The sequence below is a fragment of the Falco cherrug genome, chromosome 6 (genome assembly GCF_023634085.1).
Source record: "Falco cherrug isolate bFalChe1 chromosome 6, bFalChe1.pri, whole genome shotgun sequence".
Classification (NCBI taxonomy): Eukaryota; Metazoa; Chordata; class Aves; order Falconiformes; family Falconidae; genus Falco; species Falco cherrug.
In genome coordinates, this window is record NC_073702.1 from 74,286,524 (window position 1) to 74,506,993 (window position 220,470).

At 44.7% G+C, this 220,470-nt stretch overlaps 1 protein-coding gene across 19 annotated transcripts; it reads right to left on the reverse strand.

Annotated features, from left to right (window-relative positions):
- Positions 1-344: 344 nt before the first annotated feature.
- On the reverse strand, positions 345-215,274 carry DTNB (dystrobrevin beta). Of its 19 annotated transcripts, XM_055713170.1 has the most exons (23): positions 215,073-215,274; positions 214,350-214,428; positions 198,481-198,673; positions 197,405-197,472; positions 193,390-193,470; positions 191,193-191,406; positions 186,007-186,092; positions 174,873-175,027; positions 167,064-167,169; positions 155,779-155,945; positions 144,988-145,112; positions 114,383-114,460; positions 95,642-95,731; positions 88,436-88,523; positions 71,449-71,534; positions 69,003-69,116; positions 64,743-64,839; positions 58,048-58,068; positions 20,385-20,544; positions 13,852-13,941; positions 10,656-10,709; positions 6,779-6,814; positions 345-4,773 (listed from the first exon to the last, which is right to left on the reverse strand). In XM_055713170.1, the coding sequence occupies exons 4-22, from the start codon at positions 197,469-197,471 to the stop codon at positions 6,810-6,812; spliced, it is 1,884 nt and encodes a 627-aa protein (XP_055569145.1). In that variant the 5' UTR covers position 197,472; positions 198,481-198,673; positions 214,350-214,428; positions 215,073-215,274; the 3' UTR covers positions 345-4,773; positions 6,779-6,809. The 19 variants fall into 19 exon arrangements, 17 of the variants coding, with proteins under 17 accessions (XP_055569145.1, XP_055569150.1, XP_055569148.1 ...); XM_055713175.1 differs by lacking the exon at positions 198,481-198,673 and having other exon boundaries at positions 174,873-175,006; XM_055713173.1 differs by lacking the exon at positions 198,481-198,673 and having other exon boundaries at positions 10,656-10,706.
- Between the last annotated feature and the right edge of the window lie 5,196 nt (positions 215,275-220,470).

Below are 220,470 nucleotides of genomic sequence, written 5' to 3' on the forward strand. Positions count from 1 at the left end.
GGCCCTCACCCTTTCTGCCACCACCAGATGTGCTTGCTGGTGCAGTGGGGGGGAACATCTGGTGGGATGGGGGCAGCTGGGCTGGGGCTCTGGTGCCGTGCTGATGGCACAGATGTGGTGGATGCTGGGTCCTCGAACACAGGCAGCTCTGTCTGCTCCCAGTGACCTGCAGCCATGACAAATGCGGGTAATCTCCTGACTCCGCTGCTCTGTATGAACCCACGGCAAAGCGCCGGCAGCTGCTCTCATACTGCGTGCTCCTTTGGAACAGTCATTTCCTATTAAAAACCTTTTTATTTTTCCTTTTTCTCAAACACCTCTGTGGTGAAGGGACAAGACACCCCTTAATGATGAGATGAATTTATTGAATATTTGGCAGGTGACAGAACATGGCTTCCAGTGTACAGGTTTCTGTTAGAGACATTCCCAACACTTACAGCGTCGGCTCCAGCACGGGTTTGCCAACTGCTCCCAGGGATGCTCCCGCTTACTTCTGCACTCACCAGCAGCCGCACTCATGTGGCACCAGGAACAGGGAACGGAACCAAAGCTTGGTGCAATCCCCGACCCCCAGCCACCAGGCTGTGCTGCTGGGGATTGTGTGGGCATGGCTGGGGCTGGGGGAGCCTCAGCACCCATATGCTGAGGGATGGCATGAGTGGCCAAAGCTGCTGCCTTCCTTTCGCACATCACTGACAGACCAGCTGGGTGCAGGACACACTGCACTGTGCCCATCCCTATTCCCTACCTCATGGAAACTGGTGGTCTCCCTCTTCTGGCACCAACCCCTGGCACTGGGGCACCGGCTGGGCATGCTAACGCAGGGACACGGCTCAGTCTGGGTAACTTTCCCATGAGAAAATATTTGTAGGTAGCGTTTTGCTTTTTCATTTAAAGGTGTTCCCTACAGCCTGTGTCAACGCACTGTCCATGGGATTCAGCAGCAACGCCCAACACCGTGGCCCCTGCCTGCTCCCTGCACCTGCCTGGCTCTGCCAGCGCTGTGCCCAGCCGGTCTCTGCCGGGGGCCCTGCCATCCTCCCCAGGCTCTGCATCTGGCCCTACTTTTAGCTGGTGACTCCCATTCCTGGGTCCCGACAAAAAATAACCATCCAGTTGCATAAAATAAAACTCCCACAGTTGAAAGAAAAGAACCATATTTGTGGCTAGTTATTTTTTACCAGCAGCCTCAAGGCTGTGGGCAGATGCTGGGCGGCAGAGCCGGGCAGGGGGGTACTGGCAGGCGCACTCAGACCCAGCGCATCTCCCAAGAGCACTGACACGCTGCCTGCAGTGCACGTGGGCGCACGCAGGGGTGCATGCACACACACACATGCACAAAGGCACACATGTGCATACCCACACACATGCCCGGCACTGACCCCGGGGGCTCTCTGGTGTGGCTGGGCAGACTTCCCCAGCAGCCTCCAGGATGCTGCATCCTGAGTGCTGAGCAAGGACTCGGGTGAGCAGCTGGGGGGCTGGGGTGTAGTGACACTGGAGGAAAACACAGCCTGGGGACATCTATTAAAGCCTGGCCTGAACTGTTCCCCTCAGGGGTTTAAGGCAATTATTCCAAAGGCAAACAATAGTTCATAAGCAGGTTTCAAAGTTAACTGCAAGCAAGATGAGGTGCTGGGCATGATGTCCCAGCACATCACCGGTGGAGCTGCCTGGTGTTACTGGGGTGCAAAATGATCCCGAATGTCCTGCCTGGCCCAAGAACTCCCTTTATGGCCATGGCACAGCTGGGAACATTCATGTTTGTCCCCATGATTCCTGGGCTCTGCTGGGCCAGTCCGTGCCTCAATCCCACACTGCCTACTGCAGTGCCAGGCTGATGCCTGGGGCAGTGGCACGGTGAGGGCAGACCGCACAGCACTGGGACTACCTGCACCAGCTGGGCTTCACTGACAGGGTCTGGGGACCAGCGGTGACCTCCCTGAATGACACCCTTGGGTAACACCATGACAGCCCAGGGCAGTGCCAAGCCAAGCTCCCTCTCCTCAGCATCACTGTGTGCTGCAGGGGAAGGCTGGGGGGATGCTGTGGCATCGTTCCTGTCACCTCTGAGCGATAGCAGAGGGAAGCTATCAGACACAGGCTAACGAGGACAAGTGCAATTAAGATCAGGTCTTGGTGATCTGATGCATAGACCGGGCCAGCAGCTGCCCTTGCTCTCCATCACCCCAGTGCCTGGTTGCTCTTGCTGGCTGCAGGGTGCCCGATACCGGAGCTGTGCCTGCATGACCGTGGCCTTTCCAGGACCCTTCAGATCAGCAGGGACACAGGTTCCTCCCGCTCCAGCGGCAGCTTGCTGGGCAAATGCCATCCTCCCAGCAGCAGCCAGTGCGGCATCAGCCAGCACCACCCTGCAGCCCCAGCCTTGCAATAATATAAAGCATCTGCTAAAACACTTTGCTGGCTGAAATAAATGGCACTGTCGGGGAGGTAATGCAAAGCCATGGCACGCAGGGTCACATTTAACATACACGGATGATGTCCCGGCTGCGTCTGTACAAACCCCCATTGATCCCTCCAGGTTTTCCAAACAAAGCCCAGACGCCCCAGCTTGCCTCACTGTCACCAGCAGTGCTTGGTGGGGAAGGAGAGGCACGAGCACCCTCCCTGCTGTACCTCAGCTTGCGTCAGCCCACGAGGCGATGGCTGCCTCCCATCTGCATCCCCAGCAGGGCTGGCTGCAAGACCCCTGTTGGGGGGTGTCTTCCCAATGTCTCCCCTCAGCGCCCGACCAGCCGGAGTGGTGGCAGTCAGTGGTGGCAGGTCCCAGCAGTGCCACCTGCACCTCCTCCAGCTGTGGCTGGACTGCAGGCTCAGAGAGATGCTCGCGGCGGAGGTGGTGGCTGTGGCAGGAGGCTTTGCCTCCTGGCAATCATGGTAGCAAAAGCGAGAAGGGAAAGTCACAGGGTGAGTAATAACAGGAAAAAAGCAGCAAAGGTGACACTCCCCTGTGATCCTGGCTTCGTGCTTAATGTCCTTCCCCAACGGCTACAGGAGATATATATTCATCCTATCCTTCCCTTTCTGTGCTACAGTTTGGACCCTGGCACCTTTGAAGAGGTGACGACTTCCACCTCACCATCCCACATGCTGCTGAGGGCTCTCCCATCACCACCCCGGGCTGCCCCACGGTGCAGTCCCCCGCCTCTGGCACTGCTGCTGGTGCAGGCGTCCAGTTCCTGGAGGATGCCCATGGCTCAGCCGCTGGCCCCAGTGCGGCTTAGCTGGGAACCCCCAGGCTTTTACCCGCACAAGGTGCCAGGAGATCCCACCAGTGTGATGCAAACTCCCTGGTCCCTTGCACCTCTGGTCAGCAGGAGGAAGACCCTGATGCCTGCACAGCCATAACACTTCCAGCTGCCAACCACCTTCACTGCCCTGGCAGGTCCCTGAGCGTGGCCATCAGCAAAGCCTTCCTATTTTTGGTGCTCGAACCTGCCTGTAGCTTTAGCCAAAGCTGCTGCAGGTCCTAATTCAGCAAATTCAGCTGAAAATGCACATGAACCCTTCCCTGTCCCTGCGAGCACACTCTCTTTGGCAGGCTAAAGCTAACATGCTACACCAGGTTATCATCACTTTCCTTTCCTTCTTGACAGCTCATTCACAATATTTATATTCAACTAAATCTGTGGCCACCACGTTGTTTATTTTCTCTTTCCCCAAGGGTTGTAGGTACCCGACAAGCACTTTCCACCGAGAACCGAGGCCACATATCGGTTCAGACAGGAAGAAAAGCTGAGGGCTGGTTTCAGGGTTTATCACTTCTTTCCATTCATCACCTGTGATAAATATTTATAGATGCATTAGGGCACTCAGCTCCTTCCACTAAAAATATCATTCCTAAGCAGCAAGGAAAAAAAAAAAATAAAATCACCAGTGATTGGAACTGATTACAATGTTTTCTAAGCAGCGATGGAAGAAAAGCCTAGCAAGGATCAGAGCGTGGTGAGCTCAGCCTCAGACTACACAACTTGGTTATTTCTCCTAATTTTAAACAAAACTGAATGTGACTCTTGAAAATGAACACGGAGATGCTAACCTAAGCCTAGCAATGGTCGCCCCTGAATTCTCTGCTTGTAAAGGGAGATTTTTTAACAGTCTGAAAGCAGAGCCAGGAACGCTGGGAGGCAGGTGGCTGGTGGCCCATCACTGCTGCTGCTGCTCTGGCTGTGCATCCCTTCACCCGTGGCATGCCCTGCCATTCACCAGGACGACACGCGATATCACGTGACGGCAACCAGACACTGACAGACAGCACAGTATTTTCAGAAGGTAGGTTTTTTGAAGGCAGAATCCCCTTCATGTCACACGCAAGGGACCCCAGGAGGCTTAACACCCATTTTTTTTCATGCATACTGAGGGGCAGAAGTCAGGAGGAAATAACCAGCATGTGACGTGATGATGACTCCATGACACCATGTGGGAAGAAATCAAAAAAGATCAGTACGCTTAGCAGGAGCAGGGAGTATTAGCTTTCCTTTTTTTTTTTTTTTTATAACCTCCCATAAACTGCTGAGTTTGATGGGGCATTGTCTGATTATCATTAGTAAACACATGGAGGAAAATAGTACATGCAATGACCTAAGAGGCAAGTGCCCATGGGGAAAGCCCTCTGGGTGGTTCGGAGAAAGCCGCTTTTGTCAGCAGGTGGTTGAGATCGGTCACAGTTGCACGATGGTGAATGTATTGGCTGAAACGTGCCTCTTCCAAAGGATGGGGAGACGTCTCGATCGTAAGCATAGCCCTCCATGCCTGCGTCATCAGAAATACACACCGTGATGTCAGCATCTGCAGAGAGCAGAGCTCCAGCCTGACCCCTCACGGCTCTGGAGATCAGCTCCTGCATGGTCACAGAGCTTCTCTCCTGGGACCTCCTGAACCTTCGGGTTGGGGCTGTGCATCCCTGGGGCCACCCTGGCAAGCTCGGTGCAGACCAAGCGTGTGGCAGCCACCATGACCATGCTGAGCCCAGAGCTCCTTACCTTGGGCCCCAGAAGACCTGGGACATAGAGGGAACATGAGCTCCCGAGTCAATGACACCAGGACCATGGTGCTGGGGCAGGTCCCCAGGTCCTGCCAGTGAAGGTCTGTAAGCTGTCACAGTTGACCTTGCAGCCAAGGTGAGGCTGGTGCTGGGCACTTTCCCCCCAGGACAGCGAAGATCTGTTAACATAGAGCCCCTGACAGTGCTGCCCATCCCAGCCCCACCCCCATCATCGGTAGGCACCCAGAGCCAAAGGGTGGCCAGAACCACCGGTTCCGCTTGGCAGGACCACATCACCACCATGAAGGCTCGGGACGATCCATCACAAGTCCTGGCACAACAAACAGGAATGCGAGGAACTTAATGAAGAACCACCATGGTTTAAAGGATTTTTTTCTTTCACTGACATGTCTTTCTTAATTTTCTCTGGATGATAAAAAAACCTGAAAGTAATTTCTCACTTTTATTTTTTCAGTTGTTTATAATTTAGCGCTCATCAGCCGCAGTCACTGGTGGTGTTGGAGGCACTGCTGGGCTTCTCAGGGAACAGGTAACTGCTCATCTCCAGATCAGTGGCTAAGGGGTGACCAGGGTCAAAGCCATCCTTTTCTCCAAAGCCATTAGAGTTAAAGGGACATTAAGAAAAAGCCACACACAGCAGTATAAACAGCTCTCCATTGCTGGCTTCCTCTCTAATGGTATAATTTCACTCCTTCTTGAGTTACCAGATTGTTTCCCAGATCAGGCAGGACTTGAATTTCTAATGTAAAAACTATCAGAAAAACTCTCAAGCCACTTTCGGGTTATCTCTATCCACCACTGAAATGGCAGGGAGGCAGAAAGGGCAAACCCTCTTTTTTCTCTTTTGCAAATTACCTTTAGAGGACCATGGTGGTGGCTTTATCATGCAAAATTGTGTTTCAGATCCATCTCAACTAATTCACCTGGTCCACAGCCACTGACCACCATGGTCTGGGTCTGAACCAGTAAGTTAAAGATAAAAGACTTTCTTCTGCCTGTTTGCTGCAACTAAGGAAGCTACAGTGTGAAGGACAAGGTTCCTAGGAGGAAGGTGACCTACTACGCCCGTCCCCGTCCTGTGCTGGCTAATGACATGTGTGTCTGCAGCACATTTTTCTGCTGCGAGAACCCTCCTTCTCACTGGCAATGGTGAAAGATGGGCATTGTGGCTGTGGGAAACCTCCAGTGAGTGCAAGGGCAGTGTAGAAACCCGATAGGGCACCCTCCTACCAGCTTTTCAGATGGGGAAGATAAGGATCTTATTCAGGTCCTTCAGAGGCATTGTCACCACAGGGCTCAGGCTTTCTCCCTTACCACTCTATCGTGCTCTCCAGCCACCTGTTTGTCTATCCATCTGTTGTGCCTTATTATAACTTAAAGTGCAGGCTCTTTGAGGGTAGAGATTGTATTTTTAGTACAACTGGACAGTGTCCATCACAATAGGGTCCTATTTCCTGGCTGAGGCCTCTCAGTATAGAAGCAATACCAATCAAACGCGAGATAATGCTGTTCCCACTGAGGTTAATGATGTTTTCCCACTGTTTGCAGCAGGAGCAGAACTGGGTCTTTACAAGGAAAGACTCAACGCCCTTTTGAATGGTTGCAGAGCAATGGGCAGGCGGGGAACCTTCCTTGTTCAGAAATAGGAGATAAAGAACAGAAAGTGTCCAGGGACTTGGTCCTACACATTGCAATGGTACGTACAGAACTGTGATGCTGGAGATGGGAAGAAAAAAATATATCCATCCTTACCTGAATTACTGTACAGCCTGTGGTCGTCGATCTAACCTGAAACACAGGGGAAAAGGCATCTTTAGAAATCAGGTAATTTTATTCCCCGCAAAATGAAAAAGCCACCCTCCTCATCTCTTACTGCTCTAAGGGGCAATTCTTCTCCAGCCTGTAAACAGCTTTATAGGCACTGGGATAAATGGCGAGTCCTCCAAAATACAAGGCAGGTAGAAAGGTGATCTGATCTCATCCAATCCCAGAAATGACAGCATTGCTGAGGTGGGAAGGGACCACCGGGGGATTGCTCAGTCCATCCCCCCACCTCAAAGCAGGCTCAGCCCCTGCAAGCTGCTAAGAACCTTGTTCCATCTGGTTTTGAGTAGCTCCAAGGCTGGAGACCCCACACCTCTGCGCCACCTGTGCCAGCATTTTACCAACCTCACGGTACAAAACTGTTTTTTATGTTCAAGCAGGATTTTCTGTATTTTGACGAGTGCCTGTTGCCTCTTGCCTTGCCACTGGCCACCACTGAGAAGACTCTGGCTCAGTTTTCTTTAATCCTTCCCATCAGTTATTGACACACATTGATTTGATCCCAGCTCTCTCTGCTTCTCCTCATGTGACAGATGCTTCAATGCTTTAATCACTGCCATGGCCTTTACCTATACTCTCTCCAGTCCGTGCCCCTCTCATATTGGGGAGCCCAGCGCTGGACCCAGCACTCCCGGGGTCACCTCACCAGTGCTGGGCAGAGGCGAAGGATCCCCTCCCTTGACTGGCAATGCTTTGTCAGCCCAGGAAACCATTCACCTTTATTGCACAAGGGGTCGTCGCTGCCTCATGGTCAACTTGGTGTCCATCAGGACCCCCACGTTCTTCCTTGCAAAGTGGTGTGCAGGTGGCCTCCCGCTTGTCCTGGGGTTGTTCCCAGGGACTTCACACTGCTCCTTGTTGAACCACATCAGGTTCCTGCCCATTCATTTCTCCAGCCTGTTGAGGTCCCTCTGGATGCCAACGTGATGCTTTGGTGTCACCTGCAAATCTGCTGAGGATGGACTCTGTCCTGTCCTCCAGGAAGGGATGGCTGCATTCTCTATAGTTTTGATCAGTATGGACAACTGTATTTCAAATTGGATATTTTTGTCTAACAAATTTTATGGGTCTGCAAACCAGGCACTTTTTTCCAGCAGATCACAGCTCTTTAGTCCCCTTTTCAGTGATATGGAGGTTATAAAACCCAAATGGCCAATACATGAAGGGTCCAGCTCATGGAGAGTCTTGTTCCAAGTGACATTGTTATGGGTTCACCTCTTGGTCACCAAGAGGACCATGCTGTCTTGGAGAGAGGCAGCAGGGCCACAGCAAACAGTGACTGCGGGACAGCCTTAGCCCAGTGGGTGTCTGACCTGGAATAATGTCTGGCACACACACAATGTACGGATATGTAACACCAGGCTTCAAGAAGGGGTAATGCAAAGAGAGCACCGAGGCTGGCTGAACTGCCGTGGGGTGACGTCTAACACAGCTGGATGGATGTGGCTTTGCCAGCTCCCGACTGTGCTCTTCTGTGCCTGGAAACCTTGTAGACATCTTCTCTGGAGATGCTGCTTAATTTGTAATCCTAACCACAAAAGCCGCAGCCAACTTGGAGTCTTCCCGGATGATTTCATCCTGCTAAAGCCCTACCACGCCACTGCTATATCAAGCCTACAAATGTAAGCCTTTCCAGCAGGGAAGCGAGTTCTGAGGTTGATTAATTGAGACACAGAGAAATAGGAAATAACTTTGTGAAGAAACTTGTGAGGAAGCCCAAGGGTGATGCTGTCCCTGGGAAACACATTGCAGCAGAGTCCCCGAGAGGACGACTGGCGTCCCCCTTGCCTACACCACTGCAGAAGCTGGGGAATACGCAAGCTGCAAGTGATTCTTCTTCTTGTTGATTCAGGAGGTGGAGAAGTAACAGGCTATTGCTGCAGGTAGGGGCAGCTTTGCTGAGCCAGGGATGCAGAAAGTCACTGTGCAAAGAACAGTGTCGGGGCAGGCAGAGCTCGGTGTGGGCACAGGGTGCTGCTGGCCAGCCCCGTTGGACCCCGCATGCCTGGGGCATCCTGGCCGCGGGTCCCTATAGGTAACGTGGGCAGAGACCAAGTGCTTTCCTAACACCCATCCTCAACATAGCCCACACAAACCCCAGAGCCTGACGCCCCATTGCTTTGGTGTCTGAAGGAGCTCCCGTAGTGTACGCACTCTGCAGGAGGACTGCAGTTCATGTATTGATTTTTCCTTGATTTTTCTGCCAGATTTTTATCTCAATAACTTTGTGACATTAAGAAATCACTTACTCTCTGGCAGAGATAACGTTTACATTCCACGTGAAGGCTTTTGGACCAAGTTCTGCTTTTGGTTACATGTCTCAGTGCCCCCCCAGCTTCAGCGCTGCTGCAATGAATAACAGAGCTGAATTTGTCTTACTATGTCTCTGCTACCATACATCATATTTCAACTCTTCAGAATCCCCCTTTCCCATGCAAGATACAATGCACATTTGGAAAAAAGCAGAAGGGTCATCTGCTAAGCATCTAAAATATTTAACTGAAGAGGAATGTTCTAGGGCAAAGAGGGTCCCGTGATTTAAAGCGAATGCAATTCTGCCTTGAAAACTCCTGTTTTAGCTAAAATAAAACTTACTGCATTCCTTCCTATGAACTGATAATGTCTCACATTGAGCACTTCTTCACACAAACCTGTAGTATCTAATCCTGATGGACAAACTGTCAGGAAGCAGAGCATTTCCAAACACCTGAATGCTTTGCAGAACTTGCTGGATAGGAAAACGAGCTCTGTTGGTGAGAAACATAAGCCCCACCACTTCAGCTTAGCCAGAAGGAAAATGAGTGTACAACAAAAAAAGGATAAAAAGTTCTGGTTTGTTGATGCTGAAATTAGGTTTGTCTCAAGTGAGACAAATGCTCGGGCTGATTCAAACCTGTCCAAGCCTGTTTCTTGTGCTTTTGTTTAAGACACAGAAAACAAAAGTCAAGAGACCCCATAGCAAGGTCTCTTCCCAAGGGGGGGTCTGGGAGGTGCTTTTGTGTTCGCTTGTGGACTGTGGCATGAGGAACAGACCTCCTGCAGACCCCTCCAACTCAACCATATGCTGCACGGTTGTTTGCCAGTCTTGGGGCTGCGCTCCATGCCTGCGATGATCACTTCCAGCCCTGGGAATAACTCTGCTAGTATGTGTGATGGATTCATTTGAACTGAAGAACGATGTGGTCTGGGGAGGATAAGCATCTAAACCTGCAATCCAGGGATAGCGGAGATGAAAGAGACCTCCTGTGAAACCGCGTTCAGTCCATGGCACTGCCTACACGGGATTACCATCAGCAGAGTAATTCTGAACATTTGTCCAGCCAAGGTCACAGGAGGCAGTGGTTCAGCAGATGACAGTCCCACTGCTCAGGGACTTCATTAGTAACCAGTCCACACTTTGGTTTTTTTGAATATATTCTTCTGAACTGAGCTTCTCGCAGCACTCAGAGCAACTCCTCCTCTTCTTACACATTCCTGTGCATGACCTTTGCTGAAAGCAAAACATTCTTGAAAGCTGAATACACACCCTGAAGAAACCCTGGCCATGGTGTCATCTCAAGCCATGGCAGATGTTGGAGAGAACGACCCAGCAGCATGGTGATGGCCAGAGCAGCAGATAAACCTGTGCCATGTCTGCAGGTGGCGTAACAGCAGCACCAGCAACGTGGGGCTGCTTCCACCCAGAGCTGCCCGCACTCAGAGCCTTCTCCCGCTCCAAATGGAGATGGCACCCTGAGCTCCTGCAGAGAAGCAAGTCAGAAAATACTTTACAGATATAGTTTGTGGCTATAGTTTGTGCCCTTACCTCGGTCCTTTCCATTCTGCATTTTTTCTGTTTCTTCTTCATCTTCTTCCTCTGCTTCAAAAAAAGAAAAAAAAAAAAAAAAAAGAAAAGCAGACATGAGACAAGGAGGTGAGAGAATAGATGCTTGGGGAACACTTCTCCGTGGCAAGGAAGAACTGGCTTTTCAGGCACTGCTGACACTGGAGGGGAAGGAGGGCAAGTGTTCAGGCTCCCAAGGAGAACCTGGGTGGAAGCATCACCATCCTTCCAATGGCAAAAGGCCTGTTCGCTGCTGGTGGCCAAAGAGTCCCCACTTCATTGTGGTAAGATGACTAGAGGTTGTAGAGCGCTAGCTGGAAGCGGTGCCTACATTGCCCAAGAGTGGACTACTATCTGGCCCAGGCTGTATTTGGACCAAAGTCCCTCATTCACTGTAAGCAACAACGCCCTGCACAATGCATAGAGTGGGAAGGCAGTCAGGACTTTCAGGCTTTTTAGACTTTCAGAAGTAAAATGAAACTGGTTTATGGTGAGGTGAAAACCTTGGAGGGTCCCTCCTGGTGCTGCAGGTTCTGCCCACGCAAGGTGTTCAGTGAGCTGATGCTCACGTTGAGGCAAAGCCACGTAACTGGTGACAGGCTGTGCCCCCCGGGACAGGCGCTCATTTTATGTCTGAGCACTGGCTGTTCATTGTATTTAACTCTGGTTAAGCTGAAGAGAGTTTATGGCCAGGCTCGTATTTATGTAGCAGAGAGTGGGAGCAGAAGGTCACATTCTTCTGAAGATGATGGCTCATATCTCTCTGTGCAACATTTCAATGAGACCTGTGTAAACAGGTAATGGTTATCATGAGTGGTGGTACCACTTCTGCCTACTTCACATGCTGCTGAGAGCAGAGAGAGGGAGAAAACCGTGCAATGAAAGGCACAAGTTGACGAACTGAAGCGTTTTGAATCGATCTGATCAAAGGGGATCTTATAAACATTTGCTTTGTTGCTTTGACAGCAGGACCGGTGAGACATCTGGGAGGCACACAGCCTCTGCCTACTCAGCGATGGCTACCGATGAGCCCGTAATGCCAAAGAGATCACTGACAAAACCAAATGCATTTTCAATAACAAGAGAAGCGACCTGGAGCTCAGCAGCTGCTTTGCGTCCTGAGCCTGCTCGCTGTTCAGCAGCTTTGCAGGGCAGGGGCTGTGCCACCTCCCACAGCAGCACGGCCGGTGCCTGGAGAGCAGCACTGTGTGTCTTTTTAAGCTCAGTCGGGAGTAAAAATGCCATTGGTGCTCCCTCAGCAGGACCAGGAGCACTGGACTATCGGCGCAGGAGAGGGGGGATGGGGATGACGACAGTCAGAGCATCTCTGGGAGCCCATCTAGCAAGGGTAACCCGGCGCAGTGTTTCCTTTCCAAAGGAATCTGTTTTCTGAGCTTGTGCAAAGGTACGGAGAGACAAACAGAGGCGTGGGTGGTGCACGCACCAGTGTCTCACAAAACGCTCTGAACACAATGCCTGCAGCTATATCGGGTGAGCCTGGGGCTGGAGGAGGTGTCTATTCTCACAGCTTACCTCCGGGACAATATATGTTAAATCCCACTGACTCTCATCAGCTGAGGATAACTCATGCTTTTCCTAATTTACACAAATGGAATGGTTTCAGATACTTTCAAGGGAGCCTTCTTTAGTATCTGCATAACCTCAAGTAGGAGACTGTAATTAATTCCATTTTCACTCCCCTGTGAACCATAACTGCTTTGCACGATCCCTGACAAGCCTGAAAGGGCTGTTGATAGCACAAACCCAGGCTGTTTGCATTTGCCAAAGTCTCTGGGATTTCGGAGGACAGCAGGAGAGTCGCAGGTCCAGCTGACACTTCAGCTCTGCCACCAGCCAGCCCGGACTCAGCCATACTGCTGCAAAAGTGCTCTTCTATTAAAAGCAAAAAATAAAGTACTGCAGACATCTGTTTTGGGCAGAGGGCTTGTTCACCGGGTTTCAACCCAGAGGGAAGAGAGCTGTTCGTCTCCAGCATGGTGATTTATTGAAGAAACACACGGCCCTTCACTGCAATGGCACCAGCAATGCTGCTGTCATTCATGAAAGACTTTATTAACTCACAGCTGTGTAAGCAGCCAAGACACAGGGTTTAGATGGGGTGGATTTACTGCTTAGCAGTAAAATATCAACCTGGTTTATAACTATGACTTCTCCATTAAGGACAGTGGGAACAAAAAGCATAACCGGCTTTAATGCAGAATTTGGTAAGTTTATGGGGGGGATTATGCAATGCAACTACTGGATACAGCGAGGGGCTGGCAAAATAGAAGCTGTGAGCTTCAGTCTGAATACAGAATGCTTTAATTCTTTCTTAAAAAGAGAAGGCAGCCCACAAACAAGCTGCTGAAATACTAAATGATCATAGCTGACAAGGCTCGAGAGCCACAGGATGCAGCCTTGGGCTACAGCAGAAGCCGCTCCAGGCCCATCAGGGCATTTACCTCCACTGGCACAGTAAAAGGGCATGAAGGGAATAATTATCTTTTTTCCACATCACTGTTTAATACTTTGTTGAAATTGGCCTCACATGCATTTACTATATATTTCTGGTTACGGTGTCTAACAGGGATTCACTGCAGAGGAGTCCCACCTGCTGCTCAAGTATCACCGCCACCGAGCGACAGTCTGGGGAGACTCGCTCAAAAAATCTGCCCCAGCTTCTGACTCGCCAGCTCGTGTTGGTAAGGAGCTCTGACTTCCAGAAGTGGGACTGGGAAGCGGCACTTTTCCTGCCTGCTAAGTGGTCCAGGACACGCCTGCAGGGTACTCTGGAAAAGCCGCTTGGTGCTGTGATACATGCACGGACCAATATAAGCAGGAGCGCGGGAGCTAGATGTGAGTCCGCTCTGTGAATCACCCAATGGTGCCACCAGGCTGGATGGTACCCCGCCTTAACTATCAGTGTAGTATAAGGTATTGCCTTAACTATCAGTGATAAAATCAATGGAAAGCCTGTTCAGAAGGTATTTGGAGTTCTCAGTGATGTCAGCTATTAAAAAATATTTTTCATTATATCACTGAAGAAACGAGCACATAACCTCACGTTACACTTTTCAAATGGTTTTTATAAAAAGCAGATCTAAAGACAAATCTCCATCTTGTGGCTTCAAGCTCTCCTTTTTCTGCTGTACGCACGTGCCGCTCAGTTAACTCTTACCCGAATGCAGCTCCTTCACCAGCGATGACATGGTGTTGGTGATGGAATCAGCTGCGACTAGCAGGTCATTGCGGAGGTTCCTCCTTGTACCTGGGAGCAAAGCAGACACACAAACAGCGGGAATTAACACCTGCCATGCTGCCACTGCTCACCTCCTCAGCCATGCATCCGTCACCGGTCCCCACCGGGTGCCCTCCCCGGGACAGAGCTCAGACGCTGCAGCACATGGCAGGGCCCCATCCAAGCAACTCAGCTGAGTGAGAGGGGGGGCAATTTACTCTGAAACAGCCCAGTTCTGCTTGGCTGCCTGATCGCCTGTTTGTCTAATTAGCTATCACACCGCTCTTCTCCTTGCCAAGGACAGCACTTGCACGGCAGCTCAAGGGCAGATGCTTCTCTCCCCACAACAGGAGCTGCTGCGTGCTGGCCGTGGCGCAGCTCATCCACGCTCTTTGTTTGTGCAAAGCCGTTATCACCACCAGCTTCTCTGTTGCAATCAATATCACTGAGGTTTGAGCAGAATAACAGATAACTGAATTCTCGGCCTCTGCAGAGCTCTCCTCTTGCATCGCTGGAGGAAGCAATCCTCTTCCTCACTGTGCCACACAGCCAGGGGGAACGGCACTCTGCTGTCCCCCACTATGACACTGACCTGCCTAGTCCCAGTCTGGACACCCATCTTGTGCCAGCCTCTGCTTGAGGGACCTGGCCACCCCACCAGAAACCTGAACATCTGCCATGGCTCTGCAAGAACGACTGGGAACAGCAAGGTAATACGGACTGCAGAGGAACCATCAAACTGGCTGTTGCTCCTGAAAGAGATGAGCAAAGCCAGCAGAAGCTGCCTAGGATGATGCCTATTGCCTCTTGCTGACACTGGGAAGATAATGATCTTCTGCGCCATCTATTCTAGTTCCCCGTGCTGGGCCCTCTGGCAGAGCCAGCCATTTTCTTGCAGCAGAGCATCCTGCTGATCGCAGCCCCAGCTTTGCAGCCCCCAACCAGTGCCCACAGATGCTTGAGGATATGACTCCTCATCCCTGCTGAGCCCCCTTTCCTCTGGCACCTTTTTGCCCGGCACTGTTTTCATTTTATTTGGAGGCTTTGATGGTGTGGGGTCGTGTTTTCTGCCCCGGTAGGTGGTCCGTGGCTGCAGTTTCTCACGTTGCGGAGCCGATAGCCCTGAGCTGAAGCTTTGCTGGAAGCAGGTCCCTGCAGCGGTTCATTGGCCCCACCTTGGCCGCTCCTGTGCTTTAACTGCCCACAGAAAATGGCTTTAGCAGCCTGTTAGCCCACACAGGCACCAGATGTCCGCACCGGCACAGCCTCCGGGAGCACCACTTTGATGCTGAGTGTCTGACAGTGCTCTAAGATCTTGGCATTTGGGATCCTGTCCTGCCATTTACTCCAGTGAGGGCATGAAGACAACACGTGTGGAATCACCGGAGACATTTGATGTGACATTCTGCGGCTGTACTGAACTGTGGTAACGACAACTGTATGTTACACATTTACTTTTGTTTAAAGTTGGGTGTCTCATTCCAGACATGCTGCTTTAATGTCCCAAATGCTGTGCTGGCTTTTACTCTGTCCTTGGCTGGGGTGCCATCAGAGCGCCTGCTCCTACATTTTGCCTATGGATTTTAGTGCTGTTCCAGCGCTGCCAGAGCATGCCACTCAGCTGATGTGCTTTCCATCGTCATCTTCTTCCTCCAGGTTAAGTTGCCAACCAACCAGCATCATGCCCATGGCAGCCATAAGGCACTGGGTGTCTCTGTGCATGTACAAACAGTGTGCAATTCCCAGGAAAAAAATGCACATTTTGGCCAACAGGTCTGGGACCTGTGGCTTGGGGGATTCCTCTGCATCTCTTACACAGTGGAGGCCACTTTATCCAGGTCTCTAGATGTCCCGAGTCCTGTCACTGCATGTGCCAGCAAAGCATGGCCACCGCACTCCCTGGCACTACTCTTGGGAGTAAAAGGTTGTAAAATTCCAGCCTGTCTCCCCTGTGAAACAGATGAATAATGTTAATGAGCTCGTCTGGACATGTACGTGCAGAAGCCACCCGAAGCCCTCCTGCCTGGTAGCATTCAATTATTTTATTATGTGAAAACAGAGAAATTTTATCCTGTTTCCTGTGTTCTCCACTTGCCTTGAATTTGCCTGATTTTGCATGATTAATATGAAATAGCACTAATTGTGCAGATTGCCTTTCCGGAAGGATCATGCCAGGAAACTTGTTATGGAGTTTGTTTACCATTTTTTTCTTGCAAGAGCTTTTCTAGTAGTTGAATAAGCCACCTCTGTGGTTATCACGAGAGGATAAGCACAAGTTATACAAGGAGAGATCCACCTTTCTGCTGGCATCTGACAAATCCTGAGGGACCGTTTTCTTCTCCTCCAAGATGATAAACAGCAGCATTAGTTTTCTAATTAGATGGTGGCCTCTGTATCTGGATATTTCAACTGGAACACCATCGAAGCATTTTATTCTAATACAGCATTATTGCGTTCTCCCGCTGGCCAAGTGGAAGGTCAAGCGATCACCTATGGAGGAAACCTATCTAAGCTTAAGACTATATGATCAAGATCACTGGGATTTGATTCTTCAAAGGTTTCCTTCTCTAGACCTCCCCGCATTGATGGGGAAGCTTGTGGAGAACTTGTGCCCTGGGAGGAAAGACAAGACATTGGCATCTCTGCCCGCTGCTAGGTCACAGCAGCATGAGGTGGAGCAGCACCGAGACCTTCAGTCCCTTTTCTTCCTCTCTCCCACCATGACCTTTTATAAGAATTTGGTGATAGGCAAAAATTAGCAAAAATAATTTACATGTTTTTGTTTTAAAAAAACACCCTAAAATAAGTGTACCCCAGGTATTGCCTGTAGATTTTTTGCTTCTGGGGAGTTGCCACCACCACTGACACCAAGCTGTTGTGATGTGGGTGCTCCACGGGTCCTCAGCCCAGCCCTGAACCACGTTATACAACACCTGGTTCATTGCAACATATATTTGGGATGCTGTCAGCTGTTAAAAACCTAGGAACCCCCCCAAGTTTTCACTTTGGGCAATACCAACAGGTCCCAACGAAGACTATCCCCTTATGAGCCAGTCATTCAGGTGAAAGGCATGAATGAGCCCTTGATTAATTACATCAACTTCTACTAGAGCCAGGAGTTTGAGGAAGACAGCTCTGGTGATTGTAAACTGTGCAGAGAAGTTTGCTTTGTCATGGCTTTTGCCTGTATCTCTGAAGAAAAAAACAGATGGATAGGGAGCAAATTTGGATGCCGAAGCAATACTGTAAAATGAAAAAAAGATCATGTAGGACAGTTAATGTACTACTATAATCATGTGTTCATTACTCCTAGCAGCAGAAAAGAGATCATTTCATCTCTTTGTGCCTTCCTAATTAAAAAAGGAAAGGGGAAAACGATAAGGCAGATAGAGCAGATTTTCCCAGTAACTGGTAGGACTCATTGCGCTGCTGTTCCACTTTATGCAGCCTGGAAAAAGAAAGCCAGCCTGCAAAGGGGGGAAGGAGAAGCAGCTGCCAAAGAAATCAGTTGAGAGCTCTCGGCTGTACCATCAAACTTATTGTAGAGATGAAGAGGAGGCGACTGGACCACCCACAGCAACAGATGGAGTGTTGCGCCTCTGGTATTTGGCATCTTGCCTCCCTGGAAATGCCTGCTTCTGCTGTCGTTTCTGGAAGTGTTTAGAGAGATGAGGAGCTTGTTCCTACCGATGGGATCAGGAAAAGACATATCCTTCCCACAGATGAGTTGTAGATAGTCGGTGTTTTCAGACTGGGTGTCCGCCATCACCTGATCCGTTCACCAGCTGAAGTTCTGGAGAACAAGTAACAGCCTTTCCCTCTGTCAAGTATGCCGGGGGCTAAGGGCTCACAGTCCTTGCTGTAGTACTCCAGGCATCAAATACCGATTACAAGTATTTGCTGATGCTTCCTGGTTCTCTGCTACCATTTTGTAGTCTCCCTCCTCACCTTCTTCCAGCAGCAGCTCATTTAGGCAAGGAAGAATATTCTCCTGGAAGGATACATCCAATGAGTGGTTGATAAATGCAAATTGTTATTTAAAATCTGTTTGGTTTTGAGATACACCATCAGCTCTGGGAAGTTTATTTTCATGTTTTGTTCTGAAGAGGAGACCATCCATCTGACAAAGGTATTTAACACTAATATTCACAATCTTCCCTACCCAGAATGAGAAAACACCACCTCCAGTTTTGTGACTGTCTGTGATACAACTTGTCATCTTCTAAAGACATAAACAACCTGGCCTCTCTGGCAAGGCGAGGGCTCTTGTTTACTGCAAAGGACCAATGCACAGCAGAGGCTGCAGCATCCAGGCACTACAGGCTCTGGGATGTCTGATACCCCCTGGGATTTCCCATGGAGTACCAAGAGGTCCATATGAAGAGATGCTGCTCGCTGGTTGCCTCTGCCTGCAAACAGGTGAAGTCCTTGCCAGTGCATTAGGGAGAGGTGGATTTTGTGTCCTTCTTTCTTTTATTGTCAATAAGAAGAATATAAAGTAGGAGTGGATGTCCATCTCCAGAAACGTGGATCATGTTCAGAAACAACCTCTGTGTCTGTCAGAAATACCCAGGGAGACCAGGTCCTGCTGGTGTTTTTCTCACAGCTCTACATCCTGGGATGCTTCTGGAGTGCTAAAGACGAAGAGTTCTGGACCAATATGGGCAAAAGAGAAGAAAACAGCACATAAAACCCAGTGATACCACTCCTGAGAAATACGGAGCATGGGCACCCGTTCCTACTGGGAATTGCTCTCTCTACCACGAGCAGAGCTGAAGTAGCTAGGACTGAAGAATAATTAACTTCCCCCTCCTTTGCAGTGAGATGGTCCTTGAAGGTCAAAAAAATATTTGCCAAGTTTCTTGACAACAGACAGACAGTCATGTCTTTGCTTGCCGCCTTCCAACACTGCCAGGATCAAGTCTCTTCAGGGTTTGAGGAAGAGGCAGTGGTCTGCACTGAGATGAATAAGTTTCCATTTCATTTGGTTGTCTTCAAATTTGGGAGCCCTTCTTGAGCCAACAATGCCTTTGACATGGAAAAGCCTGACTTTTTTGAAACTCGTGACTGTAAAACTTTGTTGTTTTTTTTTTTTTAAAAAAAAGAGTGACAGCATCTAAGTATAAACTCACACTACCTACAGAAGTTGGGGAATAAAAATACATATGTCAACTGCTGCCCTGATTTTCTTCAAAGCATGATAAGCTGTATTATTCACAAATGGACAGCTTACCCATCTGATCCAACCATACCAATTTGACCGAAGAAATGGAGGACATGGTGGACACAGAAACTACCTGATAATCCAGCACTTCTTATGTCTACTTACAGAGCAGTCGGCAGCAATGGGTTTAGGCCAGAAAGTGATATTCTTTTCAAACATGGAGAGGAGTAACATGTAGAAAAGTTGCACAAGAAGGAACTCCAACCATTGGAGCAAGAAAATGTTAATTGTCCTGTGGATCCTTCTGCTTCTTTGTTACAGTCTCTCCTCTCCTCGCCTCGCCTCGCCTCTCCTCTCCTCTCCTCTCCCCTCTCCTCTCCTCTCCTCTCCTCTCCTCTCCTCTCCTCTCCTCTCCTCTCCTCTCCTCTCCTCTCCTCTCCTCTCCTCTCCTCTCCTCTCCTCTCCTCTCCTCTCCTCTCCTCTCCTCTCCTCTCCTCTCATGTTTAGCACTTTTTTCTTCCTCTCCCCACGGGGCTGCTGCACATCTGTGTCTCTAGCAGAGCAAGTGAGCCGTTCTGCAGATGCGCACACCTGCCAGCTGCTCCATTAGGAACAGCCTTCACTGAGTTGTGCTGTAAAACATCATCTTCCTTTCTGCCTCATAACCAGCAGAGAGGTGAGTAACTGTTAGCTAAATACTCTGGGTAAGAAGACTGCTTGTTTTCCTACTTCTGGTCATTAAACTGCTTTTTTTCCTCTTGTGAATCATGGCACAGTTTAACCACCAGATTTATAAATATGACCAGTTTTTAATGTCTAACTGTTAAACTACTTGCGGGCCTACCTTTCTGGGTGGGAAGATCCCTTCCCCAGAGGGAAGATCATCATCACAGAAATAATTCCATTAAGCTGTAAAGATTAAAAATGTGCCCCCAAACTGGCTGAGAGCACAGAAATGGGGTTCGTAATTATTGTCTCAATATTGGCAAGTTACACTTCTGTTGTACATAGAATCATCGAATCACAGAATGGGTTGGGTGGGAAGGGACCTTAAAGACCATCCAGTTCCCACCCCCCACCATGGGCAGGGACCCCTCCCCCCAGCCCAGGCTGCCCCCAGCCCCGTCCAGCCTGGCCTTGAGCCCTGCCAGGGATGGGGCACCCACAGCTGCTCTGGGCAGCCTGGGCCAGCGCCTCGCCGCCCTCACAGGGAAGATTTTCTTCTTCACATCTAACCTATATCTCCCCTCTTTAACATGATGATGGCAGGATTAACATCAGAGTTGGTTCAGCTCTGTGTGATATTCACCTTGTGTGAAAGCTTCCTGCACATCTCCCCCGACACCTGCAAGCGAGTCCTGTGGGACATGCGTTGGGGTAGAGCCGGCGGAGGTGGATCTGACGGGCATGGGCATGGGGCGGCTGGCTCCGTGGGTGGGTGAGGAGTGTGCTGAGCCCGCTGCTTGCGCCTGCACGGGAGACACGAGACACAGTTTCCAAATTTTAAACTTTTTTTTTGGGTCAAAGTCTAAAAATAATTCTGGAAAAAAGAAAAAAAAGAAAGAAATGCATAAAGAAAGACGCTTCACCAAAACACTCTCAACTTGAGTAATGTGATGCATGATTGGTAAATGTTGTGGGAGGACCCTGCGGTGGTGGCACGTGTCAGGCTGCAGCACCTGAAGCTGGGCTGCGGGTGGTATTCACAGCTGCGCTGCCACTGGGGTGGGCTCTGACCTGCGGCCACTGTACCATATGCTTACTGTGTCACTGGTCAAACATCAAGTTGGAAAAAAAACATCAGGAAGGCAAGGAGTGACCTGCCTAGCCATGTGCTCCAGAAGGGCCCGTCACCACTTGGCTCCACTCACCCTTCCCACAGGCAGTGGTGAGGAAACCCCCAGAGCTCCACGGTGCCACTGAGGCTCTGCTGAAGATCCATCCTCTTTTAAAATTTATTTTTCTGTATTTTGTATAGAAAACAGATACTTTACATGTTTTTATTTATTACTAAAATAGTGATTTTTAGATTTTTAATTCACATTTTCTTCCAGCCAAACCTGCCCCATCTCTGCCATGCTGCTCCAAGAACCTCGTGAGCAGTTGTGCATCGTGGGTGCTGGTGCCTTCCTCGATAAGGCTCCTGGTGCTCCCCTACGCCTCCCCACGGACCGCGAGCGACGGTCCCAAGGGTCTTTCAGGCACTGCCTGTGTACCCAAAGTCTGCTGAATTTCATAGTAAATCACAAACAAATTGCGAATAATTTTTTCCCTGTGGTTTCAAGGTTTGGAGAAAACTGTTGTCGTACTCACTCGGGCAAATCTCCCCATGGCTCCAAAGAAGATGCTGCCCCAGCAAAACCTCCGGAGCACAGCCTGGGGTTTGGCACTGGAGTGATGTGCAGGGGAAGGAAAGGGACTGACGACCGTATGAGGGGGAGATAAATACGGGCGACTACTGACATGCACTTATTGGCTCTGTGTTTTCAAAAAAGCAATCTCACTCAAGCACTTGGCGTGCAGTGCCAGCAGGAGAACGAGCAAGGAGGCCATTCTCCAAGGGATGCACCTTGCTTGGTATTTAAGAACCTTTGCAGAGATCCCAGTTCCCCATCTCCCTCCTTCGGCTGTTCACAGGAGCCACTCGCTCCCCCAGCATCCATCCTTACTGCCAGGGAGGCAAAGGCATCACCCTTCCCTGGAGCAACGGCCATTATTTATGAGTGCTTTGAATGTGCGCAGTACTACTTTATTGCTAATAAGCTGGTTGTTCTCTGCAGCCACTCATGTCTGTCAACAACCTCTGAACCCTCCTGCTCAACTGCAAAGTTATTAGTGATCAGTTTTGTCTGGCTTTGCTGGCAAGGGTTTATGATCTGTGACTGTATTTATATTTAAGCACAGTCCCTATGCTGCAGTTGATTAAAGGAAAGCTATTCATACATAATTACACACCAAGGGCATTAAACCGTACAACGCATCTGAGCAAATACCTGGTTTGTTTGTGCCCTTTAGTTTGTCGCCTGTTTTTTAAGCCTGTTCATCGTTTGCTCCCTTTGACGTGCATCAGTTACCGGGGCAACCCGGCCAGCGCAGCGGCGATGCAGCGTGGTGACACTGCTAGCACCCAGCGCAGCGGTGACACTGCCAGCACCCCACAGCCGGCACTAGCCCTGCCGCAGGGCACAGCACCCACCGCTGGCACATTTTTTACCCGTGCTCACATTGGTTACCGCTCTGCCACAAGGTCCTGCTTCCCATGGGAGCACCCAGGGACGTGATGCTGCTCAGGACCATGCGGGGATGGCTGCAGCTCCGGCTAATCCCTGTCTCTCTGCCAGCTCAAAGTTGACATTCTTATTAACACGAAAACCCAGTCATGTGTAAAATTGTCATTTTGAAACTGTATTAATTAAAATAAGTGAGTAAAATGTTCTTGTGACATGGGTGTCTGCAGGGGAGAGGGCTGCAGGAGGGAAATGACATCTTTTGAAGGTAAAACCATTAGAAAATGCAGATGCCACACCAGAAACTTCACTTCTCTGCACTGAAACCTCAAATAAAACCTTAAAAAATGACCTGAAAAATGCACAGAAACAGGCAGGAGTGTCTGAATTTGCATAAATTTGTGGCAAAAGATGCCTGCCCACAGCCTGGTGCTGCCAGTCTAGCACGTGCAACATGGCACGGTGCAAGAGGCAGCGTCCCCCCATCCCGCAGCTTTGGTGTGGAAGAACCAGCTCATTCCCACCAGCTCATTCCCTCTCCTCCTGGACCGAGTGTCAGCCTTGGCAGCTGCTCAGATGAGGAAAAAACAGCCCATGCATGAATTAAGGCTGAAGACCAGGAGGAAACCCAGCACTGACACCCGCATCGGAGGCGGAGGCCGATGAGCCGGAGCTGCCCTTTCCCCAGGAAGGAGCCAGAGGAGGCTGTGGGAATATTTTGTGTTTTGAAGCTTGTTCCCCTGGTTGCACCGGGCGCTGTGGGACTTCGGCACACGTTCCTGTTAACTACCTGAGACCTGCTGATGGTGACAGGTGTGAGATGCGAATGCAAAGCCACCTAGAGATTTTATTTGGAAGAGCAAAGAGTTCAATTAACGGAGTGAGCCTTCACCACTGGTTTCCTCTCCCCAAAACACATCTGCCTAAACTGTGAGGGGATGGATTTTTACCCTGCGTGGCAAACTTGACCCATCCCACCCATCTCCACATCTGGCCCATGGTGGTTTTTGCAGATGTGCTTGCTCCTTGGACCAAGGGGAGCCCCTGAGCCCCTGAAACGCCTGGGCTGATGGGCTGGCAGTAACAGCCAGGAAAGCAGCACTCGGGCACCCTCCATGCGCAAGGAGACTTCAGCCCTTGGGGGGGCATCTTTTTTTCATTGTCATTCATCTTTGAGACGCTCTGTCTACATTTATATTCTTAGAGTAAGTGCCCAAGCACTTGAATTTTATGTTATTTTATTTTTTAACTGCTGGGCATGCAGATGGGCCATGCCGATTTGCATACTGCAGCCACCCGAGCAGAGGGGCTGGGAATGTCCCTCATCTGTGTGATGACATGGTTCCTGGAAACCATAGTGATTTTGAGAAAAGCTTGTGAGGTCACACATAGATGATGTACCTCAACGGGGAGCAGTTACAGGGCAGAGCTGCACCTCCCTGCTGCCCCTGTCCTCACGTGTGCTTGCACCCCACAGCACTCAGTAGCTGAAGGAGGATCTGAAAGTTTCAGTTTAGTGAAGACTTAAAAATCGCCTTTACCAGAAACACGCGCTGTCCCGGACTGCTGGGAATGTGGCTGCAGCTCAGGTCTGCAGGGCTATAGTTCTCAGGCAGCCGGTGCTCTGGCTGCTGCACTGAGACCCCACTGGTCCAGAAGCATCCCCCAGACCTGACCAAGAAGATGAGTGAAAAAGCAACTCCTGGCCAGCACTGACACTTGTCAAAGCACAAGAAGGACTAAACCTTCTGCACTAAACCTTCTAGTGCAGCATCTTACAAAAGCCAGGTAGAAGTGCTGCGGTCTGAGCTACACCTGCAGGAGCACTGTGTGTGCAGGCTTGCAGGGGCTGTTGTAAAGCCCTCCAAGTTTACACCTCTAGGAGGAAAGTAATTATCCAAACTCCTTATGGATGATCTCCTGGGAAATCTCAGCAAGGCCACAGTCCCCACCAGATCTTTTTCATTTTTTATGAGTGGAGATGACACCTGAACAGGTCTAGGAGGGGACAGGAGACCTGTGCAAGCCTCTCCGGGCTGGGCTGAATGAAAACTGACTATCTCTGGGGATAACGACCCCTTCCTGCTCATGGCAGAGCCTGACACAGATGGTGCATCGATGGAGCTTTCCCAGGCCCACACGGGGACCAGACATCAAAGGCATTGGGAAAAGTAGCAGCTATCACTGCTGAATGTAAACCAGAGAAGTAGTGCTGACACCTCGGATGCAATAGACAGAAGCTTTGGGAAGGGAAGGAAGAAAGACCGAGTCCAAAGCAAATTTGTAATGATGCATTCACCAAATTACAAGTCAAAAAAAGTCAGTTCCACCTCAGCAACAAACTCAGGGTGCGTGTGGCGTGTTCACTACTGACATACTTTGGGTAACACTTTCTGAACACACTCTGCAGGTAATGCAGAAGCAAAAACTACTGTTGTCTCCAGTGGCATGATGTACTCCCAGTGCAAGCATACACATAAACAAATACCTGCAGGAGAGGGAATGGGTGCTTTTCAGGGCTAGGGCTGCATGTAGTTTTCTAGCACCTGGTAATAATCTGTTTTTCTCTAATCCCAGATAAAATAAAATAAGATAAAGTAAAATAAAATAAAATCAGATAAAATAAGGTGAAGTAAAATAAATCCGTTTTACATACTGATTTATCTTCTTGTACTTTATATAGCACATGTAGTCTTAGCATGCTTGTGTATTTTGCCTCTGCACCAAATGATGAGCCCTGTGGAAAAATGATGCATGTGGAAAAAAGGTATATGACCTCTAGCTGTGATGCATATACATACAGAAAGCAGAAATAAGAACGTATGAGCTGGCGTTTCCTAACTGTTAACATTATTTGTCCCCTCAGCCCATGGCGCTCAGGCAGCGTGCTGCCTGTGGGACCCTGATGGCATCTGCAGCCGTGAGGAACAACAAGGCTGATCCGAAGGATGCCCGAGGACACGAGTTAAAGCCAAGGGCACTGATGGTGATAATAAGCCTCACCAACAGCTGGGCTCACACTGCACAGTGTGAAACCAGTCTTGTCCTAGAAAGCACTTTATCTACTGAGAAAGCAAGAAAAGACACCTGGGGCAGATGCGGAGGGAGCAGCACAGAGCCTCTGCCAGCGAAGGCAGCCACCGCGCAAGCCATGGGTGCTACAGCGTGGTGCCGGGGCTTGGCCCGGGGCAAAGGAAGCTGTGGGAGGACACGGCGGGTGTAGCTGTGCCTCTGCAGATGTGGGAAGTGAACCGGGACAGCCCGGAGGCAGCATGTGACCGCTAACAGCTACGCTCAAGGGATGGCTCCCAAGGCATCACTGCGGGGGGGGGGTGTGTCAATAAATCTCTCTTGCAGCCTTCCTTCTCCAACAGCTGGAAGGCAAAGGGAGTGACAGGAGGAATGATACAAGGTCCCATAAATACTGGAGTTGACACTACTCCTGTGGTTTGTGAAACTGATGAAGTGAGCCTGCACTGGGGCTGTTCCAGTGTCTCCGTTCCCCAGCACAGGCAAGCGCTTCTACAGCTTTGCTTGATAAAAAGATTCGTCTACCGAGGAGCTGTGTGTCGCTCTGCTCCTCCATGGCCACTGCTGCAGAGCCCACAGGATGGGAAACTACAAATTTATATTTACTTTGTAAATAGAGCAAAGGCAGATTTCAATAGGTTTGTCCTCTCTGACTCTGTTGGAGTTGCAGCCTCAGAAAATCCTGGGAATTATTGGCTCATTGCATATTCTTCCTGGACACTGCACCAAGGAGGGGACACAAGATGGATTTCAATTCAGAAAAACAATGAAGGAAACCTCTGACCCAGCTCCTGAAATGTTTGGCAACTGACTTCGATTTATTGGCCCCAGCTTATCAAGCCTTGTATACAAGAGTTCAGAGGTTTAACCTACCGCCCCCTCCCCTAATATTTCCTGAAGAAAAGAGGCAGAGCTCTGGCCTGTGCATCAAACCCACTTCAATGGAGGCACAGGAAACAGTGACCATGGCAGCTTTTAGCAGGTATACAAAATGCTGTCGCACCACCGTGTCCCTCATGCCAGCACTTTAACTGGAGGTCCCTACGTCTCTGGTGACCTGACGTGAAATTTTCTACAACCACCACGACAGAGGAGAGTTTTAAAGAATGGGATGAAAAATGCATTGAAAAATCCAGGTCAGAAGGACCCTCAGAGGGTGTCCAGACCAACCTCCTCTTCTGAGCAAGGTCAACTTCAAAGCGTTGCTCAAGGTCGTCTTCAGCTTATCTTTGAAAATCCCCCCCAAAGCTCCAGAGTTTAACCACTGTCATGGGAATTTCTTTCCCAAATCCAGCCAGACCCCCCCAGCTAAGGTGTGACCTTCCTTTCTCCACGCACCCCTGGGAGGGCTCTAGCTTTGCTTTCTCCTCAGTCACCTGCAGCAGACAGAAGATTACAGCTGGATTTCCCTTTTGCCTCCTCTTCCCCAGGCTGACACAACCAGTTCATATGTCACCCTGACCAGAGGGTTTTGCAGGACACGGACATCAGGAAAAGCTTCTTCATGGGAGGGTCATCAGAGAGGTAAGGGACCTCCATCCTCAGCGGTTTTCAAAGCTTGCCTACATGAAGCCAGAACTAACTTGACCCAGTGCCAGCAGCAGTCCTGCCTCAAGTGGAAAGTCGAGCTGAAGACCCCCAGAAGGCTCTACATCTTTATGATCTGCAGATGTTTACTGAGAAACTAAGAAATCTTGCTTTGCAAGAAATATACGTTGATTTTAATGCATTTTATTATGTAGCATATTCCTACGACTAAATTAGAATAAAAGGGATCTTGTAACATACAAAACCAAACAGCTAACAGTTTTTATATAAGTGTTTTAGACAAGTAAACATCTCATCATGCCGCAAATAACTAACTGCAGAAAACACAGCAGAAACAGAATTAAAACAAGAATATGAACACATGCTCTACAACTCTCGTTTTCTATTCTGCATCCTCACTGTAGGAGATAAAGCAAGCCAGAGGATGTCAAACGGCATCCGGGAAAGAGCAGGGGTCGTCATTAGAATGTGAAATGGCAATGAGTTTATCATCTGCATATCATGTGCGTTCATTGCCTAATTCACATTTACCATGCTTCCCTTTGTCTTTACTTAAGAATGATGAAATGGCTCTTGAGCCCCACTTCCTCACGTCAAGTATCATGGGGCTCAAGCTGAAGAGCTTTTATAATATTCACTGTAAGTGAATATTCACTGTCAGCTCCTCTCCCTGCTGCAGGGGCTTTCTCAGGAACAAAAGCCCCTCTCTTCTCACCCAGGTGTTCTCCCCACATCTTGCCCAGGTGTTCTCCCTGTGTTCTCCCCACGGGCTGGGGGGCGCACGCCAAACCGAGCCCCCCCTCAGCCTGACACTGCCCTTGGCTTTCTCTGTGGTTCTCTTCTTGTTCAGCCCCTCAGGCCCCCTGTAGCCCCACGTTTTCAAATAACATTGACACCACCCTGCTCGAACGGGCAGAAGAACCTCTGCTGAGGCGACTGTGTGTGCCATGACTACAAACTATTATGTAGCAGGGAAGAAAAAAATACGCTTTCTGCATATTTCACCACAAAACTGTCAAGTAGGAAATCAAGTTATTCTTTCCATGGATGTATAGGTCATCTGTTTAGCCTACATCATCTGTGTTTAAAATTTCACGCATATATACAACCCAAAAGGCGCAGTGCCCTTGCATTCCTCTGCTCATTTTGGGGCTGAGCCAACTCAATAAATAGCATCGAGGAGCCTGAAAACAACAAGCCGATACACTCCTTGCGCTGAGGTTAATTTTGTTTAGATATGTCTTGAAATATTGGGGAAATTTATGAGTCCTGAAGAGTGCAAATATTTTACTACACAGACTATGATGGAGTACTACAGGCAGGTTGGGCACACAGCAATCCTCAGCCGGCAACCACTCCAACCAACCAACAAACCCAGAAGTTTTTAACGAGGAGGGATCAATGGCAGAAACAGCGGATGTTGGACAAGTTGGTTTTGCTGAACACAGGCCTTGCCAAATAACACTTGATTTCTATCCTTGAGAAGATTATGAGTTTTATTGATGAGGATAATTATGGAGAAATAATATTCTTCATAAGGCATTTGATTGAGCCATGTGTGATGAAAAATGTGTGAGCCATTTCTGATGAAAAAAGTGAGCAGTATGCAGCAGCAGCAAAGCCTGTGCTGCACAGATTAAGCAAAAGGTGACTGTAAAAAGAGGCACCACCCAAGGGCACGTCCCATTGGAAGTGACTTGGTTTTGGTCTTCATGGTGATGCATTGCCCAAGACCTGCCCGACTCTCCTGCTGCAGCCACGTGCTGTGCACCTCCTCCTCCACCCTGACCGCTTGCTGGCATCACTTTCCCCATTTTTTTGCAGCCTCCATGCACACCTCAGCGCCCTGCCTGCCCCCACCACTGGTGCAAGAGTGATGCCTTTGTGTGTGTGGACATGCCCAGCATGGCTGTGGAGCACCTCTTCCATTAGACCGTTGTAGAACCAATACGCTACAGAAAATTTCGCAACTATTGCCACTGCCTTAACAAAAATAACTTGTCTTTACTGTAATTTCAGGCACTTTTTCTGCAGACAAGGGTTACGGGAGCTGCTCTTTACAAAGGTGAGGTGCAGGGAAAGGACATTATTTGCTGACACAGAAATGAATAGAATCATATGAAAATGTAGCTGTAAGAAAACACCTTGTTCACCCCTCTGTGCCACAGCTGCATCTGCTCTTCGTAATCCCCTCCTGACAGATGTTTATCTGACATGCTCTTAAAAAACCTCTTTATTCAGGTTTTCCTAAAACCTAAATGAAACTCCTAAATGAAATTTTTGGCAAGTGGAGTCCATGGCACGGCCCAGCCCCATGGGGCAAGGACAGAAGCTCTTCCCTCCTCTGTGCTGTGATCTTTTCTGTGCCTCAGGCCTTCTCAGCCTGCTCGCAGTCCTCTCTTCTCCAGGCAAACAGCTCTGGTCCTTCAGCCTCGTCTGGTGAGCCAACGGTTCAGCCACGACAAGTTTCCTCACCCACCTCCTTGGGACTTGCCGCATCTTTTTGGAGAGTTGGAGCCCAGAAGTGGACCTCCTGTTTCAGGTGGGACCATGACAAAAGTCAGTGGAGTAGGAGGCTGGTTTGTGGGTCTAGTGAACCCCAAAGACATCTCCAAGTCCCTTTTTTTTTTTTTTTTTTTTTTTTTTTAAATACCATGAGAGCATTGACTCATTCTTGCTTTGTGATCCACAATGGCCCCAGGTGCTTCTCGCAGACAGGCTGTCCTTCCAGTTGCTTCCTATTTCATATTTGCTTAGCTGATTTTTGCACATACATGCTGCATGCATTCCTTCGTACATACTGAAATCTAGGGGTTTTTTTCCTTCCAAATGTTCCTGCAGTTTTTCAGGATAATCTTGAATTCTCATTCCCTTCTCTAAAGCTCCAGCAATCTCCTGCTTGATGTCAAAAGCAAATCCAAGTCCCTTGCAGGAAGGCTGAACAGTAATTAATTCAGGACAGAAATAATGAACTATTGAGGAATTTCAATTTACACGTCTTTCTATTTTAACAGAAAACCCTTGACAACTGATCTTGGAGAAAGCTTTTCCAACCAAATTTATAACTGCTTTGCATGAGGCTCATCTTAGCCTACGCTGCTCCGACTCTACGGGAGGGAAACAGGAGTTTGCTCTAGAGTAGGTCTGTGAAGGAGAACTACAAGGGGGATGCTCCCTGTTCTCTGCTTTTTCCCTAATACACATTTAATTGAATTGCTTTAACCTGTGATAAAAATTGGAATGCCGTTAAGCCGGTTTGGTGTGAGATGGTTTGGTCTTGTCCTGTCCTTGAAGCTTTCGTAGAGGAATCAGGTAGGTGCTAGAAGTGCAACCATGCAAGTGCACAGGCTTGCAGGTACGAATCCTCCGCCGTGGGGCACCTGCGGAGCTGTCCTCCCCACTCCCACCACGCAGACCCTCATGCAACAAGTACCATGACTGCAGCCACTGGGGCTGCAATTTCCCCACAGGGTATTTCTCCAGAATTTGCGTCTGTATCACCACTGGCAGTTTTCCTTTCTCCTAGTAACTTAAACATTATTTACATTAACCAGAAACAGAGGAAAAAAATCCTTTCAGTGCTGCAAATGAAACTATGGCTGTTGCTGCCTGAATAATTCCAGCTCAGTTCAAGCGTGTGCTAAAAATAATTCAACCCCCTCTCCACAAATACTCTTTGAGGGAAATATTTAAAACAGAAAATAAGGTCACTAAATCAGATCCCCCACCAACCGGTCCTGCTAACCTTATTCTTGTAGGAAAATTGAATTTTACTGTCCTCTGTGGCACATCAGCCAGGCCTATTGGCTCCAACAAGCCTCGTGCCTCCTGCCACCCGTCTCCGAGAACAATCACGTCAAGGAATACATAAAAGGCTTATTAGTTGTGTAGGGTAATAACCTTTCTGAAGCATTAATAAAATCCCCTGACTAAAACCTAATGCAGCACTGTTTTCATGGCAATGGAGGGAGAGCGGCATGATGCCTGTTCCCCCGGACCCCCTGTTCCCCTGGACCCCCTGGTGCCCCGGGCCCCCTGTTTCCCCCCGTGTGGGGCAGCAGCCAGGGAGCAGCCAGCTGGCTTGGCCAAGGGCCCCCATCCCACCGCAGCCTGTTCGAACACATCATGCTCCCGATTTGCAGAGGCACACACTGCTCTGAAACACAGCACACGAAAAGCGCTCCGCACAGCCAGAGCGCGTTGCTGGCACCCAACAGCCATCTATGGATGCGTGTACTGATCTGTACAAAATAAACATATATCTTGATATATGTTGCGGGCAGGCGATGGGGAATGCATTACAAATATATGAACACCAGCCTCTGCACCCAGGCTGCTCTGTTTTGGATCCCCGCTGATGCTGGGTTTTTCAGTGATGCCAAGCCAGTGATGCTAACGGCCTAATGCTGTGGTGCAGTGCACAGGCCAGGGAGAGTCGATGGTATTATTAGACAGCACATTGCCCGTTGCACTGAAAGGTTTGCATTTAATTGTTCAAAATCACATAATTAGATTAGATACACAAAACCACCCAGCAATGCTGCGTGGGCTGCGAGACGCAATCTGGCAGGAAGGCTGAACGTGCCGTGGGGACACACACAGAGGGGAGGAGAGCAAGGCCAAGGCTGTGCATGGAGCAGCCTTTGGTTTTAAATCACACTGCTAATTAACAGCTAGTTTGCTTGGGAATAAGGTCGCTGTCCCCTCCTGACAGCAGCTCCTCGCTGTGAGCGAGAGCCACGCACCTGGCTGGGGGCTGCGGCCAGGCTGGCGAAACCCCGGCACCGCCTGACTGCCACGCTGCAGAGACCGGCTGATGGGCGGCCGCACAGCTGTGATCATTACTGCTAAATTAAAACTGCTTTGCTTGAGTCCCTGCTCTCTGTCCCAAGGGCAGGGCCCTGCAGCAATTGCCTGCATCCAGGCAGCACCCGGTGAGCCGGCAGAGCCTCCAGCGGGGCCAGCAGCTAATCCGGCAGCAGCTGGGCAGGACTCGGTGCATCCTTCTGCCAAACTGGGAGACATCTAGCCTCTGTGCTACTTCCACTGCTGTTCCGGCAACCGTCTTGCATTACTCAGCTCTTTTTACAATTTGCTTTTTCAGCTTTAATTCTAACACACAGATAACCCATGACTTCAGGACAGCTATTTTGTGCAGCTTGGCTGTCACTGCTTAGGGAGGTGAGTATTTGCAAACTGTTTATCCATGGAAGCTGGCGAAATGCTTCGCTGCGCCGCTGAATATGCCGGCTGCACCGGCAGCCCTGCCTCCCCTGCCTCTTCCCTGCACATCAGGCAGGGCGAGTCATGCAGCAGAGCCAGGCACGCTCCTTGCAGAATTAAACACCATGTCTCATAAAGGAGAAGAGCGATGAAGACTATTCTCCCTGGATTATGATAGAGAAAAGGGGGAGAAAGAAGAGAAAGCTCCACTTGACTTTTCGGTTGCTCAGATTTAGAATTCATGCTTTCCAGGAGTTACCCCTGAGCAACCAAATCCTTCTTTTACTGATACAATAAAGCAGGAGATGTGATCACTATTGGCAGCTCCTGCCTTTTTCACGGCAGTGGCCAAGCTGAGGATGCCCTCTTTATGCTTTGCTATCGCTAGGCATTTTTTGGGGGGTGAGGACCCCCCACCCCCCCTCCTTCTGCTGCTCGGCTGCTGCTGAAGAGCCCAACCGCTGCTCCAAGACCCCCCCCACCCCGAAACAGGTCTGAACTGTCCCCAGCTCCGCTGAGTGCGAGATAGCTGTTTGAACTCCTCCATTCATGAAATGTTGTTTGTTTTCATTCCTCTCTATCCCCCCAGCTGTGGGATATAGAGCAGGGATCAGGAAACAATAAAATCTTGGTTACCACACAGAATGCCTCCTTTTTCCTAGCTGCTTTCAAAGCCTGACATTTTTGCTTTCATCCGCCATTTCCACAGTTATGGGGCATGTGCTGCCTCCCCTTCCAGTGGGGCCTCATGTGGGGATCCCATAACTGCGCTCAATATGTACCAGATTGCTGCCCTCCCCTGCATCCAGCATCGCCTCCCACCCCGCCGCTTTGCGCTCTCACTTGCAGCCGTTCCCAGGACTCCTACAGTTTCAACTCCCATCCGATCCCCTGCCCGACTTGTATTACAAAGACTAAAAGCAAGTGTTATCTTTCAAAATTATTCGAGTTTTGTTTTCAGACTTCTCAGTTGGCACTTTATCCCTTTAACTCATCAGCATCACTAACATGGCTGAAAACCTTTCCACCGTGTCTCCGGAGGCGAGCGGAGCTGCCTCCGTGCAGGAGAGGTGGGGGAGCTGCCCCAGCCCCGTCCTGCAGCACCAACACGGGGTCACAGCAAAAGGTCTTAATTCTTGGAGTGCCCAGACCAACCATGAGAGCTACCGTCTGTGGCGATGGGTCCAGGATTCCTCGGTTCTGCAGGCGTTACTAGGGGACACGCGAAGTACCTCAGGTCCGTCTTTCCTACTGTTAAAAAAACAGCTAGAAAAGTTCACCCAAGCTGAGAAGGCAGATCTGCACTACCAGAACTACCAAGGTGATCTGTAACTCCATTTGACTTTCCATATGGTTACACCATGGCAGCAGCGTAACGAGTGCATACCTATTATTGCCATTCAGAGATGAGCGAGACACCATCTCCCCTGGAAAATGCCAAAAGCTTGTGCTGGGAACCCGTGCCCGACAAAGCAGGCTGCTGAGAGCACACCTCTTGCACCTCTGGCCCCACATCGATCTGTCCACGAACACGTAGCCTGATCAAAGCATCTCTCGTCGTTTGTGGTGACCTATGAGCAGGTGGCTATGGACCAGCCCAACCACTTCAACACACCGTGTCACCGCTGAGCAGCCAGAGGGAGCAAATCTGGAAGCTACCACAATCAGCATGTGGTCCCACAGCACTCCTCTCTGACATCCTGCTTCCCAAGATCAAGTTCCTTCTCCCTCCACACAAGCAGAATTACTCTGAAGGAGAGAGAAGTATTGCTTGTGGTGGTCCTTGGGCAGGCCACAGGCACTGCAATGATGGGAGCCACCCAGTGAAAGAGTTCATGGGATAAGAACCAGAACTAATGGGTCTCTGAATGGATCCAGCTTTTAAAGTCACTGATGAAATTCTTCCTTGGTAACAAGAGCACGAAGCTAAAAAGACAGTATATAACATGTCTGCACATGAGCTTCTAAGCAGGCAAGGGCTTGTGATGTGCAAGAAAGTTGGACGTGAACCATAGCTCTGGCTGAGTGCATGACAGATATTGACAACAACGAAGTACCTTTGTAATCCTGGATGAGCTGCGCTCCCTTTTCACAGGCGAGGAAAAAGCATTCCAAAGCTTGCAGCTTCTGGGGGCCACACTTGACAGAAGAGATACACATCTAGAAGCAGACGCTTAAAGACCGCATCCAAAGGATAAAGGCGTTTTGGTTAGGCTGATGTGATAACCATTGCCAAGGACACAGCAAAGAGAAAGATAAGGGAAACAAGCATGTGAGAAGCTAAAAAGATGGATTGTCGGCTTGTGATCATGAGGCAGAAGCGTGAAATCTTCAAGCCAGAACACAGTTAGATGATGCTCAGAAAACGAACTACCGAGGAATCTGCCCCAGGCACCGTGCAATAACAGGCTACAGGAGATAAACCTGGTATTTGGTTTTGTTCTCTGAAACAGTTGTCAGCACAGGTCAAGCAGCAAGGCAGGGGTGTGATTTGTGGCTCTACGTTGCCGTAAAAGTGAGAAGAAAATGGGTTCTGCTGAAAGACAACCTGCAGGCTGGAGGATACAAGAGGAATTCCTCAGGGATTCATCTATTTAATATTCTAATTACGTGCACAAAAATAACTGCACTCTAATGAAACTTCCTGATGACATAAAGGTTAGGATGAATCATTAATACAGAGGCAGAGCAGAATATCACACATGAACGGGAGGTTCAGAAGAATAGAAATGGCGTGGGGTACACTCACGCACAACAGAGTGAGGGCTTCTGATGCCTGAACATACGGGTGCCCACAGGATGGCAATTAGTGACTGGTTACCAGGCAAGTACGAGTCACTAGTCACTAATTCCAGACAAGTACTAGTTACCAGGACAGTGCAGTCATTTTAAGTAGCCCCAGGGCGCAGTCGGAAGGTATTGCCATGAATACGTCCTCACCTCTATTCTAACATCCAAAATACCAACAAGACACGCTGCAGAACAACGCGTACGAGCCGGTTAGTCCTGTTCCAGAAAGAGGAATTTGAAATGGAAAAGGATAAAATGGGGGAAGACACAAGCTCTGCTTTCCATCTTAGCAAAAGCAGAAATATTATTGCTACTGAAGGACAACAGTTTTGGGAAAACTCAGATATAAAAGTACAAGAAATCCTTTGGGTATCCAGAAATATTAGTCCAATGAAGCAGCAAAACCACCCAGAAATTGTGGTTAATGAGATGGTAGGAACCGATGGCATGGACACTGTTATCACAGTGAATCTGTGTGCCCTGGCATCTTAAAATCCAACTTCTTCCCGTTTAGGAAAGGTGAAGAACGTAAAGAGAAGAAGATGTGTGGTGGCACATCTTATTAAGTATTTTTCCTTTAGATATAATAGTTAACCCAGAATTCCAGGAGCTCAAATGCAATGGATCTGTGAGAGAAGTGACATGGATGAAGAGCGCTAATGCAATTAAGTGTCACAGCAAACGAGGGGGCAGGATTAGCTCTTCTTTAAGGACTTTCTCCAGAAGCACAGAAGTGAGGTTGCGTGGTTCTGGAGGATTTCAGTTCGCGATGGGTTTGTGAGAGTTCCCCGAGGAGCCCTGCCAGTGTTCAGGAAGGTTAGAAATCGCGGGTTTCTCTGACGAAGCGCACCATACCCAACACAAGATTACCACCTGGGCTTCAGGGTGGTGAACAGAGATGAGATACGGATGCTGGGGAAACTTGTTCTGGGGTGGGTTTTATGACTTGATTACAGCAGGGTGCTTCAGTATTCAGCACACTGTTCCCTCAAGATACTTATTTTTAAAGGCAGCAGGCTGGATAACTTGAACCTAAGAATCCCTGAAGAGCTGCTTGAAGAGTTCTTTGGCCTACTGATACCCATTTTTAATAAATCTTGAAGTGTCAGGGAAATTCCAGATGGTATATTAGCGTTTTCCTGGATAATATTGAAAAGGAAAAGCAGAATGATTGGGTAGATAACAGCAGTTACCCTAACGTTAAAAACAGGCAAAAGAATAGAAAGAGCTGATAGGAGAAGATAGCAGCAAAAAATTAAAGGATTGTAACTGGTGGTCATTAACAGGATCTTTCAGTGGGCTGCTGCAGCAAAAGAGAAGTGGAGCCAGTAAGTACCAAGGATACTAATGGTGTAGAATACCTGAGGAAAATATTTTTAGACACCGTGTTGTAAAACAGGGAGTTAGGAGGAGAAGGTGCTCAGAAGAAAGAAAACCAGACAGGGGCATTAGTTAAAGATTTGAAAAGAATAGGAGACATCTACCTTCTTAGGTTATCCCAAAGGTAATTAAGAGCTGACTTTATCTAAGTAGGTAGATTCACAGGATGAAAATACAGAATACCAGTGATGTTTTATCTAACAAGGAAAGATAAAATCAAAACCAGCTGAAGCCAGATACGTACATCCTGGGATGGAGACAACATGTTTTTCAACAGTGTGTGATGTGGCAGCAGGATAACTTGCAATGCAAACCAACAGATCCTTTGTATCATCATGTTTTCACAGTAATGCCAGAGACATCTCTGGCTCAACAATTTAACACAGAATGGAATTTTACTGTGTTCAAAACCTGATTTAACCAGGTTAAATGTCCTATGAAAAAAGAACACCAGACTAGCTGGTCAAATGGTCACTTGCCTTCAGGAGTCCACGACCTGCTCAGACTGGTTTCCAAGATGGACATCTGGACTTTTGGGCAAGAAACTCGAGTGGCAAGAGGGAGCCTGTAAGGCTCCTCTTGGCTGAGAAGAACGCCAAGAGATAACACCATCAACCCTTCCCTAAGGAGCACCGTTACACAGTACAGTCAGAGAGCCAAGGGTCTTCTGGATGGGGACGTCAGGGACCCGAGGGCACCGAAAAGCTGTGCCCATCCTCTGCCTCCCTGGTGGTTTGTATAGCTCGGGGCCAGCTCTGGTCCAGAGCAGCCAGGCTAGTGGTCACCTGTCTCAGTGAGCATGGCCTTGGAAAGGGAAGAGCTCAACGTGCAAGCAAATGCCCATCTCACACTTTTCTGTCACGTATTGCCTATCATCTAAGCCTTAGTAACAGGTATAGTGTGTTAACATAAAAGCACCATGAAATTCATATGTGCAACATAATTTTGACATTTTTGAATATTTAAGAACCTTTGCTATGCAAATGTAAATGTCTCCTGAACATAAAAGTATTCACTGAAAAGTGAAACTCCCAGCTTTGGGTATGTTTTGAAACAAAAAAACGTTTTCTACATTTAGACAACACAAACTTGGAGGAATGCATAAAAAACCAATGATAGGGCAACAGTAGTCTTCCCGAGGAATTGAAATGTTTCAGTCACTTAAAAAAGGCTGCTTTGAGGAAAAAACACCTGCTTCATGGAAAAGATATATGACAAAATTGCATTAACAGAATATTGTTACTTTCAAAAGAGAAAAGAGTTTCTCACATTACCATGCAATTACTGAAAAGTCTGATTTCTCTGAGCTTGCAACTCTTGTATTATTCAATAAAGCTTAAAGGAAGCCATCCAGAAAAGAGACTTCTCTAGTCAAAACTCTTCTTTTAGACCCAATAAACACCTACATGTGCTTCATGGCTTGGATCAGACCTTATCCGACCAGCCCTGACAACAGCATGAGAGACTCCATATTTAAAAGCAATACACCTCGCCAGGAAGATGTGTTCCTTTTGTTGCGCGCAAGGTGCCCAACCACAAAAATGCTGTTCCTCTTGGGCTATTTGTTATACTGCACTTATTTTCTGTATTACCCACTACAGGGCAACGCTACACTGAGTCAAGAGATGAATTTGCCATAGGGGAAGAAGTCCAAAGCTGGGCTCCCTGCCTCCTTGAGACATTGCTGCTGCCCATCCTCCCTGCAGAAGGTGCAAGCTGAGCTCCATGGAAGAGCAGCCAGCAGTGTGCCTTCACAGCAAAGGCCAGCCACCTCCCAGGGTGTGTTAGCTGTCAGCAGAGCCGGGGAAGAGAGCCATCCTCCCTGCTCAGCACGTGTGGTTGGAGCAACCTGCTTCAGCTGGATCTGCTCTGGGCAGGAGCTTGGACTAGGAACCTCCAAAGATTCCCCCCACCTCCAGGAGAACTATCCAGAGGAGATCTTCAGAGCCAGCTAGTGAGTGAGGAGGAAGGACCATTAGCAATTTGCAGCAGGGATCGCCACTTGCCAGGAGGACTGTGTAACTGCTACAACTCACGACATGTACATGCTCATAAAGGGACCCACTGTGGCAATAGGGTGAAGGAGGAGAACAGCAATTCTGGTTCCAAACTGAGCCCTTTACTGATGTATGCAGAGGAAAAAAGATATAGAGTGGTCCCAGGGGGAGATGGATGTGGGGTGGTGATGGAAACAATTACTAACTGCATCTGAGAATTAATCATTAATTAATGGTACAGCTTCAGACGCTGAAAGGGGACAAAACACTGGCTGGATTTACAAGGTCGTTCATCTGTCGTTTAAATCCAGGGCTGTCATGTCAGAGAGGAAGTGTAAATGCAACAGAGCACTCAAGGTTTTTGCAGGACCTTAAAACACATGGCTCAAGGTTTGGGTTTGTTGGAAAAAAAGGAGAGGGAGCCAACGAAGACAGAATGTGGGCGAGGACAGAAAACTCGGGAAAAATATTTAAATTCTTCATAGCTTCCATCATTTCCTGGAACACTTCCCCAATATTTTATGCAGTTTTCAAGGACACTGGAGACTGTGCCTGGGAAGTTCTGCGTTGGTGATGAACGCTGCCAATGCAGGTGTTGCTGTAGCCTAACCTGCTGCCAAAATAGCATAGTCCTGCATTGTGCCATGGAAATGGCTGAAACAGGCATGATTAATTTAGAAGTACAGGCTATAGCTACACAAACATGCTCCAGCATTGGCCCTGAAACAGAGGCACTCAGGCCAGCATGAGCATGGAGCACATGAAGGCTACGCAATATGCTGCTTGCAGGGCAGGGTCCAAGAGCTGCCTGGAATGTGGAAAAATAATGCATTGTTCACAAGAGAGATGAGCACTCGGTCTGCAACCAACAGTGTTGCCAAACTGCAGAGAATCTTCAGCAGCTCAACCAGAAAGGTTACTAATGCCTATTTGGGCTCAAACAGTCAAGACATGAAACAACGAACCCAGTGACCCCCCCTTTGGCTAGCTGTCCCTAGCTGAACCTGTGAACAGTCCTCGGTCCTTACCTTTTGGGGCTTTATGTGAAGCTTTATGCAATGAAAACTGAAAGAAGTTGACAGCGGTGGAGAAGCCACAGAGTTTTCCTGCTGCTTTGCATAACTGGAGCACAGTCATCAATATCAAGGTCTGGAGATGACTCCTACAGAGTCCATGAATGGCGACTAGGAAAAACCATGTGCTCCTTTGGTGTTCCCAAGAACTGTGCATAACGTTCTTGCTCAAACCAAGAGAGAGATGAAATCTACTTGCCAATGGGCTAAGAACAGGAACGATGCTGAGTGCTGGGGCAGGCAGGGCTTGTTGTGAAGTTTAGTTTTGCTTAGTGGGGCTGACCTCCCGAGGTCATGCTGCAGCCAACGGTGGGAGAGACAGCGTCCTCTGGAAAATGATTCAGAACATGAGGCTGGTTCAGCCTCTGACTTGCTTTTTGGAGGACCACTGACTGCAGGGAGAGTCATAGAATCATCAAATGGTTTTGGTGGGAAGGGACTTTAAAGGCCATCTACTGCCATGGGAAGGGACATCATCAACTAGACCACGATGCTCAGAGCCCCATCCAACCTGGCCTTGAACGCTTCCAGGGATGGGGCCTCTTCCACCTTTCTGGGTGACCTGTGTCAGTGTCTCACTGCCCTAGGCGCTGGCGATCCGGTTGGCTTTCTGGACTGCGAGTGCACGTTGCTGGCTCATGCCCAGTTTTGCATCCACCAAGAGAGTAATGAAAACCAGCTTCACCAGCTACACTTAGCAGCTGGGAATACAGTTTGTGTTCTTTGAGAAGCACTGGCATCATTACTGCGAGAAAAGTGGAAATCCCCAGCTTTCATGGTCTCTGACAGTTTCAGTGCTTGCGCTGAGCTGTGTTTGAAGTTGTATGCTGAACTTCCTCTGCACCTTCTAACCCTGAGCTTCTCCCAGTCTAAAGACCTAAGTCCTCAGAGAGTCATGCTCCGGGTCATTTTCAGTTGTGCAAACGGGTATAAATGGCAAAATAATATTCCCCTCTTCCAGTTAAAATGAATTAGACATGCTCATAGCGCTCTTATGAGAACACAGCGAGGACCAACCTGCATTTCTTCAAGATGTGGACAGGGAAAGGGCTGCACTGAGACCAAACTAGAGATATTGCATGAGAGGATAAAGGGCTTAGAAATTGCCAGATGCTGCCAGTCCTAAGCTCCTTCTCCTGCAACGCCTCAGATGGTTCAACCACCCGAGAACACCCTGCAGATATTACGGGTGATGCTCCTGTGGTCCAGCACAAGGACTCGCTCCGAAGGCATGTGAGTGGGACCATGAATTGCTCCATGCCAAGGAGCTCAGCGGGGAGAAGACCCTACAGTGTCCCCTTGCAGACACTGCTGCTGTGACGGCCGAGGGCACTGAGTTACTTTCCAGGCTCTTTTTGTTCTACCTTGTTTCTAGAGAAAGATTTGTCCCTTTTCTTTCTCCTGTCCAGGACGCTCCTCCTAAAAGACAAGTGTCAAATGTGGAGTTTACACACCACAAAGACATAAGGAAACTTCCCTGGCCATGAACTCTCTCAGAAAAAAATACTTTCATGAAGATGGTGACCATGACAAAAAATGAACTAGTCTAAGGCCACTGAGCCAGCACCATCGGTCTGCTCGCAACGAGACCCTGCTCGAGTCTCTGGCCTTTCTCTTCAAAACCAGGCAAGTTTGCTAAATGGTGGTGATGTTTATGTGGAGCTGATATACACAGCCACAGCACTGAAGAAAAAGATTATTAGGAAGATGTATCTTTCGCTGACCACAGACCAGCATAATAAATGGTCTTAACAAGGATACAGAAACATGGATTTTACTCTCAATAAACTTAAATCTAACCACTGAATGACAGCAAATCTACATGGTTTGATTTCAGTATCTGTTTTCTCTGAATAGCTGTAAAGTGGTTAAAACAGATTAAAAGATAAATGAAACGTCTGATGAGAAAGATACAGTACAATGAGGAACACGGCTTAAGGAAAGCAGATCTCATTGCTCATGTAACATTGTGAACTTCTGTAGAAACTGATCAAAGGACACTTTTTAAACCCGTTTCAGGAAGACTGATTACGAATAAATATTTATTTTGGGACTGAAAAAAACTGCTGTGCTATGATGATATTTGTGATTCTCTGGATAAATATATCTATGCTTTATGCACAAAACGGAAGGCTTACAGTGGCCTTAACTAGTCATTTCCACACTCTTTCAAGCCACAGTCTTATAAATTTTCATAGGTAAGTAGCAGCTGGTTACTTAGCAACTTTCACTACTTTTCTGAAGTGTGCTACCTATAACATTCTCAGGATTTGTCATCCTTTTTTAACATGCTTGGCTCTTTAAAGAAGCAATAACAAATGCAGATTAGTTGTCTGTAAGGCTTGTCACGCAAGGATGCTGCAAATACTTTACAAATGAATAACCTCATCAAATGATCTGCATGTGAAGTTACTCCTCGGTGTATGCCTCCACAGGCAATGGCCTACACAAAGAGCAGAAAAACGTAAGGAGATGACACAGGAAAGAGCCGTAAAGCCACCTAGTCACACTGCGCCTGCAGTACAAACCTCGTTCCTCCTCCTCCTTCTCCCCGCTGTCCAGCAGTACCAGTGATGCCCAGAGGCTTGGTAAGCACAGCCACGCCGGCAGCAGCCCCAAACAAAGAAGAGAGGACGGTTACTTACCTACCAAAAGTGCCACTTTGGCAGGCTGGCTCTCAGGGTGGGTGTTTAGGCACCTCTCATGCACGAGATGGAAGGAATCTTCTCTCTGCTCCCCAGGAGTGGGCACGAGCCTGGGCTCCCTCTGCTCCTCAGCACAGGCACGGCTGTGCCTGGGGCGGCTGAGACACCGCTCCTGGCACGGGGCAGATGCCCGCATTAGCTGTGGGCTTAGAAAACGAGCAATGGGAGGGATGCTGGTGGGATTCACACTGGTTCAACAGCCCCTGCGAGGGCAGGATGAGCACTGGCTCCCTTCTTCTGAGCGTGCGGCAGTGTGAACCCCACGAGCATGCTTTCCCGGACTGACAAAAAGTAAACTGGACTTACACCTTTAGTAAAAGGTGAAAGATTTACTACATCTAAGAGAAATCTGAGGAAGCAGAATCCATTCTAGATGGACAGGAGAAGCATCAGCTGCTACATGAATTTGAGACTGAAGAACCGCTCTCCCCAAGTTTGCTGAGATGCAAGCCAAGGACCGCACGTTTAGCAGAAGGCAGTGAGTTGCTCCATTGCCTTACAGCTGCTGGAGGCATGTTTTTAAAAGCAAGCTCCTCATGTCCCTGCAAAGCTCCTTTGATCTTTGGAAGGAGTGGCTCACGAGCTAATTCATAACACACGGACACAAGAGTATGACGCATCACGAGAGCCTCTGATGTGACACTGTGGTCTTTCAGTGAGCTGCAAATAGCCACAAAGGGAAGGGAGGTAATCTGAAAGGCTTAGTTCTGTCACTGCAAGGGAGCGAGGCCCAAGGAGCAGCCCGTACAGCTTCTTTCCTCCCCCTCTTGGTTGTGTTTTCTGATGGATCATACTGAGCATGGCATGCATGCTGATGTACCACCCTGCGTCCCATGCATAGAACATGCACTGGTGACTGGGGTCAAATTCAGTGTTGTGCTTCTGATGGTAGGGAATTTCTTGCTGATGGAGAGCAGACGAGTCGCTGTAGATTTTGTTTCCTATGATGATAATGTGATCTGTTCCTCCTATTTTCCAGGAGCTTACATAGGAAAGTAAGAACAGGGCATACTCTGGTCATATTGCTTCTGAGCTGGAGGACAGTAAGCAACAAAGTGAGCATCACCACCTCGAACCCAAGACAGAGGCACCTCTTCCTGCACCTTCTTGGGTCAAGCATCAGAAAAAAAAGCACTCTCTTCTTGGAAAGAAAAATACTGGGAATAAAACCAGTTGTTAGCTCCCATCTACAGGAAGAAGCATATGCTGTTTTGTAACAGGTTCATGTAAGAAGCATCACTTGAGAGAGAAAGGATCCTGAGAAGCACAGGCTGGCATACAAATGGATATGGGAGGCACAGGCAGTGGCTTCTGCCCCTTTGTGTCTGATGCCATGGGCAGAGCAGTGAAATTTCTTAAATTTCATGCTCCCTCATTCTCAGATGGTTCACAAAACCAGCATCAAATTCACAGAGCTGTCAGCTGAGCAGCATGCACCATTGCGGATGACACAGACTGATGATCTCTGCTGTATTTTGGGTTTTTCCCTGTGGGTAGAGCAGCAGTTGCCTATGACGCTGTGACAGCGACTGCTGCCTTGGCTGAGCTGATGGCCCGCAGGGTCTGCGGCAGGGAGCTGAGATGGCAGGCAGGCAGTGTGCAGCGCCTGGCAGCACACACCGTCCACCCAATAAACACCAACTCATTAAAAATCTAGATTTTTTTCTCCCCTTATTCCCTTTTCTAGGGAAACCCGGTGCTTGCAGCCTTGACTTTCTTCATCATCATTCCGTGCTGCTCTTGGTTTCAGAAATGTCTCCTGCTGTCTGACCCAGCTGCCTTGACAGCCCCCCAAGTTCCTCATCACCACCTCAGAGTTTTAAGGGGAAGGGAACTACCCTGCTCCGGTTTAAATTAAAGCTGGGCTTAGCCCTTGTGGCCTGGCAGCCTGCGGACGGGGACGCAGAAGAACTCGGGTCTTTGTAGTCACCAGCCTTTAAAGGTGCCCTTCAGCAAATGGGTGACACATCCCGGGAGCAAGGATGGGGATGCAACAAGATACGCAAACCCTGGCAGATGCCCTTAGCTCCAATCTCCAACCATTTGAACGTGGGTGGCTTGAAGGCCAGTACAGCAGCGTGGCTGAACATCATCCACATCATCAAATCTCCCAAAAGGTTTCACTGGTGATGACCGGGCCACTATCAGTAGAGTCTCTAAAACTCATGAATTCTTCTAATAACCTTCAGTCACCTGCTGCTTTTTAGGGTAGCACATAGCTGGGAAAGATTTTCTAGTCTTGAGCCTGATGAAGCCTGATCTCCTTGTATCATGTATAACCACATCAACTAATTGCGCTATACACCTATCAAGAGCTTTGGCAATAGCTTCCCTGGTAGGGAGGTTGGACGTGATGGAGCTCAGAGCTCCTGCCTATTTCCTCCTGATGGCCTTTGCCAATGGCTACTCCTGCGGACAAAGGAGATGATGATCCCACGAGGCATCTCCTAATGTCCGGGTGACTGATGTATTGTCTGCAACTGTTCTTGACAACCAAAATAAGACTTTGGATCTGAAGCTGATGGAGAAGATTCTTGATATGCTTGATATCAAAATGATTAAGTTCTTGATATCAGCCACTATCAGCACTGGGAGATTCAGGGACTAGCAGTTTCCAGTCTCCTACACCGAGGAAGATGGATGTGTAAAGGGATATCTGAAGATACAGGCTGGGCTGGAGCGAACCTGATTCTCGGCATCCAGCTCCAACAGGTCAAAGGCAACTATTGAGGCTCAACAATGGATGAGAAAGACTGCAGGAATCTTTGACAGAAATAATTTGAGCTAAGAATTTGGCAATTCCATCTTGCCAAAAGGGCATTGCTGGACAAGGCTGCCACGACTGCTCCGACCACGCGGAGGCTGGGTGTACCTGACATTGGGATGCACAGCAGTGTTCAGCTGAGTCCAACACTGACACGCATGAGTGCCAAGAGCATTCATAATGGCGTAACCCAACTTACAAGATGTAGATCTCCTGGAATTCTGTATTTTATTTAATCTGATGAACTCATTAATGTCAGAAACACAGGATTAAACTGCCAATGACCTGGAGAACTGAGGCTGCCAGACGCAAACCTGTAATGTTTTCAAATGAGTACAGATGATGGGGTTGACTGTATCATGTGTGCACTGCTGTTTTTACTTTTTTTCAGTCCCAGGAGGCTACAGGAATTCAGATCTTTCTTAAAGCAAGCATCCCCCTCAGCTCCGCCTGATGAATTTATTTCAGTAGAGAAAGGTTCAGAGAAAATAAAATTAATATTCACGTGAGCAGGGTTCTTCCTAAACTACATGAGTCAAAATACTGAGATTTTCTATTTCTATGCTGTTTTAATTCTTTGTGGATTTAAGCACATCGGCTTTAGGCTTGCAACACTGAAGTAAAATTGCAAAATTTAAAGTAGTCAGACTAAATCACAAACACAATACAAGCATTTCTCTCTAAACCCAATTTGGATTACATGATGATTTTAGTAGTTAGAACAACTTCCATTTCACATTGATAAATAAAACCCTCAAGAGGTTTCAGTCTGAAAGCATCATGAAAGGCCCAATCTACAGCTGGAACAGATATTTCATACAATCAGGCTCTTAGGTACGACTGTTTTGATCTAGCACTACGGATAAATTGATTCCAGGTATGTTGGGGTTTTTTTTGGTTTTTTTTTTCCATTTCTCTAGTACAGTGTAATATTTACACCAGTGTTTGACTACGACGTATTTTGATTTTTTTGATAGCTACGTTGTAAATACGTGTTGTCACAGTGCAGTAGCCATCACTGTACAAGACGAAGCTATCACTATAATGGCTAACATAACATCTGAGTAAGCAAATATCGAACCTCATCATTTCCAGGGTCTTGGATTCATAATATTCCTTTAATACTAGACAGCACTGCATCTGTGTTTTCTAGGTTACTTTATCTTACTTCCAGCATGCTTCAAATCAGCTATAACTACAACACCTCCCCCTCCTGCTCCCCCCTGCCCCGCCCCCCCCCCCCCAAAAAAAAAAGCCAAACAAACAACTAAAAGGTTTTACCTTTTCAGGGGCACCACAGATGGTCCCATTTGGCAACTAGCTCCATGGCCTGCAGGGAGGACACCCAGCCACCTTCCAGCCAAGCTACGAATAAGCTAGAACAAGCTGTGCAAAGATCTCTCGGCTGCTTGACCTGGGATGCTGTTCAAGGAGCATCAAATCACAGAATGGGTTGGGTGGGAAGGGCCCTTAAAGACCATCCAGTTCCCACCCCCCCGCCACGGGCAGGGACCCCTTCCACCAGCCCAGGCTGCTCCCAGCCCCGTCCAGCCTGGCCTTGAGCCCTGCCAGGGATGGGGCACCCACAGCTGCTCTGGGCAGCCTGGGCCAGCGCCTCGCCGCCCTCACAGGGAAGAATTTCTGCCTCATCTCTCATCTCCATCTCCCCTCTCTCAGGTAAAGCCATTCCCCCATGTCCCATCGCCACCTGCCCTTGCCCAAAGCCCCTCCCCAGCTTTCTTGCCGGCCCCTTTAGGCACTGGCAGGTGCTCTAAGGTCTCCCCGCAGCCTTCTCCTCCCCAGGCTGAGCCACCCCAGCTCTCCCAGCCTGTCCCCACAGCAGAGCTGCTCCAGCCCTCTGATGACCTCTGTGGTCGTCCTCAACACCAACGTGACAACAGCAAGGTAGACGCCAACAGGCAAATCCTTTCTATAGGTGTTACATGCTTTTCACACCCAGGGTCGCTGGCAGGCAGCAGACTGGGGTATGTTACAAAATTAGACTTAAGTGACACAAACGCTTGCTTGAGGTAGCGCACTGTGTCAATAATTATGGGGTTGTGTCTTCTCATAGCTCTTTCATTTGCTCCAAGTCGGAGTGCAAAAGTGTATTAGTGGGCTGGGGAAATAAAGAACAAATTGGAGTGAGGCCAATAACCCAGAAGAAACTACCAACTTCAAAAAGATAAAAGTTCACAACACAGTTAGTAAAAGCGTGATTTATGCTCAAAGGGATCATTTTGTTGTATCAGACCATACCTAAACCCTTGTGCTGCATATAACATGCTTTAACAAGATGTTTCAGGACTCCCTTTGAAAAAGACAACCCTTATAAAGAGATGAAGTGGAAAAAGGGATAGCTCCTTACAAAGGAAAGGGCCAAACCGGCACAATTTCATCATCTGTCTGTGTAACAGATGATGAAATGAGCCCCAAATTGCTGCCATCTGTTAGTAACCTTTGCCCAGTGAAATGAATTTCATGTGAGGTCAAGAAATCCCAAACTGCCATTTCCTCATTACTATTAATAAGGGCCAGGTGCCATATAAACCAACACTGGATCCAGATGTCCTTCATGTGGCTTTGATTACCCTCCTAGGCTTGGATAATGATAGGAGGGAAAGTATTACAGATGCACACACAGAAACACGTTTAATATTAATTTCTCTGCAAGTGAATTACGGGGCATTAACAGCATTATACACCTTCCACCCTGCTGAATGTCTGCAGGTCAGCTATGCAGCTGGCACCCCTGCAAGGTGCAGAGCAGGCGGTCCTTCAGGATGAAGTCACAGCATCTGCCATTGCACCATGGGCTTCTGCCATGTTTGTCATGATTGCGTATGAGAAGCAATCCCTTCTACAAGTGACAGCCAAGATACAGGCAACAGCTCTCATTTGAATTTCATCAACATCTTGTTGGATAGCCTTGAATGTCTAAAAAAGCATCGGTTTTCCCTGTCTCTGAAATGGACACATTCGATTTAATACAGAAAGATGTGAAAATGTATGGTTCTGTAGTTTGGTTGAGATAAAAATGCTATGAAAAAGCTAAGCGTACTCACTATTTATGGCATCAATCAGTTGTATCTGGGTGCCAACCCAGTGCTACAGCACAATAGAAGGAATTAGTAATTGCTAAGAATTAAGCATTACACTGGTTGGTGTCCTGAAGGAGTGTGCATGCACTGCCTGCGCACACTTAAGCTTATTTACATACTAGAGCAGGTCCTTGACTACAACGTGAAGAAAAGATTGTTTTAGAAGAGTCAGCATGGCTATGAAATTCAGCGGGGAAGCAATAAATATTGTACATCCTGGACTCTGCAAGGATAATAAAAAAAAAAAATTAACCAGTTACAACCCATCCTCAAAGAAAATATGGCAAAATCAATTATTCCAGAATTCTGTCTCCTAGCTTTCAGTCTTGCCAAACTCATCATCAGCATCACATTTCTTAGGGACTAAACAAACATCAAGCAAAATTAGACTTGCCAAAACAAATGCAAATCTTTGTAGTACATCTCTGCAGTCATCTTAACGATACCTCCACAACAGAACCACAACATCTATAGGCTCATGAATATCTACCCCCAAATGTGGCAACAAATGCTTTGGTGGAAACATCTATGTGAAATGAAAACCAGCAACAACACACCATGAATTCCCATGGACAAGTGACAAAGAACAGAAAGACCCATGCAGTGGGAGAGTATCTTCAAGAAATCCCCACCCCCCTCCACAAAAACCCACCTCTTGCATATGAAATCTTTTACGGTGACTGATGAAATATCCCTGTAGTATAAGCCTAAGCACTGAATTCATGGAACTGAATAATCACTGACCCTGGACAGACATTGCACGTCAGCCTTTATAACCTTCTTCCTGATCTGTTGTTACACAAACCATCCTTTCCTCTTACTGCTCCGAAGGGGCATGCACCTTGCCACGTCCCCGCTGCTGCGCCTTCCCCGACCCACAGATGCTCGCTACCTATTTTCTGCCCAGAAGCTTAAAGGGTTGACACAAAAAGATCAATCTCGATCTTTTTGCATCCAGCCTTTTCTAGTTTGGATCCGTATTTCTTGATGATCTGATGCAAGGTCAAGGAAGGAGTAGTTACAAGACCTTTTGGCTTCACATTTTTTCTAGGAATGCTCTTTTTAAGTGGGATGATTTCAGGGCCCTGATGTGTAGCATGGCCCTTCAAAAACTGTATGGGCATATCTGCTGGAGCAGTGAATACTGGCACAGGAAAAGGAATGCTTCAAGCTGGCTTTGCTGCCAAAGACAGCTTATTGTAAAGCTGAACCCTGGGCATTTGACAAATATATCTGGGTATTCGAAAAACATCACTAAACTGCCAAGAAGTAAAATTTCTCATATAAGTGACTTGTAGAATAAAGCTGTTACTGGTACAGCCCAAACTGACAGCCCATGCCCAGACACCTCTCAGATGCTGTTCTTACTTTGTGGTCTCTGGGGCATCCTTCAAACTACAGCTTGTTCACATCAAAGATGCAGAGACAGCTCAGATCTGGTGGTGGTTATTAGCTCAAGCACTGTTCCCATGCACCTCTACATCCAAGGTAAGTTTAGGCTTGAAGACACACAGCTCCTGCGTGCTGACTACTGCTTTGGCACGACACCCTGTGGGTGACCCCATGGAGTCCAGCCTGGGCACCCCAGTGCTGGGTTCCCACGAGTGGGTGCTGGGTGCTGGTGCTTGCAGTTCTGCAGGTCTAATGGGATTATTAGTCCCAGCAGGTCAGACCCAGGCTAAGCCTGAGCAAAGCCATGGTTTCTGCAGCAGTTCCCCCCATCTGCCCATTTACCTCTTGGGGTACATGGTGATGCCTGAGCTGGCTGTGTGCGCCTGTGCTATGCTGGTGCTAAAGGTGTCCCTGGGCTTCCTGGGGAGTGCAGGAGCAACTCAGCGGATCTGCTGGAGTTATCCTGGAGCCGGTGGGACGGGCGCTGGACCTGCGCTGGGGAGGCTGGCACAGTGCTAGGACACGAGGCTGCCCCTGCACCACCTCCCCACTGCGTGACCTGGGTTCTGCAGGTGCCTGGGGCACCCCCCAGGGCCTGCTGCAGGAATGAGGGAGCACTGGCTGGATTTACCGAAGAAACTTACAAAACAGGCACTACAACATATATTGTATAAAGCTGTCAGACGTTCCTGCATACAACCTCCCTCCGAAGCCGTGCCCCTCGCCCCTACTCCCCAGGGCAGAGGGTCTCTTGGGACGGGATGTCCCTACAATTCCTGCAATGACCCAGGAGCCTGCAGGTAGGAACTCCAACCAAAGCTGGGAGTGAACCAGAGTCTCTATCGTTCCACCTGAGTGAAACATATCTCAACACTTTCCCTTGCACTGCCATCAGCCAGCAGCGTGGCCAGTGGGCAGCAGAGCTGCCATGTCCAGGGGTGCACCACATGGCTTCTCAAAGCAAGGATGCTCCTCTCTGGCAGCTGCTGTGTTTCAAATTTATTAACATCAAAATGGGATATCAGGAGGGGGAAAATATGCTGAACACAAAAATACAGTCTCGGGGCTCTTGGAGCCCCTCTGAGCACGTGGCACATGACGAAGAGTTGCCTTTCCTTGTAACTACCCAGGATAAATCTATAGGAACTGCTGCATGCAAGTACTGCGTGTCCTGGTGTAAACACTCCAGCACTGTTTCATTTCTAATCCTCTTTTCACAACCAATGCGCGGCATTAAAGCAAAAAATTATGCAAATAAACAGAAACCTCTAGAAGATAAAAAAATTAAAAAATTTCACACTGGGCAGCTTCTTGACAGAGGATCTGCTTAGAAAATCAAGCCAATCCCTTCAGCTGGTTTTGAAGTACATTAGGACAAACAAGCATATTTTTTCTCCCAAGTCAAAAGCAAGTGTAGCCACAATGCTTTTGCACAGAGCTTTGTTAAAAATGGTAGCGGCTTAAAAGTTGGAACTTGGCACACGTCTTTCTCGGTGAAGGCAGGACTTGGAAGACAAGAAACTGAACAAACTCCTGCCTGTTTCGAGCTGTGCAATCCAAAACGTGATTAAGTAGAGAGGAATGCAATTCAGGGAAGGCATGAATGGAGTGGGACTCTGCAGAAACTGTCTGCCTTATAGCTGTTACCTCTTCGTGGGACAGCGGGAGCACAGGGAAAACCACACTCCTCCCTGACAACTTTCTCAACTGCTATTTTGGAAAATATCTCTGGTTACTACAACTCAAGATTGAAAACATCTAAGTGCTCTCTACTGTTCTAGTCTGTGTTTGACAGCACTTACTCCCTTGTGCTATTTGTGTGCCCTCCAAAATGGGACAGGATGACTGGATCCCCTCCGGACCGATGGCAATGGGCTGCCAAATCCCCATGGAGCATCGGGAGAGTCTCTTGCACCTCTTCACCACTCCCCTCCAGCAGCAGGTTTATGCAAAGCCACCAGACCCAACCACTGCAGGTCTGCGTTTATTCACGAAGGCTCTGGCAGCATTTGGCCTCCACCACCCACTGGACACAGCATTAGATGGAAAAGCAGCAACCCACTTTCCTCTGCTGCTGACCGAGCCACGCTCAATCCTCTTAGCTCTGCCTGCCGAGCTTGGCACAGATGGCAACAGGCAGCAGGGGAGGGCTGCGTGAGCCCGGGGAAACTCACTAATGCTCTGGTAAGTGTGGGGAGAGGGATTTTCCTTCTCTCCAGACAGAAACCAGGTCTTCCGCACCCATCAGCTCCGCCCTGCGGTCTCTGCTTCAGTGTGTTCATCCCGCTGCAATAGGAAGCATCGCCACATTACTCGGGGATTTGTCTCTTACCTGACATTCGGCCGCCACAGGGCAGTGTGATCCATCAGAGCAAACGGACTTCCAAGGAAGCAAGCCTGATGTACATCCATGGCTATTCCCTGCCAAACCTTCCTCCACGTATCCGAAAAAGTCATCTGCTAGGGGCAGTGCTGCCAACTAAAGAGCAGGGTAAGGTCTTCTTCATCTCCCATACCTGGTGTCAGCACAGGCCCAGCCTCCCTTTCCAAAATGTCTACTGAGAGATAAACTTCATAGGTACAGAAGTCTGGTTCCCTACCTGACTATAAATCTTTAACATCTAAATAGCTCTCTTATGAGCCTTTCTAGGTTTGATATCCTCCAGGAGGCCCATGAACATGGCTCTTAGTACAGAGGCACCAACTCAAAGCTTATTCTAAAGCTATGCCTGTCTATATTGGTGAGCTGAACCATATGCAGGAGTGTTTCTGGCATTGGAACAAGATAATTTACAGTATCTAAGCGTTAGAACGCTCCCTGGCAGGGTTGTGACACATTTCAGCTAGCACATTCTCCGGCAGTTCCCAGGCACACTGATCCCAACGCTGCATGCAGCCACCAGGTCTTGGAGGCTAAGAAAATTTGCTAGCATGGAAGCAGGCATCTTCATGCCATTTGCCTTCAGTGTCAAGAGAATTCTTCCGTGTGCATTTACTAGCACAGACATATGCTACAATACTTGCATTGCACTGTTAGCATACTGATCTGCTTAACCAGATCAGGCATTTCAGGCTGCCAGCATGGTGGGTAACCAGATTTGGTCCGTTCCTTGAATTTATCCCGAACAGGCAATTTTGTCTTATTCTACATTACACTACTTGGGCTGTTCACTCCTACCCTCCAGAAGGTAGTCTTCCACTTACTGCAGAAAAGTTTGTCAGTTATGAGTGTAAGTGAATGTCATTCCAGCAAGTTGGGTCACATTAGCTATTCGGCTGGCAGACATAATCCATCAATGCTGAGAGCTTGCTAATCATCCCCAGAGACTGAAGGCACACGCTGCAGCTGAACGAGGCTGTGCAGTACAAGAAGCTGACTTGCAGCATTGAGGCATTAGGAGGAGTTCTTCATAGTTTTGTTAAAATGCATCAGCATGTGATGGTGGGAGTCACCCAGATGTGCATCGGTGACCCACTCTGGAGAGGCGCATGGGACCTTTGGCTGATGCAAAAATGGATGCAGAACTGAACAGCAGTCTAGGAGTTGGGTATCAACACAATGAGACTTCTTCAGCTGTTACGGCACTCTTCAAGTTTAGTTCCCCTCCTGCAGGTTTCTGCATCTCTTGGGAAAGGACGCGAGTATTAGCCTAGCTTGCCGTCTGGGCTCAGCTGTGCTGTTGCCACTGTTTAAGAAGGTTCACCTCATTAAAGGGGCGTGCACTGCTGTCCTTGCCCTTCTCAAGCAGACTGAAAGGTATCATCTATATATACTCTGAATCTGAACAAAGGGAGGAAAATGGCAACTCCTGACTCGCTCTCCATGGGGTTAAGGAGCAACCCTCCCACGACTTCCTTGACTTCATGAGGACTGTTGGGTGAGAGCACATCCACTTTTTCTGATTGGTAGCATAACCTCAAAATTCATGAACCCAATCTGCTCTGCTGTGTTGTATGGTTCCCACCATCTTCTGAAGGGAAAAAATTTCCATCCCAGTGTTTAAACACTCCCATGTGAGCTCCTCTGCTGTGAAGCCATTTCTGTGCCTGTTTGGCATTACAGAAGTTCTCTTGTGCTGGAGTACAAGCGCCTGACGCTCTTCTGGATTTGTTGCATGAGCTGTACTACACACCAAAGACATCATACATGTGATGTACATATTTGTGAACTCCTTTAGTGTTCTTCTCAATATTGAACAGTACAGCTCCAATGGTTGTTCATTTGACTATAAAACAAAGAGGTTTTAATATTTAGCAGATTATTCAAGCCTCTCACCAGCTGTGACATGAGAACGGTCCTGTTGTAAATTAGGATCTACACTGGCAAAGATCTTTATTAGCTGGGACACAACAATTTTAGCAGTAGTAGGGAAGAGCGTGGTGGACTATGAATACCATGTGGCTTAATACACCATTCCTGGAATAATATCTGTACACAACTCACTGTTCCTCAAGAGTGTGAGCAGGACTAATCCCATCGATCCCAAGGGGCAGTGCTGCAACGACACTACAGAAACTTTCAAAACCTTGATAGAAGCTCAACCCTGAACACCGGGCACAAAAGTTACTTGACTTCCCTGTAAATACCAGGATCAGAAATAGTGGCACTCTCTTAGAGCTTGCCATGATTTTCTGACCTAGACTGGCCAAGAGACAGTGGCTTCTAGGCCTTCTGAGGACATCTTCTTGCCTGGAGTTTGGTCTCTCAGTTGCCACTGTGCTCACCTAGTCTTTTTCTGGAGATGAAAGTCAGTTATCACACAGTTTTCTGTAAGCACTTGGTGGTAACCTTGGCAGCCAAGTAACTTCTTCTTAGGCTCCCAGGAACAGGAACGATCTCTACTCAATAGACACACAACCACTCTGGCTGCAAACACATGAACAAACAGCCCCACTGGGTTAGGTGACTTGCTGCACTCGGTGCAATGCTGGCTCATGATGGCAGTCAAGCCATCCAAAAGGGCCACGCTAACCTGGGCACTCTCAGCTGCTGGAACACAGCGTATGCCACCTCAGTTAAATGCAGGATGAACAAGGTGGCATTTTGGTCAGGAAGCCTTTTTTGCTTGCCAAGCAGCTTGCTTGAACGTAGCCAAGGCGGCTGATCCTCTTTTGCTCATCTCTGTAAATCTTAGTAGCAATATGGAGAAGGCAGAATGGGACTTGCAGCCTTAGCAGTGAAGGGAAATCAGAGATTCCTAAAGTGGATGCTGATGCTATTGCTCTTGATGTGCTGCCAGTGCTGCCTGAATCAGTGATCGTTATTCTGCCTGTTATTTACCTTAACCCTTCATGTAAATTCACGTAGCCACCACATAATCAATCCATCTCGTCAAGGGCTGAGTGGATAGTCACTTCAGATCACTAAGACACTTAGGCCTTCTCTTCCACAGGACCCAGATGGTGCTCCACATTTCCCCTCATACGTTGTCCTGCTGTTCCTGGACTAGTCCGTAGACCTTTGTGAGGTACTAACCAGACTAGGCTCTTCTCTAACTTCTTTTTCCAAGACACATGCCTGTGGACACCAGGATGGGGCTGGTCAAGCACGCAGTAGACTGGTACCCTTTCCTAGCTCCTGTAGGGTTTTATACACAATATAAAAATGTGTAGGAAGATGTGACTCTAGAGCCACCAAAAATGGTAGAGGTTCTAAAGGCCAGTGGGATGTTTGATAATAATTTTACAGTACTTCAGTTGGCTGTGTTCCTTCAACCCACACTCTCACAGTCACTCAGCCGTCTATTCAAGTATTTCTGTTATTGCAGTACATGGATGACCGTGAGGTCCTGAAGACATCTGAAGCCAGTGTATGGTCCAGTGACTTCTTCTGGACATCAGGCTGGAGATATGCCATTACTTCCCTCCCAGAACAGTGCAGATATCAATACAGCATGTGATGTGTAGGGCTGTTATCAGCCACATGAAGTCCTGCTGGAGGCCGGTTACTAGTGGTGCACCTCAAGCCAGTTAAACAACTTCTTTAGTAACAGCCTAGATGATAGGACAGCATGTACCCTCAACAATTTTGTGGACAATGCAAAACAGGGAGGAGTGGACAATATATCAGATGGTTGTGCTGCCATTCAGAGGGACCTTGAAATGCTGGAGAAATCATAGAATCATTTAGGTTGGAAAAGACCTTTGAGATCATCAAGTCCAACCGCTAACCCAGTACTGCCGGGCCCACCACTAACCCATGTCTCTAGGCACTGCATCTATGTGGTTTTCAAAGACTTCCAGGGACGGTGACTTCGCCACCTCCCTGGGCAGCCTGTGCCAGTGTTTGGAAGGGCAGATAGGGACCTCATCAAGTTCAACACAGGGTGCAAAGTCCTGTTCCTAGGAAGGAATAACCCTGTATATTAACTGCACTCTGGGGGCTGACTGGCTGGAAGACAGCTTGGCAGAAAAAGATGCTGAGGTCCTGCAGAGAAGTTGAACATGAGCCAGCAATGTAACCTTCCAGCAAAGAATGTCAACAGCGTTCTGGGCTGTGTTGGGAAGAGCGCTGGCAGCAGGCTGAGGGAGGTGATCCTTCCCCTTGACTCAGCACTGGTGAGGCCACTTCTGGAGTGTTGGGTCCGGTTCTGGAAAACCCACTACAAGAAAGATTTGGAGCAACTGGAGCAAGTTCAAGGAACAGCCAAAAAGATGATTAAGGAACCAGCATCTGCCATATGAGGAGAGGATGAAGGAGCTGGGACTGTTTAGCTTCAAGGAGAGAAGGCTGGGGAGGATCTTATCAACACATACAAATCCCCAATGCAAGAAGGTAAAGAACAGAGCTAAAGCCTTCTCAGTGGATACCACTGAGAGGACCAGATGCAATGCAATGGAAATACAGGAAATTCCATTTAAAAATAAAGAAAAAACTTTCCTATGGTGAGGGCACTGAAGTTGCCCAGAGAGGTTGTGGAGTTTCCATCTCTGGAGATGCTCAAAACACGATGGGGCAAATTCCTGAGCAGCCTGCTCTAGCTGACTCTTTGAGCCTGGGGGGTGGACGAGATGATCTCCAGAGCTGTCTTCCCACCTCAGCTATTATGTGTTTTTGGTGTGTTTCTCAGCCAAGTGGAGCATTGTACCCTGGGTTTCCCAGCGTTTTCAGGCTGCACCTTTATAGTTAAGAGCAGAGCATTTTGGGCTACTTCAGTCCATGCAAATGTAAGGATGTAAAGTTTCAATTCCTATAGATCAGCGATGTGTCCTTTGGTTGGTCAAAATCTGCCTTCTTGAGTTTCAAATCCTTTTTGGCTCATTCATCATTGATTCCAACAGAATGGGACTAGACAGAATGTCAATGTGTTGATATTATTTTAGCAGTTTTGGTTCTCCTATCCTCCTGCTAACATAGTGTTCCATGGAAAGAAGGGAGGCAAAATTGGGCAAATTCTTCCTTTGATCTCATATTTAACCTTTTTCTATACCCATAATCCAGATGAAGAGAACAGCACAGGAAAAATGAGCTAATATAAGTTGCATTTCCATGCAAATGAATATTCCTATTAATGATGCTGGGTAAGAGAATGACATATGATACAGCATTCCACTTGTACAGTTAGAAGTTGGAGGACAAGGACGGTCGTGACTTATTTTTTTTCCTTCCTTCAGGAAGTTCCTCGAAGATCACTGCCGCACACTGCAATCTGGTCCCTTCGTTAAGCCACATAATTTTTGCAAGGTGCCTTAGCAAGCCCAGGGATAAACCTTCACTGGCAGCATCAACTAAAGATGAACTGGGCTCCAACAGAAGATGCATGCTTACCACCATCTTCTTTTCAAGTTGATGGCAGAAATTTAATACCAGGAGTCCCAAAAGCCGATTTCAGCACATATAGAACTGAGGTATCTTCAGTAATAGAAGTTACCCCAAAATATATATTTCCTTACAAAAAATAGGTAACCAGAAATTCCTATTTGTTTATCCAATATCCAATCTGAGTATCTGATAAACAACATGTAAAAAAACCCCAACAATGGGAAACACAAGATTAGTTTTCATTAAAGCTTTGTGTATAAAGAAAACCATGTTCAAAAATGCTGAAAATTTGTTCTGCTGGAGAGAAGACATTGAACATCTGGCTCTTCCCGAGAAAAGCAAAAGGGCTCCCTCTGGAGTGGATTCCGAAACCAACACAGGATTCAGATTTGAATAGATGGGCAAAGAAAACAAAAATCGGTAACAAAGCAAATGCATTCTTGTCTCTTGTTAGTTTACTCATCTTGTTTACAATGAGCATATTGGGACTAATTCAAGGAAACTATATCATGACTGAATGATATGGATCCATGCCCAGAATATTAAGTCATTAATTAGTTTTCATGCATGGACTTGTATGTGGCAAGGAGGCAAATTAAAAGATTCCTGAAGAGACAAGAAAGCTTTCTTAGCATGTGAAATACTCCAAAGAATCTCAAAAAAAAAAAATACATTATGAAGCCAGCTGAGAATGCACATTTCCAACCCTGGATGGTCATGCACAATTCTATAAAAACTCATGAATATAGCCACTGGTTGTGCACCCATGGCGATAAACTTAATTTGAAAGGGAGAGAGGAATAACTTTAAAGACATACACAAAAACATGCTCTACTGGAAATCCACGAAGGCTGCTTTCAAATTTACAAGTGTGAAAGACCCCACATTCCCATGGTTTATTTGCATACAAGCCAATTAACAGAAAATTGTTTTCATGCAGAAAGGAAAAAGAGATCGCCTACAAAGTGAAGTCAACTTACTGCCTGCTTTTGCTCTTCTTCCTATAAACGGTGGCAAAAGAAAAAGGTGAAGAGAGAAACCGGACAGATTAATTATCATATAAAAGGAAACACACACACAAAACACACAACATACCCAATGGAAGAACAGAACATGGCAAATTGTAGGAATATCTATAGCCATGGAAGGAAAACAAGAGGTCAGACACAACCACTGTGGTGGGAAAACAAAGGTGTCCTTTGGTCCATTCTCCAAAGAAGACCCCTATCTAAAATGGCCTGTCATGTTGGCAAAAGTCACACACGGGATGGCTGTCACACAATGGGTATCTTGGATATAGGACAGGATATCCAATGGATATCTTTTCTTTTACGCAGGTCCTTTACTGGCTTCTCTTCCCACCCCAGATGCAGGAATGGCTCTCTAGCTGTCCTCAAGGCAAGAAACAGGCTACCATCCTCCAAAGTCTGGAAATGCCATTGGGCATTTGGTCCCCTGTGTGCACAAACCTTTGTCACAGAGACCCAAACCATCGCAGCCTGGGAGGCAAACTCTCACCTTTTTGGTCAGAGAGTGCCCATGGCCACCGGGCACGCAGTGACCTCTGCAGACCCAATTCAAAAGGGAAAACGACCAAGCCGTAGGCAACCAGGTCTAGAATGGGAGGGGAGAAACTGGGAGGCAAAAGCACCAAAGCTTTGGAGTAAGGAAAAAGATGCGGGGAAAACAATCCCTTTGTTGCAATGCAACGTTTGCCCACACAGACCACTAATAATTTGAAAATTGAAAAAAGGTGAAATATGGATGAGTTTATCCTCTTTTGAAGCAGCAAAAGTTACACTGTGATCCTGCCAGGCCAGCAGGGTCACATTCTGACTTCAGCTACAGCAGCATTCCTGGGAATGAGCAAAATGTCCCGTAGTTGAGAATTCCTTTATTAATTCAATAGTTTTCATACGTTTTGTCCTCACATACACAACAGCCGTTACGAGTCCTGCAGGCTCATGTCATGCAGGCTCAGTTGTGTGGAAAGGCACAGCACGTGGTGCAGGCAGCAACACTGTGCATTAAAAAAAAAAGGTTGGCGGCATGTTTAGGATGACTCTCATCTACGCAGATCTAGCAATTTACAGCCTTTCCAGGGTAACAGTGTCTGTTCCTCCAGCGGTGGCTTTCCATGGCCTGTCAGTGCAGAGGGCAGCAGGATGTCTCCCCAGAAATTCAGGTCATGGAATTAAAATTCACAGAATAAAAGCTCCCTCTGGTCTTGAAAACCATCAACCCATTTATCTACCTTCTCTCATTTATTTCCCATCTGAGTAGGATTAACCAGAACCTGTCTCTTAATTTAAAGCAGCTTCTTCTCACTGACCACTGTACCAAAAGATGTTTTCCTAACTGCAAGCTGAGGGCACGGCAGAGATATCTAGGAATGACTTCCACATTTCTGACCAGGTACTTTTGGTTCTTTTCTCCCAAGACTTGGGGTTCTTTCAGGTGTGTATTTAGACACTGGTGTAGCAGATGTAGGGTATGGCACCACTCAACCACAGCTCAACATCAGTGGTGGAGGCCAGTGCTGCTCTCCCCATGTTCCCAGATGTTTCCAGTTGTTGGGACTTGCAGGACCAGATGGTGAACCAGGTCAGGGGAAAGATCTCAAATAATCTCCACTCTACAAAAAAGTTGTTAGTTTGAAAAATGAGGCTTTAGCATTAACTACAGATGTGGAAAAAAAATAAATCTCTAGAGGCATGGAGCTTTGCTAGAAGGACTGAGTTATTAGATAAATCATCAGATCAGCTAGTGAGGAAATTACCATTGAGGAAATGGAAAAAGTGAAATGGGATACGTCTGCTGAATATCCGCACGGCTGAAAGCAAAAGCTCTGCAAGAAGGCAGACAACCATCACTGCGGACTATTTGTTAGAAGAGTGCCAGCTAAACGGCACTAGGTGATCACCGAAGACCCCAGGACAAAAGGGAAAGCTAAGCCAATGGTCTGGATGAGGAAAAGAAGATAAAAAATATTGGAAGAAAGTCACTGATGGCAGTACTGACAGGTCACTGGCCACTGTCCAGCCCAGACGGACAGGCTGCCTCTCACGGGCGAGGGGCTTGATCTGCTTAACCGGTGGCTGGTGGAGTGGCTGGGGGGACAGGAGGCTGCCAGGCCACGGGCAGCCCTGCGGTGGCTGCCGCAGCAGCCCTGCCAGCTCGGTGGCTGCGGTGCTAAACTGAATTGTGCAGCTGTTCTCCGGCATGACCTACACGCCTCCACGCTGCTAAAATCCCTTCTCACCCTAATCAGGTTGGCCTGGCCCAAACTGCCCCTCAGGAATGGGTCTGGGCGCCTGACAGCCTGTGGGTGGTGGTTGGAGATGGCTTGGGAAAGGGTGGGCAGCTCCGATCCAAAGGGGTGTGGGTGACCACCCCCCGGCAGTAGGTGCGCAGCGCCTGCCCAACAAACGCTGCCCCAGCGAGTGCAGCCACCAGGGCGGCACAGCAGAAGGTACCAGTGGCAGCACTTGATGAAGAGCCGAACAACCAGAACATCTCCTTTGGGGGAAACCCACCAACAAATATCTGTAACTGAACCTCCTAACAGGAGTGTCAACACACGTTGACAACAAGGTGTGGAAGGACACTCAATGAAAACACCAACCCTAACTCCAAATTGCAACGGCGTGGGTAGGTCACTGTGCAGGCTAATAAACGTCAATCAAGGCATTTTGATTACCTCTGCACTAGCAACCAAAACAGTCAAGGGTTTTCCTCTGCTCCGGCTATCACAGCATGGCTCACCACGGGAAAAAAGGACAACCCTCCAGAGAACAACTCTGTCCTTCCAAATACAGGCTTTCCCCTCTCTCCTTCTTTTTGCAGAGAGAGCAGAGGTACCAAACTTTCACATCACCAAAGTTAGGTAAGCCGAATCCAGCTCGAAACAGCAAAATGAAGGCAGCATTAAAAATGTAAAAAATACTGCATAAGAAAATGGAAAAAACCATAAAAGCTTAACAGCTGATGTAAATTATAAATGAAAATTTTTGAAGTGCACCAAATAATGAGAGGAGCTAAAAGCTCGCGGGAAAAATTTGTGTCTGGCAGGGCTAAAACCACCAAAAAGGAGACTTTGAAATGAACACAATATCAGAAACAAAACAAAGCCTTGAGGTGGTGTACACTGCTTCTGAACAGTCATGGTAAAATTCTCAATATGGGAAGTGGAATTAGCATTTCTGCTCTGTTTGACTAGTAGTACTTTCCTCTTGTAGTTTCTATCAGCAACCAGTGAAGTACTTTCCACTAATAATGAGAAAAGGTGTTAAAAAGTATCTACTAGAAATAATATTTTTAGATCAGCAAGCCCGGGTAGCTTGCAGCTGGGAGTCTTACAATAATTCCATGAGGGGTTATCCAGTCCAGTGAAGGTAATTGTTAAAAGATCTTGGAATACCCAGGCATGGAATGGGCTGATACTCAAAAAGGGAAATAAGACAACTTAAATAAGCATACGCATCTTACCCTGCCATTAGTTTATTCAAAGTAACAGAAATGCTGATACAAGGCTGAACTGTTAAGTAATAAACAAAGCATTACAACTTCATGGAGAAGAGGTCTTGTCAAATAAATCTGATTTTGTTATTTGAATGTTTCACAGGTTTGGCTTCTAAAGGAACTGCACAGATGTAATGTATTTTCCTGTGAGAGGATTTACTCATGACATTCTCATTAACCCTTTAGCACTATATGAAATAAATAAAGCACTTTGCATGGAGCAAGAGCTGGGTAACTGACACCTTTCAAAAAGTACTCACTGGTGCAAAAAGACACAAAAAGGAAAACAGAGATGAAGAGTAGGGAAACTCCTCCTGTAACTCTGCACAGTGTTGCTAAGGTTCAGAGAAGAATTCAACACACAGGTTTTTTTCCCTCAATTTAAAAAAACCGATACTAACAATCTGGAGAAGGCAAAGAAATCAACCATTAAAAAAACTGGAGTAAAGTACTGTGAGCAGCTTTGCAGAGCTCTACCTGTTTAACTGATTTAGAAATCAAGACTGAGAAGTGCCTTCACCGAGATGAGTAAGTATCTGCATAGGAAAAAACCAGGGGTGCTAAAGTACTCCTTAATTTAATGGAGGGAGAACCACATGTACCAGAGCCAATGGGTGTAAACTGAAGCTAAATACATTAAAACTGAAAATGAGGCATAAATTTTTAACTGTGCAAGCAAATTTGCATTGGCAGTGAATTTTCCACTTCTGATTTCTTCAGTTGAAGAACAGATGTCTTTCTGGAAGATGCTTTAATCAAAGAGAATCTGCCAGGCTCCATAGAAAGCTTCTAAGGGGAAATGCAAAGAACTGTATTATGCAACATGCAGAATGGAATAATTATCATAGACACAGGCTCATAGGGTAGTTTGGGTTGGAAGGGACCTCAGGAGGTCTCTAGTCCATCCTCCTACTCAGAACAGGGTCAACATCTCAGACCAAATTGCTTGGAACTCTGTCCAGTCGGGTCTTGAAAACTTCCAGGGACAGGGATAGCACAACTCTCCAGGCCCCTGTGCCACTGCTTGAGCATCCTCAGAGGGAAGAAGTTTCTCCTTATATCCAGTCCCATTTTCTCTTACAGGTTTTGAACAATTTTGGGAACTGGGGGAGTTAAAGATGCTAGACTTATAAATGAAAAGCCTAGTACGAGCCAGCTTCTAAACTAACCTTCTGTGTGATACAGCCTAGAAGATGTCATTAATGTTTCTGTCAAGGTCATAACTGAACTGCATGGTTCAACTTAATGAAGGGGTCCGAAAAACATCAGTTTATCAAATGTGAGTCAGTTATGGCTCCATTCTCTCTTCTGCAGTCCTCTCTCCTCCCTCCTCAGCTGCAGCACTTGCCACTTGTGCTTGTGCTCTCTTCTGCAGCATCCTCCATGCTCTCCCCATCGGTGTGTTACTGACACCAGTACCTTTTGCTGCTCCACATATCACGTACATGTGTCTAACCGGTCGGGCATGAGGAAATACTCACAGTTTGGGCAGCTGGGAGATGAGGATATGATGGCCAAGCAGGCAGGGAAGGCAGGTGTGCTCCCTGCCCACTGCATCCTGCTGAGGGGGCATGCAAAGCTCCACAGGATGCTCCAGACCCCGCACGTTGTACAGGGTCAGGGTAGTGCATTGGATAAAGTCCACCTGGCCTTCAAGGCTTTGGAGGCTGAAGAGCAGAAAGTCAGGCCAGCTAACAGAAAAGCTGTTCACCATATTGAGATGACAGCATTTATGTCAGGTCGTGTTTGGGACAATTAATTTGAGAAGGCTTATGAGTGCTTTGAAAACAACAGGGTCTACAGAAAACTCACACCAGAGCTTGCCATCATGCTAAAGCAGATATCCAAACTGATTTTGTTATAAAAAGGCTCCTCAAATGTGTGCAAGAAAAATGCTGGGTCTGTGGTCACCTGAACCTCAGAGAATCAAACTGTTTCTGATGCCACAGCTTTTACACTTCCCTAAATCTGTAATTCAGTCTTGGATGCCCTTTCTCAGAGATATCACACTTCAACTTACAAAGGCTTAGGGGCTGAAGAAGTCAAGGTGAATTTAGCAAGTGACATTATTTTCAATATTTTTAGAAGACAGACATTAACAGGCCGAGTGGGAAAAAAATACAGCGTGCAGAACCACTGACTTAAAAAAAAATTACTTCCCAAATATTAACACTAACTACGTTCTCATCTGCACAGGGAAACTAAACAAAACAGGCACCTCTGAAGAGCAATTGATCATAGCCTCTTGTAGGTACATTCCTATTCCAGAATGGAAGCCCAATCTGAACAGCGACTGCACTTTAGATTTACAGACGATATGAATTCATTATCACTTTCAAGTGCAGGCAACTCTGAATTTTTCTGGAACTATCAAGATGTGCCTACAGCTAATCTATAAACCCCTGTGCTGCTCCTGTCAGCATCATTGCTGTGATCTCTCTTCTACTTCTTTCATTGCCTGTAGCATCTTCGCTGCATCTTGTCTTGGACTAAAACCTCTTTGAGTAAGGGCAGTGCTTTGCCAATCACTTTATGCAGAGGCTCTTGTTCAATTTAAAGAACGGAAAGAATAAATGCATAGTAGTATTTCAGGTTCTACTCATCAACTATGAGCTCAGCTCTAGCAGGACTCTATAGAAAATAACAACGGACCCTCATCAGAAATCCAGACAGCAACATATATTACAGATCAGAGCCAATACCATCATACTCCAAAGCAAAAAAACTCTGCAGCCACCGCAGGGTTTGTGTGGTATTCCCTGGTGAAACACAGCCCAGGCCACTGAGGAGTCAGGTTCTCTATTGCAGTAGCTACAGTTTCCAGTTTATTTTCCAGTTAAAAGTTGGAAGACCTGAACTGGTACCCAGAACAGCATGCAGTTGATTACCAAATCTAACATTCCTTTAAAGCCTTCCAAATCTTACAGCTTCTTGATATTTTAACTGAAGCAGCAGAATATGAACCTGAAAACCCATTAACCATCTGCACCAATACACAGAGCCAGCATGGAAATGACTTTTTGCAAATTCCTTCTATTCCTCATGAAGTATTTATAACGGTACAACACAGAGCAGGAATCCCGGAGTGGCAATAGTGAGTTCCAGACCCAGGGAAGAGAAGGATGCCCTGCATTTCTGACAGGAGATGGCTTACTTTGAGCAGTTTCATCAGCCCTTCGAGCTGCACCATCAGTTCTCTTCTGCTTTCCTGAAGTGCAGACATCCTCTGTTCCAGTTCATCCTTTCTCTGTCTGTCCAAATTACATGAAAGAAAGAGTCAGAAAATAAATTTTGGGTATTTCAAAACCACTTCAGGAAATTCACCCATATAACCGTGTCTTTGCTTTTCATCACTCCCTCCCTGCTTCCCATTCGAAAGCACAGAGCAAAGCACACCACACTCACTACTAAACCTATATGGAACAATCAGGCTTTTCACTTAAAATCCAGAAATTCCCACTCAGCATCCTGGTAGTAGGAAGCCCTTTCCAAAAGCACTGCATTTGGAGAAAAACAGCCCGCTCTCTTCCTCCTTTTAAGAGCTCCCTTAACGTCAGACCCAGGCATCCTGCAGAGCTTTCAGACAAGCAAGAATGAACTATGGGAGGAAAGGCAGAGAGGAGGAAAAAAAAAAAAAAAAGAGGAGAAACGGCTGCAGATGTTTGGAAAGGAAAAGCTGTCACCTGTCTGGACAGAGACTCAGCAGAGCTATTTCTGTCCACCGATGTGACGTATAATCTTTGACATATTTGCTGTACCAGAACCCAGGTAACAGGGAGATAATAAGTGACCTTCCCTTTCCTTGGCATCAGAAATCCACTGGGTTTCTTCAGATGCCTAGCTGTGTGATATTTAAGGAAACATGACTGTCTGGTTTTATTTTATATTTAGAAAAATAAAGAAGTGACTAATATAAGGAGAAGGTCAAAGACAAACGTCAACACGTCAGAAGTTCAGTATCTTAGATGATTTATGAAATGCTGGGCCCCAGAAATCCCAATCATAGCTAATGATAAATAACTGTAAGAAAAAAACAATTAGAAAGGCTTGTTTATTCATCTACAGTTATTTTTGTTGACATCATGATGTCTTAGTCCAAAGTTAAAGTCATCACATATTCTAGACTGAATTTTTAAATGTTTTAGATTATATCTGTGTTCTCAGGCGATATATTATGGATAAATCATTCTGGGAATTTTAATAACCAACTAGTTTTAGAAACACTATTTGGACATCAGAAGACGGAAAAGAAAACGGCCATTTACTGAGACTGAATAAATCTGTGGAGTGTGGCTTGCTTTCATTACGGTGACTGTGAAAATGGCATTTCATGAGCATACACCCCAGCCAGAAAACTGCTAAGACTCCTGAACAGAACCAACTTGTTTCTGCACTGGTTCTTAGAAGGACAGAGGCTGCGAAGTGTTAACTGTCCTGGGTATTTCTTTCAAGATCTTTTTGTATTTTGAAGAACGTGGTTATTAAGTGCTGAAACATATCACAAAAATAAGGCAATAAAGAGAAGTTTACACACACCTGGTCACCTAGAATGTGTTAAAAGCCCACTGGTAGACATAGCTTTACCCGTCTATATGATCCTTCTTCTCTCTCTAGGTCAGTTCAGAGTCTGTAGCTTTTATTCTATAGTTATTTAATATAACATTCTGGTTAACGACTACAAATAGGTAAAAATAAAAATCGACATATTAAATACATATAGCTCTCCAAATGTGGTTGGTAATGAAGAATCAACATCAATGGGCATGTCTGATTTTGGTTGATGTTACTCAATTTCTTTTTCAATGACCTCTGGTGAAGAAAGAGGAGGTACTGTCTGTCAGCAAGGAAGGGGGTTAAATGTTTTTCAAAAAACAAGACAGGAGAGCCTCTATCGACCAATGGAGGGGTGCAGTTTGAGGCACACACGTGGGGCAGATGGGTCCTTGGCCCCAGTGCCTGGAGGAGCATCCTGTGGGCTTGCAAGAAGCAGCCCCAAGCATGGCGGCATGACAAGGCAGGGATCCCTAAGGACGATGGACCCAGCCACGCTTCTTCTGAGGCTGCACTTGCCAGCAGCATGGCAGAGCTGACTCATCTCTACAGGCTGGGTCGTCTGCAGATTTTTAAACCTGGGACATGCTGATTTCCCATGGATTACCTTCCTCGCACTTTCACAGCCTAAATTCTACACAGCAACGGAGATCATTCAGTCACACATGCTCGCGTATAACCAAAGGCAAGGCCACCAGGTACTGCTCACAGGCTTGGGGAGCGTCCCCTCATTAGCTGTGCCTTTGTGAAGTACCTCACATCAGAGACAAGCTGCTAATTGCAAACTTCCTCTGTGATGCTATGCAGTCAAGACAATTAACGTGCACTTTGAATTTCTTAATGAGTGATGTTTGGTGGTAAGAAAGCTAACGCTGATTCTGTCTGCAGCACCCATTACACTATGTATGAGATACTGCAGCCAGTATACTCCAGCCTACACATCGAAAAGATGCAGAGGACTTGGAGAGAACCTGAGAAGCTGAAAGGACAGCTGGAGCTTTTTTTAATAAATAAAATAACAAAAAAAGACATTTTAAATAAAAACCTGCTTTACAGAGATGCTGAAGAAGTTCAAGATTTTTATGCAAGATGAGGTTAAGAGGGGAGGGAATCCAAATCTCTAAATACTGACACACAAATAGGAATTTTGAAAAAAAAAAGAGTTTTTTAGGCTGGTAGATAAAATCATGGGGAAAGACAAGGTTTGGAAAATGGCACTAGGCTTATGAAGGTTAGAACTAATGCACACAGTTTTAGTCCACTGGGCAGAGACAAGGCACAAAAATTAGCTGACAATCACACTAACGGTGTCAGGGGACACGGTTTTGTTTCCATCTCTAGAAGCAAAGCTTGAGCATCTGTCTTACACCGATGCTGTACCTAGCCACACGGGGTTCTGCAGTAGCGCGGCAGGGAGAAACTTCCCAGCCCGTGTCACACAGAAGGTCAGACTGGGTAACCATGATGACTTGACAGGCTTTATGTGCTTAATTCAACCTTTTTTTCCTTTTGTAACTCTTCTACTTGCCGTGGTGTTTATTTATCTGGAGGCCAGAAATAGCTACAATAACTGTTCAGGTTTTTTCTTTAGCAAAACACGGGCCATGTCATTCCTCCTGGTTAGCTCTGCTAACTGTATTTTTGGAAAAACATCTTCAGGAAAGACATCTAGGGACTGAAAACTCTAGCACTGCTCTTGAGATTATTGCCTCGCTTTAAAAAGCATGTGCTTTATTTGTGGTCTGAATGTGGCTGGTTTCCAGTTTGAGCTCTTTGTTCCTGTATCTTTCACTGCTGGGGCAAACAACACATCAGCTTGCCCCTCAATCTCTTTTTTTCTCCAGCTCTTGTATTGATTTGTGGGTATTTTCTGCATCCTCTCCAGTTTTTGAAACATTAAAAAAAAATATATATAGCTATGTAAAGCATAAAGCTAGAAAATCTACAAAATAAAATCATTAGGTAATAGAATGAAAAATACCAGTGAGGTATCAAAATGTACTAGAATGTAGCACATTCTGTATGAAAAAGTAACGGAGTAAGTTGAAAGCCTTGGAATTTGCAATACAGGGCTGGATTATATCTTGCAGATGCTGCTGGCAGTTGCAGTAGCTCCATCCCAAAAAACCCCTCTGAACATCCCTGGGAAGTAGGACGACTGCGCCATCTCCTAAGCGGGCAGGAAAAGTTCACCCCAACAAATGAAATACAACGCAGTTTGCAAAGAGCTAATGCTGCCAAGGGCTTAAATTTTAGAGCCTACTTCAGATTACAGATGGCATTTTTGAAGGTTGAGCTCTGAATTACCTAGTAATAGAAGATGAAATAAAATATAGCCAGAGAATGCCCTTGTGACTACCCAAACTCTGAAACATTTCATTCTGTAAATACGGACAATTTTCCCCTGGCACTTCAAAATGCAAACTTAATCAAAGAGGTTCTGAAGATTGTTTTCCAACTTTGGATGTATGTCTGGCTATCCGCAGGTATGAACTTTCAGAGTTTCCCTGACTAATCAAATAACTGACACTCATCTTCAGCCTTACTCCTTTGGACAATAAATGAGAAGCAGTTAATGTCATTTCTGCCCGTTTTTCCTATCAGTTTCTTCTTTACTGTTTTCTGAACTATACAAAGAGAATTTATTTTAAGAGGCATTTTTATTTACTTCTAAATCCACTTAAAGAAAGTCAAAGTGCAATAAGCTGTCAGTCTTCAGAATCCAGCATTTTAAGTAACACTTTAAGGCTACTGAAGCTACACTTTTCCCAGTAACAGGCAGTGCTGCCAGTGCCATGGAGCAGACCCATGGGCTGACCAGCCCAGGTACCCAATGCACACGAGCTTAGGGTGTTTCTTTTACCGTAGAAGCCTGAGTTCAGCCAGTAAAGTTGGGTTCTGCTGGGCTTTCTCAGGGGTGGGTTGAGAGGCTTGTTCATGTTCCAGTCTGAGACGCTGAATCTCCTGGAGTATCTCTCTATAGAAACGACAGAGGGAAGATTAGAGGAAAAAGGTCAGCCTCTGCGCTGCTCTTAAATACTCTTATAGCCCTTCAAGCACTCCTCCTCTCAGTCTCCAGCCCAAGTACAGCAATTTTGTTCATGTATGCCTGGCACAGATTCAAAACCAAGACAGGTTAAGTTATCACGGTCCTACGAATTGCTATAATATGCACAGAAAATTTATTACTTATTAAGAAGTATGAAATCACTTATGTGCCATATGCTGGCAATGTCTCTCCAAAACACTTCATGCAGAATGGGCTCAGAGACCATTCTAAGAGGAAAAAACTTCCATTTTCAGCATCATCTGCATTGCACATGCTGCAGGAAGGGCTCTGAAGCGGCACCGCCAGCATCCACAGCTGTGCCAGCACCAGTTAGCTTCCCACTCACCTTTCCAAGGGCTCCCGACAGGTCGGCAGGAATGAGGAAAATAACAGCTCATAGTAAGTAAGCTCTCGACGTCTCACAGAGGGAAGGGGATCAGCCAGCAGCCCAATTAAGGCAGCTGTGTTCTGCGTAGCCGGAGGTGAGGGAACATAGCACTGATGGCCAAGGATTCAATTATTAAAATGGAAATGAAATCCTTCTGAGAGTGAAGATTATAATCTCTAATTCTTCCTCCCCACTCTTTTTTAAAACTGCTGAGCTGCTCTCCTGCGAGGTTTCATACCAGCACTGATTGAGATCTCCCTTATCTGTGATCTTGATGAAGGATTTTGAATGCCTGCAAGGTCTTGGTAGTGTGCTGAAGCTATGATGGTGCAAGGATTGAGCTGTTCCCATGCTCTCCAGGAACTGGTTCTCCTCCAAACTAACCTGAACAAGTATTTTTACTTGCCGTGCTGAGGGTGCCTTGGCAAGGGGCCGCACAGGCAGCAAGCTCATGCATGCCAGCTAGTGCAGCTGGGGCACAGGGAGACCCACACACAGCTACGAGGAGAGCACATCATTGGGCACCCAGAGAGGCTCCATAAGTAACCCATGGGCTGCCTGTGCTGTACAGCACATGGGGTTTGCAGCTGCTCAACGGCTTGCTCTTTAGAGCTGCACCCCCTTAGTTTCTCTTAGCCAGAGAAACAAACTCAAAATGTAGGTGCTGAAGAAGCAGGTAAGTGCAAATGATAAAAAAAGAGTGATCTCTTCTTAACAGTCCCTCTGGAAGAGCCATTGAATCACAGAGTGGTCTGAGTGGGAAGGGACCTTAAAGACCATCCAGTTCCCACCCCCCTGCCACGGGCAGGGACCCCTTCCACCAGCCCAGGCTGCCCCCAGCCCCGTCCAGCCTGGCCTTGAGCCCTGCCAGGGATGGGGCACCCACAGCTGCTCTGGGCAGCCTGGGCCAGCGCCTCGCCGCCCTCACAGGGAAGAATTTCTTCCTCATCTCTCATCTCCATCTCCCCTCTCTCATGTAAAGCCATTCCCCCGTGTCCCATCGCCACCTGCCCTTGCCCAAAGCCCCTCCCCAGCTTTCTTGCCGGCCCCTTTAGGCACTGGCAGGTGCTCCAAGGTCTCTCCGGAGCCTTCTCCTGCCCAGCTCTCTCAGGCTGTCTCACTAGGAGACGTGCTCCAGCCCCTGAGCATCTCCACGGCCTCCTCTGGACTCGCTCCAGTAGGTCCATGTTCTTATGCTGGGGACCCCAGAGCCGGACGCAGTGCTGCAGGGGGGGTCTCACCAGAGCAGAGCAGGGGGGCAGAGCCCCCTCCCCTGACCTGCTGGCCGCGCTGCTCTGCGTGCAGCCCAGGGTACTGTTGGCTTCCTGGGCTGCAAGCACACAGTGCTGGGTCATGTCCAGAAGAAAACCATCTCCTACAGCCCATCTCCTATTTGTTCCAGGCCTCCCAGTTCAGACTTTTTTGTCTTCCAGCAAATGGATAAAAACCCACTCATCCTTCTCAAACTGGATTTACCCACCCCAGCCTTCCAACCTGCTCACTGCGCTGCATCGCAGCTGATTTATTCTTCTGCTGCCATGTGAATGGCTTACCCTGCTGCAAGAAGTTTGCTGGGTTTGCAGATAGCAACACAAGATAGCAACACAGCTCCTGATGCTCAGTGTCAGTTAAGATGATTTTAAGAAGATCAGTGAAGATCAACCTGCTCCCTGGGGAATAAGGGCACCGCAGCTGCATTCGCACTGAGCTAATTGCTTAATGAGGCAGCTACACCTTTCAACAAAAGATCTAGGAAAACAATCTGGTTAATATAATACAAAAAGGTTAAAAACAACAAAGCACATGGACTGAAGGCTCTTCTCTCCTGAAATGTTGTTCCTAAAACAACAGTGATCAAAGCTTGCTTTTTACCTGTTCTTGTTTTCCAGCTCTGCTATCAGCTGTCTTTGTTGTTTATTGGCATCAAAGCTGAACCCCAGGTCTGTTGGTGGGCGAGGCTGGTGGATGAGGAACAGAGAAAAATTAGACAAAATATTCATTACCCATTACCACATATGACACAGTTTGGATCCAGCCCTGTATTTCCTGAACACCAGGGTACGGTACTTACAGCCCAAGCTGCAAAACTTTGAAAACAGCTGTGCTGGGCTACGGGGGCACATCGGGATGCCGTTTTATGACTGACATGGTCTGACCTCAGGGTGGGCGGCTGCTGAAAGGCTGACCTGGCTCATCATCCTCACTATCTGTCTGAAGAATTCTATTTGCCATTTTTTTTAAGACCTTCAGAAAAAAATGCACCATACCTATCTGTTCCTAAAACACTGACAGGCTTCCCTGGGAAAAAATGCAGTTCTACCTTTTATCATAAAGTCCTAGAGAAACACTGACCTTCCCATACGTCAGCTAGTGAGGAAAAGTCAGAATAACTTACAGCTAGAGTCTTGGTACCTACACCACTGCCAAACATCACAACATGCTGCTGACAGTGTGACTCACATATGTTCCCCCTTTTCTGATCATAATAGTCTGGCACCATATAGTTTCATTAATGCCTAGAAATAGTTTGACAGAAACATCTCTACAAGGTCTTGAAATAGCTTCTGCAGCAAGCCCATACTAACTTCTTGTGCTTTCTGTAGGTCCCAGTTCTCCCTTTTTTTCAATTCATCACCTGGGCAGTGATGCTGGGGTTAAACGAAGTTTTTCAGTGCGTTGAGCTGTTATAATCTGATGTTAAATAAATGTGTATCGAGACCTGCTATCTCATGCTGTGTTACACAGGGCTTTCAGGCAGTCTGTCCACATGTACAGCAAAAGCGTGGTGGTGCTCGGTGGAGCTGCTGAACTCCAGTACCTGCTGCTTGGCGTGCTGAAGGCCAGAAAACACTGTCCATTGAAGCGATCGCCATCATCCACAGACATTAAATTTAAGCATGGTCACTGCCTCCAGACATACTAGTTCTTCTCAGCCCCTCCAAAGCATCACTTGAAGGGAGACTGCTGAACAAATGCATTTTCCCAGTGAGCCCTGACCTTGTGATCCTTGTGTTTGGTGCTTTTCATCAGCAGCCATCACCACTGCTGGGAAAACGACTAGGCAATTACACAAGAATCTGTAGTTTCAGGGAAAACCTGTGGGCAGCTGGGCTGGATGGTGAAGAAGCCAGTTTTATGAACCAAGAAGAGACAGAGAGAAAAACTGCAGAGCCTTGTACTGGTTCAGTCCATTTTTGCAGTGGAATCCTAAGACGCTGCTTAGGCGGCCCAACACAACTCAGAGCTATCCTTCTGGCTGCCAGACACAAGAAGGTGTCCGCTCGGTGCTGGGGAGACATCTTTTATCGCAGACAGGTCTCCCTGGCTAAGAACTGCCTGAGGAACGAGATGGCACATAGAGTCTGCTTCTAACACCAATTCATTCCAGAATCACCGAACGGTTGAAGCTGGAAGGGACCTGTGGAGGTCCATCTGCTAAAGCAGGGCCACCCAGAGCCGGTTGCCCAGAACCGTGCCCAGACAGCTTCTCAGTATCTCCAAGGTGGGTGACTCCACAACTTCCCTGGGCAACCTGCGCCAGTGCTCAGGTACTCTCACACTGAGAAGCGTTTCCTGATGTTCAGAGGGAACCTCCTGTGGTTCAGCTTGTGCCTGTCACCTCTGGTCCTGACACTGGGCACCACTGGGAAGAGCGTGGCTCTGTCTCCTTTGCACCATGCCCTACGCCAGGCTGAGCAGGCCCAGCTCCCTCAGTCTTGCCCAGAGCAGAGATGCTCCAGTCCCCAAATTAGATTTCCTTATCCTGGTGGTCTCTGGGTCCTGTGCAGAGGGTGCATTCACACTGGCACAAGTTAAGGCTTGTTGTGCCTTTGCATTACTAGACATAACAAAAACCATAATAAATAATTATTATAAAAGATAATAAACCATCCTTAAGGATGGTTAAGGCCGTGGTGCCTTTGCCTCTCACCGTGTACTTGAGAGATGGGTTGTCTTCTCACACCTATCTGCTTGCATCTGATCTTGAGATTGCATCAATTTCTACCACAGTGTTTTCAGAAGGACCTCAGGTGGGGGATCCTGGTTTGAGAAGACAGTTTCACAACCATTTTCAGAAACTATTTGGGTAGAAAACCAGAAGCTGGATGGAAGAGCTTGATATGCACCAGTGCTCCTGGAGGCATGGTGGAGAGCGACAGATCCAGGACGAAGGGGACAGACACTGTCAGGGTTTCAGTTTTGTTTTACTGTGGGTATCTAGAGCTGACCCTGATGGGAGCTGGGCTGGATGTGTGGATGGTACTTCCTTTCTTTGGGCAAACCCCACATGGTGGGTGGGTTTGCAGCTGGCAAATGAGCCTTGCTTGACTGACACACCTACAAGCCCATCTTCTGTGTCCTCCTGGGTGATCTGATGGCCACTTCAGGAGTCTCTTAGTGACGTGGAAATTTCCCGTGTAAAAACTGCTTGGTAAAGCAGGTCCCAGGCAAGAAGAAACAAAACAGCCTGGGAGTTAAAATGAACGGTGTGAAAAATAAAAATAAATCAACCCAGAAACTGAAGTGCAGAAACACTGTTTGTTGGAGAAGGGTCAGAAAAAACCCTCTTCCCCCAAGCAGCATGGAGGAGCTGATGGCACAGGGTGGGCTCTGCTCACACACCAAGGAACAGGGTTGGGGTGGGCAAGGAGCTAGGACAGACCTGCCAGTACAGCCAGGGCAAAACCCCGACTCTCATCTCATCGCGTCTCATCCCATCTCATCTTGTCTCCCCTTATCTCAGCTCATCTTGACATTTGGGGTAGGTACACAATGTAGGCAGAAGCACTGCCACCACTCTTTCCACCTGAACAGTCTTGGCGTAGGTGACACTGATAGGGCCTACTGGTTTCCCCAAAACTGTGTCACAAAGCCAAGGCCCCATGGTCTCTCCCTGCATCCTGGTACAATCAGCTGTGAGGACAAGTGCAGGAGATGTGTTTCACTTGCAGCCTCAGGAGCTTCCTGAGGCTCTGTGGCTCTTGGGGCTCCATCTGAAGCTCACGAACCTTTGTTCTGCTGCAAAGCAGGACTGTGCCTATAAAAACACAACCTTGTCCTTAACCCCTTCCTTCAGAAATCCTGTCCGAAGCCTGAGATCACCCTCATGACCTAAAGTACTCAAGTCCTCAGGAACAAAGACAACCTTGCAGAGAACTTCGAGAAGACACATCCCTCACACTGCTCACTTTCAGACCTCACTGCTCAAGGGGCCTTTTGGAAACTGTACAGGGGCTATTTTGTATGACAAATCAGTGTTCTTTGTTCTATTGCTTCCAAGAGTCCATTTAATTTTTTACCGTAACTCAGAAGCGCAGAGTCATTGTGGTTGGAAAGGACCTTTTGAGATAGACTAATCCAAACCCCTGCTCAAAGCAATGTCAACCACAGTGGGTTGTTCAGGACATTGTCCAGGTGAGTTCTGAATACCTTCAAGGGTGAAGATTCCACAACCTGCTGGGGTGACCTGTTGCAGTGTTTGAGCACTTACATCATAAGAGCATTTTTTGTCACAGCACTAACAAACCACAACAAGGCTTTTACCATCACATACTAGTAGTATGAGCTACTACAAGAAGTAGTTAACACACCTTGCCCCGGCACAGCCACCTATCCCCCACAAGGTTTCAACAGTTCAACTACTGTTGTTTGTGCTGTTTCTTCATACTCTTCAGGCCAGTCCACCCTGCTTCTTGCCTCTGCTGCATCCTTCTCCTTGTCTCTCCTACAACCAGAGCACTCCCTCTCCTCCCTCTGCTTTTTCCAGGTCTCTCTACATTAGCTACTGCTCCTCCATACCCCTTAGAGCTATTTAACTACTCAGCAGGAACCAGCCACAGCTGCACCTTATCCACATCAGCCACCCCGCCACCCCTGAAGCCAGCCCACAGCTGCATATTATCAATGTCAATTAACCTGCCTTCATTCCTCTACAAGTTTTTTGTTTAAATGGAAGTGAGATAGTGCCCATTGCCTCTTGTTCTGTCACAGCACCCCTGAAGAGAGTCTGGCTTCATCATCTTTCTTGCAAACGCCATATACCAATACACAAAAAGACCCCCACAACTCTTCTCAAGGCTAAACAAGCCCAGAAAAAAAAAACCAACAGGCTGCTGATTCTCCAACAACACCTAAGCCTTCCAGGTTCTTAAACTTAAATGGCACCTGATGCTCAGCCTGAAAGTTTGCAAAGAGGATGCCTATGCTGGTGAAATAAAAAGCACCTGGCAGAGGCACTGGAATTTAGGCACCCATATTGTTAGATAGTTAGTATGGCCCCTGCCTTATTTTTAGCCCAGACTAACCAGCCCTCTCAAGCAATTCTCAGCATGGTTTGGAATTTACCCTAAGCTGAGAACTATCTGCAGCAGGTGGTTTGTATGCAGCTGCACTGTTCTGGAGGGTAAGAGTGCTAAATATTAAAATGTGGCAACAGAAGTTTTTCATGGCTGCTACACACAAAGCCTAAGTGCCTGTCGTACACTCAGCCACTGAGAAATAGCATTGATCTATACTACAGCTAATCTATACTACAATGTGGATGGACTCAGGAGAAGCATCTGAACTCTTGCATGTTCAAAAGTGTGTCAGTCACCCAAGACAGCGATGAGCCTGCTGAAAATACAACAGAGGTATGTGTCTAATTGCTACTGAACTTGTCCAGAAAGTATCTGACACCAGTTCTAGATATATCTGACCTTGAATGGGTAATAAGACACAGCTCCTGGGCCACACACCCCAGCGAAGAGGCGCCCTGGAGGCAGCAGGCTCCCTCCTCCCTGCCAAAGCCCAGCCGCAGGCAGCAGCGCAAGATGCAGTGGTGGTCAGGAGGCAGCCCTGGCGTTCTGGTTCGAGCTCTTTGGGTTAGGTTTTATTAAAACAAAAAAAAAATCCAATGGTGGTCTAATATTAAATATTAACTGCCCAGGACATGGAATTTACAACCTTAGGGTAAAAGATTAGAAAAACCAGACAAGACAGACAGGAAATTCATCAGAGTACGTAGATTCTGGTACTTAAATAAAGCTGAGGTGATCTCAGAGCTTTTGTGTTCATCTCTGAAAGCACCAAGTTTTATAACGTGACAGTCCAGAGGCTAGAAGAGGCTATCCAGAAAGCTTACACCTAGAAACTAAGAAGGAACCAACAACTGTACACCAGTCCACTTAACCTCGGTTCTTGGGGAAAAAACACAAAATAAAACCAGCTGTAAATACTTAGAAGGTACGCTAAGTAATAGTCTACATGGAGATTTTAAGAACAAATCGTGCCAAAGCAAACTACTTTTCTTCTGTAGTAAAATATCAAAACCTAGGTATAGGAGAGAAACTATTAACACAATACACCTTCACCTCAGCAATGCTTCTGACATCCTCTTGTGGGGCTTTACAGCTTTGCTCTTAGATTTAGTACCATTCAATATTTTCATTGATATCATGGCTGATAGAATGAAGTATTTTCTTCTTGTATCTGCAGATGGCATCACACCGTGGTGACCTCCTACCGCTTTATAGAACAAGAAAAAAGAAAAAATATACTAAAATACTAAATTATTAGAGAAACTGAAGAAACGGTTTGAAAAAAATAAGCTGTATTCTATCTACTAAGGCAAGGGCAAACTCTTGCATTTACTTTCAACACATCAACTAGATAAACACCCAACAGATGAGGCAGCAGTTCTGCAAAAAGGGGTTTGCAAACGAGTTGAGTTCACAACCCCAGCAAGGCAACAACCTTGCTCAGCTACTGCCTCCAGCCTGAGTGCTGGAATTTCAAAAAAACCCCAAGGGTCAGCTGGGGAAATTGCCCCATGCTGGCTGCCAAAAAGGCCTGTGGTGATTTGACCTGGCGGGCAGTGGAGCAAACCGCAGCCCTCCGCCTGCTCCCCTCCCTGAGTGGGATGGGGGAGAGGGGTGGGGAACAAAAAAGTAAAATTTGTGGGTTGATATAAAGAAAGTTTAATAGGACAGAAAAGGAAGGGAAAATAATGATAGTAATATTATTATCAATAATAACAACAATAGTAATAGTAGAAAAAATGAATTGGAATATACAACACAAGGGATGCACAATGCCATTGTTCACCACCTGCTGACCCATGCCCAGCCAGACCTCAAGCAGGGACCCCCAGCCAGCTTTCCCCCTGGTTTATATACTGAGCATGACGTCATATGGTCTGGAACATCCCTTTGGCCGCTATCAGCTGTCCTGGCTGTGTCCCCTCCCAGCTCCTTGTGCCACCCAGCCTGCTCCCTGGTGGGGCTGTGTGAGAAGCTGGAGTGCTTGACCACTGCTTGGCAACCACCAGAACATCAGTGTGGTATCAACATTCCTATTCCAAATCCAAAACCCAGCACGGTACCAGCTACTGGGAAGAAAATTAACTCTATCCCAGCTATAACCAGGACAGAGAGTAAAGAAGAAGAATGACCAGAGGTCTGTAAATCATGACAATGACAAAAGACTGAAAGACTGAAAGAATGAGAGGAAACAACATAAGAAACTTCAAATCTACAACACTCGTTGCAAAGAGGCAAGTAATATATTGCTTTCCATATGCCCCAGGATAGGAGGCTCAAACCGAGCAATGAAGCATTATGTTAGGATTCAAGGAAAACTTTTTACTGGTAGATGAATTTACACATTGGAACATACAAAGGCTGTGGTCCTGCTGGAATAAGGCCATGGAGATGCTCAGGGGCTGGAGCAGCTCTGCTGTGGGGACAGGCTGGGAGAGCTGGGGTGGCTCAGCCTGGGGAGGAGAAGGCTGCGGGGAGACCTTAGAGCACCTGCCAGTGCCTAAAGGGGCCGGCAAGAAAGCTGGGGAGGGGCTTTGGGCAAGGGCAGGTGGCGATGGCACACGGGGGAATGGCTTTACATGAGAGAGGGGAGATGGAGATGAGAGATGAGGCAGAAATTCTTCCCTGTGAGGGCGGCGAGGCGCTGGCCCAGGCTGCCCAGAGCAGCTGTGGGTGCCCCATCCCTGGCAGTGCCCAAGGCCAGGCTGGACGGGGCTGGGGGCAGCCTGGGCTGATGGAAGGGGTCCCTGCCTGTGGCAGGGGGGTGGGAACTGGATGGTCTTTAAGGTCCCTTCCCACCCAAACCATTCTGTGACTATGAAATTTCCTTGATGGACTCCGTCTGGAGTGGACTCTACTGAGTTTTTTTAAAGATAATTTGGATGAGCATCTGACCAGCAATGGTTTATGCATAGCTGAGGCGACCTACAGTGGAAAATGCCTGTAGTTAGGTCCCAGCTGGCCGGTCACTATTCAGAAGGAGGGAAGCCTCTGAACTGTCAGGGCACTCCAGCTCTGGCAGTCTGGGTGCAGGCTGCACGTAGGGTGTTTTACCTCTGTACCAATATATTATTTACAAAGAGATAAGGCATATGATCAAATATTCAAAAGTGATGGCCAACTTTAATTTTCATACTGCAGAGAGCAATGTTGCCTGTTTGGCCATTTCCCACCTCTGCTGACTCGTCACAGGTCACTGTTCCCTCTCAAAGAACGTAAGGAAAAACCTTCCTCTAACTGAGAAATGGAACTAGGCAGCTTTCTTCAATTAACATTTAGTGTGGAAATGCGTCACCTTCTGGTTCCACAGCTGAAACTTTCTCTGAGCACTGTTCCCTGCAGCATGGTAAATAGGAATGGCTCAGCACCTGTCACCCCCCTCATCACCATCAAGCATCATCATCATCATCCTACCTTTTTAAAAAAGTAACCCTTCCTCTAAAATACTCTCAGAATGTCCTGTAACTCATATTTCTATCAGATCTAAAGATATTAGAGGATGTCACTGTTTTCAGGCTTGTGAACTAGATACATAGTTATTTGAATCAACAACTTCCCATCTTTTCTGTTTTGACTGAAGGATTTTTTTCCTTTATCTGTTGAAGCCAAAAAAATCTGACTCCCAGACACCTTTGTGCTCCTATCACTTCTCAAGCTCTTTGGTTAAGTTTTCTCTATCACTCTTCCTTTTTTCTTTTATCATTCTTGTTACTGGTCTTTGTTCCTACTGCTTTACAAACCCCTAGAGACCTGTGAGAAAAAACATGGTATTTCATAGAAACTGATGAAGTTAAGATTAACCAAGAACTGAGGTTTTTTTTTCTTTTTTGCAGTTCTTTTGTTGATGGGAAGAAGTCTTTTGTGTTTACGTCATATTTTTGGGCGGCTTTTCTAGTAGCGCAAGCATTGCATTTATTTTAAACTGGGTTTTTTTCTCCAACTACATGAGCTTGGTACTCTTGTGCAGCACAACTGTGCAGCATTTGTGCAAAGTCTGACACACAACCCCACCTGAGTTCCCAGCATCCAGTGTGCTGGGCATCTCTATTCACTTCCTCTCACAAATGAGAAGTCACTTAAGTAACCAAAAATTTCTTATCAGTTACTTTGCTCACAGGATCAGAAGCTTTAATCTCTCCTTGATTGATTGTTGATCAATAGTCCTCCAAGTTCCTTTACAACCTAGCTGTGAGATGTAACTATTTCCTCCGTGATAGGCAAGTATCTTGCTGTAGCCTGTATAAAAAGTACAATGTCATAATGAAAGTGTTTACAATGGACACCTGGATTTGAAAATCTTTGTCGCTACCTTTCTCAAGCCTAGATGACTGCAGGCCGTTTTATGGAGTAGACAGTTTAATGAGCCCCGGTTCATCCTTTGCAGCGATCTCAGGATACCTTAGTCGGCTGAAAACACCAGAATTTCATGGGTGAGAGGAAGAATTACTCGATTCTGAGTAGAGGATTCTGAAGAATGACTTGAGAAGCTGGTGGACACTGTGTGGGACCTGTTATTGACCTAAGCGTTTCAAATGACATTCACACGGGTATGGCAAAACCTCTTGTGGATGCAAGTATTTCAAACACATCTTCTAAATACCACTATTAGGAGACAATCCTAAAGTATGAGGTATCACTCAAATGTGCAAATACCATTCTGGGCTTCAGGCTGGATGTTGGTAGGACAGCCTGTATTTCTTTAGAGAATGAACTCCTCTGGAACACAGGGGAGAAAATGTAACAATAGCCACTGCTCTCATTTCTCCGTGGCATTTTTATTAACACCAAATTCTTGCAGTCATTGCCTTTGTAAGAGTTTCGGGTGTATGGTATAGGATGGTGATGGCAAATGCTTTTCTCATAAATCCAGGGAGACGGATCTTCATCGGAGCATTTGCATGCTACCGTTTACTTTGATGAGAGGTACCTGTCCTCTCCATGAAATTACACATGGTTGTTAAAACCTCTGCACTTAAAAGCAAAAAAAACCCCAACCCAAAACATTAATTTACTAGTCAGCACTCTTCTGTCTGCACTCCATCTTACTGGACAGGAATGAGCAATTTGTGTCTTCCAAGATTTATTGCTGTAATTCCTTCCTTTAGAAAGCCCAGCAGGTTCAGCTTGCTACCTGCTCAGCAGCGCTGAGCACCAGGGACATACATACCCCCTTTCTGCTCAACTCTTGCAAAGGCTTTCCACTACAGAGAACAAAGACCTGGTGGGAGTCAACAGCATAGGATGTAAAGCCTTCAAAACTACCACAAAAAAGAACCCCAAACCCCATTTTTTGCATGTGCATGAGAAAACGAACAGAGTTCACATTATTTTGTCCTCTGTAGCTTTTGTCTCAGTATGGAATAAATACCTCAGGAACAGAATAGTCCCAATTTTCTGACAATAACATAGTATGACCAAACCCCTAAATGTTATAGGTCCCTGCAGAAACAACCTATAGGTTTTTTCAAGGTAAAACGATTTTGAAGTATGGTGGAGCTTGAAAAGAAAAAAAGACTTTTTGACAGTGCATTGTAACCTAGATCTCTTGTTTCATGCCAAAGAAGAGCAAGACCAAAGCTGATGCTTTTTGAGCTGAGGACTAACATTTTAAAAGTTAAAATATTAAAAAAAGTTTACAAGTTCAGCAAACTTCCCAACACAGCTGAAGGTACGATTACCATTGTCTTCTGCATTCCTGGTGCTCACCAGGAATGCTGAGGCCTCAGCAGTTCTGAGACCATCCAAACAGCAAGTCCCATTTTCTCTCAGCAAGAAAATTCATAAGATGACCATAAAATCTACTATAATCCTTAATACCACATAGGATCAGTAAAACCTCCCAGCTCTGTAATTTAGCTTTGCCATGAATAGGTTGTTTAACTTGAGAGCATGCCATGCTGGAACTTCAAGTCATAGAACCATAGGATATCTGAAGTTGGAAGGGACCGTAAGGATCATTGAGTCCAACTCCCTGTCGGACTGCAATTTGTAATAAGGAGCATTCAGACCTCACCTACCGCACACCTTATCATTTTTTGGGTGATAGAAGAGGATTTAATGACAGTGTTTAATCAAGCCCCAAAAAGCCAGTTTGGCAAGCCACTGCACTCCTCCATCACCCTGATATGGAAGAAACTGTCAAAGAACAGTAAAGCTTGTGTCTCACATGCATCAGATTCCAGGCTTCTTGGTGCAAGGACCTTACGGTGTCATGGAAAGTCTGAACCAGTACTTCACATGCCCATCACTGTGGTATCACAGTGTTCTTTACTATCAACAGACAAAGGAGAAGAGGGAACAAATTACAGAAACGGTTCATGTAACTGGTGTATCCAGGAGAAGAAGTAATGGTGCAAGAACGAAGCTGCAGATTTATCCTGCAAAGACGTACAACAGGAAATCTGGTTTACTCCATCTTTCACTTCAAAAATATTTATTACATTATGCCTAAAGCCTGAAAGAAAGGTTACATGAAGGGAATATTTAGGTTTTAGGTAGCTTTAATGAGATGAAATGATAATAGGCTTTTAGCAGCGTTTCATGTTGAGAGAAGAGCAACCACATACTGCTTTCAAAAAAGAGCAACATGGGAAAGACCCTAATTATCATAACTCATCCACATAACTCAACCTAATTATCCACTCATCCATAATTGAGTATTATCTCGTATTTATTAGGTGCTCGTGCTTTTCCTAGCAGCAAGGCTGCACAGGTCAGCAGAGTCCTGCCAAGAGCGCATGGTCCCTGCGGACCTCTGCCCGCGCCGAGCACCTCTGGCTGCTGCCGGTCATGGTGGGTCACTCTTATCGGAAGTCATCGGGAAGCAGCAGGCACATCTAGCTCATGGGCCAGATACTGACCTGCGCTTGTACGGACCAACCTGCCCAGGCGTTTCAGCAGAAAGTCAGGAGGATCCGGAAGCATGCTAACAGTAGAAAATGGGAGGGTGGGGTATGTGGGGGGTGGCGGGGTGGGGGGAAGAGCTTCGGTAGAGCAGGTGGGAAGGAGATGAAGGAGATATTTGCCTCAGGAAAGGGAGGGGCTGTGTAAGACGCTGATAAGAGAGGGCCTAGTGTTGCTTTATATATATCTGGGGCTGTATACACATATATTCACCTAAAATACACATAATCACCCTTTCTCTTGTAAGTATGCAATCACCTTATATGCAGGATTACCTATATTCAAGTAATAGGGCAGTACTGAGGTGGGATCTGAGAGGTAGGTGGAAAGGATTTTGTAAGGGAAAGTAGGCAAGGGGGCTGGGGACACCAGAGATCACTGTCAGTTCCTGCTTTTATCAAAAAGATGATGCTTGATAGGAAATGCCAGATTATTTCTTACCTCAGGCTGATAATCTGAACAGATCAGCAGAGGGAGAAAACCAGATGAAGCTGTGATCTTGAAAGTCGTGATTTAAATAAAGCTTGGCTTGCTTTCCATTAATTTCTTCACTTTATTCATCTAGTCACCTTCTGCTTTACTCTCTTTTGCTTTCTAGCTAACCAGCCTAGTGGAGCCAGCCAACAGTTATTTTAATGCACAGCACTCTGCTGTGACCAAACTGGCAGGCCAAGCATAGCCCTGAGCAACTTAAATTCAATAAAAGGGATTTTGTCTTCTGAAGGCTGGCTTGAAGAAAACAAGAGTAGCCCAGTCAGAGCTTGTTTGAGCGAACACAGACTAAGCTGCATGCCATCAGCCTCTCCTGCACTACTGAGCAACCCACATGTATCAACAAATGATGCATTCTCCTTTTTTCTCCTCCCTCCCCATTTATTTTTCTTCTTTAAGAAGAAACAGACTCGGATTTCAGGAATGAACTCTGAGATCTGCCTCAAATTATTTCGTCCCAGTAAGACCTCAAGCAAAGTCATTTCCCATAAAAACGTTAATGGAACATATTTGCATTCATACGGCAAGTGACATTTATTACAGTAACAAGCCTGCAGAAGGCAGTTCTAACATTTTATCTAATTTGAGAAAAAGCAGAAACTGATGGACTGAGTCAGATCCATTGCTGCACAGTCCAACGTACAATTTCCAGCAGTGACCACTGCCAACTACTTCAAAGAAAAGAGTAAGAAACTTTGCATTAGGCTGTTGCAGTATGAACAGTCTGTGTCTGGGCCTCTCTTAATTTCTAGCAGTTAGAGCATGTTAAAAATTAAAACACATTGCATCTGAGAGGTAGGGCTGGAGAGGACATCAAGAAATAATTTTGTTCACATCAACCTCTCTCAAGTATTTCCAGCAGATACTGGTTTATCTTGGTTTTAAAATCTCCACTGACAACTACTCCATAACTCCTTTATGGTGGGTTTTTTCCATCCTCCACTTTCATTAAGGTCCAGGTTCATTGAAAAATACATGGGAAGGAATTTCTGGAGGTTTTGAAATTCGCTGAAAATTTGAAAAGCATGCGCTGCTCAAAAGCAGGGCCAATTTATAGCAGGTTGCTCAAGAACTTGTCTAGTTGAGCTGTGAATGTCTCCAAGGAGGAAGATTCCAATTCTTCTCTGGACAACCTTCGACAATATTTGACCGTTACCATGGTGAAAAAGTTTCTCTTTATAGTTGGAATCACCCTTCTTGCAACTTCTGTCTGTTTCTTTGCTTCTTGTCCTTCCACTGTGCACCTCTGTGCTGGGCTGACCTTGGCTGGCCGACAGGTCCCCGTATGTCTGGCTCATCAGGGAGGTGCAGAGAGCAGTAAGATGCTGCTTTGCTTTCTTTTCTCCATCCTGAGCATACCCAGCTCTCTCAGCCTCTCCTCCTATGCCAGGCACCAAAGCCACCACCCATCTGAGCGGCCTCTGCTAGCCTTGCTCCATACATCCACGTCCTTTTTGCACCCAGACCAGACACAGTTCTGCAGATGTGACCTCACCAGCTTGGAGCAGGGAAGGACTGCCTCTTCCTCGGCCAGTGACCCTCGCTCTCTGGGCTGTGCTCTGGCTGGTGGTGGGCTGCTCCACTGCAAGGGCATGCTCCTGACTCCTGCTTTTCCCCACAATGCCCAGGTCCTCTCCGGCAAAGCTGCCTTCCAGCCCATGCTGCAGCATGGCGTCACCCTGTCCCAGTAATGGGACCGGCGCTATGTTGAACTTCATTATAATCATCAGCTTATTTCTCCAGCCTGTCAAAGACTCAAGTCAATGCCACGCAGCTGCGGTGACTTACTGACTTACATGTTACCTGTTTTAAAAGCTCCTGTATATTTATTTTGAACTAATCTGACTCCTCCAACTGATCTGCTATAAAGAACACGCTACATGATGCACTTTCAGCAGTAAAGACTGATGCAAAAAACTCACTAGGCTTCTTTGCTGTGGTCTTTTTGTTCCTGACAACTCTTTTGTACATTTTGGTCACCAGAAAGTCTCACTGATGCCTTATTTAGGTTTCTCCTTTTGATGGTATTGAAAATCTTTTTACCATAGACTTCAGCATCCCTTGTGAAGCGCTCTTCAAATTCTTTTCCCATCTCCGTATTTCCTGGTAACATTTAACCAGCCATGTTTATAGGGTTTCTTTTTCTTTCCAGTTGGGCAAGCTCTCATTTCTTGAATGCCATCCCTTCCTTGAGACATCCTCCTTAGCCTTCTCATTGACCCACGAAAAGGTCAGTCTGGTATGGGTTTGGTTCCTTCTTGAATTCTGACACACAGATTTCCTGAGCTTCTACTACAGGATTTGTAAGAGCCTCCAGGCAGCTCACAGGCTGTCTGGTTTTTTGGACTGATCCTTTTAGCGTTTTTTCTAATAGTTTCATTTTTACACAGTTTCCTTTCTTGAAACTGGGTATCTGTATACAGCATTCACTTGGTGTGCCCTCTCCTGCTGTCAAAGCTAAGCACATGATGGTCACCACCACAGATCAGCTGGCACAGTTAACACCACTCCAGCTCGCCCTGGTGCATCACTCAGGACCAAATCCAGGATTTGTGGATTCTAAAACCAGCTCAAAGGAGCATCATTTATTGCATTCCGAAGTGTTTCTGCATTTCCCTCTGCAAACTGATTGAGGCTCTATGAGGGCAGCTGAGATCTCCCACTGTTACCCACCTGGCCTAAAGCTGCAGCTTGTCCTACCTCACTTAATATTTCCTGATCACTACCACCACCTAATCAGGGGGTCAGTATTTCTTTCCTATTATTAAGAATTTGGAATTGAAGCCCACAAGGATTCTGCAGTTTTTATCTTTTTCTGTGATATTTTTATGCTGCAACACTCTGTGTTTCCTTTAGGTACATACCATTCCCTCGCCCGCACATCCTACTGCATCATTCCTGTGACGCTGGTAGCCTGGCTGCCACCTACCCAATGAGCACCTTTCTCTCCTGTATCTCTGAGATGTTTATTGGGGTTTTCATTTGATGCTCCCCATTTTAATTCCATACAGGAAGAAAAAATTGTTCCTTTTTTTACTCCTGTCTCTCTGTCTTAATGTTATATGAAGAGTATTCAAAGAAGTGGCTTGGCTGCCTGACCTCAGCCATTCCATTTCCCACAAACAGGGAATGCTCAGAAGCCAGCCCCGCAGAGGCAGCACGCTGTCCCAGACCTCAGCGGGATCCTCCTCCACCAAGCTGCAAGAGCCAACTTGGACACATACACAGCGCTGGCTAGGGAAGGGGGATCTCCTGTTGGCAAGAAATAATTAGAACCTGCCATGAAGTGGAGCACTTTAAACTCGGATTCCTTCAGGATATGAAAAATATATCCATTTCAGCTAATCAGTATTGCTGGACTGTGAACAAACGGTGGACCCAGTAAATAACCTTCAGATTCCTTGCTGCTAAGCGTTGGTCGCAAGGGAAACACACTATTACTGCTCTTGCAGCCTTTCTCTACTGCACTCCAGTCCCTGGCAGCGCTTTGACATCTACCCTGTGATGTAACTTATCTGGATGAAAAGAAAGCTGTAATTTGTCACAGGTCTTTGAAGTCTCGGTAAACTCTAAATGTTGCTTTCTTTACATTCAAGTAATTCGCTTCGGTTTTGGCTTCTTTCAGAACTATGAAGTACACAGAAACAGGTTGAGGCGATTTACAGATCTTTAAACGATCAGGTTCTTTCAGAATCAATGCTGTGATGCCTCAGTTTTCATAATACTTCCTTATTACTACCAGAAATAGTCAGGTCTTGAATAAGAATTCCCCCACCACCTTCCAGAGTCAAACTGATTCAGCACTTACTGTCTCAACAAATTTAATTTTATATGAAGACTACATAGAAATCCCCTCCTTTTCAATCTACTTTCTGGAAAGTTTGCGCTTTAATATTTCAACACAAACCTAGTCCTAGTGAATGGAATGACTTCAGAGATGCAAATAGACCATTTGACAGAGATAATGGGAACTGGCAGTTAAACCCGTTTAAAAAGTGTGATTCTTTTTTATTTAAGTTTTACAAAAAGGAAATACCTGGTCAGCCTCCACATGACAAAATCAGATTATATCATATATATATATATGTAAAACTCTGAAAAAAATTACGAGGAGCCATAAGCCTACCTTGCTGAAAAGGACATGGAGGTATTTATACAACAAATAGGTAATGAGAAGGTGAATGAGGGCATGGGTGTTAAGATGCTTCTCCAGCCCCGCTGATGTGGCAAGGTGTGCACCCTGCCATAGCGGTACGATGCTTAGGAGAGGCCACTGCTACCGCTGGAGGTGGGAAGGCAAGGGCTGTACCGGAGATACTGTAGGGACAACTGCGTGGTTTTGCAATAGCCACCACGTATAGCAGCAACGAGGCGAGTTGCATCGGTGCAGCCGGTTCGGCGCTGTTACAGCAGGCTGGGGGACGTGCACCTTCGATGGACAGAAGGAGTAGCTGGGGGGCTGAGTATGTGCTAAGCCAAGGTGCTTCTGGGCAGCACACCCAGTGGAAATGGTGTAAAATGGTGGGGGGATTCGGCTGCCGCTCCGTAATGCGGGAGGCTGTTCCTGTGAACCCTGCTCCTCTTTTCTATAGATAAACCAGCAGTATCTCCCCATCCAGCTAGACTGCAATTATTCTATGGATTTTCAGTAAATTCTTAACTGCCATCATCTCCTATAGCAATTTTCTGTTAAAGTGGTATTTATTTTTAGTAATTTAAAATTGGTTGGGTGTTTCCTTCCGTTTCTTCTACGATAAAGAGACTCCAAACGTACAAAATACTTTCCTTTCTCTCAGGCTCCTTCTTTCCAGAATAAACATATTCCCTAACGTTTCTTCCACAATTTGTTTTCCTCAGGTATCTACGTATTTATCTCTTCTCTAGACTAAGTAGGACTAATCTGCTTATTCTATTGTCTCCTCTGACCTAATTTCTAATAATTTGCGTTGCCATTTCCCGCCTCCCTGCTCTCCCCCCGCTGCCTGAGAACACAGTATTCTGCTCAAAACGAGGAAAGTGTGCTGCTCTTCCGCGTCAGCGGAAAACGAAAAAAAAAAAAAAAAAAGACAATTTCACACAGCTATTAGCATTAAGCTACTAATTAGACTCTGAAAAAACACCCTCCATATTCCACAGTAGGTCAAGAGGGATGAATAGTCACTTACTGCATTTCCAGCTTCGGCAGCCAGCCGGGCGGCGTATCTGGCAATCAGCCTGTGCTCCTCATCCAGCCTGCCGGGGCTGTCCAGGACACTGCCGGGGAAAAGCCAAAACACCCCGTCAGTATCCACCACCTCTAGATATCACTCATACCGGGGGATGACAGAGAAAAGGATGTATTATTGCAAAGACACAGTGATGGGAAATAGAAGAGTCACACTGGAAATAATCTAGATCATTCCCTTTTTCATTGCGCTTCCCAAGGGGGGATTGCTCCCAAGGCTTTCTGCCTAGTGGCATTCACATACCTCAGTTTTAGATTACTAAAATAATGTGTTTTCAACAATTAAGAAATACATACCATGAGAAACAAATTCACATGGCTTCTGAGGAGCTTTTCCGCAATCTCTTTTGTTTACTCAAGGTAAAAAGGGGCAAATAGCTGAATGACAAAGGAGAAAAGCTTTGTCCTCAGGAGACGGAGGATGACAAGCATCAAAGTCAGGATGATTCCCAGGAGGAAGAGAAGGGGAATGATGCTGACCCGAGAAGAACGGACTCTATCACCGATCAGCATCAACTTCAATGCAAATAGTACTCTGTAAGTCAGCCTGACTTACGCCTGACTTACTACCACCTTACAACACCCAAATGTACAAAATGTGGTAATTTGAGACTCGGTCATTCTCACTGCAGCTAGCAGAGGATGAAACAGTTCCAGAGGGATTGTAGCTGTCTTGGAGATCTATTAGAAAATGTTTCCAATAATCATCAGCAACAGTGACAGCACCGTGAGGTGACAGAAGAAAGGGACGTTTTGAAACAGGAGAAGCAGAGACGGCAAATGGGACAGATCCTCCAGAGCAGGAAGCGAAAGGCAGCACCTGGATGTTTCATGAGCACCGTTCCCTCTGTGCATGTTAATCATTAACATGATTAATCTAGTTTGGTCACCCAGTCAGTGCCCAGAGTGCTGAATCAGTTTCTACTATCCACAAATAATTGTCTTTTTAACTATAAACACACAGGGGGACAAATGTTAATTTTCTGGTTGCATTAACTGAAACCAATAAACATGCAGATCTATCACCAGCCCGGTGTTGGTGGCACAGTGGCCTTGCCATGGAGAACCAGTGGGAAAAAGCCAAATGAAAGAGCAACTTTTTAAGTTAACATCCAACTGAACTACTCCATAGTTGTTGTCTTACTGCTGCACGAAGATTTCTTGTCACAGTCTCCTTTGAAGGGGAAGCCACCATATTAGTGGTACAAACCAAAGTATCATTAACAGAAACCAACCAGGATTCATGTGGAAATGAGCAACGTGCCTCATGCTGCAACACAGCCCTCCTAACGCTACCCTCGATGCTTCCTGCGGGATGCCCCGATGCCATGCTGGCTGCCACCGGTGACGCCAGTTGGTAGCATGGTGCTGGACTGGCACGCGCTTGCAGCGAAATGCAGGGGTAGAACCCCACCACCGACAGCAGCAGAGAAAGAGACACATACCCAGCACACAGCAAAAGTTACTTTCAGTCCACATTGCCACTTCCCGGGATAATTTACGTATCTTTAAGCTTAATTTCACTGATTTATGTTTACATAAATTAAATGTCACAGATTTATGTTTACCTTAACAACCAAATCTGTATTGCATGCATTATGTTTATTTAAAAATGTGGATTTCATTTCTTTTTTGCAACACCAAATTTAACAACTTGATCTCTTTTAAGACTCTGAAAGTCTGCCAGGTGATGTGTTTGAGGTGACATAGAAACATTGGACTGAATTTAATAGACATACGACTACAATTTACACAGGTGGGTCTATGATGAGGACAAATTGCACTATTATGCCCCCGTGGTTGACCTGCTGGATTAAGGTTTGAAGATATTCAACTAAACAGCGCAAAGGAAGAAGCTGGTGAAAGGTGAGCTGAAACAGTGGGAAAACAGATTTAAGAGAAGAAATACCTGAGTCTTTACACTAGGCTTGATGAACTCCTCACATGCCTTCATGCTACTTCCTTTCCCAATATATTTTTTTTTATTGTTGAAGGAGGACAATCTTTCCCATCCCACCTTCTGAATTTGATACTGGTTTTGTTCAGCTTTTCTCTGCAATATTGTCTGTACATGTTTGTTTCCTTGTTTATAGGAATGCAGATCATTCCATCCCTTCAACCCTTTCCATAACCTGGTACATCCTAATATCTCTCCCAGCTCCTGGAACTACTACCTCTTCTTATCTAAGTGAATTAGAAAATAGCTCTTGACAATTTCTTACTTTCTGGAAGAAAGCCTGTAATTAAAAAAAACCCCAACCAACACACCCTTTTGTGTTTTCTTTCAGAAATATTTTACAGATGGGGAAGGAAATGAAGTTCAAGTACACCTCCTGGCCCTGCTGCGTATTTTTTAATATAAACCAGTTTGAACAAATGAACCCCTGCTGCAACCTACAGCTCTGCTGGATTTACAGAGGGGGCATTAAACACCATCTACAAAACGTCACAGAATTTTTTCCGTCCCTCCACAAAGGAAAACTCACTTCTTTGGAGTTTTAACTTCTGTGGAGGCATGGCAAAAAGACTCCTACGCTGAAAACGCTTCCTCAAGAGGCGTGCTAGGGAGCTGCCAGTCCCAGGGCCAGCAGCAGCACCACACACCGTGATCCCCCCATGCTCCACGTAGCTCTGATGCTCCTGGTGCTGCCTGCATGGCACAGTCCCGCGGCGAGAGCGACACGCAAGCTAGGGGATAGCAGCTCAAGGAAAACAGGAAAGGTAGCAAAGGGGAAGAATAACCCTGGCTTAAGCCCAGAGCTAAGGGAGGAGGGCACGTGAGGCAGAGTTCAGAGATTCCCAGCAGCAGACTTTTTGGGAGGTAATGTTAATAGATCTTTGTATCTCACAAATACTGCACCAGGTGGTTTGGTCTATTTGGGCAACATTGTGCTGCTCATACAGCACCCATCAGTCAGCCCCAGAGCTCTCCCACTTCTTCCTTCGGAGATGCGGGCTACGGCTGGCAGATGGCTAACACAGCTGGAAAGCCCAGCCAGGGGAGGCTGTGACGTGCAGAAGGCATTGTCACCCTGGGGACAACCTGGGTCCGTTTGCAGAGGCACCGCGACTATGAGACAGAATCCAACCGACTGGAGCCACCGAACACGAGCACCCCAAGGGCAGACAGGGAAGGCGAAGTGATGCTGATTTTTAGGTGTCAATGGAAACATTTGAGACAACATGATAAATGCGTGCAAGAAATATCACTTCTGCAGTCACTTTGATCTGACCCAAAGGCGTGCAGGCACCAAAAGGGATGTTCGCAGCCTCTGCCCTCCACTGCTGCGCTGGCAACGTGATGAGCCAGCAAAGGAAATTGAATTGGCTTCAGCCTGGCCTGACAAAACAATAACTTATTTTCTGCCAGGGCCATCGCCTGAGCCAGCTCGGCAGGCGGCTGTGTAAACGTGGGAGTTGACACAAAGGCGAGAGTGGGAGCGCCGGCAGGATGAACGGGGCTGGGGGGAAATCGGCACCTCAGACTGATGTTGGCTTGAGGCTCTTGTGAAACTGTGCCCAGCAAAACGGGGGCAAGTGCAGCCCGCAGAGAGAAAACCAAGACACCAGTGCCTGGTTGTCAAATACTAACACAAAAATGAGCATGGACAACCAAAATATTGGCTAAGGATGGGCGATCAGTACAGGAGGTAAGAGATGATAATACATCACGGGAAGAGGTTTGAGATCTTAGGCTCCTTCTGAAACTGCTTGGGAAGTCAGGATACTGGGAAGTGGCAGAGGACAGCAAAAGGCATGGCTTACTCTGCCAGCACTGGCCTGAAGCACGTGGCCCAGGTATCAACTGATGGGGAGCCAAGAGTGAGGATCTTGGGGACAGAGTATCTTTAAGAAAGTGACTTTTCCCTTTTCGTTCTCCTTTAAAATCAGGAGTGCTGCAGATAATTGCAGTTTCAGAGAGTCAGAAATGTAAAGGAAAGGAAATCAAACCAGCCAAGCAGCTCACCACCCATCCATCCACCTAGATGAACCAACCACAAGTAAAACACATAAATCCTGTGGCCAGCTGTCTTCTGCAGGAAACGCAGAATACATAATACATAAAAGTAGTGGTGCTCTGAGTATGGCTACTTAATTTTTCTGGTGAGAAGTGGAGGTGAAATAGAGGCTTTGAGAAGGCTGGGGAAAAGCAGGCTTGTTGAATGATGTGGAACATAAGTTATTGAATGCTGAGCTTAAGAAATATGGAACAAACAACTGTCCAAGTAATAAAGCACAACTCATCAGCTCCGTAAGCCTTCTAACTGTATACGGGATAATTTGCTGCACTCCGCAGCTGTCTCTGCCTGCAGCATGTCCTTTAGGGTGGGGATTTTCTATTATTTCTTTGAAAAGCACTTAATCCATTTGCTTTGCTACCACAAAAATACAGTATGTAAAACCTAAGAAAAATATATTATTGTAAGATAAATGAAGTCCACTGAGCTCCATTCGCTATATTCCTTATGTAGCTTGGATCGACTTTTTGATTGGAGGACATCAGTGAATGAAATAATATTTAATGTGATGAAAAAATCTCACGGATCCAGCTAGCCATGGCTTAAAGGCTCTCAGAGTTTGGCTTGGAGACAGGAAAAGATGCTGGGCGATAAAGAGCAAAGGTAAGTACAGACAGAATCAGTGACGGGAAGTGGAAGAAAGATAGATTCAAATTTGAAGTAGGGCTCTTTTTTAAAAGAGTCGACACAATTAATCACTGGGACAGACTGTCAATGAAATGAGTGGCCTCTCCATCACGGTGTTCTCGGAGAGCTGCATCTTTAGAGAAACAAGGCATTAGGTTCAGCACAGATATGAACAGGGCTGATGGCTTTAAACTGAAGGAGGGGAGATGTAGATGAGAGATGAGGAAGAAATTCTTCCCTGTGAGGGCGGCGAGGCGCTGGCCCAGGCTGCCCAGAGCAGCTGTGGGTGCCCCATCCCTGGCAGGGCTCAAGGCCAGGCTGGACGGGGCTGGGGGCAGCCTGGGCTGGTGGAAGGGGTCCCTGCCCGTGGCAGGGGAGTTTGGTACTAGAAGGTCCCTTCAAACCCAACCTATCCTGTGATTATATAAATAGGACAGGACAGACCAGACTATTTCAGTTGGAAGGGACCTACAACAATCATGTAGCCCAACTTACCAATCACTTCGCGGCTGACCGAAAGTTAAAGCATGTTATTAAGGGCACTGTCCAAATGCATCTTAAACATCCAAATGCCTGGACACTGGTGTGAGATGACAGAGAAGATGCTCTAATGGTCTCTTCTGGTCCTGAAGGCTATTCTGCCCTGCCAGGAGAGGGGCCGTGAGGAGCACAGGAATAGCAGTCCTGTACCTTGTCTCCAACAGCAGTCCAGAGCAGATGCAAACAGCAGAACAGAAGAGAGAAAGCAAGTGATGGTTATTACAGGAAAAGCTGTCTGTGAGTGAGATTTACTGTTATCTTGATCAGTTGGAAAAAGAGATGGTCTGCGACGGCTGGCTGGAGTACACCGCGGGTCTCACACTGCCTGCTGCAAGCAGAAAGATGGGCTGTTACACCAGATTTTTTGGGGGTGAGACGTGAAGATGGGGAGAAGTGACAATGGAGCACAGATTTCATCAGTCCTCTCATGTTGACTTGGAAGACACTCCCATGCACAAACAAACTAGGATTTAAATTGTTTTCTTTGCCTTCGGCTCCTTCTAGGAGCATGCTGTTCATGTGGTAACAGTATTGAGTGACTTTTTTAAATTTAAAGACCTAAAAGACTGAGAAACTCTACTCCAGCTAGTGGTAACACGGCAGCTATGAGCTACATACGGTATTTCAATCTGTCATATACTCTTCAAGATGCACTCCTTTGTATCTCAAAATCCTATGATTACAGTAATTGAGTGAAGGAGAGAGTCTGAAATTCCTTGAGTTTTATTGTCTTGTGGACAATGTTATGGGCTTTCAGTTCATAGCAGGTGATAGCAGACAACAGTGATTCACTACCAAGAAAAAAACTGACTTTCACCAAAGGTCTAGACAGCCAGAATGCATTCCATCAATACGGAAGTGGAATACAAATTTCTACATGACAGAGCGAGGAAACGGGACTCCAAAAATATTATCCAGAGGATGACAAGAGGGATAGAGCAAGGCCTTTACATATAGCCTCCAGATCACTAAACCTCCTTTTCCTTTCCAGCACAGCTCTGGCTCTGGAAAGGCATAATTTAATTAGGTCTGAAAGTGGAATATGGAAAACCTCCTGGCTATGTCCTGTGATGAAATGGGAGAGCTGCTATTTGGGGCTTTAGGGTGAAATTTCTCTACATAGAGGTAAACATGAAATATAAATGTGCACAAATACTAAAGCTGAGATAAAAGAAACAAATTCTTCAAAGCATTAATATTTTTTGGAAAGGCACAGGCAGAAACAGTGATATTAAGCAGGTCACGTTGATGGGACTGAAAGAGCATGCTCGTTCAGGCCAAGTACCAAAGACAATGACAGGGTGGGACATCCGCCTGTGACTTCGTTAGGGGTGGAGAGGTAAAAGCAATAAAGAGAAAGAAGAACAGCTGGAGTTACAGGACAATGCTGGAACAAGGACTAACGGGTATGAGCTGGATGTGAAAAAAATTGAAGGTGGAAATGGGCTTCCTGCTGGTGAAAGATGAGATTCCAGAAGGGTCACGGAGAGCAAAATTATCTAACCCATCTGGGACGGTGTTAATCAGTTCTTGTAAGGGATTCTGTAACACAGTGAATGCACGAGGGCGGGGAGGGACACAAACTCACCCCTTCCCACCTGATGGTTTGTGTGTGTGCGTGTGTGCGTGCATGTGTATTTGTGCGTTTTCAGAGGATTTCAGAGAATACTACATACATTTCCCTCTATTTGCCACCCCTTGGAACAGGGGTCCTCAAACTTTTTAACCAGGGGGCCGGCGCGCGGATGAAGTGGCAGGCAGTCATCTGCGGCTGCGTGGTTTCCCCCCACAACCCCTGGCGGGGGGTGTCTGTAAATACCGGGGGCCGGATTGAGGACCCTGGGGGCAGTATCCGGTCCGTGGGCCATAGTTTGAGGACCCTTGGCTTGGAACATCACTCCCCAGAGGAAGCAGCGTTAAGGTGCCCGTCCCTGCACCAGGAACCCCTTCCTAACACTAACCGTGCACCGCTCTGCAGCCGGCTCACATAGGTTGCTATCAGTGCATGCTCGTCAGCTAATCGGCTGGCAGCATCCAGGTTGCATTGTAACCTAGTAGCAGTGAAGGCAAAAGAGAGCAAACAAAACACAAAGCAAATAATTAATGAACGTTAATGAAACAAACAGTTAAAAATTAAACCAAACAGAGGAGTAATTAAAAATGTAAATGTGTTTCCGCCAGTCACATGAAAAGGATACCTTCTGCAGTTAGGGATTAAAACACAGATCAGAGAAACATTTGGGTACCAAAATGAGCAATGGATACAGCCGTGGAGCTTCCCGGAGCCTGCTGTCACCCTGGGACAGTGGGACCGCCCCGAGCAACGTGATCAAAAGCATCAGGCAGACTCCTACTGCAGCAGTGGCATTCCCACCAGGATCCACGGTCTTCGGGGAGCCACTGGGAACAGACCGGGGGTCTGGAGCCTCCAACCTGAACAGAACTTACCTTTCTGCTATCAACCTGCTCCAAAAAGACCCCAAACCCCAGCAGGCTGCAGTTTTATTACCATGTCTAAAATTGGAATGGAAAGATCCAGTTTCTTGCTCTCATAAGACAAGCTCACCAAACAAAAATACGAGGAAAGTGATAAAGGACTGAAAAATTAGTAGTTGGTATCAACAGAATTACCCTCTAACGTTTATTAAATGACGTCAGGTTTTTGGGGTTTTTTTGTTTGTTTGTTTGAGGACTTGTAAAAATAAAGCTACCATACTTTTGAATATTTTTATGAGTAGAGGTTGAATGCAAAAAATATTTGTCAGAAGCAATCCCACATAAATAACTATTTGTCTATACGCTCCAATTAAATGTGCTGGTTTCTACCACGCTTGTGACAGCAGCATCTTAAAAACCCTGACAGAATACAGCAAACCAGACATTTTTTATCCCGGGCGTTGCACACAAAGGCAGCAATGTTTTTTTCTTCAACCCAAAAGAGCGGTACACCACTTCTGCTATGCCAGAGTTCCTCCACATCCGCGTAAAGATTTGCCTACAGGACTCCAGCCTGCTCTTCCACCCCATGAAATGGTGCCCACATAGAGACAGCACCACTTGCAACTGGGAGACATAAAGTCCCGTGCAGATATGAGATCAGATTGTTACCTAAAAAATGATTCTTGAACATATATCACTATTATTTTTGCACAATATATATTTCTTCCTAAAACACATGTGTACAAGAAATTCCATTTTTCATTTCTGTGTCAGGTATTCAAGCTGCTCTTCCAATTTATGAACAGCAGTTAATTCCTTCTCCACACATGTCCAGGAAGTATTTGCTTCGGAAGCTTTTACAAACATGGCATTTATTGCTTTCAGTGTCAGTATACTGATACTATGAAAGCAGAATTCACATTTTTTAGACATACAAACTCTTTTTTTTCTCTGTTATGTGCAGCAACATGTCAGAGAAGTCTGCCAGGAGCAGAATAAGACCTTATAAAAAAAGAGGCAAAATGGAATTACCCACATCAATCCCTCTGGGCAATGAGCAACCTTTTTAATAATGGGTTTGTAATGAGAAAGAGACTTAACATTAACCACAGCACAGAAGAATTTTTAAGCAATCTACACTTTGTGAAGCCTGACTACTGGCAAGTGCTGAAAAGCACTTTCAGATATGCTTTACAGCAGACACATTGCTGCAACCACAACAATTAAGATTCCAAGACCTTTTTCATTATAACTCATTACACACGCTCTTTTGAAAGGAAAAAGCCCAGCAGAAATGGCCACATTTTTAACTCAAAATGGTAATAGCTTTAACAATGATTAGCATTCCTGGCTTTGGAAGGAAAATAAGAGTTGGATTAAATTAACATGAGCCTGAGCACCGGTCCTAGCACAAATCTGATTTTCCATACACATTTCCAAATGCAGGTAAGCTTGCCTGGTGGTATCCCAGCCCCCTCCAGAACATCACTCGGCAGCCTCCGAACCTCAGAAAATCACAAAATGCAGAATTAAGGTACATGCTGACAACTTCCCAGGATGGCACCAAGACAGCAGGAGTCCCCTGCACATATTCTGGCTGCTTTACTTTGTTAGGTGTAGCTCAGTGGAATAATGGAAAGAGTAAAGATACAGTCAGATCAGGATTTTGGCTACAGGAGAGCTGGAGAAAGAGGGTCACCGGTGGGAAAGCCCATTGCTCCGGATAAATCTATTGCCAAAGGAAGCAGATGCACCCTGGGAAGAATTCATCACTGTCTTTGGCAGTCTGTGTCAACGACAGCACGCAGGTACCTTCTCATCAAGGAGAATATCTAAGTGTGGTGGGCAGGAGAAAGTGCAGGGCTTAGTGGCGTTCTGCGGCGTGCACTCAGGTCCCGTAAAAATCTTGTGGGTACACACGTTGCTTTCACAGAGCAAAAGAGGTATCAAAACATAAAAGCTAGTGTGGGTAATTCTGATGTGCAAAACTCACATAACCACAAGCTTTGTGGTTCACAGAAAAGCATTAAGCTGGTGTCCATTGTCTTTCTGATGGGATCCACTATCCAACCTCCCCGTCTGGACGTGCCACTCTATTTGCAACAGGCAGACTGCGTCTGTCCCCTAAAGCAGAGCCATCACGGCAGCGCCCGCTCATTATTCAAAGAAAGCAGAATTTAAGTTATGCTTACACGTACCTTTAACACTCGTTTCCAAAGGGCTCGCCTTTGACTGAATTCAGCTCCTCTGGGAAAGCCTGAGATAACTATGGACAAGCTTAATTCTTTGTAAACTTTGCCAGTATAATACCTACGGAATGTTTGTATAGCAATTAGCGCTCATTCAGAGCAGCTGTAGCATGCTAATTTACAGCTAAGCAGCCGTGGTGATGGCAAAAAGTAGAAGCCGTACATGACGGTGCTAGTGACAGACAGGAAAAGAAATCACAAACCTATATCTGAAAAATTTATTTCACGTTGCCCTCAGTTCAGGTGCAAAATCATTTGGTACATCCCCTGGCTTCCCTGTGCCACCCTGCTGTGCTGCCCACGGCACAGAACCAAAACTGTGGTGTCCCCAGCTTGCCTCCGTGCCATGAAGCAACCAGCATCTCGGCAACATCGCTAAGCCCGAACTGTCCCTGCTGCCTTCTGCTGCTGCACATCCTGCTTCGCATGCAGGGATCCACACCAGGTGTGTGCTGCACCGAAGGTGGCCCGGGCTGAGCCGGAGGTGGCCCAGGCTGAGCTGGAGGTGGCCCGGGCTGAGCTGGAGGTGGCCCGGGCTGAACTTCTTCCCTGCTCCCAGATGGCTTCTTACCTCTCCTCATTGCACTCCGAGCTCCTGACACGATGTTTAAATGTATATAATCCTTAACCTCTATGTTCCTGGTGTTTTGAGGCTGAAGTGCAGGCACTCCGTGTTTTGGAAGGCTATTAGATACCCTTGATTAGCACTGGATTAAAACTGTTCCGAGACATTTCATTTCTCTGGATGAGTAACATCTCTATTCATCACAGCCCAGCTCTGTCCTTCTTCATCACCCCCTGCTTTTTCCTGAATGCCATCCCACCAGATCTGAGCTTCACCCAGCCCTGCTGCACCGCACAGCCGTGACACAGCTCTTGGTCACCAGCCACCGAGTTACAGCTCCCAAGGACCCTCATAACCGCAGGTGGTGATTCACACAAATTCTCCTCTCTGGCCTTCACAGATGCAGTTCTGACCCCCTCTTCTCTATTCTTTTTTTCCCCAGTGAATCAGTTGCATGTCAAAAGGCAATTTTGGAGTAGCCCAAGCCAATCATGGATTTGGACAGAATTTGCTACTTAATTTTAAGCGAAATGAAAATAACAAAAACTTAGGAATTGCTTCTCCATATTGCTCAAGCCATATTGCTAGTGAGCATTATGTGGACGTTTAGTCTCCTGTTGAAGTTGCTTCATCTAACACACTTAGATATGCTCTTTAAATCAGAACGGTTCTATAGCTTGGCAATTAATTTACCAGAATGGTGATGTGGAAAGGACCTCTGGAGGTCTCCAGCCCACCCCTCTCCTCAAGGGGGGTCAGACGGATGAGACAGCAGACATTTCCCTAAACTGTTCTTCAGAAGTGTACTGCTGTACTGTGTAACCTGGTCTGAAATGGACCCACAGAACTTAACAAACCTCTAGACCTACCGTTTCCACCACGCATCTAAAACCTCCACTGCTGGGAACCGAAGCTGGTGTTTCTCCTCCCTGCTCCCCAGCTGGACACCGAGTCCCTTCACCGCTCCCCAGCCCACAGGGACTGCTGTAAGAGCTCTGCCGAAGCCAAAGACTCTCCTCTGGAAAGTCAAACTGTCCCTACCATCAGCTGCTTCTGGACTTGCAACGCGTCTATGGCCTTCTGGGCATCTGCTGTCTGAAAGACAAGAGAGCTCACCAGATGGAAGCCACCACTGCCTGCCCTGGCCCAGACACAGCGCTGCCGTTGCCACAAACCCCAGCCACATTGCCACTGCCCGTTCTGTGGGCTGCTGGCGGGTTTGCATTCAGCTCCTCACCCACCACAACCCCCAACTTCCCAGCAACAGGCCTGTCCAGCTGGCCATTCTCCACTTCTTACTCATGCGTTTTATTTTATTTTCTGTCACTTGAAGCTGTCTCTACTCGCTCCATCTCACCGACCTACAGGACCGCTACGAACCAGAGGCTGGCCCTCCGGTCCATCTCTGCCATGGTGTTACTCCAACACATCTCTGTGCTGCTCCCCGTTTCATCATGCACGCGACGGGGCTGTACACCCAGTAACGCTGCACTGGGAATGGACCCTGCGGGATCCCACCTGCCACGTGCTCCTTCCCCGGTAGGAAAATATTGATGTTGCCTTTCTCCCACGGCAATTTTTCAACTGGCGTTGCACCCACGTAACAGCAGTTTCAACCAGTCCACATTTACCTAGTTGATTTATGTAAACACCAGATGGGATAGCGTCAAAAGCTTTATGAGTCAATACATTTTAAATTAGTGCTTCCCCCTCCTTCGCGAGGCCACCCACCCAGGCAGAACCACCCGATGCCCATTCTTTGACAGGATTTGTTCTCCACATAGATATGTCAGCTGTTTTTATTCCCTACCCTTCTATGTGGGTATAGACTGATTGTTTTATAATGCGTTCAGGAATCTGGAGGTAACCCTTCAACTTTCAGGCACGTATTTCAGCAAAAATACTTCTTTATATATCCTGAGAGCAGAGAAAAGCAATGTTTAAAACCTGAAGTCTGGGGAAAAAAGAACCCCAAACCTTTAAAACCTGAAGTCTTGGAAAGTTCATTGTTGAAAAGATGTCTTTAGAAAGCTACTTTCCATTTATCCTGCACTGATATCTACATCTTCCAAGAAAATCTTTAGACATCTCCCAGAATCACAGCTGGCCCTTAACATGGCTCAAATTCAGAGAGCGGTCAAGCACACAGCTGAGGGCTTGGTTTGTTCTGCTTTAAAAAAAAAAAAAAAAGAAAAAAAAAGAATAATATGTCCCTGGTATAGAAACTCAGAACTACAGGACTAAACTATCATCACAGAATCTTTTAGTTTTCCAAAGATGGTATCAAGGACCAAATACCACCTCCTCCCCCTGAAGTTAGCCACATGCTGTAACTGCATTCCTCCAAGCGGTATTAAAACGTCATTTTGTAGTACATCTCCCACGCTTTTCATGTAATGGCAGCCACCATACGCAAAACCAGCTTACACCATGCAAAGCAACAGTCAAAAGACAGCAAGAACTAATGTTAATCATGCTCCTGAGGAAGAAGGGAAGCAATATTAAGTGGGAAGAGAAAAATGTGGTCAGAGTCTCCACAGAGCTGCAGGACGCTCCTCCTCACCCTGGTTCTCTGGGGTGATGGCTGGAGGTTTGGGTTTGGGTGCTCAGTCAAGCCTGGGGCTTGGACACGTAACTGCACGTCAGCAAGAAGGGGGTCTGGGATGTTCCTTGGCTCCTGCCCCACTTCTTACACACCAAGACTTGGCTCTGCAGCTTTATAAGCAACTCCATAAATTACTATTTAAATGGTGCTTTTGGTGTCTTAAATTAATTTCTGTTCTGAAAATCTACTAGGAAAGCCAAGTATAACAGACAATTTATTTTAAATCCTCTCATTTACAGTAAGAAATCCCTGCAAATTTCTATATGCTGGCTCACAACTTTGTAAATCTTTACAAAATTGCACACTGCCGCTCTGGCTACTGAGAAGGGAAAGAGCCTTTGGAAGAGCTGCCAGGACGTAACCTAGAGGGGTCTCTTGTTTTCTGTCACATTATTTTCCCCTGCAATTGATCTCAATAGATGTTAAGGTCAGAAAGGATAATTACCACCATTCTCTGAATAATACAGAGGCTGACATTCAGCACAGTAATTTCTGAATCAAAGCCATGCCTCTGACTGACCTGCAGCACTCTGCTCGGAGAGCGCTGTAGTCTGGCTTAAAGGTTTAAAGTCAGGGGGAAGCCACCACGCTCCCTGAACGCTCTAAACCACCTTTTGATTTCTTCAGACCCCTACCTCCAGCTACCACAGGCAGGAAAGACAATGTGGCACATATCCAAGCTGAAAATCACCCAGTATAATTATACAGGGAAATGTAATGCAGCCCAACAGCAACAGCACGCAGGATGGACATCATTAAAACAGAGACCACGGGGGGAAAAACCTCATCTTGTAGCACTTGAATTTAAAGCAGATACAGGACAGGTAGGAATGAAGAGCCAGGAAAGTGGCTGCAAAAGGACAGCAGTGATAAAAACTGTTTGAGTATGTATGTGACTGTAAGTTACTTTAAAAAAAAAAGCCAAAAAAACTTCATCAGGAAACTTACACCAAACGTGGAAGAACAAGTGTAAAACCAGATGGCTTGACAAAACCAAAAGTTTCGGCATCAGTGTCACTAGCAGGTTGAGAGGGGGGATCCTTCCCCTCTGCCCAGCCCTGGAGAGGCCACCCCAGGAGCGCTGGCTCAGTGCTGGGCTCCCCAACCCGAGAGGGGCACGGCCAGGCTGGAGAGGGATCCAGCGAGGGGCCACCAAGATGCTGTGGGACTGAAGCCCCTCTGCTCTGGGGCAAGGCTGCGGGAGCTGGGACTGCTCAGCCTGGCGCAGGGCAGGCTCAGGGGGTTGGATCCGTGTCCATAAACACCTGCGGGAGGGTGCCGAGGGGACGCAGGCAGCTCTGCCAGCGGTGCCCAGTGCCAGGACCGGAGGCGACGGGCACAGAATCAGAAATTCCATCTGAATACAAGAATTGATTTTTACTCTTGAGGGTGGTCAAACACAAGTTGCCCAGAGAGGCTGTAGAGTCTCCAGCCGTGGAGACATTAAAAACCCAACTGGACGTGGTCCTGGGCAGCCTCTTCCAGCTGGGCCTGCTTGAGCAGGGGTTGGACCAGCTGATTTCAAGAGCTGATCTTCCAACCTCAACAAATCTGTGATTTCTGAGACTTTGTAATATCAACACAGAGATGAACTAGCCTGACAAGTCTCACAGCAGACAAAGATCAGGTAGCTAGGAAAAAAAAAGTGTAGGGAACATGGAGTGAAAAAGAACTGAAGAAGAAACCGTTTGATTATGTTGAGAAAAGTGATGGAGAGCAAATCCAGCTCTGCAGAGTGCAGTGCTCCAGATCTGCTGTGCCTGCAGGGTGCTGCTGATGGCCAGTCTTGCTCCCCATTCCCTTCCCTTCTGGCATGGTGTTTTTATCACCACTGCTCTGCTGGACCCAACAGTCCTGTGACAGCAGCTGGACTGTGATGAAGTTATTGGAAAACCCATCATGGACCAGACAGAGGAAGAACAGGAACGAATGGAAATACTACTTGAGCGGCAGCATGTAGGATAAACTGAAGCAGCAGCACTACTGGAGGAAGAACTACAGAAGGCGTGAAAGTAAGTTGATGTGAGAAGTGGTGCAAAGGTAGACCAAAGCTCTCAGGACAGGGATCGGTTAGAAGACACCATCACAGCAGCAGCAGCATTAAGCACCATGTTCTTGCCTGCAGGCCCCGTGTCCCCTGCTCCTGCCCAGCAGTCCCATGAGACACTGGCTGGCTGCAGGGTGACCCTGCCGAGCGTGGTAGCCACGTGGTACCCACGAGCTCTTCATTAGCTCCAGACTGTCTGTAGGCAGACAGCAGGAGAGAAACATCTTTCTCATCTAGGTTCCAAACCCAAGATTTCTATTTTATTCACGTACTTTCCTCGTGATCTTGAATCTTATAGCCACTTAAAAGTAGCGTATAAATGTCCCAACGATTCCTTTTGCAGATGCTACCTGATCATTTTTGCCTCCCAATCAAACTCTCCACACTCTCACCAAACGCATCTTCCTCGACCCACATCCCACAGACTCGCAACTGCACCCAGAGAATCTCAAATCACAGGTTAAAAATAAACACCTATAGGTACCTAGACATCAGTTTAAACGACAAGTACGGAAACACAGGCTTTTCCATTTGGAATTGTCGGACTGATTAGTTACCCTCACCCTCCCCCGTCCTTCCTCCTAGCTGTCCTGTTCTCTTCCATCTTGTCGTAAAGTGCTGCCACATCTTCACTGAGCAATGCTGCATGTCAGATGGGACCCCCCTCATCTCTAGACAAAGAGATCTTTTTATCCCCTTTCCAGAAAGAAAGTCTATTTTGGTATTATGTAGGTATGTATAGGGTATTATGGGATGCATTATAAAGCGTGGCACAGACATGCCCGACCACCCTGACTATATCTGTAACAGCAATCCAGACAGGGCCAGCTGCCACAATCCACCCAGGCTCCTGCTGTTGAACTGTCCTCCTCAAAACCTTTTTGTGGCTGAAACTATGGCTAAAATGAATTGAGGATCTCTAGAGGTCACATAGGTCTCAGAAGCAGAATGTAAGAAAATGAATGTACTCCACCTTTGTCAAAGAAAAACGCCAGGGTGGACAATAACTGTGGTTTCAGTCACTTTCAGGTGGAATTGGTGACTGGACAGCTAGAAGGACATGTCAGAGAGATGAATGTAGACACGGGAACAAAGGGGAGAAAAGGCACATTGGAAATTGTCAGAAGATAAAGTAAGCTAGCCAAGCAAATAAAAATCACTCTGCGTTACAGAACTTAAGCCAAGGGACAGTGTCAATGACATAGGTGTGACACACATCAATGCGGAGCTGAAGGCAGAAGAAAGCTTCTGGAGGTCTGATCAAAAAGCTGGAAACTACCCAGTTGTGTGTACATTTGAAATCCCAGAGAAGAACAGAACTCAAGGGAGGTAATCAATGGTACTGGAGACAGCAAAGTTAAATGAGGACAAACAAAAACAAAGGCAGGAAGAGTATGAGGGACTAGGAAGCGCAAATACTCAGTGATCCTAGGAGCATAAGACTGAGAAAAAAAATCCAAGTTAGAGTTAGTGGAAATAAAACTTCTCAGACAGGGAAAAAAGAAGCCTTTTGAATATTGTCTAGGCAGGTGACTCATATCCCTTTCAACTTCAGTTCTTAATGTGCAAATACTTTTCTTTTTAGCCTGTAAGAACACTCTTCACCTGACCAAATGCAAAGACTGTAGTCCTCACGCTTCTCAGAAATGAGAAAAAAAGAAGGCAATACTTTGTTGTATTAAAGGTAGCAAATATGGTGACTGCTTTTATAGGCTAGGTTGTGGGAAAGGAATTCTATTTTAACGACTGTTCTCAGTCCAAGGGAGACACTTTTGCCTCCCTGAACACACATTACTGGAGGCTTCTCAATATGAGCGAGCTGTCTGCACTCCCTTTATGGTCAGTGTGAAAGAAAACAGGCATTGCTAGACTGTTCTCATGTTGAACTGGACATCTAAATCAGTTCTGCTCTACAACGCTCCAGAACCATTTATTAGTCCACATAAACTCCGCAGGGAGCCCAGTGCAGCTAGCTTAGGAGGAAAGGTCTTCGCTGTAGACAGTCAAGCAGTTTTGATGATTGCCACGCTTACACGTTTATAGGGCCCATAATGGCACCACAGACCTATACAAGCCTTTTAGGAACAAGCTGAGAATGATCCATCCATCTTTTCACACCGTATATACACCAACAAGACTGAAATACAATGCATTTAAATTCTAACATGGATCTGCAATGTAAAAGACGCTGTGAAACCTACAGACTGGTGATGACGCAGAAGGATACTTAAAGAGGTAAGTACACGTCGTTAAACCTAATTGAGGACAGGCTGTCTTTGGGAACAGAATTACTGAAAGAAGAACAGTGCACATTGACCACAACAGAAGGAAAAAAATATATTCCTGAAGCAATCTAAAATAAATTAGCTAAAACAAATAACACTTAATGGGCTTGGCCTCATCTTACAGAAGAGACATAATCGTCTCCATTTATTTAGAAAGGCTTGTTGGCTGTAAAGATCAGAGAAATACTGTGTTTTGTTGTATCATAGGTAACAAATGCAGGCAAGGTTGCACTAAAATTTACCCTTTGTAAATGTCTCAATAAATGTACAGAACATCTGTCTCCCACATCTGATACAACACTAACGAATGTAAACATGCCACTGAATCAATCGGCTTTTTTTTTCATTTGGAAACACGCTCTGAAAGATGAAAAATGTCAAGATTGTAATGTTACATGCATAAATGAGAAAAAAGTCCACAACTGAGCGTGGCCATGGCTACACTTCTGTTCCCAGAACTCTGCGCCTACTAGAAAAAACTTTATCTGACCTCATTCTGTCTACAGCATTTTAGGGACAACAGAAAGCTCCCTGCCTCGTGCAAAACACAGTTATTGAAATGGTGGGATTTGGAGTTCATCGCCCCTCTGGATATTTTCCCACTGAAAGCAGAGGATGAGGAGGCTGGAAACGACTGAGGCCCCTCTGAGAGATGTGCATGGACTGAAGAGCAGCACTGACGAGAGCTCCTTTGGTTTCTTTGGTTTTCACTTTCTAGTTCACCAAAAAAGTGAGCTCAGGCATAAAAATCCTGTTCTTTCAGCTCAGTCTTATTCCCAACAAGACAGTTGTCAAAGGGAGGTTATTTTCATGTTTTTAACAGCAGGAAACCACAAAAAGAGGTTTCCATCCTGGCCTGCCACTGAATGCTGGTGTTCACTGCGCCCTGAAAGAGCCAGAAGCTCCGCAGCACAGCTGGCCTCCACCCTGTCTTCTGGGACCCCTTATGCGATGGATGGATGCAATCATCACAAGAATCAAAGAATCACAGAATGGGTTGGGTGGGAAGGGACCTTAAAGACCATCCAGTTCCCACCCCCCACCACGGGCAGGGCCCCCTCCCCCCAGCCCAGGCTGCCCCCAGCCCCGTCCAGCCTGGCCTTGAGCCCTGCCAGGGATGGGGCACCCACAGCTGCTCTGGGCAGCCTGGGCCAGGGCCTCGCCGCCCTCACAGGGAAGAATTTCTGCCTCATCTCTCATCTCCATCTCCCCTCTCTCATGTAAAGCCATTCCCCCGTGTGCCATCGCCACCTGCCCTTGCCCAAAGCCCCTCCCCAGCTTTCTTGCCGGCCCCTTTAGGCACTGGCAGGTGCTCTAAGGTCTCCCCGCAGCCTTCTCCTCCCCAGGCTGAGCCACCCCAGCTCTCCCAGCCTGTCCCCACAGCAGAGCTGCTCCAGCCCCTGAGCATCTCCCTGGCCTCCTCTGGCCCCGCTCCAGCAGCTCGGTGTCTCTCCTGTGCTGGGGACCCCAGAGCCGGACGCAGCGCTGCAGGGGGGTCTCACCAGAGTGGAGCAGAGGGGCAGAGCCCCCTCACTGACCTGCTGGCCACAGCCTTTCTTCCCTAGGGAGACCCCGGACCATGGACTGCCTACCCTGCCTCCAGGAGCCAAATCGATGCCTCAGTTTCTTGAGGCCAGAGCTGCTAAGCACAAGCCAGAGATGTCTCTCGTTCTCACACAGCAAGAGTTTCCGGTTTCAGCCTCTCTTCCACGGGTGACAAAGTACTTTCTGGATGCAGACTGGCTCCACGTTTTTTTGTGGAGGTCAGTGTGGAGGAGCCGTGGCCCAGAGCCAAGCTCTGCGCTAGCTCTGGCCTCAGGGAAGCCCAGGGACGAAGCCGAAAACCTGTGTGTCTTCCAGAGAGACCCAAGCTCCCCACATGTGCATCTGTGATGAACAGGTTAAAAGTGGAATGGGGCCGTTTTTCACAAATAATTTAGTACAATCCACAGTCATGACTAAATTCATTCTCTTATTAAAAACATTGCTAGGAAGCACATGGAAAAGGCTTTTTGAATGATATATGTTAATCAGTATGGACTTCCACCGAGGCTCTGCGTTAGCTGCATTGACCCAGACAGCTATATCTAGCTGTACCTATATTTACAGGACCCCCCTGTGAACAGCACTTTCCTAATAGCACCTGGATTAAATTAGAAAATTGCAGAAGCGGTTCTCTTCTTCAACAAAATCGTGTACAGGTATCCATTTAGTATTCCTTCCAACTTTGCCTTCACAGAAATTGATCCATATTTGCTCCATCTTTGGGGGAAAAAAGGCAAAGCAAACCAAAAAAACCTTACTCTTGGATTAGTTTACTGGTGGAAGCTGGAATACATTAGCGTGAAGGAACAAAGTTTGATGAAGGTATAAACAAATGTTAAATACTCTTCAGAACGGAAAAGACTTAGGCAGGACACTACCTTTCACTCATACTATAATATCACTATCACCAAAATCAAATCTATTTCTAGCAAATGCTATTGTGCTATTGTGCTTTGCTGATGCCCTTTCATTCTTTTTCAGCACTGAGGACGTTCAAAGACGAGTTGAGCCCTACCCTTCTTGTTCACAGGATTAATTTGGTGTCCACAAACAGACCGGCAAACATGTAACTTCTAACATTTTCATCCATCATTTATTCCTAGTGTATAAAACATAGTCAGTTTTAGGAACAAATTCAGCTTTCAAAAAGAAGCCAAGCCAAGCCAAGCCACTGAAATCTGGCCAGTATAAACAGCTTCAGCACGTTAAAACGTGGATCTGACCTCCATTTGGCTCACACAAAGCAACCGCAGCGAGCCTGCTATCTTTATTTCATGCTGCCAAGATGTGACAGTGCCTCCAGCTAGGGAAATGAGGCCCTTCATTTTAGGCAGTGATGATCTTTTACATCATGGATTAACCTAGAGCAATACTAGCTGTAATAAATCTTGGGGAAAACACTGTAATCAGACGTATGTGAACTGACAAAATAGAAATGTAAGAAATTTTCGAAGGGGGGAAACCCCCATTTCTCCTGCCTTACTTCACTCTACTATTAACTGCTGACACCTGTACATTTTCCAGGTTTAGAAAAATGGACGATACAAAGACAACAGAAACGTGCTCCTATGCCCCTGGCAAACTAGATGATAGACGAACCAGTAATGCCTCGACATATTCAGTGACTCAGTCGCCGCACTCAAAGTCTCAAACCACTCGGCAATGTTATACCGAATGTGGATGGGCATGTGCCAAGGCAAACACAGGGTCTCCTTCAAGCTGAGGCAAGAGCTGAGTGTTTCTGCTTCCATGCTTACTGCTAAACCCACAGGCTCCATCACCACCCAGCTCGGCTGGCTGCATGCAGAGGTCACGCAGAAGTTAGTGGACGCTGAAATCCCCTTCTGTGCAAGGCTAACACCCCCACTGCTACGGGATGCATTTCCACACATAAATATTTGTAGCCTAGCAATCAAATCACACCTCCACCTTCCTTAACAAACTAGACAGATAAACCTCCTTTACCATAATAGTTCCAGCTTTTAGATATTTCTATAGCCCTCTTTTAATTACTTTTGCAGTGTTGCCATAGTCTTTTTGAAAGATGGATACTTGACCACAGCCACAGTTTTAGCAGTATCAAGTCAAACATGGCAAGCAGCATTTCTTTGGTATGTGTGGACACAGCCTGACTAGGATAATCCATGCTACTTTGGAAGTGCTTTTCAGTGCAGTACAACTCAGTAGTGCCAGCAGGCGAGCCTTGCAGAGACAGAAACAGCTTGGATCATACAAATGCCGTAATCTGAAATGGCTTTCACTGATCACTCCTTGCAGAGCCGCAGCTGAACAGAGAAGCGTTGATCAAGACCTATATCCCTCATTACGATGTGATTAAAACCAAACCAACCCCAATCAGACCTGGAAAGGTGGACGCGGACACCACGACCAGATATTCTGCAAAGAGCAAAGGCACTAAGCAGAGTGTGAATGGCAATACCTTTCGAGACGCGTGTTTGGGTCTCACTGAGAGCCCCAGGGCTCGCTGGGTGGCTATGGAGAAGATGCCTTCGGCAAGCCAAGAGCTCAGGGAGCTGGAATGATGGAGGCAAACCTAACTACCTGAACCTGAGGCAGCCTGTCCATTCCCCCCAGGTCCAGGACAAGATAAATACCCCATTCCTTCTTTGGAACAAGCAAGTATAGAGAGAAGAAACCTCCTCCCCTGAGCTCTTGCAGAATCTGCTAGATGAAGTAACCTTCCGTAACAGAATTCTGGAAGGGGGATCCATGAAGAGGGATGAGCCAGGATGTGGGTAAGAAGCAGGGGCTGGTATGGGTACGGTGATCACAGATGATGACACCTACCATGTATTTGCTGCCCTCAAGTTCTCACGATGCCCAGCTAAATACGATGCTTGAAAGTAAGATGATTTCTGGCTTTCTAAAGATCGGTTCTGGACTGGTCTAGTGCCATTCCACACTTGTGCGAATGTCTTGCCTCTCAGGAAGAGCAAACTGTAGACAAAGGATGACACAATGCTTGTTTTGCAGAATCAGGTTTCTTGGTGTTTCTTTGTTGTTTGTTTATTCCAATTTCTTTTCTTAGCCTTTGCTGGGGATGGTATCGGTAAAGTGTATGTGCTGTAGAGGTCTTCATCCTGAGTTACCTAAGTGTAGCCTTTCAATTGCTGAGGGGACAGCTCATTTATCAGAGTACAGGAAAGTTCTGTGCTTTTAAACGGGAAGTCACCTATAGTTACTTGCATGAATTTCAAAATACGAGCTGCTTGCAATCAGCTGGTATGTTGTTTGGTAGCAACTGTGAGCAAGGATCGTCCCCAAAGGCTCAAGTAGCTTATCCTGATGGTTTTTGTTACCGCCCAGTCTTTTTTGATGATCTCACTCAGCTCCCTTCTAGACGTATGAGGCCTGAGTTAGCAAATGATAACTGATTCTCACAAGGAACTTTTTAAGCAAGTCTTGGCAGTTGGCAATTTCAAGGTGCGGAGAGGCACTGTACACTGTATGTCCAAACAGGTCTGATTTCTCGAAATTTTTATTTCTGAATTATCTTTGGTCTACCTGATCTTGTCTTGGACCACAGACAGCAATGGAGACCTTGCTCACTTATAAATACAAAACTCCTCCAAGCCAAAGGGTGCTTCTGATTCTAAAGCCCTGTTGCTGATTCCATCGTGTCCTTGTAAGTCAAAATACTGTTGAAAAGCTATTTATGTTTCCTTTGGTTGCTGCAGTTTTGATATCCAGTATTTCTGGGATTCTGGTGATCAAATCCAGATCTATGCATGTCCTTGCCCGCATCAGAGAAGAAAAGGGCTTCTTTACTTGCGTGTCTTTGGGACAGTCTCTGCTCACAGGAGGTATGTGGATCCCTACAATTCACACAAGCAGAAGAATACGGGACTGGAATGACAAAGTGGGCTCAGATTTGACTATTAGGTGCAGTTCTGGCTATCCCACATCAAAAATAAATGTTGAAAGAAGAAGAGTACCGGTAAGGACAATGAGTGTGATCTGAGTTACAGTCACCTTCTGTGCAAGGAAGAATTAGGTAAACAAGGACTCCTAGGTGAGAAGCGGGTGGGATACAAACAACCCTCAATGGCATGAAGAAGGCAAATAGGTGAATGTCACAATAAAAAAGGAAGGGTTTTCTTAACAGGTCATAACTGAACTGCAGAAGTCACTTGTGGATGTGAGATTTATGAAGCAGTGGTCCCTTATATATACGGCAAATCAGGAAGTAAACCGATGAGTGCTGCAAGATGGGAGCAAGTACAAAAACCCAGAGCAAAACTTGACTTACTGACTTACTGTTTACGATCTTACCAAAGCATCTGCTACTTGTCATCATGGGTGACAGGATACAGTACCAGCATGAAATTCTTGTACCCTTAAACTCCTGATAATGTAGAGGTCTTGTCATAGTTTAATTAGTGTTTACCTTCAATATTACTTTAACTACTAGTACCTACTTACCCTAAGCTGTTGATTTTCTTTCCCTTCATTATCCCATACACAAATGCTGTTCCACTATTCCTTACCTCAACAGTGTACTGTGAGGTCGATGTGGCTGAGAAAACAAGTGGAAGGGTCAGGTGGTAATAGCCAGCCCTTAGTGCCCGATATGGTATTTTCTGAGCATTTTCTGTGGTGTCCCCCCTTCTCATATGAAGGGAATTGGTAGGCTAGGCTCTGCCCACAGAGGAACAGAAACACAGCTAGCAGATGATGATGTGAAAGACATACCTTGAGTGAGTTACTGCACGTTAACACGAAAAAAAAAACCCCAAACCCAGCATTTTCTTAGGTAAAATGTACTTTAGGATCAATACTGGTGCTTAGCAATAAAGCCAACACTGGTATTTTCTCATTTGCTTTTTTGCATTTTCGCATTTCTCATTTTAGTAATGAAGTATTTGCTCCTGTGTGCTCGAACCAAATCAGCAACTGAAAGCATTATCTCTGGAGGATTGCTTCACCTCCTCCAACAGAGCCCATTCTCCAGAACATTCAGCTTATATTTTGGACGAGTTTGTCTCCTGGTGTTTTGCAAAGCAAGAAACACAGAGATACCTGCTGTGGATAATCTTGACTCAAGTTTCACTGTCCCCGTCTTCCAGATCAGATATGATTTTTATAGATAACACAGTAGACACGATCTGAGAAAGAAATAAATCTCTGACTGGAAAGAAGCAGAGGAATGAGCAGTTCCTGGGAACTACACTGCTCCCTGAGACCAAAAGGCACTGTCACCCCCACCGACCAGCACAGAAGTGCATCACATACAGGGGAACGTGCAATGCTGGTGAGCCAGAACAGGACAGAGCTCGCCCTACCAGACAGGTGAGACGGGCTGTGGAATTAAGAGATTTTTTTTAAATGTGAATTTTCCAGTTTGGATTAAGAAAAGGGGAGAAGTTGGTTAAACAAATAAGTAGAAACTAAGCAACTAGGTGATCACTGCCCACCGTCGCTCCCAGGTCAGAACTGACAGAAGGCTGTACCATTCCGCTCTGTAAAACCTTGTGCACAAGAGGATGAAGAGGCTGCAGGAGAACCGGGCAGGCATTGCTACTCAGGAGATGTTTCAAGCTTGCAGGCACAGAGGACGTGTGTGCCTAAAGCAGGATCTTCTCCAACGGAGACCTGAAGACTACTGCTGCCTGCATACAGCAAACAAACTTGGACCGCAAACAGAGGCTAAAAGCAGAGACAATTCAAAAGACCTTGCCTGCAAGGTTGTTTGCGACTCAATAAATGAGATGATGTTATGGGTCATGCTGCTTAAGGACTGCCTCCATGCACACTCTGTAAAGCACTTTTGGTTTGGGGAATTGTCTGCTCTGTCAGCCTCTTTGCTTCTACTTCAGCAAGAGGCGTATTTCATAGAACCACGGAACAGCCCAGGCTGGAAGGGACTTCACAAGAGCATCTGGTCCAGCCTTTTGCAGGAAAGGGAGCCTAGGTAAGGTTATCCAACACCTTGTCCAACTGCATCTTGAAAACCTCCAGTGATGAGGATTCTACCACATCCCGTATTTGAAGTCATCCAAGTCACACAGTGTATCACACATTGTGTAGCGCTTGTAGACACCACGCAGAATGATTTACAGACAGTTTTGGAAATAATTTTAACGTAGCCAGTTCAAACCTGCACACATAACTGACTTATTTTGTCAAGGAAAGTGGAAGGGAAGTACATGAACCTTTGCTTAGTTCTGTTTGAAGGACTGCTGCTGAAAGTGAGGGATCTGGCTTGCCTCTTAAGTGCCATCTTGCCACTACAGCAGTGACAGTTCAGTTTCTCATTCTCTGCAGGGAGCATTTATTCATTCACAGCTTTGGACAAGCAAGGTCTCCAGTGAACCACTTGCTGTTCTCCCTAACATATCTTAACAAGAAAGAAAAGTGCAAATACACAATTCAGCTAGTTTTTTGCATGTTTACATCCACTCATGCAATAATTTACATATATACAACTAAGTAAATGCAAACCCAAATTCAACTCAAACCTAAATGCCTCTAGTAGAGATGGGCAACTTGAAAGAACTTTGGCAGCTTAGGTGTGTTTGGCATGGAGACGAACCATTAACAACAGCAACACGGTCTACTCATTATGTGAAATGTCTCCAGCAGAACAGAATAATCCTTTGTCAAGCAGAGAATCCTATGAGACAACAAGACCAGCCTTTCTCAGAACAGCTCTAGAAGTAACACTCTATTTAAAAAGAAAAACAAACATCTCTTTAGCGCTCTTCAGGTATTTCTCCAGCCACACTCATGTAATAACATCTATTCAAATAAACGAGAATCACTCTTCAGAGAGAACAAAATGAAGCACTGAAAAAAAATTCCTTACATTATGAATGCTGCATACATCCTTTGAAGTGGCAGTGTTATTTGAAATATATTAGAAGAGTCCTAGTGATACAAAATCCATACTCTGCCATTTCTTTACTTCTCACTGAAAAAAATAACCAATATTGCAAGGCACGCATACCTTTTTGTTGGTGTAGGTGCTCCAGACGACATGTGGGTCACCATGGTGTCATTCATGTTACTCAGAGGCCGTGGAGGACTAAAACAGAAATATTTATTCCAGTTAGTGATTTAAAAAAAACCCCAGAAAACAAACCAAAAAGGATACAAACCCAACACTTGGGAAAAGGATGCGACTGTGCTCTGTGACGTCGTGTGAAAGAGCAGCAGCAGAAATGGCTTTGCACAAAGCTACTCAAAGAGCTTGGTCTGCTCCAGTCTAACTGCTTTTCATAATTCATGTGTTACACTAAAATGAAGATAAAACTAACATTTGTGATTACATAGCTGACCTTTGGCATTGTCCGGTAGTTTAAGCAAACGTAGGAACCACTCAAAATTAGGGCAATTATTTGAAATGTTTAAAGAAATTAAGCAAAGATTTATTAGAACAACCAATCATTTCAACAACCACATACACCATCTGTTCAGGTTTTATTTTAATAGGTTAAAAGTAATTGGAAAAAACAAATTGGTAAGAGCCTCGTGTTCCTTACTTCCCTATTGAACGCAACCATGGACTGATGCTCCCGTTATTTGCATTTTGAGACCCTTAAACTCCCAGTGCCACGCTGCTGTGGCCACCCAGGCTCCGCTGCTGGTGGCTGTGCAGGACGTGGGAGGCCACCAGGAGCCCACGCAGGATGTCCCCAGCCAGCGCTGCTGGCGAATTCAAGCCTCTGGGAGAGAACAACCACAGCGGCTGCTATCACAGAATCACTATGTGGCTGCGTTTACCCTCCACTGCTATCCAAACACATCCGTCATCCCTCACAGCGAGCCCCCTGCAACGCTCCGTTTGCACATCAGGCAGCACAGGGACCCGTGCAGACTGTAACAGAGCAGAATGCCGCGCTTGGAACATGGTTTAAAAACACGCTTTCTTGGAACATGGGTTAAAATCTTCCTGCGTTTGTATTTGCCATAATCTTAGCATTTGTTTTCCGTAGGTAATAGTGAAATTAATTCCCGCCAACTTCAGCTTTCTGCAGCACAGCAGCACAGAAGGTGTCTGACCCGACTGCGCGCGGTGTTTGCCTTCCCTGACATTGCCAGCGCCGCAGCGCAGAGTCTGCTCCTCCTTGGGATGTGGGAACACTGGGAATTGTCTTAAGACTCACTAGGTTGTTTCACTCCACAATTTTCAGAGCCCAGTAGCCCAGGGAATCAAACAACCATTAACAAAGAAAAAATCACCTGGATGTCAAACATATAAAAGCACAAAGCACATATTCCCTGTATGTCCAGCTGCGCTCCTCCTCCACACAGGATCTGAGTGCAACAGCCTTTTGGTTCTCAGTCCTCACCCAGGACAGATTTGCCCAGGGATGATGCTGTATGTTTAATGTTAATGTTGTTTAAAATATAACCTTATACCACGAAGTCATCTGGTGATAAGGTATTTGCTGAATGTGCTCCTTTGGGAGAGGGAATTCTTATCGTACAAAAAAGCAGAAACAGGATTATAACACACTGGGAAGCCAACAGGCACCACACTGCGGCACATTTGGAAGACATTAATTTGGCTAATGAACATATACACACACCCCATGGTAACGAGCAGTTAATCAACAGTGCTAGCCTTCCGCCCCTTGAACTCCCTACTTTTTCTTGACCCAATGCAAGGAATGCTCTGCCCACACCTCCACTGCAAAACTTCGCCCCTGCCCCGGCTAAAGATTCACTTACCAGCTTTACCTCCTCCTGCCACACCATAACCATACCCGCAGTGGTGAAACAGCTACAACAAGCAGCAGCTTTTGCAACCAAAACTGTGTTTTTCAGCAACAACTCTGGCCTCACAGTTTCTGTGTGTGTCAGCTGGGGTTGTCCCTTTGGGAGGGACAAATGGCTTCCTGAAGCGCTGTGCCCTTACTGGGATCTTGGAGCCACCAGCTCAGTGCTCTGCAGCATTTGGGGGTAAGTGAATTTAAGCACGCGGTGCAGCGTTGCAGCGGCAGGGGTGAAGCAGGCTCGCAGCAGCGTGTCCGACACCGCAGCCCAGGCTGCAGCGTGCTGCCAGCCTCCAATGACCCCGCCGGGGGTACATGGAGCACAGGGACCGAAGGGGACAGCGCACCACACTCCCCCTCCATGAGACACATAATGACAGCGTGAGTTTTCAGAGTTCATTTTACTTTAACTAATTGTACATGAGGGCACACACAGTTTTCCATTATCCTGCACCTATGTGGGTCTCCTATTTGGAGTGAAGCGTAACTCTTTATTTTATTACAATATTGCTTTTATATGCCTCTTCTAATAAGGAAGTGGATGCAATTCACCATTTGCAGTGTGGTTTTAGTATCATTGTGAGACATCTCCGTAAGTTCATACCAGTTCTGTAAATACCAGTGTCCTCAATTTTCCAGCTAAATCCTTGCTAACAGTGATAAATGGAAAGGAAAAAAAAAAAAAAAAGAACACCTGGTTAATAGATTTCTAATAGCATAATTCTGTTGTCTTTATTATGTACAATAGAGCCTTTCCCAGTCCAGAGAATTTCTTGAGGCCATGTATACAGTTTTAGGCACTATCTTTTAAAAAATCTGTAACTCTGTCAAGAGAGCACACTATATTTTTTTGTATAACCGTGACAGAAAGATCAAAATGTTCATGAAACCAAGATGATGCTGTAACCACGTACACAATACCGCCAGAGTAGTAAGAGCTGCTTTTATGAACCTGGGACTTTCAGGGGAGGAAAATCTCATTTTACCAAAACCTCTAGTTTAAAAGGAACGTAACTAAATTCCCCTTCAGAGATGCTCGTGATAGTTGCCATCTGCTACAGCCTATCAACATAACAGAAAAAAAGACAAATCTTCTTGAATCAGCTACTGAGGAGAGATTTTTCTGCCTCAATAACCTCACCAGGAAACAACCATCCACACACCTGAGAGAGGGGAAATCCCCGAACCATTGCTGGCAGAGAAACTCAGAAGATGCGCTTGGAAGTAACTCCTCTCCCACCCACAATGTAGCTAAGATATTAAAACAACTAAGGGACTTCAACATATATCAAAGCCAGCTATAACTTTCTTTGCAAACCTCTCTCCAGTTTTGCCAGGTTACATTTTTCAGGTTTAACTTATGGGATTTAAGGTGTATTTTAATCAGCCTAAAGGTGCTCTTGGGAAGAAAAGCACCCAAAAAGCAGCAGTGAAATAAGAGAAATCCTTCCGATACCTGGAGCTGGGGAAGATGCAGCAGCCACAGAAGCTGAGAAATCAAACTCCTTACATTCTCTTTTTCCATGATACTTACAAAAAGTGACATCAGCCAAGCAGCCGGGAAGCCAGAGATGAGACTGCGCCAGCCAGCACAAATCAAGACACTGGCCACCTTCACCCGCGAGCTCCGAGGTGTACACTGCATAAACTTTTACTGGCCCGAAAAACATGACAGCGTTCTTTGTAGAACTAAAATGCTTACTTGACTACCGGTTGGCACTGAAGTCAGTGCCGGCTCGCTCAGTCACACTGAAATGCCATCCCTCTCTGCATGACTAGTCCCAGAAATGACCGAGGATGGAACAGCACTGCAGGCTTGAAGCCGGGACAAAGACTGGTCTTCACAACTGTACTGGGGAGAGGCATCTCATCATGGGGGTGCTCCTTTGGCCAGGGGTACATGGAAGAAAACTCACAGCTTTGGGTACCTGTTACTGTGGTCCCCTTGCGTTTCATTTACTCAGACGCTACGCAGGGATGGTATGCTTTCACGTACTGAAGCATCGTGTAGCAGGGGCAGAGGCTATAAGAACACAAATAAAGAGCAGAGATTTGTGGAGGGCTTCAAAACAGGGAACATCGGATCACAGAATGGGTTGGGTGGGAAGGGACCTCAAAGACCATCCAGTTCCCACCCCCCACCATGGGCAGGGACCCCTCCCCCCAGCCCAGGCTGCCCCCAGCCCCGTCCAGCCTGGCCTTGAGCCCTGCCAGGGATGGGGCACCCACAGCTGCTCTGGGCAGCCTGGGCCAGCGCCTCGCCGCCCTCACAGGGAAGAATTTCTGCCTCATCTCTCATCTCCATCTCCCCTCTCTCATGTAAAGCCATCCCCCATGTGCCATCACCACCTGCCCTTGTAAAATGTCCACCCCCATCTCTTATAAGCCCCCTTTAAGTATTGAAAGGATGATGAGAGTCCTCTGCATCCAGCACAGATTTGGGAAGGAAGGAGTAAAGACATGATAGAAAATGCAGGTATGCCATCACTTAGGAGCCATTTTAACCAAATTACTCACCCATGTGTTGTTTGTTTTTTTATTTTTTTTTACACAAATGTCATTAAGTTACTTCTGAAGCTAAAATACCTTAAATTAGAGAAGATATCACACATATGAGCTTTCCAGCCCTACCATTTTTTTACCTTCTGTATCTTTTGAAAACCTATTTATGTATGGATATTACCTCTGTCTTGACCCATTCCCTCTCTAGGTAAGTGTCCAGCTTTGGCTACTACTGGAAACAAGACACTGGACTAAACAGCTTTTTGGTCTAACCCAGGAAGGATGATGCTCTGTTCTTAGATTTCCCCAACAACTTCCAAAACGCGTCAACAAGCTTTTATGGGTAATTGCCATAATTCTAATAACATCAGCAAAGATCTTGACTTCTCTCTATTGCTAGTATTTACTTTTATTAACTACTGCATCCTACGTGTAGTAAAACCTAGGAGATCCAGATGTAACTGAGGTTGCTGCCTCAGTTACTGTTGCTGTTACAGCTATTCTCAGTAATCTTGTCTAAATATCACAGTAATCTCATCTAAAGACGAGAAATAAGAAATAGTCACTGCTATTTTGTGTCAACAGTTTTTCTAAGTAGGAAAATCAATCCTTACGCATTCTGAAGAAAAGCAGACAATTAAGCCTGGGTCTAATTACTTGCTCATCTTCCTTCACACTTTGTTGATGAAGGTCCAGAAAAAAACCAGGACAATTCTCAGACCTCAGAAATCTAAAACCTCAATAAATAAAAGGAACTAAATCTTGAGACTTTTTGCTGTGCTGGGCAATCACCCTGTAAAGGGACCTTCACAAAAAAGCAACAATAAACAAAATTTACCAAATTGCCTTCTGCTCTAAACAGTTCTCCTATCTGAGACTGCTGACGTGAAGCAAAGCAATGTTATTTATTTGCTTCCATCAGACTACAGAGACTTGGAAAATGCAAAGCTCAGGAGAAGCAATCTATACTTGAGGGTTAAGGGCTGTCAGAGCAGCCAACAAAAAGGGAAAAAAAAAAAAGAAAATAAAAAAGGGGGGGGAGGAGAAGAAGAAGAAGAAGAAAAAAAAAAGAATGCTCCATCAGTGAGATCTGGAATTGATCAGTCTGAACTGACACCTGAAATTCTGAAATTTGAAAAATTTCACTGGCCTTCAGGAAGGACAATTAAGCAGGGTCTGAAGGGTCTCGAGCCAGGTGAGGATTTCAAGCAGCAGAAGTTGCAAGTGTGTATCCATGTCAAAAGTGTAGCTGATAACATCTCCTACCTTTATGGAATGTTTTGTAAGAACCAGTGTGTATATCACATGTAACAAAAAAAGACAGTATTTTTCAAGTGCATTGATTAGCACTGTAATAGACATCAGTATTTGTTCAATTATCATGTAATAATGCCTGGAATTAAACTACTTTTAAATTAGAAATGGGATTGATGGGGATAACTGCATGACATCCATCAGTCTCTCCTGTTATTTTTTCTGAAATTGTAGCTCCTGTATTTACATAGCTACAAACTGACTGGCTAACTTCAAAGCTGAGTTTTGCTCTATAACTTCAGAATTTCCATACCAGTAAGATTTTATAACGTACTTTATTAGTTTCTTTGACGCTGCTGGGGAACCCCACTGACAGTCCACGTGGTGTTTCTTTGTGCAAAGAGAATTACAAAGAATTACAGCTAAGACCGACCCAACACGTGAAGGTAGGCACAAACCAAAGGATACATGAGATACATGAAACTGAAAAAAACAGGCTGACATTCCAACACACTAGGCTGGAGTGTTGACCATAGTCTCTAATTACTATTACTACTATTACTATTACTATTGTTATTTTACAGGCACACAGATGGAATTCTAAGGAGGGATTTAAAGAACAACAGATAGTTTTGTGGATGTTTGAGGGTGACAGTTAACATAAAGCACTTCTAGGTGCCAGGCAGGCTGGCATCACCGCAGCAGACACCGCAGCCAAGACCTTGATACCATAAGACTTGCTTGAGGTTAAACAGCAGGACAGTAATGAAGGAATGGCAACTAAGTCCACAGGGAACCACAGATTCATTTTATGCACTGACACCACCACCACCACCCTAAATGATAAATAATAGCTGATGAAAAAACCTGTAAAAAATAAAAAGCCATCCCAGCTGGCATGATAGTCCTTTCGCTCTTCTCAGATAAGGCATCAACTAGAAAAAGCAATAAAGTGAGGTTGATTCATCTTCTGGGAACTTCATTATTTCTCGTATAGCAGTTTAGGAAGTACAAGTCATTAGAATTCATTAGGACTGTTTGTTCCAAACACCACATGCACTAATACACGCTTTTTTGCTTAGCACTTCCCTCCAGGTGAGAAAGCAATTGACAATAAAGCGCAACCTGATTTAACATAATTCTCGCTTTCTACTGCGTGGCATTTTCATAGAAGTGAAGAAATGCTGTAACAGCTATCTGGAAGTCCGGCGGGAGGCTCCCATGAACAACCACGAAAAACTAGTCTCTTTCCACTGTAACGTATCAGGAAGGACTCAAAGCAACAGGAGCGTGACCTGCTTTTCTCACATCGTATTCCTGGAAAAAGTATATCAATACATTTTGATAATAGTACACTAACTTTACCTGCTCTGTCTTAGCTTTGGTTCTCAGGAGAGAACAAAAAAGAATAGTCACGATGGAAGTGATCTACAGTAAGTACCATCCTGTCTGCAGCCGTGCTACCCAGTTCTCCCAGAGACAACGGCTGTGATGGTTTGAAGCGACAGAAGCAAGGCTGTGCCCCCAAACCCGCATGCTTTCTTTCCTGTTGTGACTGCTGATTTAATAAGAGATTACCACTCCCTTGCCACTCTCTAGAAAAGGCAGCTACTTGCTGGCAACCACCGTTAGGTAACTCCACAGGCGAGGTTTTGGTTATTTAAACTTAAGGACAAAACCACATTTTGCTCAATACACGCACACACAAGTACATGACGTGTCAAATAAAGCACAAATCACATCATGATGCTTTGTTTTCCTTGGCTAGCTTACATACCTTAGCAATTTGCACACCGCTGCAGCCAAATCACCTGTACTGACGTTTGCTGAAGGAATCTAAAAGTTTCAGATGGAAGCATGTAACAGCTCCCAAACTCTCACAAGTCAACAGCTGCACTCACATCCAAGACCACGTCGCTGAGGATGCTACACCAGTTTAACCTATTAACAAGCGTTCAGGCCAATTTCCAATAATCCTACACTATCACCTACTACTATCACAACCCCCAATACTGTGGGTACGAGCACACGGTAGCATGCTGCAACCAGGACTGCATGCATGTGAAATTATTATTTTTCCCCAAGGATTTCACCCGAACACTTAGCCCACAGACGTGAACAGAGCCATTCTCCTGCCTCAGTCTCCCTCCCTTATTTTACAAGCTTGGTGCTAACACTGATGGGAATGTACATCACTGTTCTTACAGCACCACCAGATCAAGCCGGGGCAGGACTTGTGTTACATATTGCGTTACATACGTGTTACGCTGTGGCAAAACATGCTCGTTTTCCACAGGATCCTCTGCAGCATCATGCTCTACTTGTTCATACTCTTGGCTGAGAAACTTTAGGACCAATGCTCCTTCCTTGTACCTGCTTCACACACCACTGAACTACAGATGACGCAGCACCGCTTATCCTGACTTAATGATGCAGAAGTTAACTTAAGATTAAGAAGTTAAGAAGATGATTTAACTTACTGTTGCAGAAGAACTGAGAAAAAGACTCAGCGATGTGACAAACAGCATTTCAGCAGTAATTTTTGGTCACTGGCAGGCAGGGATGGCTCCTGAAGGGGAGTTCACAGGGTGCAGACACGTGTTACAGCTGCAGCTACTGTGGGTTTGTGCATGAGGATCAGCAGTTCTAGAGCAGGACAACTAGAAAGGACAGTCTAATGTGGAAGAACCCACTGTGACACCAGCTTGGAAGAGGCGATGGTGACTCTGGTACCTTTACAAGAAAAGAGAGTGTTTTACAGAGATGTTCGAGCAGATTATCTTGCCCCTTCATTATCTGGATGCACAAAAGATTGAGGTGATACCATTTCCACAGCAGGTTGATACCAGGAGCTGGCTATCGTGTGGCTCCTACTTTGTGGCACATCAGAGTGGTGACTGCATCTCAGTTGATGCTGGGGTAGTACTGACTGATGAGAACCTATAACCTTTTCACAGGTGGTAACTAGTGCATTTAATAAAACAGAAAATGTGGTTTTGATGCTTGGAAACTTGCTGGTTTCTTTGCCAGAAGGCATATGTGCACATTTCCCTCAGAAAGGCTGTCATTCTGGCGTTATACATAGTCTGGTAGGCTCATCAGCACCAGTAAAGGCGTTATTATGCTGGATGCTGGGATGATACATCATTTATTTTACTGGGACAACACGGACATTATTCACACCAAAGATGATTAGTGGGTTGCCTGTGCTTCCTGTTATTCTGTGAGGTCTTGTTTATCTTTAATACGATGAGATACAGGATCTATCACTGCTGTTTTGTTTTTAAGCTTCCTTTCTGGCCAATTTTATTCCAAAAGCCAAAGGAGGACTTATCCTTCCAGGCTAGTGCATAAAAGAGATTGACTCTTTGTTTTGCTAGTCAGCTGAAGACCCTACCAAGCAGTGGCAAAGGAAGACAGATACAGAGACAAACACCTGAAATGTGCTTTGCCCGAGAATCTCACCGCTTCTCCTGTTCAGAATCTTCCCACCCGTCACAAAATGAGACAAGATTCGGTAGGCATGCAATGCAGCACAAGGACGCTGGCTTGCTTCAAGGAGACCAGAGTGTGTCCCCTACCCGGTGTGAGGCCAGACACAGCGATAGGACAGCAATGCACATGATAAAAGCACGAAGAGAAAGTGTATCCAGGCCATCGAGGTCTAGTGCTAGTGACCACACAAGCCTGTTCACTCTCACAAAGCGATCACTGGTTCTAAATGACCAAAAGGAAGGGTAGAATGGGGGAAGAAGGTTCAAGGGAGCAAGGAAGTGGTTAGTGTCCTCCCTCAGTGAAAGCGGATAAAGCTGTTTTACTATATGCAAAAAGCTCTATATTGATAACGCAACTGAAATCTTTATTGCAAATTCTCCCAAAATACTAATAAAAATGGGAGATACCACTTCCTGAACTAAAGCATTTGAGCCTACTCCAGCATGCCTCATTTTCCAAATGTTCCTACAGTTTACATCCCGCAGATCTTCAAGAACATAGTTTGGTGGCTTGATTCAGAGCCAGTTTGGCCCCACTTATGTTAGCAAATGAAACGGTGCCAGGGAGTCTTCCAGTATCCTGGAATGGGATCGTCTGCACGTTTAAATTGTTAGCAGACCATAGCACGGTTTTGGCCGGAGTCAAATAGCTCACTCTCAAACAGTTCCTGGGAGTAGCTTGGGAGTTAGCAGGAGCCAGGAATGACTCCCAGACAGCAGTTCAGGTGTGGCCAGACTCTTTGGGAAGGTAAGAAAGATTAATAGCATGGACGTGATGGTTCAGAACCAGCTGGCTTCAGTGGCCGAGAATGGTCCCAAGCACACTCGAACTAACGGCATGCGCAGTACTACGGCTTCATCAAGAGCTTATTCCTTTGACTTCACAGCTTCAGTTTTCCCTCTGATACCAGAGCCGCACAGTGTTTAATCAGAAATCTGCCAGAGGATGGTGTCTGATCCGCGGCAGTGATCCGGACAAACCCCTTGCATCAATGGCAGCAGAGAGGGAGCCAGCAGTCGTGGCCGGACTGATGATTTCTGGCACTGCCTGAACACCCTGGGGCTGGCTCCTGCAGCTGGCTATCTCAGATGACAGAATTGCTGAGATTGGGGAAGGGACCTCTTGTGATCACCTAGTCCAACCTCCCTGCCCAAGTGGGATCAGCCACAGCAGGTTGCCCAGGCAAGTTTCTAATATCTCCGAGGACAGAGACCCTCCACCGTCGCTCTGAGCAACCTCTGCCAGCATCCAACTGCCCTCACATACGTCACCCCAAATCAGGCAGCCTTGCCTTTTCACATCAGAGAATGTGATCTCTCTGATCCCTGGTGATCTGCAGACACAGAGCAGCCTGCATCAAGGTACTCACTAGCAGTAAAGGAGCTGGACTCGGCGATCCTTACAGGTCCCTTCCAGCTTGAGATACTCTGTGATGACCAACCTACACATGCCCAGGAGGCAAGTGGTGAGTAAGTAACTGGGAATACCAGAACATGCAAGGCTCATGCAGCTTTGCAATGGCCTTTCAGGCCTGATTTTACACAAGCACTGGTTATTTTAGGTATAGGTTAAAGAATGCCTAAAAGTGCAAGATTTAACCCACACTAGGCAAGAGAACACAATGATATGTTTTTCAGAGCTCTGTCTGCAAATGACAAGGACCCTGGGGCAGATGATGTACATAATGTGGGCTAACTGCGCAATATAGACATATATGTCAAATCAAAAGAGGAGAAGTGGCACAAGCAGACAGGGATACTGTGAAATGCTGCGGGATACTGAAGCTTCAAATAGCTTCAGCAGTAGTCTGCTTTTAGATAAGATTAGGTGAAAATGGTTTTGGACTTCTTACTTCAACATTGCTCTTGCTATTCCACTCTATGTACCTGAAGACTTCAACAATTACTTAAAACACTTATGGAAGTTAATTGGGTCAGATACCTACATGCTTTGAGATTCATCAGCTCCGACGTTAGTAGGTCATACCATACGCGTGACAACAGTGAGCGCTAGATGGGTGAAGTCTCTGCCCAGTGTTCTCTCTACTGAACAAATCTGCTCGACTGTTTAAGAGGGTTATTCTTTTACTGTTATTTGCTGTACGAACTCTTATCCTCTAATTACTCAAAACCTATCACTAAGTAGGTGGAAATGAAAGAATGATTTCTTTTGTACAGTGTATAATATATAACCAAAACCATAAATAAGGCCCATTATTTATTCAAATCTAAATAATGATCTCCTGCTGCCTTTCCCCTGTGACTTTGTGCCTGAGTAAGTAGAATGTAAGATCAATAGGAGGCACTTGAAGGCAGAGCAATGAAGAGAAGGAAAACCTATTAAAAATGCAATAGCTGATAATGAAAAATGAAAGTTCACAGCAGAAAGCAAAGAACAGGGTGCTAGAATTTCCCTCTTTCACAGAATTAACAGACTGGGGACACAAACAGCCTTCAGCTTGAGAAAATGACTGTAAAGGGAATGAGGGTTCATGGTAACTGGCTAAAGAAGCATCCCTGGTGTGATGCTGGAGCAAAAGAGCCAAATGCAATAACCACGTGCAAAAGTAGGAGAGAAGTTTCTGGGAAGAGGGGGGGTTTCTGCTGCATTTGGCTCTGTAAGAATATTAATGGAATTATGTTCAGTTTTATGAACTACAATTCAAGAGGGAGGCTGAAAAGCTGGGATGGTTCAGTGAAGGAACACAGGAACAACTAAAAGCTGGGAAACATTCTGTTCACAGAGAGGATCGTAATTCCAAACCTCTTATTTAGCAGACACTCGTGGGGATTTGGAGGCAACATACATATAAATCTGATTTATTTCCAATAAAACCCAACCGCAATAGACAAGCAAAGGTATAAGAAAATCCAAAGAGCATCAACTACAACGAACAAAACGCAACAAAGTGCATGAGCTGCTCCCCCAGCTGTGGCAAGCTCTGTATTGGGAACATTAATGCTTTTTATGAAACGTCTGATTTTTTTGTTGGTATTTTCTGCTTTGCACAGGAAGTAATTCAAAGAAATCTTCTGATCTCTGTTATATTTGTGGTTGAGGTTAAATGTCTGTGATGATTCACTTGGACTCCATAAACTCTGAATTAGGAAATAACTGTACTAACATCTGCGCATATGTTTTGAACTCTTTTGCCCAAAAACACAAGGGAAAAGCTTCACAGCAGGAAAAGTTCTATTTCTTACAGCGACTGAAGACAAATCTATGACACAAGAAAAAAAACATCAGCCACAAATTGCCAGCCAAATCCAAGAGGCAAAATGCAGAACTACGCTTTGGCAGGCAGCTAATGCCCAGCCGCAAGCTGCTGCAAGGGAGCAGCCCCTTCAAAATGATGCTCCAGTGCCACGTGCTATTTGTTGCTTTTCCTATTACGCTGCCCTTCCTCTTCATGTAATATGCTGTATGATAAAACCTCAGAAAGACTGGATTTGCATCGTCACAAAGCAAGGTTTGAACAACACAGCGGGAAGATGGGGCAGAGCATGCAAGAGAGCTCAGAAATATAATGACGGTATTTTAAGAGGGTTTGTTCTTTTTCTTTGGGGCACTTTTTTTTTTCATTTATTTTTTTATTTTATTTATTTACCCTTTTTACCACCTCTACATCAAAACTTCGTGGCCAGGTCTGGAGCTCTGCTTGCAGCATTCCCTGTCTGCCCACCGCACTCCCACCGAGCAACTCTGGCCGAGGCTGAGCAGCCGCAATATTCAGCCCCTTGGGCAGCCGACTTTGAATCCTGCACCACTCCACCACATGGTTCCTCTGGGCTTCAGGATCGAGCCCAGGGTTTCCGATTTCTCTTGGCAGGAGGATATTTCAAAATGCTGACAGCACTCCAGCTGTAGGCTGGAAACTGAGCTGGAACACTACTTACACCTAGAAAACAGAGGAGGGTTGCTGGCTACTTTTGTAGGAGAATATTCGATTTTTTTTAGAGGTACTATGCGCAAACCAGAAGTATATTAAATCTTTCCTTAGTGGGTTTTGTGGTTTTGGTTGGTTGGTTTTTTTTTTCAGTCTTGGGTAGGAGTTTGGATTAAGAAACAAGAAAGTACCTCCTGCTCCTTTACAGAAAGTTTTGTCTTACTCTGCATCAGCAAACACTGATAATTCAAATATGCCGCTACAACAAGAAAATTTTAGAGACAGTTGAATTGTTGGGAGTTCAATTTCCATTCTGAAACTATTTCAGGCTAGATTTCTTCGATTTCAAACAACAAGGGCGTTCTGTTGCACTGACGGGTAGGACTCAGCACCAAAGCATCTCTGTGTTGTGACCTGTCCTCCTGCACCGCGACCAATCCTGCTCTTAGTGCCAGCGGCACAAGTGTGCTCTGTGGCAAGCGTGCACCACTGCTGCGCTGTCAGCGCTGCGGCAGCCACAACAGGTCACCACTCTCTCTTCTGCAAAAGCGACGGCTGCATCAAACTAACAGGAGTAAAAGACTCTAAACGCTGGGTTTGCATGGAACAGATACAGCTGTACCAGCCCTGGGAGGTATGAAAATGTGAATGGAGCAGCACAGCAGAAGGTGCAGGTGGGGAGTGCCCGGCGCTGCGTTATCTTCATGGAGATGAGCAGGTCATGCATGGGAGACATCAGAAACAGACTCTGCACTGGAAAACAGACATTTAGAAGTGCAACAGATCTAGCTCCAATTCATCCAAAGGAAATTTGCCGCTGCTGAAAGGGAGCTGAGTTGCACTGGGGTTTTGCAAGATGCAGCTTTCCAAAAAACCCGTTGGCCTGACTATGCCACAGGTGAACTGGTTTGTGCGACCACGTCCTGAGGAGCAGCCCCGGAGCAGGTACCAAGAACATCTACAGCTGCATTCTGAGTAAAACTACAGCAGCTTTGTGCACAGCTCCCCAAGAAGCTTAGGCATGGCCACGGGGCGACAAAAACCTCATAACGCTTCTCACGGGCTTATTTTATCTCACTGGGGAGCCAGGGAGAGCAGCTAGTCAGATCCAGTCTTAAGCATCGACATTACCTTTGAGATCCCCCAATAAAACAGCAAAAAAACTCCAGCAAAAAGTGGAGCAAAAAAACTCCAGCAAAAAAAAAAATAAATTCTACTGTTAAATTACAACAACAACAACAACAACAGTCTGTTTAACATCAAAGCACACTTTCAGTAACAAAGAGAGACCCAAGTTTCTGGTACTTACTTGGTTTCTTTTCTGAGCAGGGAACAAAAACAAAATCCCAAATAGGGGTAACTTGAATTCACAGGACATGCAAACCAACTAACTGTGCAGATGAAACAAACCTGAGAATGGAAACAGGTTTGTGGCTGTCCCAGAACAGCAGAGAACCAGATGTAAAATACCCTGTAGCCCTTTACCTGTTCCTTGAGCTATCCGGATTATGGTATTGTTTAAGTATTTCTAAAGAATTATTGCACTGCAATGAAAGTGATGTCTATGACTGCACTGTCAGGAAGGCACTGAACTCTGACTCTGCACAAACTTTTGTAAAATTCCAAGTGCAAGATGACTGTCAGCAGTTCCTCATTGTAACGTGCTACTTTCTGACAGTGCCTAAGAAAAAATTAGGAATTGTTTAAAAATAGCTGCTAACACTTCTCCAATGAGAGTACCAAGGGCAAATACATCCGTGGGTAGGCTGAGCCAACACTTTTTTCCCCTATAAAAAGGAAACACAAGAACTGTAGTATTAAATTGGATTTCACCATCCCATTCTGGTACAAATCATGTGAGCAACTTTCAAGAAAATTTGCATGGACACATTACGGATTAATTACTCCTTTGTTCTCTTCATTACTTTAAACAGCAGAAAGTAGCCAAATCCTGCTATTATACTATTCAAGAGTGTTTTTTTAGTTGTGGAATAGAAGTGAGAAATGTGGTCTCTGCTTCCCTTTAAAATGTTGAGCTAAGTTTTCTACATGCCTTTACAGATCTTTTACATCTGTATTTAACTGTGACTAATTTTCTGAATGCTACTTATAATAAACCAGCCAAAAGCTACCTTGACAAAAAGGGAGAAAAAACATCTAACAACATATAATCCAACAACAATTTAGGTTAAAAATGTATAATCCAAAAATAGCAGCCTAAATATTTGCCAAAGGGAAACTTTTTAAACACTTTTGGATATGATAATGTTTCACTGCCTGACTCAGGACTAAAGCTGGGACAACAGCCTCCTGCCATGCAGCCTGGCTTTGCATCACCCTCAGCCTGGGTGAGAGGGCACAAAGATTTTGTCCTTTTGCTCCGTCCTCTGGAAAACTGCAAATTTAGGTTATTTTGGCAGCAGGAATGACTACCAGGCTACTTTAATTTCATGGGGTTTGTAGTAGTAATTAAAAAAATAGTTTGAGGTGTATGCTTCTGTTAAGACGATCAGAAACAAATAAAACATGCTAAAAAGTTAAAAACCAACCACAAACCTGAACATGTATGTAGATGTTTGGGATTTTACAAAGAGATGAGTAGTGAGAAGAATAAATCCCTGAGCACTATAACAACACCTAGGGAAAATATATACAATGTATTGTTTCTAAGCAATTTTAAAAAGAAGTTTTTGCTGGGTTTTGTGGTTTTTTAAAAATATAATAACCTATTTATTTGAATGCAACATGTCTAAAACAAACATTAAAGAGCATTCTTCAGCTGGCTGCTAGCTCTAGCATGTGAATGGAACAGCAGTAACTGTTCAGACACTGACACAAATATGAGTTCGCTATCATGCCTGTTTATTTCCAGCAATATGCAATATGCATATTACTTATCATGACAAAATGTCACAGTAAATTCTGCTGCTTTCCACTCAGATGTCACACGGGGATGAATGATCTATTAATAGTAATTTTTACTGTAAACAAGGCATCAAGTGAGATATTACTTCATTATGACTTTGTTCTTGCCCTGTTCAAAAATGACTAAGAGGAAAGATGGAAACAAGGTATTCGGCAAGTTACCCGTTCCAGGCTGCTCAGTAAGACATCCCGTGCTGCGTCCTTCTCCGAGCTGCTCCTACGATCTGTTTACAATAGCCAGAAACAAATAAAACCTGACAGCACGGGCACGCTACCGCTCCTCCCTGGCATCCGTCTTGCTAGCCTGTAACAGCTCCCCCCAAACCATCACACACCCCCACCCACCCCCCATTACATTTTAAATAGCATTCAAGAAGTTAACTCTGCCTTAACAATGCACTCCTGTATCCCGACAGCATGCAAAGACCTGGCTAACATTTTCATGCTAAAGCCGCAAACCGGCGAGGAATGCGAATCCAGCAAACCTTTGTGTTTGTGGCGAACGCCTCTCCGGTCCTCCACCGCGCTGGCATCCCGACGCGCGGCATCCCGATGCGCGGCATGGCGCCGTCTCTAAGGAAACGGAGCCGCCACGTGACCCAGCATCTCCTGGGCACAAGGTATGCTAGCTGACAAAACGCTTGTAGGTCGAGTGAGGCAGTCAAGGATGAATTGTCCGGCTACTAAAGGACTGAGGATATATTTTTTTTTTAATTTAACCCATTTCGATCTGTTTGAAGGTGCAGGGAAAAGCCATGCCCCTTACCTGCCCAGCCAGCAGCACCACAATGATGCATGTGTGAAGTTTCGTAACAAACACACACCACTTGATATTTCACATTCTTCCCCTTGAATAAATGAATATAAAAGTGCAAAACAACTCCTCAAAATACAACAATCATCAAGAGAAACAGAAACACAACACAGGAGACGTCACACAGAGGAAAAGGCTGGCTTTTGGAGGGAGAATCTCATTGTGGTTCTCTAACGAGGCTGCTCCCAGCCAGCTACAGCGCGGCGCGGCCCCTGCGGATGAAAGAGAGCACAGAACAGGTTCTCTCCTTCATAAAATTCTATGTCCCTAGCTATTTGCCACATAGATATTTGTGATTTTGAAGTCTTCAGTGGATCAGACTTCTTCCTGTTTCAACAGCATCCCAGGCTTCGGCAACATCAGTAAATCTGAGACTTTAATACTTTAATACTTGCAGCATTCGAACCTGATCTGCTGCCCGTACGTATAGGGGCATGAGGGATCCGCTGGCATCGCATCCTCGGCAGCACTGAGGAGCTACTGAAATGTAAAAGGAACGAAGGAAGGAAAAGAGCAACAAGAGAGGAAGAAACAGAAATAAAGACCAACCACAACATAAGCACAGATCTAACCAATACACAGACACTAAAATGCAAACTCCTGCACATTTTGAACTAAAAGAAAAAACAATTTATGTTTCATAAACTCTAAGTATAATAGAGATTATTCCACCATGTAATCTGGTGGATTTTTTTCCACCAAAGAGAAAAAAATTAAATTTTACCCACTCACTCCAGCACTGAGACAAGTAATTTGGGTTTGTCTAAAGCCTAATTTCAACAAGTTTGGATCTAAGGCATCAAAGAGAAAAAGTCACAACAATTTCCCTTAGTTGCTTCTTCCATTATTATCGTGATCACAAAATGCAGATTCTTAACTGAAATTTGTTTGGCTTCAGTACCAATAGCTTAAGGATTCAAAAAAACCCCATCTCAGCTCCTTTTTCATGTACAAAAGGAATTATAACTAATGCTTCATATTCTATCCCAGAATAATACCATTACTTCCAGAATCATGACTCTGAATACAAGTATTATAAGGTGTTAAATTATTGTTAAATGAATATTGACAGTATCCTGTAACTTGATGACATAACGTAGTACCTCGATAATAACGCATTGCCAAGGAACAGGGGAGAGCTGCTTACTAACACTGGGAGAAGACCATTATAAGATTGATGGACCACATGAGTAAAAAAGAATTCAAAACAAGTAGAACCCCAAAATTATAATCCCACCACTTGGATGTTCCTACTAATTTTGCTGGATAATACCGTAACAACCTTCTATCAGCCTGAAAGCAAGCAGAGATTTCTCTCGGCCAGCAAAAAACTGCACGTCCTGGCAGCCTACTGCAGCAATGAGCAAAAAGAATCTGAAATAAAGAAAAATCTAGTTCTGTCGTGGAGAATAAGAACAGCTGCAGTCAAAACAAGCCTATCATCCAAGCCTTTCTACTCTGAACTCTTCAACTATCATAGTGGCCAAAACGCTTCAGGGAAAAAAACCTCAAACCAAGCACGACACCCCCCCCCGGCCATGTAAATACCAGCACCCTTGTGCAGGCCAGGGGGCTGCAGGGCTGCCCACCGCCAGGGTTCCAGGCTGTCACGGAACCTGGTGGAGAGCTGCTACATGTTCAGCCAGACCAGCGTGTCGCCTGCATCAAACCACACGACAATTCACGACCCAAATGCCAGGGTATGGCCCCAGCCTCCAGAAACAGGTGTAAATCCAGCAAGAGCTGAGCCGGTACGAGCAGCCCCCGCGCAAGGGGCCAGGCGCCCACCCTGCTGCAGTGGCTGAGGAGGGGCCTCACCCTCAGCCTGCTGACAAAATGGGCAGGGGGTGACAGTCAAATCAAACCGCCGGCGTGGCGATACCAAATTCTGAAGAAGCAGTGATCAAGATGACTATGGAAAATACAGAAACTGAAAATATCTTTACTGAAGGAAAATCCAATGTGGCAGGTGGCGTATTCAAATGCAAAACCTGACAGAATACCAAAATCAAGGAAAAGACGCGTTTCCAACATGTTTAACTTTCTAACCCTTTTACAAAAAAAGATGTCATCTGTCTTCTGTTAAACATATTTACATTTTTTAAATATGTATTTATGTAATTTTGGTTAAAAATGCCTGTAACATGACAGAAGCAGACACCATTCCTCAGCAGTGACAGGAGGAGCATTTAAAGTTAAAAATAAGCCATCACATTCCAGAAAAATAAATTCATACCAAACACTTACGCAGATCTTGGGAAAACAGAGCCACCTGCAAAAAAGGCAAACAGCTAAAAACCAACAGGATGCCGAGACCTGATGCCTGCGTGCAAGCAGCTAATCAACGACTATAATTAAGGAATGCTTTTCATTGTCTCGCATCACCTTCTTCGCATCATGGCAGCATCAGTGCAAGGGTGGGAAGCTGCTGGTGGAGCCTGGCGCGGGTGGGTGCTGGTGGGATGTCTGCTGTGGGATGCCCGCCGCAGAGCGCTTTGAGCTAGCTTTGAGCAGGGGGTGCGGGGCTGGTGTTTGCTCCCCAGGCTGGTGGGAGAAAATTGAGGTCTTCAGCCTGATGGGTGTGAGCACGCAACTCCTTGCTCTGCGGGAGGCTGGCTGGCAGCGGTCATTACTCACAGGTACTGGCAGAGATGCTGGTTGTGAAGGACGGGCACTGGAATTGCTTCTAGTACAAAAGTTCAAGTTCTAGCACAGAAGTACCAAAAGAAGTGGGCGACATACACCTGTGAATTCGTGTGCAGTTGCTAGACTCACCTGTGCATGTGTGTGCATGCACACATCAGCACCGTGAGAAAACCTCCACACTCCCAAGGCAGAACACAAGCTTCTCTCAGCTATTCCTGGATACATGTACCAATGGGGAGGGCACTCACATACCTCCAGGTCTTAGTTCTCCCCTTTCTTCCCATTACTCCCACTTCAGATGGGAGAGAATTCCCTCAGTTACCCAGTTTATCTCTTTCTCATCCATTAAGCACAGAAAGGTAGTGGGTTATTCTCTCTCATGCTCCCAGTAATCAGAGGGAATTGTCCGTCAATAATTTACGTGCTGCAGGTTCAGGATACTGAACCACGCACAGTGGGAACCTCCTTGCCCTCCCCCACCCGGCCAAGGATGAACCTGTCTCTGTCCCTTCCTGCTGCTGCTGACAGCGGCACCCTGGGATGCAGGTTGCTGCTGCACCCCCCAACACGCTGCCCTGGCGCCCCGTGCGTGATGGGGTGAGAGACCTGGTGTCTGCACGGGCAAGTGGGTGCTCCCTCAGCCCCGTCCACCCAAGCCTGCGCAGGAGGGGGCCTTTGCCCTCCCTCCCCGTCCCCACAAGATGCCAAAGGGAAGCACACAGGACATTTCCCTGCCACTGCCAGAGCAGCATCACAGCTACGCAAAGGGGCTGGAGCATCACAGGGAGGGCGTGCATGCTTCCAACCTTCCTTTTTAAGGGAAAAATGTCCTAAAACATTCCCCCCACCCCACCCCAAAACCACTATAGCCCTGACAGCTGTTATTTCACAGTGGTGGCAGCGTTCATTGAGCTGCCCAGTGTCCCTGTGCACCTGCTGCAGGCAGGGGGTCTGCGTCAGGCACCCCAGGCAGCCCTTGGAGTGCTGCTGCGGGTCACAGCAAGCTCCGGCTGCTTGGCTCGATGCTGCAGGCTTCCACAGCTCCCTCCCCAGTGCAACTTCAGGGCTTGGGTGCTGCAGCGAGTGGCTTCAACTCTCTGGCTGCCCACCTGGAGCCTCCTACCTGCTGAGCCACCTTCCATCCCTGCTCCACTGCCATGGGAAGCACTGCGCGTCGCTGCTGCGGTACCTGCTAACTGCAAGCGCCACGATCTGCTGTAAAGTTTGCAGCTTACTGCTACAAAACTGAAAATACAAACTACATAATACAGACCAAGTCTTTTTAAGTAGAGTAAGGACTGTTAGAGCTCAAAAACATCCGCCACTTGTAATCTTTGAAATTAAATGGTCTTAGTGGGTTTTTACAGCTACTGCAAAAATTTTGAGACTTTTAATTATGGGTTCAAAGTACACAGAAAATTAGCCTTGATAAACTGTATTTTAATACATTTTAATATTATACTGTATTTAAATAAGGCTAAATGCAAAATTTTACATCTATAACATAAAAATGCAGAGTAGATTCAGATAATAGTGCTCTATTTCCAAAAGTGGTGACTACAAAAAAGGATTATAGACCACAGTGGGCAGGTAGGCAATTTTTCAGAAGCAGAGCTATTCTGATCCTTGATATTCTGATCCTTGAATACCTATCTATGGAAATGTATTGGTGTTTAGGAAGAGAAAACAAACCAACACAAAACAAGAGCTGGAAACAGAACACAGTTTAAGAGGCGGGGGGGGGGGGGGGGGGGGGGGGGTGCGGCACGGAAAGGAAATAAACCACAAATATTAAACAGAAATCACAGCATCACCATAGAATACCAGCTTGGAAGGGACCTCAAGGATCATCTGGGCCAACCTTTCTTGGCAAAAGCACAGTCTAGACAAGACGGCCCAGCAGCCTGTCCAGCTGAATCTTAAAAGTGTCCAACACTGGGGAATCCACTGCTTCCCTGGGGAGGTTACTCCAACGGCTGACTGTTCTCACTGCAGAAACTTCCCCTCTTTGTGTCCAACTGGAATCTCCCCAGGAGTAACTTGTACCCACCGTCCAGCAACAGGACAAGGGGCAACGGGCACAAACACAGGGAGCTCTGTGGGGAGAGCAGGAAAAACTTCTTTCCCTTGAGGGTGCCGGAGCACGGGGACAGGCTGCCCAGAGAGGCTGCGCAGTCTCCTTCTCTGGGGACGTCCAGAGCCCGCCTGGCTGCGGCCCTGCGCAGCTGCTCTAGGAGAGCCTGCTTGAGCAGGGGGTGGGCTGGGTGGTCCCAGGGGTCCCTGCCCAGCCCCGCTGCCCTGTGGTGCTGTGACTACCCCTCATCTTTTCCATGTGACTCCTTGTAAAAAGGAAGTTTCCATCTTCTTTGTAGCCACCCTTTAACTACTGTGATAAGGTCTTCCCTCAGCCTTCTTTCCTCAAGCCTGAGCAAGCCCAGTTCTCAGGCTGGGAAGCCTGACGTGTGAGGGAAGGCTTCTGGCCACCTTTGTGGCCCTTCTCTGGGTCCCCTCCGGCATGCCCGCATCTTTTTTCTATAGCACAGACCAAAACTGAACACGGTATTCCAGGTGCAGCCTGATGGGTGCTGAGCAGAGCAGAATGACTATCCATTCCGACAAACCGCTATGCAAGAAGAGGGGCATTTACAGCCTCTGGAGGTCACGAGTGAGTGCCTTTAGGGAGGGTAACCTTGCTCGAATACAAATCGCTGGGCACAGCAGGGAAGGAAGGCGGTGACATTTAATGATCAACAAGATACAGGAGGCCAGACCAACTGATTTAATGTTTTCTGACCTTAACTTCTATAAAAAGTCATCTTTGATATATATTTGCAATAAATACTGGCAACCTAAGCATATTTCTCTTTCCTTTCCTTTGTGTTCATCTAGATTTTATGTAACACATTTAAGCAGCCAATTCGGATCAGCAACCCCTGATTCTAAGAGAAAGGATCTGTGTTTTCTTCAAGGTTTTGGAAGCCACAAAGCTTTTACAGAAAGGTTTTCAAGAAAACTTCCCTAACTGGAAGAAAACCTGTGACTTGTTTGCAGTTTTCACTAACATTCAACAGTTGGTCAGGTAAGCCTCCTATCAAGGATGAAGGAGTATAAAAATATTCCTGATCTGATCGGTCTCTGCTCTGATCCAGAGTGAGGTGGCTTCAGCAGCAAAGTGGTCTGTAACACTCCAGAAAACACCCAGCCCCACTGTACCAGCAACATCAGAGGGATTGTCCCTGCCTGGCCCCTTTAGGATCAGCTTATGGACCCCAGTTCTGACTCCCCTCCACCCAAACACTGACCATTAGCCTCTAGCTTTGGCTTCCCTAACCTGTACCACTTCTTGGTACATCAAAAGACCTTTTTTTTCCCCCCCCGATGCCTTCAAAGTAAAAAAACCCCAAACCTTACTAAAAAACCCTTTTCTTTTATAGCCTTTGATAAATTATACTTTCAAAGGCTTTTTGAAAAGCCAAATATACGAAATCCACCAGATTCCCTTGATCCCTGGTCCTCCATCCAGGAGTGTCACTCTCACAGAAGTCCAGCCACTGAGCGAGGCTGGACTAATTTCTCTGAGAGGGGCTGGAAACCCTGAGTAGCAACAACCGCTGTATATAAAATTTTTTACGAAATAGGGTGAGGTTGGGCTTCTGAGGGTTTCCACACAGGAAACAACAGTGAAGCATTTTGTTTTGCTCTGCAATTTATTGCAATGGGTGCGTCTGACAGTTATGTACAATTAATCGAAATTCAACACAGCATTATTTTTCTGGCTAGTAGTATTGGGTTCTTTAAGACCTTTAAAACACAGCGGTTTAAAAGGACAAACAGATGTAGAGTAGTGCGCAAATTGAGATGTTAACTCGATAGCCAAAGGTCATGGGCGCTATCCACAGCGGAATGATGCCTGTGGGGACCACAATACCCAAGATGCAGCGGCCAGCATCACCCGTGTGATGCTCCTTTGCCTTCTCTCCCTGGGGGAAGAAGCACTAGGGCAGCTCACAAGAGCATCTCTTTTGAGCCACGTAAGTACCTTGGGCGTACCACACCTCGGACAATAAAGTGTCTCGGAACCTATAAACCTCTGAGCTTTTTGGCAACTGTAAGAAGAAGAAGAAATTATATCCACTACAAGCAACCTCAGAAAATTAGCTAATGACGTTTTAGCCCCACTGTTAGCACTGCAGAAGCAATAGGCAACCTGGGCCAAGAAATGGGCAGTTTTGTATTGTAAGTGTACTGGTATCCACGTATTTTTCAGCTTTTCAGCAGAACTGTCCCTAGCAGTAGATCAAGGGATATGTTTTTTGACAGGTCATTGCTTCCTCCAGGGTTTTGAGCTGAAGCAATGAAAGGGACCCACGTCACTGGTGCCTGAGAAAGTGTTTGAGGGCAGGAGGAGGGAACACCCAATAAATAGTCTTAGAATTTTAAAATAAGATAAAAATTATGGCAACACGCATCTGATGGTCCAGAAACACCTTTGTAACCTGCAACCCAGTATTCTTACCATAACTCTTCACAAACATCTTGCAAAATTTATTTTCATGTGCAAAGGCAAAGCTTTTACATGTTATCATTGCAAATTTTCTGGGAGGAAACAGATTCAGTGTCAATCCAAAATCTCTTCCCAAATTGGCCATACCACTGCTGGCAGAGAACAGAAAGGTCATTGTGATTTCTGATGGGACACAAGCGATGCAGAACCACACTGCATTTTAAATTCAGCAATTTCTGCCTTTGTCAAAGAGTTAAACTTACTGCCTTGGTCTTTTGAACTCTGGTAGATCTATGAAGTGACATTTTGCCAGTAACATGCTCTAACACAAATTCTAACTTAATGTGACATGCAAATCAGATGAACAAGTCGTCAATCTGTGGGCAGTTTTCCCCATTTAGACCCCACTGCTACACCACTCTTCCATCGTAAAGAAAAGGTATACTTTTTTAACAGCCAGGGCACAGCTACATCACACTGTATACAATATATATTTGTGTATATATATAATATATAGATGCTGGCTAACATCTGTCAGCCATATCATCTTCTATGCAGAGTATCTTTCCCCTGCTTCTACTGCATTGAAGTAAATATTAGCAATACTGGTGACTATTTCCGATACCGTTACGCATTCTCCCATTCCAGGCAGCTCTCTGAAGGGCTGAGCCCAGCCCTGACGGCAGCACCCATGGCCAGGCCTTGCCGGTGGGCACCTGGAGGCAGAGCCCCCGGCGGGCATCGCTAAATCAGCCAGGGACAACCAGCTACAGACCGACGGCCTCAGCTGCCTGCTGCTCTTTGCAGCAGTTTCCAGCCGCGCGGCTTGCCAGCAGAGCTGGGGCCACCACCAACACACACATGCCTCCAGCTTCTCTTCTGGGGGGCGACTTCTGTTCGTCAGAGATTATCGCTCCCTTATTGTGTTGGCCATGCCAGGGCAGAAGGTGCGCACATTAACGTAAGCACAATATGGCCCCTACCTTTATTTTTTGCCAGCAGGAGTGCAAATGCTTTGTGCATCCCTACGAACGCCTCCTCACCCCATTTTCACTGTTCTGCTGAAGGCTGCAAGAAGCATCTCCAGTCCTCTAACGCAAGAAAACTGAAGCAATCCGCAGTCCCCTCTCTCTCCACTGCTTTGCTTACTTGTCACCCGGAGGGACCCACGGCAGACAGACTGCCTTTCTGTGAGCCACCACAGTGGCACGTAGGTTTCCTCTTACAGCCGCCATTGACCGTAGCAGAACTGGTTAGGACAAACCCACCTTCACCAGTGCCACACTGAGCTCCCCCAAGCTGTGCTGCGAAGGGGAACAGCCGCCGAGGTGCCACCTTCTGCTGCCTCTCCTGCGCAGGCACCCATGTCTCCCAGCGAGGGGGGGGACACAGCCCAGGTCAGCGGCATCACCTGCCACAGCTGAGCGCGATGCAGCCCATCTGCCACCACGGCAGTAGCCGTGCCACTGGCAGCAACGGCGTTCAGCAACAGCACAAGAACACCCAAGAGCTGTGATGGTTCCTGTCAGACCATGCTGGCAGCAGTCTTGGTTAAGGACGGAAATTTTTCATGGCCTGTGCAACAGGGTGGTGTCACTGCAAGGATCCACCTCAGATGACACGTTAAAATTAAGGCTTTAACGGGGGTGGGGGTGGGGTGGGGTGGGTTGCATTCACTGTGTCCAGAGCCAGGGGAAAATGATGATGTTATAACCCGAAATAACAGAGCAGCGAAGCAAAACTTAAAGCGATTTCTCCCAGGAAACTGATCCATGTCAAATACCACCTCTGCTTTACCAAACATAAACAAAAAAGGTTTTTAATGCCAGTTATTTTCCATCATGTAGACTGTAAGTCCTTAAAAAAGGGGAGCCTCTGGGTTCCAGCAATCATATTCAGAACACTGACGCCTGAAAAAGATGATGATTCATGCAGGATTACTCTGTACAGCCAGGAAACTCCCACCTAGGCACAGCGTACAAGCCGGGGGAGGAAGCAGAGAGAGAAGGGGAAGAGAAGCAGAATGCACCAAAATAGCAGGAAATAGCAGAATTTCCATTTTTTTGTATTACTGACCCAGCACGGCTGCAGGAATGCAGGTACAGAGAGGTAGAGGTAGTGTCAGAAACACTCACTTATTTTTGAAACTGTAAATAAAGCAAATCCATAACCGCCTTACGGAGCATACGTATGGTGCTCTAGCAATGGATTCTGTAAAATTCCTGACTGAGACTACACTAAAATCTTTGTATACATTTCTCGTATCTCGTAAAGCTATAAGGAAACACTGTAATAACTGAGCTTTTGTCAAGCACAGAACATAAGACTGGCTGGATTCTTTACTTGATTTAAAAACACTCTTCTCCTCTTGGTTTTAAAGTTTCAGTGGCGGAAATTCCACCACCACTTTGGATTTTGGCAATCTAGTCTAACAATTATTTACCTACATTCACTATTAAAAACTTATTTCTTATCTTTTTTCTGAATTTGTCTAGCTTCAACTTCTGGTCTGTGTCTTTTGTTAAGCCTGTCGGCCAAAGCTCCCTGGGATTACATTTAATTTCTCTAGGCTAGATATTTTCAGAAATATCAAGTTATTCCTTAACCCGTGTTATACTTACATTACTTGAACCTCTGGATGCAAAGCTACGCATCCTCCCGTATCTATTTCCAGTCCTTTAATCATCTTCATTGACCTTCTCGAACCCTTTGGTCTTTCAACATTTGCCTTGCCTGTGTGCGCGGTAACTACAGAGCTTTCTGACAACAATCCTGCTGCCACCAGGCACGAAGGGCAAACTCTCCTGGCTGCTCTCTCAGATCCTGCCAGCACCCTTGCTTACAGTATTGTCCTGAAAACGTGCATTCAGTCAACTGCACACTGTGCCCTCCAAACATTTTGAGTCATTCTGCCCAGCATACTGTCCTTTTAATCTTCCTTGTTCCTCCAACAGTTTGCTCATTTGCCTACCAGTACTGATTGTACACGTTTTCCTCCTGGTCATGAAAATGGATGTTAATAGCACAGAAGTGCCGTTTGATCTCTGCAGGACTCCATCTGCAAACACACCCTATTCAGGAACCTTCTTTCCGCAGTAATTTTGAGGACGATGAGCTAAACAATATTTTTTTCCCAATCTGCTGTATCTGTGCTGTATTATTGTTTTCTAAATTATTCAACGCTCATAATAAATGCATTACACAAACACTATCACTTTATTAATCAAAACTGATCTCCTAAAAAAAGATACTAGCAGAGTCTGACTGTATTGAATTGCCAAAAGCCTATGCCTGATTGGCACGGCTTACTTTTTTATTTACTGATCAACAAATGAGCTTATCTACTGCTCAATTATTTTATTCACCATCAAAGTCATGTTGGTAAACACAACGTGTCAGAGATCGCCCTGTTTGACTTCATCTTCATTCCCCACCCCCCCTTGAAAACAGAAATGAGATCATATGAATTTTCTTCCAGTGCTCTGGGAACTTTCCAATGCTCCAAGACATATCAACAATCAGCAGGAAGTATCCAAATTAAATTCTTTCAAAATGCGGTTTGGGCTGCAAACATAGAAGGTGCAACTCAACACCCTTCCGGATTATCTCGCAAGGTTAAGTACCTCACCAGCAGCATGTTGCAGAATTGCCATTCCCCACGCCACACCACCACCTGTAAACTATTCTCCAATAACCTTGAAACCATCAGTTTACATTCTTTGCTACCAAGTTTTGTGTCTTCTCCTTCCCTTAATGAGTATAGCTGGTTTTTCTTCCCTTCCAAGCCTTGTTTTCCCTGGAACGTTTGGCCAAGTATTCTTAAACTGTTCCTAGTTATTAATATTTTTATTTTTTATTTAGTCAGCTGAAGTTGATTTCAGCTGTGCAAGACAGCCTCTTCTAAAGCAGGATTGTAAGATCCTGATGTGCACCTCATTTACATGAAACAAATGCAATCAGGTCATGATCACTGACACCTAACTAATGACTCATTGTGGCCCTGAGCAATTCCTCTTTATAAGTTGAGTTCCATTAAAGAATCTCCCCTGGCTATGTCACTTTTCACACGTAAAAACTGGGAGTTGGGAGGGGTTTGTGTGCCTTTTTTTAATTTATTTCAGTGGTATCACTTACACAGAAACCCCCAAACTTCACTTTTTAAACTCTTCACTTATATAAAAAACTCAGTAGGTCTTTTTGGTCTGATGTTCATACTATTTTCATGTGATTGAGTGTTTAATATAAATCATCTACTTACATTATTTTTACACCCAACGGTTATCTGTTGTTCCTGGAGTCGTCCTTGTAGCATCAGGCAGTATTTCCCAATACTTTGGTTTCTTAGGGTACACTTTCACACTTTCTTTTCCACCCCCCCTCACCTTTTTTTAATTAAAGCTGACAGCACAGAGCAGATGTCTCCGAGCTGTCTTGCTGCTGCCAAGAGCGCCTGGGCAGCCGTCCCGGCCGTGGCGGAACGCACTGTGCTGTACCCCTACCCGTGTCCCCCCAGGGCCATGTGCTCCTGCCAGGCTCCCCAGGGTGCCCCCAGCACCCTTTTGCCCATCTTCTCACAGCAGCATCTCCCCAGCCAGCTCCCACTGCTGCTGCCTCTGGGCTCAGGACAAAGGCAATGCCATGCCTGGGGGTTGAGGTTCGTGTCATCTGTCACTGACCGGCAGCAAAAAGCAAGCTCGGAGGCACTCTTCTGCCAGCACCCTCGGTGGGTCACGCGTTTAAAATGCAAACCACGGAAGTAAGCCACCCAGCCTTCCCTTTACCATTCTAGCTGAGGACTGAAACCTGTTCGATCCATTAATGAATTAATGAGTCCTAGCACAAGAAAGAAGCAATTCATCAAACTTGGCAACTGCGTCAGAAGTAAAACTTGGGCTGGTAGTTTTGGGATCAGTTTCTGCAGCCTTCCTTCATGCAGGCAGTCACAATACCATCGCTGTAATTATTTTCATACACTGTACTTAGGCAATTACATATGCTTTTATTTTTTATAGCAGTATTGTAAACTACTGATTTTCTCTTGTGAATGTAAGTGCATTTCAACATGGAAGCAGCACAGAGGAAAACCTAAAAACGTGAACAGATTCGTGATCTGATAAGCTTTTAAACATGAAATTGTTTTCTGTGAGGCTCAGCAGCACCTTTATGACAGAAAATCCAGATTTTAAGCTAAGTGACAAGCTCTACGACACAGCCCGGCCAAGGCATGGCGCTCATTCTGCAGACAAGGTATAACCTTCTCCTGCGGGTCTGATACGCTGTTTGTTTAGGAGAACACAGACTTCAGCTCTGAATGGAACAGTAGCATAATAGGCTTATTTATTTATTTAAAAAATGTGAGTGCAATTTCACAGAGCAAATCAGAACAATTATACTCCATTAAATCAGATCAACTCCCCTCACTGCACAGGACTAAAGCAAGCGTTATAGAAGTTGGTAAATATTCAGTGATGCAAGAGCTGGAAAAAACAATCACACAACTAAGCAGAAATTGGTAAAGCTCAAAACTACGTTGTTGAGGAGTCCAGCATTGCAACCACTCTTCCAAGTCACATTATGGATCTTCTTCTATGCTTTACACAAAAGAAAGCCACGTGAGTATTGTGCCATACTACGATAAGCTTTATATTTCTCACCTTTCCAATATTCTGACAAGCTAACCTCCAGCTTTTTCTTAATGACTGCCACAACTGTTAAAAGGAGCGTACGGAAGAGCCAGTCAATCAAAATCATATCGCATTAGGAAAGGGCAAAGCAGCACATCCCAATATTGAACTGTCAGAGGTTATAAGCCATTCAGATTGGAATACCTTGGTTCTCCATTCAGAAATTGTGACAGAAAACAGTTCAAGAAGAATCTCATATTTATGATGTCAAAAGAAAACCAGAAGTGCATCAACCCCACTTACCCTCAGAACTGCAAATTACTGCATACTCATGAAAACGAGAGTTCTCCATTTTATATAAACTATATACCTTTGCTTTGCTCCTCGCTCCTCTCTATAGCACAGGCTTAAATGTAGGTATATGAAAAGACTTTCTCAAGACTCTGTAGGAAATTAAAACAGATCTATTTGGAGGCTTAGCTTATTATACATACACAGTAACAGAATTTGTTTGGGTGGTTTTTTGTCTCAGGCTTTACTTTTGATGTGAAAACTGACAAATGGAGGAAGCAGACTGATTTCAAGTCTGTTCAAACCAACACCACTACAATGGCATTTCACTAAAATCATTCCATCGGTTTGACAATAAGGTCAGAAGGAAAGGGTAACAACAATGCCATTGAACAGAAAAACACAGTAAACCTCTCAGTGAAACAAATACAAACGTAAAGTCAATGGTCCCAGGCAGCAGTGCCAAGCCAAGCCCTGCTACTGCTGATATTAGGCAACGTTAACTTGCAAGTAAACATGTCTAACATTGTTTTGTTTATATTATTTATATCTATAATGAGAAAATAAGAGTCTGATCCAATATGGTGATGTACAAAAGGTAAGGCTGATTGTTACTTTGATATGCCAATAGATGCAAGTAGAACATACAGTCAGGCCTTAGTCTAACTGCACACAAACATATTCTGTATCTCTCTTTTGCCAACGAGACATTTTCAACAAAGCAGTATGTTTGAAATATTTTTTCAGAGAAACATAACAGTTTCAGCATCACAACTTTATAATTCTAATTTAAGGGCTCCTTTCTGCTAGCCTATTCCAAAGTCAAATAGAGCCACAAATACCTTGCTTTGTATCACTGATTAAGTGAAAAGTAGGTTAAAATAGATACTCACACTATATGTGCAAGATCAAGTGGCTTTTCTGGCTGCTCAGGAAATACAGGACGAGGTGGTTCTCTACTTGGTACGCAACCAAGCGATTTACTAATTGCATGGCTCAGCTTCTTTGCAGGTGATTTCTGTTTTTGAAAAGAATGACAAAAATGAGTTGACTACTACAAAGAGCAGGCTGATATGTGCAATCAAATAACACAGAAGTGTAAAAAAATGCACAGTACTAGAATATCCAGAAATATCCAGTTACATTCTATCATATCTGAGAAATCAGAACAGACACTACAGAGGCAGACAAGTTTTGAGGTTTGGTTTTCTTTTGTGTGTGCTATAATATTGAAAAATGAAAGTAGTTAAACAAAAGTATGTAAGAAACACCAGACAATCAGTTGATTTCTTCATCTATCAGGAATTAAATCAAGGGGCAATCATATCCAGTTAAGGGATTTCTTATACTTACTCACAACACCTTCTGAAAACCCACTCTGTAGTTTGCAGGGAAGGCAGGGGAAGAGCAAAGGACATGGTACACCAGCCGACAGATCACCTGTGTGCACAGCCTTACCACCCGCTGGCACTGCACTCCCTTCCCACCTGCCAGAATCCACCGAACTTGGTGCTACACCCACCTCCTCCCTCCGTTGCAAATTGGTTTTGAGAGACAGCTTTCAAATTTTTTGTTCATCATGGGCAAAGTCAAGGTGAAACACAGTGCTAAGACATACACAGCTGGCCGGTTTATTTTTCTTTCACAAATTCACTTGGTTGTGCTGACTAATCCCACAGGAGCAGCTGTCCTGGGATCATCTACGCGAGGCTGAACGGCTGGTGACAAGTGTGACCAAACACACAAGAAAGGATAGCTGGCCTGAGTCACACACTTAAAATGTGCTTTAAAGTCCAATGTTGACTTACAAAATTAAGTCTTAAAATGTTATTACATCCAGCAAACTTGTGCCAGTGATATGGGAGGCCAGATTATGCTCAGAGGTAACCTAGTAGTTTTGTTTTTCTGATCTGACTAACAGTACACATGTGTAACCTAGTTACTCCTACACAATTTTTTTACTACTCCTGTAAGACATTCCAAAGTGGAATTAGAACCAATTCTCAAGGCACATTCAAATCAAAATTCAGATTTACACTGACTTAAACAGGAGGCAAGGCTACCCAGGACAGAAGTTACACATATAGTTACAATTGATTTAAATTAGTAGCTAGCAATAACTAATATTTACTACACTGAAATAAACAATTAGTAATTATTAAATAAGGAAGGCTCTTCAACTCTGGGCCTCTTGGCTTTAGCAATATAAAACAGGCAAGAAAGGCTTTTTTGAGTGGAGAAGCTGCGTGCGAGGAAGTTGTCCCCTCTGTGGATTTACTTGGTTTGTAGTAGATTGGGATGCATTTTAAGTATAAAGTAAAATAGTAATATCAATTGGAAAAGAATGGAAAAAGAGAAGAATTCTTTTCAAATGAGAAAAGAAAGATGAGCTGGACGCTGTGAGAACATATTAGGATAACTGGTTCTTAACTGAAGATATATTATCCTCCTTCAACTACCTTACAATTCAAAGTCAATGCTAATTGAAAACTGTAAAACCCATGAATTCAGAGGCTGCCTCATACTGATGCATGTAGTCTTGGGAGAAAAAAACAGTATTGCTCATGACCACATTCTTCCCTGGAGTACAGGTGAGAGAAGATCTGAGTGGTAGCTACAGTCAAACTCCAGTCACACGCCTCCATCAGCATCTAACGCTGCTTTACAATGTATAGGCGGGCCTGGTTACTGTGTTAAGACCATACCGTTTCACAAATTAAACCAATTAGTGAACATGCTGCAGCCTAATTCCTTTCAGATTCTGAAATTTTTATTCATTAGCCCACAAATCCCACCTGTGAAGCAGGAGAACGCAGGAAGGCCGTGGAGAACCAGCCATACAACCCCTCGGTGAAATAGGCAATGGAGCTTCCCCATAGATTATCTTTGGCTTTTGCAGACAAAAAAGGCTTGGCCCTATCAAAGTACCACTGCAAAAATCTTGTGATGGGTATAAGATTCTTATCTCCTCTCACCCAGAAGGGCTTCAGTAGGATCTCAAGATAATTAACTACTTCAGGCTAGTCTCCTATAGGGAGCTCTGTAAATCAGCATGTTCAGAAGCACTTCAGCTTACTAATTCACTAAATAGTAAGTGCTAAAAAAAACACATACTGATGGTAAGCTGATGGGTTTCCTTTTTCTTTTCCCCCCCCCTCTCTTTTTATATTTTTAATGTGTTGAGAAAACCTGGTAGATTGCAATCAGTGGACGATCCCTGCAAACAGTGCTGAAGTGCATGCATGGCACTCTCACGATGAAAGGTTCTACAGGTGGTTATCAGCCTTTAATTATTTTGAAATGCTAAGAAAAACACAATCCAATCTTTATATTACTACTAAGTCCACAGTAAAATTTACATTATGCACACGAATGTGATCATACCAAAATTCCAGATTTCCTAAATTAATTCTTCTACATGTTGAAAAAGTCCGCATTTATTTCTCTCTCAATTTGTTCCCAACTCCTTCTTCCCTTTAGAGTATTTCCCACTTACCCTTTACCCTGTTCATCCTTCGGTTTCTGCAGACCATCTATTCTCAGCATGCCTTTTCTGTGACCTCCTCTTTGCAGTATTTTTAGGCTATTTTAAAGGGCTTTTTCCATTGTGGTAACAAACACTATATCCTATTGTGCTACCCTGCTATTTATTTTGTCAAACAAATGCAGTACTGTCTAGAATGCCATACAACCGAGCCACTACTGCAGCTTCGCTTTCTGAAAATTATAGGGGAAAGATAATTTCCATTGATCCCAACTTTTTGATAATGCTTCTCAGTGCAGCTGACAGTGAAAAACAGCACAGCATGCTGAATGAGCACAGTACTTCACAGGCAAGTATAACTCTTATGCGTATTTCATTTCCCTGAGAAATACCTATTTTTTCCTTTCAATTAGCTGAATTCTACTTTAGCAATTTCTAATAAAAAACACCTCTCTCTCTCTCATCGTTGTCTCCAACCTTGACCTCCTGCCTGTTTAACATCATCTGCATTCTGCAAAGATGGGAAAGTCTCCCTTTCAAGAAAAGCAGAAAACACCAAGCCCCAGAGGGACACAATCCCCTTGTCCACCACCACCGCAAACCCTCAAATACCACAATCCCCTTCCCCATCGCTGATACCATCCCTGCGAACCTCGGCACATAGCACCATCCACTGGCCCATCACTAGCTCTGCTGTGGTTTTACCACCTTCTTCCTCCCCAGCTGTTCAACTTGTTTCTTCTTGACTTTAATCTATGTTTCTAAATAGCTGGAGGCAAACTATGCCTTATGAAGCATCCGTAACTTTTGTCGCAACAGGTTCTCAGTCAGTTTGGAACTTGGATGTACTACTGCAAAAGCCCCAGCATTCATAAATTTCAACTGCAAATAAGCAGTTAAAACTAATAAAGAATTTCAGACTTTGAAAAAGGTTTCACACATTCTAGGGTCCAATTTATGGTCTTATTTCTCTTCAGCTTTAGATGGGAAAACAGCCTGGGTGCCTTTATTTTCAGGGGCTTTCAACCACTTCACATTTCCTTCTGCTACAGAAGCGTAACTGTAGAAACCAGCCGACAACGTGCGGCTCTACCTTCCGCTTCACCCATGTGCTCTCCTAGGAACGGCTGGCAGGCAATCCATTTTGTTTTACTTCCTAAATGGGCACGGTACATGACTCAGCAGGATTTGCATCGCTGTGGCCATTAGATCAGCCTGATGCTAAGTGCGGTCGATGAGCCAAACAACAGCCTGGCACATCAGGGAAACGTCTGCTCTTTATCCGCACACAACATTTCGGCAACCTTCCTGAGCCCAGGTATTCCTGGGTTTGGTTTTCCTCCCAAATATTGTCATCTAGCAACTTTCTTCCCCCTTTTACTGATCAGGTAATTGCCAAGGCATTCACGAAACATTTCCTCTCCGTGTTGTCCCAAAAGGTTCACGAGATGCAGACGTCAGCTTGGCTCCAGCAATGCGCCAGCAGCGCTGCCGCTGGAGTGCATCAGCAAGGAACAACCACAGTGCTTTTTGCAGGACTCCTGCTTTCCAGCACAACAGAGCCTTCTAAGCTCTACAGTCTTTCTGAGATTCCTTCTCCAGCAAACTCTCTCAGCCTCACTGCATTATCTAGACCTATCAGTGGAGGATACCTACCTTTTTCCCGGGTCTATCAATAAACACTCAAAATAAACACTTTCTGCTGCTTTTTCACCATGCACAGAATAATAAAATTTGTGAGAAATGTTTTCCACCTGTTACTGTGTTCAAGGAATCAATGAATCTTCTCAATAGTTACACTGTATGCAGTGACCAGACATTCCAGTGGATCCCCTTCCTTTTGAGCTGGTTATCCGAGACACACATTTTTGCGTTTCCTGCCTTCTGAAACACCTATGAAGTTTGGAGTCAGGTGAACTACTGATTTATATACCAATCCAGATATCCCGATAGCCAGAACTGTTTCTATAACATCACTTTCACCACCACTTTCTAAATGATACATTTTCATACATTTTTCAACTGAACAAGGAATTGAGGTCAGAAGCGACCAGGTGAATGTTACAGAAGCTGTCGTTCTCCCAGCACAGCACCGGCCTGCACGCACATCTTCTGCAGCCACCGCAGCGGTAAGCTGCAAAACGGCACTCCTTGGTGCTGCTGCTGGAGCTCGTAAGCAGGAGAAAACACAGATTTCATGATCCAAAACAGTGTCTACCCACCAGCAAGCGCATCTGGCTTCTCAAGGGGGTCAGAGAAAGCTCAAAAAAAAGGAGAAGAAAAGCTTCTGAGAGGCTGGAATGTTTGTTTTCTTCTGTAACAGAAGAAGTTGAAGGAGACCCTGACTGTGCACTCTACCTCTTCAGGTGATTTCACGTTCCACTTGTACAGCCACAAGGTAAGGTTAAAATACCTTTCCTATTAACCATTGAATCACTTTCCCTTTGGCACTGATCCCGAGAAACAAATGCAAACCAAACACACACACGGAGTTCAGTTATTTCAGTAAACGTATCATCAATACATCAGCCAAAGGACTGTCCTGGATTCTACATTTTTATTTAATACACAATCATGGGTTTATCCAACTTAACTATAAACAAAGCACAACCAACATACAACTTATGCAGTGATGCCTGCGTAAGTGTGCAACTAGCCTATAAATAAAAGTCATTTTAAGTGCTAGAACGACTAATTCTTCCCAGAGAGCAAGAAGACAGGTGTCTGCATGTAGCTGCACTGTGCGGGTCCGGTGCTGCTTGCCCACTTGTGGCTGCAAGCCCGTCTCTGCGGCTGCTTCCCGAGAGCAGCGAGTCAGACCGCTCTGAAGGGACCTCCTGTGAAAAACACGGCAAGTGCAGAGCGTGCACGTTCTTAACTAAGTTTAGACAAAACTGAGTTGCGCCTGCACCCAGACAAGCGTTTCCCTCAGAGTTGCCTAGATCTGCGCAAACACACAGGGCTGAGAGACGTGCATCAAATGCGAACGGACCGGCCACTTTCTGCTGGGAAAACTGTTATTATTGACAGATACCACTGAAAACCTGTGTGATCTGTACAAAAGTGGTGAGAAATTATCGGTAAAACGCAACTGTCATGTTCCATATGTTTGAAACCCTGTTGCCAGATCCTTTTCCTTTCAGAACGGTTTACAGATCCTGTCTCTCTGACCACCCGCCTTCCTAGCAAAGGCTACCTCTGTTAAAAAAATAAAAATAAAAATACTTCCATCATGGAATGAGAAAGCTGGAATATACAAACCACATTACCAACAGTTGTCTTTCTACCTTTTTTCTAATTGTCTATTTATAAATCACGTCCACCTCAACCAACAGGGTCTAGCAAACAATTGGTGTGATGGGCTTAGAAGTTTCACGAAAAACTGAACTGCAACTCGGTTGGCAAGAACATTTGTTTGAAAACTGAGATTAATGTTATCTGTCATCGTCCCCACCCAGCCCCTCCAAGATCTGCCTCACTTTACTGATATGACTGGTAATATCATAAACTACAAAGGATGCAAACATGAAGTAAGGCAGCCCACCTGCCCTTCTTCTATACTTCAAACAGGCAAGCAAGCAAAAAAAAAATAATTCAGAGTCAGCACGTGGAGAACTTTCCCTCTTTTCCCAGCAGAGGAATTGTGCTGAGCAGCCAAACAAATCAAGCAGAAAGAAGCCCATATGGTAAGTGAAGTGGGTATAATGCACATATGGAAACGGTACAGCGAGAAAGAAGGTAAAGCAGATGTGCCTGCCTCCAGGTCTCTGCAGAGGACCAGTGGTCACCCCGATGCCCACATCACCCTGATGTCTAGGTCACCCCGACTGCCAGGCAGGCTGCCTGCCTGTGTGCAAGAGCGGCGTGCCCTCTGCTGGGAAACGCCACCTTAGAAAAGGGGTTTCACATCATTTGAAAACAGGAGCCCATGTGATGGTGGCAGTCCACACAGACAGCAACGTGACAGGGATGCAGAGCACATTATTTAATAGCGCGTCCCCTTCTGACTTGTTTTCTGGGGGACCCAAAAAAAACATCTTCAAAAAGTTTTAATAACTTTAAGGCAGTCTAAATGGGAATTAAAATGAACCAGAAATACGAGATGTAATTTTGACAGCAAAATCTTATTAACAGCTACTTACAGTGTTGTTAGACTTTAACTTGGTAGATAAAAGGGTCTGTCTTTTGGTTTAGATTCGATTAGTACCCAGTATAATGACTTCCCAACGGAAGCCATAGATATTATCACTATAGAAACAGCTAAACATTGGTTTGGTTTGTTGATACATACTCCGAAGCCACCATGTTAAGGGTGGTTATAAATAACAAACATTCCATTATTTATAGCAGGAAGAATGTTGTAACTCAACTACAGCTGATAATAAGCCATCAAACCTCATCCCCTAGAGTATAAGCCTTTAGGGTAACTTGGCTATTTTAACATTTTGCCTGAAATTTATAGAGGACAGAGGCTGCTTCAGTTCAGCAGATGTAACAAAAAAATAAACAGAAGGAACAAGGACTAATCTACATGCTTTCAAAATGAACAACTGGATTTTCAGTCCTGCTGGGTGTACATAACTAAATGAATCAGTACTTAAGGCTTTAAACAAATAAAACAAAAAAAACCAAAACAAAACAAAATTGAAATAGCCCAGAAGGAAAAATTTAGAGAGTGAAGTGGGTTTTTTCCCCGCCTCAAACAGGCCCCAACAAGCAAAGTGTTCAGGTAGAAAAGCCTCTTTCAAAAAAAAAAAAAAATGTTTCTGCCTTATACACACATCTATAAAATCACTAGAGTAATATATGCGTATTACATGTATTATTTTTATATTTATTTAAAGTTTGCTGTATTATGATTCATAGTATCAAAAATTATCAAAGGCACTTCAGAATTTCAAGAAAAATAAAATACTTATTAATGCTTATACTGGGTCTTAGGGCTCCAAAACTCTGAAAATACACCATACAAGACTGAACTAGAACTGGCTGGATTGAAAACCTAGGAAAAATACATATTTTTTTTTTTATTGTGTCAGAGTACCAGTTAATGTCTGCAGACCTGGTCAGCAGGAGCCTTCGGGTCTTCACTCACGAAACTATTGCTGAGTACACACACAAGAGGTCATGCTATTTCAGCTGAAGCTGCACCAGCGTCAAGTAAAACCAAAGAGTTAGATGCACATCTTGCAGTCACGTTTTCCTTTCCAAACACCATATAGTGTTTGCACAACTGTCAGACAACAAACAGTCTGATGTTGCTGGTGTATGTTCAGTTCATAAGCAGCTGTAACATCCCCAAACAGTTTTCTGCAGAACTGCTCCCCAGCCTTGTAACCTTCAGGAAACTTTGCAGCTGCTTAATCCCACCTGGGAACTTTGCAATTTTCTGTACTGAACTGCATCTTTTGGAAAATTTCAGTGATGCAGAATAGACCCCTTCAAATTCATTACCTTTGATGGATGCTCTTCATCTTTGTGTCAGGTTCAGCTCTGCCCCTTTACCATCAGTACTAGCCACCCAACTAATGAAGGCAGAAGTGTCCCACTGAAGACTGATGTGATTCAGATCCCTGACCTCACCAACTGATGGATTTCCTTGTCTGTCATTTAACTAGCAGTACAGTCCAAATCCAAAATTACAATACATTTTTTTAAATTAAGAAATACTGATTTTCAATTTTCATAAAATGAACACACGAGACTTGTAAAAGTTTAAAAAAAATTGAAAGAAAAAATATGCAAGAGACATCTCTCAAAAGAACCCTCTTCCATGCTCAGTTTAAAGGAGAAACCCCAGTCTGTACTAGCATTTTACATATCCCTGAATTTTTTAGTCCATTTAAAACACTCTGTTCCTTAAAAAAAACAGCAAATGGTTAAAAAGGCTCAGAAGTAAGTTTCTAGAGTTAGTGGCAGAAATATTACTTTAGACTACAGGAACATAAATGCTCCTTATTATCTTATTGTTTACTGAAATTTCTCCATTTTTGTCCTTGATTTCCATCTTTCGTCTTTGCTTCACCTTTAGACAAATAGAGTTTGATTTGGATGCTGACTATGCTGAACAAGAAATGTAAATACCTCTTTCCCTCTTCATGCCTTTTATTCTTTTGACTCACATCCAGGCGTAACTCTATAGTTGAACTACACAAACCCCCTGCAAACAGATTTACCTAAGCACACCTTGTAAGTGTTCCTCCCATTTCACCCACTGCTGCAATTCCTTATTAGCATGAGTTATGTCTTGTTTCTGTACCAGAGAGCCATATTTGCTGCTGCTAAAATTCCTTTTACAGACTTCTGGACCAATTGTTGTTACGCATTAATGTTTTCATGGGATCAGACGTTAAAACCTAGTCCTTCCAAGGTTCCAAACTATCATTATTTTCTTTCACAGAATCACAGAATGGGTTGGGTGGGAAGGGACCTCAAAGACCATCCAGTTCCCACCCCCCTGCCACGGGCAGGGCCCCCTCCCCCCAGCCCAGGCTGCCCCCAGCCCCGTCCAGCCTGGCCTTGAGCCCTGCCAGGGATGGGGCACCCACAGCTGCTCTGGGCAGCCTGGGCCAGCGCCTCGCCGCCCTCACAGGGAAGAATTTCTTCCTCATCTCTCATCTCCATCTCCCCTCTCTCATGTAAAGCCATTCCCTCTTGTCCTATAACTACATGCCCTTGCAAAATGATACATTCTTTCCTTTCTTCTGTAAAAACTGTTTCCCTGTATCTTCTGCTTTTTCCAGTAATCCACTACTTCCAGTTCTGTGCTTTGCTTAATTTTCCTTCTGTTTGTGCAATTCCCTCTTCTTCTACATGAAAAGTACAGAAGGAAACAATTCCAGAGCCACCACCTGGTCCTGATGGCAGATAATTTGAATTCTTGATCTCCAAGCAAGGTGGCTACACTCCGGTTATCTAGTAGGCATGGTTCCTCACCTGTGCCAACTCCTAAACCTTACCATAGGAGCTGCTCGGCAGAGTGCCGTTCGGTGCAAGCTAAAGCTAGGGATTGTTCTGGCTGTCTGGCAGATCACATCATGCAACAACCTTCACTGTTTCATTTACCAGAAGAGCAACAGTTTGAATATCCTCCTTCTCCACTTCTATAACTTCCCACTCCTCCAATTCACATTACACCTTCAAATATTCTCTACAGCCTCGTAAAAATCAAATGCCTTGAAAGTCAATACCGGGATGAGCGGTTCGGAGATCCCAGTACTAGAACGGGGCACAGTCCGTCTGACCTGACTCACTGCAAATGCAGGTCAGGCACTTCAGAAGGCAATATCTACGTTACAGTTAGAGCTACTATTTAGATACGTCTTTGTATTAAAAAATCCTGACTGGACTTATATATACTTAAGAGGATAATAATCTACTGGTGGTTTAGATTAAACGTTCCAGAAGTTTATTACCCATATAGTTAAAAAAGGCCAATATTTAAGACTGAATTTTCCTGTCTTCACCTTCCAACTGCTGAATGGCATTAAGGTCCAATTTTCTAAATGAAACAGTAATACTGTAATAACTCTCCCTCATGAAGATAATTACTAATTATAATCCAACCATCATTTGAACTTCTCTTTGAATAAGTAAAAGGCTGGGCTTAATCTTTTGCCATAAAATGGGGGGTTTATATCTAAAATTGTCTATTATTTTTTGAGATGCAATTATCATATTTATCCAACTGAATGCTGTTTCTTATACAATTTCTTTAAGGCTTTTTAACTAAGAGTTTTCAATGAGAGTATTCACAATTATCAGGACAATGACAATATTTTTTTCTCTTGAAGAAATAATATCTTGAAAGATGCCACTTGAATGAAGTTTCTTTCTAAGCACAGCATTCATGCTAACTGGTTTACCTTTCCAGGGAGGAAAGATATCGCGACTTTTAAGTCTTTTTAAGCTAGAAGAAAATAAAGGAAAAGCAGGACTGATGTGAAGAGGGGAAGGAAACACACTTATTAAACCTTGAGAAGGATGGTGCCGTCTTGTGTGCTTTACACAGCACTGAATATGGTGACAACCATCAATAAATTAACATTACTTGTAATAAAACCAGTACTGTTTATTTATATGCTTTTGCTATTTGAAAACCTTTAAAAGTCCTACTGTGCAGTTCTACAAAAACTTCTTATGTTCAGAATAAATAAGTACAGAGGTGGTTGTTTCAGCATGACAAACAAAGGTAAGTTACCCAGGAGGAATGCTCCTTCATCTGATGCTGGTTGCTATGAGGCCCATTTGCATGGCCACGCCAAAAACAGTTTTGACAGAGCTGGTAGTTGTGGCACTGCTGGCATCGGTACCGGAAACCCATCATGCTCTCACACCGGCAATACGAACATTCCACGGGATGGAAGACTTGGTGGAGATGGGGAAGGAGGCGAGGGGTGGAAGGAAAAAAAAAAAAAAAAAAAAAAAAAAGAAAAAAAAAAGTAGTAAGCAAACTTTACTAAAACCTCAGCCATCAAATTTCCCTGGAGTTTCCAAACCGTCCCCCAGTTCTTAACCACTTGTTATTCTGGGCAGATCATGGATTTTGGTTGCAGAGCAGGTAATTTCAGTAAGATTAACAGTAAATTTAATGTGAGGACAACATTGCAGTTCCACCTGACAAATTCAGTACTTCTTCCTTCAGCTTCCTCCCTCCTTGGATACACTCAGACCCAGAAGTCCCTGTGGAAGTCCAACAACACTGAGAAGGCATACGAGTGGACAGGGAAAGCAGAAAGGCTGTATTCATAAAGGTTACTCCTGCCTGAGGAGATCACTTTGCCCTAGAACCAGCTGAGAGCGCTTTTCACAGCAGAGGCAAATTCAGAGCCCTGCAAGGGGCTTCTGCTCTTAATTGCCTCTCACCAAGGAACTTCCCTTGCTCCTCCCCAACTGTGAGCTGCCTCTTGTACCTCTACAGCTTAAACTGAAGAAATCCTCAGCATCTTAACATCTCAAGAATTGGAAATTTAAATTCAATTAGGTAGGAATGAGTCACCATCAGAAGCAGGCTTAAGTTTTGGGGTTTTTTTGTTTTTTGGTTTTTTTTTTCCTAAAAGCTTCTTCCCTGTTCTTCTACCCACAAACAATCAGAGCCTTGCTCCATTGAAGAGAGAAGTCTACAACAAACAAAAGAGGAAGGTGAGAATGAGGTAAAGGGGATATCTTAAATGTCAAATGCATCTTAAAAAGGTGAAGCACAGGAAACAGCATGGAAAGGTGAAGGAAGGTGAATTACAGGAGCAAATGTTTTGGCATTGCCTGTAATTACTTAGGCTCTAGACTGACAGCAGGTATACATAACTGTGCTGTGGAGAAGACCACAGGAAAAAATTGAGCAGCTCACTGTCCCATCAGCTGAAATTCTTAGCTATGTCTGTTATGAGACATATAAGACTACTGAAAGATGTAAAAGAAATAATTATAAAGAGTCTGGAGTTTTGATCTATGATAAAAAATGATGACTTGTCTGTTCTAACTGAGACTTGGTGCAATACTGCACAGGGCAATAAAGTTAACGTAGAGAGATACGGCTTCTACAGGAGGTTTGGCCAGTTAAACAGCCCAGAAGTGCCTGCTACCTCAAAAGCAGATATAAATGCCAAGGTGTTGAAAACACAGTTAAAGCAAAGACAACTTGAGCATTAACCTGATCAGGAATGCCATGGATAACTAATTCAAGAATATCAGGTGGATGACACTTTATTGCAGCACGTAGCAACACTGTATATACAGCAAAGAACTTGATTGTGGGTAGGTGATTTCAATACACAAATTCCCATTGGGAATGGATTGTAGAGGGACTGATGACTTTTTTTTCCTTTTCTTTTTAATAGAACAGGTAGAGAAAGCAATGAAAAAGAAAGACTTCTGCATTCGTATCAGACAGCAGAAAAGAACTGGCTGAAAAAGATGACAAGTGACCTTAGGTCAACATGCCAACAGAGAAATTTTGTGAATTTTAGGAAGTGGAGAAGAGAAAACATGGCTTCAATGTGGCAGATTTCAGTAAACTCATGAGAATTAGTAGGCAAGTTACAAGAAGAAACAGTTCAACAAGAAAACTGAGTTAGGAGGATTGTCAGTCCCTTTAAAAAGTTATGCTAAAGAAACAAGCGTGAACTACCTCAGAGCAGAGAAAAGAGCAGACTGCAGTAAAGGATGAATGTGGCTAAAATTTAAGGGCTCCTAAATAATCTAAAATTCAAAAGGAAGTCTACAGAAGTGAAAACGAGGACAAACGATTAACGAAGGTTAAAATATTTAGGGACAAAGAAAGAAAGAATGAGAGGAAAACGAGGAGGGGATCTAAGAGAGACATTACATTAATTGTAATTACGATCTTTAAAGGGGTGTGAAATTATCCATATATAACTACTGACTCCTCATCTTATTTTAACTAGAATATATACTGGAACAAATAATAAAGCAAAGTACTGTACGCACCTGCAGAACACCAGAGAAATGAGCCATGGACTACATTTGCCAAAACAACCTAATATATTTCCATGACAGACTAATTGACCTTGAAAATAGGAAACAGGCATCAAATGTCTATGACATTTATAGACTTATAGAACGGTTTGGGTTGGAAGGGACCTTAAAAGCTCACCCAGTTCCCACCCCCCTGCCACAGGCAGGGACCCCTCCACCAGCCCAGGCTGCTCCCAGCCCCGTCCAGCCTGGCCTTGAGCACTGCCAGGAATGGGGCACCCACAGCTGCTCTGGGCAGCCTGGGCCAGCGCCTCGCCGCCCTCACAGGGAAGAATTTCTTCCTCACATCTCACCTACATCTCCCCTCTTTCAAGTTTAGAGCCTAGCCTATTCCCCCTTGTCCTATCACTATGGGCCCTTCTAAAAAGTCCCTCTCCAGCTTTCTTGTTGGCCCCTGTCCTGGTTTCGGCTGGGATGGAGTTAACTTTCTTCTTAAGAGTGAGTATGGTGCTGGGGTTTGGCTCTGATGTGAAAACACTGTTGATAACCCACTGATGGTTTTAGTTGTTGATGGGTAATGTTTATACTAAGTCAAGAATTTTTTGGTTTCTTGGGCCCTGCCAGCCAAGATGCTGGAGGGACACAAGAGACTGGGAAAGGACACAGCCAGGGCAGCTGACCTGAACCAGCCAACAAGGTATTCCATACCATGGGACGTCATGCCTGGTATATAAACTTGGGGGGATCATTGCTTGGGGAGCTGGGCATCCGTCAGCGGGTGGGGAGCAGTTGTACTGTGCATCACTTGGGTTTCTTTCTCCCCTTTCCTTTGGATTTTATCCTTTTATCCACCTTTTCAGTATAACTGTTGTTCCTATTGTTATTGTTCTTACCTTTTTTTGTGTTTAAATTATTCAATTGTTCTTATTTCAACCCTTGAGTTTCACATTCCTTTCGGATTCTCCTCCCCACCCCTCCAGGTGAGCAAGGGGCTGCGTGGCACTTGGCTGCTGGCTGCGGTTAAACCGCAACAGCCCCCTTTGGGTACTATCACCAATTTTTCATTTTACCTCAGTAATTCTTACAAAATTGGTGTCCTGTGATATTCTCATGACAGAGGCAAACACACATTAGATGAAAGGACTGTAAACCAGATGTGAATCTCATTGGAAAAAGACCAGAGCGCAGTTAATTGTCAAAATGAAAAGATCTAATGAGCAAAGGGCTTTATTCCAGGTCATGCACTGATCAATATTTCTCATAAACATACTGAACTATCATCAAAAATGTCTGATTTAGGGCACCACATTTCAAGGAAGATGTGGGTTAATTTTAAGTACAGGAGAAAGCATTAGAACTGTCCAAACTGTATCTAGTAGACATCTCGGTTATGAGTAGACTGAGAAAGTTATCATCAAACATGCAAGAGGTACTTACAAAAATAGCAATACATTCTCCAGAGCCAGTGGCCAAAAAACAGGAGGTACTTAAGGGTTTAAACTGCAATAAGAAAAAATTCATGCTAGAACATTAGGAAAAAACTAAACTTTCTCACCCTAAGAATATTTAAACACTGATCTCATCCCAGCCTCAAGTCCAAAGAGATGTTGAAAATTGTTGATAGAGGATTTTAAGCAGCAGCAAGGCAGATCTTTCAAGAATGTTTACATATGTTTGAGTTTGCCTTTGGAGAGAGAGATGGGTGAAGTCACAGGTTCCCAAAGCTTCTTCCTGCACATGCACACACCCCCGCACTCTCCTGCAATATCCTTTCTGCCTGCAGCAGGGTTGCTGTCTCCTGCTAAGCCCGAGCATTAGGTCACTACCTTAATGAAAGCCAATATACTGCTATCAGCTGCTCACAGCATGTTCTGTCTGCCCCTGAGTATCCCTCCATCTTGTCTCTTCTTCCCCACCTTTTCAAAAATGCCTCTTATCTTCTCTGACACCATGCATTTAGAAGAGGTTACTATTGATGAAAAGGGGGGGGGGGGGGAAACCCCCTTGGAATTGATATGCTTGATTTAGAAAAGCAATAACAACATTCTGATAAAATAAAACATTAGGCAAAATAATAATGGTGACAGCACTGAACATACTGCAAAAAGCATACTCGCAAAACGACTGGTAAAGAGAAGATTGGAACAATCAGTATCACAGATTATTAAATCACAGGAAAGGTATCTGGCCATCAAGACAGAAACCAAGGAAGTGCACTTTTTGGTTTGTCTGCCAGGGTATTTTGTTTGGGGTGGGTTGTTTGGTTTTTTGTGGTTTGTTTCCCCCCTGCCCCAAACGTGACAAGATTTAGCTATGGATGGGAAACAAATAAATCAAGTGGACCAGTATGCTTCCTCCCAGTAGCAACCTGCTATCTTCCCCTTCCAGGCTTACTGGCAGGTGGTATGTCATGATCAAATGCAGATATTACTCTTTTCCCATTTTTTTGTTCATTTCTGAATGCTGTAAAATACGGCGTTGCAAACTATTTTCTCTCCTGTTCAGATCACTTTCCACACTCCCACCTGCATAAATCCAACCGACTGAAGTTGCCATAAAGCAGTCAACTGAAAATGTTTTTCACATCATTGACATGCCCAGCTCCAAGTCACATCTGAGCCACCATGACCCCTCCCTGCCTATGGACTGCAAGAGTTCACCTCATGTCCCAGTCCATTTTTCCTTTCTCCTTCCTATTCTTCCTTTCCTGCCTCTGAAAGGCTTGTTCTAACCAAAATGCTCCTCATGCTTCATTTTCTTTGCCTCAGTGATCTGAACGCTTCTTTATTGTTGATACCTTCTCTTTTGAAGGTGTCCCTTCACCCAAGGCTCCCTGTCACATATGGGAGTGGGAGTTTTAAAGCTTCTCTCCACTTCCCACTGCTTCCAAGCCTTCAGTCATTCCCTTTTCTGGCTGCCAGAATTCCAGACTCATATTTCCTATAGGTCTTTCTTGAAAGAGACCACCTGCTCCTTCCTCCCTTCACTCCTGCCAGCAGACCAGTTCCCTATGGAAAGTGCAGGAAGTGCAGCAGAGAGGCAGCTAGAGAGACTGGACCAAGAACCCAGTTCTGGCTGAGAAAAAATCCTCCTTTCTCTGACTCCTGATCATGTATCTGTATTCAGCAAGTGTTTGCTTTCCCTTCTTTTTCTTCAACTGGTACAATCAGTGACTGTCGCTGTATTTCAGGTCCCTCCCAAGCATTCTGCCCCATGCTGCAGGACACGTCCTTCTACTTCCCATCCTGTCTGAGCCACCGTGGGGCTGGGGGGCTGGCATCACTAGCTCTGCTCAGGCTCCTGCATTGCAGAGTATCCCTGACAGAAATCTTGTCACAAAACTAACCTCACCCATCAAAGCTGTGCCCTCTTCTCCTTTCAACTCTGCCAGGCTCCGAAATTCTTCTAAGTAATATCTAACTCTTTGTTAAAGCCTTAACAGTATCTGTGCCATCAGTATTTAAATCTTCAGTCATCAATTTTCAAGTCACTACTCAAATCTCCTCTCTCTCCATTCCCATTTCTTCTCTGATCAGGACACGTAAAATTCTTCCAAATGACAACCAGAACAATGTGGTGTGACCTTTCTCCTCTCCTGCCCTCCTCTGTCACACAGACACTTCTCATTTGCTCTGTTCTACAAATCCCTGATTTATTCAAAGACCTTCTTGTGCCACCTTGTGATTTACCTCAGACTCCTCACAGCTGTTCCTTCTTTATTATTATTTTCTTTGGTCTGTTCCCTTTGCTCTGCAACACCAAAATATACACATGATTTAGGTTTTTAAATTCCAAGGACAAAAATATTTAACTATTTTCTTCTATAGCCCCAAGTTCCTTTTGTCTCTAAGCCCACTGAGGGCACACTTACTCTCTGATGTCCCTCTCCTTCAGTTTGAGTGTAAGAAATCCCTCTGCCTCTCACATTTCCACAGAAACTGTTGTGGTCAAAATCCCTTATTACTGTTCCCCATTCAAATGTGGGTACCTTTACTCCACCACTAATCTTTGAACTGCAAACCCCAAATCTGACCTTCCTCCTTGTCTTGAAATCTCCATCTACTGCCCTGGCTCCATCTTTTTATCTTCTATTTTTACTGCTGATGCCAAAACCCAGTGCTCTGTCTAGACAATGCCCTCCCCACGGGGGGCTATGGTTAAGGTCTTCCAGAATATGATAGTAATATAAATGACAGATTGCTAAAATGAAATAACAAAGAAGAGCTTTAGAGGAAAATTGTGCATCCATATTTTGGATGTTTCAAATCACCCTAATTTTAAAGATACATGAGAGAGTTAAGAGAGATGCAGAACTGAATGATCAGAGACTGGCCCGGAACTGAACAGCATGGTCAAGTTGCCTGCTTACACATGACAGTATTTCTGCAGGAAGAATATTCTCAGTAACAAAATGTAGATAGAACTAAAAAGGGGAAAAGAAGAGAGCCTTTAGTAAATTGTGAGGAAGAAATTCCCAAAGACATTAAAAATAAACTAGCAGGTAAAGGAAAATGAAAATATGACAGCTGCAAAATAAAAGAAATCAAAGAGGAGATAATAAAAACAGAAAGCTAAAGCATGATGAAGATGTAATAATTCAGCATTTTCACATAAAATATGTTTCAGGGACAATGTGGAAAAAATCCCACTGTTCAAAACCTGGCTAAGACAGAATTAATGCTGGAGAAAAAACAATCTGAGGAATTTGCCATGACTATAAACACAAACTTTTATTATGCTATTCCTTTGCATGTGGTACTCATAGCTACATCTGTAAACAAGACATACTGCTACAAGATTTTGCTTTGTGCTAATGGACACAGGCCAGCAATATTGATGTGTACATCCATAACTTTTAAATGCTATTACTCCAATGTAAAATGTGTACAACTGATAGTTAGCTATGAGATAAAAATTCCACAGAAAGCCTATTATTCCAAATACTGTATTCCTTATAAAGCTGTATGTAATTTTACCACAAAAATCATGCTTAGTATATAATGTACATGCTAAGCTACAGGTTTCAATGCTGACTTTCAGATCTTCCTGTGGAAACTATTCAAATGAGCAGAAGGAGAACTCTTGCAGGAGATTAACATCCTCAGCTAAAAATCCATGGATAGAGGTCTGCTTAGGTGGCAGTCAGAGCAGGATTCTGCACCTTCCTGTTGACTAAAGCTGGAACCTGACCTCCTTGGTCTAAATTAACAGTTGTGGATACATCCAAATACTTTCTGGTCCTGCGTTCTGCTGCTAAATCTCTAAACAAAAGCTAGTCTCTGGGACTAAACACATTCTGCTCCATTCAGTGCAGTGGAATGCTGGTTTACAACCTGTGGTCTATGGGACATGTGGATCTGGTGGACCACTTCAGCAGGATTACTGATGCTTACATCCGCAGGTTATGATGAACAGAAACAATCTGGCACATGCAATACAGCAGAACTGTTTAAAATTATCTGCATTCCACTGGAAAGCTTAGGGACCAGCAAACCAGAGTAAGACTGAAACGTAATACAGATTTTGTATCCAGAAAGAAACGATGGGTGTAAAAACTCACAGAATACCACCAGTGGTACACACTCCAAGGTGTCAAGTCAGATGATGGCTCTAAGCAGGGCATGGAAAAACACAAGTGTATCACAAGTCCCAGCCTGAGTTGTGCAAAGACTCTGCTGAGTAGCAGCTTAACATTTCCCTACACTGTAAAAACGCTACACCAAATTATTACCCTTACCCAAGTTATCACAGACAGGAACAAACACACCAGAGCAGCATGGACTGAAAAATCTTTGCAGAGGAGTATTTTTGAAATGTGCTTTCAGATGTTTGCTATCACTAGTGTATGCAAGTGATGCTGTGCCTCTTAGAAGTGGATAAGTCTTCTTAATTATAATGATATCTACAGCAGCTGGTAGCTTCCTTTCCCTTTCTTTAAAGCAATCATCTGGAGAATCTAAATAATTTAAAACTGGGTTTTAAGGGCAAGAGTTCACAATCAGAAGAGCCTTCCATAATGACAACTTACAACTCAGGCAGTGCAGGCAATTACCTATTGCTAGTACAGAAGATTTTAACGCTACATTTTTCTTATTAAGCCTTTTCCTTACCTACTGACAACACAAGGACAATGCAGAGCTCCATCAAAATGCCAAGATTCCCTAAAGCAAAAATGGAAAAAATTTTGGCTCCTGAGTAATCATGAAAACATTGACTCAAAATCACAATAAGGAAGAAAGGAAGAGTAGTTTCTTGATGGATGTCAGTGACACACTCAGAGCAGCAAAGGCCAGACCGACTCAAAAGCACAAGTTTCTGTCACTGGAACTCCTTTACCACCATCAGGATAATTCTGAAATAATTCTGAGTCTGCCTGTAAACTTATATTTCTTAATGGAAACTAGAATTCACAGAAGCCTGGGGAAGCACAGAGAGAAAGAAAAGTGTGAAAATAAGGTAATTCTGCTTCAGGAAAGGCAGAGAAATGGCAACGCAACCCACCCAGACACTGAAAACACTGCTCAGCCACTGACCTGCCCATCTGGAAGGGAGGAGGGGAAGAAAGGGAAAGGTGCTGGAGATGGGACACAGAGCACCGAGAGGTGCCAGAGCTCTGCAACGACAGAGCCTGGCCTCAACCAGCCTCCACTCGACCTCCCGTGAGGAGAATCATGTTGTTAGAGGGGAGTTTAAAGATGGTCTGTGCACGTCAGAATCCCTGTCAAAACACCAGCATGACTGGCGCATCCTCCTAGGAAACCACCTTCCTCCTTTCAAGAAATGTGAAAAAGCCAAAAAGAAAAATGGCATTACCAGAGTTCTGTAGATTTTTAAGCTTTTTTTAATTTTCTTTCCTGTTTTTTCAAAGGGAAGCCAAAAATTAACTCCACTGTGAGCCTCTGTCTTCCCTTGTGAAAAGTAAAAGATTTATCCCAGCTGAGGCTGCTCAGCAGCTGCTAAATAAAATTTTTGTTATTTTAGGAAAGTCAGAAATTCTCAATCCCATTCAGAAATTACTGAAGTTATTTTGATCTTTTTGGGAAAGTTAAAGATTTGTCACAGAAGGTGGTCAAAGCTTGAGTTATAATACCTGACCAAAGAATTACTTGACACAGTTTAAAAAAAAAGAAGTTATGGAACACTTTTTAATTGGGAACTCCTAAACAGGAACTGCTTTCTCCCTACTGCACATATTTGTTGGGTTTTTTTAAGTGTTGTGTATCAGGCAAGATACAATCCTTACCCTAGAGAGTCTACAAGCTAGCAAAGTATTTCTACAAATGTTAATATAAGCTTAAGATAACAGCAGTGACAAGTTTAAAAGCTAGACATTCTTTCCTATATTATCCCTTTGCTATATATGAGAGGGAGAAAACAGCCTGAAGACTCCTTCCACTTGCATTTACCAAGAACCCTCTTTCTACAAAAGCGTAACAAACCAGATTAGAATGCCTGCACAAAAGCATATTGTGATTATGCTGCCTATTATCATGCAAATAGAGAAATAACATGCCAAGCTATTTGTTTAGATCAATACATGCAATCCATGGGGTTTATCTGACGCCTTGAGAGAAAAGAGATGTGATTTTTTACCTCTAAATGCTATTTTGTCAATAAAACAAGTTCGGTTCAGAGCTTAATTGCCTCTTGCTTGTATCAGCGTTGAAGACAACCAAGGAAACTGCAGGATTTTTTTTTTTTAAAGGTGCCATCTGAGGTGTTCAAGTGGCTCTGCAGTAACTCAGCAGTGATTGTCACAGTAATTAATGAGAATACCTACAAGCTGTGAAGATGACAAGCATCTGGCTGTGGGGAAAGGTTAGGAAAGAAAAGTACCACACTGACAAGGTGCAATCCAGAGAAAACTAACTTGCAGGGGATATTAACTAACTCCAGAACAAGACCACTACTAAACAGATACTACGGGGAAAAGCGTTCAAGATAGTAAAGACACAAAGGATGGATCTTTATGGACTGAGTCCATTTTTATCAAGTAGACATTGTTTACAGGCTCATGGTGGAAGAGAAGAACTTCAGGGAATGATATAGTGGGATTTTCATTTCAATCATACCTAGAATCACAAAAAGCACTGAACAGCTGAGGATGGAAGTGACCTCTGAAATGACTAGAAAGGCATTAAGCAGAAGAAAAGATAACAGCTAGTAGGGCAGGGCTTTTGAAGGGTGATAACATGACTTTACTCTGTGGGGAAGGAAACAAAAGATGAAGTTTAGTTTAGGGGTGAAGGAAAAAAGTGGGTTTTTTTCTAGAATTCACATACAAAACATCATACGCATATACTGCGTACAACTGTACAAGAAGTTAAACACACCACCTTTTTGGCCACTAAACACAGCAATAGTTTCAATACAATTGCACAACCTTCTGCAGGAAACCTTTTTGCTTCCCTGAACTCCATAAAGCCCTCTCAGCCAGATGATTCTTTCATCACACTTTCTCACTGTTAAACTTCAGTTTTCCATCCTTTATTGCTCCTTAAATACTTTCCATAGGCAGTAAACACAGGAAATTTTAGCTAAGAAGAGGTCTGGAAGTGAGAGGAGCTCAGCATTTACCTCCCACAGTGAGCACTGAAGTGAATCGTGCTCAAATACTATTCAAGGCAGGCATTTGAGCGGGTACCAAAATCTTTGGGAGATAGCACTTGAAAGCATATGTTAAAGCATGGTTCAAGTGAAGTTTTTTTTAAAAGCTCCAGAACAAACAAGAACATATAGAGAATATAGTTTTTCTGCTGTGTTGTGGGGTTTTTTTTCCATCTTCCACTACTAGTGGTACTAGAACTCTAAAACTGATCTTGTTTTGCATTGTTGCTGATGATTTCAAAAAGAACATCTTCATCCCAGAAGCACAGAACACTTTCACTGCAACAAAAGTCTGGGCTTAAATGCTCTGAGATTAAGTCCGTTACAGTGGAACGATGAAGGCATTAAGCGCTTCATTACGTGAGAAAGAACAGCATATTTACATATGTGGAACAGAAACCTTGCTCCAACCAGATGTTTCAAACAAGAAAATATTCCATTTACCATTTTCAACATGGGCAAGTCTGTGCATGAGAGGCAGCCACACAAGGCACTGAGGAGGTGGATCAGCCATCAACGTGTCTAAAAACATGTTTAGCATGATCTTTTTCTGCAAAGAAAAGACAAATAGAACTTAAGAAAAATGTCAATTCTATATACCAAAATCTACTTCAGCCTTAAAATCTATGACTCAACTTCTAACAGGACACAACTACTTTGCTCATGGAGTTTCAATCTGTATTAGACAAATAGTAACACCACAATGAAGTTATTAGTATAGACACGATATAATCATACAAAAATAAACGATAAACAGATGAACAGAAAACCCCAAGGAACGGAGGACTAGTCAGTCAGGATTGGTTCCTGAGTCACAGTGAAAGGTTCTTATTTTGAAGAGGAATACAACAAATGTGAGTGGAGGTCATTTAACAATGTAGAAAACAGCATTTCAAACATACAGACAGCAATGAAAAAAGTAGACATACGTAATTACCGCTAACATTCATACATGATCCATACAGTAAATGACTCTTTAAAAAGGTAAAATAAAAAGAAAAAGAGGCATGGGGAGAACCAGGCTAAGGTTTTACACAACTGTCAATTAACAGGTCTTTTCCAACCTAAACGATTGTATGAAAAACAAAACTGAAATGAAATCATTAGAAGGAAGTCAGGCATGTTAAGAGTAGTATTTTCTGAGGTTTCAAATTCAAGTGAGCAAGAGAAAATATGTGCTGCAAATACAAACAGATGGAGACAACCGGTAAGAAAAACAGCTACGCATATTATGGATACAAAGAAAGACTAGGTTGGCTTTTGCATACAATAAGCTGGATGCTTAAGAACTTCTCGTAGGCAGAAGACCAGCTGGTCTGATGGCACTTTTTTCTCACCTTGGCATATGGCAGTGTTAGGCTAAAAAGCATCCACAACAGGGAGGGTAAGCAGAGCTAGAGGAAAAGCCAGTCTGGTTTTCCAGCAGCTGTGAAACTAATTGTAGCTTTCACTTGCAACTAGCATGCCACAAATTAAGGTGTTTTTTGTTTGGAGTTTGTTTTGTTCTAATTAATGAGAAGGTTTATATTTAAACATCAATATTTTCATGATTACAGGCACCTAATACCTCTGCAACTAACTATCCTGGAAAGATAATTTAGAATTATTATTATCTATCGCAGTTACCATTAAGGAAAATTCTAAGAAATATTTAATCTTACTTCTTCCAACTTTTATAAGGTGTCCTTGTTCCAGTCTCTCTGCTTAATAAATTAAAAGCTTTTCCTGAACAGTTAACTGCTGCTACAAGAGAGTCCAAGAATTCCCTTTGCCAGACACAACACCAGACGCACTCACTACCTGGACAAGAACGCACGCCTGGATCCTGCCTGGCAATCCCAGCCCTCCCTCCTCCTCAAGGCCAAGTCATCCTTCAGGCTATTAATAGCTACACTTGGTCAACCTGCCTTCTCCTCCTCCTGGGTGAAGAAATCAAATTTCTTTTTAACAAATACACGTTTTATAAGGCCATGAAACGCTGTAAATATGCCAAACAAGGCCTTCTGCTAGAAGGAGAACCACAGTTATTAACTGGGAATTAACCGAGGGTGGTGTGTGATATCTGAGATCAGAAAGGGCTGCTTGTGTAACAGGAACCGTTGTGCTAATGATATTAAATGGCAGCAGCATCTGTAATTGATGCGCAGATTTTGTGTTTCAAATCTTAACATAATTACCTAGTTGCTTGTATAGTTACTGTACGACTTCATAAAAATGCCTCTAAGGTTCCCCATCTTGCCTTGGCTCTCATCTCTCATACTGTTTCACATCCAAGAATGTGAAGGTTAGTCCAAATAAGTACTGCTCACAGACAGACAAGTTTTCTGGAGACAAGACTCAGGATCCATTAGACATCATGGCAGTTTTTTAAAAGGGTAGAAAGGAGGACACTAGGAACTACCAGCCAGCCTCACCTCCATGCCTGTTAGGATCATGGGGCAGATCCTCCTGGAAAACACATTGAAGCATACAGAAGACAGGGAGGTGATTTGAGACAGCCAGCACAGCTTCATGAAGTGCAACTCCCGCCTAACTAATCTAGTGGCCTTCTATGATGCGACCATCGGTGGACAAGAGAGGAGCTACAGATGGCATGTACCTGGACTTCTGTAAGGCCTTTGAGATGGTCTATGACAATGTTCTGGCCACTAAATTGGAGAGATAGGGGTTTGATGGATGGACTCAGATAAGGAATTGGCTGGCTGGTCGCATCTAAGGAGTTATGCTAAATGGCTCAATGTCCAAGTTGAAACCAGTAACGAGCAGTGTCCCTCAAGGGTCTGTACTGGGACCAATACTATTTAATATCTTCACCAATGACATAGAGGGATTGTGTGCACCCTCAGCAAGTTTGCAGATTATAACAACCCCAGTGGTGCAGTTGATTCACTGGAGGGGAGGGATGCCATCCAGAGGGACCTTGGCAGGCTCAAGGTGTGGGCTAGCGTGAACCTCATAAAGTTCAACAACATCAGGTGCACCTGGGTCAGAGCAATCCCCAATATCAATACAGGCTGAAGGACGAAAGGATGGAGAGCAGCCCTGCCGAGGACAACTTGCGGGTACTGGTGGATGAAAAATTGGACACAAGCCAGCAATGCACACTCACAGCCCAGAAAGCCAACTGCACCCTGGGCTGCATCAAAAGCAGCGAGGCCAACATATCGAGGGAGGGGATTCTCCCCCTCTACTCTCCTGAGATTCCACCTGGAGTAAAATGTCCAGCTCTGGGGCCCACGGCACAAGACAGACATGGACCTGTTGGAGCAGGTCCAGAAGAGGGCCACAAAAATTGTCAGAGGGCTGAAACAGGCTTTTCTTATGGAGAAGGCTGGGGTTCAGCCTGGAGAAGAGAAGGCTCCAGGGAGATCTTATTGCAGCCTTTCAATATATAAAGGGGGCTTACAAGAAAGACAGAGAAAGACTTCGTACCAGGGCCTGTAGTGACAGGACAAAGGGCAATGGTTTTCAACTGGAAGAGGGTAAGTTTAGACTAGACACAAGGAAGAAATTTTTTTTTAACGAGGGTGATGAGACACTGGCACAGTCTGCACAGAGACATTGTGGATGCCCCATTCCTGGAAGTGTTCACAGTCAGGTTGAATGGGTCTTTGAGAGGCTTGATCTAGTAAAAGATGTCCCTGCCCACCACAAGTGGGTTGGACTAAATGATCTTCAGAGGTCCCTTCCAACCCAAACCATTCTACAATTCTATGACTCTACAATTAGACAGTGATATGTGATAAGCACAGTGGCAGAACCATCTAAACCTAGCTGGAGAGTTTCTTTCTGCTATAGACAAGGATGTTCCTCAAAGAAAAAAAAAAAATGGTTTCCTTTAAGCAACGAGAACCTTATGAGTTGTCAAAACCTGTGTATGGAGTGATGTAACTTCCACGTAATTCACAAGAGGCAGTAGGGACACAGGGGTCTGGGTTTTTTCACAGCTACAGGTAGAATATTTTGCGACCTATTGACCAAAAAGAATCACGCAGCTTTATCACTGCTTGATCTTGTCTGTCTGGGTATAGGCATTCTCGGAAATGGCTGAGTTGACAGGAAAGCAAACAGCAGTCATCTCCTGGAAATTATGAATGTGTCAGAGAAGTAGCCTAGATAAAGCCCTTTCTTGTAGCTGGTCTAGTGTTTCCTACTGGCTTCAGAACCCAACCATGGAGTAACCACAAAAACATCACTCAAAAGCCACAATTTGTGATGCAGCAACAGTCAAATAATCTGCCAGCAAGGTTCCAACCTCCAAGAATATAAACTGAAAATTAGTAAATGTGAAGGCACAACCAGTCACAAGGGTCAAATGCTCCCCAGGAGAACAAATGCATTTCTGCACAGATACTCTCTGTAATCACCTGCTTACTCTCTATCCCATCTTAATAATTGTTTTTACCATTGCTGTTAACATACCTACTTGTCTTAATAGCTCTGTAGTCTCAGATCTTGCAGGTGGGTGCATGGGCATGGTATTCTTATATTTAAAAAAATACCATAGGCTTGCTTCAATAGCAAAACCAGCCAGTTTTACTGTTACACTGCCAACATGCTTGTTCCAACAAGATGTTAATGCATGTATCTCCCCACAAAATACTGGCGCAAAACCACATCCTCTGAGCCAACACAAAGATATGCGTTTTTAACTCTGCAGTGATCAAAACAAGTTATACTGAGCTAAGCAGCTGCCTATTAGGCCCCACCTGTACCTGTCTTGTGTTCAAACTGCAACTCTATCAGAGTATGCCTATGTCATCCTTTATACAGAAGACCATCCTGTCCTTAATAAATAACTCCTTACTACTCGCGTTAATAAGACTGTATGTCCTGACCATCCTTCTGACACCATTAAGTGCGTGCAGACAGTTCAGCTGTCAGCCACATCATCCATGAAGCCCAAGCCAACCAACGCTTTAGCAAAGCTTTCACGTAAGGCATGCACAGTGCCTGTCTATGCCTGACTCCATCACTCGTGCTACTGAGCTTCAACAGAATAACCAGCAGTTTGACTGTACCGAAGCCAAGCTCCTGGCTCCCAAGTCACTGAAGTGAACGCCACAGCTCAGGAGAAACACTGCAATTAAACTGTTCTGTAAATGAGAGATGAAGTGGACATGCCTCTGCAGCGACAGGACAGGCTGTGCCATCAATACAGAAAGTTTCCTACTAAGGCAGGGAATGTCATGGTGATACAACATCTCTGACAGACTGGCTGTAGCCAAGTGAACAAAGTCTTAAGAAAATTATGACATGACATCTTACATCTGCGGAAGCCCCCACTTGACCTAGAATACTAAACTATTACTGGAAGCTCTTCATACATCTGGAAGCCATCACAAAGAACACAGTGCTTGCCAAAAGCATCCCAATAAACTCCATTTTGTGTGGGCAACAAGTTTGAATTATTCCATCTGTGACCCAAGAAATGAAAGAGAGTTGTAGAGTGTATACAATTACTGACACTTTTTTTGCCCATCTGCCCTTTCACCACTCAGAGAGCAGTAAATTATTGGCCTTTGGCACCTGAAAGAAGTGGCTCCCAGAACCATGATCTCCATGGGTAGCCAGGAACCACAGCTGGCCAGGAAGGATTTGTCTCATGGTAGTTTTACTTAAACACTAGGGAACGTCCCTGGCGCTAGACATCAATCATGCATGCTTTTATTTTATTAAACCTGTGCCTGGTTTAACCACTCAGTCTCCCAAATGATTCCAGCATTCAGATCAGCTGTTAGTATCAGCTAGGAATCATTTTTAATAAACAGTTTCCATCTAACCACCCTGCTTGAGGGAATAAGAGAGTTTAATAGCATAGATGTGGTCAGACCGTTCCAGTGGGCCTTAGGACCACAGAACAGCTCAAGGCACTGCTCAGCTAACCAGTGTAAATGTAGCTTATACATCAGTCATGTAAATGCCGAAGTCTGAAACCCCACAGCTTTACCAATGCCATCTGGAAAGAATTTTTACAAAATGATAGGCTGTAAAAGGAGAATATCACACAAGTACCTCTGGGAAGCTTATTTTCAGATCCGGGAGGCCTAAGAAAATGGAATTAAATCTAAGACAGATTATCCATCTACTTCCCAGGACCTGTTTGTTTCAATGTTCCAAATAAATGAAAGAACTGTCATAGGGTACAGCATATATCTGGATTAATTAAAAAAAACATTACCACTGTCTGCAAACCTGGCCTTACACTAGGGATTTTGTTTTGCTGAATAAAATTGGAGCAAAGGAATTTCTAAAAGTGAATCAATATGAAGAATTAGCTTTATTGTTCATGGGAGCCAGTCAAAGAGTGCTAAGACATGCTGCAGGCAAGCCACACGCAAATCACAGAATCATTTAGGTTGGAAGAGACCTTTAAAATCATTGAGTCCAACCGTTAACCCAGCACTGCCAAGCCCACCACTAACCCACGGCCCCGAGCGCCACATCTTTAAGTCTTTTAAACACCCCCAGGGACGGTGCCTCCCCCCCCTCCCTGGGCAGCCTGTCCCAGTGCTGGACACCCTTTCGGTGAAGAAATGTTTCCCAGTCTCCAACCTAAACCTGCCCTGGTGCAACCTGAGGCCGCTCCCCCTTGTCCTGTCACTTGTGACCTGGGAGCAGACACTGACCCCCCTGGCTGCAGCCCCCTCCCAGGCAGCTGTAGGGAGCGATCGGGTCCCCCCTGAGCCCCCTCCTCTCCAGGCTGACCCCCCAGCCCCCCCCATCAGACTGGTGCCCCAGCCCCTGCCCCAGCCCGGCTCTGGACACGCTCTGGCCCCACAAGCTCTGTCTGGGAGTGAGGGGCGAGAACGGACCCCAGGGCTCAAGGGGCGGCCGCACCGGTGCTCAGCCCTGCTGGCCACGATGTCGCTGACAAGCCAGAATGCCACTGGCCTTCTTTGGCAACCTGGGCACACTGCTGGCTCACGTTCAAGGGTAGTCAATATACCTCACTTGGCTACCATGGTAAGATTTGCATGAGGTACCTTAGAAATCTCAGCCAACTGTCAAAGTCTAGCTGGCTACACTAGCATCTCTTTATGATTAAGAGAGAAACTGTCACTTCCAGAGCATAGGCTTCCGAAGAAAATGAAAACCCCATCCCTGTTCCCTTTGCAGACAATGGAAAGAGCATGTAGAGCTTAGAATCCAATTAGTCTGACTTCTGTAGCTCCATCGTGAGGTTGAGGTTTTATACCCAGCAGCTCCGCCACTGACATGAAACTTGGTTTGGTCGGATCAGTTTCCCTATGTGTGTAGATGGCTTGCACTGACATACCAGAAAGGGTGGCACGTCTGTGGGAGCATGTATGGCCCAGAAACACCTCAGCCAGTACGGAAACAGAGCAAAATATTTATTACACTATTAGTAAAATAAAACTCTGTCCTCTAACTCACAGATGAGCTGGAGCCCTCACTGTTTCCTAAATCAAAGGCTGTTTCCTACTGTGTTGTTGTTTCAAATACACTAATTGCTAATTAACTACAGTTTAGCAAAAGAGACTATAAATTCTAAATCTAAATACTTCAGAAACAGATCTTCTGGAACATAATCATGACCAGGACCTAAACATTTACTTTTAGGCCTAAGATTATCTAGGTTCATGTTTAAAATTGATTTAAGGATTATTTACACGATTTACATTATCTCAAATTAGAAACAAATTCTTGGAACAATTAAATTACAAGTAAAATGACAAAGAAATAAAAAGATCTTTTAAGATTATTATGACAACATCTAATCCAAACATTACATGTAATGGAAATATTTTGGAAAAAACCCACGCTATATCAATAAGCACAACAGTGAAACTGCTTTAAAAATAAACTATGTGTACACAATGTATTTTATACAGCCCCAACAAACTAGCAAGTGGTCTGCTGAAACTAATATTTTTAACACATGAGAGCACTTTAAAAAAAATAATCAAGGGAAAACAGTAAAACCACTGTGTTTCATGTTTTAGAAAATAAATAGGTCATCCTTGCTGTTCTTCTGATGGGGAACTGAAGTGTCCCTTCAAGGAGGCAAACAAACTAAAACTGCGCAAAATCCTTTAGCCGCCTAAAACCTAGACATGCTATTTTAAATTATTTAGACTGTCTTAAGACTGCTTAGGTTATACAGTGTATATTACCAAACCCCCTCCCCTCCAAACTCCACACAAACTACAACCACCACAGCCAGTGGACTTCAGAAGAAAGCACTAGATTAACAAGCAACAGAAAATTCCTGTTTTGTTTAACTCTTACTTGTTGTGGGAAACAGGTCCGTACAGAATGCTCTGTGTATCCAAAAGAAGGCCCCTCAAACACAGCTGTTGGAAGTTTTAGAACTTCTTTCAAAAACTGATCAAACTTTGTAAATATCATAAGTCCATTTGAATCTGATATTTGAGAGAAAATATCTGTAAGAAAATATAATAAAAACCCTACAGTAAATACATGCTTACTACAGAAAAAATATTATTTCAATCCATTTCAACTGCAAGAAAGTTTTTTGTTTTATTCTGACAATTTCTTACCACTTGCTATCAAGATATAATTTATAAATGAATATATTTGAACATGCCACAATATAAATCTTCCTGTTTCCTCTATCCCATCTCATCCAGTCTTGAAAAAAGATTCTGCCAGTGCATTAACTGTAACAGCAAGAAAGCAGAAGCTAAGAGTCATTATAAAACTTAGAGAACATTACATCTTCAAGTTTATGCCTTCAAAATAAACCTACATAAAATCCTCTGAGAAATCTCCTAGAATTAAAAAAGTTGTAAGAATCACAAAGTCAAAACTGGCAAAACTCCTGGTAAATCTGGTGCACGTCAATGGCATGTTAAATTTAAATAACACAGCATTAGAAGAGAGCAGTCAGAAACTGGGGTGCAACGCCCTCCACCAAGGCTAAAACTCACCAGCCGTGCAGCTGAGTGGATGGGGAAGAAGAAATCTGATCTAATTTTTTATTAGAGATTCTGTGTACACTGAAGAGCTAGAAAAGGAACTTTCACTTGCAATGAGATGAGGTATGCTTTTTATTTAGCTACGTGGGGCTAAAGATGTTTCCAAAACCAAAAAGAAGATCAAGCAAGATGTTCAGCAATCTTGAGTATCTACGGAAAAGGAAAGGGAGGGAGGGTGGTCCCAGGCAGTGGCAGGGAAGAGGGTAGTTTTGCATGGATTTTCACTCCCAATGTAAAATACCCAGCTGTGGGTACGTGGATGATATCACAGAATGTTTTAAAGTGGGAATGGACATTAAGGACCCATTAAGTCCCACCACTCCCCCGCCATGGGCAGGGCCCCCTCCCCCCAGCCCAGGCTGCCCCCAGCCCCGTCCAGCCTGGCCTTGAGCACTGCCAGGGATGGGGCACCCACAGCTGCTCTGGGCAGCCTGGGCCAGCGCCTCGCCGCCCTCACAGGGAAGAATTTCTGCCTCATCTCTCATCTCCATCTCCCCTCTCTCAGGTAAAGCCATTCCCCCGTGTGCCATCGCCACCTGCCCTTGCCCAAAGCCCCTCCCCAGCTTTCTTGCCGGCCCCTTTAGGCACTGGCAGGTGCTCTAAGGTCTCCCCGCAGCCTTCTCCTCCCCAGGCTGAGCCACCCCAGCTCTCCCACAGCAGAGCTGCTCCAGCCCCTGAGCATCTCCCTGGCCTCCTCTGGCCCCGCTCCAGCAGCTCTGTGCCAGGAAGGATGTCTCCTGAGCCTCCTGCTCTGGAGTCCCTCTACCCCCTTACTGCACGAAGCTCAACTCCTCCAGCCGTTCCACATGACCAACCCAATGCTCCCAGCTCTCAAGTCTCAGAAAAGGTAAAAATATAGGAGAGATGTGTAGATAGCATTATAAGAAAATGATGTCATATAAAATATTAGGGACAGCTGCACACAGAAAAAGCAGAACTGTCCTGAGATCAAAAACCTCTTTGGAAAAAACAAATCTCTCGAACAGCAAAACTAGGTCTCTGATATACTTGCAGGGTCAGATTACTCTATAAAGGAAGATTTCTCTAATAAGAGCACTAATGTTAGTAAGACCTAAAATTTTCCAAGATGTGACAGAGACCAGAATTCTTCACTAACACAGAATCATCTATTAGGTTGTTTAAGACACCATCAGCAATTAAACATCAAAAAGGATATGTTGACAGAAAATAACCTTAAGTGATCAAAACTACGACCGTTAAAATAAGACTATTTCAGAAAGGCATATTTCTAGTAAACTGGAGAAATTATACCAGCCTCCTGAATGAACGAGCTTATGAAGAAGCCTACGATATCCGAGTTAAGGGTAATAAAGCCATCACTGGCTGAACAGACAAGCTTGAAGCTCTGAAACTCTTGTTGAATAATCTTATAAGCCATATTAGGAGAAATGGTGGAAAAGAGAAAAAAACAAAAAAGAAAAAAAAACAAAAAGAGAAATGGGGGGTTGGGGGAATGATGTATTTCAGAAAATTACGACAAGCAGAAAAATTATATTTAATCTGAAAATTAAATGTGAAAGAAAGTCAGAATCAAAATGCACACAAATGAAAACTATGGGAACAACTAAAACTAATTAGAGCGCCAAACTTCCAGAATCCTAATCCATTCTAGATCAGAATCACTCCAGAACTGGCACATGGCACAAAACCTGAAAGTCTAGTAATAGATCTGTCAAGGTGGGACTAGTAGAACATGACTGGAATATAACAGCACTTGTATTTAAAAAAGGACGGAAATCTTCTGGGCATATTAATCTGAACTGAACAGTTCACCAGATTTAAATGATTTTAAAAGAGAAAGTAATTAAAGCTATGGAAATAAATTGAAAATGAGATAAAATGAAGATGATATATCAAGGGTAAATTAAAAAAAAAAAAAACCAAACACACCAACAAAAAAACCCACCAAACTCCACTAACCTATATCTTGCAGTCATAGAAAAGTGGGTTTATAGTCAAAGCTCAACTCACTTAGTGGGGAACTTCCACATGGGAAATTACCAGTGAAATTGGAAAGGAAAGATTAGTAGGACATAATTATACAGTCATCTACCCTTTTCAAGGGCAGCAAATTAACCTCAAATAGAAAACCTCAAGCAAAGCAGAGGCTAACAGTGTAATTTCCCAAGAGCTCACCTCAGGGTCACAGTATGTGAGTGCCAACAATTTCCTGATGACAAGGTATTATACTTCACTTCTCATAACATTTCAGCTCAACGCTACTATGCTATAAACTTTTTCTTTCCAACTAGAGAGAATAAAAAATTTAGAACTACAAAACCCGCTGCTCAGTCCCCGAAATGCCAATAGAAAAATGGTACTTGTGCAACTCACTATTTCCTTTTTTTCAAATGCTTGCAGTAGAACTTTTACATTAAGAACAGAGCTCATAATATCTATTAAACCTGTTCAACAACTCCCTCAAAAGGCTCTTTGCAGTTGCTTATAACTGCCAAAATTGACTGCATTCTCCAATCAAGACATTCGCCTGATGCTTTGTGCAGTTTAAGCTGAAGGCTCTACCGTTTCTCCAATGAAGTTAAAAACAAAACAACAAAAACCTGGCATCCTTATTATCCTGGTATCCTGCATGTCTCATGTCTCACAATTCCTATGAAGTTGTCAATTTTTCATCATACAAATTCATAAAATATTTGTTAAATACTAGCTTTAATATCAGTAAAAGCCAAGAAAATAAAATTGAGAGGTGAATTGGTTTGACTCTCGCTTTTGTTGTGTGTGTGCAGGTTTTTTTTGACATTAATCCCAAGTATGTATTCAGGTCAAAAGGACAATCCAAAGAAACACATGTCAGTCAGCCCCACTTCAGTTCCTAGGAAAATCATGGAGCAAACCTTCTTGGTGCACATTCCTGCATAAGGACAAGGTGACTGGGACCCATCAGTATGGATCTACCGAGGCCAAATCACGCCTGACCAGCTCGGTTGTCTTCTGTGATAAAATGACTGAATTTGGAGGTATCATTCACCTCAACTCGAGCAAGGCTTTTTACTTTTTATTTGCCCACCACATTCCAGTATCCAACCAGAGCCGGTTGGATGATCAGGCTTGCAGGGTAGTGGATAGTGGGTCAAACTCTACGTGAAGGCCAATAACAAGTGGACTAATACCGGAATCTGTGCTGGGACATGTCCTGATCAACATGTCCATCAATGATCTGGGAGAGGTGCCAGGCTGCACTCTTGCCAAGTTTGCAGATGACGCCAAACTGGGAGGACCAGGTGAGACAGCCTTTAGGACAAGTGCTGCCATCCAGTAGGACCTAGACCAGCTGGAGGAATAGGCCGGCAGGAACAGTATGAAATTCAAAAAGGACAAATGTCCTGCCCGTGAGAAGGAAGACACTGGCAGCAATCCTGGCTGGGGAGAAGCTCTGGTGGAAAAGTCCTTGTGGATTTTGAGGTCACAAGCTGAACAAGTGCCAGCTGCACGCTCTGGCAGCAAAGACAGACAACACCATCTTGGGCTGTATGAACACGAGCTCAGCTAGTAGAGCAAAGCGATTATCCCCCTCGGCTCAACACTTTTTAGACCTCTTCTAGGTACTGCATCCAGTCTTGGGACCCCCCTAGAATTAGAGAATTGTTGAGAGTATGAAAGACACAGACTATGGAAGACAAACTAAAGTGAGCTCTGCAGAGGGCTACAAGGCTGATCAGCATGCTGGAGCACTTACTCCATGAAGACAGGCTGAGGAAACAGCAATTGCTCAGCCTGGAGTAGATAAGACACTGAGAAGACCTAGTAACACCACCCAAACACCTACAAGGAGATTACGAAGATGCTTTTAGAGGAAAATTCAGTGATTAGAGTTTCAGAGCTAGATATCAGAGAGCTTGTAAGTCTGGGACAGACACTTGAGAGACCAGAGGATCCAAGAAGCTCCAAGGAACAGCTACCAGATAGATGAGCATCTAAGACCAGTCACTGGAGGGATCCATACTGTACAGGCATATGCATATAGATACATATTTATACCACCAACAGGCTTTCATCCTTATCAGGCAAAGCCGGGGGGTGGGGGGGGGATAACAGAACCAGGTCATTGGTGCTGTTTGTGTTCACATGGTTATTTTCTGCCTGTGTTAACCTGTGTGGCTGCATATGCATGTTCCTACCGGGAATGCACACCTACCCTCACCACTGGCAGACTGTGGACACAGCCCTGCAGCTGCTTTACCTCTATCAGATCAGCAGATGTTGTGGCAACTCCTGACATTTGTTATAAGTTAATGATATGTAAGAAAGCTTGTATAAAATCATGCACTGAGCTTGTTAATTTTGAATAGATGAGCTACAACAAGCCACATACTATTACTACTACTACTACTTTGGTTCACTAATTAGGACCAAAACAAGTAACTCCTCTTTCACCCCCACTCCTCCAAAAAACCAAAATACCCTCTCCCCAAAATCAAAACCCTGCAATCAGGCTAATTCAACTACAGCAGATTAACTTTCAGGAACTTTGTTATGTAAAACCTAGTAATTAGCATACATTATTGTATGAATTTTTAGGGTGAACTTCAGTAAGCACTGAAAGCTTATCAGAGCCAGATGGTGAGAGGAAAAAAGGCGCTAGTGAGGCAAGGGAGCCATGAAGTACCACACAGGTAGAGCCAGTCACTAGAGAAGTCAGCCAGCCCTTAAAACGAGCAGGATGGAGTCTTGATTTACTTGAAGTTCTGTTTGCAATTTACTTGCAGAAATGACATGGAAGGAAGCACTAATTACTTCACAATGAATCTACTTGAATGCCAAAATAAAGTCAGCAGAATCCACAAAATCTGACATTTTTTTAAATGGCATTTCTTGGGCTTAGAAGGCCACAACAAAAATCACAAAGTTTATAGCAGTAAGCTGGGTTTACAACTCCTACCTTGCACACCATATAAAGGAACTCCTTTGCAAGGAGTAAGGTGTTAGAGGAAATAATCTTTTCCGGAGACAGCAAAGTGGTAACATTGAACAACTCCCATGTCATACGTGTTGCCAGACACTGTATGGACTGGAAAACACTCCATTTGTTCATATTTTCAGAATTTAAAAAAGCCCATACATATGCAAGTACAGAGACCAAGTTACTATCATTCATATAAATTATGAGATGAGGAAAAAACCAATTTACAACTTCCATGATTTCCAGAAAGCCTTGCGTTCCAGCCGAGTCAGAGCTGACAGCCTGCTTAGGGCAGAGGCAGTGCAGGAATAGGGCTGGAATCAGGGAAACAAGAAAACTGGAAACAATTTCAGTGATGAAATGGGTCAGTAATCAGAGACACAGGTGGGAAAGACAGAAAAGGGGAAAAAAAACCAGGACAGCATATTCATAACAATCAGAAGAAGAAATAAAGAATATGAGAACAGCTGAGGCAGATCAGATCAACAGTCTGTTTATCCCAACAGCAGATGGCTCAGGCAAGCACGTTCCCCATAATATTCCTCTACTCGCTGAGAGTATCTTTGCATTCAGCAGCTCCTGATGAACTTGCCTTCAGTGAAATTGGTTCAAGGAGTAATCGAGTGGCTAAAATATTTGATACCGACAACATCCTCTGTTAAAGTTTAAAGTAGTATTGCTTTTTGTTGCTTCAGTCGGCTAATTTCAGTTACAGTCCTTTAGAGTTCTTGTATTGGAAGGGGCAGAACAGCTGTTTTCTATTCACCACTAACACATGGCTCATGGTTTTATAAACCTCTATTCTTTCACCGCCATTTTTCTTTACAGGTTGAAGAATCCTGCTCTATCTAGTTGTTCAGCAGAATTTTGGAGTTTTTGATCATGGGTCAGTCTACATGACACCAGACCTGCTGGCAACAGACAGGGTACACCTGTCTTAAAGGAGGAAAAGGATCTGTGCACAGGAGTTAGCAGGGCTCACGGAAAGAGCTATAAACTAGATTTGAAGGGGGAAAGGGATAAACCCAGGCTGGCTAGAGATAAGCCTGGGGGCAGCATGTCCATGTTTGAAGGACAGTGTGCTAGCGAGGTCATTTGGTCTGCTGTCTTGGGGGAGGTAGGGGATGGAGGTCCATGCGGCAGCGAAGATCCAAGGTAACTGATGTATTTGAAACCACAAAAGCACCTGAGAACAATCACACAGGGCTTCTCCCCACAAAACAGTGGCAGGATTTGGTCAACAGCTGGCTGAATACGAGCCAGCAGTGTGCCCAGGTGGCCAAGGTGGCCAACAGCATCCTGGCTTGTGTCAGGGATGTCATGGCCAGCAGGGCCGGGACCGTCCCCCTGCGCTGGGCACCAGTGCAGCCGCCCCTCGAGCCCTGGGGTCCGTTCTGGCCCCTCACTCCCAGAGAGAGCTTGGGGGGCCGGAGTGTGTCCAGAGCCGGGCAGGGGGCTGGGGCACCAGTCTGATGGGGGGGCTGGGGGGTCAGCCTGGAGAGGAGGGGGCTCAGGGGGGACCCGATCGCTCCCTACAGCTGCCTGGGAGGGGGCTGCAGCCAGGGGGGTCGGTCTCTGCTCCCAGGTCACAAGCGACAGGACAAGGGGAAACGGCCTCAGGTTGCACCAGGGCAGGTTTAGGTTGGAGACTGGGAAACATTTCTTCACCGAAAGGAGGTGAGGGAGTCACTGTCCCTGGGGGTGTTTAAAAGACTTAAAGATGTGGCGCTCGGGGCCATGGCTTAGTGGTGGGCTTGGCAGTGCTGGGTTAACAGTTGGACTCTATCTTAAAGGTCTTTCCAACTGAAACCATTCTATGATTCTTCATACAGAAGGCTTTCTCTACCTTTGATGATATTCTCAGAAAAGAAGAAACACCAATCTGTTGTTATTCTCAGAAAAGATGTATTGGAACTGGAAAGAGCAGACTACCAGATGGGGGTTACTTGGAGTAGCACTTCAAAGCACAAAGAAACCATGGATTTATACAGTGCCTTTACGTCTCCACTTTGTTCTTCACATCATTCCCCTCTAACATTTCATATATTTTTGAGCCATTACTAAACGGAGTATCAACATCTTCATAGAAGTTTACCTCCAAGATCTCTCATCTGAGCAACAGCTTTCTCAGCTCACCTTTCTGTGCATCACATTAAGATGACAGTTCACTCCTGCAGCATGCACCACTTTACATATATTCACATCAAATTCCACCTACCATTTTATTTCAATTCCTCAGCATTGTCAGATGATACTATAACTCTTCAGTCTATTTTAGCTTTTACTACACTGATCTACTTTGTATCAAATTGTTACCTGTCACTGTATTTTTTCCAGACCTCTTAGGACTGTTAAAAACAGCTTAGGTACAGCACTATCCACCAATCCCTATATACAAAAAGCATCTTTATTGCTGTTTTGGTTCCTTTTAGCCAATCTTCTAGCCATGCAAAGACCCCCAACCTTTCCTTCCTTTCATCAAACTTTTAAATGCCTTTAATGTGTTTGATAAGGGACCTTCCTGAATGCCTTTCAGAAATCCGAGTCTGTATTTGCAGAACTCCTTTGTCCATCTTTTTGGGGTTCTTTTGCCTCCTTTAACAAACTCCTGTGGTTTTATAAGGCATCCCTTCATAAAAGCCATTTCCCCCCAAAACAAAGTCTCATTTATCTATGCATCAGCTAATTCTGTTCTTAATTACTAACAGCTTTCCCAGAAGACATGTCAGGTATATGGGCCTGCAGCTCCCCACATCTCCCCTCCCGTATTTCACAGGACACTTTCTTCCTCCCATTCCCTTGTCCCTTCCAAAGTTTTCAGAAAGACAGGTAACCAACAGTTAATAGTTCAGCTATTGTATTACTTGATTTGTGGTGATACTCAAACTTACCCCACTAACATCACGACACACTTCCTCCATTCTCTCCCCTCAGAAGGTTTACAAGATTCTACTATTCTGAATCTCAGATTTTCTCCCACATTCCACAGAAAACTGTCCTATGAGCTTGTCTGAAAAGTCAACAGCCCACTTCTATTCTGGTTTACAGAAAACTTCTCCCTCCCGCACAGATTTACTATACTCCTAAAATCTCAATTCCAATTTAGCCAAAATCCCCCTTTCCTGAACAATTTTTTTAATTATGTACCAAGACTCTGCCTCTGTCCTAACCTCGAACGTGGCATGCTGAGCATTTTAAGAGAGTAACAGTGAGGTGGTTGCAATCTTTAACTTTCTTTCTAACTAAGCAGAGACAACAACGAGCACATGAGAGGACAGAGGAGTATCCACAGCACATGGTGTATGTGAAGAAAGTGCCACGACCATACAAAACAGTGGCAAGTCAGCATTACTGTTACAGCTGTGGATAAAGAAATTCTTCTTTCTCAGTTGACTCACAAGACATTATACCTGACAGGACAACAAAACACACCCTCACCAAAACCAGGTTTTAAACAGGTGGGTCAGCAGTTAGCGCTCTGTCATGAGAACTGGCCCAGAAACATCAAATGGTGTGAAGTCAGTGTGAGCGACATACTGAAAAAGCAAGGAGAGGAACTGAATTTTAACACTGAATTTAAAAAAAAAAGAAAAAAAGACAGAAGTGCTACTGGCCAAAACACATCAAATACAAAGTCACATGCTCTTTGAAAATGGTGCTTCCCATCTAAAGAGAAGTGCACCAAGAAAAAAAGAGACAGCAGATACTGGAGGAAACATTGAAGTACAATGCAAACTAAAGGTCAGCTATTAAGATACAAGAAATAAAAGGTATTAAAACCAGAATATAACAAAGCTATAAGAAGCAGCACTGTTCAGTAAAAGCAGTCAAAAGCCTTTCTTCCAGTGTGTATGAACACCAGTTAGGAATTGTTATAAAGAAAAAAGTTACCATGGCAAAGGAAACAGGTGCTAACAGAATAAGGAAAAAAAAATGGAAGTTTCAAATGCTATATTAAAAAGCAGACATTATGAAAAGGCAGAGAGAACAGTACATTAAATGCACAAATTTTAAGTTTTAAGGCTAAGCACACTTGTTAAACAGAACTATTAAATGAGGTGTCCTTAAGGTGAAAGCATCTTACTAGCTACCTTTTAAATCAGTAACTTGAGGCTTAATATAACTACCAGAATGATACCCAGGCCTTTGTCTGAAAACATGAAAAGTTTACTGATTCCCATAACACTTAATTCCAGTGGTTAATTGCCTTTTCCACTAAAAGAATCACATCACCATTTTCTTGATGTGTTTCAGTATTGTCTTGCAAGTTCTAGAAATAATGCTCCTTTTCTGTCCCAGGCCTGTGCTGAACTGCTGAACCTCCACAAATTTTATCCTCATTAAATCCAAAATGTAATCTTTTACTGAGGACATGCAGTCTTTATCTTCCCCCCCCCCCCCCCCCCCCCAGTATTTGATCTAGAATAATCTATAAAGGTAATTAATTTGTTAAAAACACTTAAGTAGCCTTAAATATCCTCTGTCATATATGCCTGCCCCCTTTATTTAACACTAATTTTTAGTCACCTCCAGCTTTGTTTTCAATCGGAGAGTTTTATAGTTATTCCCAATTTAAAAAAATGGCATTTCCTGGTACTGAAACAGGGGCAGCCTGGTATGCGTAGGCAGTGATTTTTCACTATCTTTTTTTTGAACCTTGTCATGTAGTTTATGATGCTAACTTTAAAGCAAATATAATAAAGAAGCTTAATGATATAGAAAAGTCTAAATTATTTAGAGTGAATGACAACCACAGAGATTATGAGGAATGGATTATTACAACATAACTTTCATAAAGGGAATTTAGGGTGAGGTGAAAATGACAAGATCCAAACAGTGAAATCTGGCACTGACAGCAAGATTAATTTTCCAAGTCTTCAGGGTGGAAATGAAAAGAAAAAAACACCCAAAACAACAGTACACCTTGCCACTAAGAAAGAAGAACAAGAATTATTACTAAAGGACCAAAACAATTTTTATGGATATCACTGATTCTCTACTGATACAGCAGAAGGCTTGTGGAAACAAGAAAATAAGGAAGTAAGATTGATGAAAAGAGAATAATAATATTTTAAAAGTTAAAAAATAAGAACTGAGAAGCTGGAATTGCAGAATGAAAAGATGCACAGAGCATCGCAGATGAAGAAGATATACAGAAGCCCCCCCCCAACAGCCTCAAAACAGGGGAAATGGCAACAAATTTGACATTACTATTATAAAAATCAAACCTGAAGTTTTACATTTAAAGTATTTCAAAATAAACAACTATGCTTTTCAAGTATACTCAGGAACAAACTCCATATATTTTATGGCCAGCAGATGGCATGTGTAACAAAAACATTAAGATAGCAAGCTCCATTTGAGTATGAAGATCGCTGAGTAAGTGAAAAAGTTAGCTTTCAGAACTTAATACAATCAAACAAATATGGCCAATAATGGAAACAAAATATTTCATGAAATGGTCTGCTTGAAGAATACTTACATCTTAGTTTGTCCAGTATTTTACCGCCACACATTGTTGCTAACATGGCTTTCACTGAAAATACCGTCAACTTCCCATGGCCCTCACTGTGGGGAAAAAAAAATAAAGAAATCACATGGCAAGTAATTACTACATAGAATGGTAAGTAACAAACATACTGAGGCCTATAATAGGAAGGATATGCATAAGTGTCCTCCATTAACTACTACGATCTGCCAAAACTATGGAATATAACATTAAACAGTGATAACATTAGCATTTTTAATATACTGGAAGATTTAACAAGTGTCTAATCACAAATCAAATTTTCTTGCAGAATTACGAAAAATGCAGATAAAGAGACTATCTTTTGTCTTGTTCATCCTATAGCTGTCCTATTAAAAAAGTAATGTTTTAATTTTTTCCGTTCAAATACATTTGTTCACTGTAAAACATCTCCCTTTTTCCTTTCTTAGTTGCTTTAGATTTTTACTCCTTGATTTAAACTGATGTTCAAATACTATTTTTAGAATGAAATGTGTAAGTAATTGACAGCTAATGGAGAAGCTGTACCTGAATATACAACACAAAACACGAATAATGTGAACGATGTTTTATTCTAATTTAAGTTAGTAAAGCTGCTGGGCTATGAGACCAGATGGTAGATTTTGGGAATAATTTTCTAGTATCGGCAAGAGAAAATATATTTGTCTCTACGGAAAGTATAAAAAAGCCTATTCAGCATGATATAATATGTAGAAACAGCTACGGGTATTACTCCTGTTACCAGAAAGAAAGATAAGGATGAAATTATGAAGGAATTAAGTCACCAGAAACAGAGAAGGCGGCTTGCTGGGTTAAAGCACAGCACAATTAACACCAGTAACAGTTTCTCCCAGCTTAGTGCTGGCCCAGAAGGCACGCAGCCCACCTCCCTGGCTCCTGAATTTCTGTTTTTCACAGTAATAAAGACAGGAGTCAGACAGCCTCCAATACATGATATTAAGCAAGCCACAATGTGGTGATCTCAGTGTAAACCCACTGTTACCATGAAGTCAGTTGAACATGGGTTTACTGGTGTGTAAGGCAAAAGAAATGTGTGTAAACGTGAGTAAAAGCTGTTGGAATTCTGAGCAACTTATCGCCAAACAGACACATACTGAGTCATTATCCTTAACTATAAACAGCAACAGTGGTAGAGACTGATAAGCCACCAAGAAAGTTAGTCACATGTAAAAGCAGAACAAGAATTAAAATAAGTTTGAGTAACCATAATTAAATGCATTGGACAGATAATTTGTGCTATCATGGAAAACAATGATGGGGAAAATACATGATGTGTGTTGGAAGAGTTCTAGAAAAACTGTAGAATACTTCTCAGTGGAAGCAAGATACATATTTAACCTTTGCACTCAGATGACTAGCACTTGGGAAACGTCAAGAGTAGAATTATTTGAAGTAAATATTGGCCGATGGTATTGAAGTAGTGACAAGGTCTAATGTCAATGACAAACAAGCAACCAGATGGAGACATCAGGAAGTAACCAAATAACTTCCCCCCCACCCCCCCACCCCCTTCACACTCAGTTAATATGCAAATATCATCTTCTGGTAACATTTCACACTCCACAGCGAGGTAACGGCTCTCAACCTTTCTTAGGCTGAGAAGAACCTGAAATATAATATGCTATTTCTCAAATACAGACTGAGAGTATCTTTCAGATATTCCCTCTACAGAAGAGAGGCCATCTCTCCTAGAGCTACAGCAGCAGGAAGATCTGTGAAGAGGAACGGTCATTCAAACGCCATCACTTTGATGATATCCAGTACCCTTTTAACCACTGTTCGAAGAAACTAAAGGGAGAAAACTAAACACATTAGATATTTATTTCAAGCAATATAAAGGCTATAAAATATCACAACAAGGTAAAGATCTCAGCTATCCTATTTTGTTGCTGACTTTTCTCTTAAACAGCTTTCTCAAAGAAGTAAGTTGGCACCCCATGTGTAAAAAAAAAAAACCAAAAAAACTTTACTATATCTGAAATTGGCTGTCTGAAAAGTTCATCCTCTTCAGGCCTTGACCTCCACTTTTTCCTGAGCAAATCTTACCAGCTAATTCATATCTCCTTAAGTTATAGTCTCAGCTCTTCTCCCTCTTTTCTTTTTAATAGGCATTCTTTTTTTCCCCTCTCAAAAGAAGAGTTCAGGTTTGAATTAATTTCCAGAAAAAACAAGTGACTAAAGCCATCAATGTCTCCTCCTTGCACAGGTATCCTATGGTGCCTTCAGATATTAGGTCTGCTTCTGTTGATGTTCTGTTTATTAATCAAACAGAAAAAACAAAACAAAAGAAACCCCAAACCTCCTCCCCCTGCAATCTGGCAGAGGTGTAGTTATTAAGCAACTTGCCAAAATCTATTTTTGTACCAATGCTATTCAATCTGATGAATTGCATGACAAAAGGAAAAAGGGCAAAACTTTCAATGTGATTTTGAAACTCCTGTAACCATCAGGAATTCTCAGGAGCGGAACTAGAACTAGGATGCTTGTTTAAAAAGACTGGGGCTGCGTACATGAGGCTCGTTCCATTTGCCTGAAGAAAGCCTCATCCTCTATGCCTTCCTCACCAGGCAGTGTGTAGCAGATGTCCACAGCAACAATGTCCATGTCAGTCTGCCCACTGATCCTGACTCAGACTCCCAGCTGGCTCATCATCCATCCCCAGGCAGAGCTCCATCCACTTCAGCTGCTCTCTCATGTAAAGGGCAACTCCCCCTCCTCATCTGTCCCTCCCGAAGAACCCGCTGCAGCACTCCAGTTGTGTCAGCTCTCCCACCTCGTCCTCTGTAGGGGAATCAGACCTCTCACTCCTCTCGTTTGTTTCCCATGCTGCAAGCAAGAGCACACAGCCACCTCAGAGAGGCACCCAGTCATCCTGATTTCCCAGAAGAGGCACGAGAGCTTTCTGTGTGATGCTGCATTTCCTTACGTATATGCATATGCTTGAAGTAAGCCCTTACCAGCTCTGCCGATTATGAGGTTCCTCCTAATCACATCACACTTTGCTTGCCAACTCACTTCCCGATAGAATGGTTTGGGTTGGGAGGGACCTTAAAGATCATCTGGTTTCAACCCCCTGCCATGGGCAGGGACACCTGCCACCAGCCCAGGCTGCTCAACTTGTTTGTGCTCATCCTCTCCCTCACTGCAGGCTGCTTTATTACCAGATACAGTGTGGTTTGATACTTACAACTAAAAAAAAAAAAAGTTGGAGCAACTAAACCCACTGTCAAATTAAATGAGATTTCTAGAAACAACGAAGCAAAAACCTGACTGCTCTGAAACAGCAGGATGGGGCAGGCAATGAGCTGTTCCTCTGGGATGCCAGTAACGGGCCAGGGACTTTGGAAAGTCATGAGAGGCTACTGGGAAAAACTGACCAGGATTAAACTGTCAAACACCCATACAAAGCTCTGAGGGAAAAAGGAGCAAAGAATGTCATACCACAGGCATTGCTCCTCACTACTCACCACTGATGCAGTACGACCCATCGCTTCTGCACCATGATCAGTGTTGAATCCCACTGAAGCATTCATTGTAAGCGTCCTTCATAGTTACTTAAGCTTTAGCTTAAGTATTTCCATGGAGAAGATGCTAGTCAAATATTTGATTCCTGTACCTGTTTGGTGGAATGCTAACGACTTTGTGATGTTTACCACCAGCACCATGTTGTAAGAACCTACTGCACTATGTGCATTCAAGCAACCACACAGCTACCCCAGTGTTGCAATTCCAGCACAGATGTGTACGGGTTTTCTTCCTAGAAAATAAACGTCTGCCATGTTGACGAACTCCTGGAGAGGGAGCCTCAGCCCTGCCTCTCCTCTTATGCTTGGTTCTCCCACTGCACGATGCAGCCCAGCATCCCAGCTTCTGTCTCAATCCCATGTGCCAGGCAGAGGAGCCTAAGGAGAAACTGTTGTACTGTGCTGGGATCAAGGGTGCTGCTTGGGTTCCAGATGAGGCAGGACTTGTAGGGTTGGGGGCAGTGGGGGAAAAAAAACATACCTCTAAATAAAGCCTCAATCTTTTGAGCCAGCTCCCCAAAATGTGACCATTTCTGGTTTAAAATTCTTTATTTTCTGTCTCAAAATAACTAAACCCATCAGCTAACCCTGACAACATGTCTCAACTAATACCAAATCAGAAAAATACACATTTGATTCCGTTTTCATAGCAGTCTGCCTGCTCTGAGCTTTGTGTTGTTTTCAACTGCCCTTAGCGAGACAGACTTTTTGGAGGGGGAAAACCTGGCTTCAGTTTGGTGACAATAAGAAGTAGTCACATTGGGAAAGGATCAAAGCCTGGACATTACAAACAGACCAACTATTTGGCATATTCAGTGCTGCAGATTGTCTTTGGTAAAACTCCTCAGCCTCTGTGACAGCATCCTGGCCACAAGCAGTTCTCTACTGCTAGGACAAAGGGCAAAAGCCGAAGAAAGACAAGACTGAAATAATAGCTGACTGTGAGAAAAATAAGACAAAAAGCAAGGAATAGTAAACATCAGTGAAAGATCTGCAGTTGCTACTCAGAGAATCCAGACACAACTACTCAAGAAGATTAGCAGACCAAACCCTGAAGAAAGAGGCTGCAAAAGAAACTTATAAAACAGGACACCAGGAAATGCCTAGACAGTACCCTGAAGGAGAAATCAAGTTTTTTTTCCGGCAAAGAAATGAGAATTAGCCTTTATGGGGTCACAGCATGTTAGAATGGGATGCAAGCTGACTGTTAAAACAAGGTAGCATTATAAAATGGTCTTGTTGATCAAGATTCAATAACACACTTTCACTTGTTAACACAGTGCTATACCACAATGAGGTTAACAATGTTCTATCACAGTCTGCAGAACACAGTTTATCTTCAGTTCAGCTCACAGCAGTCTGCAAGTTCCAGAAGGCACTAACTCATCTTTCTTAAGAAAGCAATTTTTAAAGCAAAGTATTGCTGCTGTGACAATGTCAATCTCTGCAGGCACAACTATGATATTAAATACATGTGTGTGTATGTGCAACACACAATTTCTTGAACTTGAGAAATAGCATGCGGACAGTTTGCCAGAGACTCATGCAGTTGTTGGCTGCATTCATCTAACTAAAAGAGAAAATTAGTTTAAGAATACAACTAGAGGAGTTACTAGCCTGTCATATGCTGCTATCATGAAGTTGAGGAGGAGGCTGATGGATTGCTCTACACTGATTTGGTGAGTAGAAGGAAGGCGTTTGTTTAGCTGGTAGTAGATGGATGAAATGATTGTTTCTAGTCGAGACACGTTGATCTCTGTGTTATGATCCAAAGTGTTAAGGCCATTATCTCGGAAGGCTTCAATCATATTCCAGATATCAACAAGATGAACTAAAAATAAAGGAAAAAAAATTAACTTCTATTCTGTAACGCATGCAAGCTTACTTTTATGGTACCGTTTCTGAACGCTAGGTTAGCTTTTATTTTTGAATGAACAGTTACTTATTTGTAGTCAAAGTGAGAGTCAGACTCTTGAAATTCATACTTATAGTTTGTGTCAGCTGGTTTAAAGTAACAGAGTAGAGCCCAGACATCTTGTGTGCCTTTTATTCCACCCTTCAACATCTGGGTGCTCAGGCAGAAAAACTTCATAAAGGAGAAAAGTTATCTTCCATCATCATGCAGTGCGTTTTAGCAGAGTTAGGTATTTTTATTCGAGAAAGGCATCAGCCATATTCTAAATCCACTACAAACTGGTTATAATAATTTTGAACATCCTCATGCTGACTAGTAGTTCAGTACTGAAGGAGGAACTTGATGTTCCAGTTAAACTATGACGGGATCCAGTTGATCCAGTTGCCAAATCCAGAGCATAATACTTTGTAAACACAGGTCTAGAATTCCAAAGAGTTTCCTTAAATTACCCTGCTGTATCTTAGGGCATATCTAAGAAGTCTTAACAACATAGAGAAAAAGTTTCCCAAAACCACAGTAAGTGATCTGCAGAACCACATTATTTATGTTTTTAAATATTTCAGAGCTTGAAAGGTATGCATGATAGTGGGAGAAGGCACCTAAGGATCAACAGTAATCCATCAGTCCAAACTGAACATGATCCAACAGTTACAAAGGACAGACTTATTTGCTAACTTCACATCTTTTGTTATCTTCCATAACCTATAAAAAAGGGTCTGAAGTAAGAGTGTGACCTTCAATGTTTCTTACATAAAACTCATCTTCATATTTCTTACATAAAAACCACACAATAACGAAAGCCAAGCTACCTAGTCACGCCAAGCACATGCCCCTGGATCACCCTGTGGTCCAGACAAAGATCATAAACGCACAGCCTCATCTACACATACACATATGGCAAAGGTTACTCAAGGCATATGCATGGCATCAGTGAACTGGGTCCAAAGTGTGCACTGTACTATAATCAGCACTTTTTAATACCTCTCTCTGCTGATTAACAGAGCTTTTGAATTCAAAAGCATGACTCAAAGACAAGAACCAACACTTTTCCATAGGAATGAAGAAGTTGTAAGCCATCCATCAAATGAAAGGCACTGTGCGGACTGGCCCAACAGCCCTACGAGACACACATGCATCCTGTGGTCAGCTACAGTGCTACAGAGGAGCTACAATTTGCAGCATGCAGGCACGCAAGTCCTCTGCAGGACTCCTCAGCTGTTCTCCTGTCCTCTTCCACATGAGACACACAGTAATTCCACTTCACTGGAAGGAGGGACCTATTCCAGCATACATCAGTGTTTCGCTTTCTGCTGCGCCTGACGCAACGGTAGCAGAATGCAAAGTAGCATCACTTATTCTCCCTTGGATTAGTCTTTCTTTGGTGAGCTCTCCAAGGGTTAAAGGACCATGAAAGAGAATGAGAAAACTTACACTGACTAGCATGGTATGAACCTGAAGGATTCTTTATGGTTGCTACATTTCACATATGCCACCACAGTCAGATCCAGACACTTTCACACTAGTGACTGTATTATGCATCACCAAAGTCATACCTCTGCCTGGCTGTCAGGTGGTTTGCAGTATGCCCTGATGGAACAGGAGCTCAAATAGCTTGAGATGCCTGCATCTGACACTGAGGGCAACTGAAATATGTCCAGCTGGCCCATATATTTTAAATTTTTGAAACAAAGAACAAAACTGAAGATATTCTACAGTATTGGACAAAGATCGCTGCCTCTTTTTAATTATATATGTAATCTCTGTTTAGTTTAAGTAACAACTACCATTTTCTGATAAAATGCTTGCTTACTCTCACTGTACTTAAAATTGACATGGGTAGAATATTTGAAACAATCATGCATGAGAAGTTCTTGAAGATAAAGAGTAATTATAACTTACGATTACATCTTTTTTGTACAAACCGCAGCTTACAGGCTGTTCGATACGTTGAAAGTCTGATGACATCAAAATTCTGTGCTCCTATGAATAAAGAAAAATTTGTGTTTTTCTTTCCTCTATAACATTCAGCTTACCCCTGAGAGATTTACTTAAAAATGGTTTGAGTGTTTCTTCACATACATCATCTTTGTCATACAAACGTGACAAAGATTTTCATTACGTATGTCATGGTAAAGTGATTTTCAGCAGTGTATTATAAACTGACCTAAGTTTGAGACTTGTACGAGTACCTTACAAGGAAGCAAGAATTAAGTGGTGAGTGGGTAAGGAAGAGGACTGTGCTGATGTTGGAAGACACGTACACAAAAGATAAGAGACAAAGAAAAGGTGGGGTTAGTACTGCTACCACCTTCTGCACCACAGCCCCTTCAGGAGCATGCTTTTGGTCTCCCAAATAGATCCAAATCAGTAAGAAGCAGAAGAAAAAGCACAAAAACATAAAAAATAATAAAAAAAATAATCTTCACCAACAACCTCCCACTTCAAGATGTGTGTTATACCGTCAAACAATCCCACATCAGGAAATATTTGAATGCCATTATCTATCACTAGCCTGTACATCTACTAGTTCCAGCAATTACTCTGAACATTACAAACCTGAGCAATTTCAGAAAGTTGTATTAACCCTCTACCAAACAGACCTGCGTACCTCCTATACTGACCAAACGAGAGCATAAATGATGTGGGGATGATAAATGATACTGAAGTCCAGTACTGATCATTTGGAAGCAGCCAACAAGTCAAGTCTTGAAAATCCCATTAATCTTAAACCACAATGCCATTTAAATGGCTCACAGTTCAACAGCATTAGCAGCTATGTCCTAAAATCAATATAGTTCTAAGGTGTAGCCTGAAACAATCCAGTTGCACATGAGCAACAGCACAGATGCACATGGCTCCTGCAACTCTTGTTTTCTCACAGGAACGCACAAAAGCAGGCTCTGCCGCAGTCTTTCATACTTCTCTCAAAAGCCAGAGCCTAGATGAGTAAAGAACTGAGAAACGGGCACAACTGTGACTTGCAGAATCCAGACTTCTCAAAGATACTTAAAAACAAAAACCCAAGCCCACATCCTCCTAAATAAAGTATCAGGTTGCTGTATCAGGGGGTCTTGCTCAAAGACGGTAACTTATTCCCTCCTATGTTCTGAATTCAGAAACCGACTTGCAAATACCTCATTTGAATTACCTTTGTGTAGGCATCCACTGACTCACAGCTGCAAATTTAAGAAAGTCTTCTTGGCTTTTAGATATTTCATCACAATTTCGCAAATACAATGCCAAAAGATCTCTTAAGAACAAGCAGATGCATGTACTGTGTCTTGAAAGTGACATACAAGGATTATCTCTCTCCATCACTGATGTAGGCTTGAAGGTAAAAAGGTGCTCAGAAGATCAGTGAGGGGGGTGACCCACTTCCCAATTCAAGGCTCCCCATGACGGCTTACTTCAGAGTGACACTAGACTAGCCAGCACCTGAGGAGCGTTCTTCTGCTTTATAGTATGGCGCTATAAATTTCAGTGGATTATTTCACAGCGTCATCTTTAGAAAACTAGTCTCCGATACTTCAGGAAAGTACTTGCCTAGGTAAACATAGGCTGGAGTATTCAGATCCAAGGCTACAACAAAATAGCTCACTTCATATTTTCTACGCAGTATTCTTTCAAAACTCTCAATTAGGGTGCATACTTCTATCTTTCACACCAGAGAGCACACTTCCACAAACCGTGAGTCTTCACAAAATGCTCTGACTGTATAAAATATATGTATACCAATTTATACAGAAAATATTTACATATACATAAAAGGTCATTTAACAGCTACACGTAGAAACAGAAACAAAAAGGAAAAGTCATCCATCTTCTGTTCTCATCTTCCTGTGTCACATTAAAGCTTTTGTATTAAACAAGGCCATTCTTTTAAACTATCAGAAGATAAAGTGGGACGTGTTTTCGAGACAATCTCTATCCCTCAATCATGGAATGGATGAGGCTGGAAGGCACTGCTGGAGATCACCTAGTCCCCTCCCTGCTCCAACAGGGCCTGCCACAGCAACTTGCCTGACTGTATTCAGTTGATTTTGAGTATCTTCAAGGATGGAGACTCCACAACTTCAGCCGGCAACCTCTCCCAGTGCTCAACCACCAACCACCCTCACAGTAAAACTGTTTTTTCTCGCAATGAGATGGAATTTGTTGCGTTTCAGTTTGGGCCTGCTACCTTGTATCCTGCCACTGAGCTGAGAAAAGTCTGGCTCCATCTTCTTTATACCCTTCCATAAGATAAACTCTGTACGTATACTGCAGTTCAGAGAAATCAAGAACAGCTTACACTGAATTCTTGCCTGTCCGACAGCTCCGTAAGCACTACTAACGCAACACCCCCACATCACTGGGTAGCACACCCAGCGTGGGTGAATGCCAAGGTCTACTCTCATCTCACCCGAGCAGTTACCTAAACACTTCAGCAAATCTGCATGTTGATCAACAACAAATGGTCGCGGAAAGCATCGATTTTACACATCACACATCTACCCTGCATATGAAGCTCACCTAGAAAGGAAACCATTTGTGTGTCCACTTTATAGGGAAACATTCTAACACAGGGGAGGTGAAGCTTAAGACCTTAAGATTTCTCATACTGATATGCTGAAGAGCCTTACAGAGCAAGGCAGTTAGAACGTCTGTACACCAGCACTTTCACTGATAATGAACAGCAAGAACCACAGCTGCAAGAAGAGACACCTTGCCTAAAGACAATAAAAGTTCTGAATATTTTCAACAAATTAGCCAAAGCTAAGAACTAGCAAGACGTCTGTACTAAATGATCACAAGATGACTGTAACACTTTAAAGTGACAAGGCAAATGTAATATACTCTGATGCACCAGTCAAAGCATTGCTACTGGAGAAGTACGTTTGTCATTTCAAAAGGTTCTAATGAGATTTCACCCAGGATATCATGCACAATTCAGTGACCTTTGCTCAAGTAAAGCTGAATAGAGGCAGAGAAGACCAGGAGATGAGCTATACATCAGGGAGGCTGCAGGAGTTAGTTTGTGCTAGATGCTGAACAAGCCAAAAAGGGACAAGACTATAAACTCAAACACAAAACAAGTTGGAAAGATGGGGAGAAATACTAAGACTGGTGTCACATGAAAGGAAGCAGATATAAATTAGCCAGGAATAAAACTGTTCCTGAAGTTATGGGACACCTGTAACTGCCATAAGAATGTTAATCTGGAATTCCTTCAACAAAATAGCACGAATATAGTATTGTTTTAAGAAAGACCGTCACCAGCCTGTAACTAATTACAGGACACACTTGACTAACATAGGAACTTCATTCAGTCCTGCCTTCCCACAGGAAAGTAAAATAACATGATGCCAAGGAAACATACAGTCTTTTACTTCTAACTGCACCTATCTTTTTTTAAAAGGCTAAGTCTCATTCCTTTACATTATATTATCTCTGGACAGGCATTTGATTTCTAGTAACAATTACAGCCTCTCTTTCAGAGAATGGTCCTGTAAAAAAATAAAAACAACCCAAAACCAACACAACCACCCCCCAAGCATCTCAAACTGTTTCTCTTCTGAGTCACACTAGCATTGTGGTGCAATATTTTTATTTTTTTAAGGTTAAGGACCTGTCTGTTGTAATTATTTATTTCAAGTTTTCCCACAAACTTACTTTAGATATTGCCATATATGAGAAATGTGAATGTTCCTTAAAAAAGGAGCTTCACAAAACCTAGCAGTGAATGACCTTTCAGGCAGCTGCGACTCATCTCTTGTGTTCTCCTCCTGACCAGCACCCAGAAGCACCCAGGATGCTTTTCACTAGATGAGGCAATAGTCTTGTGGAAACGAGATGCAGATGATCTGGTAAAACTATCAACGTGAAGCTCTCAGTAAAGAATAAATGACATTATGTCTTCAAATTTCTTACTTACTCATTTCCATGAACAGCTGTCTCTTCTCTGCCATTGTCCTCCTCCTCTTCCCACTCTCCTCAATCATTCTGAAGACAAAAACGGCAAACACTGTTTGTGCTAGAATTTTGTTACAAGAGCAACTTACTGTGAACAACATTATTTTATCCCTCAACTGGAACAGTTTGATTATATTTGGTAAACCAAAAGACCAGCAGAAAGACAGACATCTCTTCATAACGATCATGTTCCATAACGGACAGATAAAAATCTGTTAACAAGTCTGAAGCGTAAGTGCTGTACAGTACGGGAAACATTCATTCTCAACATTTTAGTTGCTAATATGAAGTTTGCAGAACTCAGAGCTGCATACATATACATATAGCAATATTGTGTAAAGAATCCCTTCCGGTTCAAAGCGATTTTGTTTGCACAATACAAAGCAAGCAAGACCTCGCCACGACCAGCTGAGCCAATGTACAGATTTGCACTGCTGGTGCTCAAAAGGAGAAAGCACATTGTATTCCTTTCCCTGGCTGACAGAGGTCAATAACATCTCTCTTCCTTGCCTAAGGTTCTTGTGGGGATGCTGGGTTTGGGGGCAGAGGGTTCTCCCGGCTTTAAACAAAACTTGCAAGGCTGCATTTAACTTTCAAACCTGATGCCTGAGGTCAGATCCAATTTGACAGGGAAGTAAGGGCCTTAAATATAATTAAGGTGGAAAGGAAAAAAAAACAGCCATGTTGTTTGGTCACACAGGGCTCCCTTTCTCAGGAAAGCAGATGAAAGTAGTAACAACAACATGGTTGAACTGATACACCAAGGTAAGGAGGCACAGGGACAATTTAGTACCTCATATGGGTTGCTTCATTATATAATCCTAAAAGACAAACGCTTAAATTTAGTCAACTCCAGCGAAAAGAAAGCAAAATTAACTATGAACATAAAATTTCACTTAAAATTACTAAATTACATTATTCTTTTGTTATCAGATTCACCAACTCTTTAAATATTTTTTAAACATCTAAATAAAAAAAGGCAAACTATTATTCTACAATTACACCAGAATCTAACTCTAAGGGAGTTAGTCAGCTCACCCTCATGCAACATGGCAGGACAGATTTCATCAGGCTTAAATGTCAACCAAGGAAAAGCAAGTCGTGTCTTGGCACTTCACACACACTCTGATTAACAGTTTCCCTCAGCAGTTGTCCATTGCCTGTTAATTATTCTCTGGTGAAGATGCTGCAACACATTCATCTTGAAAGCCACCAAAACCTTTTTCCTCAACTGTTCATAAAAGGAAAATAAGTGTATGGTGATATAAAGTAATCTGCAAATATATTTTCTTATTTTTTTCCTAATAGGAAAATTAGCAAAACAGAAAGCCATACTCAGAACCAACATGCTTCTGTATTACATTTTTAAAAGGAAAAAACCTCAATAGCATTGTGCAGATTTTTTCAGCTTCCTAAAATAAATTTTATTAAGTTAAATAAATATATGCAAATGGGATGTCTTATCTTCTCAACCAAGGTTCTTCACTATGCATTGTCTCGAGCTGTACTTCACAGGGGACTGGAGCAGCTGTTCACAGAGCTGGGCACTGGGAAATGTCACCCATGTGATGCATTTTGTTCACCCACAAGTTCCAGCTATCCTCATACAATGCCCCAGACCTAAGAGTTTTTTGGAGCTAACTAAGATTCTCTTTATTTCCTCATCACTTAAAACATGCACGCCATCTTGAAGAATGCCCATTACTGTACCAGTCGTTAGCTTTACTTCAAGTGCTAGCGCCACTCTAAATGCCACAACAGATGGACTCCAGCAGGTAAATTAGTTATTTGATCTTTTAAGTTGTTTTTAGTAGAGACTCCATCAAGACACAAGGGACATCATCTGAATCTTCTACGACACCAAAAAAAATCATCATGATAGTATTATACCTTGTCCTTGGGCTTCAGGTACACATGTCCTTCACTCCACCTTCCAAACCCCCTGTTTCCAAGCCAATCTCATTTTTCTGCAAAGCTGGAACCAGTCCCTGGGGAACTTGCCTCGCACCAGAGTGGCAAGACAGAGTGATACTAGAGATACCGTAACCATCATTTCTCCCAGCAATTACCTACTAGAGCCCACAGACTCCAGCTAAACCCATGGGAGAGGCCTCCTACTCTGCTTTCAGAGAAGGCACAGAGACATGCTACCAACCAGCAAGGAAAAGCAGATGGCAATGCCAGATACTCCCATTCACCACCGCCACTCGAGAGGCTGTGCAAGTATCACAGATGAGGCCCAGGAAAGGACTAAAGGCTCAGATGAAGCAGGGTGTAAGACTAATCCTGTATATTAAGTCTGCAATTAATTTTGCTGCTCTGTGCTAACATGTACATTGGAAGTCACATCAAGCTTTTTCCCCTCAGACACCTCACTGCCTTGCAGGTGTCAGGATTTGAGTTTTCTAAGAGGTCATTCAAGCTGCTTGGGCCATGGTCATGGAACACTATCATACATAACCCATAGCTCAACAGGTTAGATTGAACAAGACATATACTTTTTAAAATTTTGAAGGAGCTAGCATTACCCTTCATGATCTCTGCAAAGCAAATGAATGAATTAGATGTTCATCCACGTCCTTGAAGTGAGACCTGAATAACTTAAAGTGGTCTCTCCATGATTATGGAATGCTGCAGGGACACATCAACAAAGCCCGATTCACCCATAGCTCTGGAATTATCTTGTACAGATTCTTCAGGTGCGGTCTCAGGAAAATCATGTCCCAAGGAACATTGCCTCAGGACCTCCTCCATGTCCCCTGCCTTTCTTGAAGGGAGCAAAAGATTTGAAATTTGCATTAGGCGAGCAGCTCAACAGTCACGTACCTGCTCACCAAAACAACCTGTTACTATTTAGGTTCACCAGCTCTCCGTGCTGATTCTTTCCTGCTATTATCTGTGACGGGACAAACATGTAAGAAATTATATTTCTGGGCCAGAGTGTCCCACATTGTACAGACAAATAGCAGAGAGAGAAAAGAGACAAACTGGCAGATACTTAGAAAAGTTGTGGAAATTACATTAGTCATATGAGATCCATTAGAATAATTGACAAACCCATTTTTAAAGCCTGAGCAATCAGATACAGAAGGATCCCTTGCTGATGAAGGAGAAAGAGGGAAAGTCTACATCCATCTTTGCACTTTAAACCTATCTCAAGTTCAAACCAGGAATGAACTAAACCCAGAATAACTGCAATTATGTTAAGGATGCAAATTACAGTGTTCAACATCAGAAAAAAAAAAAGGTAAATTGCAGTTTGTTCTGCATTATTGTTTTTTTCTGTTTGGTTGTGTTGGAAGGGGGTGGCAGTGTGGGGTTTTTTGGTAGGGATTTTTTTGGTGGTTTTTTTTGTCTGGTTGTACATTTTAGTTACATGTTAGTTGTTTGATTGGGTGTTTTTCAAACATTTGTGGCACAATGCATCAGAAAAGTGCCAAGAAACATGCATGGATTGAAATGACAAGATGGATGCTTAGAATGAACATATGGGGAGAAGAAATGCTAAAAAATATTTATGTACCAACAGAGGACAATGTGAATGCACTGGGATTCTCCAGTATCACATTACATGTTTAAACAGGTACTTAGGAGGGTTTTTTCCATTCAGTTTTGTCCTTCACATTTGATGATGAGCTGTTTCTAAACACTTGGTATCTACTTCATCATTCTTTAAAATCCCGACACATTAGCAACGCTTGGGAGAAGCGGCACACACAGATCCATGCCTATCTGACAGAAGAGCACTGCATTTCTCTCCTGTCTCTTGAACATACGCTACCATTTTAGTGTGTGGTAACTACATAGCATACACTGAAGAAGGCCCAAGCCCATTTCTGCAGGAACCAGACACTACACTGCTACAAGGAGGACAGCAGCAACATATATCTAAAAGTGTCAGTATTTCACATTATGAACAGCAGAAAGTTCTTATACATTCACAAAATGTCAGCTTTGGACCTGAACATTTCCATAAGAGTAACCCAAATCAAGTTTGTTGGACCCAAGCCACAAAAAAGAACTCAGATAAAGTGCTAAATAGGGATTTAGAAGAAGAAAAATGCTTGGTCATGCTTAAAAGCCTTAATTATTTTATTGCAAAGTTCTGCTAAGAGAGTAACAGCACATTACTGGGCCAAATCCAGCCAATGCAGTATCCCATCACCAAAACGAACCCAAAGCAGGTGAGCAGGGAAGAACAAAAGGATGGGGCAAGCATACAGAAAAACTTCCCAAGAACTTCCAAAACCCTGCTGCACTGAGACTTGCTGAGCCAAAGCGATTCTCTGTATTTAGTAACCACCAACATCCTTTCACCCCCACAAGCCTGTTTGTCCCTTTAGTGCCCCATAAATTTGACATTCGCGCTGTGCAGCAGGAATTTCCAAACACGAATCCCACAGCTCAACAAACCACCACACTGGCTTTTCTGCACCTCCCTCCTCCTACCAGATTCACAAGGCTCCGGGTTTTTCTGCTGAGACACGCAGAAAAATTAATCGCTATCCACTCTCTCCATGACATTCATGATTTTATAATTCTGTAACGTTATCTCCTCCCCTGCTGCCTTTCCTCCACCTGGAGGGATCTCAGCTTATTTTGCCATTCCTTAGCACGTACTGAGTGCACTCTGCTCCTGTAAGCCCAAATCAACACATTCGTGTCAAGAAAGCTATGCAGCCAAGGTCAGGCTAAGAGGTGACTATAGCAATTAATGTGCATGACATTAGGAAAAGCCTGGGATGGAAAGCCACAACAGACTGAACAAGGAGATGAGAAGTGGAGAAGAACAGTGGATCACTGCTCTGCACAGCAATGACTGGAATGGCCAGCAGCAGCAGTGCAGAATACACACAATGTTATTTGACCTGGGCAAACTGAAAGATGAGAGGTAAGGATCAAAACTGCTGTGGAGAGCAGAAAAACCAGCTTTTCCAAAATAAACTAACTGTGAATTTAAGTCTTCCTCTAGCCATGAAATGCAACAATGAGATGCATTTCATTTTCCTGTAGCTTTCAGTACGTGTAGCTGCATGCTGCCTGAAGGTGCATATGCCTACAAACCCTAGAACTTGCAGATGAAGAACCCATGCAAGAATCAATATGGATTCAGAAGATGAAGTTAGGAGGGAGTTCTAATAGAAAACTACCTTAAGTATTAATCAGACTTACACAAACAACAGTACATACTGTACCTTGGTACGTCTACTTCAAGGGGAATGGGCAAAACTGAGAGGGAACTGTTAAATCCTAACTTCAGTGTTTAAGCACAGTCTGAAACTGCATACACAAATACCAAAAGTGACAGACAGCGTTCTGAAGTTTTGGCCGTGGTACAAAATGCCCGACCTCCATCCAGCCTCAGACTTTTCAATGCTAGATAGTACAACTGTTTTCTGTAGACTAGGCCTAATGATTTCTTATTTCTTCCCTTAGGCTTCCTGCCATCTACACTGAGTGCCTCAAATGTAGAATTAATCAAAAGAGCCTACAAATTAAGACACCAAGACTTGGGATTAGTAGTGTCTAATTAGAAAAGTCTGCTTTCTTTACCCCACTCTAAAACACCATGGAATTTCAGAATAATTACACAGAAATGCAAGGTTCCCCAAAAGGTCCTTGCAGCAAAAAAAGTTCTCACCTACCAGTAGAGATACTTCAACTTCTTCAAAGCCAAGCAGTTTGAGATTCAGACAATACTTCTTGCTATTTATATAAAGCTAGAAATCAAATACCTCTGAATTTCACAGGAAACTATAGATATTTCTAATTAGGTTCAGAGATGTTACGCTTTAATTATTCTGAAAAGGCTGGATTTTGCTTTAAAGGTCAGGGTTAAAGTTGTAGTACCAAGTCCTGCCTGTATGATCGAGAAACCCGTAAAATTCCATTCTACACTCCTGGAGCTTTGTAGGGGTGTGGGTTTTGTTTGTTTATTTTAAACAGAAACATAAGAATGACCACACTGTGTCAGACCAAAAGTATGAGTTCCTCATCATCTTTCTGCTTCTTTTAGACTCTTTACTGCATAGTTCTATTTCATGCTTCCCCTTGCCTCCACCCATTTCTGTATTGGAGAAGACAAAAATAATCCTCAGACATCATCTCTTTTCTAGGCAGAAGAATCTGAAGACTAGCTGTCTCTTGCCGAGAAATCACTCATACTTATGACTGATCTTTATCATCTTCTACCATTCCTTTTCTCGTTCCATCATCTGCTTTCAGAGATGAAGCAGAAACAGAAGAGTATTTAACAAGTAGGCACACCACTGCTTTATACAGCAGCAGTAACAACATTCTTGTCTTCTTTTTTAATATTCTTAATAGAATATTAAAAAATTTTTGAAGACTATTAAGCTTTTTTTTTTTTTTTTTACCATGACTGAGCATTGGTCTGAAGCTTTTACAGAACTAAAGTAAAGCATCAGGATGCTTACTCCTGAGGGACAGTTCAGAGCCTAGGAGCAGACATATCAACCCAGACTGCCAGTTTATCCTCTCCCCTCTCTCACTCTTATTTGCGTAACTTGACATGCCTCTACACTAGACAATAAAAGAGAACAAACTCAATAGCTAACAGTCCTAAACTTAATAATAATTGACTGTATTTTTAATAGATATCTTTCAGCAGATGCCTCACCATTCACCCTCCAGTCACTTGTTTGTGATTACCCACTGTTGTTTATGACAGCGACAAAGTTAACCTGGGGATAGTGAGACTGTAAGGAATTGGATCTCGGACTCTTTAGCTGCATTTGCCTTCTGCCCAAAAATGTAACCTTGCTCGTAAAAGTAGACAGGTATGTTTTTCTTACCTCTATTATTCTATATATACCAAGGCATTCTTAGCAGTAAGATAATGTGTTAGCCTGTTTTTGTTCTGCTTCCCCCTTCCCCACTCCAGTGTTTCCAAATTAAAAATCTATATTGTATGATATAAAGCAAACGTGTGTCATTTTAGCAGCAAGATAGAAAATAGAAGTTACGGTCAAAGTAAATACTATCCTCACAACTGAATTGGAAAAAAAATGAATCAGAGGTCTACAGATTGCTTCAAGTGCAGATTGTCAAAACATATAGAATTGATGCCCATACAAATAACTCAAGAACACCACTGGAATTAATTTCCTTAGCTTTAATAACACACAATTCAACCAAAGGCTGAAACTTCCAGAGCTTAAAGAAATACGCCTGGACACAAGCCATCTGTATCACCAGCAGTCTCTTTAGAGGGGAAAACCTAAATCTGATAAAGATGTGAGTTTCACACACAAAGGTGTTTCATGATGAACATCCTGTTTTGTTGTTCTAGCAAAAGCAGTATCATCAAATAACTTACTCTGCTTCCAGTCATGGTGATGTGACAGTGAGTCTACGTGGTCTGTCCTGGACGATCTCCATAGGTATTTCTTGCTCAAAAAGCTTTTTGTAACACTTAGCAATCCGGTAAGGACACTCACGTCAAAAAAAGCTCTTGTTCACTTAAGGATGGGACCAAGAGTGGGTTCAACCTACTACTTTTTTTTTTTCCTTAAAGACTGTTAAAACTGACTGCAGTTCAATTTGCATGCCAGAGACTATCTCCTCTGGCTGGATGTCTCCCAGAGTTTCAAGGATTCTGATTAATTATGGAGAACTGGAAGTAAACATTAGCTCCTGAGGTTCTGGTGTTCACATCAGTTCTTTCTCTGGCAGCACAAGCTGAACTGACACTCACCACCTCAGGTGGAAGTACAGAAAACCTGCAAGAGAGCACGTGAGTGCTCTGCTCAAGTCTGACTCAGTGAAGTAGGATTTCCTCCCTGCAGCAACAGAACAGTGCTTGAATTTAAAGAAAGAAAGGTGCTGGTTCCACAGAAGATGATTCTGCTTTATGTCAAGAGGCAGCAGCTTTGTTTAAGAAAAAAAATCTGAAATCAGTAAGATGAACCCACTACTAGCAGAGATTTTATCTTTTATGTACTGGAAAAGTCAGTATAGGTACTAACACTGACCACAGTCTAGAAGTCTTAGGTCAAGCATGCTCAAGTTGAAATCAGAAATGAAAGTTTGCAAGCTGAAGTTACTGCCGCAGCCAGCACCTGACACCATGCAGATTGTATTTGCTGATTTAACTTTGGAGAGACTGAAAGTAAGCTGCAACATGCTCCAATTTCAACAGTTCTATCATAATGCATGTGCTCAACTTGCTTTTCTAAGTATTCAGAACAGAGGCTGAAAGTTACCGAGACATTATCATATAATAATACTACTAATAATTTATTTTTACTTATATGTATATAAAAAAGGATATTTTTTTACTGTAACAGGGAGACTAGCCACCAGTTCCATGGGAGATTTTAGTTCAAGATGCCTATTATTTAAATTCATAATGTTGAAAATCAGCAGGGAATTATCTGTACTGCAGTAAAATATTCACTAAAGAAATGCAGTTTAATTATTAAATAGTATTAGAAAAAATCATTACATGCTAACAGTTATTTGTACATACTTTGTACAAATTTGTACATCATTCGTACATATTTGTACATCAAAGTAATGTTCACCTTAAAGCACAAAAAAATGCATAAGCTATAGTAACTTACAAAACTACAGTTGATTAACTTGATGCAAACCTTCAAGAAGTTTACCGTTTCCCTTTATGCTTTCACCTTCTCCCTCCAATAACACTGATCTCTCGCTTCCCGAGTAAGCTCTATGACAAAGTTAATATAAAAGCTGATTTATAAATGCTATATCAGTAATTGTGGAGAATTCTACAGTCAGTCACCACCTCAAATACATTCATAGGCACCACAAATTCAAACGTTTTTCTTATTTCTCTTGCGGTTTTTTTCTTTTCCTGTTTATATTCCAGTCTTCTGTTTCACAGCTCTCCCTTTTCCTTACTTTGAAAGCTCTCTCCCACGCCCACAACACATACATGCGTGCATTATATACGTACACCTGGCTGGAGAGAAAACAACCATACATACATAAAAACTAAAACCTAACGCCTGTTTTTCCCCATGACTTGCTGTAACAGTTTCAGCCGCTGATGACTCTGGACCACACATTTCAGTGGTTCCTGATTGTACTTGCAGCTTAAGCACAAAAATGAAAACAAGCCACTCCGAAGATTGTTAGGCCAATACTACAGGACCTATCTTAAAAGGTTTCGCTCTTCTTGGAGCTCATCAGCTGTAGGTAACGGCCTAAATAAGCAGCTTTTCCTCCTCAGATTGGAGGGGAAGGAGACTATGTAATTAATCTCAGCTAACAGAGCAGCCGTTATATTCTCACACTAACTAGAGCCACCATCCAAGAAGTCACACTCCTTCCCTACCTGCTACTGTAACGACATGCTACTATGTGAGAGACTATGAACTTAAAACTTCATCATTTGGGTTCCGTATCTGCAATTTCAGGTGCTTCCTCACTGCTTCTTGATTACTGAGTCACTAAATCTGTTAGAGGGGGAAAAATATCTCTCAAGTAAATTGTTTTATTTTTTATTTCCACTTTTAAGAGATACCCCAAAGGAAATTCTGACCTTTATGATTTGATAACCGTTTCCAGACATCTGTTTGCATTGAAATGCAGCCTAATCAAGCTGAACAGAAGAACATAGAAACACAATAATTTATGAATTATTAAATTTGAGTTGTTCAGATTCTTGATGTTGCATTTTACTAGCAGAAATAATATTTGATATCACTGGTAAGACAACTGCATTTGTTGTGCGAGGGTAAAATTGTGCTTATACCTATTTGTGTTCAGAAATTAAATAATTTAAAAAAATTCAGAATAGCAGTTCGGGCCATATTTTGATCTTAAATGTACTCAATTCACATGGAAGGAAGTTTAGGAACTTTCTGCCAGTTTTCTAATTAGAAGAATGCATCTTCACAGGTGGTTTAACAAGAAGCTTTCATCCCCTGTCAGTTCATTCACTTTTACAAATTTGAATGAACCTGTCATTGGGATGAAGACACTGAATAAAAACTCAGGGCATATCTGTACTTGCAGAAAAAGGTTATTGCTGTTGCATCAGGTTTAGTACTTCAATCATCTGTTTTGGGCTTCTGAACTTGTATGGCTTCAACTGTCATTTGATTTAAAAAAATCAAATTATTTCTAAATTGTCATAATGCTTTGTTAAAGTATAAAAGTTAAGTTTATTTATGATATGAGTATCATTTATTCACCTTCGATGGATTTCAGTAGAAAGATGCTGAAGTATTTTTACTTTGTCTTTACTAAGAATTTGAACAAAAACCCCAAAGATTGATTTCATTCCCTCATCTCCCTCTCTGTCTATCCAAAACACCTGAATCTGCCTACTCATTTCTTTGTTCTTCATCCTCTCTTGGTTCATATTTTGATCTCCCTTTTATCTGCAGTCAAACATTAATATATGCAGTTGATTAAAGGTATTCTTCCATTCCCCAATGCCTCTAACTAGGAAAAAGAAATTGATCTAGAAGTTAATACAGAGGGACACATCTAATGCACTTAGACCAAAATCCAGGAAGACAAAAAGATAAGCCTTTTATACTCATGCAAGTAGACTGGCAACATATTTTAAAGTTTGTTTTAACCATTCCTGATAATTGTCTTAGTTTAACTTAAAATTTCAAATTCTGTTCCCATCACCATATGGGATAAGTAATCAAAGCAAAAGCAATGGCACACAGAAGTATTAAAAATACTTTAAAATGTTGCTTCTGTATCTGTTGCAACAGGAGTAACAGAGCATCTTTGAGAAATAATATGAATCTTCCTAATTTCCTAAAAACTTAAAAGGTCCGGATCTCACAGATTTTTAAAATGAAGCTTTCTTAAAAGTATGGGACTCAAATGCTTGCATAAGACCTTTACAAGTCAGAACTGACTTCAGTCTAGAAGGGCGTAAGTGGAAAAAAAAACCCACTAAACTAAGACCAAGAGAATGGATTATAACTTGGCAGTGAAATTCTATACAAATCAATGTTTTTTGGTTTTTTTTTTTTAATACAGTGGCTCAAAAGCTACTCTTAAAGAAGATTTTGCAAAACCATGCAATATTATACAGTAAACTTTCTTGAAAATGAATGGGCAATCAAGCAGTTTAGGGGAAAAAAAAACCAGTATTGAGAACTACACATTTCCCTACTCCATGCCTTGCTGCTTCTGTTTAAACTGTAAGATTTTTTTCAAGGCACAAAATAGCATCTGTTTTGTTTTTACAGGACACTGCATGCAGCAATACATCCTCAGCCAGTCCTTATTGCTTTAATTTACTGTTATGGAAAACAACCTTAACATTGGTCTGAGCCCCATGAGGAGACCAGCAATTTTATCTTCCCAACTAGTAAGAAATTGGTAAAGATTTTACTAGACACAAGAGTATTTAACCACAGGTTTCTTTCAAAAACCTTTTAACACTATTTTAAAAAGAAGTTCCAGATTACCTCAAGACAAGATAGAAAAAATTCAAATCCAGGTAGAGTTCCAAACCATTCCAATTATTGTAACACAAGATTTCACTTCACATATGTAACTGTTTGTTCAACACCCAGACAGACAGAAATCCCTGCCCTGAAGAATTTACAGGTCAGGTGCAAGACTACAGACAAGCTGATGAAACCAACAGCTGGCACCGTATTATTCATAGCCTACTTCCTGGGAAGTTTAAGGCACAAAACCAAAGAAAGGTTTAAAAGAACATTATAAGGTATTATTTTAGGTACATAGCAATACATATTCATATTTAGTAAGCAGGGAATTGTTAAGCATGGGGAACAGCAAAACTGGAAGCTATTCAGGACAACACTGCATGTTTAAACACACACTGCATAGCCTGATCTGTTTCCCAGCAAACTAAAAGAGAGGATGCATAGCAGTAGGACACAGAGCACCTAGAATACAAAAATGCTTTTCTTGAATAACTGGAAAGACATCACAAACTCTTATTTTTCTTTATTGCCCAAAAGCCTAAGGAATAGAAAGAGGCTTTTACAACCTGCCCTGGTGATTCTGAGACTGAAGTTAAAAGTAATGCCTACACATAAGGTTTACCATAAGCCTGCAAACAAGAGCAAATTTAGCAGTTAAAATTATTCCCTTAAAATAAAGCAATGTTAACGTTAGATAAGAAATGAAATATTACACCATGATTTTCAAGCAGTAAGAACTTGGAAATACCCTAATTAATAGCTTACCTCTCCCTCTCAGGAAGGGAAGATTCATCTTCTTTATAACACTGGAGGGGATTTCTGTGCAATCTGTGCTTCTCAGCTTTTCCAACGTGAATCTTACAAAAACCTTTCTAGCCATTTTAATCTGCAGGTTCCCAGAGATGCTTATTAGAGCACAAGAGAAAAATTCTAAAATTGCCTCTTCACCAAACTGAACTATTTATTAGGAATTGTTTTGAGTTACTTTTTTGCCCTTTTCTCTATTAACCTAGATTAAGCGATCGAGCATGAACAGAGTAAGGAATGCAGCACCAGCAGGATACCACACAAATGTGAACTCTGACAGGACGCAAACTAATCCAGATCTCGTGCTGGTGGACAACAGTATAGTGCATAAACACTACTCTCCTCCCAATTCATCCACATCAATATTAGACAATACCATTTTCAGTATCTGTCATCGCCTCTAGTTCTGTATCACTTGCTACCATCTTCATCAATCACTAGTAATCCATGCAAGACCTTCCCTCCCCACCTCACTTCAGATGTATTCACCTTACATTAAAAGATTCAGCACATGAGAAAAAGTTGACACAAACTGCTCCTTTGGCACACCCATAGAAATGCTAAGTTCCAGCCAAAGGGGCAGTGACAATGTGAACTCCTTTCAAAATCACAACTGAATTAGAAGGGGAAAAAAGCTTACCCAATTTTAAATCTTTACATAGTGATCATTTTATCTCCTACATTAAAATGTAAAATCATCCTCACCAAATTCACAAGCCTACAAAGTGTTGCCACTACCAATGGGAAAGTGAACACGTGTATAATCCCAGGTAACTTTGGTTTTGTCTGAGCTGCCAGAAACATACAATACCTTCTTCAGAAATTTGGCTGTACCCAAACTAGTTGTCAAAAACCACCAGTGCCTCCCTACTGCCTCTGCATTTCCTTTGATGTCATCATTCTATAAAATAAAGAAAGACAAACCCACAATAATTAAGATTCCATAAGCACTGCAACAAAGAAAAAAATCATATAAATAAACTCAAAGAATAGTATTGCACTTCTAATGTAGCATTCTGCCTGTCCCCAAAACACCTCTCCCTGGATAGAGCACAGCTAGTTTGCTCCACTTTGCAATCCTTGTTAAGCCTCTCAAGATGTGCTTGCTCATATTGCAAGGTATTAGAAAAAAAACAACCCACCCCAAACCATATTTTGGTTGCATTCACTAGGTAACCAGGGCAAGAAACATTTTAATGCGCATCCCAGCCAAAACCAGGACATGTGCGCACCTCATAGCACACCTGCTTCCAAATAATTTGCTGTCTGCACTGCTATACAACCTGTACGACCACAACCATAACAAGTTAACAGATACTACTACCCAGTCAAGCTTTCTTAATGTTTACTGTTGCCGTAAGTTTCTTCTCAGTGTATATTCTGTTGTCACTAGAAACTGACCTACAAGCAGTAACACAGAACGCAGTATAGTAGAACTGGAAACTTCATCCCTTCCCTGCCTCCCATCTAACTTATCTTCGCAGACTAAGTTACAAAAACCCTTTTAGATTATTCAGCCCTTAACATTCAGCTCTACAGTCTTCTATCAATGTTCCCATGTACACATCTGTAACACTGACTCTGTACACTGTATATAACATACAACATTGTCAGCTGCTTTTCTAATTATCTTCAATTTAACATTCCAACTATCTGACCAACTGTGGACACAAATGAAGTTTTGTTTTCTTTCTTAAGAAATGAAAACCAAAATAAGCCAAATGTGAAACTTAATTGATCATGCTTGCCATTGTGTTCTGTAAAATGATGAGTTCTTACCCCTTAGCTTTGTAACTTTTCTTGTTTAAAAAAAAATTTTAGGGACTAGGCTCCCTCACCATTTGCTTTCTGGCAAAACAGCCTTCTTACTCCTCAGCCTCTTAAATGAAGTAAAAATCTGCACCTGAAAGCAGCAAGACTGATAAAGACAAAAAAAAATACTTCATGCTTGCAGTCAGTAACTACCTGCAGTAAAGCTATTATGATTTTAAGTGGTTTTTTTAACTATAGTACACACTTTATTCACCCAATCTTTTTAAAATTTAGACATGAATTGGTACCTGCTGTCATTCATTTCCTAGATATGAAACATTTCCTAACTCCATTCATTTCCAAAGAGAGACAACTGGCCAAATAAAATTCCACAACAGATTATTACAAGGTTTATTAGCATTTCTTCCAGATTTAGTTTGCCTAAAAATTTTCACTGCTGCAAGTATTTTTATAAATCTGTATTACTTAAGCACAGCCAAGAAATTAAAATACTGTCATCCATTCTAGTAGCCCCTGATAGCCCACAGGACTGGAAAAGATCCATGAAACAATATACTAAGTTTAGCCACAGTTTATCAGTTTAAACACTAAACCAAACACAAACAATACAATCACGATTTCTTCTCCCTGGTACTCAATGGGAAAAGAAAAAATAAGTAATAGCTTAATACAAATATTATAAATTCAAATCCTTATCACCAGATAAAATAACCCTGAAACCACAAAGAAAAAAAAAAGTGGCAGGGATAGATAATGGTAAGAGAACGAGGCTGTGCTGTGAGTGGAATGCTGAAAGCCAACCATTCACACCTGCTGGGAAACTGTGTCTGCCTCTATCAGGTGATGTATTCTGTAACTACAAGGATAGTGTCAATGCTACAGACTACCATGTCCGAGCTACAAAAATTACCTTTCCTTCCAAAAAAAGTTCTAGGAAACCGTTTGCAAAAAGTGCCTTATCTGAACACATCATTTAGGTTCTACAAAGCTTGTAACAGACCAGCCACATGAAGCCAGACTCTCTGAACCATCCAGAGTATGTGCTGTGCGCTCTGGTTAACATGCCAACTAATCCGAAGTTGTTGGTTTAAACTTCAAGACCTGATTTTCTCTCTCTTCAAAACCTGTCAGCTTGCACAACATGCAACAGATAACATATGGCCATGGCTAGAAGGAATTGTAAGTTGTCAGTCCTAATGCCACCCTGTGGTACCGAGTGTATAATATAATTAAAGTGATGGGAAAATCATGCTTTTATGATACTGCAAAAGCCTTTGTTCTTGCATTATGGCTTCTTCCTAAGTTTTCTATACCATTCATCATTTAACTTCTTAAAATTTATGTTGTTATTGCAACACGTAGGTTCTGTGGTAAACCAGATGCCTGAACATACTAGCTGCAGCACAGACAATATACAAAGGAATTTACCATTTTAAATAACCTACAGCCTAAAACAAGAAGCAGTTTGCTGCAAAAAAAACAGGGGGGTTGAGACAATACTGACATGGCTTCTGTATTCATCACAACAAAAACTCTAATGAACAATGAGGGGGTTGTCACAAGGCGCTTACACAGAGGTCTACTGGATGTGCCCTCTTATACGTGAGATAAGTAACAAGCAGACCACAAATTCCAGCATCCCCAACACAAGAGTGGGAAGCTGCCTTCTTGGTACTGAACAAGACCTCAGCAGCTGATTGGGGATACATCATCAAACAGCTATACAACAAAGACAAGAATCCTATGTACGATAAAGATAAGAAGCAGAAATCCCAAAGAGGATTTAAATAGGACAAGCTACCTCTGGAGCAGCATCCTGGACAGATGAAAGCATAGCAAGAATGTAAGGGTCAAAAGGAATGATGTTGCTGGAAAAGAACTTCAGAAAAGACTGTAGCATAGGCCACAGACAGCCTTCGCCAACTGTACATGTTCTGGTGAGAGAAATTACTGCTCAGACTGCCCTACACTGTCTATACTGATTAATTCTCCTTTTTCCAGCTTCCCTAAACAGGAAGTCTTCAGGCCAGTAGCATGTTCGCCCTTTTATCTAAATTCCCCAAAATTAACCCAAAATATCCTTTGGAGAAAACGCAAAAAGCAACAGCGTTAAACCAACGCTTTTGAGTTACCTCCTTTCCTTTGGGTGTACATTATGAAGCCACCTAGCAGTATAGGATCATACACGCTTATCAGGGAAAAGAAAGAAGGGAAGGGGGGAAGAGAAGGCCCAGTTCTTCAGTCCAGCATTTCCCAATTTTTCTAAAACCCGGAACTGAGACTTCTGACTTTTTGAACCACTGGTTCAGGCACATGGAATGTTCTGTCACTGGGCAGCCACGCCAGACAGAGCATCAGACTGTAGAGTCAGTTTTAGGAACCAGAGTAAGAAAACTGAAAGTACAAAGCATTTTTAAAGGGCAATAATGCACAACTATTGAGCAAATTCTAACGTTAATAACTCTGATTCTATTAGACATGCATTTCAAGCAGCACAGAAATAACTTTCAAAGTATCCTTGTGCTTTCCAGCCTGTTCTCAGTGGCTCACCAATCCCCGCCGAAAGAAGAAAGTACTACGCTGGTGCTCTGTGTACCACTTAGGTTTTCTTAGCTCTCCATAAGAATATTCACCAGCTTCACCTCCCCAGCTAAGGGACCTAAATCAAACTTGCACAAGAAGCTAATTGAAGGGATTTTTTTTTTTAAAGCAGGATTGCATCTCATGTAGGAGTATCTTATATATCCAATACTTCACATAAAATGCAGAAATCACCACCTTGTGCCAGAAGTTTGTAATAGATGAAAAATTTCAATATCAGTTACGTGTGACAAACAGGCAACTGGTATCAGTTACATAATACAAGTTTTTAAGCTCCATACTCCAGGTAGTCACAACAGATCACATTACCTGAATTACACTGAGAAGTCTCTTAGGGCAACTTCCACTTTATGGGGCTCAGCTCCTTCTTCAAACATTTAAAGCCAATCTAAAAAAAATGGGGGGAAAAAACCCAAGCTTTTTTATCAAGAAAGTAGTGGTTTTCCGCAGAAAAAAATAACACTGCCACCCCGATTTTGCCGTTACTGCTGTGATTATGCTACTTTTGCCCTGATTGTGTCTCCCGTTAATTACAAAGGAACGAAGCCTGCAGGTTCTACGCGAGCATCTGTCAGCTACAAGATGCGCCAACCAGGCACAGCCGAGAGCCCCGGGGCACCCTGACCGCTCCCGCCGCGAACCGCCAGCCTCGAGACCGGCGGGCCCGGAGCGCGGGGCAGGCGACCCGCCAGGCTCCCCCAGGTGTCCGCGGCTCCCCTCCGCCCATGGCGCCCGCGGTTCGCTCCGCCCGGCGTTTCCTCCGCGCCAGGCCCGGAGCCCGGCGAACCTCCGCGAATCCCGCAGCTCCCGCGGCCGAGGCGAGGGGCTCCCGGCTCAGTGCCGGCCCCCAAGACCTCTGCGGGCAGGAGGGGCGCCCCCCGGACCCGCCCGTCCCCGCACCCCGGCCGGGTAGCGGCGGGGGCCGGGGCACCCTCCTCCCCGCAAGGCCCCGCACCCTCCCACCCCGCGGGCGGTAGCGGTGCCCGCAGCGGGCCCGCGCCAGCGCCCGTTTCCGCCGCGCCGAGCACGCACCTCTGCCGGGGGGCGGCGGCCGGGGGGAGCGGGCTGCCCGGGGCGGGGGACACGGCGCAGGCGGGCTCGGGCCGCCGCTCGCCGCCACGCCGGCGGCCGCACGGGCACGGCCGGCCGAACCCCTCAGCCTCCGCGCTCCAACGGACCCCGGCCGCCTCGCGCCGCCCAGCCAATCCGAGCACGCCTCCGCAAGGGCGCGCGCACTCTCGCCAATCTGAGCCCGCGCCCACCTCACCCCCCCCCGTCCGGCGTCTCCAGCCAATCAGCAGCTGAGGCAACCGGCCCCGCCCCTCCCGGTCCGTGCGGCGCCGCCTAGCCGCCAATCGGGAGGCAGACGCTTCTCCGGCGGCGGACGTGCGTGCGCTTCCCCCGCGCGCTCCCCGTTCCCCTCAGCCAATCGGCGGCCGAGGCCCTGCACCGCCCGCGCGCGCTCTCCTTGCGCCAACGGGCCCCCGGAGCGCTCGTGCTCTCCGGCCAATCAGCGGCCAGCGCGGCCTCGCGCGCTCCCGCCCGTGGCACAGCGCGCGCCGCCGGCCCCCCTCCGGGCGCAGCGGCAGTGCGCAGGCGCAGTGCGCGCCCGTGAGGCGATGCCCGGCCGGGGGCTGTTCTGATGGGAGCCGCGGGTCGCCGCCCGGTCCGGGGCCGCCTGTGGTGCCGCTCGAGCCGCGTGGAGCGGAGAGGCGGCTTCTTAAAGTCATTTAAACGGCGGGAGGTAACGGCGGAAACCCTGGTCCGAGCCTGAGGGCGACGTGTCAGTGGGCCAGGGGGCGGCCCGGCACGGGTAGGCTCGGTTAGCGCACTCCGTGCTGTTGCTGCGACTCCAGAAGGCAAAGTGTGTTGTGGGGGTGTGTGTCAAAGCCCCGCAGAGCCGGTCGATGTGGTGCCCTGCGCTGAGTTCTGGCCGGCTCTTGTCCGCAGGAGCGTCCGTGAGTGTCAGGATGGCGCTGGGGCCCTGTCGGGAAAGGCCCAAGGCCAGTGAGGGTGCAGGATGGAACCTGGAGTCAGCCCACAGCCCGCCCCTCAGCAGCCCCCGCCAGAGCAGTCTGCAGGATCCCCCACGGAAGGTCAACGTAGGGCCGTGGCTCTGTCAGTGTGTCTTGCAGTGACTGTACCTTCAGCAGCCTTTGAGGGCTGGCAGGGCAGCTTTGGCTTGCAAGGAACTGTGCACTTCAAGGCTGTGCTGCTTGTACGCCAGGGGAGCCTTCTGAAAGCACCCTGCTGTGTCTCACAGCTTCCCCCACCAGAGGAACAGCGAGTTTTTCAAATGACAGTCTCCCCTGCTCCATTCTTTGACCATCTGTGTCTGGCTGCATAACGCTATTGCATAGCAATCAGCTATATTACAGCTTGGCTTGCTGGCAACCAATGGTAGTACAAACAGTCACAGCAATGATTAGTACGTGAGAGTTTTCTGAGGAAGATTGGATAGGACGGGGCATCTGTTCCAGGCTGTGCGTGCCGTCTCCCTCTGATCAGTCTCTCTGTGTGGAAATGCCATGGTTCCTTCTGCAAAATGTTTTCTGTGCCTGCGGGAACGGAGCAGGATTCTTATACTGTGTGTGGAGAGGAGGGACTACTAACATTTTGCATGTGTGGGAGGGAGATGGTTTGTCATGAGGGAATAGGAAAATGAGAGGGGAAAAGTGCTGCTTAGACGTTGTAGCTAGTGCTGCGTTAATGTTTATTCTGAGCTATATATGTGCAAATGATAGTATGTGTTTTTTTCCCAGCATCCTGGAGTGAGGCCTACTAGCAGCAGTGGAACCAGATTAGGCAGAGGTGCTGTGGGTTTTTTTTCTGCTGGCTGCATCTATACTAGCAAATTAAGTAGCAGCAGGATGTAGGCATTGGCACTGGAATTTGATGGTACTGTTCAACTCTTGAAGCAGTTAAGCAACCGATGGATTTTAGTGCGTATACATAAGCTCAACTACTATGCTCCCAAAAATCCTCCAAGTAATTCTGGGCATCTTGCATGGGATAGGGGATTTGGATAAAATCACTGTTGTGTGCAGCCTGACAGGTTTTAGTAGTGTGGCTGCAGCCCGTTTCGTGCCATGCAGTCTCATGCCTGTGAATAACCCTCAGGCAGGTTTCACACACTAGTCTGAACACAGCTGGTGAATTCACTCGATGTGAAGTGGCTTACCTGAGGCTTTCTGCAGGGTGTGCAGCGCAGCGATCGTGACCTCTCCTTCTATGGCAGTGCCTTATCTTTGCAGCTTTTCACTGGACTGACGCTAGTAGGTCCAGGTCTTTCTTGTACTGGGGAGCCCGGAACTGAATGCATCACACCAGCTGTGATCTCACCAGTGCTGAGAGAGGGGACGGATCATCTCCCTCAATCTGCTGGTGACACTGCCTAACACAGCCTGGGATGCTATTGACCTCCTTTGTCCTAGGGGTATGCTGCTGGCCTCCAGGACCCCAGGGCCTTTTCTGTCAAGTTGTGTTCCAACCAGCTGTCCACCAGCCTATACTGGTACATGGGATTGTTCCTCCCCAGCGCAGGACTTAGCATTTCGCTTTGAACTTGACAAGGTTCTTCTATGCCCGTTGTCTCAGCCTGTCAAGGCCCCTTGTCTTGGTTTAACACCAGCCAGCAGCTAAGCACCATGCAGCTGCTCGCTCACTCCCTGCCCTGGCCCAGTGGGATCAGGAGGATAACTGGAAAAAGGTAAAACCCATGGGTTGAGATAAGAACAGTTTAATAATTGAAATAAAGTAATAATAATTATACTAATTATAATAATATAACAACAACAATAATTGTAATGAAGAGGGGAGAGAGAGGAATAAAATCCAAGGGGAAAAAACAAACAAACTCAAGTGATGCACAATACAATTGCTAACCACCCACTGACCAATGCCCAGCCAGTCCCTAAGCAGCTATCACCCAGCCCCAGCCAACTCCTCCACGGTATGGAATACCCTTTGGCTAGTTGGGGTCAGCTGTCCTGGCTCTGCTCCCTCCCGGCTTCTTGTGCACCTCCTCACTGGCAGAGCATGGGAAACTGAAAAGTCCTTGACTTAGGGTAAGCACTGCTTAGCCACAACTAAAACATCAGTGTGTGATCAACGTTATTCTCATACTGAATCCAAACCACAGCACTGTACCAGCTACTAGGAAGAAAATTAACTCTGAGTTAAACCCAAGATACCCCTCTACAACGCAGCACAGGCATCTGGGGGATCAACCACTCCTCCCAGTTTTGTGTACTCTGCAGACTTGCTGAGGTTGTACACTCCCATCAGCTAGATCGTTAACAAAGAGGTTGAATGGACCCAGTGCCAAGCCCCAGGAACACTGCGAGTGACTGGCCTCCAACTGGACTTTGTGCCACTGAGCATAATACGCTGAGCCTGGCAGTTCAGCCAGGGTTCAGTGCACCTCACTGTCCGCCTATCTAGTTTGCACTTCACCAGTTTCTCTATGAGTATGTTACGGGGGAGTTTGAAAAGCTGTGCTGAAGTCCAGGTAAGCATCCACTGCTCTTCCCTCATGATAGATGGCTAGCAGGTTGGTTGCTTCACTGCAGAATGCCATTAGTGTTAGCCAGGCATGATTTTTGTCACTGACTACTCCTAATCACCTTCTTGCCCTTCATGTGTTTCATATGTTTCATGTGTTTCCAGACTTACTTGCTACATCACTTTCCCACAGACTGAGGTGAGACTGGATCTGCCTTGCCCCTCCTGGTGACAGAAGTCACATTTGCTTTTGCCCAGTCCCCAGGAACATCCCCCGGTCACCATGATCTCTCACATAGAGCTGGGAATGGCCGCACACTGACATCAGCTGGCTCCCTTAGTCCTCCTGAGTGGGCATCAGCTCCTGGAGAAGGCAGAACAGACTGTTCTCTTCCCTTCTGAAGTGCTGTGGGTTGCTCAGCATAAATAGGACAATAGTCATGCTAGTGTGTACTTAGACCCTTGGCTTAAAACCTTTCCTTGACAAAGGGGAAACCAAGCCTGGGCTGTGGCCCAAACCAAAGTCACTGCCTGGGAGGGGAGATTAGTGGAAATGATACACAAAATTCTTTCCATTCCCTCGTGGTCTTGCAGTACAGTTGCCTCCAAGATGCCAGCAGCCATCTGCCCCATTCTAGGTCACAGCCTCCCAAGCTATTGCCAGGGAGGGGGGCGTGGGGGGCAGGGGGGGGAGGAGGAACCACAGCAATAGCATACAGGATATTTATGCAGATAAAGAAAACCAGCAGTGGAAAGTGTGCAGGGAGCATACTTCCTTATGTAGAGTTGTTGATGTTGTAGTTGTTGATGTAGTCTCAAGAAAATGAGCTGAGAGTATTAATAGTGTATAGAGAGAGGCTTGTGTTGGGAGGGTACAAGGGCTAAAGCAGCAGCTATCATGCTTCAGAGCACCCCAGCTGATTTGCTGTGTAGGATCTTAGACTTAGATCACAGTGGACACAGTGTTTTCTTCTGCTTTGCGTGGGGACCGGGAGCTAGTTTTTAACATGGATTAGAAAAAAATTATTCCATTATACAGAATAAAAATTAAGTACCTGCAGGGCTAGATAAGGGTTTTTTGAGTGTTAGGAGTGTCGTCATGTTGGACTTTGGTGAACAAAGAGACATTTAGATGCCTGTATCTTCTTTGTGAATCTAGCCCCCTGAATGGGGTTCATATCATCTAACTTGAGAAATCTAAAAATGAGATCAATAAGTCTAATCCCAACACCCTACGATCCCTTCACAGTCAAGTAAAAAGGTACCTTTGGATGGCAGTTTGTATGACCTGCCTTAAGCACCTGTCTTATGGTGACATGACTTGCCCTCCGAATTCTGTCCATCTGCATTGACTATAAGGGAAATCATAACTTGTCCATATTTAGACATCTAAATAAAAGATGTCAAAGTTAAGGCAAATGAAGGCACCCACAGCCTCACCCTTACAGGTAACAATTTCTAAAGGAGTGCAGCGGGTACAGTCATGTCTTCCTGAACTGAGATAACCTAAATCAATGGATTTTTTTTTCTTATTGCGTTGAGTTTCAACATCAACTACTTGCAATTCTTTGATTTTCTCTGTGAAACACTGCATTGTGCAGCACTGCATTCAGTCCCATGAAGTGACAGCATTTGAAAAGAAACAGTATCGCTTTTGAAGTGAACCAAGACAAAGCAAAGCCCAAGAATTATACCAGTGTATTTAAAAACAGAGGAAATATACGAACTTGAAGAAAGTCCTCACTTTGTATTCAGACCCTGTGGTCAGGGACAGCAATGCCTAGCTGCTTGACATGGGGAGGCAAGCTAGAAGCCGAGGATCACCACAGTACGGGCAGTGCTAGGACATAGTCCCACAGAATATGAACGTGGCAGACAGAGCAAGGTGCTCAACAGCATCCATCAACAGTCCCAGACAATGCAGTGA

Excerpts from the sequence above, each read along its gene's own strand:
- DTNB (XM_055713169.1), bottom strand. The coding sequence starts at position 197,471 with ATGATTGAGGAGAGTGGGAAGAGGAGGAGGACAATGGCAGAGAAGAGA. Across the intron at positions 95,732-114,382 it reads GCACCTACACCAACAAAAAG|GTTACAATGCAACCTGGATG; the intron begins GTATGCGTGCCT and ends CACTGCTACTAG. Across the intron at positions 20,545-58,047 it reads AAGAAGAGCAAAAGCAGGCA|GCGCAAGCAGCGGGCTCAGC; the intron begins GTAAGTTGACTT and ends TCTCCCGTGCAG.